We start from the raw sequence: 218,159 nt of genomic DNA, 5'->3' as shown, positions 1-218,159 counted from the left end.
AGAAAAATATCCACCATCCTAAGAAACCCCAAAGACAAAATCGAATTAGAAAACCAAGGAGTATACGAAATTCCCTGCACTGCCTGCCCTACCACATACATTGGACAAACTAACAGAAGAATAAATGCACGCATTGAAGAACATAAGAACTCAATCAAAAAAGAAGAAACGACCTCTTCCCTGGTCCAACACCTCAAAGCCACAGGACATGAAATTGATTTTAAAAACACCAGAACTATCGCCAAAACCGAACACTTCAACAGCAGAATAATCAGAGAAGCCATAGAGATAGAAAAACGCCCACACAGCATGAACAAACGAGATGACACTTCCCGCCTTCCAGCCATTTGGAAACCCGCCCTCATGAACAGACGAGTACCTAACATGAAGAAGGACACCAGACCCACACCCATGAGAGCCACACAAGATGCCACCACCACACTTCCATGTAGAAAACAGACTCTCACCCACTCAGAAGATGAGACACGACCATGGACCAGAAGCTGCACTACAGCTGCATCACTACCCACTTCAAACCCCTCCGAGCCATACATGAAGCAAACCGACACCCACTATGAAGATGCAACAGGACCACGAACTAGAAGCCAAACAGCAAGATCACAACTCACCAGCTCAAATCCCCAGCAACTAAGACTAACCGGAGCACAGCCAAGCCCCCACCTGAACAGAACACGCCTCCAACCAATCAGAACACGGCAAACCCCCAACCAATCAGAACACAACCAAACCCCTACCAATGAGAACACACCCCCACCCAATCAGAACACAGCCAAGCCCCCACCCAATCAAGTCCCACCCCACTGGCAGTTAAAAGGAGGAAGCAGCTGCAATCTCACATTACTCTGAAAAGCACAGAGCCGGAGACAGAAGCCTGAAGATGATGAATGAGACTTCATCGAAACGTTGCCTAGATACTTGAATCTTACGCGGGAGAAAACCCGAACAACCAAAGATCCACATATATATATATATATATATATATATATATATATATATATATATATATATATATATATATATATATATATATATATGTTGAAGACCTTTGAAGGTAAGTGGGGACAGGACCAATTTTGGGTGGAATTTCAGAAGATTCATGGGATGAAATTGGTGTTTTTAATGTTCACAAGACTTAAAGTACTACTTTACCTCTTAAGCCCCTCTTAAAATCTTCCAAATTAAATTAAAAAATCCAAATATTTGGCTCAAGTAGGGCTTTTGGATAACTCTAGGATCTCTGGAGCCAAATTAGGGGGAATAAATCATTTTTTATTATTTGAAACTCTTGCCAATCTATGGAAAACCATCCAGATCTACAAAAATTCCAGTCAGCTTTTGGAAATTTGTGAGAGTGGCTATGTCTAGGTAACATTGATTAATGACCAATTTATCTGAGACTCATTCAATTCAATTTTCTGGGTCCATACAACATATTTAGCCATAGGCTTATTATTATTAAATTTTGTGAATTCATGTCATCACAGTAGACTAAAGTGTGATTTTTTTCATTTGTGGATCAATCTATTATGCAGATATACTGATATAGCCTATCTAAGCATATTTAACCAAAAGTCCAGCCTTTCCAAACTAAGCTTTTTTCTGGTGTGTTGAAGATAAATTCTATTTATTTATTTTTTATTTCTAAATTACCCATTTGCCTCAAAGTGGTGCCCATTATGATTCCCAGCCAGGAAGATTGATATTTACTACAATTATACAACCTGATGCAGTTGTAAAATTTTCTCTACCTCTTTCATTACAAATTAGAGTAGGGTAGAGTAGGGTAGAATAGAATAGAATAGAATAGAATAGAATAGAATAGAATAGAATAGAATAGAATAGAATACTTTATTGGCTGAGTGTGATTGGACACAAAAGGAATTTTATCTCCAGTACATAAGCTCTCAGTGTACATAATAGCAGTAAGTGATAAATGATTATCATACTCATCATAAAGATACATTCATCATAAATCATAAGATACAATACTTAGTCATAGATTATTAAATAAGCAATCAAGATAAATCATACTAGGATAATAAATAAAACAATATAAATCGTAAGATACAAGCAACAAAGTTATAGTCATAAGATAAGGATATAGGTAATAGTAAAGATGAGAATAATAGTTGTAATACAGCCTTACTAGATAGTTTGACAGTGTTGTGGGTATTAGTTGTTTAGCAGAGTGATGGCATGGGGGAAAAGTGTCCTTGTGTCTAGTTGTTCTCGCATGCAATGCCCTATAGTATAGTTTTGAGGTAGAAGTTGAAACAGGGTGTAAAGGGTCTGTAGATATTTTCACAGCCCTCTTTCTGGCTCATGAAGTTTGTAGGTCCCCAATGAAAAGCAGGTTAGTAGAAATTATTTACACTTAAAGTTGTATTGCCCAGCACTCATCCCCTCTGAGTGTGTATAGTACATTGGTTATATATTCTAGTGAATAGGGATGTGGGCAGCAGTTAATTGGGTTCTAAGTGGTCTAGCCCAGATGTCCTAATGTGCATAGAAAGAACATAATCATAATTAAAATTGGGCTGGCTAAAATATGCCCAAATTGATCAGTGATGTACTGTACTTATTTTTAGTAGGAAATGCTACATGTAGCACTGGTAAGGTTGGTAACTTAGCCTACCTCCTTTTTATCTTAATAAAAAGCATTAAGCAGACGTTTTGATTAGCCAAAGGTGATGAGGTTCAATATTTTTGGCCCATTTGTTGATGGCTATGGCATATGGAAAATTACAACTTGGAATATAGGAGGTGTAAACAATAACATGAATAAATGAAATGAAAGAAAGAGAAATAAATATACTATATGTTGGTAGAATTGTCAGACTTCACACAAAATTCAGCAATGAAATTCTTCTCTCCAGAAATTTGATCACATAGTTAATCTTCCTGAGGGAGATGGACAGGCTAGAAATATGAAATATAAATACTAAGTAAGTAAGTAAGTAAACAAACAAACAAATAAAGAATAGCTAACTGGAAAAGCTTTAGGGACATCGTACATCTAAATAAAAAACTATTATGGTAGCTATTAAAGTAGTGAAATATACATAGAAGATAAGGCTACCATAGAATATAGGACTCAAGCCATGTACATCTGTATTTCAGACCTCAGGTTTAAATCCTATGCTTTTTCCCCTGTTTTTTTTAATTTTTTTTTATTTTAGCAATATTTCTTTTTTAATTTGAAAAAAATATACAAATTATATAAAATTATAATAAAGTTGAAAAAAACTGAAAAAAGAAAGAAAATTATACAAGACATATTTATACATATACATGTATCACTAAATTGAAATTATTTATAGTTGATCTATATCAATTCTGCACAACATTGGATAGGTGGAGCTATATGTTTGTCTTTCTAATGCTGAACAGTAATGCCGTAAGTAAGTAAGTCTTTTGATTGTAAATCCAATTCCTTTTCCAGAAGTCAATTCCCAAGTGATAGAATATACACATCTGAAAATATTAAATCTCAAACTTTAATTAATACATGTAATTGCTTCTTACCAAAATGGAATAATGCATTTAAATAAAGCATTAATTTTCCTGCACCTCCAACAACATAAATGCAATTAGGATCATTTCTAAAATATTATGTTTTGTTGAAAAGAATGTAATCTAAACATCTGTTGGCCCAAAGATGCTTCAGTTCAGAAGCAGCTTCTTAGATAAGAAGGGAAAGATTTAAAAACAAAAATCAAATAGGAAAGTCCAGTTGTCTTTTGAGAAAAATTTTTTTGGGGGGACAGCCATTACCTGGATGATTGAGAATCTTCATAGACATCTAAAAATCTATCAACATTTTTGTTTTTGTTTTGTTTTAAAATCTCTATTGGTCTAACCTTTTTGAATCTGTTTGGGAATGTAGAGTGGGAGATAATCTAACCTTTGAACCTGATACAATTCCCTGTAGAAAAGTCAGAGGATGGCAAAATCCAGATAGTTTTCTATGCAGAAGCTTCACATGACAAGGGTACCAAGAAGAAACTTAGGTATAGCCACAACATTTCAGAGGAGATTGGTCATTTTAAACATTCAGAAAATTTCACCTATAATCAAACAGAAGACTGCTTCCCTCAAGGGAAGAGGAACATATAGCCAGTAATTATAGCACATTTCCCCCTATTCCCAAGAAAAATAATAAGACAATAGGAACATCTGATGGTTGTATTTCTGAGCCTTATGGTTCCTCTGTTTGTTGAGTACTGATTCAATCAGTTAGGTAAGAAGGTCACAGAATGATGTTGGTACTACAAAGTTCTCTAGGTAAAGAATGGGAGGAACATCATAAAGTTAAAAAAACATTGTAATTTACATGATAAAGCATCAACCTACTTGCTGCAAATTTTTGAAATGCAAAATTAAAACAAGAATTATGTTCACTTGAAGTGATGCTGAATGAGTTTACAAAAAGGTTTGTATGTGTTCCAAATTGTTTGGAGCTCAGTAGGGTGCTTTGTTTCTTTGAGAAGATAGGATCAATGTGTAAAAAGCTTTTTTGATGGCCAAAAGCATCTTGCTAAAAATATAGTTCCGTTCAGCTGGCAGGAGTTGCCTGGAACAAAGTGTGCAATGGAGCAAACTGTTCTCAGCTTTGCAGTAAATTGTAAAAACATCATTTTCAATATGAAATTGAAGACACCAATCTATAGAACAAGGATATGTTAGACTTGTATGAGAAGATGAGCTGACAAACAAAGGACTATGTGAATACAGGTAGTCCTTGACTTATAAGAGTTCATATAGTGACTGATTGAAGTTACAGCAGCTCTGAAAAAAGTAATTTATGACTGTTTTTCATGTTTACAACCATTACAGCATCCCTTTGGTCATGTGATCAAAATTCGGACACTTGCCTTCTGATTCATATTTATGATGCTCACAGTGTCTTGAGGTCATGTGATCACCTTTTGGGACCTTCTGACAAGCAAAGTCAACGAGGAAGCCAGATTCACTTAACAACGTTGTTACTAACTTAACAACTGCAGTGATTCACTTACCAACTGTGGCAAGAAAGGTAACATGGGGGAAAACTCATTTAACAAATGTCTGTCTTAGCAATATAAATTTTGGGCTCAATTGTGGTTGTAAGTCGTAGACTAGCTGTACAGCAAACATTTGTTGAACATCACTATTTCACTTAAATGGACACTTTTTCTTAGTAGGATGAGTCTGTAGTATAAGAGTACTAGAATGAGGAACAAGCTTGTGGTAAACAAGCTTGACAAAGCTCAGAACAATTGAATTTTTCTGATAGTAAGGTAGAATTTCCAAGATATAATAGATTTTATTTGAGTTGGATCCATCTAACTTCCTTCCAAGGAAATGCAGTAACCGAATGCATGAAAATCAAAGGCACATTTCTTTACTATAAAAACTAAGGCATTGAAAAACTCTGGGAACTTTTCTCACATAGAAGAGGCTTGTTGGATTAAATAAATAAATTGTCTAACTAAGTAATTTAAAAAGTCATCCAAAAGAATGTGAAAAATATGATACATAAATTGCATGTGGACAGTCCTTAACCACTTAATATGTATTCAAATTTCTTATAAAGAATATAAAAGGCAATTGATTCCTGGTCCTTTTTCAGGTGAGTCAGACTGTCAGCTTTTTAAAACTGAGATCCACTTGGATAGAAATATGCGTGTTTTGCAATTCTAAGAATTTAGAAATTGGGGAAGAGAGCAGTGATCCCTGATGATTACAGAGTTAAGGACTGCAATCATGGGTTACATAATAGGGAGCTAACTTTCTTCTTAACCAAAAAACATGTAATGTGGGGGAAGAATAGAACAGAATAGAATAGAATAGAATAGAATAGAATAGAATAGAATAGAATTCTTTATTGGAGAAGTATGATTGGACACACAAGGAATTTGTCTTGGTATAAATGCTGTCAGTGTATAAAAAAAGAAAAGATACATTTGTCAAGAGTCGAGAATCATCAGGTACAACACTTAATAATAGTCATAGGGTACAATAAGCAATGAAATCATATTAGGAAACAGTAAATATAAATCGTAAGGATTCAAGTGATAAAGTTACAATCATACAGTCACAAAAGGGAGAGGATGGGTGATAAGGAGTGATGAGAAAATTAATAGTAATAGTAGTACAGACTTTGTAAATAGTTGGACAGTGTTGAGGAAATTATTTGTTTAGCAGAGTGATGGCTTTTGGGAAAAAACTGTTCTTGTGTCTGGTTGTTCTGTGTGCAGTGCTCTATAGCATCGTTTTGAGGGTAGGAGTTGAAAGAGTATATGTGCAGGATGTGAGGGGTCTGTAAATATTTTCAAAGCCCTCTTTTTGACTCATGCAGTATACAGAAAGAAAGGTTGGTAAAGCTTTTGAGTAAATTGTCAACTATTTTAGGTGGGACTCGACAAGGTAGTAGTATTTTACTGGCATCTCAGCTCCACAAGTAATAGTCACAGAATCAATGGGAACAAATTAAGGGTTATGCTTCCTCCTTTCCAACTACACTAGTACAGTTTGCATATTTGACACAGCACAGAATATCATTCCTGCTGGAGAGCAGATGCAGCAGTGGTGGTGAGAGGTTACAGGTGCGAATAAAATAGAATAGAGCTGGAAGGGATCTTGGAGGTCTTCTAGTCCAGCCCTTTGCTCAAGAGGGAGAACCTATACTATTTCAGATAAGTGTCTGTCTAAGTTCTTCTTAAAAACCTCCAGTGATGGAGCACCCACAATTTCTGAATGCACCCACAATTTCTGAATGCAAGCTATTGCATTGAAAGCTATGAGTTTTATACTGTATGCTGAGGAATTTTAAAATAGTTACCATTTCCCAGTGGATATTTGGAATATAAATATGAAGCTATTCCATTTCCATGAACTTTGGGAAATGTAATATAAAAATTAAATAAAGTTGCAAAGATTTCTGGTAAAGGTCAATAAATTTTTTTTAGAAAAGTTTGTGAAGAGCAAATCATCAATATCTTCAGTGGAGAATCAAAACATACCTGTTCTTTCATACAGATCATAGAACAAGCAGGAAAATACAATTTCAGATCCAATTCTCCTCTTTCTTTTGCATCTTGTAACATTTCAATTTAATTCTTGCTTTTCCCCCCTTGCCATATAAATATAATTTTTTTTCTTTGCCATTGTATAGTAAATCATGGTATATCAGTTGTCAAAACAGGTCATGCCGGAAACAAAAATAATATTCTATGCAAACTATTCATCACAGAAATTCTATACAACAGTGACAATTTTAAAATAACAGTCCTTCTTAATTTCATTCCATATCTTAACATAATTATTTTGAAATAACATACTACAGTATTTATATTTATATTAAACCCAAGTATTTTACTTTTTTCTCAATCTTAAAATGATTTTTCTCCAGTTCTATTGGATCTTCTGATTTCATTTTTTGTTAACATTCTATCTTCTGATTATTAATGTTAAAACCCTTAACATACCAAAGTCCTTTAATTTACCCATTTATGATTCTACTCCTTCTAGTGGATTTTATCCATTTAATTTAATTATCTCCAAATTCATATGCTGCATAACTCTAAACAAGAAAATTCAATTCAAGTTGGCAAAGACCTTCTCTGAATTTCTGCATGTTTTTCATGATGTTGCTCCAAGTACTCCAAAACAGCTAAAACATTTCTAATATTGTCTTTTAATTGCTTTTTTGGTAGGAACATTCATGAATAAAGTCCTGTAAAATTATCTTCAACTTTTTAGTCAAAATCATGCTAATTTATAATCATGATTCATTGGTTGATAATTTCTTGTTAAATCTTGTTGTCTCTTAATGTACTAATGCTATATTAACCTCTTTCCAGTTATCAGGAATCTTTCCATTCTCTAAATGGATATTAATCGTTTGTTGTAAAGGTTTAAAAGCTTATCATCAAAACATTTATAGTAAGAGGACATCAACCCATCTGGAAGGGTCCTTTCCTGTTTTACTATTTTTAATAACTGCACACAGTTACCTTATATAGGTTCATTCAAAATTTGTCTTTGATACTCTATTTTTTGGAAAAGTCCGTTTATATAAATATTCATTCACTTTTTCTGAGAAATGTTTTTGACCTTTATATAAAGAAGTATGATACTGATGAAATATTTTTCACATATTTGCATTATTTCTTATTACAATATTTCCCTCTTGTGCGTTTAATATCACTTGTTTTTACAATTTATATGCAGACCATTTTCCTGGTTCATTTGCAAATTCAAAATTTTTTTGTTTTGCATAACTCATCTTTAATCTCCTTTACCGTTAAAATGGATAATTGCTTCTAGAAAAGCTTAAACTGGTGAGTAATAATTATAATCCCTGGGGATTTTTTCTTCCTTTTTTTACCTCATCCAGAATTATTTGTATTTCTGGTTGCATTTTCACTATTGCATTGTATAAAATATCCTCTTTTGTAAGATATTTGCATCCCAAACCATCTTTTCTCCTGTACCTTTATTAAGATCAGTCTAAAAAAAAAAAACCCTTTTAACTTCTTTTTGCAATACTCTGCAATGATTTTCATTTGTAGCCTCTCATTCAATCTCCACCTAAATGTTCCATTTCTCCTTTTAAAAGTTAAAGGCACTGGATTTTGATTTGAAAATGTCTTTGATAAAGTCTTCATTTTATGAATATTAATAGCTGAAGTTTTAGATCCAAATTGTATCCATTCTTGAGAAAGACCAGACTTCCAGAAAAAATAGACATTGTCAAGGCTGCCATCCTGCGATATCGGCAGTGCTTCACCAGATGCCAGTCTGCCATATGCAGTAGCGGGGAGGGAGCTGTGGGGGAAAGCAAGGAGTTCGAATTGAAACTATACGCTGTGCTGTCCCACAAGAGCTGGCGGCGGCGGCATGAGAGCTGGTCACACCATGGAATACAACACCCTCCAGACCGCCAAGACAAGGACTGTTATCAAAACAATTTGTCTGAATGTAATTGGACAAGGGGGGATATCCAGGGGGAAAGCGGGGAGAAGGGAAAAGTTAAACAGGTGCTCGGGTGCAAAAAAACCAGATCCAGCTTTGCTATGCTGTAACAACTTGGTTTTAGTATAGTGTACTTTCACTAAGAATGGAGTCGAGGTTCTTTTTTTTTTTAAACTGACCAAGTTGGGATGCCTGACAGGTATATTCTCTTGAGTCACCATTTTATATCTCCATCCACCAAAAAATTCCAAATTATCCATTAAATGATAATAAAAAATCTTTATCTTGTGTATGTTTAATATTTTTCTCAGAAGTCCTACAGGTAGCCCTATGACCAATCACTTAACAATCCTCAACTCCAACTCTCCTATCTTTTTGTAAGGGTCTAAAGACATCACTGCCAGTTGGCTTGAGGCCCCAGTGGAGGAACAGCACAGTGGAGTTGGTTGATCAAGTAGCAACAGGCCCCCACTCCCCGCTCTGCCCCTCTCTTCCCCAAATGTCCTTAGAATTTGATGTTTGGCTTTAATTTATTTATCTTTTAATGTCTACGTATTGATGCATTTTTAAGATTGTAAGCTGCCCAGAGTTACTTTATGGTAAGATGGGTGGCCAATAAAATATAATAATAACAATAATAATGACAGCTTTGATGGAGGTCAACAATAGATGCAGCAAACCAAGAATCAATACAGGAAAACAGCAATGCAAACTCGGGCTGACAGCTGGTGTAACAAAGCACTGCATGGACAGTTCCATGAAATGATCGAAGGAAAAGTAGATAAGGAAAAGACCTGGTTATGGCTGACCAACGGAACACTGAAGAAAGAGACAGAAGGCCTGATTCTTGCAGCCCAAGAACAAGCCATTAGAATGACTGCAATCAAAGCCAGAATAGAAAAATCTGCTGATGACCCCAAATGAAGACTCTGCAAAGAAGGGGACAAAACCATCAATCACATACTGAGCTGTTGCAAACAATATCACAATACAGTCGCTCAGATGGTCCACTGGAACTTGTATCACAACTACTATTTGCCTGTAGCAAAGAACTGGTGGGATCATAAGCCTGAAAAAGTGGTTGAAAATCAGCATGCAAAACTACTGTGGGACTTCCAAATACAGACTGACAAAGTTTTGGAACACTCACGATTGTGGAGAAGAAAAAAGTGTGGATTGTCAACATTGCCATACCTGGTGACAGCAGAATCAACGAGAAACAACTTGAAAAAATCACCAGATATCAGGACTTGAAAATCGAACTGCAGAGACTCTGGCATAAACCAGTGCAGGTGGTTCAAGTGGTACTCGGCACACTGGGTGCTGTGTCTAAAGACCTAGGCAAGCACTTAAAACAATTGGCACTGACAAAATCACCATTGGTCAGCTGCAGAAGGCCACCTTACTGGGATCTGTTCGCATAATCCACTGATACATCACACAATCCTAAACACTTGGGAAGTGTTTGACTAGTGATTTGTGATACGAAACCCAGCATAGTTATCTCTTCCTCCCAATCAGGGGTGGCATTCAGCAGGTTCTGACTAGTTCTGGAGAACCGGTAGCGGAAATTTTGAGTAGTTCGGAGAACTGGCAAATACCACCTCTGACTGGAGATTTTGTAGTATCCTTCCCCTGCCATGCCCACCAAGCCCCACCCACAGAACCAGTAGTAAAAAATTTGAATCCCACCACTGCTTCCAATCCAATAAACTATATAGAAACTTAAAAATCTTTTCTCTATTATATTGTCCATGTTCTTCTGGAATTGCTTTAAGTCTCTCAATTGCAGTAATGTCAGCTTATACAAATGTTTCTCCATTTCTCTAGTGATAATTTCTGTCTCTCAAATTCTAATGTAAGTATCTTGTTTTAAATCTTTTTGTGTTACAGCTTTTTCAAACTTCTTAATGATTTTTTTCGTATCTTTTTTTAAATTCCTCAAATCCTTCTTTCATTTCTGTTTTAAAATAATCCAAACTATTGACAACTGTTGCAATTGTTTTTTGCCAAATTCTTCATACATAAATCTAGTTAAACGCCCTTATCCCTTTGTTGGTGAGGGCTAGCTTCCAGATGTTTGGTAGGTGGGAGGTATCGTCCCGTCTATTCATGTTATGGGGTGTTTCTCTATCTCAATGGCTTCCCTGATTATTCTCTTGCTGGAGTGTTCAGCGTTGGATATTAATTTGGTTCCTTCAAAATTAATTTTATGTCCTGTGGCTTTAAGGTGCTGGAAGAGGGAGGAAGTATTTTCGTCTCTTCTTACTGTGTTTTTGTGTTCTGCGATGTGTGCATTTATTCTCCTGTTGGTTCGTCCAATGTATGTGGCTGGGAAATTGTTGTATGGTATTAACATGAATAGATGGGATGATACCTCCCACCTACCAGACATCTGGAAGCTAGCCCTCACCAACAAACGAGTCCCAGCCACGAAAACCAACACCAGACCCAAAACAACATGGGACACCTCCGCCAATCCCCCTCATCAGTCCCAGGCCCAAGCCCATCCTATAAATGAAGGACACCACCATCCAGAAAAAACAGACAACGGCTGCTTCACCCGCTGTCGCACCTGACCCCAAAACCAAACAAGCTGACACATGCCAAGAACACAGACCCAGACCCCAAACTTGAAGCCAGACTAAAACCCAGAATGCTACTTCAAAGCCACCTGCTCAGGATATCATATCAGAAAACTCAGGAAATTACACCACAAGAACTCAAGAAGTTGCAACACAGCAAATGACCCAAGATATCACAGCACAAGGCCAAGGATACCACAGCAATAAGTCTCAAAAGGTCATCAAACAACCCATTACCCAAGCCATTACTACACAGGAGGCTAATGGAAAAGAGATCAAAACACAAATGACCCAGGAGATTACAACACAGGATGCAGGATACCACAACAAAAGAACTCATAAGCCCATCACACAACCCATTACCTAAGCCGTTAAAACAGGAGAGGCTAATGGAAAAAAGATCACTACAAAAGAAACAACCCAGAAGATTACAGCTTCCTCAACGCCCAATCCCACCACCACCCAGCACAGATAAACTCCGTGGCTAAAAAACTAATCACCAGAACCAAACGCCTGGCAGAAAAGACACACATAAAGACTGAACTATGCACCCTGACTAAAGTACTGACAGCTAACAGCTTCCACAAAAGCAAAATTACTGGCTTGATCCACAAAAACACACTGAGACGTAATGGAGACCTAGAAGATGAACAGACCTATGGAACAGCTGTCCTGCCCTACATAAGAGGTGCTACAAACAAAATCAGTAAGATACTACACAGGCATCACATCAAGACTGCCTTCAAAACAGACAGAAAAATAGCAGCCATCCTAAGAAACCCCAAAGATAAAATTGACCTGGAAAACCAAGGCATATATGAAGTGTGTCATGCCCTGCCACATACATTGGACAGACCAATAGAAGAATAAGTACCCGCCTGGATGAACACAAAAATGCAGTAAAAAAGCTGGAACACACCTCCTCACTAGTCCAACATATGAAAGCAACAGGTCATAGCATCGACTTCAATGGCACCAAAACCCTAGCCACTAGAGAAAACCCCAGCCACAGAATTGTCAGAGAAGCCATAGAGATTGAAAAAAGACCTGAAAGCAGGAATAGAAGAGATGATTCCACCAGACTGTCAATTATTTGGAAGCCTGCACTCACAAACAAAAAAAATCTCCACACCACAAGCCAGGCAAACACCTGGGCACAAGCAGATCCCCCCTGATACCTCCAGCCCAAACACACCCCAACCAGGCACCCAGATAAAACCTAGCTTCCTAATAAATGATACCCATCCGTTTACTTGGAGCCAAGCTGCACTAAAGCCTCCAATATAGGTAACACAATGTTGCCAGCCAATCAAGACAAAAAAATCTACAAAACAGACAGAAGATATTAGAAACACCAATCAAGCAGAACACAGCAAACTCCAAGACCAATAAACACAGACCAAGACTCCCAACCAATCAGGATGAAGAAAAAAACATTCTGGCACAGCAATAGGCTAGCTCCAAATTTAAAACAGAAACAGCTGTGAAAGTCTGACTCACAGACGAACACAATACAGAAGCCTGATGAAGGCAGATGAGATTCTGCCGAAACGTTGCTATAACTTTAAAAGCACAACTATAACGACATGGGAAAATACCCGAACAAAGCTGAATACCATACATACATACATACATACATACATACAAACATACATACATACATACCACACACACACACACACACACACACACACACACACACACACAAATAAAAATCTAGAGATAATAACAATTCAACAAACTCTTTCTAAATTTAGGCATATAATACCAGTATCTTAAAATAATAATAATCAACTCTCTAAAATATTCATATTTATAAAATATTTTAATTTTAGTTTTAATCAGAAATTAAAGCAGACTTGCAGTAAAACAGCTGGAGTGAGTAATAATGAGACAGGAAGAGGAGAATTCTGATCCCTTGCTATCCTTTTAGTGTTAATATTGTTCTCCCACACCTCAGTGTCATAATGGATTAGGACCAGGGGAGACCAAGGTTCATGTTTATCCTCAGCAAAGAATCTCATTGGAGGATTTGGGACCAGTCACTCTATCAACCTGCAAAAAAAGAGCAGAGTTGGGAGGCAGAGTTAAACACATCATCAGTTTAGAATCTTTGTGCTGCCACAAGAGATTTAAATCAAGCCCTTCTTGAATTTCATTGACTCCTATTGAGTGCCAATTTAGTGCTGCCTGTTAGTTGACCAGATTCTTTTGTGTAGGTTTGAATAAAACGTCTATGCTGTAACTTTACAAACAATCCTGATTCTTTGTACCTGACACAGCCACACCACTTCTCTCTTGTGTTGGAAGGAAGAATAGTAGGAGGAAGTGTGTATGCTGCCTTGAGCTCCTGCAGAAAAAGTAGGATCTAAAGCTAACCCATAAATAAAATAAAGCAAGTATGAAGCAGGGAGGTTGTTAAATAAACAGATGCAACCAATTTGCTCCTGTGTGTACTGAGTGCAAGAAAGGAAACATGTTTCTTTGCCTAACAATGATTCCAGAAATTTCAAATCTTGTTTCTTTGCCTAACAATGATTCCAGAAATTTCAAATCTTGTTTCTTTGCCTTTGAAACAATGTTTCCAGAAATTTCAAATCTTGCACACTCTTCTGTGTTAAAAGTATTTTCCAACTATGGATTTTAATCTTTTCTTTCCTCAGGGATCAACACTTTATTTTTTTTTCAATATAGGTGAGGCTTACTTTGATCATCTGGCAAAGCTCCATATACAGAAAAATCCTTTAGGCTGTGATTATTTTTGAATTGACAAATGTGGCTATACCTTCAAAAGATTATTATTCCTTCCAGAGAGTCAGCCAACAGTCTCCATGTTCTCAGAAACAGTGTAGCTTAACTGCTTCATGTTATCATCACATTCTGAATGCATCTCTTGACCTCATTGCTAATGGTTCATATTTTGCTCCTCTGTGATATAAACATTTGAAGAATACTTTAAGAAAGCAATAAAGAATTTTGCATCTAGATTATTATTTTTGTTTCATTGGAAGAAGTAAGATTATGATTGTACAAATGGACCACAAACAATTGGGATCTAAACTATATTCAGTACAACTTAGCAATACAAGAACTATATTTTGGGGGAAATGATTTCCCTGTTACATATGCTGGGAAAAGAAAGCACTAGCTTCCATTTTTTCCCTGGAAATACCTCCCACAGGCATTTGCCTACAAAAGAAAAAATTTCCCACGTACCATTCTGATAGTTTACAGTAAGAAGGCGCCTCAAGCAATGTTCCTGCTGCCTTTCCTAATAGGAAGAAAGCATGGGAAATAGCAGAAAAGGGTGAGATCTGCAGCAACATACTTTGAAGGAGAGATTAGTCTGGGAAAAGACCTACAGGTAAAACTTAAGAAATGTGGGCACACAGAGCTCATGACATTAACAATGATCATGAAAGCATCAATCAAAAAGAATAATGAACATGTTTGGGAACATTTTTAGATGCCCAGAATTGACCTCAAAGTTACTTATTTATTTATCTTTCTAATTTATATAACTACCCATCTCACAGCGGGTAACTCTGAATAGCAAACAGCAAAACGAAAACAATGAATATCTAAAATCATTATCATTGGCAGATATTAGAAATATTTAAAAGCTAAAGCAAGGACAATAGAGGAAGGCATTTTAATGTAAAGGAGCCTCCTTACTAGTTCATCCATCCACTCAGACCTGCTGGCATAACCAGGTTTTGAAGAACCTTCAGAAACTTAGAAGCACTGAGGCCATGCTCAACTCAGGGGATGGGGGAGAGAGAGGACATTCCACAGTGCAGGGGCCACAGCAGAAAAGACCCACTGATGAGGGCCTGCCAAATGTAGCTGTCTAGACGACAGAATCCGTAACATGTCCAGATTACTCTTTTGATTTCAAGATGAGTTTAAAGACCATGCTCTTCCCTTGCCTCTCATCTAGCAATGGATGATTTTCATTTCATGAATTTAATTTTCCTCTAAATGTTAGTAAACCTGATGTGGAATTAAGTGCTTGGGCAGTGAATGAAATAGTATATTTGTCATATGTATGTACTTCAAAACCTATCGTAGTATTCCTTTCAGGTTAAGCAATGTTATAGAAAGCATAGAAAAGGGCTAAAAACTTGTAAACCAAAGAAATTAGGGCGTGAGGGAAAACCAGAGAATAAAAAAACAAATAAAGGTACTTTATACCAATACCATGCAATACATTCTTGCAAATCATTCTATCATATATCAGTTTATATATTGCCTTTTGTTCTTTAAACTCCTTGCCAATTCCAACTTTTTGGACTTCCTGTCCCTTCCTTATTCACTTAACATTTAATTTTTTCCTACATTCCCCCGCTTTATTTATTCTCTATCACAATGAACTGTTTTATAATGCTTGCTCACTTATGTACTTAATCCATATTCATGCATGCATGCATTTACCATCCACTCATTCTTTGCCCTATTTCTTGTTTTACCACACATTTATTAAGATTTTTTGCCCTTGATGTTTAATTGCTCACTTGATTTTTCTTGTCAAATGCAACTATCTTGTTATGTGTTGTGTGTGTGTGTGTAAATTTTCATCTTCCTCCTTGTCATTGCATCATTCAACTACCTAACATTCACTAGAAATATTTTGGGTTCTCAGCCAAACCATGGCATAATTGGCATACAAAAGTAAACATCCATATCTTAATCAAAATGTCTCTAACATTACCACAGCATTGCCTATTCATTTATCCATACATATATTAGATAATCAAAGGGACATGACACATTCTTTTTCTTATCCTATATTCAGTATTGAATCACACACCAAGTATTCACTTTATTCTCACACATACTTTACTTCCATCATAATTTATTTTTCAGTGACATCCTGAATAGCAAAAACCTGCTCTTTGTTTGCACACTCTTCCTGGCATAAAGATGCATTTTATTTGCCAAATTTTGAACACGGTCTCAAGTCAACCCCAGCTACTTTCACTTATATATTCTATCAATCTTTCCTTTTTATACATCCTACTAGCATAATTTAACACACTTCTGTAATGTAATTCTTTTCCATTCCAAGCAATTTTCACTTTCTCTTTCCTTACATCCATTTCCTTACTCCTATACTGTTTCAATCTGAATTATAATAAATAATTTCCTAGGTGTACATAAGATATTAATCTTTGCAACCATGGTTCCATCTTTTCCCTTACCTAAGGGAACAATGAAGCCATTTTTCCAACGGTCAGGCACAGATGCCCTCTTCACATATACATTCAACAAATTGCAAAGCCACTCCATAGTCAAATTACATCCATAGTTTAACCTTTTGCCTGTCCCATCATCTACAGCTGCAGCATTACTGTTTTTCAACATTCTTATAGCATTTATTTTCATCAATGCATTTTTGATGCTAACATTTCAATTCTACACAGTTTTCTGTCATTTCCACATCTCTGTAATGCTTGTTCCAGCAATCATGCACTTTAGTGTTATCCCAAATCATTTTATCACTTCTATTTTCCCTTACAGCTCCTGTTGTGGAGGTTCCTGAGTTATACTTCTTTACTTTTTCTAGTTTAACAGCAATTATTTATTTTCCTAAAAGTTGTTTTGCACTTTCTTAGTTTTTTAATGTTAACTATTATTCTCACAGACTCTTTGTTTTCATTCTGCTCTTTTCCTTTTTTATCTCAATTCACCTTATATATTTGTCTTATTTTCATTTTGCACAAACCCTTCTCTTGCACTTCTTTCTCAAGTCAACCCCAGCTACTTTCACTTATATATTTTATCAATCTCTCCTTTTTATATATCCTACTAGCATAATTTAATACACTTCTGTAATGTAATTCTTTTCCATTCCAAGCAATTTTCACTTTCTCTTTCCTTACATCCACTGAGGTATCTTTTGTTGGGAGATTGACACAACAATAGTATTTTTTCTTCATATAAATGTTTAACTTTGATTATACTTGGTTTTTACTGCCTTCTTTTCTATACATCTTAAAAAGGAGTCCTTAAAAAGGAGTCACAGTTTCTTATTTTGAAATATTTAGAATTTAGACCTATAGGAGGTCTAAAAACAAGCATTTCTCTTTCTCTTGGCAACTTGACTGTTTAGAACTTGGCTTCTGTGGCAGCAGTCCTAGGCATGTAACCTCCTAGGCATGTAACCTGGGAGTAAATTCTACTCTGCAAGGAAGCGGGTGGATGAGTGTCTGATTTCTGAAAAAAGGGCTAGATTGTAAATGTTATAATAGATATTCTTTGTGTATAACCTCTACAAAACATTCAATCACCTTGACTTGCTAAATATGTTGTATGTGCATTCACACTTTAACATGTAATATAGTAATATAAAACAATCTGAATATATATATATCCATCTGGAACAGGGCAAACCTAATCATCTAAATCAGATGGAAGAATACCTTATGCCACCATACTTGAAACTCTAGACCTAGAAAACCTAGAACTATGCCGCCTTCGGTCTGATCTAAGTATAGTATACAAAATCATATATTGCAATATCCTACCTGTCAATGAATACTTCAGCTTCAACCATAACAATACAAGAGAAAACAATAGATACAAACTCAAGGTTGATCTCACCAAACTTGATTTCAGGAAATACGACTTCAGCAACAGAGTGGTCAATGTCTGGAATACTCTACCTGACTCTGTGGTTTCTTCCCCAAACCCCCAAAACTTTAACCTTAGACTTTCTACTATTGACCTCACCCCTTTCCTAAGAGGTCTGTAGGGGGCATGCATAAGTGCACCAACCGTGCCTACCGTCCCTGTCCTATTGTTTCTTTTATTTTTCTTATATGTATCCATGTATTCATAACTATGTTTTTACTTATACCTATTATCTTGTAAGCAATTGACAAACCAAATAAAATAAAAAATAAAATAAAATCTTAGGGGAGTGTGTACAGTACTATGGATTTGATAGGGGATGTAGACTGCTGCAACCTAGTTTTCTTCAAACATCACTGAAAAGCAATTTGACATGTTGCGGATCTGGAGGCTAAGCTTTAGCTGTACATGCAAATGGCTTATTGGGAAAGCTTTGGAAGAATTCATCAGTAACCACAAGATGTTATCACAGAAGCCACTGTTGCCAACAATGAGCTCACGATTTATTCTATGGCAAATTATTCTGCCTGGAAATTTTCATTTTCCTTTGCCCCCAACAGTTGCTTTCAGTAAATGGGGAGCAGGGGCAGTTAATCAGCCACACCTTTTCTGTATGTTTCCCCCCTGACCTCAGTACCTTCCTAGAACTCTTAAGCTTTCCTCCATTAGCTTACTCAATAAAAGATCCATGACATCATGTTTCTCAATCTAAAAATTCTTTAATTCATTCATCTATCATTTCCTTTGCCTCTGGGCAGCTCTCAAATTTCATCCTGTCTTCATGTTGTCCATAACATCTTGTGCAACAGCCCCGCATGTTTCTAAGCATCACGAGCTCATGCCCACAGCTATTGCATACTTTGGAAGGTTCTCTTATTTGCATTTTGAAACGCTAAGAAATCCTTTCCGCTTAGAGCCCCCTCCCTTGCAGGGGCAATCTCTGTAGCAATGGCCATGGTCTCACACATCCCTTATTGCTGCTGCTTTTCTCCTTTTCCTTGGAAGGTTTTGCATACATGATGGCATCGATTCAAATCTTCATAATGAATTCAACAAATTGATTCATTTATCCCATTTGTAAGAATAGGGCATGGTGGCTATTGCTTGTGTGCTTCATTTTTAGAATTATTTATTTATTTATTTATTTATTTGATTTTCTGCCCATCTTCCTGTCACATGACCCTGGGTGGCTTACAATGAGATAAAACAATATAATGAAAATTTAAAACAATATTACATTAAAATTAATTGAGAAATATCTAGGACTGGGGGAGGTATATAATGTAGTGGAGATAGGTTCTGTTTAGTTTGTTCACCTTTGTGGTAATTTTAATGCTGATTTTTAAACTTCAAAATCTATAAAAAAGTGGATAGGATCATTCTTTTGAAAATTTTCAAGGTGGTCAAAAGAGCCTCTGCATTCTTGAAAAGAACAGACCAGATGATAGATGGATGGATGGGTGGATGGATGGATAGATAGATAGATAGATAGATAGATAGATAGATAGATAGATAGATAGATAGATAGATGGTATTCAGCAAGTTCTGACCACTTCTGGAGAACCGGTAGCAGAAATTCTGAGTAGTTTGGAGAACCAGCAAATATCATCTCTTGACTGGCCCTGCCCCTGCCTCCTGAGTCCCAACTGATCGACTGGGTCTTCTTTTGTTGCTCTGCACAGGAGAACGGAGCTGGAAAGCAGGTTAGTGGGGTGGGAGGGAACGGGAATTTTGCAGTAACCTTCCCCTGCCACACCCACCAAGCCATGCCCACCAAGCCTCACCCTGCCCACCAAGCCACACCCACAGAACCAGTACTAAAATTTTTTGAATCCCACCATTAGATAGATAGATAGATAGATAGATAGATAGATAGATAGATAGATAGATAGATAGATAGATTTGGTGGTTACAGCTATGTTGTGTATATTTCAGAGATGTTTTCCCCTGTTTCACATGGCAACCAGAAAATATGACATTTTTCTTTTTCTACTGATTGTAATATAGCCACAGGCATCAGAGACACACTGTCTCTAAATGTTGTGATTTAATAATTATGGCTAATGGCAGATGGTTTCTCTGGGAATATATTTAATCCTTCTCGAAATTACTTTTGTGGTCTTGAACATTTTGTGTGTCTGTGAATTCCAATTCATTTATTTATGTGGTGTATCAATTGTCCTAAATTATTTGATTTTTTTACAGGATTAATAGAAAATAAGTGTAACAATAAGTGATAATTTAAAACCAGGCACAAAATAGTGGAGAATATTTTTAAAAAGCAACTATTAAAACATATGTTTTTCCGTAGTGCCAAAAGTCACAGTGAAATGTCCTGAAAGTTACTGGCTGACCTTGTTAGATGAAAGAACCCAGAAGTATTTTTTCATAAACTGACATATAGTGAAATTCATATGGTCCCTAGGTCTAACCCTTAAGTGACACTTGGAAATTAAGTGCCTTGCACTACACTTAGAAATGTATGGGAAGGCCATAATTGTATTTCAAAAATGATGGGCTATGACTTACATTGTCCTTTTCAGTCAAAAGTATAACTGTGCCATTTTAAGCTAATAGAATTTTTGAAAGTCTTAAAACAAACAGAAAAAACCCAACATACCAAATTAATGAAGCTTAGACGTGATCAGAATATAACTTAAATTATATTCTGCAAGGATTCAAAGATCAGATCTGAACTGGATCCTCAAAAGATAGAATATATATATCCATCTAGAACAGGGCAAACCTAATCATCTAAATCAGATGGAAGATGACTGCAATCTGCAGTAACTATCAAAATAAACTGCATAAGAGTACTTTAGGGGATCACTCTTAACTGTTATAATAAATAGGGGATCACTATTAACCAGCACTATAGTATTACTGATTCCAAGTAGATTCCAGTGTTTTATTTACAGTTCTGCTGAAAAAGAGGAATAGAGCTCAGTGTTGCTGGCAAATATTTCAGTTCAATTTTTCAAATTAATTATTACAAAGTCTTCATTAAAAGTTGGAAAACACTTCCAGGTTTGTGTACTGTGAAATCCATATTGAGTAATCCTATTTACTCTATCCACACATTTTTATGAAGTTTTTGAATTAATTTTGAATTCTGTTGATACCTTAACGGGTCCTTACAGTTTCCTTGGCAAGAATTTCAGAACTGGTTTACTGTTATCAAAGGCTGAAAAAGAGAGATTAGCTCAAGCTGGCTTCAAATGTGGTGAGGTAGGACTCAAACTCATGGTATCTCAGTTTCTAACCCAATGCTTTAACTACAGTATCAAACTGGCTTTCTTAGTAAATCTAAGTTCCATTAAATAAAACGTAATGGTGTTCTTGGTTCTGCCTACTATTAGTGTCTCCATTAGAGATATTTCTGTGAAGTCTCCCCCATCTGAGATGCAGTAGACAATTACTGAGCAGAGAGTCTATTCAGTGATGAACATTCCACCACTATAGCATAAACAAAGGTGGAATGTCATCATCATCATCATCATCATTATCATCATCATCATCATCCTCATCTATCAAAGTCCACTATAAAGCCCAGGAAAATTATTAGGGTCACACTGGAGCCCGTGTGTTCACATAAACCTACCAACAAGGTGACCAAATCTGAAAGTTTTGTATCTGAAGAATTTTGTATAGTCCTCCACGGATCTAAAGATTACAGATCAGGATCAAGCAATCATAAGCATTCTTCACATATGAAGCACATATCACAACATCACAACAGAAACTCTCGCCTTTGTCCTTGCGACCCAAGAATATGAGTCACATATGTTGCATTGTGACATCACAATGCACATTTTGTCAAATCAGCAAAGACCAGAACCATACTTTATTGAGAAAGACTATAATAACAGAATAATGCAAGTCTGATTCTGTTTTACAACCTCTCTTTTTATATTACAGTGAATCAGGTACTCTGAGCAGGTCTATGACAATTTGCCATGGCCAACATGCCACAGCCAAGTCCCCATGGCCAACTCCCCACAGCCAACTCCCCATGGCCAACTTGCCACGGCCAACTCACTGCAGGACAGCTCACTGCAGGACAAGAGTTACACTAATATCAAAGAAATAGTAGAATAGAATCATTTAAGAAAGTGTGCAAAAAGAGGGACAGAATGAAATGTGAATGGCAAAAATTAAAATAATTTTTATTTATTTTAAATAATTAAATAGAATTGTTAAATTGTCCCATAGCTAGTTGTCCTGTGGTGTGTTGGCCATGATGACTTGGCTGCAGCAAGTTGGCTATGATGAGTTGTCCCATTTCCCTCTGAGCTACTTCTCTTGCTTCCTAGGATTTAAAGACTGTTTCAGCCCTCTTTGTCTCTGTCACATTTGTTGCATAATTCATCTTCCTTACTCTCTGCACCCCTTCTGTGTAAGTACATTTTTGCCAAGGCGCTCTTTTCTTTGCAACTATATTTCTTAGACCCTGCATGCAGGTTGTTAGTGTGCATTTATTGATTAATTGACTGATTATGTGCCATCAAGTCAGTTTCAATTCTTAGTGACCATATAGATAAAACTTCTTCAGAATGATCCATCCTCAACCCGGCCTTTCAGTCTTCCAGTGATGTACTAGATCCATTGCTGTTGTACTTGAATTCAATATATTGTTCTCTACCTCTCTTTTTTCTTTCTTTTCTGGGATTATGGATTTTTAAAAGGAGAAAGGTCTTTACATAATGTGTCCAAAATATATTTTGTATCTGCCTCAAGCATAAATTATGAAATTGTTTGTTCTATGATCAGTTTGTTTATTTTCATACTTATCCATAGTATTCTCAGTACTCCGACACCAGAAGTCAATAGATCTTCTGTCATGTTTCTTGAGAGAGTCCAGTTTTTGCTTCCTGACAGTATAATAGGAAAAACACGTGCATCTTTGATCTTTGCAACAATAGACATCATAGCATCTGGATATTTTTTCCAAGGGCTTCATTGCTGGCCTGCCTATGGTGTATTTCTGGGTTACTGATTCCTTTGCTGTTGAAAGACAATCCTAAAAAGGAGAAACTATCCACCGCTTCAACTGATATAGTCGTTATCACTTCTAAAGCTGGTTACATGCTAGCAGTTGTTTGCTCTTCTGTATTTTTCATCTTACTCCCATTTTTTCACTGTGTTCCCTGACTTTCATAACTACATCTTGCAGATCATCTGCATTTTCAGCTATTAGAGTAGTACCACCAGCATAGCACTGATTATTGATGTTTCTTCCTCCAACTTTAAAATGCCAACAATCCAGCCTCTTTTCATTTATATTTGGTATGTAAATTAAATAAAGGATGGAATATACAGCTGTTTTCATTCCTTTGACAGCCTAGAGCTATTGGCCTTATCATGTTCTATCCAGAGATATCTAGCATATCTTTAGGTTTCACATAGGAACAGTGAAATGTCCCGGGTTCCCTTTTTCCTAAGGACATTCCATGGTTTGCAATAAGTCAAAGCCCCTTTTATAAATAGTAAAACCCATACTGAATTTTTAAAATATTTTTTCCTATTTTCTATGATAGCATGTGTCTCTGATGATGTGTCTCAATCTTTTTCTAAAACGATTTTGAACTTTTGGTATGTTGGGCTCTAATCTGCATGGATAATCCTAAACATCATTTTATCATCATGTGAAATTAAGGATAATACATAATCTGTTAAATTTTTATTCTTTGGTATTGACATGTGAGCTGTAGATATTCCAACAATTCTTGTAGCTTTCTGACTTGGTAATGACCAGAGCACTGTTCTAAGTTCATCTTCTAGTATTAGAGTTTATCATACTTAAGGAATATATTCCAAAATATTTTGGATGTGACATTTCCATTATATGGAATTTCAATATATTCCTTCCATCTTAGTTTTATTTTCTTTGAATCAGTCATTATCTGTTCATTGGCATCCTCTAGCATACTAATGTGAGGCTGGACCTTTCTTCTGAGTTTTGGAAGTTTAGTTTTTCCTTGTCTGTTTCCATTCTCAATGTCTTTACAGGTGTCACTGTAATGCTGCTTCTTGTCTCTTCTACCAGCTCTCTGAAATTCTATAAGCTCCTTTCTGATATATTTTTTTTCTTGGCTTTCCTCCTCAAACATGTAGTTTGAGTTTTTCTATTTCTTCAACAGAAGTTTCTTTTTCACATTTATTCTTAACAATTTCTTTGATTTCTTTCCATAGCTCTTGGCTCCCTATCATAATTAATGTTCTTCTTGAAAATGGTGGGTATGTGCTCAAAATCATATTTGCACTTTAGTTTGACTAACTTGACTTGGGACTTGTATGTAAGCAATTTGTAATTTGTTCCACAGCCAGCCCTGGTCATATTTTTTTTTAGGTTATATCGTTATCTACTTCCTTTGGCCAATAATATATCCAATTTGATTTCTGTGTGGTCTGCCTGCTGATGTCCATGTTTATAGATTTTTTTTGCTATCTTAAGAATGTGTTGGCAAAGAAGAAATTATTGAATTGGCAGAAATTGGTAATTTTACTTCCTTCATGTCTCTTTCCTAGGACATGCAGTCCAACTATATTTTCCTTTTTACTATATCTAACCTTGGCATTCCAATTTTCAACTGCAAGTATTACATTTTGTTTCCTTGTTTGTTGATTCAGATTGAATTTGACCATAAAACTCATTAACCTCCTTATTTCTGCACCAGTGATTGGAGCATAAATGTGGATAACTGTCATGTTAAAGAATGTCCATGAAGTTTAATTAACATTATTCAGTCACTGACTGCATTGAATTCTTACATCCTTCATATCTATGAAAGAATGCTATCCCTTCTCTTTCTTCATGTTTTGAATAGAAAAATATTACATTTTTTCTGTCTGGGTATCTAATTTCAATCCATTCTGATATTCCGTTGCCCAAAATGTCAACATGTAGTCACACTGATATTTCACCATTGATATTTCATCATGTTGAATTTTTCTATCTCCACATTTCTCCACATCGCCACTGTAATTCTGTCTTTGCAACTTTGTATTTTCTTTCCTGGCAGTGACTTGATGTATCAATGGCAAGAATCGACCATCAAGCCTTGGAATTGTGAACATCATGCTGTCACCTAAACATGAATATGCCATAAATACTACAAAAGAACCTTGGCTATTTCTCAGTAGCAGACTGAGTGTTTTCTGACCTGAGGGACCTATCGCATCGCATTTTATAATCAACCATTTTGTATTATTGATTCATGTGACTGTTTGCTATAATGCCGGAGTGGCTTACCATTGTTGTTTCCCCTATAGCATGAATGTATACCTTTACCATTGACACTTAAGAGTTCATCTGCCTTCAGCATTTTCCTCTGTTGCTGGAGCTTGAACTAAGGGCCTGCCTACTTTAGCTGGGCAGTTGGGATGACCATCATGCTTTGGGTGACTCTGTTGGGAGTATGTATTTTTGTCCATCTTCACTTATCTTTTCCTCTATCAGCACTCCCTTCATCTCAATGCATTGCAGAATGATGGTGGTGATGACCATACAATACATGGTTTATTAATTATGTATAATCATAATAATTAATAAATTGTGTCATGTCTCATTCCTGTCAGAAGCTCCAAGGTGTTTCCTGGTGGAAAGGATTAGCAAGTGGCATTCCCATTGTTTGGGGGGACATCGGGTTGGAGGCTCCTTTCATGTCCCCATTAATGTGCCCATCGAAGTTGTACCTATTTATCTACTTGCATTTGTGCACTTTCGAACTGCTAGGTGAGTAGGAGCTGAAGCAAATGATGGGAGCTCACCCCATCACACAGCAGCACTGGAGTCTTAAATGTGTTCTAATCACATGAGCCATTGTGCTTCAATAAATTGTGTATTAGTATTTTAATGACAGTATATTGTCACAAGCATGTAATGCCAGTTATTCTATAATTCCATGATGTAGGAATAATGTGTAAGTTTATGCCTTGGATTTCTGTGAAGGAACATATGTGAAAGATAGAGTATGTTAGTCCCACTAAAAGGCCATGGAGGCAAAATCTTACTCAACATATTTCAATTTATGATGCGTATGGAAAAGTACCAGAATGAAGACCTAGAAAAAAATTCAAAAAGTTATGATTTTCACAACAATCATGGTTTCCAAAACAACAGATGTTTGCCAGGCAATAGTATTTGAGTGGAAATATACCAGGAATTATGTGGAAAGTGCTATGTGGAATTGATCAAACTTTATTTATTATTTAAAATTTTATGTCACCCAACTCCCAATGATACTGGGTGGTTCTCAAATAAACACACACAAAAAGAAAAAGAAGAAAAGATGGCAAAGATGAGAAGAATCAAACTGGAATGGGGAAACAAAAAATTTCCCACACAATCCAAGGAGTTTTCACTCACCATATCTAAAGGTCTGGGAGAAGAATCAGATCTTCAAGCTCCTTTGAAACACCAGAAGGGTGGGCTATCCAAATTTCAGGGGAACTCTCATTCCAGAGGACAGGCACTGTTACAAAGAAGGCATATTTTGAGTGTTCCTATAAGCCCTTTGTTTAATTAAAGAAACCTACCAGATCAAATTGACTGGGCAGATACTTTGATACACTGATTCAACTTTGCTGGAAGATATATGAATACATGGGAATTGTAATCCTTTGAAACCATATATAGAAAGAAACATAACACCTGAATTCCTTTGGAACTTAAACCTACTCTGGTCTGTTAGAGTCTGAATTGGACAAGTATGCATTTGCGTAGATGTAAATGAGTGGAACTTTTTAACTCAGGAAGTAAATAATAACATTTGTAAACCTGTGTTCGTTCGTACATTTGAGTGTCTGGATAATACAGAAGTACTTTCTGGTCTCCAGTGCAACAAGGACTCCTCTTCACAGCAGTGTTATTGTACATTCTTTTTGTCCTTGAGTCAGCAGAAAAGTATGTCAGTACAAATTGGTCTGCCTTGACAGACAAGTCCTAGTCAGTGACACTTTTCAGTGAAAAGGCCAGTGACTGGTATTGTCCCTATAGATTGGGACAGGTTAAGGAAAATGACTTGGGGAAGAGGTAAGTTTTGACAAATAGTAGACTCTTGAATTAAACCATGTGCTAAAACCTGGCCCACAAGGTGGGTGGAAGTCACCTGGCCACACCCACAGAACCGGTTGTTAAAAAATTTGAATCCCTCCCCTGAGAATGGCTGATCTGTGTTTAATAGTAGCCTTCCTTTCTCTTGCTATTTCAACCAGCATTGGGGATTAGCGGTTGTGAGGAGTCACCTGTTCAGTTGAGAGGTCTCCGAACCCTGGAAGATGACCTTTGGCACTGGTGACTTAGCAAGGATGGGGAGAGAGCTAGTTTGGAAGAATTGGACTGTCCTGTACCAAAAGCACAATATCCTTGGGAAATAACACCCATGGACGGGAGGAGTCATACTCATAGGAACCTGAAGCGAACAAGATCCTAGCCATTACTTCATGATCCCCAGCATCATCAATGAGATTGTTTGTTCAGCAAGATTTGAGTTGAGACAAAAGGGAAAGCATTCCTTTTAAACTTTGTAGTGGCAATGCAGATAACCATTGTTATTGCAAGGAGTTTAGTGACATGTTTTGATTTAACCATAGTAAGAAAAGTTTAGAAGTTTATAACTCATTCTGAGCTACCCTGCTTATTTTCTTTACTCCTGTTTATTGAATAAAAGAGAAATGTGTGTGTGTGTCTTCACAAAGGTCCAAAGCTTTTCTCACTGTGATAGGCTTAGATCATGGCAGGGCCATGAAGTCATGGTGCCAGTTTTTGATAATAAAAAAACCTAAACCTTGGAGTTGTTGCTATTTGTTGAAAGCTTCCGCATAGAACCTACCACTGAATACTGTGGGAATTGGCCACCCTTGGGGTATCTCAAAATTTGGGTATTTGGGCATTATCTTGGGTATTATCTTGTTTGGTATGTATGCTTTTTATGTAATGCTTTTAAATCTATTTGCTTGAGCTAATAATAAAGTCCCTGTATTATCCCTTTTAAAGTCCCTTTAAAATCCATTTATTTACTGGAGTGTTCAATGTCTCTGGATCCAAAAGAACCAATTGCCTGGGTACCTGATCACTGCCCTGAGACTTGGTGAAACAAACTGGAATAGTTAAATGCAACTTAAAGCTGCCTCTAGGAAGGAAGAAAAAGCCAAGTCATGAGAGCATGCCTATTTACAAATAGTTAGGGGACAAAAATGTGGATGAACAAAAGGGCAAGAACAACAGTGTATCCCACGAACAGATAGCACATTAGGCCTATTCTGGGGTGTACTTTGTAAGTTAGTTAAGTCTATGAGGGGCTTGTCATACTGACTTCCCTTTGCTTCTGATGAAGCGAATTAAAATTCAGGTGGCAAAGCCAGACCTCTGGCGTAGAGTTCCTTGGCCAGCAGTTCTCACTGGTCTGGTAAACTAATCATTCCTTTATGAAGCCATTGCTCCCTCCTTGGACTCAATTAATCATTCATAGTTAGAGATCTACGGGGATTCTCAGTCATCCACGTCATGGTTGTCCTAAAAGTGCTTTTCCAAAAGGCAACCGGGCTTTCTTTGTTTCCAAGGAAGAACAGAGAAAGTCAGTTGCCTTTTGAAAAAAGCTCCTTTGGGACATCCATGGCAGAGGTGGTGTATTCAGCAGGTTCTGAACAGTTCTGGAAAACCGGTAGCGGAAATTTTGAGTAGTTCGGAGAACTGGCAAATACCCGCTCTGATTGGAGATTTTACAGTATCCTTCCCCTGCCAAGCCACGCCCACAGAACCAGTAGTAAAAAAATTTGAATCCCACCACTGATCCATAGTCTGATTTTTCTTTGGAATGGTTTCCCAATGGACATTTACTACTCCCCGCTAGATTTTTAAAAGACAGAACTACTTTGAAGAAGGGCCTCCTCTTAAGCTTGTACATTTATTCTTTTTGCTACTTTGTGTCCTTTTTTGTGATCTCTGGTTTGCGTCGTTTTTAATGGCCCCTCTTTGGGATTTTCATCAGCTTGTAGATGTTTTAACTTGTTTGATTTCCTATGTAAGCTGTGGGAGTCATTTGATTGCAGCACAGTAGAAATTTGATAAATAAATGAATGCTTCCTTTTGTCCTGAATCCACTTCATTGAGTCATTCTGAGTCCTATATGTACAAGAAATGGAGAGGCAGGAATAGTTTGTCCATTTCCTTCATACTAATTTTATAAAAATGTGTCAAGAATCCACCCCTTTTAGTCATCTTTGTTCTTAAACCAAAGAACCTCAAACACCTCAGCTTCTCCTCGGAGGGAATGCATCCCCCCACCATTTAAACAACCCCCCCTTTTTTAATCTTGCAGTTCAGGTAGTCCTCAGTGTGCGACCACACCTGAGCCCAAAATTTATGTTGCTAACTGAGAAATTCTTTAAGTGTGTTTTGCCCCACTTTATGACTTTTCTTGCCACAGTTGTTAAGCGAATCACTGCAGTTGTTAAATTAGTAACATGGTTGTTAAGTGAATCTGGCTTCCCCCATTGACTTGGCTTGTCAGAAGGTTGCAAAAGGGGATCCCATGACCCCAGGACACAGCAACGGTATGAAGCAGTTACCAAGCATCTGAATTTTGATCACGTGACCATGGGGATGCTGCAATGGTCGTGACTCTGAAAAATGATCATATGTCACTTTTTTCAGTGCCGTTGTAACTTTGAATGGTCATTAAATGAACTGTTGTAAGTCGAGGACTACCTGTATGTCAATGATTGCATGACCTCTGTAGATGCGATAAATAAATAAGTAAATAAAATCTTGTGGTATCTTACTTAATAAAGAACAATTAGAAATGTATGAGTATATTCCAAATGCAATTGCACTGAAGGTATATATCAAAAGGCATAATCTTTCTCATGGCTTTATGATATTCCTCCCGTAAATCAACTGACTATGGTCAGAGAGCCAGTTAGGTGTAGTAGTTGAGGCACTAGGTTAGAAACTGGGAGACCATGAGTGCTACTCTTATCTTGGGCCAGTCACTTCTCTCAGTGCTAGAAAGGAGGCGATAGCAAACCAATTGTGTTAAACCTTACCAAGAAAATTACAGGGACCAGTCCAGGCAGTCACCAGAGTCAACAATGACCAAATGGTACAAAAGAAGAAGAAGGAAGAAGGAAGAAGGAAGAAGGAAGAAAGAAGAAGAAGAAGAAGAAGAAGAAGAAGAAGAAGAAGAAGAAGAAGAAGAAGAAGAAGAAGAAGAAGAAGTTGTTGTTAGCCCAAGCATTTCTAACATTGCATCTATTTCAGTACAATCAGTTCAAAATCATTACATTTATACATGAACTTAGAGAGGTTTTTTTTTAATCAAACTGTTTGTTTTGAACTATAAAACAATGTGTATTTTACACTATTGCTAAATAGCTCTTCTGGACCTTCTTTCCAGTTTTAATTCAGAACTGAAGTCATTATCTCAGCAACAACTTCGAATCTTTGTCTATCTGAAGCCAGAAGTTCCTTATCTTCGAAACCTCCCCTCCCCCACTGAAAAAAAAAACAAATCAAATTGGCCACTGTCTTCCAATCCTCGGACAACATTTTATTTGGTCACTCTCTCCTACAGACCATTGATAGGTTGTCATGTCTTGTTCTACCTTGTCCTGCCTCACCCAGAAGTGTCCAAATGTTAAAATCTTTTATCTTTTCTAGACCGAGGAGGGCACATGTTTACTTCTTGTCCATTCCAGTTGCTTTTCTTGGAAACCCAGAATGATGTCAGAATAGGGGTGTGCTCACAAGCAAACAGGTAAGATATAAAGACCCTGGAAGGCAAAAAGGTAGAGGGACAATTAAGAAGTGGGAAAGCACCTAACTTGGAGCAGGATGAAGCAGCGTGAGTAGAAGCTGCTGGAGGGTGTTGTATTCTCTTGCTCTGAAGTGGAAAGTTGGGTTGTCTGGGTGAGCAATGTCTTAGGTTTAGATAGCTGAGGAAAGGGATTGTTCAACCAGCTGGCCTTTAGGGAAGGGGAGATGAAAGACTAAGGCTGATATCTGTAAAGGCTTTGGGATGATATGCATAGAGACTTTGGGATGATATCTATAAAGACTTTGGGAAGCAATGCAAGTTCTGAAGACAAATGTTGCTCAGTGCAATTCACTGCTGAGCTCTCATCAGTGGAAGCAGAGTTGCCAAAAACCTCTAGTGCTGAGTTGTGCTGAAAATCAGGAATCTTGTTTGGGTGCTTGAATGAAAACTGAGAAAGTTGTTTTGTTGTTTTGTTTTTTCATCTGACCAAGATTCTTAATAGCTTCCCTTGCTGATTCAGGATTTTTTTTTTTGTTGAACTTCTACGGTATGCTTAGTCCACCTATGAACAGAGGGCAGATACGTTTATCATGTTTTGCCCACTGTGATAAGTAAAGTAAGAGACTGCCTGGGGCTGCTAAGATGTCAACAAGGCTGTGCATGCTTAGAATGGGTGAGTCCAGGATTGCCACTTGATTTTTCTTTCCTGGCAGGGCAATGGTAGAATTTAAATAGGTGGTGCTCCCCAACACAAGGATGTAAAACTGTAGGATCTGTGCCAAGAACAAAATGCTGTTCACCTTGCACTAGCAAGAATTTTTGGCATGAGGTAGAAATGAGAGAAATGGGGCATTGGAACCTGATTGTTTGGAGAAATGTTTTCATGTCTATTCCCTGTAGTTTGCAATTACTGTATATCTTCCAAGGTGAAATTCTGAGAGGCCCAAAGCTTTCTTGATGTAGATTGTTACAGAAGGAAAGGGCACACATTAGTATCAAGTGTGGGTATGTGGGAGCTTTATGGATGAATTTCCCAACAATTCATCATGTTGGTTGCATGGAGTATCAGTAGCATCCCTTTTCAGGCAGGTTTGTCTTGACCTTGACAGGCATAAACTAAGTTACTTTGCTTCTTGTAGTCCTAATTTTAATAGTTAATATTCTATTTTCCTTTCGGTTGAGTGTCTTGGGCAAGTCCCTTTAGACTCATTCTGCTCCAGGGTATAAATAAAGTTTCCCCTTTTTTTCTCAGGAAAGGAAGTAGCATATCACTCTGACTAGGGTATGTGTATGATCTCACAACCTTGCTACCTGGTGCAAATTCCTACGGCAGGTGTGTGTGTCCTTCTACTACAAGATAGCTATCTCTAATGTCAATGAGGATGAGAAGTGACCAGAGGAAGAGAAAGGGTTAATGGAAAGCATAAACAAAAATATGCCCTGATCCTGGATTCACTCAAAATAACTTTTTAAGAACAAGTTTTAAATGTTTGTTTTTAATTATTTCTAACTTTTTAAAATTACAACCTACCTCTGCAAAGGTTATTTAATAGGCAAGTTACTAAATAAAAATGGAAACCCTCTTACCCAGATATTTAAATATGCAAGTAGGACAACAGACAAATGGTAGAAATTTTCTGAGCTAACTTTTCCTTTGGTAAAAATAAATAAAAAGAGACAATATAGCATGCTATAAAGCAAAGCACCAGTTCTTCCAAAAGAGCCTTAAAAAACATCTATCCTTTATAAAAAAATTTTTTTTAAAAAAACAGCTGCATTGCTTGTAAGAATGGTAAGTTGCTCAGAAAAGAATGTGCAATAGATCCCATCTTACAAAAAATGCTGCAAGTTTATAGAATGTAAAAAGTATGTAACTTTAGAAAAGTCATTTTGCCAATTTTCTTTTTCTTTATTACAGCCAAAGACCAGAAATAGAAGGTATAACTAAAAACAATGAAATAAAAGTAGGCTAATATAGGCAATTGTATAGTTCAATGTTCTCAACCTGTAGTACACAGACCTCTGGGGCCTCATGATATTGTCACAGGGAATCCACAAAAGCCTGAAGAAATGTTATGATTTAAATCTTGAATTAAGTCGGGGGGGTCTGTGGCCATAGTTTGTGGCCACAAAATGTATTTAAAGGGGTTCGTGGTAAGGAAAAGTTGATAACCACTGGTATAGTTGATATAAAAAGTATGTTACAACTGTGGGAGACTTACCCCAATTGATGTCAAATTTCCAGGGTTGCTGTTCAGTAATTTGCTTTGATCTGAGTTACAATTTACAATCTGAAAAAAAGATGAGGATGTAAGGAATGTCAGATAAGGTAGGTAAGGTAGGTGATCTGACATAAAAGAGGTAAAAGAGATGGGATATAGGCATTACAAATATCTCAATAGAAGGAACAAGAGGTAAAAGAGGTAAAAATAATGGGATATAGGCATTATGAATATCTCTATAGAAGGCACAATAAAACGAAACATTTTGGAGGGCATGTTTCCTAAACAGAAATTTAAGAGTATCCTCACTGTAATAATGCTGAAGACAAAATATTATGCCTTGTCCAAAAGAGGCCTTTTCTTAGCTAGGGGAATGTCAAGTGAAGAGAGAGAATTGAATGCTTCCAAAAGCTCTTTGTCATCCAAGTTCTATTTCTCGGTGTCAAGGTATTTACTTCTGCCTGAAATTCAATGACATTAAATATTTGGAGAAGTTGTGTTTGGTACGGTCATAGCCCAAGTTTCATGGAGGCTCTGACAATAACCCGTAAGTCATTAGATTTGTTCTATGATGCTGTTTCAGCTCAAGAGACAACCATTGATTACTATTTGTAAGAACTGGACTTTCAGCCAATAGTTTAACATCAACTTCAGTGTCCAGTGATTTTTGGCATCCCCTTTTCTAGACCGAGGGCGACACTCGCAACCCCACTGACTGCTGCAATTAGAGATCTTAGAAATTTTGATTGGAGCACTTCAGGCAAGACACATTGGTAGCCATTTATTAAGGGCAATGTATTCTGAGAAAGCCTGCTGGGATGGCAGATATGGCTGTAGCTCATTTTGCAGAGGATTTATTTGCTTATCATTTATATTTTAGTTCTACAACATCTCAAGACATCCAAGGTAGCTTTCAATCATACTAGGCAAACTTGTTATTCTAGGAGACTAGTACTTTGTCTACATTTTCAAGCAGGACTTTTAATCCCCCTCCCCAATTTAGGTTAGTTTACTTATATTTGGCACTGAATTATGTTTATTTGTTTTTACCTATAAAATGAATGTCCGATCAAAACCAAATGCAAATTTCATAATTCCATCCTAATTTCATTAAAAAAAAATCTTAACTCACTACATATTTCTCACAAAGCAAGAAAATATAGTTTGTTGAATATAGTTTGTTGAAGGTTCTTCAAGTGCAGTAATTTCTCAGACACTTTCACACTCTCACAATTTTTACTACTCAATCCCTCATAAGAAGCTTGATCACAAGCCATACCATGCCATCTTCACTTCCATTAACTTCCTGATCCTGAGAATAAAAAGTTAACTCCCCCCCAAACCACTCTTTTAAATTGAGTTGCTGCAGGTCCTGGAGAAACATTTCTCCCAATTCTTAATTTGCCCAAATAACACATGTAATAAATTGTATCTCTTCCCACACACTTTTACATCAATAATAAATAAAATAAATAAACATTCCACGCAGTTTATAAGAGAAAGTACAAAGTTATCAAACTTTCTTTCTTTCAGAAAGATGGGCTTGAGTGGCTGAGGTTCAGGAACTAGGAGACGGAAAGAGAAAGAGGTATCTCAAAATAGGTACATGAATCTCCTACCATCAGAAAGCCTCAATATTGCAAAGAGAGTACTACCATAGTTTACCATGGTTTCAAATACATTATGCTAAGCCAGACAAAAATCATTTCAACTCTGTAACAGAATGGTGTCAATCACAGTAATTTCAAATTGTGTCAGGCTCCTTGTCCCTCAACTAGCAATTCTACATTCCATTGTATTATCATCATGCTGCTCCTATCTGACAGCCTCCATATGCATTGGGATGGATGGAAACTTTGAAAATTGAAATGCCAATGTATCTATAATGCCAGTTGAAGAAGACTAATTTTGATGTTGGGCTCTTTTGTGGAAATGCAACCCTTTGGGTATTTGAAATTAAATCTGGCTGAGTCCATCTAATGACCAGTACTCATGCAGAAAAGCACCTACAGTTGTACTGTACAGTTAGCTTGAATGGCAACTCTTAATGGTTCAATGCTCACATCCTGTAGGACAGCAAAAATTGGTATTGCTGATGTCACTGATGGCTGTTGGCTGGAGTTTATCTCATGGCTGCCCCATTGGACCTGGACCCACTTGTTTGGAAGAATTGCCCAATGCTATCTCAATCATCAATCGCTTGAAGAAGAGCCTGAAGGACTTTTACAAGACCTTAGTGGTATGTACAAGAGCTGATTGTAGGCCCTTTCTTCTCCCATGAATTGTGTCTTCTGCTCAACCAAGGTTCATGTACTTAACTATTGTAAGAACTGGCAACATTTTTACCATTTAGAGTACAGATATACCATTACCTTCACTGTCCTTATTGACAGAAGCATAATAACGTTGGGGGTAGAATCAGCCCAACATATATTGCCCACAATAGATATGCCTCTCCCTCCAGTGTCATTTATTTCCTTTTTCAAGAGCAAGCAAAAACAAGGAATAATGGATGGAAACTGAACAAGGAGAGATTTAACCTGGAAATAAGGAAAAACTTTCTGACAGTGAGAACAATCAACCAATGGAACAGCTTGCCCTCAGAAGTTGTGGGAGCGCCATCAGTTGAGACTTTCAAGAAGAGATTGGACTCCCATCTGTCAGAAATGTTGTAGGGTCTCCTGCTTGGGTGGGGGGGTTGGACTAGATGACCTACAAGGTCCCTTCCAACTCTTTTTATCTGTTATCTGTTACCTTGTCCTCATGTGCATGAAGTTACTTGGTGTACTGTAGTAGTATTTTTGCTTAAGCTGACAGAGAGCAGCAGCAGTTTTAAGATGTATTAAATCTGAAAAGCTTCACTGTCCTTACTGACAGAAGCACAGTTAGGTGGGGGATAGAATCAGCCCAACATATATTGCCCATATTAGATATGCCTTTCCCTCCAGTGTCATTTAATTTCTTTTTCAAGAGCTAGCAAAAAAGTTGGAGTCTTAAAAAGGAGGCTAAGTAGGAAAAAGAAAAGTTTAGAGCTTGCAGAACTGCCCTTTGCAGGCCTGTAGCAGAAGAGCCATAGCCCATTTTGGGCTGGCTGTGAGAGATTAGCTATCATCTGATTTACATACCTTTTTGGGGGGGGGTTGAATTGTTTGTTTTTGACACAGATATATTGATTTCCCAGAAGGTGCTTTCTGATCAAATGCCTGCCTTCCAGGAGATCAATATACCCCTGCCTACAAGCTCCATTCTGATTTTCTTTTTGTCACAGAACTATCCATTTTCCAACATGGGGAGCACACAAAGGAAGTGGCTAGTGGCATAATCAACAGGGAACTCTGTCCATTGCTGTGGGAGCGCTTTCCGGACTGGCAGTTATAGAGGGCGGGGTTTGCTTTTTGTTTTGCTGTAAAGGCAGTCCTCGAGTTACGACTACCATTCAGCCCCAAATTCCCATTGCTAAGCAAAACAGTTGTCAAATGAGTTTTGCCGCATTTTACAACCTTTCTTGCCACACGTGTTAATTGAATCACCGTAGTTATTAAACTAGTAACATGGTTGTTCCGTGAATCTGGCTTCCCCATTGACTTTGCTTGTCAGAAGTTCGCAGAGGGTGATCGCAGGACCCCAGGACATTGCAACCATCATAAATACAAGCCAGTTGCCAAGAGTTTGAATTTTGATCATGTGATCATGGGGATGTTGCAGTGATTGTAAGTTTGAAAAACAGTCATAAGTCACTTTTTTCAGTGCCGTTGTATCTTCAAATGGTCATTAAACAAATGGTTGTAAGTCAAGGACTACCTGTACTCTAGAGCTATAAATAGTTCAAGAAAATGATAGTCCCATAGACCTATGGCAAAATAATCACTGTAATAGGAATTATAATAGCAATAGCATTTAGACTTATATGCCACTTTATAGTGCTTTATAGCCCTCCCTGAGAGGTTTACAGAGTCAGCATATTTGCCCCCAACAATTTTAGGTCCTCATTTTACCCACCTCAGAAGGATGGAAGGCTAGTCAACTTTGAGCCTGGTGGGATTTGATCTGCCGAATTGCAGGCAGACGGCAGTCAGCAGAAGTAGGCTTCAGTACTGCACTCTAACAACTGCGCCACCGAGGCTCTTATATTAATAATAGTATTAGTGATCTGCTGACTGATTGGTGAGACAGGAGCAGGATGTAGATGGAAAGAGATGTCCGTCTCATGCCCAGTACATCCTAATTGGGAAAACTGGTTGATTTGTTTTGACATAGGAACATTGATCTCCTAGCAGATCAATTGTTTTTTTTGTTAATCAAGAAATCTAGGTAAATGTCTGGTGGGATGCAACAAGAGCTCTGTCCTGGCATGTATAAGGACCAATGGGTGTTACTTTTCACATTAGTAGGAAACATTGAGTCAAAGGGGAAAGGAAGCTAGGGAATCTACCGATTGTTGCTGTGAAAGTATCCTGCATTGAATTCCTGAGTGAAGCATCACTGTCCAGCTTTGTGGCTGAGACACTGTGAAGCTTGGCTGTGTGAGTAGAGCAGTAGATGTTTGCTAACCTAATTTTCCTGCTGACTCAAGAAGGGGACGAATGCAACTTAACATGATCATGAGGAAATACCCTTAAAGTGGCGGCGCAGTGGTTAGAATGCAGTATTGCAGGCTAATTCTGCTGACTGCTGACTGCCAGCAGTTCGGCAGTTTGATTCTCATTGGCTCAAAGTTGACTCAGCATCCATCCTTCTGAGGACAGTAAAATGAGGACCCAGATACTTGGGGGCAACATGCTGACTGTGTAAACCACTTAAGAGAGGGCTGTAAAGCACTGTGAACCGGTATATAAATCCAAGTGCTATTGTTATTGTTGGGCAATTCTTCCCCTTCTAAAAGATCATTTGTACTTCTACAAATCCTGCTTCAAGCCAAGAGACATCTCTTCCTTCTGTGTGGATGATACAAGGTCAGCCTTTAGGAATATGAGATCTTTATCATGAACCAAAGGAATGAAAAGTATTCAGCACTGTTTTAATCCAGCTTTTGTTATTGTTTTTCTAATTTGCAGGACGAGGGCTTTGGAGTTAGAGAGTTAAGAGGACCTGTATGTACTGGTGGTTTCAGAGACCAATCTATGGATATGGTAAGAAGGCATTTGAATACTTGGGAAGAAGCTGCTCCATTAGCCTGAAGGCTGCTGCAGACTCAGTTCAGAATTGCCTCTCCAACTTCAGCAACTGACTCTGGTCAACTCTCAAAAGCAATAAATGAATGAATGCTCCCATACAGTTCAGCAGTGTGGAGAAGTTTGAAAAACTTAAATGTTCTAAAGTCTGGGCAAAAGAAAGAATAAGATATTTGCAACGTACACAGGGAAAAAATGGTGCTTGGAGCCAAATATTGTTGAGGTTCTTGGCATTTATAAAGTGGGAGGCTGTTTTTTTAAAAAAATAACCAGCCAGAGATCCATTCTAACTGAATGGTGAGCCTACAGCCCCTGTCTGTGGGGTGTGGAGACCGTCCCTCTTATCCATAGAATAAAGTAGTGTCATCCTTGGCAAGAGTTGCATTGTCAGAGGAGAAGTACCCCTAATAAACCTTATAGTTTTGGTCACCACACTATAAAAAAGATGTTGAGGCTCTAGAAAAAGTACAGAGAAGAGCAACCAGGATGATTAGGGGACTGGAGATTAAAACATATGAAGAATGGTTACAGGAACTGGGTTTGGCTAGTCTAGTAAAGAGAAGGACCAGGGGAGACATGACAATATTTGAGGGGTCAAGCTATTTTCTAAAGCTCCTGTAGGCCACACAAGGAATAATGGATGGAAACTGAACAAGGAGAGATTTAACCTGGAAATAAGGAGAAACTTTCTGACAGTGAGAACAATCAACCAATGGAACAGCTTGCCCTCAGAAGTTGTGGGAGGGCCATCATTTGAGACTTTCAAGAAGAGATTGGACTGTCATCTGTCAGAAATGGTGTAGGGTCTCCCACTTGGGCAGGGGGTTGTACTAGATGACCTGCAAGGTCCCTTCCAACTCTGATTATCTGTTATCTTATCTGTCACAAGCGAAAGGTTTCTATTCTTGCAGATCCAGAGAAGGAATATATGTGTTCATGAAAGCCCTGAATTTTGTTCCCACCAAGGACAAAGATTTTTTCTTCTGCTTGAAGATGTTACTAAAACATTTTTCACTTGTGGTTTTTAGAGTCTTCTAATGTCATAAGCCACCACTGAAAAATATAAGCCCTGTCCTCATGACTGCTACACAGGCACAATGTTTAGATGAGGCTAACGGTAGGAAGGAATATAAATCACCAATGAAGAAATGACCTGAGTCTGGCCAGTGATGTCCTTGCTTAGTGTCCCTCTCCCCTTCCTCCATTTGTATTACAGGAGACACGGTTGTGCCAATACAGCAGATGCTTTCAGCACTTTGCAGGTATCGTTGGAGAGTCCAGGGCGCTGCAACCCAGCATTGAATATTGTCGGAAGTACCTCAATCAACTGGAAAATACTATTAAAAAAATGAAGGTAAGAATGGTTCCTTTGGACCTATTTGGGCAATTACTGGTTTTCCAAAATGACTTTCAGGCTCTGCCTGTTAAAAAGAAGAGTGGTACTAGAGCAGGCGTGTCATCACGGCGTCACATGACGTATTGTGACTTTTCCTCCCCTTTGCTGAACCGGGCATGGGCGTGGCCAGCGGCAGTGGTGGTATTCTACCGGTTTGGCCTGGTTCTGGCAAGCCGGTAGCAGCGATGAGCAGCAGAGACCCAACCAGTTCTCTCTGCCACTCTGCTGTTGCGCCCACCCGCCCGCCCAGGCTCCCATACTCACTTTTATCTGCTGTATTTGAAGCGCAGCTGCTTTGCACGGCACAGAAGAGTGCCGTGCGGCAGCTGCTAAAGCGACCGGCATCGTGCAGGCTTGCAGGAGGCAAGTTAGAACGCCTCTGCACCTGCACAAAATGTGTGTTTGGTGAGCACGTGTACGCAAAGTGTGTGCACATGTGCAAAGTGCACCCACCAAGCTAGCCCACCATACCAGTGGCAAAAATATTTGAATCTCACCACTGGTCAGCGTATGATGCATCCAGCCTGCAGGCCGCGAGTTTGACACCCCTGTCCTAGAGTAAAATTTAGGGAAACCTGAGCAAGCTCCAACAATGGGATTGTCTAACATTCAGACTTTTAAAAAATCACATTGAATAGGATTTTCTCCCTCTTCATTTGCATGTATCACCCTACGTCTCACTCAATGTTGCTGAATTTGCATAAGTAAATTGGGACAGTTGACTCTCTTGTACAGTTTAGAATATTAAATTGGGACTCAGGAGGAGAAAGCTAAATTCAGAAGTTCATATGAACATGAAGTTCATTAGATGACACCGAGTCCAGTGCTCTCTTTCTCAGTCCAATTTACCTCATAGAATTGTTATTGGGGGTTAAGATGTATGCTACCTTAAGCTCCTTAGCAAAAAAGTAGATAGTCATGTAATATTTCCCCCCCACTCTTTCCTCAGCCACACACCTCAGCCTTGTGTACCACATACTGCAGAATCTCTTGGTCCTCCACTGATCTCCGATGGCAGGACCTCATCAAAGGGCCCCACCTGGCCCAGGAATTGCTTGCATATTTGGAGCAGCTCAACCTTTCTTGTAGCTGAGATGACCAGCACGATGGAACTGAATGATTATTGCCTTAGGTCATGCAGCAGAGGTCAATGTTTTCTTAGGAACGATTGACATCATTTATTTTATACTTTGTTATAGTGGAAAGGCAGTTTCTATATGTGTTTGAAGCGGTGTTTTGTAGAAGCAGAAATGATCTGTAATAGTGCAATACTGTACATACCTTTTTAGGAAGTCAATCTCATTGAGTTTAATGGTGCTTTCTCATCTGGAATGAAGTAAATGCTTCAGGAAAGTTGACACAATGTGCAACTTAGAGATGAAAGCAGCTGGATTGATTTTTGTTATTTGATTATTTATATATAAATACAAGTAATAATAATTAATAATATTTTTTGTTTGGATAGTCATTATGTTCTCTGACATCTGTAAGGATAGAGTACAAAACTTTAACATTTAAAATAAACTTGGATTCTTTTCTAAATAGTCGATTGCACTGTATTTCTCAAAGGAATAGAAATTTCCTGAGTGATCTGAACATTCTTATTGACTAGAATAACGTCTGTACATTGCTGTGTTGTCTAATCAGTTGCTTCCATGTAATTCCATAATTCCATGAGTGATCCCACCTATCACCTCATCATAAAGTTTGATAGTGAAATAATTATTTATTTGGAAGTCTTGAAAGACTCTCAAGATAATAGTGTGAATGGTTCACAGAAAACTGCAGCTCTTTCCAAAAGAAAAATAGAAGTTCATTTTATTCAGATACTTTCATCCTGCAGTGTTAGACTCATATTCATCCACAAACATTAGGCAGACAAGAAGTACTTAGTGTAGCTAATGCTCTTTCTCAGGAGTATTATGGAAATAATGCTTGCTAAATCTTAGGAAAGCTACATTGGCATAAGTGATAATCCTTAAATCAGCCAATTTAGACAAGAGTTCCAAATAAAACAAATGCTTTTGGGTTGGAGTATTGCAAGTGGCTATACAGTTTGTTTATTTATTTAGAAAAAAAATGATGCTTAAAAAAAAAGCGATTGAAAATATAAGAAACTAGGATTATGGCTAGGTCTCGGACAGCATTGCTCTCTGGTTGTTGTTAATAATACTGCATCTACAGTCCATTATTTACAAGGTCCCATTTGCAGTCTAAACAATTTAACCCAGCTTAATCATTCCTCCCACTTTTGTGTGAGAACTAGTTTAGGAACACATTTACACAACATTGTTTCCATTCTCCAGCAAACCAACCAGGATGTGCAAAGTCATTGTTCAGTCCACACTTTGTCTTCTGAGTTACTCAGGCAGCAACTCTCCTCTCCCCTACTTTGTGCCTATGACATGAGTGGGCAACTATGGCCCCTTTATAACCTATGGATCAACTTTCAGAATTTCTGAGCCAGCCTGCTGGCTCAGGAATTTTGAGAATTGGAGTCCACAGGTCATAAAAGGGCCATAGTCACACCTCTGGTCTATAAGGACAATTTTAAAGATGGCAGTACTTTCCTGCCCTCTGCTTCCTACCCCATTTCATGTTGGAGGTTAAGGGCAGTTATTATGGGAAGAGCTGATATTATAAAGTATTTCTTTGTCAAACAGGGTGGTGCTGCCTGATCTGTAGAAGGCAGTTGGCGCACCCCTTTCTCAAGAGGCCATCCCTTGAGTTCATGATATTAGACAAGCTTTGTCCAGTCTCCAATCTTCCCTTTTTAGGGAAGATCACTGAGGGATGGTTGGCGCACAGGTACAAAGGGCCCTGTATAAAATAGACTATCTGGGTCTTTTTCAAGCTGGGTTCAGGTTGGGGCACAGTACTGAAATGATATTGGTTTCACTTGTGGATGATCTTTGGAGGGCTGGAGATGGGAGTGGTTCAACCATTCTGGCTCTCCTGGAGAAGTGGTTTTTGATAATTCCTTTTATTCATTCATTTATTTATATCCCACCTTTATTTTTATAAACAATTCAAGGTGGTGAACATACCCAGTCCTCCTTCCTCATTCTATCTTCCCCACAACAACAACTCTGTGAAGTGGGCTGGGCTGAGTGAGAGCAACTGCCCCAAGTCACAGCATTGTTCTGGATGATCTTTGGGGATTCAGAGTGGGATGGTGGTTCTACTCTTTCCTTATAGCTACTTCCTTGGTGTTGGCGCAAGGAGGGAAGTCAAGGCCTAGGCCACTGTAATGGCCTTCTGCTGCTCCTTTTAAACATAATGAAACTGTTGAGAAGGTCATCTGTCAGTATCCTCAATCTAGTGGTTATATTCAATTAAATACCTCCATCCCCAGATGTACTTTTGGTTGTATGGCAGTGTTGGCCAAGGGTCTTGGTGGGGAGGAATTGGCTTTGATACTCAACCCTAGCAAAATAGGTGGCCACCCATGCCCAGATTCAGATATTTCTTCCTTGACTCTGGACAGAGTAGCAATCCCCCAAATCATGTTACTATGCAATTTGTAGTCCTCCTAGACTCATGTCTCCTGCTCAAAGAACAGGGGGAAGCCATGGCTAGGTGTACGTTGCATAGATTTACCTGGTGGACCAATTGCACCCTTTCCTGGACTGGGAGGCCTTGCTCACAGTGACTCATGCTTTGGTAATGTTCCATTTGGATTACTGCAGTGTGCTCTACTTGGGGCTGCCCTGAAGAGTACCCAGAAGGTTGCATGGGGGAAAGAAAATGGTTTAAATGCAAACTTCAGACTCCAGAAATGTAATGGGTGGCAGCTGGGGAGGGAAGAGTTAGGACTTAGCAGGCAACACAAAGCAGAGGTTCCTCCAGTGAGAGCACAAATCACCCACAAACTCCCAACCACAGTGTTTTAGATGAAACTTCAACTTTACTCTAATTTCAGATTCAGATATTGTTGAGCAAAGAAAAGACTGATTCAGACCTCTAAATTAGCTAGTGTCATATATAATCATGCACACTGAGAGTTGGTTTTAAGGTTCTGAGGTCATCATGGGTAGACCTGGCTATATGATAATGGCTCTTTTACCCCAAATTCTCTCCAGCAAATCCTAGTTTCAGATACAGCAATAACTGTCCAAGGAGACAATACAATTATACTTTATTTCTTAGAAGACCAAAAGAGATAGAAGAGGTCAAACATACAGGCATGGTGGAGCCCCTCTCATTTACTTAATGCCTGGCATAAATGAGGTGGATTTCTCTTGGGCTCAAAGATGCAGAAGGATATATAAAACAGACACAGAAGCAGGGAACAGATTTTTAAAAAAAAAGATAAAATGAAAATATAAAAGAACTTTTTAATGGAAGAGGCTAAATAAATGTGCTCTATGGAATCACACTTCCACAAACCTCCTGACTATATTTTTCAGGTTGAGCTAGGGCAATCTGCAAGCTGGCTTTGTCCCACTAATGGAAGTTGAGAGGACATGGAAAAGTTATGATGCCAGTGGGTTGGTGACACGTCCCAGAAAGACTGGGACTCTATGATCCCTCAAAAACAAAAAGATGAACGGCTGTTGCACTTCAAAGATTGTGGCTGTACGTGCTAGGCTGACAGCTGTGGCAGCAGCTCCCTCTACTCCCTCCTCTGAGACTTGTAGGACGGCCTTGTGCTTGGCACTGGACATGACTATTGCTTCATTCTGAGCGATTCCACACAAATCAGCATCATAGAAAAGCCCAAAATCTGAAAGGAAACGTTGAAAGAAGGCATAAGAAATGGCTCAACGTTTGAAAGAAAAACAGAACTAAAACAGATCTAAATTTGCCAAACACCATGTTCAGGTAATTTCCATATTACATGCTGCTGCTTTCCCAGAATTATTTAAAGAGGAATTATGACATTTATTGTAAAACACTATTCTAAAAACTGGCAATGCCCTCCCTCGATGTAAAGGTCTTTCTGTGACACATATTGGCAAATCAATCCCATGTCTTCTAGTTAGAATAATTTCTATTTAATTAAACATTAATTAAAGACTCAATATTGTATTCAGTCAACTTCTATTACCTAATGTTTATGCACATGATATATTTTTTAATTGTTTCCTGTTATCTTCTTCTTTTCTTTCTTTTGCAGCCATCTTTCCAATTCTAAGTACCCTCTCACAAGGGAGGCCAAAATGACTAACATTAAAACAACCCTAAAAATTCTCAGAAACGTTTTCCTTTCCCCAACGCTAATTGTTTTCTATTATTCAAGAGAATTGTACTGAAAATAGAGCCAGAGGGAATGTTTTTTCTATTTCCTCATTATCTTCCAAAGATACAGATAGTCCTTGACTTACAACCATTCATTTATTGCAACAGCACTGAAAAAAGTAACTTATGACTGGTGTTTTGCATTCATAATCGTTGTAAGCATCTCCGTGGTCATGTAATCAAAATTCAGGTGTTTGGTAACCAGAATGTATTTAGAATGGTTGTAGTATCCCAGGGTTATGTGATCACTATTAGCAAACGTCCCAGCTGGCTTCCAACAAGGAAAGTCAATGGGAAAGCTGCATTTGTGATGGAATTAGCAATGATACATGGATTCACTTAATAATCATGGCAAAAACCGTCATAAAATCAGCTGCAACTCACTTAACACCTGCTTTGTTTAGCAACAGAAAATCTGGTCCTAATTGTGTTCGTAAATTGAGGACTACTCATAATCCCAGAAACAGAGATGAGATATGAGCCCTAATTGGCTTCACTTTTTCAAAGAAGAAGAAAATACGGGAAAGAGAAAACAAAATAATTTATTTCCAGTAGGTTTTGAGCAATGCCAGTGCCAGGTATCCTTCTTGAGAATATCTGTTTTGGATGATGCCAAAAGACCCTTCTAGGAGCAAAAGAGATGACAGCTATTTCTTCTCAGAATAAAGCTACATAACTGAGTGAATTAAATATGCCTAGGATTGGCACTGAGGATGGTTTTTTTCCTCTCCATTGACTGACCTGGTTGACTTGGAAGTAGCAAATATATTGTCCTCATCTCTAATGTTCTCACTGATTTAATTTCTTAAATTTTTCTTACCCATTTCTCCAATGATTTGGGTAAGATCCTGAGATGATTCCAGCTTAAATTTTGGCAGAGTTACTATTGTTGGCTTCAAAGGCAATTCCCCCACTCTGTTCAGAGCTGACATGACGGTTGTTGCAGTGAGACGTTCCTCTATCTCAGCGAGGTTTGTGAACTGGGAGCGAGGAATGAGGATCACCAAACTCAGATTGTGCTGCAACTGAAACCGGCCAACCTGATAAAGCAAATATCCATCAGCCTCTAATCTGTCTCCCATATTCTCATTCATTAGAAAAGCATTCATTTCCCTTTCATTTTACTGCAATAAGTCTTACATAGTAATTGCTATTCTCCATGGCCATGGTTCTCTAACTGTGCACTTTGGAGAATGACAAGGGGTTTTGTGGAGTCAAAGACTGGAATAAACATTAAGAAATTCCACAAAATCATTCTTTACAGAAAACGTCAGTGAATAAGAGTTTAAATAATGTATTTGCCCAGTTCAGCAGCAGGAGTCTTGCATTGAGTAAGTAGGCAGGCACAACTTTGTTAACCTGGTGGGAAAACAGTAGAAGCTGATCTCTTATGACTTTGGAGACAGCCATCCCCTATCTGGTGCTCTCCTGATGTGCTGAAATGTGCAAATAACAGGACTAGAAATTAGGGGATTAAGGTCGATCGTATCTGAAAAGCCTTAAATTGAGAAAATTGTTTAGGGATTAGAATGCATACCCAATTTAGTGTCAAACCAATTTTACATTCATTCCTGAAGAAACCATCAAACTAAACTTTTGTTATGAAACTCAGGTTATTTTTATGTTCTTCATACAAAAGAGCAATATAGACAACCCAGCCAAATGCCTATTTTGTGGATCTCAGAACTGTAGAACTCACCCAGTCAAAAGTTAGACACAAACTGCTGAGAAATGCACTGCTTTTAATACTACTTGACAGAATATTAAAGAGTAGTGCAGTCTTTCTTTTAGATTTAATGGGACAAACCCTCTCCATGGAAATATAGATCTCACCTACTTGTGTGACATATGTCTCATTGTCCATCTGATTGCTAAAAAAAATGTCAGTACAGTAACATTTTAAAAATATCATTCCTGGGAACCTAAAAATTGTCTGCTTTGATATAGAATTACAATTTCTAAAAGTATTTGGACATTAGCCATAATCACTAAGTAAGTTGATATTAGGAAGGTACTAGAATTTGACCCAGAATTTGTCTGAAACTGGAGTTGTGATTATTGCTCCAAGGTAGTTCATAGGGTGCTCACTTTTTCACTTAATATTTTTGGAAGGCTGAAGTGGGAGATAATGTTGCAAAGTAGATTGGGCCATGCTTTTCTTAGTGGTTCTTGAAATTTTATGAGTTTATTTGTGTTTTAAGGTATGTTAAGTTTCTATAGTTTATACTTATTGCCAATTTTCAGGTCAGAGTGATTCCAAAGATGACAAATAAAGGTTCGAGGAATACCTGGCTTTAGATTGCACATCTCATTCCCAGCAAAATGAACCAAGTCTGGCTAATGCAGAGGAGTGAGAAGATGTGATTATCTAGTTATCTGTTTGTCTGTCCATTCAGCCATCCATCCATCTGAATGGCATGGTCAATAGACTTGTTTGAAAGTTCTGAATTAATTCTACCTTTTATCTTAATGTTGTTGTTTTACTAGAGGTACAAGAAGAATGCTCTCTGCAAACCTTTGCTGCAGCGTTTGTTATTTGGGTCTTTAAAATACTAAAAAAGAAAGATCTCCTGCTTGTACATTAACAATAGACAATATAACTGTTATCCAGTCCAATAATGGTTTTTAACTCAAAAGAGCAAAAATGCTGGACATGAAAGTGAAACCCCATAAATGCTTTAGGAACCATATATCCCTAGAGAACAATAACTCTCATGGTATAGGTAGAGGGTTTAGCAATAGTAATAGCACCTAGACTTATATACCGCTTCACAGTGCTTTAACAGCCCTCTCAAAGCAGTTTTCAGCATCAACATATTGCCTCCAACAATCTGGGTCCTCAGTTTACCAACCTGGAAGGATGGAAGGTTGAGTCAACCTTGAGCCAGTGAGGATCAAAACCCTGGGCAGTCAGGGTATGCATTTAAATGTATTGCCCCCATTGTTTTCCCCATGCCTACTTTTTATTTTTTGTTTTATATTTCTAGGCAGCTAAAAAGGATTAAAAACTCAAATGTAACTAAACAATACATATACATAATGGCAATTGAGAACCACATAATAAAACATCAGCAGATGACATCATCCATTTCCCAGAACCAATTAACTTCCCAGCTCCCTTTACAAAATGTCAGCAGGTTGGGACCAGCCAGGTGTTCCAGAGCGCAGATGTTGTGAAAGAAAAGTCTTACTTCCATGGTCCTTGTTAGAACTTATCTGTCAAGGAATTCACGGAATGTGAATACTTCATAGAAAGCATGGGTCAGATAAAAGGGACTTGAAAGAGGCTGTCCCTGCCATGTGCACATTACCTTAGCCTGCAAATTGTAGTCAAAGTAGGAAGCCACTGGATATTTCTTACTGGTCATCATGGGTACCTTGATGGAAGGGAGACCAGGACGGTGGAATTCTTCTTGGATTGTATTCTTTTTTCTAAATATAGTTTTCCATTTGGCTGAAAAGTTAAACAACTTGGATAAGAAGGAATCTCTTTATGCATATATATATATATATATATATATATATATATATATATATATATATATATTTTCCCACGTCATTATAGTTGTGCCTTTAAATGTTGCTACAACTTTAAAAGCACAACTATAATGACTTGGGAAAATACCCGAACAAAGCTGAATACCATACATGTAAGTACCCACGAAAACTTAAGAAAACACACATATATATAAAACTCTTTTAGTCTCCTCTTGAAATCATCAAAAATAAATACCAACCAGCTAAACACCTCATGGAACTAGCAGAACACTGCTTAACAACATATATGAACAGTTTGGACAGTGGTGATAGAGGCTCTTCATTGCTTATAACTTTGTCCTTTGTATATCAAAGGACAAAGTTACAAGCAAATTGAAGGAGCCCCTATGGGATCACCACTGTCACCCGTCCAAACCTGTTCATGGAAGAATTTGAATCCAGAGCCCTAGCTAATGCCACCCACAAACCCAAACTATGGTTAAGATACATTGATGACACATTTGTGATTTGGCCCCATGGAAAAGAAAACCTAAACAATTTCCTAACACACCTAAACAGCACACACCCCAAAATCAAGTTCACCGTGGAAACAGAAACAAAGAACTACCATTCCTAGATGTACTAATCTACAAAAAAACAGATGGCACACTAGGGCACACCATATACCAGAAGAAAACACACACCAACTGCTACCTCAATGCCCAATCCCACCACCACCCAGCACAGATAAACTCTGTGGCCAAAACACTAATCGCCAGAACCAAATGCCTGGCAGACAAGACACACATAAAGACTGAACTATGCACCCTGACTAAAGTACTGACAGCCAACATCTTCCGCAAAAGCAAAATCACCGGCTTGATCTACAAAAACACACTTAGACATAATGGAGATCTAGAAGATGAACAGACCTATGGAACAGCTGCCCTGCCCTACATAAGAGGTACTACAGACAAAATCAGCAAGATACTACACAGGCATCACATCAAGACTGCCTTCAAAACAGACAGAAAAATAGCAGCCATCCTAAGAAACCCCAAAGATAAAATTGACCTAAAAAACCAAGGCATATATGAAGTCCCCTGTGCATCATGCCTGGCCACATACATTGGACAGACCAATAGAAGAATTAGTACCCGCCTGGATGAACACAAAAATGCAGTAAAAAAGCTGGAACACACTTCCTCACTAGTCCAACACATGAAAGCCACAGGTCATAGCATCGACTTCAATGGCACCAAAACCCTTGCCACTATAGAAAACCCCAGCCACAGAATTATCAGAGAAGCCATAGAGATTTAAAAAAGACCTGAAAGCATGAATAGAAGAGATGATTCCACCAGACTGTCAATTGTTTGGAAGCCTGCACTCACAAACAAAAAATCTCCACACCCCAAGCCAGGCAAATACTTGGGTACAAACAGATCCTCCCTGATTCCTCCAGCCCAAAGCACCCCAACCAGGCACCCAGATGAAACCTAGCTTCCTAATAAATGATAGCCATTCATTTACTCGGAACTAAGCTGCACTAAAAGCCTCCAATACAGGAACATAATGTTGCCAGCCAATCAAGACAAAAAAACCCATAAAACAGACAGAAGATATTAGAAACACCAATCAAGCAGAACACAGCAAACTCCAATAAACACAGACCAAGATTCCCAATCAATCAGGATTAAGAAAAAAACAACATTCTGGCACAGCAGTAGGCTAGCCCCAAATTTAAAACTGAAACTGAAATTTAAAACTGTGAAAGTCTGACTCACAGACGAACCCAATACAGAAGCCTGATGAAGGCAGATGAGATTCTGCCGAAACGTTGCTACAACTTTAAAAGCACAACTATAACGACGTGGGAAAATACCTGAACAAAGCTGAATACCATACATGTAAGTACCCGCGAAAACTTAAGAAAACATATGTGTGTGTGTGTGTGTGTGTGTGTGTGTGTATAATCTATATAAGAAAATAGGAAGAGCATTGCTGAGTCTCACTAAAAATTAATGCAATTTACTACACAGATTATTCAAGCTGCCATTCAGTTACTTCTAGGAAGCCCCTGAGCAAGATATATGATATGGTTATAGCTGCATGTTTGGCAACAGATTCTATAGACAGTGTATGTCCTATAATGAAAAAATATTTCCTTTTGTTTGCTTTGAAATTTTCCTAACAGGTTTTATTAGTTAGTCATGTGTATATGTATATATAGTTATTTTGTACTATTGAAAACTAGTTTGCATGAAAGAGAATGTGAATGTCAAAATAAATATATAAAATAAATATGCTAGTCTCCCTCAAAGCTTGGCTGCTCCAAGGTGGAACATTTTTGGAAACAACTGACACCATTATTTGTATAATGCTGTAAAGAAGTCCTCTTTTTAAAGTAGAATTGATAGGCTGAGAACATGCACTTTCTTTTTCTGGTAACTTGTCTTGTGGCTGGGTTCATACATGATGCAGACCCATGGTATCCCTTGGTGTTTCACAGTTAGAGGGATGAAGCTTAATCATCTCTTTCCATTTCCTCTTCTACAGAATAATCAACAATTTGAACAAGGTTCCAAGATGTGTGGAATCACATCAACAGGGGATGGAGTGAGCGTATGGGTTTCTGTATTGAGGAATTTTAATTTTGTAATCCACTAGAGTAACAACAATCCATGGATGTGTTGGGCAGCCATATAAATTCATTCAAAACCAGTTGCTAGTCTCATCATTCTGAGGAGATGCAGCATGAATCAATTTTAAGAATGATCTCAAAATGAACAATTTGGGGACCCAAATGATTACCAGACAAACCTTACTTGGTTTGTCCTTGGTTTACTACTGGACACAGGTCAGCATGGCAGATATTTGCCCATATTGTCATGAATGTTCAGGCCTAACTTGATGGTCTAGCTAACTACGTTTTCTGCGTCAAATCAGGTTTCACGATGTAAATTAGAAATTCAATGTGCATGGGAAACTCTCAGTGTCACCTCAGTTATACATTGGCCACTGGGACCAGTTGTCTAAGGAATGCTGAACAAAAGATAATAATATTCAAAGACAGTGGCAGCAATAGAGGGACAGATTATCAAAAAGGCTTGGAAGAAAGAAAAAGTGATAAGAATATCCTGAGGGACAAAGGACTAAAGTTACTTCTTGTACCAGAAGGCCTGAAAGGAAATACTATGCATTGGGGACAAATGACATTCCAGTATAGAGAAAATGGTGCAAGAGAATCTGACGTGACATCTGTGAGGCACACAAGAAATTGCTAGTGTTCCTTTGAGAAAGGCATCTGAACAGCCAAAGAGGATGTTTTATGCAAATAAAAACCAGGTAGTAGTTAGGTTATAAGGATACAGCTTGGCTTGGCAATATTTAGTAGGAAATTCCTTAAAGAATTAAGGAAGGTAATTAAAAAGGTGTGGAAAGTAGTATTGTCACAGCCCCTCCTCCATGTCTCTCACCTCTTGTTAGAATTTTTTGTAAAAGTTGCTCAACCATGGATTGTACAAAGCATCAGAAGTTTTCTCTCATTTGACAAAACTTCATGCAAATCATACCTTTGAAAGCTGCCCTGAGAAGCAATTATCCTTCTCCACTTATAAACAGGAAGTAAGGCTGACATTTGCTTCACTACATATTGCTCTAGATTTTATTCAGCAGTTCAGCTACCGGAAGTACCAGATGAATCTTATGCAATACAGGTGAAAAAGGCTCTTCGGATACTGGAATTGCCATATGAGGCCTTTGGTGTCATGAAGTGTGATCAATCATATTGCCCCTGAGGCACCCACACTGAGTCCAACTATAATCACTTTGACAAGCTAAACAATATATGCCAATATCTGAACTTCTAATTTCTATATGTGCTTTAATAACATAATAACAGTATAACAGGGTTGTTATATTTTTAATCCTTTAATGATTGCCACCCTTAATCCCAAATCCAGCAACACTTTATGCACAGAACAACTATTTATTTATTTATTTATTTATTTATTTGAGAAAATGATGATGGCAGAGTCTAGATTAATGGACTCCCTTTCTGTAGCACTTTCCTTTTACAGGAAATCAGAGAGAGTTAGAAATATTTTACTTACAGTGGAAGTAGACAGCGTTGAGGAGCACCATTTGGGCATCAGGATCTAAGTCATCCAAGAGTTTCTTGATCTTGTTGTCAGTATGTTCACTCACCCATGAGTTGATATCAGTCACTGCCTGGTTGGTGTTGTTAGTAAGGAACTTCAGCTTGGTTTGATAGAATGTACTCGTTAGATTACGAAATCCACTGCTCATCTTAAGTGCTGTGTGTCAAAAATGTAGATTAAAAAAAATTAAAATAGTAGGCATGTACCAATTACAATTCAGATAAATATAATTCTTCCTCTCCTAAGATTTTATAGTTTGCTGTTCATTTAAAAGATAAAGATGGATGGTTGCCAACTGTGGCTCATTTACAGAGAATATGTTATACTGTCATTAATCCATTTTCTTTAAGGGACCAGAAGAGTGCTTTTTAAGGAGGTTCTTATATGAGAATTGTAATAAATTCCTTTATAAGCTATAGAATTTCCTTTGGAAATACTCATTTGTAAAGCATTAATTCATTCTTTGCATCTGTCTTCATGCAAAAGGAAACAATAGTCCAAACTACCAAAAGCAGCATCGTAGAAGACAGAACAGAAATGAAACTCAAAACAGACAAGAAAGTGGTAACAGAACACTTATCCATTTAGACAAGCAACTGTGAGAGTTGATGTAGGCGTCCTAGTAGACTAGAGGTCTCCAAACTTGGCAACTTTAAGACTAAGCTATGCTGGCTGAGGAATTCTGGGAGTTGAAGCCCACAAGTCTTAAAGTTGCCAAGTTTGAGGACCCCTGTAGTAGACCTTCACTTAAATATGAGCCAGCAGTGTGCTGCAGCCCAATGCTAAATGCAGCCTAAGTTGCATCAACAGAGGGTTAGTTTCAAGGTCGCTTGAAGTGATAAAGCTGCTTCCAATTCTGGCTACCACAATACCAAAAAAAAAAAAAAAAAAAGGTTGAGACTCTAGAAAGAGTGCAGAGAAGAACAACAAAAATGATAAGGGGTCTGGAGGCTAAGCCATATGAAGAATGAACGAGGGAACTAGGTATGTCTAGTCTAACAAAGAGAAGGGCTAGGAGGTGATGTGATAGCCGTTCTTCCGGTATTTGAGGGGCTGTCACAGAGAAGAGGGAGTCAATTTATTCTAAAACACCTGAGGACAGGACAAGAAGTAACAGGTGTAAGATCATAAAAAAGAGGTTCAACCTAGGAGAAATTTCCTGACAATGGAGAACCATTAATCAGTGACATTAATTGGCTTGTCTCTGGAAATTGTAGGTATTCCACCATTGGAAGTTTTCAATAAGAGACTGGACAGCCATTTGTCCAGAATGGTATAGGACCTCCTGCCATGGCCAGGAGGTTGAACTAAAAGACCTTCAAGGTCCCTTCCCTATCACTGTATGTTCTATGAATTAACATGTGATTTATAGATTAGCACTATGGGAAATGATCCCTTAGCTCAAACGTATAAATAGCAATGAAATAGAACCCTGCTTATGGATCCAGGTAAAAGGTATATTTATGGATGTTCAAAGAAGGGAAAGTCAGCAACAAAAATGTTCAATCATAATAAGTCCAAAAATGTCACTAGAAGAAGAAAGGAGAGGCATAATAGTTTAAATTACTGTGCCTTTACTTATGTTCTGTTGCCGTATTTTATATTTGCATGATTTTAAAATGTGCTTACATTAGTTTTGGACTGAGTCTGTCAAAGGGGCAAAGAAAATATAGTTATAATAATATTAAAAAGTTCAAAATTCAAAAATACTTATAACTTACTTACACACACAAATATTTTTGCAGGGCCTTAGGAATATATAAATAGTGGGGTTGGGGGGGGAACAGAAACTATTACAAGTAACATTTATTAGCTAAAAATTATAATAAGTTAGTTTTTTCAAAACCTGGAGGAACTGTGGCCCCAAAGGATAACAGGTTAGAGAAGGCTACCGTAGCATTTGCTCATCAAACTGAAAGCAGGCTCAAAAAAGGCCTTTTGAAATGTTATCTTGGAATCTCCCTTAGATTCCAAGGTAGACTAGTCTAGAATTTTACCTAGTGTTGATACTAAACATCTGGCAGAACATATTTTATATGTCTGCAGAATTTAAATTTACAATCTGAAGTAAATAATTTTGGGATTTATGCGTTAATCTGTTGATGGATTCATGGAGATACATGGAGAGTGTAATTTCCAGCACAGGCCAGACTTCAGTTACATTCCAAGAAGATTTTTCCTTTCTATTTGGGAACATGCTGACTTTTAAAAATTAGGCCTTTAGTTAAAATAAACCAGCTGTTACTCACCTGGTTGGTAAAAAATCGCATTGGCTGAAGTCAGGGCTTCAGACTTGCCAAGTACTTTCAAGGCTCTATGCACACACGCAAAGTCTTTAGGATAGAACAGCAAATTCTCAAGGCGATCTTTGGTTTCATTACAGGCTCCTGAATGGCAAAGATATGCGTATGGAGGGGTTATGTGTCATTGTGCAAAAACATAGTTTTTTTTTCCTGCAACCCACTTACTCTTTCAACTCCCAAATTCTTGGATTTTATAACAGTGCCTTTGAGGTAGACAGAGATATATCTCTTCATTAACCTTACCCTTCACTTTAATGGACTTTCATGTTTCAAAGCCACATTTGAATGTTAACACTGTATGGATCACACCAGTACTGGTGTTAATCAGGTAGATGATACATTTTCCAGCTATATTAACACAATTCCCAACAACAAAGAAGGTTAAACTCATGTGACATTAATCATTAACCATTGGATGATTTAGTGTGACAATGCAACCAGTTTCCCAGCTTGTTGTTGTCAGCATTTGAGATGTAGATTAAGTGAAAGTACAGCAATTGTTTCTTTTCAGATATAGTAAGACATTCTAGTGGCCTAAGATATTTTGGACCTTAACATTATCAGCTTCAGTTGGTATGGCCAATGGGCAAAAAGTTGTTGGTGCTGTAGCCCAAGATATCTGAGTGAAATCTGACTGTTCGTTTTCTGAGGAGCAGAAAACTGCTTAGACGAGAGAACAAGAGGTTCATTTTGCAGCACTGACTCATTGTTCTGAAGGACTCACGTAGAAGGAAAGAAATTAGATAAAAATGGTGAAACAGATTGGATCAAAGGAAGCTGGAATTTGGTTGGTTGTTGGAGCAAAACCTTTTAGTGAAAAATGAATTGTGTCCCTGGGATTTTCAGCAATAGTAATCAGAATAATAGATTGTGCTTAGCAGCCTGACACAATATAGAGACAAATATATCCTGAACAATACTGCAAAAAATTGTCCAAAGCTTTATTTAGGTTGCCAATGATTCCCAAGTGAATCTGACTCATTTCTAGAAAGATAGGAACTTTATACTTAATTTAAATGAAGATGCCCATAGTTTAGTACTATAACGTTTTTATAACAAGAATGAGATTGGAAGATAGAAATGTGTCTCCCATATTAGCAATGCTATTTGAAACAGGGATGCGTATGACAAGAGGGATGTTTCATAACTTATGAGGTTTTTTTTAGAGAAACATAATACCTAAGAAATTATGAAAAGATACGAATATCTTTTTATACTGAAGTTTAGCATACAAGGGAACCTTTCATGCAAACATAAATCAAGGAGCTCACACATTTGTGGACTTCTGCATAGCAGGTGTCACACTGCCCTTCAGATCCTACAGGTAAGAGGGGGATGCAGAGGCCCCAGTGATGTATTCTTACCTAATAGGAGATTAGAAAGCGTTGTTATGATGCTAAGGGGTGAGAAAACCATGTTACCATCATTTTTCTGGACTGCTATTTTATAGAACTCAAGCGAAAATCTGGATAGAGCCTCAGCCAGCTTCTGTTCATCTTCTAGAGTGGATTGAGCACATGTAGGCCATGGTTTCCAGCGCTGTGAGCATGAATTGGGTGGACAACTGGTATCAGACACTGTGGGAATGGGGGTAGTATTTGCTGTGGTTGGTCCTTCTGTTGGAACTTCAGCAGATTCTTTTTTGCCATTTGAAAATTCCGTATCCGGATAATCGATTATCACTTTTCCATGTTCCTTGTGGATTGGTCCTTGTGCAATATTATCTGAAGTCTCCTATAAAATGTTGATATTAAATAATGGTGGATTACATACACATATGAATTTGTGCTTTATTTATCAGTAAAAGCAAAAATGATTGGCACTTTTTCTGACTCTAAATATCTAGGTTTTAAATTAAAAATAAGCATATTCGGCATTATATTGCACCGTAGTCACAATTAAATATTTTGACATTTTGCAGTTTAGATGGGTTTCACATATAATCATTTTTGGAAAATATTTCATATAAAAGAAACTCTAAAAGATTAAACTTCAATACCTTGTTTCTTAAAACAAAACAAAATAAATTATAAGTTCAAGTTCAGTACAAGTTAGGTTTTTCAACAGGCTGACACAGATAGCCTGCTACATTGATTTCATTGCTTTCTCCTGGGAAATGTCACAGAATGGATTTTCAGAATTTGACAATTCTGGACCCTGATTATTGCTGTGAGTAGATTAGATATTTTACCTTAAATGACTCTTTCTAAATTTTTGATTCTGAGACATGGAAAATACATATCTTCTCCTGCATGCTGACCAGAGCACATAAATAAATGTTTTCTTTTATTTCTTCATGACCATATGGTTAATAGTTTGAAACTTATCAATAAAGTTTCTAAAACAGAATGAAAATGCTGTTGGCTAGTAATGCCTTAATAAATTTAAGATAGTAGAATAGATACATTTTTAAAATAAATTCATTATTACTTTCAATGCAAAAGAAAGCTGAGTTAAAAATTCCTTTTTCTGGTCTCTATTAGCCAACATACCTGATGATCCAAGTTCCCTGTCCCAAGCTGTCCGTCAGACTCAAAATTGGTACCGGTATCTGAATACTGAGTTTGCTCAATTTCTTCACTTCTCTCAGCATCTTGAAGGGCAGTGGGTGTTATATCATTTCTATTATCTATCTCTTCTTTGACGCAAGGTGTCTTAGAAAAATAAATTCTCATTAGATAAACCATTGTGGTCTGCTTTCATCATGAACAATACATTTTCTTTCTGATTTAAAAGAGAAGTTAGTTATGTTATTTTTTAGCTCAATGTTTGGAGGAAATGTTAGAGGACGTGCTTTTGGAGAATTAACAAAATTGTGTTAGTTGACAGAATTAGCTGTGATCTGAATTTTGAATCACACCTTCTTCCGTCTTAAAACCCATGACAAGAACCGCTGCCATCTGGTTTCATCCTGGCATTTGACTACTGTAGGTTCTTCAGTCCTCTCAGCAACTGTTTCTCCTCTGGATGCAACCTTGAAGAAGGTGTAATGGAGAAATACATCCCTGTTATTTAAATGCATATTTTTCCTTTTTAAAACCCTCAATTGTAACTATGCATTTCTTATATCACCACTAAATATTCTATTCTATTCTATTCTATTCTATTCTATTCTATTCTATTCTATTCTATTCTATTCTATTCTATTCTATTCCAGTGTCCTAGAAGACATTTAAAATCAGATTTGAACCACAAGGTGGCAGTGTCAGGTCACAAAGGACCTGAACTAGGAATACTTTGGCTTCTTGGCTCCTCTCTAGGGAGTGAACTAGGGACTGTTTCTCTTGGGCATGTTAATGTGCATTTCTCCAGTCCATGAGTTGGCAGGAGAATGTGCTGATATAAATGACACTGCCCTGACATCTGAGCCCTATTGAGCTGCAATGCAAGGCTAGCATGTGTTGCTGTCCTTAGCAGTTTTAATGAAGACAAATATAAGGAAAGCAATTGGTGTATTTTTCTGATGTTATTTCCCCTATCATTAAATACAATATGCTAGTGGGAGACCATCTAGCAATTGCCCCTTCTAATGTATGGTTGGATGGGTTGGACAAATAAAGGAGAGTGCTTTGAGCCAGCTGTCTAGTTGCCTAACAGTTTATAAATATGGAGATGTCCTCCAGTTTCATAATGTGCCTTTCCTTCTCAATTTTTAATCTATCATCCAGGCTAGTTTTGGACATGAGTTTAGTGCACTTTCAAAAGTAATTAGACCTCTGTTTGGAAGGGGTGACAGGCATGGAGGTGGGCTCATGAGAACCATCGGGGTGCTCTTTCCCACACCCCACGATTTTTGCCTATGTTTGTGAGTCTAGGCACAGAGGAAGACTCTGGGATGGAAGGCAGGGACGTTCAGGTCAATAACTATTTTTGCAGGAGCAAGTGCTGCAAGGGAAATTCAGTGCTGACAATGACCAATAACAGAATAGGCAAAATGGGCTGCCTAATCCCTTGCCCCATCAGGGAGTGAAGTTGGGGTGCTCTGGAAAAGAGCTGCAGCCAGACAAAAATGCTTCCCACCACCATTTCCCTTATTATGCAACCATACATTCACTCCCAACTTTACTCACAACCATTCAAGCCAGTGTGTCCAGCTGCCTGTGACAATGGAGCCACACTTTGGTGTTTTAAGGGTGTGTCGATATCTAAGGGCAGCTTCACCTGAGCTTACCTTACAAAAGCAAATGCTAAGGCGGAGGGGGGTGGTATTAACCGAATGGCTTACAAACAGGGAAGCAGAGGTGACATCTGGAAACTGGTAGCTATGACAAGCAGGCAAGAGGGTTCAATTGCCAGAGTCACCATGTTGAGCCGCTATGTTGGGGCAGCATATCCTGATAAGACTCCTGCCTGGAGTTTGGAACTTTGCTGGGAGCTGAGCAGCAACCAGAAAAGGAGCAACCACACTGAAACAGCACCTCTCCCAATCACTGCACAACCTTTCGGAAAAAGAGAACGATTGTTTGCTATGTTATACATTTTAAGACTTTTGTTTGAACTGAACATTATAGAATTGAGTATTAAAAGACTGAGCATAAAGGATTGAGTGGCAGCAGCAACTCGCAAGTCCTAGAAGGGTAGAGTCGACCCAGAACAATAAATAGCCTGTTGTTGGGGAAAGTGTGTGATGCAGTAAAGCACTATGTATAGATTTGCTATGATGTGGCGTATCCAGTCCTGGGAAAGCAAAGAACCTTCACAAACCCCAAGAACTAATGACCAGAAAATGGTCATAAGAAATCCTCAGTCAGAAGAATAACCCTCCATCCCACCCCTGCAAAGCATTTATTGGTGACAGAATCAGCAACACATAAGCTGCCAGAATGCAGTTTTCTCCCCTGTTTCAAACTATCTTCTCAGCACTACAAGGCTAGAACTTTCATCACTAAAGCTGTACATAAGAAGAGCATATATAAAACCCAACAAGTATCATAAAAGCATTGGTAAGGCATTACACAGGCAGATGCTAATAACAGAATCAGATTCTCATTGTCTGTTCTCTTCTATAGCCCTGCTCAAAAATGGGAATGGATGGTGGTGCCCTGAAGGCGGTTTCATATGCCAGCTTAAAGGGGCCCAAAAAGCAGGGCCCAATGTTCGCCCCCATGATCTTGGCTTTCCCCTGTGATTGTGATCTATCTAATTTTATCCCAACAGCCAATATTAGGATGCTGCCTACTCTTAGAAATCTAATAAAAGTTAAAATCTTCTCCATTGCTCTTAATAAGGTAAATAACTGGCACTCACCTGCTGAAGACTTGATATGGTCATAATGGCCAAACACAGAAGGATCAGCCAGGTCTTCATGATGGCAGAAAGCCTACCAAGTAAATGACTCTTGTTTTTAATCCCAACCAAAGATGGAGGCCTCTCTCCTACTTCTCAGATCTTCTTCCTTGAAAAGTATTAAAACAGTTTCTTGCTGGAGGAATTCTGAAGAGCAGCCACTTATTTTCTCCCTGTCTCAAACAACTCCTTGTTGTTCTTCTCTGGCTGTTGGCAAGTTCCTCTCTCCCATTTTTCGCAATCTCTGGTCACGTGATTAAGCCCAACTTGGTTTCACTCTCTTTGGGGGAATTCCATTACTCCAGCAGATCTTACTGAAAAGAAACAATTAGAAAAATATGATGAAATAAAGAGATTTTTTTTTCAAACAAGGAGGGGAAACAGGAAGTTCTCTGAATGGAAGAAAAACAAGAGAACAAGAAACAACTTTCTTTGTGCAAAGTTCTATAGATAATAGAACCAAACAGCTGTGACATATATTACCTTACCTTGAGAGTATGGCACAAAAGGGAGTGAAATTGGAGAACTATGAACAGTCCATTGGTTGGCTTTAAATATAATCAGTTAAAAATTAAAGATGATTGATTCCCCTCTCAATGAGAATTCCCGTAAATCAAGAGGGTGGGGATAAAAAAATAGTCATGGGTCAGCCTGTAGAATAGTCTACTATGCACAAAAAAGAAAGATAACACAGGTAAACAATAACAAACTGTGACTGCGAACTGCTTATTGTGTTCTCACAACCCATTTTTAAAAGATGGCTTAAATCAAATAAATGCTTTGCATAGTGTTAAAAAATTATTATTGTTCAGTTTGCTTTGAGAGGGCTCTGTGAACTGGGAAGATAATTCAGTAAATGACATTTTGCAACTGTAAACTTGATCTGAAAATGCAACCTATAGGCTACAGGTTTTTATACAGAAACCATTTCTATGAACAGAAATAACAGCGCGGTAAAAAACAACAACCCTCCATGTCTCATAATAATTCAACTATGTATATCCAGTTTGCACTTTACGATCTTTAGTTGCAAAAATGTAGCAAAATGCTATGATGCATGTGTGATTTTTATTCCTATTCAGTTATATATATTAAATATTTCCTCATGTAGCAAATCCAGCACCAGTTCCTCCTTTTCTTATTTCATTGCACAAGCATGTTCACTTGTCCTTGATCTGAGTTTTCATGTAACTCCCTCTGTGGAATTTTCTCAAGTTCCTGCAAAGTTTGAAGCCTCTTTATTCTACTTGCACTTAAAATATTCCTGATAGTTGCCAGCACCGATACTGTGTACAAAGTGTCAGAAATTATTTATTTGGCAGTCTTGTGCCGAGAGAAGACAGAATAAACTACTTTAAAACTGGCATGGCTAAGGAGTGGGTGAGGGATGAGATGAAGATGAAAACTTAGAACTTTTCCTCTAGAAGCGACTAGCAGGCTATCTTGGTGCATTCAAGGACACGTCATAAAGTGATTGGTTTGATTTGGCTTGAGCATGTTATGTAAACCCAATCTATTATGGATTAGACCAGTGGTGGGATTCAAATTTTTTTACTACCAGTTCTATGGGCATGACTTGGTGGGTGTGTCGTGACTTGGTGGGCGTGGCTTGGTGGACGTGGCAGGGGAAGGATACTGCAAAATCTCCATTCCCTCCACACCCCACTAACGTGCTTTCCAGCTCTGTTCTCCTGTGCAAGGCAACAAAAGAAGACCCAACCAATCAGCTGGGATTTGGGAGGCAGAGAATAGATGGAGGCGGAGCCAGTCAGAGGTGGCATTTGCCGGTTCTCTGAACTACTCAAAATTTCCACTCAAAATTATGAAAGGATCACTTTCTCAACTGCATTAAACAAAATGGCTGTGTGGTCCATAAAAGCTTATAAAAGTGAATGTATCTGTCTTCATAATGCTGTAGGAAATACTTTTGCTTCTACTGCAAATATTCTTGATTTTTCCACATGCCAGGGCACCTCTACACCACTCTTGATTGTCCTTGTGAAGTTATGAGCTTCTGGGAATCTTCATCCATTAAGCCAATTAGCTTTAGAAGGTAACTGCTGCTGCTACTCTTGCATATTATATCATCCCATAGTCATCCATAAACCATGGTTTACAAACCATAGTAGCTGAATAGGGGGAAGAGGTTGTGCAGGTCAGTTGGGCATAAGAGTGACACAGTTACCAGTGAACTATTACACAGTTATATCTGAGGATAAAACTAGACCAGACAATTATCCCCTCAGCACATGGCTTCCAAAGTAAAAAAATATAACTAGAATAAAAGAATTGGAAGGCATCTTGGTGGTCTTTTAGTCTAACCTGCTGCTATACCCCTTTAGACAAATGGCTGTTGAGTTTCATTAGCATTTTCTGGAAATCAGTTTTGGTACAAGTCATTTAGAACAGGATAAAATGGCCCAACATTCTGCTCCTACCATGATCATTCATGGGAAAATCTTAAATTAGAATTTCAGCAGCTGAGTACTATGTAGATTTAAACAGATTTCCACATAATATTCCAGGTATGGTTGTACAATTTATTATTAACTGCAAAGTCATAAATGAATGAAGTTTCCACTTTTATGCTACTTCTCATTCTTCTTATATCACTTTGGGAAGACTTTAAAAAACAAAGACAGCTAGCAAGCGACAAGTTAAATCCTAAGGTCTGTAAAAGATAATAATTAGAAATTAGCAATTTCCCATTTGAATGTAGTGTGAATTCAGATATAGATGTCATTATTTGCTGGTTTTTAAATGTATTAATAAAGTTATTTTTACCTTTGTCACTAATATTTGTCTTAGTAATTCATTTATGCATGGATGCATGGTTTGTTTTGTTTTTGCTAAATATGTGGTATGAACCTGGCATTCTGGTTTAACACATGGTTTATGGTTTAGTATTTCTGCTAATCCAGCCAGGATTCAGCTTAAGGTGATTTATAATTCCAGCCTCAGGTTCTCAGACTCCCACAAATATCTATCCTATAGTTTCTATAATGAATAAATTCAGTTACAGTAGAGCCTCATGTTGTGACCATAATCCATTCCCAGACTCCGGTTGCAACCCGATTTGGTTGTGTCTGGAAGCATGGCCAATTGCGTATGCGCATAATCAAAAAAATATGCCGCTGAAGGGGAAATCAGTATGGAAAGAAAATCCCTCTGCACTGATTTTGTTCACCACCCGATTTTTGAATTGTAACCCAATTCAAAAATGGGGTGGCTTTTTTGTTCATCACCCAGTTTGGTCACAAACAGGAGCATTCGCAGCCTGAGGTTCCACAGTATCTCCCCCTTAGTAAGCCATTGATAACCAACAGTCCAAATGTTTCTGCCTCTGAGTCAGAGGTTGTATTCAGCAAGTTCTGACCAGTTCTGGAGAACCGATAGCGAAAATTTTGAGTAGTTCGGAGAACCTGCAAATACCACCTCTAACTGGATATTTTGCAGTGACCTTTCCCTGCCACACCCACCAAGCCACGCCCACAGAACCTGTAGTAAAACCCTTTGAATCCCATCTGAGTTATTTAATGAAGCAATGAAGTCATTATGATTCATGAATATGTGAAATCAAAATCATTTAAAAAATCATTATTGCTTATTTGCCTTTCTTTTTTCATACCTATATACTGTTTTTTTTGTTATCTGCATTTGACCAAACTTCCATTTTCTGATATGGTCTTTGAGTGCTTCCATGTGTCTAATAGTTTTATTCATGTTGCTTATTAAACATGTTGCTGATTCCCTAGACTTTCCTGACTTGCATTATACTTTCTTAGTTCATATTATGTTGACTTAATGTTTCTTACTTCCTTTCTGCTAATTTCCTCATTTTTGAAAAATTGCTTCTTTTGAAATGAAATGTGACTAAAAGGTATTTCCATGGCAGTTTTCAACCCTATCGCTGCTTCTTTCTGTCATTTCTACCTGTCACTGCACATGACTTTGGGTTAAGTGCAGAAACACAATCCTTTTGGATGATCCCCTCATTATATGGGACAGTGTTTTTCAATCATGGCATCTTTAAGATATGTGGACTTCAATTTCCAGAATTGTTAGGGTATCCTTTGCAAGTAGCCTTCTGTCGTGGGTTGTTTTTGAAATAGCACGGAGATCTACAAAGGCTTTTGCTTCTAAAACTACAAATTTTAGTTTAACTGCAGAAGCACATTCTTTAGCAACTTTACACTTCAGTGTGTTAATATTTTTCCACTTCTGACCCTGCACCCGGTTCATTTCAGCAAAACCAACAAAGCATGTGCAGTATGTCCATAGATTCAGGGATTCATGCAGAGGTGGGATTCACATTTTTAACAACCAGTTCTGTGGGCGTGGCTTAGTTGGTGGGCGTGACTTGGTGGTCATGTGACTGGGTGGGTGTGGCCAATTCAATATCACTCACATCGAGGCACGCATCTCCTCGCCTGGCCTCTCGTGACTGTGAGGATGCTGCAACAGTCGTAAGTGTGAAAAATTGTCATAAGTCACTTTTTTCAGTGCCATTGTAACTTTGAATGGTCACTCCACACAAGCAAAGTACCAGCAAAGGAGAGAAAAAAACCTCCAGAGACATTCCTGAGACAGAAAGTCTAGTCCTGCCAAGAATGTAATAAGGGTTAACGGAGAGGCAGTTTCTGCAAGCAACACCAGAATGTTTCCTTCCTGCCTTCCTTACAGGATTCGGCTAGTAATTTCTTCTAACAGCCGGTTCTCCGAACTGCTTAGAATGTTAACAACCGGTTCTAGAGAATAGGAGCAAACTAGTAGAATCCCACCTCTGGATGCATGCTTTCATAAACCTCATCAAGAGTTATCTACAGCTTAATTTCAGTTTTTCTTCTTCTGATCATGACTGTGCTAAAATATACTGTTTCTTTTTCACAAGGGCCCAAAATTTAACAAAGCTTTTATATTATTTTACCACCATGATTGGAAAAACAGCTTCTCATAGTTTGTGACTGGGGTTTGTCTCTGCCAAACCAAAGAGATTGTTTCCATTCAGAATCTTCTGCAAACATGGTCTGACTCATCTTCTGTTCTTGCAAAAATATGTCAAACATGCAACCTACCCTTTGTCCCTGTGTATTACTATTATGACATCTCAAACATTATGCAAGCTCCGAAAGAGATATTTTAACTAGACTTTGCAACCAGATTTTGAGTCACTTTATTTCTACACTAGTGATTTATTTATATGAGTTATATTGAAGGGATATTTTATTACGCTGGTATTTTAATACAATGATGGTTGCATGGTTCTAGAACCATGATGGTGAACCTATGGCACCTGTGCCGAAAGTGGCATGCAACGCCACTTCTGCTGGCATGTGAGAGGTCCCCTGGAAGAGCCTCACTGCGCATGCTCAGAAAGCACCAATCAGTCAAGCTCAGAAAGCACCAATGACCCCTTAAAAGGAATTCAATTGTTTTCCATCATGTATTTTATTTTGATGTTGTTTTGCAGATGACTTTGTCTTCATTTGGATAGACGATTGGGAGCAACTTTATTTTACAAATGGATTAAATGCAGCAATACTGGTGTTCAATTTGTACTCTAACTTTGTTTATTGTAGCTCCATTTGTAGGAAATCATGATTAAATATTTAGGTTTATAGATTTAGAAGATCCTATGTAGAAAAAAACTAGACTGTAATTCTCTATTTAGTTTGATAGCTGTCAGATATATTTACCATACAGTTCATTTTAAAGAGTTAAAAATATGTTTTCCTGAATATGATTTTGACAAAATCAAACAAGTTACAGAACAATAAAGTAGTGCATATTCCTTTTTTTTTTTTTTTTTTACAGCAGAAAGACTAGAATTAATCCCAGCGGTGAACAGCATGAAATATTAATAAGGAAGTCATCTAGATCTAACACATGCAATAGGATAACATGTAGTTTGATTCTACTTTCTTCTGGGAGATGACATGTAGTTCAGTTCAGGTAGGAATAAATTCATGTCTGTGTGAGGAGAGTGGTCCTGTCTGCACTGAAGGAGGCGTGCCTTTGCTCAAAAAAATCATCCCTCAGCTTGATAGTATCAGATAGGAACTCCTTCTTTTCAGCTTAGGACAATACCAGCTTGAGCAGACAAAAGTCTTCTTTACACAAAAGCTAGATGCCAGCTAAAATGTTTGGCCTTGAAGCGCCTCAGTGAAGGTCTTGGCTTTACTGCATTACTCTAATTAAACAATTCTGCTATGTTTTTATGACCAGGAATTATACTGAGTGTTAGGCATACCATACCATTTATTTTAACTAGTGAGAACTTGGTGGATAGGCTTTTAAGAATACGTGCAGTTCTTTACCTGATTGTGTGCCGTTAAGCTGCTTTTAACTTCCCTGACCACATCTATAGGTTTTCTTCATGATATCTGTCCTCAACCTGGTTTTTCAGTCTCCCATGGTGCACCCATCTCCATTGTAACTACCTACTTTGCTGCTGCTCATCCTCTTCTCTTTCTTTTCACCTTTTCCAACATCCAAACCTTCTTCAGAAAGTAAGCTTACAAGTGTGTCTGAAGTGGGATGATTTGAGTCTAATTATTGCCCCCCGAGTGAGAATTTCTGGCTTTGTCTGATGATTTGTCTGTTTTCCTGGCTGTCCATGGTATTCTCAAAAGAACTTTCTCAGATACCCAATTTCAAAAGTGTTAATACTTTTTCTGTCCTGCATCTCCAAAGTCCAATTCACAAGACTCAGGTGTTGAAAATTCTTTCTGCTCATAGTTGCTGACAATTGTATATTTGCTGAATTTGGAGTTTTCCTAATTAATGGTACTTTTCCCTCCACTCCCCCAGAAAATAGTGTGAATGGAGACATATGCTTTTAATGTTATTTCTAGTGTAACCTTATGAGCTATTACTTTTTTAATATTAGCAATATTACATACATACGTATGTACTATAAACCACCCAGAGTCCAATAGGAAATAAAATAAAGCATGCAATGTAATGCCTCATGCACTTCTCAAGCTAATGGAAACTGCTCACCCATATATCCATAAATAATATTTTTAATGATTTATTTATGAACAATTTTCAACAAAATTGTTGACTCCAGGGCACATCTACTTGCTTTCCCCATGCTCTGGCTATCCTATCAGACTTACAGAAATCCTAAAATTCACTAGATGCAGAGGTGGTATTCAGCAGGTTCTGACCAGTTCTGGAGAACCGGTAGCAGAAATTTGGAATAGTTTGGAGAACCAGCAAATGCCACCTCTGACTGGCCCTGCCCCCAACTATTCTCTGCCTCCTGAGTCCCAGCCAATCGTCTGGGTCTTCTTTTGTTGCTCTGCACAGGACAATGGAGCTGGAAAGCAGGTTAGTGGGATGGGGAGGGAATGGGGATTTTGCAGGAACCTTCCCCTGCCATGCCCACCAGACCACGCCATGCCACGCCACGCCCATAGAACTAGTAGTAAAAATTTTTGAATCCTGTCACTGACTAGATGGTAGCAAAGCACCAAGGTTTTTTTTTTTTTACTTCTTACTACCATCTAGTGGTTATCTGGAGTTTTGGTTTTGCAGTTCAGAAATGCCAGCTGTAACCATTGGGCACCTTCATATGTTAAACCACAGTTCCCATCTTCCTCAACCAAGTTGATGGAAGGCTGACATATGGACCCTGCTCCTGCTCCTACACAAAAGCGATCGAACGACATTCTTTGAAGACGTTTATGAAAACAAAACTCAGAGAAGCAATTCAAAGGCAAGAACAGAAAATATTTTTGAGTCACCCACATCTCACTTTTTACCATAAGAGGTTAGTTTTGCTCCCTGAAGAGTAAAAGAAAAAAGAAAAAGAAAAGGGCCCATATCTTTTCCACACGCTCCTTATAACAGCTCAGTACAGAAGAAACAGTTAGGAACTGCCAGGGACATATTCTTGCTTGTTTACACTACAGGTTAAACTCAAAAAATTAGAATATCGTGCAAAAGTTCATTTATTTCAGTAATGCAACTTAAAAGGTGAACCTAATAGGTGAGATAGACTCATTACATGCAAAGCAAGATAGTTCAAGCTGTGGTTTGTCATAATTGTGATGATGATGGCTTACAGCTTATGAAAACCCCAACTCCACAATCTCAGAAAATTAGAATATTACATGCAATCAATAAAACAAGGATTGCACATAGAACAATATCAGACCTCTGAAAAGTATAAGCATGCATATGTACTCAGTACTTGGTTTGGGCCCCTTTTGCAGCAATTACTGCCTCAATGTGGCGTGGCATGGAAGCTATCAGCCTGTGACACTGCTGAGGTGTTATGGAAGATCAGGATGCTTCAATAGCGGCCTTCAGCTCTTCTGCATTGTTCAGTCTCACGTCTCTCATCTTTCTCTTGGCAATGCCCCATAGATTCTCTATGGGGTTCAGGTCAGGTGAGTTTGCTGGCCAATCAAGCACAGTAATCCCACGGTCACTGGACCAGGTTTTGGTGCTTTTGGCAGTGTGGGCAGGTGCCAAGTCCTGCTGGAAAATGAAGTCAGCATCCCCATAAAGCTCGTCTGCAGAAGGAACCATGAAGTGCTCCAAAATCTCCTGGTAGACGGCTGCCTTGACCCTGGATTTAATGAAGCACAGTGGACCAACACCAGCAGATGACATGGCTCCCCAAATCAACACAGACTGTGGAAACTTCACACTGGACTTCAAGCATCTTGCACTGTGTGCCTCTCCATTCTTCTTCCAGACTTCAGGTTCTTGGTTTCCAAATGAGATGCAAAAGTTGCTCTCATCAGAAAAGAGGACTTTGGACCACTGAGCAACAGACCAGTTCTGTTTTTCTTTAGCCCAGGTAAGAACACTTCTGATGTTGTTTATTGTTCAGGAGTGGCTTGACAAGAGGAATACGACATTTGAAGCCCATGTCCAGGATCCGTCTGTGTGTGGTGGCTCTTGATGCACTGACTCCAGCCTCAGCCCACTCCTTGTGAAAGTCCCCAACACTTTTGAATGGCTTTTTCCTGACAATCCTTTCCAGGCTGCAGTCATCCCTGCTGCTTGTGCACCTTTTTCTTCCACACTATTCCCTTCCACATAACTTTCTATTAATGTGCTTTGATACAGCACTTTGGGAACATCCAACTTCTTTTGCAATTACCTTTTGAGGCTTTCCCTCCTTATGGAGGGTGTCAATGAGGGTTTTCTGCACAACTGTCAGGTCAGCAGTCTTTCCCATGATTGTGATTCCTACTGAACCAGACTGAGAGACCATTTAAAGGCTCAGGAACCCTTTGCAGATGTTATGGCTTAATTAGCTGATTAGAGTGGGACACTTTGAGCCTAGAATATTGAACCTTTTCACAATATTCTAATTTTCTGAGATTGTGAATTTGGGGATTTCATGTGCTGTAAGCCATAATCATCTCATATATGACAAATCACGGCTTGAACTATCTTGCTTTGCATGTAATGAGTTCATCTCATATATTAGGTTCACCTTTTAAGTTGCATTACTGAAATAAATGAACTTTTGCACGGTATTCTAATTTTTCAAGTTTCACCTGTAGAATGTTTCTCGGGTCTTTCATTTTATGCCTTCGTTTAAAGTTTTATTGTGTTGCACTTGCCCCTCCCCCCCACAAGCCGAGACTTAATATAGGACTCTAGCCAGGCTTTAATTGAATCTGGTCTTGCAAGGAAAAGAGAAAGACCCGCAGGTGGTCTTTCAGGAGGCAACTGGACTTTCTTGTTTTTCTTTGAAGACGTTTCGCTTCTCATCCAAAAAGCTTCTTCAGCTCTAAATGGCAGGGAATGGAAGAATTTGTATGAGGAGCGAAACGTCTTCAAAGAAAAACAAGAACGTCCAGTTGCCTCCTGAAAAAGCACCCTCGACTTGGGTGACCGACAATTTCCTTCGGCGGGGAAGAGTTGATCGCTGAGGGGAAACAGCGGTTTCCCCCCAAGATAGCGCAGCGCAGCAGCAGGAAGGGATCCTTTCGCGGCGCTATTCCTTTTTGTCTGCCTGGTGCGCGTTCGGGATCGGATCGAAGGAAAATGGCGTCAGCCATCAAGAGGGCGGCGAAGGTAAGCTGATGACGCGGCGGTTGGGAGACCCTTTTAGGGCTTCGGAGGAATCTCGAGGGAGGCGAAAGAGGCGGGCAAGGAAGGTTGCGCTGCAGAAGAAGGTCGCAAGCCATTGAAGTTGATAAGACGCGCCTCTTTTGAGGAGGCGACGGCGGGGTCTCGAACCCCCAGGTCTTGGGGGAAGCCTCTCCAGCAGGAAGGAGTAGATACTTGCTAGGCAACCAGACAGTTCTGAGGGCTTAACCGGGATGGGGTGGGCAGGCAGTAGCAGACTCCGGCAAGCCGCCCCTTTGACTGGGTTTACTGCGCGCCTTTTAGTTTCAGAGAGCCTTCGGCAGAAATGGTTTTAGCATCAGTTTTGAAATATTTAACTTCAGTTTTGGCTAGGGAGAGGGTAGCTTAAACGGGATGCTCACCGACACGTGGGCTGGAGGAGCATCTGTCTGTCCCGTCCTAGCATTTTTTCATAATTGGGTGCCCGGAATGCCTCCTTTAGAGCCGGAGAGGGATAGTTTTGAGCGGGTGGCCCTACTTTGAAGGAAAATGCTTGAAACGAAAGCCGCCAGAGAAAAGGAGCTCTTAGGTGCTTTCGGTTTCGTTTACTGCTAGCTAGAAAGCTTTCCGTGGAAGGAGGGAGGAGGAAATGGAATCAAACTGAAAAGCTGTTGAGAGAATGCGAAAGCGACCTGAGACTCAGAAAAGCCATAAAGCAGATCTGTCCGCTGCTGGATATCAGCCATTGCGTGAAAAACGAAAAGAAGATTCATTGGATTTCAACTCACATCATTCCTCCTTAAATCCAAGATGAGAACACTTAGGTTTGGGGGGAGGCTGGCATAGAAACATGTTAGGTTGCTTGAAATGTGTCCGGCTGCTGTCAGCATTGATCTTGGAACTACTTTATGGTTTGTTTGCCTTTTTTGTTGTATTTATTCGTTCATTCTTGTCTTTTCAGGAACTTGCTGCTATTAAGAAATTAGGGTGGAAATGCTTTCAGGATATTCAAGCAGATGTGACCAATATTCTCCTTTGGAAAGGACTTTTAGTGCCGGTGAGCTCAAGGGTGCTGGCTAAGAACAACTGGGAGTGACAGCTTGCAGGAGATTGTAATGTATTCGTTGGAATGACCTAGCATGTGGTCACTTCAAGCAATGATTTGGGTGATCATGTAAACACCACAAAGTGTCAGAGTCTTTAAGTGGGAGTGGATTACATTTTCAATGTGGAGTATTAAAAGGTCTTACATATTCACCATTTGGGAAGGGACTGGCATCTTTAATTTTAATTTGGTCTGCAAGGAAAACTGCATTCCTTAGCCTCCTATGAATCATGCTTCGTTCCTGTCCTTCTATCCAGGATAATCCTCCATACAATAAAGGGGCCTTCTGGATTGAGATAGAATTCCCACAGGAGTATCCATTCAAGCCTCCTACAATAACGTTCAAAACCAAGATCTACCACCCCAATGTGGACGAGATGGGTAAATGCTGCCTGCCAATCATCAGCGCAAAGAACTGGAAACTGAATACGAAGATAGACCAAGGTATGATATGGGCAGGATGGATAGAGCTGGGACTGCTGGATGGCTTTCATTCAATGGTCATTTTGTGTATGTTTTTCTCTGTTTAAGGAAGTGTCATTTTTAATCTTTCCTGCAGTAATTCTGGCCTTGATAGAGCTGGTAAATAATCCTAAAACAGAACCCCCTCTGCGCCCAGCCGTGGTCAAGGAGTTCGTAGAAGACCGTGAGAAATTTCTCTCACGGGCAGAAGATCACACCTGCAAGTTCAGCGAGAAGCGGCCATGTGAGTGACCTGTGCCCACAAGTCTTTGTCTACCAGTGGGATGGTAGAGAAGAGGGACCAGACAAAAAATGGGCATGGTGAAAATTTGGACTTTTCTGAGTTTAAAGCCAGAACTACTCATTTGGGGACCATTTATATGCTTGAATAAGCATAGGTTCAAAGTTAAGATTAATTAATTAAGTTAAAAATCTATGCCTCTTCATGGTACCGATGAAAACCTGTATTACTTTCCTCATCCTGAAGCTAAAATCTATTACCTGAAAGGATAGTTCTGGCTTTAAAGTCAGTATTGAATTTCAATAAATTTCAAATTGAACTGAAGAGATGACATAGTTTTCTAAAACAGAATGATATTTTACCTCAAAAGAGCAGAACAAATTAGGACATTTGCAAAGTTACAGGAGTACATTATAGAGTTAGAATTCCACAGAGAAAAAGTACTAAGTTTTCTGTTTTCCAAATACTTTCTAAGCAAAGAATAATTTATCAGGAACAGACCAATTGGAATACTTCTGGAAAAAAGAATATTGCATTTGATGCTTTGTTGCATGCCATTCTGCTGCAAGTACAGTATATCTTACATTGGATGAAGAAAATAAACACCTTCTTAATTCTTTTTAATTTATTCTTCTTCATATAAGTTTCCATTTTCATAGTCATTCCTGTAGTATTTTAGGATTGTTTCAAAATCTTTCCTTTTCAGGTCCAAGTTTATTTAATGCACTGTAGTGTTTCCCTTTTTCTTAAACCTTAGTAATTGCATAGGCTGTGTTGCTTTTTAACTTTCCTCCTGTCATCATGAAATTATAAGTTGAACTGACTTTCTGTTCTGTAATAAATGCAGGCTATAATATATTACAAATAATGATGCATTACTACATCAAAGATTCCTGATGTTTTCTTTTCATTTTCTCAATGTGAATTTGATTTTACACCTTTGCAGAGTTCCAACAACTGCTTACTATACATGTGGCTTCACAAACACCTACTGTCAACAATACAACATTGTGTAACTATTGGTATGACATCAGTTTTGTATCAGTAGGCAAAATGTGTAGACAAAGCATATAAGTACCCCTAGAAAGAGATCATTATTTCAGGCATTGTTTTTGCCTATCTTTTTTTTTCTTGCTACAATGAATCATATGCCCAGCTAAGAAGCAGTTCTGTGAAGTATAACAGAATTTTGCTAATAGTGGCGTGTCTAGTTTAATGAAAGGAAGGACTGGATATATCTTCCAACATTTGAAGGACTGTCACAAAGAAGATGGGATCAACCTGTTCTCAAAGCACCTGAAGGGAAGACAAGAAGCAGTGGATGGAAATTTATCAAAGAAAGAATCAACCTAAAACTGAGGAGAAATTTCCTGACGAGCAATTATCGGTGGAACAAGGCCTGCGGCTGGATCCGGCCTGCGGGGTGCTTCAATCTGACCGATAGGGCCAGCCTGGAAAAAGCAAAGGACCGGCCCGCGGTGCCTCTGGCAGCCAAAATGGGGCATGGGGCGCAGCCCGTTTTCAGCCTGGATGGCCTCCTACAGCACTTTGCTGGCTAAAACGGGGCACGGGGGGGGGGTGCACATGGTCCCTCCCGTGCCCTGTTTTGGCCAGCAGGGTGCTTGCAGGAGGCATCCGTCCTGTCTCCCGCCCACCCACCTGGCCTGTGGGGAACCATCTGGCCTGTGGGGATCCAGCCCTCAAAGAAATCCAGTTTGACGCCCCTGTTATAGGGTTTCCTGAAGACCTCTAAACTCTTCCCTCTTCCAGCTCTGTTATTCTGCTATTCTGTTGGAGGTGTTAAGGCCATATCGTTCAGATTTTGAAATGCCTCAGTTTGGGGTGGAGTGGCCCTCTTTCTAGCTATTGTCCATCTCTAGAGAGAGCTATTGAGGAGGGAAAGCAAGCCTTTCGAATGCTTTTCCTCCTGGTCCAGTGCTTAAACGTAGGCCAGAATACAAGCGGTGATTCTTGGTCAATGCAATGTGTGGGTGTGCATGCGTGCTGTTGTCTAGTTGAATCAGTCTCAGATCACAATGATGTGCACCGAGACTGTCCAGTGTCTCCAAAGATAGTTATAAGTATCAGTTAAGAGTATAACAAAGGGGAAGCTAGAAGCAAACTACTCAAAATGTTTTCAGTAGTTTGTTGATTCTCGCTTTATTTGTGGTGTCTTTAAATAATAAGTAGTGGAAACTGTGGCACTCAGTGCAGGGATTCAAAAAGATGTCTAAAATCCTTTTCCTTATTGTTAAAATAAGAATAAAACTGTACAGTTAGTGCTCAGTATATCATTGATGAAGAATTAACCATGAAAAAATAATCAAATATATTTAAATGGTTAATTCATTAATAATATACTGAGCTCTAATTGTACAACTTTTGTAACTTCCTTGTCCACTTACTGATACTATATTTTTGCATCAGTTCATCTTTCCTCCCTTTCCTTTTTTCATTTGTTCGGGAAAAGCAGTTTAAAAACTACCTCTATTGATTGTACCACTTTAAGTTTTAGTTCATATCTGACCTAGGAGAGAAGAAGTAATGAATTTTCTCTCATTACTTAGAAAGCACAGCTCCTTTGAGCTTGAGCTGAGCAATAGAGCAGTATTATACCACTAGATCTTGCTTTCCTGCAACTTTGCTTGGATTTGCTTTCCTTTCAACCCCCCCCCCCCCACTTTTTTTAAAGTAAGTTTTTCCTCTAAATCAGGAGTGTCCAACCTTGGCAACTTTAAGACTTGTGGACTTCTTTGCTGGCTGAGGAATTCTGGGAGTTGAAGTCCACAAGTCTTAAAGTTGCCAAGGTTGGACACTCCTGCTCTAAATCTTACTTGCATTGGCCACTGGAAATAGGCCTGTAAAGGAGTATGTATTTCTGCAAACTAAAATACCAGCATGTACACCTGTCTTTTGTGTTCAGTAAATAAGAGACAGTTTGCAGCTCTCCTTCCTCTTTAGTTCAGGCTTGAAGCCCTCTTCCTCCTCCTCTTCCCTTTCTAAATATACTGTGTTTATATTGAAAAGTGGGAAGAAGACGCAAAGTGGGGACTTTTACACTGAATTGGATCCTTTTTTGCCATCTTGTAAAATGAGCTGTCTTCCGAACAATTTCAATCTGATCCTCCCCCAAAGTCCTTCCAAGCTGCTGAGAACTGAGCAAAATTGCCACATGTAAATCTCTGAGGTTTTCATTGCCACACATTAAAAGCTTTGCCATTTGATGTTTGTCCAGCACTTTTCCTGTAAACCAACAAAGGAGGGAATCCCCCGCTCCCTCCAGTCAGCTTGTTTATTCTTAGCCTCTTATCTGCACAGTGTGATTTCTTTGCTCAAAGTTCAATGGTTTGGGGAGGAGCTGAATGCAGAGGAGCTTATTTCTTAGGAAACAAACATAGGATTGGGCCACGTATGCCGTGTTGCTCAAACCATTCTAGTATGCCCGGGCAGCTACTTCAAACAGAGCATGTTTGCATTCTCCCTTGGAAATCAGGCTTGTAGGCCACCTGAGTTGCCGTTGCTAAAACAGAATGCAGCATAAGAATACAGTGTGACAACCTTCACTTGGTTCAGTTGTGCTTTAATGGAACCGGTGCCTGGTAAGGGAAAGGGTGATTGCAGCATGGGTTGCAGGAAGGCTTTTGCAATTCAAAAAGAGGACGTGGAGATACTGGCGATAACATCTGGAAGGACATGCTGCTCTTGAGTCATGTGTCTTTGGGGCAGGCTCAGGTCTGCTTCCATAAACATCAGATGTGCTGGCATGACATTAGTAAGCGTTCCTTTCCTGCTCTTTTCAGGTGGCAGAAGGGTGGCCCATAGCAGACTTTAGTCAGGGTTAAGTTACAGTGGTTGATTCCCGTGCCTTACTCAGGAAATTGCAGAATATATATGTCTTTTAGCCTGGGTACATCCCATGTTGCATTCCATCTGAAAAAAATAAAATCCAAATTTGAGATGTCTTGGAGAAAACACAGAAGCCTAGCACAGCGGATGGTTCCAAGCATAGTTTCCCAACAACTGCTTCTACAGTGTTCCTAAACGGGTTTAATGGCCAGCCTACCTGACAATTGGATACAAACTACACCCCTATGTTTCTTTGAAATCCTACAAGCTTTAATGTGGAAAAGATCCAGCTGTTGAATAAAGTCTTTTCTCAATTTAGAGGCTTCCACTTGTGTTGGACATGTTGACTGGGGATCTTTATTCATGAAGCCTCATATCTACAGGGCACCTGGTCAGTCATTGCTAGAGTACTTTGCTGGTTTTTCATCTTTTGCCTGGGATGATTCTTTCACAAGTAATTGTCCTTATGTGCCATTTTTTACTGCATCAACATGCTCCATCTAGACCTCTAACATTCAACTGGAACTGGAAACAACAACATTTCTTATCTAAAAATAAAATGGTCTTGCAAGCCAAAATGGCTTATCTTCCCAGTAATGAGAATGTTAAGATCCCTACCATCAAAATAGACTTCTAGTGATCAAACACCTTTAACATCTTTCTTAATCATTTATGTGTTACCCTTTGTTGATTTCCACTGACTAAAGTAGAGACATCATCAATGGACATTTCCATTTAAGGAAATACAACACTGCTCAAAAAAATAAAGGGAACACAAAAACAAGACATCCTAGATCTGAATGAATGAAATGTTCTTATTAAATACTTCGTTCATTACATAGTTGAATGTGCTGACAACAAAATCACACAAAAATTATCAATGGAAATCAAATTTAGCAACCCATGGCAGTCTGGATTTGGAGTTACACTCAAAATTTAAGTGGAAAAAAACACTACAGGCTGATCCAACTTTGATGTAATGTCCTTAAAACAAGTCAAAATGAGGCTCAGTAGTGTGTGTGGCCTCCACGTGCCTGTATGACCTCCCTACAACGCCTGGGCATGCTCCTGATGAGGTGGCAGATGGTCTCCTGAGGGATCTCCTCCCACACCTGGACTAAAGCATCCCCCAACTCCTGGACAGTCTGTGGTGCAATGTGGCGTTGGTGGATGGAGCGAGACATGATGTCCCAGACGTGCTAAATTGGATTCAGGTCTGGGGAATAGGCGGGCCAGTCCATAGCATCAATGCCTTCGTCTTGCAGGAACTGCAGACACACTCCATCCACATGAGGTCCAGCATTGTCTTGCATTAGGAGGAACCCAGTGCCAACCACACCAGCATATGGTCTCACAAGGGTCTGAGGATCTCATCTCGGTACCTAATGGCAGTCAGGCTACCTCTGGCGAACAAATAGAGGGCTGTGTGACCCCCTAAAGAAATGCCACCCCACACCATTACTGACCCACTGACAAACCGGTCATGTTGGAGGATGTTGCAGGCAGCAGAATATTCTCCACGGCATCTCCAGACCCTGTCACGTCTGTCACGTGCTCAGTGTGAACCTGCTTTCATCTGTGAAGAGCACAGGGCACCAGCGATGAATTTGCCAATCTTGGTGTTCTCTGGCAAATGCCAAACGTCCTGCATGGTGTTGGGCTGTAAGCACAACCCTCACCTGTGGACATCGGGCCCTCATACCACCCTCATGGAGTCTGTTTCTGACCATTTGAGCAGCCACATGCACATTTGTGGCCCGCTGGAGGTCATTTTGCAGGGCTCTGTCAGTGCTCCTCCTGTCCTTCCTTGCACAAAGGCGGAGGTAGTGGTCCTGATGCTGGGTTGTTGCCCTCCTACGGCCTCTTCCATGTCTCCTGATATACTGGCCTGTCTCCTGGTAGCGCCTCCATGCTCTGGACATTACACTGACAGACACAGCAAACCTTCTTGCCACAGCTCGCATTGATGTGCCATCCTGGATGAGCTGCACTACCTGAGCCACTTGTGTGAGTTGTAGACTCTGTCTCAAGCTACCACTAGAGTGAAAACACCGCCAGCATTCAAAAGTGACCAAACCATCAGCCAGAAAGCATAGGAACTGAGAAGTGGTCTGTGGACACCACCTGCAGAACCACTCCTTTATTGGGGATGTCTTGCTAACTGCCTATGCTTTCCACCTGTTGTCTATTCCTTTTGCACAACAGCATGTGAAACTGATTGTCAATCAGTGTTGCTACCTAAATGGACAGTTTTATTTCACAGAAGTGTGTTTGACTTGAAGTTACATTGTGTTGTTTAAGTGTTCCCTTTATTTTTTTGAGCAGTATATATTACTTGGTAGCTAATAAACTAACATGGCATTGAGATCCATGAAGGAAAATATACTATATCCCAATAAGAGCATCATACCCAAATTCTGAGGGTGGGACAATAATATTGGTAAGGTAAGATTTCCAATGAATATGTTGGAAGATTTTTAAGTTAAATATGAAACCTTAATTTTTTTTAGCCCTAATACCTAAATACATGTAGGTGTTCAGAGCGAGAGCTGGAAGATGGGGGAATAATTTAAAAACAAATTACAACTAAAATTCTTCTTTGCCATGTGCTACCAATGAGCAAGATCTCAAACCTATTATTTTTCCATTTCTTTTGGTTTTATCTAGTTGCACTTAATGTGATTCGAGAATTTCAAGAAGGTGAAATGAGAACCATAGAAACCTTCTTACCTGCCCCCACCAAGTTTTTCTATAGCTTCCAATGAGCCTCAAACCAAAGCCTGTTTTGCATTTCTATTTCTTCTTCGTCTTTACTAGCCCTTTCTCCACCAAACTGCGATAAAGTTCCTGGACATAGGTGTATATGCACTTATTATCAGGAACACTCATGCGCACCATGTCATCCACCTCTAGAAGTTGAGCACAGTCTGCATATTTCCTGGAAATAGATAGACAAATAGTCAATTATACCCCAATGATTTGGCAAAGCAAGCTTGAGTATAGCCCTTCACCCCCAGAATTAACAAGCCTTATTCTAGAGAACTGGATCAGGATGCAAAGATTTCCAAAATCATGGTGAGGTCCAAGGAGATAGTTAATTTAAACCTCTTGCCTTTTAAAGTTGAATACATTTCATTATAGCACTAGAGCAGGGATGTCAAACTCGTGGCCTGTGGGCCAGATGCGTCACTCGCTGGCCAAGGCCATCCCCCAGTTTAGCAAAGGGGAAAACAGTTGTGATATGTCACATGACAATAGTTTGACACCTCTGAACTAGAGTCACACTGGGGATACCATAAGCCACTGAAATTATTTTGAAACTCTGGGGAACATGATATAAATGCAGAACCTACTCTTGCCTTTTATCATCTGACTATCATTTTCCTTTGTTCAATTATCTAGCAAGGACTCCTGCTTCTTTTTCAGAAATGGGTCTTTACTCTGGCTATTCAAAGGCTTTGAATGCTCTCCTTCAGAGTTTAATGTTACCTTGAAGCTTGATGTTTATTCAGCCTCACCAGTATACTAACTGATTTAGCAATTTTGGTAAGAGGTGTCCTAAAAGTAATTGTCTCTTGCTGCTTGGTTTGCATCTACTGCATTTTTTAAATGTGCTGTTTTCCTCCAAAGAGTAGATAATTACTGATTATTATTTATGGTTTGTATACTACCTCCAAGTTCAGAGATACAATAGTGTGCATGCCAATACCACTATTGAAGGACAAATGGGAGGTTGCTACTCAAGATTTATGTTTAACTATTAAAGAACACAGTTCTGGTCTAGATTAGACTTTAATCTAATCCAGAGGACACTTAGGTTGTTATGATAATGTTCCCGAAGGTGTGCTGATTTCCTGAAGTTTCCTATTTTATTATGCTTGTTGAAGGTTGATCAACTATGACATAACTACTTTTTCCTTGTAAAGCAATCCCTACTGTGTTAAGCAGTTGTGAAGAGTTCCTTAGCAAACCTCACTATGTGCCAGTTAACAATTATTTCTTTTCAAAACAAGAAATGCTAACAAGTTAAAGATAATAATTCCAGGCTTTTAAAATTCTATAGTCTGGTTTCAAGCTTAGCTTTGGGCCAAAATCTCAGTTCTGATATTGCTAATTCTCACAGATATTCTGTAGCTGGATGTTTCAATACTTTTGACTATATTTATATTCCTGATCCTGGCTATCTGAGAAGGAATATGGGTGAACTCAAAGAAATTGGGAAACCAATGAAATTAATAGCAGATAACTTTGTGGATTGGAGAAATGAAGGTCAGTCTCTTTGTAAAAGTCTGTATTCTTCTTTTAAAATTCAGATTCTCAGCTTAATGGATCCATGTGAATGTTAGATGGGGATGCCTAAATGGTAAGTGTGAGCAAAAAAAAAAAAAGTCATTTGTCAGTGGCAGACACCCCTAAATATTGTAAATATAACTATGTTTTTCTCACAGCAATGAGATTAGACTATTGCAGTCTGCTGCATGTGGGTTGCCTAGAGAGATTTTTCATAAACTTTAAAACTGATCCAAAATATTGCTGCTAAATATAGATAGGATTGGTTGGTTAGAAATATATGATGCCAAACTTTTAGCCACCAGTCAGTTTAAAAGGAAGCTGCAAGATTTCAGATTGTACATCCCACATGGTATGGAGCTCAAGTAACAGAATAAAAACTACACAAGTGTACTTGCATGTGAAGATAATTCTATATGTTTTTCTCTTGGTTTCCCTAGTTAAGGAGGTTATGTGCCTCCCTGGACTTTCCACATCCTGCTGCTTATGAGTAGAAGGCCTTTTGATCATGTTGCAATTTTAATCCCTATTAAAGTTGGCAACATTTGCACATCTGCCAGTTTAATTGATCAGTTATTGGACATGGTTTTGATCTTTTGTAACACTGTTATTTCATATGAACTATATAACAGTAGAGCTGGAAAGTAAGACAAAATTACTCCAGAGAATAACTTCACACATTTACATGGTACACTTTCTGGAGGTTACTACTCATCCCTGACTCAGCCTGCCCTATAGCTGTGGTTGTGGCCGGAGATCTAGAATGGAGGGGAGTGCTCACTCAGCAGTAGAGAAGGCCAGGGTGAAATTATCTTTCCGATTTGTTGGGTCAAGGTTTGCATAGTCAAAGGCATCAGGAAAGAACTTGTGAATGAGGGCACAAAAAGCCATGCCACTTTTCCAACTGGTAGAAAAGTTCTGAATGTCCACATGCTGAAAATGAGAAAAAGAGAACATTAAGCACAAAAGGTCAACCACTTCTCCTTTTTTAGGTTTTCCTGCACTAGCAAGTGACTGAAACATGCATTCCTGCCTATTTAATAGAAACTCATTATTCTGGTAGAACACATTGTTGGATTGGAACAAGTTGTGTGAATAGATTTACTTTCATATGACATGAAATAGTAAAATATGGCAGAAATTTGGGAGCATTCTGAATCTAGATTATTGTGTTAACATCCTCTCCTTTTTGAGCATTGTTAATTGTAACTTGGAAGTGAAAGGAAAACATGTAAGGATGATGGAGAATTAACTTACTGCCCCCATGTGCTCAGCATTCTTACTTCACCTTACTTTTATATTTTAGAATTTCATATATTTGCATCATTTATCTCTCCGTAATCCTTCAAACCTGCCTGCATTATAGGTCATAATTTATGAAGCCATCATTTCTGATTCACAGCACACGTTGAATGTAGCAATGATTTCTTCTATTCTGCTGGATGTTAGTGCTATTGTGGTAGGCCCTGTGTTCTTTAGTACATGAATTATCAGTGCATATTTCACCATTTTCACTGTGTCCTAACAGTTTCACTAAAGGTTAGGCATTATAACTTCAAAGTATCTTACAATCTCAGTATGTGAACTATATTGGCTTTCAACTAAGATTTTTAGTTTATGAACTCATTCGCTTAACTCTTTGAGTGAAATTCAACATCTGAATGTAAGACATAATGAGAAAACAGTACAGGCTAAAATTGCACATGTGAGTCTTCATATTTGTATGATAGTGAGTATGTACTGGTTAATAACAAAGAAATACCAACAGCATTCAAAGAAGTACAGTATTTCTTGACCTAGTTCACAGAAGAGAGTATTCTACTATGATCTGTGATGACCCAGAATGTAACACAAATGTAACAAAATCCAAAACGTAAATAAATGTCCTTTAATCCTCCAACTTGGCCCCACTGTTCAATAATTCTCAGTTGGAGATAAAACTTATTCAAAAATAGTCTTTAAAAGAAAGCAATATAGTATGAACTTAATGAGCAGATAGAGGTGAAATAAAAAACCCAAAACAAACTACAATGAAGGAAATTCCACAATGGACCAGGATAAGTAATTACCAACTTCAAGAAGATAACAAGGCACAGTCTGTTGAAAGGACGCCAACCAAGATAACTTCAGCCCAAAATAAAACACGCTTTGCTTCTGGCAACGCTGTGTTTTAACCATCTCTCTTATATACTATTCTCCCCAGCTGCAACCAATGAGGGGGATCATGGCCACTTCCTCTCTCATAAACCATGTTGTTTCCTTCTCCATTCCTTCCTGCGTGTCCTAGGATGAAGAGGAGATGGGCCTGGTTCTTCTTCTGACTGCCCAGCCTGCCTCTGCTCTTCCCCAGCCTCCTCCACAACCTTCAGAGCCACACCTCCACTCCCTCTAGGCTGTTCCTCCTCTCCCTTAGAATCCCACTCTAATAAGGGCATGACATGATCCCTCCAGGGGTTTGCTCTCCAACTCTGATAAAAATCAGGGCAAGAATTTAGAATGCCATCAGAATCTAGAAATGTCCCTGGGATTACTGTATATATAACAACAACAACAACAGAAGACAATACATAGCATTTGGGGGCTTTGGGGGGGGGAGGTGCTATAAGTTCATAGTCTTTAACTCTGAGTAGTGATGCTTTCCCAAATACTCTTTTAAACCCAGAAAGGTGTACATTCACTTCTGAGTAAGCATACTGGAGTAAGTTTGCCAGAACTAGAGGAATATTGTCTTCACATCTCTTAAATTCTGACCATCCACATAGGCCTTCCTACTGTTGCATTATTGGTACCTCCTAAACCTGATTTCACCTTCCAAGGGAAACCAATTTGCCTACTTCACTTCACATAAACTTTTAAGGGCACTGGAGCAGTTCTCATTTCATAGCTGATACCTTACTTCATAGCCACGGGTCATTGCCCGACACCATTCCAGCAACATGGTCTTCACAGTGTTTGCACCTCCAGTCCTCTTGATATTGGGGGCAGGACCAGTTGCAGCCCTTTGGAAGATGATTAAAGGAAGAAAGGGAGGGAATAAGAAGGGAAAGAATAAACATGTATCTTTTTAAATCGTACACAGATCCTATGGCTGGTATAAGTCCCTTTTGCCCCATTACCGCATTTTCTGGTGAACATCAGGTGGGACATAGATCTGCCTGATTTGTAGCAATATCTGCTATCTGATTTGATTATGTAAACATGTATGGATTTTATAATTTGTGCAAGAGAAACACTTGGTCAAAGCAAGTTTTTTTTTTTCTAGAGGTGCTGAATATGGTTGTGTTTCTGTGGGCTTGCCTGGCTATGCAGACACCTCTGGGGTATAGTGGTGTGGGCATTTGCTGCCCAATATCTGAAGTGTATTATGCAGTTGGATCTAGTCACACTTCTTAAACATGTCCCCTTATAAATGGTTTTGGATGATAATTGTGGCCAGTGCTGTCTGGGGATGATGGATACTGCTTGGGAAAGGCTGGGTTTTTATATTGTGGTAAGGCAAGTATGAGTAACCCTTAGCTCTTCAGGGATTATAGAGTTTTACTTCACTAAGAGCACAATTGGGTGATACAGTGAAGCAAACAAGGCAGTACTGTCTGTGCTACATAAATATATGTACCTGGAATTTTGGGGCTTTCTTTTAGGGTTGGTGGGATTGTTTTTTAAATGTTAAGGTACACTGTCTGACAAATATGCTTCATTTACGTTGCATGATATCTTCATTTTATTGAATGGCCCTTCAATAAAGCAGCAGTAGCATATGTAAAGTTCTATATCAGGGCTGTTAAACTCGCAGCCCGTGAGCTGGATGTGTCACACGCTGGCCACACCCACACCGGTTTAACGAAGTGGGGAATAGTCCTGATATGTCACATGACGACGCGAGTTTGACATCCCTGTTCTAAATACTCCACTTCCTTAAGAACTTTGGAAAATCAGATTTGGGTGTTGTTTTTTGTTTCGCTAATCTCTCACTTCAGCTATGTGTGAAGCACAGTTTCCTTCTTTGCTTTCTCATTGAACAGAAGGCTTGTCATACCCCTTGCCTCATAGCTTATGTTTCAGCCAGCCAAACCTGGAGAAAACTTCTCAAGTGCAGTTATGCTGGTATGAAACCATACATTCCTGCCAGGATTTGTTGGAATTTTATATTCATCATCAAGGCTGATCTGGCACCATAGAAGAAGGCTTTCTTGGCTTCTCAGCATTTGCCAACCTTTCCCCAAAGCAATCCATCCATTGCAATGACCCAAATAGCAGGCAGTCTTGATTAATGTTTTGTAAACCACAGACTTACAACAGTTCATTTAGTGACCATTCAAAGTTCCCATGATACTGAAAAAAAAGTGGCTTATGGCCATTTTTCACAGTAACGACCTTTGCAGGACCACCAAGATCATGTGATCAAAATTAATATGCTTGGCAACTGGTCTATACTTATGACCGTTGCTGTGTCCCAAGGTCATATGATTGCCTTTTGGGACCGTCTGACAAGCAAAGTCAATGGGGAAGACAGATTCACTTAACAACAGGGTTATTAACTTATCAACTGCAGTTATTCACTTAACAACTGAGGTAAAAAAGATCATAAAATGGGACAATACTCACTTAAGAAATATCTCACTTAACAACAAATATTTTGGGCTCAATTGTTGCCATATGTCAAGGACTATCTGTATTGGACAAATGCATGACACTGTATATGTGAAGGGAAAGGGTTCCAGAAAAAAAGGGAGGAGTTTCTTTAATTTTATTGTTCTTTTGGTACTTTGTGAATTCCTGCAGAGAATTAGAGTTAGGAAGCTATGGACCAGGTGGTTAGAATATTGAGGCAGGGAGACTGAACTCTTATTGACTGCCTATCCTAGGTATGTCTGCTTGTCTCGGTACTCAGATACTGAGTATGACTGTGGCAATAGAAGAGAGGTTGAACAGTGGATGGCACTGAATTAGGCCATATGATAAACACATTTGGGAGCTGCATACTGTGAGAATGAAACAAAGCACATTAAGGATGTTTTGCAAATGGAACAAATTATCATCCTCAATGCATGGACTATTTTAGGGCTTGTGTTAAATTATTCATTTGTTTTCAATCTCAAAATGTCTGGAAACCATGCTGCAGAGTTTTATCGGTAAGTCGGGCAGGCCACATACAGCTGGAGAGATACTGCCCACTCTAGGGCTAAGACATACCAATATAATTTCCTCGATTTCAGTTTACTGTAAGGCATGAATTTAGCTGTCGTGTTTCGCAAGCCAAACTACATAAAGGTTTATCGGTATATCCATCAGCAGGGCTGAACAAACTGTAGTGAAATGAGTTATGGCAGAACCTGAGGCACAGCGGCCTCCTTACCCTCCAAACTTCTCCACAATGGCTTTGCGGGACTGTCCCCTGGGTGGTATCCTCGGCCTGGTTATCTCTCTCCGGTCAAAAGCAGGCCTCTTCTTTTTCTCTTTGGTAGCAGCTGCTTCCTCTGGTGCAGCAGAAGGAGCCTCTTTCTCTCCCTTCAGGGCAGCTTCAGGGCTGAGAACCAGAAATAAAAACACCCTGAGCCTGAAGCACTGGAGAAGTGGCACCAGGTGAGTCTCTATCCTGGGTTTTCAGGGAGAGCCTCTCAGAAGAGTTGGGTGTGATGGCTCAGAAAGGGGAAATCCCTTTCTGCCCACTCTTCAGTAAAGAATGCCAATTGTTTGGCTCATAGTTCCCTGGAGAATCATGGTTAAACTCGTCAACAGTTGCAGCTAGAAATGTGAAGATCTGGGGAAAGGCTGAAGCACTACTAGCTCCAGTTTTGGCTTCTTCCCAATTCTTTTCATTCACCACCCCAAAGTTTCTCTTTGCCCTTCCCAATTTTCTGAATATTCACATCTTTATTAGCGTCCTCCCTTGATTTGCCCTTGGCTAGAAGATGAGGTTCTAGCCCAGGGGTGTCAAACTTGCGTGATTATGTTGTCATCATGTGACATATTGCGTCTTTCCCTGCCTTTCCTAAAATGGGGTGGGCATGGCCAGCGCATGACACATCCAGTCTGCGGGCCGCAAGTTTGACAAGCCTGTTTTAGCCTCAGCACCTCCAGAAGGCATCCGTTTGGGAAGACTACTGTAGTTAATGCTTTGGAAGCCTGACATCATATGCCCACCTCACAGCTCTCCTCCAAGCTTTAAGAATCTTTTCAGCAACCAATTTATGACCACAGAAGGGTATGCATTAGAAATCTGAAGTCCTTGATTAGAGTCCAGGGTTTAACCTTTGAGGAGAACAGTTCTCCTCACTGTTACTACTCCTATCCCATTTTGGTCAGCCCACTCATTGCTGAACTTTGATTTCTGAGTGCCCCCTGCAGAGTAAAAAGTGGTAATGCGGCCTCTGGGATGGGCAAAAGATGGAGAATTTTTAGTATTTTTTAGTATTTATTTGATTTGTCAATTGCTTACAAGATACAGGTATAAGAATAAATATAGTTTTGAATACATGAGATAGATACTTATAAGAAAGAAAAAAAAACAATAGCACAGCGACGGTAGGCCCCATTGGTGCGCTTATGCACGTCCCCTACAGGCCTCTTAAGAAATGGGTGAGGTCAATAGTAGACAGTCTAAGGTTAAAGTTTTTGGGGTTTGGGGAAGAAACCACAGAGTCAGGTAGAATATTCCAAACATTGACCACTCTGTTGCTGAAGTCATATTTTCTGCAGTCAAATTTGGTGCGGTTAACCTTGAGCTTGTATCTATTGTGTGCTCTTGTATTGTTATGACTGAAGCTGAAGTATTCATTTGCAGGTAGGACATTGCATTGATTTGCAATCAATTGTCAAGGATCTTTTTCTCCCAATGGTTTAACAAAAGGAGCCACCAACTCACCCCTGCTTTCTTCCTTCTGTATCTAATGATAGACCTGAAGTGGGGAAAAAACCTTGAGGCAGAAAAGTTCGTGTGTTCAGCAGTATGAATGATATTTAACTCTGAAGCTCAATCTGCTCCTCACTTCTTCAATTCCTAGGTGAATATTTATTTGTTTAGAAAATGTATTTGCTGTCCATCTCGTATCCAATGATTATGGATATATCTTTTGCACCAAGCTCTGATTAGCGATTATCAGGCTTGTAGATACACCGTTCCCCCAATGTATCTTGTAAACCTGAATCTTGTCCATCTCAAATGTAGCCTACCCTCTAGAAAGACTTCCAAAGATTATCTCACCTGGTGATTTCCGCTGGAGCAGCTTCTGGAGCGGTAGTTGGTGGAGTAATGCCACCTAGATTGGATTATAGACATGTTATTAGTTTTCCTTACCTTGTGAATGAGCCTCTATCCCATGTCTGAACTGTGGCCTCTTTAATCTCCTTTGTATCTTACCCTCATCCATGTTTCTCAGTATAGAAAATAGCAGCAGATGGTTTCATAAATCATTACAGGGAAATGGAGAAGAGACCAGTCACAGGGACCAGGGGCAAAATTGGGATTCCTGCTTACATTGTCAATAGCTGGTGGAGTTTTAAGAGAGGTATCAGCGAAGGTCATGAGAAAAAAATGTCTTCAGGAGGACTGGGCAGTAATGCAGGAAGTTATGAAGTCTAGAAACATTGGTTGTGGAGAGTTTTGTGATTGTTGCTTCACTGGTAAAAAAATTAAAATGATTTACTCCAGGTTAAGATCCAGGCAAACTATTTAGGATAAAGGGTGGCAATTAATTTTCCCAAGGGAATTTCCCCATGAGAAACTGGGACTGTTGTAGAAGGCCACTGATGCTGCCCTGCCCTTGGAGCCCCACTCTGCCACTCCACTGATGCCACAGGCTGGAGAGGGATAGCCGAAGAGTCAGGTGTGACCCATGGGCCATAAAATACTTAGGTCTGTTCTAGGAGGTATTATTTTAAGCAAGAAATCCCTGTGTGTCACTTCTCCTTTTAGTCTGTTCTATCCAACTTTAGCGTCTTCAGTCTTCTGAGTTTGCTGAATGACGTTTTCCTTACCTGTCTCCAAACCTTTGAGCTCGGTTGGGCTTTGTGGACTTGCTTCAGGAGAACGGGGAGGGAATTCTGGCCAGAATTCCTCCTCTTCCTCCTCAGGTTCTGGTGAAAGAGGCTCAACAGAAGTGCTGCCACTTTGACCCTGCAGGTAGGGAAGGAGGATTGGGAAGGTCAACCAGATTGATTTCTTTCTTCATTTGATTTTCTAGATTTATATTCTGTCTTACCTTCAGCATCTCAAGGCAGCATGCATAGTACTTTCTTCTCCTATAATAACTTCCCATTGTGATTAGGTTGGGCAGAGAAAAAGTGACTTTCCCAAAGTCATCCAATGCACTTCCTTCAGATTGAGATGCTGCAGTCTAACTCCTTATCCCTGGCTGTTTTGTTCGTAAGTTGGCCTTTTAAAGTTCTTGTTTTGTTATGTATTAATATATTGATAAATAAAAAACAGAAATGATAGTTTATAAACTTCTACATACATGGATTTCTTCTTTCTATTGAAAACCTTTCCTTGCTATTCTTCCCTTGTGCTTGCTTTCTAGCCTAAAGAGCAATAGTTTATCCAGTTTGTATATTATTATGCTTATTACAGGGTGGAAATTCTGACTTTTTCTAATCAGTTTCACAATGTAAGCAGGGAATTCAATTTTTTTTTCCTAGTCAGTTTTAAATAAACAGTACTTTACTTTTTATAAACTCATCTGGCAAAATCTCATCAAAATTTCCTGTAGGCTTTCCTACCAGAACAGGTGCTGTGTTTGCATCCAAAGTTTACCCAATTTCACTTATAAGTAAGTAATGCAAGTAATGCTAGTTTAAAGTGATCTCCTATCTTCATAAGCTCAGAGAAACCTCTAGAGCAGGGGTGTCAAACTCGATTTCATTGAGGGCCGCATCAGGGTTGTGTTTGACCTCGGGCTGGTGGTGGTGAAGGGGGTGTGACCAACTTGACCAGCAGGGCCAGGATGGTATGGTCACTCATGTTGGGGGCGCCTGTGGCCCGAGCACTCTGTCAGCGAAAACTGGCTCCTGAGCTCTGTTTTTGGCCGCGACAGCCTCCTGCAGCCCTCTGCCAGCAAAAACAAAGCCTCCCTGAGCTCCATTTTTGCTGGCAGAGGGCTACAGGAGGCTGTCACGGCCAAAAACAGAGTTCGTGAGACGGCTGTCTGAGCTCCATTTTTACTGACAGAGGCCCCACGGGCCAGACCTTTGCTGTTTCCAGGGTGGCCCTGAGGGCCAGATCTAAGCACCCTGTGGGCCAGATCCGGCCTGTAGGCCTTGAGTTTGACACTCTTGCTCTAGAGTCTAGAGGTTGCTATGCAACTATAGAACAAGGACAAATTCCTTCCTTCCTTCCTTCCTTCCTTCCTTCCTTCCTTCCTTCCTTCCTTCCTTCCTTCCTTCCTTCCTTCCATCCTTCCCTCTCCCCTCCCTTCCCATATCTGAAATCCACAAAGGGAATTGCAATGGCATTAAGATAATTCTGAGAAAAGTTAAGAAAGAAGTTGTGACATTCTTTGAATGAGGACATTAAGTTTTGAAGGTTAGATAACCTTAATTAATCTATGTTCTTGCAGGCCTTTTTTTGACGATTTGGTAGTTAGTTTCAGTGGCAGAAAACCAGTCATTTGTGTGGGGGGGCTGTACGACAGTGACTGGGAATAGCATATATATGATGGATCATCTACTCAGGCTATAAAAAAAGTCCCACTTCTTTCAACCATCTTCCCAAGGAAAAGTTCATTCAATTATAGTTTCCTATGAGGACCTGTGGAAGAATAACACAGCTTCTTTACTTTTTCTGTCTTTACCATACATCTTATGATTAGAAAAACTAGAAACAATGATGAAGAAAACTAGGCAAGTTAACATATAAATGTGTTGTTATTTGACAGTTCTTTCACATTCTTTGTGAATGGTTGAAGAATAGTATGGGTAGTCCTTGACTTACAACAGTTCTTTTAGTGATCATTTGAAGTTACAATAGCACTGAAAAAGCGACTTTTGACCATTTTTTCACACCTATGACTGTTGTAGCATCCTCATGGTCACATGACCAAAATCCAGATGCTTGGCAATTGACTCATATTTATGACGGTTGCAGTGTCCCTGGGGTCATGTGATCACCTTTTGCAATTTTTTGATAAGCAAAGTCAATGGGAATGTCAGATTCACTTAACAATCAGATTACCAACTTAAGAACTGTAGTGATTCATTTAATAATAAAATGTTTGAGCTCAATTGTGATCATGTCGAGGACTATCTGTATACTAAAACTTGTCTTGCTATAAAATTGTATCTGTATGTTGTAAACATAATATAAGCTGACACATAGCTAAAGGGAGACAAATTAGTGACATACATAAGTCTGGGTAAGTGTACTTTGTCCGTTTACCCACCAACATGAAGTCACATAGACTAAAATAATGTGACATGAAAATGTAAGGTAGGAAGGATAAAAATACTCTTGATGTTTTATAGAAAAGAAGTGACCAAAACTAATTCTCTTGAAAGAAAAGAAGCAAATGATTACAATTTGAAATGCATTCTATTCTCACCTCTTCCTTGGCATTTTTCTTCAAAACATCAGCCTTTTCCCCTTCCTCTCTCTGTAGGTCTTCTGGTTTTCCAGAAACATCATCTTTGGCCTCAGATACACTTTCAGATACTGGTTGGCTGCTGTCTTTGACTATCTTCTCCTTCTGGTTTGCCTTGGATGCCTCCCCCTTTTCAGATTCAGAAGTGTCTCCTGTAGATTCTTTCTTCTGCTTTGCCTCAAGTCCAGCAGCGTCAGTTTCCCCAGCCTCCTTCTCTCCATGCGCCTCATTCCCAGCAGCCACCTTTGCTTTCTCTGCTTCATTTGCATCATCCACCTCTTTCCCAGTTTCTTCTGCAAACTTTCTGTCCTCTTTAGTTTCTTTCTCAGCAATCTCTGCTTTTCCTGCCTCACTCTCCCCTTCAAATGCAGTTTGAGTCATTTCTGACTTCTGCTGCAGCCCATTGATCTGCTGGTTATTCTCTTGTTCCTTGGCGTCTCCAGCCTTCATAGTACCAGGTTTCTCTGTTGTTCCAATTGAGTGCAAAGTAAGTGGCCTATTCACACGCCACTCCTGGAAATATATATAGTGAAAAAAATAAACATGACATCTCAGTATTAAAGGTTTCCACTTTTTTACACAAATGAATAACGTATATTGTAACTGTTAATTTGCCCCAACTGCTTGGGCAATCTTTGGCATCTCTAATTTGCAGTTAACATGTTATCTGACTATTGAAAAGCTGAGGGCATTTAATGTGATGAGGGACTATTCACCCAAAGAAGTCATCAGTGAACGTGTGTGTGTGTGTGTGTGTGTGTGTGTGTGTCCATGTTGCACTGAATACATTTTATTCCTTAAGATTTACTGTAGATGACAGCAGCAGCAGCAGCAGCAGCAGGAGTATGGAAGGAGAGGTTGATTTCACAAAACCTTTCTTCTAAAGTATATGACATGCAGCTAAGAAAATTCTACAGTTTTCAGAACAGCAGCTGCTGTTATTGAACATTCTAGTGCAATTGGGGCTGCATTTGTGTGCATCCCTCTATGCTTCTGAACAAAGGAAACAACATGACCTACAGTCTCATATCTCATGTGTGAGATCACAAAGCATGGCTTAACACTGAACCTGGCAACATGTGTTTTGAGTATTAACAGGCAGAAGAACTATGCACACGGCTAAACTCACCAACCTCTATCTGGGTTAATCCAGTACATTTTTCTGCCTATGACAGGGTAGCAAATATTTCTCATTCCCAGCATAGATACATGGTGTTATTCCAAGTAAATACAGTATATAGTCTTTTGGCATGTAAGGCAACAATTTTCTAGACAATCTCCTCCTCCTATGGCAGTAAAAACACAGCAGTCATAAAAGTTTTAGAAGTTGCTATTCTTGCCTCTTTCTGCTTAATGCTGCGATTGATCCCGTCTGAAAACACTTCAAAGGAGCAAATGATTGAAGCGCAAGTTAAGCCCTCAGAGGCTGGGAAACTCCTGTCCTCTTCCTTTCTTATCACTTAGTAAATCATCTTTAAATAAAACCTGCCAATGAAGTCCAGGAACAGCCAGTGACTCAGACATGGAAAGAGCAAGAGGCAGTTCTGGGGAAAAGGGGGCAGGTGAGTGGCTGTAACACCAACTAAAAATATCCTCCTGACATTTGCAAAAACAGTGGAGAGGTCAGGATGCCTAGAAGCCTCTTAGCTTGTTTTGCTTAGTACCCTGTTATTCTTCTGTGGGCTGTAACTCCATGTTCTATTGAAAGCAATGGATATGTTAGTTTTTAATTACTAAACACATGGTATTGCTCTGTCAGTAAAAGTGCTCTGTCAGTTAAAAAAGCTACACCATTTATTATCTGTTGTTTTTTTTATGTCCGTGCTTCTGCTATCCTGTTTGCTCAATATATGAACTGTAGGGGAAGCTTCCTATTATTTCAGAAAAGAAAACTTTTTTCCTGAAAAAGCGTGAGAGAGAAAGAGCTACAAAAAAGGCCCTTACTGAACAATGATGACTGGGTGTAATTTGTCTAAAGATGGGAATCTTATCCAAAGAACCATTAGCAGGTAATTGTGTATGTCCATTGACTGGTTTCAAATGTATTTTTCTACTTTGCTTCCAGCCAATCATCCTTCCTGAAGTGGGCTCTTGTTTTTCTCTTTCATCTCCACATTTCTGCCTTGGATTTCCAGTGGCATACTCATAACTCAGTAGCATGGTAAATTCTCATACTATAGCATTTGTAGAAATCCCTAAGTGTCCCTTCAGTATGGGACTTTACTAAAGTATGAGAATATCCCTAATACATTTGGGAAAAATATATGTTTTTGTTCAATTAAGAGGTAGCACTTAGCTGACCTCGGATGATTTAAGAATGTGAAACAGAGAGGAGCTTATTAGAACCAGAATGGGAAAAAAATCAGGCCTGTAGGCAGGACTGGGAAGTTGAAAAAGCATCCTAGAAGGGTAATAGCAAACCACTTTTGTAATGCTGATGAGATACATCCACAAAGTTATCAAGAATTGAATCAGATTTGAAGGAAGTATCAGAGTATATCTGCTGGGATAATGGTGCAAATTTCGCTTCTCTACTGGAGCTATAGAATACGTTCATTAAGTGACAGAAGAAATTTGAGCAGATTAAAAAGCATTTCACTGAAGAAAGGAATATTTAAAACCTGAGCATGCCAGTCACATAGAATATAGGGCATTGTTTAAGCTAGATGCCGAATATTGTGGTGAATTCTGGAAGCTTGAGTATTGCTGCCTGCCTTATTCTTGTCCTTCTAATACCAGTTGATGCCTTTCCAGCCTTCGAATATGCAGAAATGCCATAAATTCCTTGAAACCAAACTAACTAAAGTCTGCAGTTGTGGACAAATCCTAAAGAGTATAGTCCTATGTAACTTTATTGAAATTGGTTTATATGAGATTTGTATCAACTGTGGTATCTTTATTTTTCTCTTCAAAAAAAAAACAACAGAAAAGCAAAGCAGAAGTTCTGTACCTTGCTAACTTGCATGCATTTAAAATTTAAAGCTCTATGAATAATATGTTTAAATTGAAGATATATTCCAAAGCTCCTTGAGAGCTCCACCATAGAGCATTTAGTGTTTTCCTTCATACATCAGTTTTATTTTCTTTTTTTTCTATTAAATTTTTATTAGTTTATCTAAGTATAAAATACAAAGAAAAAAAGATGTCAAAAATGGAAAAGGGTAGACAGAAAATAGATATAGTGTAAAGAAAAGGAAAAAGCACCAACTTCTGATTCTTTTTAGAACAGTAGAAGGTAACAATATTACAACCACAACCTTTTGCTTTTTACACAACAGTATGTACAAGCCATTTCTATAACAATAAGACTGTCTAATTAAAGTTTCATTTTTTTTGTTGTTGTTGCAAGCAAAAAATCCGGAAGCAATTTCAGAATAGAGAAAAGGTTATATATTCTTTACTTTGGATAAAAGAATCAATTTAACCATTGCTGCTTCTCTTTGCTCTGGGGAATAATATATCATTCTTTTTTTTTTTACCCTAAAGGGAGAAAACACTTTTTTTTTTTAGTTTTGGTATTTTACAAATTCTAAAGAGCACTAAGGTATTTTATGTAAAGGAGAAAAGTGTTTTCTCAGAGGTGTCACCATTGTGTAAAAAAAAAGAGAGAGAGATTCTTGGCCTTCAACAGAAACACAATAAACAGAAATTCAGATAGTGTACCTTCCAAAATATACCTTTACCATGAACAAAACTAGAAAGTTACAGATTCAGAGAAGTAGAGATAACACATTTATTGTTTACCTGAGGAAAAGCATTGCCTAACTTAGCCTTCAATGAACATTTAAATTGAATATTCCAAAATAATCTCAGACGTATAGTAAAAAACACTATTAAAAAACATGAAGATAATTCCATACAGCATATAAAAAGGCAACATAAAAGTAATCAGCAGTACATCGTAAAGCACAGGAAAACAATCAGAGATAAAATAGGTTGCATAATATAAATTTGGTTTAAAGAGTCAGTGAAATCAAAAGCTGTGGATCTGCTGCTGAAACAACTAGAATAAACACTAGTTGAGCCTTTTTGATGAACTAATGCCACAACCAGTGCACTATCCATGAGAAGGCTCTATTTCTGATCATTACTTGCCACCCTGAGATATGGTCCATCTTTGCTCTTTTGAAGAATTCTCAGCATCACACATTTCATTACTTTTCTTCTTTTCTACGTAGTTCTCAGTGTTCTTCAGTGTATACTTTAAAGAATAACTAATTCCTATATATAGCCATTCTTCTTATGTCTCCTAAATTTTCTTGGGAGATAGGAGAGCATGATATGCTTTAAATATAACTTCACCATGAAGTTTCCCTCCCATATCTATTTCTCCTTCCAGAGTTTAAGAATCCTACCTGAGCCCTCTGGGAATTGAACATGGTGTAGGAGTCATCAAATGGCCATCTCCTTATATCTTGGAAATAAACACTTACCTGGAGTCACACCTAGGAACAGTTCTTTAGTGAGCCCAGAGTCTACTATAGTCCATCTAGAAAGACGATGCCCTAAAAATCAAACTTCACCTACCTTTGGCAGGTCGTTCCCTGAGACTAGCTGACTTTCTTCGTGTCTTCTTTCTCCTGGCTGCTTCTGCCAGTATCTCAATCCCCACTCCTATCACTATGCCTGCCTGAAGCATTTCTCTCATTGTTTACTACTCTGTTGATACAGCCATTCTGTGATGGGTAACTAAACACTCCTATTTTTATCAGGAAACTAGCAGGTGCTTCTTTCAATCATAGCCCCTACTTCTCAGAAGGGCCAGATGGAGCCAGGACAAGGTAAAGAGAGAGAGCTGCTAGCAGCCTCTTAGCAATTCAGCTCAACATTTCAGGGAATCATAGGAAAGAACTAGGTTTCTCTTTTAGGGGGAAAAGGATTTCTAGTGAGCTGCCTGTAAGAGATTTTTCAGCATGTGTATTGGTCTCTTGAGGCATCAGCTATATGGGAGAATACTCCCGTGTTATTAATAATAGACATAGTTTCCATAGCCTTTTGTCACTTCTGATAAACAACAGACATTCAGAGGAAATTTGAAAGGTGGCCTACAGGGATTCAAAGAACGTTTATACAAAAAGCAAAGGAAACTGCTAGAAGACTTTAAAAAGAAGTCATATCCTTAAGAGGATAGAAGGAGCTCTAGAAGTATATGAAATGTTTCCATTTAGAGCAGAACTTCCATTTACTTCCCTTTTGTTATTTAATGCACACAATGTGTAAGAGGGGAAAAATTCTAAATAAATAAAAGCAGGAATCCAGGCTCTAGTGCTGTTTTTCCACTGAGGATTAGAGATGATACAATGCAGGATGTTGGGTGAACTGACTTTACCATACTTCATTTCTACACTCTCTTTAGGATGGGTCTAGCATCACAGAAGCCCTGGGACACTCTCCATTCTTGAAAAGCAGTCAATTTTACAAAAATGGAGAATGTCTAAAGGAATATTGAGACTTCCTCATCCTTAATGAAGTTGAATATTTAGTTTCATCAAGAGACAAGTGCACCTCACTCATCTTGGATAAAGTAAAGAGAGCTTTGCTTGAATTATTTTAATTTGATATTGTAGCTTACATATCAACTGTCAAAAATTGAGATATTTGCGGATTTTGATACATTATATATAAAGTATGAAAACAAAGCATATTTGTGGTTGAAACTAACCTTCATTCTATCTCCTTCCAACATGGATTCCCACTGGCTTCCATGGAACAATATCTATTAGGAATGGTTAGAGTTCTAAGGGACATGCAGATCATATTTAGCATTTACTGTAGATAGCAATTTCCAAAGATGCAATGTCAAAAAACATATTCATATTATGATTTGGGCAAATATGTTTTTGAATATCATCACTTCAGTTATGTTTCCTTGCAGAAAAAATATCTTCTATGATAGAGTTATGTTGCGCTAGAAACGCAAGTTGCACAAATATTGTCAACAATCTTTTCCCCATCTTTCACAACCTAGCAGAAAGTATTTGCTGTAAACACTGCTATGGGAACAAAACTGAGATAGCTCTCTGCTGGAAGGAGCTCATGCTTTAAATATACAATCTGCTAAGGGCTCTGGTAGACTTAGTTTGTAATGTGCTCCTGGGGTGACAGTGAAAATCTGGTGAAAACTATGGGATTAATCTCTTCAGTATGACAGTTACACAAGTCCAGTTGGTTTTATCCACTTATTCATTTCTGAAGCCACTCTGACGCCTTGTGGCCAAACAAGACCGAGTTCCTAAAATTAGACTACAACAGGGACAAGACATAGGGATGGAGAACAGTAACAAGAACTGCATTATGATCCAGAGACAAAAACAAACCTTACTTTTATTACACACGAGTTTCCTCACCAGAATACAACTGGAAGAAAGGCATTTACTTTATGAAGCCATGCCCAGTTGTATAGGAAGAGTTTATTATATCAACAATCGACAAGCAGAAAAAGACTCACTTGTAATTAGTGTTTTGTCTCCAAAGACAAATTATACACAATGGAGGTTGAAACCATGTTGAGGGTTCTGGTAATCTTCCTAAGCACTGATTTACTACTTTTGTTCTTCCTAAGCTGCTTTCCTGACATGTTGATGTTCCCCAACATTATTAGAATTTATAAAAGCAATTAAAACTCAGTTATTCCAAAAGACCTTTGACAGGGAGATTATTGAAATTCCTTCTATATACGATTTCACAGGGTTATGATTTCCCTTATATAGGAAAGCTATATAATGTAGTACTTTAAAATTATTAGTTTGGACTATTTTTGCTATTATAATTTTCTTTACTTAGATTAAGATAGAATGGTAAGATTATCATCTGGTCAGAATCAGTTGTTGGTTGGAGTGACATAAGCCCAATAAAATATTTTTTTTAAAAAAACCTGGTGCTAGGAATTGGTCTACTAATTAGAGAAATACCATGTTTTTAACAGTCTATCTCACTTGTATGATCAAGAGGAGCTATCTTTTTTTCAATCACACTGCAGGTTTTTATCTAAAGTAAACAAACCGTGTTTATTTGGGATGATCTTCTTATTAGGTCTGTATTGATTCATAGGCTGCAGAGAGAAACGGCTTTATTTGCTCTTTATACCACAAGATACACAAAGATGGTCTCAAATTACTTGCTAAATATAAAAGCAATGTCAGCCAGTAAAAGATACCGCATGATAAAGGTATTTTCTAACCCTCCTAATACAAGCACCAGAGCCAGTTTCAGCCAGAGTTGTGGTCAAACTCAAGAAACATTGATTTCTCTTTCAGTGAGTCACAGGCAGACAGACTGCAATTAGTTGGGCAAAAGAACAGACAAATTTGTCATTTGTGTTTCCAAATTTAGCCTTGATTAAAATAGTCTGAATGACATGTTTCATATAATTAATCTTTGCTAATGACATGTTTCATATAATTAATCTTCGCTTGCACCCATGTTTAGTCAAAGGCCTTTACAAGGCATCCGACTTGATGAATTGGCATTACTTGCAAGATATCAAAAACTGATTCCAAAAGGCCTATACGGTAGTAACTATTCCAGTCCAGAGAATCAATCAATTCATGTGTTTGTCCATGAGCAGAAAGAAGAACCATTAAACTATTTTATGTCTACGATGCAAACATATTCCCAGGAAAGCAACTGCCACAATATTTTGTTATATGCAGAGCATTTAGGAGCCTCTGTGGCGCAGTGGTTGGAGTGTAGTATTGCAAGCTACTTCTGCAGCCAGCTGCCTACAATTTGGCAGTTCAAATCCCACCAAGGCTCAAGGTTGACTCAGCCTTCCATCCTTCCGAGGTGGGTAAAATGAGGACTCAGATTCTTGGGGGCAATATGCTGACTCTGTAAATTGCTTAGAGAGGGCTGTAAAGCACTGTGAAGTGGTATATAATCTGTTATTGCTATTTAGGTTTTTGAAATGGTTAACAGCTAACAAGACAATTTAAAGCTGAGCCATGTTAATTGCCAGGTTCTTTTTTCCTTTCGGCCACCCCACCCTACCTGCTGTCCAGATGTAAGGATGTTGTTGACCCCACTGTTCTGGGAGCATTTACTTGTAGAGATCCTATGCAACAATATTTCAGTCTTAAGGAGAAAGACAAAAAACAGAAATGATTGTTGTGGAATACTTTATACACATTTTATAATGGATGAACATAAAAAATGAGCATCCCCTGTTAGATACATTACAGTTTGTTATCAATTAACAGATGATAAATATACCTAAATAATAGGATGAGAGCCAGATTGATGTAGTGGTTAAGGCATCAGGGTAGAATTTGAAAGACCACTCCATGCCTTAGGCACAACTTTCTCTCAGCCTGAAAATGGAGATAATGGCAAACCAGTTCTAAAAAAAAATTGTCAGGAAAACTGCAGGAAGTCCAGGCAGTTTTCAAGAATTAAACATGATTGAACCGAAGGAAAAAAGTAGATATAAAGGAAAACAATGGAAATGAACTAAATATATTTAACTGAAATGCCAAGTACTTTCAGTGACCACAATACTATGTGTTAGTATGATGTAATGATAAGTGACATACCAGCAGTAGGAAGATCCAAGTCCACTCGCAGACATGGAAATTCACTGGATTACTTTGGACCAGGTTACATTCTCTCAGTCCACCTCCAGGGTTTGCTATTCTAATCATAAAATATAAAAATTCCTCTGTAAATATTTTTTTCTTCATGGAGGAAAAGTAGTATCTAACTGACAGACAAGCAAAGTTTGGACCAAACAGTAATCTTAGTCCTGTTGAGCTAATTAAGATTGCATAGTCCCAGCATTATAAACTAGCACGTGTTTATGTGTGTACTTTTACTTATTTGGATTCAAGAAACTTAAAATCTAGTTGGAACTCACAGAAATATGTTTCTATCAGGTCAAGCTACTTGTCCATTAATCCAGCTCAGCAACTGAATGGCAGCACCTTTGCCCAAGGACTATTAACTAACACCCATCCATAGAGTTCCTTTGCTATGTTTTTGTCAGGAATAGAATTTAGAATCTTCTCCTTGTGAAACAGGTCCTCTTTTGAGTTATGGAAGGAGCCATAGCTCAGGGGTGGGATCCAACCGTTATTACTACCGGTTTGGTGACTACGTTTTGCTGTGCGTGCGTGTAAAAAACCTTAAGCTGTGCTGCCCGGACAGATGAAAAGTGCTGCGCGCAGGTGTGCAGCATTAGAAAAGCCACTTTTTTCCTGCTTTTTCAACCTCAGCTGTGCCGTGCAAAGCAGCTGAGGTTGAAAAAGCAGGAAATAAAGGGGAGGTAAGAGCCCAGGCGGGCAGGTGGGCCAAACAGCAGCAAACACAAAACCAGTTCGGTGTCTGCTGCTCTTCAGAGCTACTGGTTCTATAGAACTGGGCAGAACCAGTAGCATCCCACCCCTGCTATGGCTCCATTCTTAACCCCCTTGCCTGATGTGGTATCATTGTTTGTGCCAATCAAAATACAGAATATAGAAAGATAACAAGTCATACGGGTTGCTCAAGCTCATCCCACATTGCAGCCTGAATGGTCAATTATCTGACCCATTTATTCTTTTTGTCTCCAAACTTCTTGTGGCCTACTTTTAAAGAGGCTGTCTGATGTTTTAAAGCTTCTGCAACGTGAACCGTACCAATGAAGTGTCTGCTTACATCAGTTGCCACTGCAGAAGCTAATCAGACACAAGGCAAATCAAATTTCATTCAGCGCTGACCAACAGTAAACCCCAAAGTCAGGAAATCATCTAGTCTCAGAAAATAATCAGGCAGACAATCTGTCCCTCTAAGTTTCTTCCTTGTACAAAGGAAAAAAGGACAGATATAGCCCTTCACAAAATGAGCCGCAGTTCGTTCTTCTCTCAGGACATAATTTACAAAGAGGTCTGGGCCCTAGGTTTAAATTCCAGAAATGTTAGAACACCTTCCTTAGCTGGCATTAGCCCTGGATGCCATTTTATCCAGGGAAGTTATTACCCTGAGACTAGATCTAAGGAAAGAGTCCACCAGACAGGATTTGGGAAGCTTAGTCAATACAGGTAGTGTAATATAGCAACATGAACAGTTTCCTGCAGCTTCTTTTCAGAGATATCAGTACAATTTGTTTGTTTGCTCTATGGTCACAGACAAATTCAATATAGAATATAGATTTGGCTTTGCTTAACACAGAACCAATGGTTTCTAATGGTTGCAACAGGGAAGTTTTTACAACTTTTGCAAAGATTTTGCTAGTCAGATTCTTCAATAAACAATGTAAAATCTCTGACTGGGGTCATCCCATGTATTTAATAATAGAGAAATTAGTTTTGCATGCAGATAATGTATAAAATACAAGCTGCTGTGATACATGTATGTGCATTTCTAGTAAGAGATGTTCTTGATCTTCCTGTCATAACATTAAAACCTTGCCACTTAGAATGCCTTTTTATGAGGGCCAGAGAGGGTATTATGAAAATATTTAGGAGTGGCATAATAAAAGGCCCTCCAACTCCGAGCCCACAGACCAGTACCAGTCCATGGCCTTTTAGGAATTGGGCCGTGCAAGCGGCAGGCAAATGCATGCATATGATCTACGTTGTGCATGAAACCATTCTACACCCCTCAACCCCATCCCTGCTTTATGGAAAAATTGTCTTCCACAAAACTGGTCCCCAGTGCCAGAAATGTTGGGGACTGCTGGCATAATAGATGTCATCAACATCTCAAACAATAATAAATGCAAGTATGTAACATTTTGAAAAATAAGAGTTGCTGCCTGTGCTGGATCTCATTCTTTTTTGGCCCAATATGAACAAGCACCTTATCATATTTTATCGCAGATTCCATGAATAATACCTGTCACTCTCCTGCATTAGGGTGTAATAAAATATTTTCTTAGGGGACTATCACATATGTGCAACATGGGGTTTTGTTAGGGAGGCATAATGATGAGCATGCTGGCAAGAATCTGTAGGAGACCAAAATGTTGGCTTTATATTTGATGAGACAGATGGAAAGGCTTTAGATGATTCTCAGTTTCCAAAGTCGTCAACTTACAATCTTTTTTTTCTCAAACCAACAAATATATTCAGTACAATTATCAGTCCTTAATCATATTAAATTTTCAGTTATCTTTGGATGATACACTTGCCCAAGGTGAAATAACTAGGTGAAAAAATAGATTGAAATCTAGTATTCTGTGCATGTTTATATAGAAGTAGACCCAATAAGTTGAATAACACGAGCACAAGAATAACACTAGGAAGAAGAGACTCAATGAGTTGAATAGTTCTTTCAACTAAATTTTTTAAAGCGCATGGAATAAAAAAATACATTGCTTTGTTGTATTCAGGTTAACTAGTGCAGTTCCTTTTTAGACAATAAACATTATTAACATTAACCCAACATTATGATGTAACAATTAGGATTTTTCTAGGGTTACTGAGCTTGGATCTGTAGTATCTGAATTATACAGGAATTCACGTTAAAATATCCCTGGTAGATGATGGTCTTACATCAGCTGGAAAACATCTCCCTGAATAACTACCAAGTGGAATCAACTGTAAACTTGGCTGCCTTGCTGCCACCCTTAAGTCAAGGAGATTTATGTTTTTTTAAAAAAGCACTGATCCCAAAATATATTCTTGTTGGACTTCAGTTCTTATTTCTCTCCACTGAGCAAACTCTCTTATTTATTTTTTACAGAGTTTTCAGATTTTTACACATTGTTTTCTGATTTTGTTAGATTATGTAATTATAAAGATATATATCCTCTTATCCCATGATCTCTAAATTTACTCAAGAGCCTTGAGGGATTTGGAAATATTTAGGTTTTCAAAAAGCCTTTGAGGATGTTGACATATCACCATATATTGTATATATGTGTTTCTATAGACATATTCCCAAAGTGCTAGAAGATAATTCACATTTTTAGTTGATATCTCTCTGTATGCACATTAAAAAGTGGGATAAAATAAGGTGACAATGTTTATGTAGTACATATTGAAGGTGGTGACCTTTTGAGAGCTGTATGCAACAAAATTTCATTTTAATTTATGCAGATTAGAGTACATTCAAAGTGACAATAAAGTTATTCTATAAATTTATATTTGCAGATTACATGCTTATTTTTCTTCGGGAAGGCTTGTTAATTGATCAGATATTAACAGATCAAAGTAGAATAAAGTGCCAGCGTTATTTCTCGTGACTGGAAACAACATTTTATTCTATATGCTCTAAGAAACCCGAACAGGTTGATTAGCTTAGAGTTCCGTCTATCGCCCGAACCCAGAAAAGTGGTGTTGAAAAAGCCTTAGGTACAGTGAATCATCAGCGACTGCTGCAAAGGCGACCACAAGATCAACAAATCGCCCCACGTCTCGTGCAAAGGTGCATTGATAAAATAGCAGCTCTAGTTTATTTTGCCCTTCTCTCAGTAAAAAACAACAACACCCGATCCCCTCTGGCTTGCTCTTTTTCCTACGATGCTCTGGAACATCAGGACAGCCTTCTTTGACGTTTTGGACTACAACTCCCAGAATTCCCCAGCTAGAAGCCATGCCAGCCGTGAACTCAGGTAGCCACGCGCTAGCCACCATATCTCAGACTTCTCCTCGCGGCTTCCTCCTCTCTCTATGGTTTGAAATAGAAATAAATGGCTCCCATCACGCTGCAGCTGCGCAGTAGGCTCTTCGCCTGGCACGTGATGTCAAGAATCGTACAGTATTGGACTGAGCTAATTCGAGAACTTCTCCAGCTGCCTAGAGAAGGCCAGATTCCGTCCGGAAAGTTTCTATGATATCCAACGAAGGGCATGAACCCAAAGGCACACTGGCGGAAGTGCTGCTTCCTCGTGCTTCCGGTTGGTACCTGGGCCGAAGGTGAGTTTTGATAGCGAGGAGAGCGGGAGGCTGTTTATATAGAAGTTTATTAGAGAGGCAGAAAAAGGATGGAGCGGGGTCTTTTCGGTGGAGGCGAGGCTGCAGGCACAGGAATTGGGGAAAAATGGGGAAGGCAGTGTTGGAAACACCAATGGGTTTGCTCACTTTCATAAGGGAAGCTAGTCAAAAGACGCGCCCTCCCTCCCACCATTGCCAGCAAATAGCCGCCAAATGAGCTCACCCTGAGCGAAAAAGCTTTGAGATTCGGGCTTCCGTCATTCTACTTCAGGTCTTTTTTTTAAACCTAAATTTCATTTAATTTTTTTCCCAATATAACAAAAGTGCACAAAAGCAGACGATTAAGAGAGAAAGCCCTTCCTCTTATCAAGTTTGTTTATTCGTGTCAGAAGCATCCCGATTAAAATAAAGCATACTATATATGACATACATTTTTTAAAATATAAAATGCAAAATGATAATGTGTACAAGTTAAAATTTAATTTCTACCCAAGTAATTGCCTTCTTCTTCTTCTTCTTCTTCTTCTTATTATTATTATTATTATTATTATTTTATTATTATTATTCTTATTCTTATTATCCTTTCCTATTCTGAGGCTTTTTAACTCCTGTCTCTTTCTGCTTCAAGAGTTGATATGATGGCTTTTTCTTGCCATGACATTGATTGGTTAAAGTGGCAAATGGGACCTGAAGTGATTGATGCACTCTCACATTTTATTAGCCAGTAGAATTAGGTTATTGAAAGAGGTTTCTAAAATACTGAGCACATACAATTTTATTGAGTTAGTGAATGCGAGTGTGCATATGTTTATGTTGATAGAATTACTAGCTTCTAATATTTGTGTTCTCCAGCTATAAAAAAGCCATTTACTTGAAGTTGCGATGGATCCTCTGAGGGCTCAGCAGCTGGCAGCTGAGCTGGAAGTGGAGATGATGGCTGATATGTACAACAGGTATTAACATTTATAAGTACAAGATTTTTAAAAGCTATTTTAGCTTTTTAACCCCATGAAAAAGCTAACAGAGTTGTTATCTCATTCATTTTGGACTACACCATTGGAATACAGTCATAGGTATCTACGGTTAGCCAAATTGATCCTTACAAGGAAACTCCAACTGTCTTTGAATTTTGATTAAGGAAGCTGTTTCTGCTAGGCAATGGTGGCCAGTGCATGAAATGCTGGGGCTTAGTGAGACCTCCATGCTTGTCACTCAGGTGATTGGACAGCAGGGGTGGGTTTCTACAGGTTCTGTCCACCTCTGTAGAACCGGTAGCTCTGAAGAGCAGCAGACATAGAACCGGTTCAATGTCTGCTGATGTTTTTGCCCACCCACCCACTTGGGCTCTTACCTGATCTTTATTTCCTGATTTTTCAACTTCAGCTGCTGAATGAGGCACAGCTGCAGTTAGAAAAGCAGGAAAAGAGGGCTATTTCAAAGGCTGCTTCTCTGCACCCAGCATGCTGATGACAATTTACAGGCGCACGGCTTGCAGCCTGCAGGGAAGCTCGTAAATCCTGAACCGGTAGTTAACTCTCTCGTACCCCACCCCTGCTGGACAGGCTTAGGAGCTTTTAATTGTGGAGATGCTTGGTGATATGACTGAGAAGATGTGAGCTCCTCTACTTCTGCAGCTCTGGCGGTAAGTCAGATGATGAAGCATACCATAGTACCAGAGAATGAGATTGTCAATTTATGAGAAAAGGAAAAATATAAGAACGAACTTTTTAAAAATCTTCTGATGTTGAATAGTCACTATTCTATAATTTTTTTTTAATAAATTTTATTGAATTTACAATTAAAAAAAAAACATAACAACATTACATATGCAACAGAGAGAGAAAAAGAAGAAAGAATTAATGTAATTTAATTTTAGTTTTAATATTTTTATGTTTTATTTATCGGTCGTATTATATTGTATGCTGCCCTTAGTCCCCATTTGAAGGAGATGGGCAGTTTAGAAATAGGAGGTATAAATAAATAAACTGAAGCAGATGAAAGAAGCCTGGTGAGATAACGGGATACCTCTGGGAGGCAAAGAAAGCAGAGGGGGGAATATAGGTACAGTAATATCACTAGTGTGGGGCAAGAGCATTTATGGGCAATCTCCAGCCATGATGCACTGAGTGTGGCAACAGCAGGAAGACTTGCATGCTGGGAGGAAGAGAAATACTAGCATTACCCAGGGGAAAAAAAAAGGAGAGATGGTTGCCGTTATTTCTTTTAGTCTCCTCCTAGATCTGCCCAGTATTTTGCTCTCTTCCACTTCAAGGCAGTGAAGTTGCCTTCTTTTTTGTAAGTACCTCTCCCAGCAAAAACAAAACAACCCAAAAACCAGTGTAAGTGGGTTTTTTAATGTTTCATATGTATTGTGGGCTTCTTGCAATGACTGCAGTTTTTCAGAGTCTATGGCCCACTATTTGGAAACTATTGATTAGATACTTATAATAAAGAAAGTGCTATTAATGCTAAAATGGTTGTTAGAGCTAAAATTATAGAAAGAAAACTTAAAATTGAACTTGTAATTAATGAAGATGAGTAATAAATGATTCAGTCTTAACTGGTTATTGATAATATATTGGGATAAATAATGTGGTATCTAAAATATTTTTGTATTAATATAGCTTTGTATTTAGTATCACTGTTTCATTTAATAGTGCTATATCAACTTCCTGAAGTCCATGAAGGGTTTAAGTGGGGATAAATCTCATAAATTAGATATGCCAAAATGGCACCTGCCTAAAAAGGTGCTGGTCTGTTTTAATCCAAACGTGTTTTTTTCTGAGACAGATCAACAGATCAGTTTAGTAGTAATACAGGCATATTTTCATTAAATGTTAATAGTGTGCTTAGCAATAATATGGGTAAACAAATTACAACATATAGCTGTTTGCTGGGAACAGTTATGAGTTCCTAACTATTGTGTGAGTTTTATGATAAAAAGCAAAAGGAATAGGTATAACAGTCCTTTTTATAGTCATAGCCAACATGCAGGGATTGGTGGAAGACCTAGCTGTGCTATAGTTTCATGTGTGTCCATTGAGGATGCAAAACTGAACAAACTAATGGATATGCAGGTGTAGGAGTTGGAATTGGAGACTGGAGGCTAAAAGGGAGAATTGACTATTGATTAATTCCACCTCCTCTAAAACTGGGTAAATTTACATACTTGATTATGCAGTATATTTATGCTGGATACTCTGTATTTTACTTGTTCTTTTTCCTGAGAAAAAGTTAGGCTGTTTTTAAAGCTACATGTTCAAAGCAAATTTTTAACATCTTAACATTAAAATAATCTACGTAAGAAGTGATGGGAAGTTTAGGGATATCAGCCTCAGATGAGAGATAAAGACATAATGAATTTGAACTAACTTATTAAGATGGCACCATAAGTTTGATTCCTTGTGAATGAATGAACAAAGTCTCACCATCTCAACCTGTCTTTTAATAGAAACTTACAGCTTTCCCTTTTAAAAATAAGTTTATAAAAAGTTTTTAAAAGAAGATAAAAACTAATACAAGCAAGGCAAGAAAAGAAAAATCAAAAGAGAAAATTAGAAATGCAAGAAAGGAAAAAGTTTTTTAAAAAGAAAATAAAAAATGCAAAGAAGTGGCTTCCAAACTTCTTTATTCCAGTTATAAGTACAATTATAAATGTCCTTCTTTTTCTAAAGTTACAAAATGTCTGCCTTCTTTCTATCATCTATTCTGTCTAATCAAAGCCAAAAATCATAAGTTCATTTTTTTCTCTTTTCTGCAATAAGTCTATAAGGGTTTTTTTAATCAATAATTAACATGGATAGTGGCTTTTCTCTAATCAAAGAAGAGAATTTGGCTATCTCAGCAAGTTCCAATCATCTTCACCAACCATTCTTCCTTTGTAGATTTCACTAACTCTTTTCCTCTTTGGGCATACATGTCCAAATGTGATTTCCATAAGACCAGCTTGGACTTCCTAGGCTACCAAAGCTTGAAGAATGGCACAGAAATGGATCCTGGGAAGGTCCCAGCGATCCTAGAACGGGAGCCTCTGCAGACGAGTAGAAAACTACAAAGTTTCCTCAGCTTTGCTAACTTGTATCATCAGTTCAGCGTAACATGTGCTCGAATAGCCCTATCAATCACAAACTTGTTGAAAGCTAAACCCAGGCCTAGCCAACCTCAAAACTGATGACTGGAGTGCCAAGCCCATGTTAGAGAAGATCAAACGTCTTTTAGCCGCTGAATCTGTCCTAAAAGCCCTGACCAAGATGAGCCCTTTGTAATATAAGCAGATGCTAGTGATGTGGCTGTGGGGGCGGTGCTTGTTCAGTAAAACGCAAAGGGAGAATTACAGCCGTGTGCTTATACCTCCCACAAGCTCTGAGACTGAGAGATGATGGACTATCTGGGAGGAGGAACCCTAGGCAGTCTGTTGGGCACTCCTTACTTGAAAGCAATTCCTGGAGGGCAGTAAAATCCCCTTCAAGGTGTGGACAGACCACAAAAACCTAGAAGCATTGAAGGCTCCCTGTTGGGGAATTGTTTTTTTTCTAAGAATCTACATATTTCATTACTGTACTTTGTTATCTAACCATTGATAAAAAAGATCCCAAATTTTATAAAATTGTTTATCCTCTTGTTCTCTAATTTCAAATGTCAATCTACTCATTTCAGCACACTCCAATATTTTCTTAATGATTTCCTCCTGTGATGGTATCTTCTCATTTTTCCAGTTTTTAGCAAATACAATCCTAGCCGCTGTTAATACATTTACAATCAGGTATTTCAAGTCTTTACTATAAATTTCAGGTAAAATTCCCAATAAAAATATCTCTGGTTTCAAGTCTATGTGTTTTTTCGTCATTTTCTTCAACCACATGTGGATTTTAGTCCAGTATTTTTTGGCATCCGCACAAGTCCACCACATATGGTAAAATGAGCCAGGTGTCTGATGACGTTTCCAACATTTTTCGGATTTATTCTTGAACATTCTTGCTATTCTTGTTGGGGGAAAATGTCACCTGTAAAACATCTTATACAAATTTTCTTTATATGCTGTTGACATTGTCATTTTATAATTTTGAGACCACAATTTTTGCCATTTCTCTAGATCAATCCCATATCCAAAATTCTTCCCCCAAGCAATCATAGTTTCTTTAACTTGTTCTTCTAATTTAATTTCTAATAAATATCTATACAGTTTTTTAATCACCTTTTCATCAGTACCTGTCAAAATCTTATCTAAATCAGTCAATTTATCATAGAAACCTGTTTTAGAATCTTTATCATACCTTGAATGTATTTGCGCATATGAAAACCAATTCATCTTCATACCTTATTCCTCTAGTTTTTGCATAGATTTAAGTTCACCCTTTTCATTCAGTATTTCACCATATCTAACTGTTTGTTTCTTTTTGTATATTATAGGATACGAAAATGCTTCAATAGTCGATAACCAGACTGGAATTTTCAAATAACATTGCCTTTTAGTCTTCTCCCAGTTTAACCACAGAGACTCCCGTATATAATGTCTTCTAAAATACCCCTGTGTTTTAGTTCCTTTGTACCATAAAAAAGCATGCCACCCCAACAACAAATCATGTCCTTCTAATGTCAACAATCTAGCATTTCTTAGTGTTATCCATTCTTTAATCCACATCAGTTTTGTAGCTTGGTAGTACAATTCTCAATTAGGCAGACCAAATCCTCCTCTAATTCTAGCATCTTGCAAGAGTTTTAACTTTATTCTTGCTTTCTTACCTTGCCATATATATTTCAACACAATTTTATTTAAATCTTCAAAATAATCTTTTCCAAGCCTAATTGGAATTGTTTGAAACAGATATAAAATTCTGGGTAATTTATTCATCTTGATTGTTAAGATTCTCCCTATTAGTGACAGTTGTAAGTTTTCCCATTTCGCCAAATCTAGCGCTATCTGCTGTTTAAGTTTAATATAATTATTCTCTTTTAATGTACTACATCTTGCTGTCAAATATATCCCCAGATACTTAATCTTATTAGTGACTTGAATTTTCAATAGGTCTGCCAGTTCTTCCTTTTGTCTTAATAGCATATTCTTTGTCAAAATCTTTGTCTTATCTTTATTTTCAAACTAGCCACCTTTCCATATGTCTCCATCTTTTCTATCAATTTTGATGCTGTTTCTAAAGGGTCTTCTAAGATGAAAACCAGATCATCCGCAAATGCTTGCAGCTTAAATTCTCCCTTTTTGATTTTCATTCCTTTTATATTCTTTTCATCTCTAATATTTCTGTTTAACACTTCCAAAGTTAACACAAACAAAAAAGGTGATAGTGGGCACCCTTGTCTTGTTCTTTTTCTTATGTTAATAGAGTCTGTCAGCTCTCCCTCTATCATCACCTTTGCCGTTTGCTTATACTATATAGCTTCTATTGCTTTCCCTGTTGGGGAATTGAACGCCAGTCTCCCATGTGACAGGTGGGGATACTTACCACTATAATAACAAGTTATCTGCAGCAGTTATCATATGCAACAACAAAGTTCTATGACTTCTCCAACTCTCTTTCCATCAGTCCCACATAAATATCTCTGGTCTCCAATTTATTCAAAAGTTATTTTACCCCCCAAATATTTCAAAATTAGTTACATCAGAAAATTTTTAAGAAAGTATGCTTGTGCAAACTTTGTGTCCATATAAGCTGTGTTATGGCTGTGAGTTTACTTGAAATCCCAGCCACCCAATTCATGAGTCGACTGCAAAAACTTCGGTTCTTGCAGTCTATTCTCAAGAAGCACCTGCCCCCAACTGCAAATGGCAATTTCATAGTCTCTCCTTATGTCCAAAAAGAATGCTAGCCAAAATTCTATGAATGGTCACCAATCTCTGCCAATTTTGGTTCAAGCAGTTAAAAGTGGGGGCAGGAATTTTGTACAGTACTTTCAGCATCGCAAAATGGACGACAATCAGGAAACAGAACCAGATGAATGAATTAACAATCTTGTAAGTCTGAAAGTACAAACTTCCCACCATCACTTTTAATTGCTTGATATTTTAGGGCAGGTCCCTCCCAATATTCTTTCTTTGACTGTTAAGCCACAGGAGGCTCCTGCTCGCTCCTCTGATAGTTTCCTGGGTAGCATCTTTTCTCCTCGTTCCCGAAGTCATCCACCTATTCCATTACAACAGCTTATTTCATGTCACTGCCATTGATTAATAAATACAAAAAAAAACAAAATACCTGAGATTTCCCCGTTTTTCTTCTCTTTCCATATTCTTTCAATTTCCTGGTTTCCATTGATCTTTCATATGAATAGGCTTTTTATATGCTGACACAGGCTTCTTATTTCCTGAGAAATATATAAACATATGTATATTTATATCTGCAAACTAAGCAGACATTCGGGAATCAGTGGAAACAAAAAAAACAAAACTTAAACATAAAAAACAAACATACCAATAAAAGGAACTGGAACTGGCATACACTAGTAGTAACAGTTATATGTAAAAGGACAGGTAAGAAAGTCTAAATCTGATAAGATGTGTTGGCTTCCCTCAATCCCATCCATCTATACCTTTTTTCCTAAATATGCCAAACATACTTATTATCCACTACTTGTGTCATATTCCCAAAGTATGTAAGTATTTGCTTATTCAATTCTTTATTTTTATTTACAACTGGTCCTCAGTTTAAAACCATTAATTTAGTGACCATTCAAAGTTACAGCGGCACTGAAAAAAGCAACTTATGACCATTTTTCACATGACCATTGCAAAATCCCCATGGTCACATGATCAAAATCGAGACACTTGGCAACTGACTCATGTTTATGACAGTTGCAGCGTCCCGGGGTCATGTGATGACCTCTTTGCGAGTTTCTGACAAGCAAAGTCAATAGGGAAGTCAGATTCGCTTAACCATGTTACTAACTGAACTTCAGTGATTTGCTTAACAATTGTGGCAAGAGAGGTTGTAAAATGGGGCAAAACTGAACTGTCTCACTGAGCAATAGAAACTTGGGGTTCAACTGTAGCCTTAAGCGGAGGGCTACTGTATTAATCAGTTTTATAAGGTTGCCCATCTATGTATTGAAACTCTGGGCACCAAATAAAAAATATCAACAGTCATATAAAAACCCCAAGTCGAGTCTCCTCATTAAAAATCTGAAAAGATACCAAGACCATAAATGCAGACTATAGCTTCAATAATTACGGTCTGGCCCAGCCTCTGAGCAAAGAGGCAATCGTTCACAGCCTTTTGAAAGGCTGATAGGATTAGACCAGTGGTAGTCAACCTGGGCCCTACGGCCCACTAGTGGGCCTTCCAGCTTTCATGGTGGGCGATAGGGGTTTTGTCCCCTACTTTATAAATCACCATTACTGTGGGACCGGTGGGTGGTTAGAGAAAATTTTACTACTAACAGAGATACAAAAGTGGGGGGTAGGTATAAAAAAGTTGACTACCCCTGGATTAGACTATCCGTATCTTTTGCTGCTTTTATCATCCAGTGGAAGTGCCAATCATTATTTGGTCCAGGACTAATTGACCAATGACTTTTGCATGCCCAAAATGGATTCCTTCAAGCATTTTGGAAAATATTTTCAATCCAGAACAATAATTTTTTCCTTCAAGCAGAACATTTCATGAAATTTCATGTTTGAAACTCTTTAAAAATGAAAAGTTTTGCACCTCTATTTTTTTTAAAAACATCCTTTTTATTTGGCATTTCTCTTTCCATGTACAGGTAATCTTCAACTTACAACCATTCATTTAAGGGCTGTTCGAAGTTACAACAGAACAAAAAATAAAGTGACTTATAGCTGTTTTCACACTTACTACTGTCACGGTATTCCTGTGTTCATGTAATGAAAATTCAGTCGCTTGGCAACTGGCATATATTTATGAGGGTTGCTGCATCCCAGGGTCCTGGGATCCCCTTTTATGACCCTCTGACAAACAAAGTCAGTGGGGAAACCAGATTCACTTAACAAATACGTTATCAACTCAACATCTGCAGGGATTCACTTAACAGTTGTGGCAAGAAAGCTTGTAAAATGGGGCAAAACTCACTTAACAACTGTCTTGCTTAGCAATGGAAATTTGGGGGCTCGACTGTTGTTGTAGATCAAGGATTACCTGTATGGATGCTTTTTGTAAAAAGTTAAATATTTATTTATTAGCTTGTGGGATTTTGGAAATTTCTGCATAGTTTTATATGTCCCTGTTTTAGCCCCATATAGGTAGATACACTTTATTTTCAACTGTCTAAGCCTCACATAGAGATGTCAGCATTAACTACCGGTGCCTCTTTTCCTACAACTTTAAAGGATTCAGTGGGCATTTCATCTGCATTTGATGTATTCCCGTTTGAAGCTTTTCTATCGAGTCATGTTCTTGTTGGGCTAGTTCCTAAATATATTCTCTCTTCCTTCAAATGTCTTTGTCAATTTACAATCTCTTTTGTAAATGATCCCAGTGTAGTCTTTTCATCTTCCTTGAATCTCTTTTGTCCATTCAGATATTTTCTATATTTTTTGTTGAATATTTTACCAGAGCTGAAAAATTTCCCTTGATTTCTGGTTTTTTTACTGCTATTTTTCTTGATACTTTCCCCTATTTATTCACAACCGTAACTTTTCGTGCCTTTTTTGATATGGAATGTCTGTGTCCAGTCAACATACATCCTTATTTCCTTTCTTTGATCTTTCCTCAGTTATCATGACAGCTTGTTCTGAAAGACACTTGAATCTTTTCCTTGGTAAAATTTTGGGGATTTTGGTTTGCTGGCTTGTTTGTTTTTGCTTTGGTTTCCATAGGAACTCTTCTTACCATACCTTGTCAGATTTAGTTTTGTGTAATTTAAATATACTAATATGTACCATGCACTGACCTTGTGTATTTCAACTATATAGCCTCTAAGTCATATTTTACTGATATACCTTTTTTTCTTTGATTTTCTAAGTTTAATCCATTTGAATAGCAGTAATTCATGGTCTGTTTTACAACCTGTAACTGACTGACTGGATTGTGCTTTTTCATCAGAATGGCTGCTAAAAGAAGATAGCAGTGATGGCAGAGAAGCATTTGAAGAATTGTTAATAGAATAAGAAACCTACTGTAATCCAGCTACTGAGGCAAAATACGGATTTCTGAATGAAGTGCTGCTACTCATTCCATCATAGTGTCATCTGGATTAGAATATTAAGACGAGGTTAAACTAAGTCACTCAGGGTGCTTTGAGTCTGCAGTGTCCAATATACAAAATTCAGTATTGAATTGATAGTTTCTGTCCAAAAGTATAGTCTAGACTATTTGTAGATCAAGAAGGGCTCAATCTGTAATTTTGATCCTAAAGAAACCAAAGCTGCACCACAGATTGTCAAACTCTTAGAGGAAACATTATGTTTTAGATACCATTAGAGTTGTGGGCATGATGGTCTTCAATGTTTTATCAGAATGAAAAGCAGATGCAGAACTCTGAAGAATGAGCTGTTTTCTCAAACTCTTTTCTTCTTGCACAATCACAGAATGACCAATGCCTGCCATCGTAAATGTGTTCCTCCACACTACAAGGAAGCAGAACTGTCAAAAGGGGAATCCGTGTGCCTGGATCGCTGTGTCTCCAAGTATTTGGACATTCATGAGCGGATGGGCAAGAAACTGACAGAACTCTCAATGCAGGATGAAGAACTGATGAAACGGATGCAGCAAGGGACTGGACCTGCCTAAACCCCTGTTTCTGATTCTCCCAACCTATCTCTACACCTTGTGTCCGGACTGGTGTTCAAAATTCTTGCTTTTGCCAATAAAACATCCATGCTGTGTTTCCTCTGCCAGCTGCTAATGGGGCTGAAACTTTGTCTTCCATTTTTAGGCTCGATAAATGATTGTGCCTTGTGAAGGAAAAGGAGCTCATCTCTGGAATCTTTTCGTTAGCTTATTCTCTCTCATTGAACAGTGGAAGCTGAACCTTCGGGTTTGCTTAGTGGGCTATTTTTACACTTATTATCCAACTCCACAGAATTTCCTGGCTTATTTCCATTCCCTTGGTACACTATCAGAAAAAAGGAAGCAGTTTATTATCATCCAGTTAAAATACCCTTCTTAGTTATGTTCAGTTTTTAAATTCAGGACTAGGCAGGGTGCTTGTGTAGTACTTGTGCTTTTACTTCCTTAGAGCAGTTGCTATGTCTTTTCCTGAGATCTGTTTACAGTACTGTACACCAAACAGATTTATAGACATGCTGTATGCATCTCCCCAGGTGTCCCCTTTTGCATTTGACGTCAAAGAACTGCAGGCTTTTCTGTTTAGAAAAGTGTTTCCCTGCCTAGGCAACTCTGAGAGGAGTGGAGTTCAACTCCCAGAATTCCCCAGCCAATATGATCATTGCTGGCATTCTGGAAATTGAAGTCCAATCTTCAAGCAAATGCTGGTTTAGAATCATAACATCATAGCTGAGGGGTATTAAGGGCGTTTCTAATACGTTCCTTCCCTCCTGCAGCATGTGGAACCATTTAACTCACTTCCATGGGGAATGGGAGTGGTGCATCACATGACACAACTATCTCTTAGCTGATCTAGGTAGTCAGCCAAGCTAAATGGGAGGAAAACAATCCAATTTACCAGCCAATGTCAGGAAGCGGGGGAGAGGTAGAATTTTCCCTTCTCCAAATTTCAAATGTGAAATGCTTCAGAAGCAGAATTTTCCACCAAGGAAAAGGAACAAGATCAGTAAACATGCTGGCCTGTATAACGCCTGATAACATAATTGTTAATGTTTAAATAATTGATGTGAGCCGAGTGTTTCCCTGTGTTTGGGCTCATTGATAAAACTGGCTGCCGTTGCAACAGATAATCAGAAGGGGGAACTAGAGCCTGCAACTTTGAAGGCCCTAGGATTGCTTGGTTGGTTTGCAGATTTCAGAAAGTAGGAGCCCCCATATGTAGAATTCTTAATGGACACCAGGCAGAGATTGAGTAGTGCATCTTGGAGAATTGTAAACTATTTGATAAGTGACTTCTGATTTCAACCACTTCTTCAAAGAAAGATTACTGAAATTATTAGCTGTTAGCTTCTTGGCTAAAATATAGCTGCTGTTCTTGTTTGATGTACTTACTGAACCAGCAAATTTTTTGTTGTAGCTTTTTATTGGAGGGTATGAACCATTTCTCTGTAATTTGAAGCAGAGATCCTATTTCTCTTCACGTGGTCTTCATTTTGCTGGAAATGAGGTGCGGCACATTGTTGCTTTCCAAATAGCTTTTTGCCTCAAATGCACTTGTAATTCAATCTCTGTTGAAGAATGCCTCTGTGTTTCTGCATTGTTCTGGATGTTGCAGTCTCTAGTGTGACATCTGTGAACATATAGGAGCTTTCAGAAGACTGCCATGGGGCTCCCTATGCAATCTCTCCGCCCCCCCCACCATAGATTGATTGATATTTTTAAGAACTGTTTCCCAGAACAGCGGTTATTCTTTGCCTGCTTGGTGCACCTTTCTGGGTCCTTAACGCACACACCCACTTTCATTTGGATTTCACAGCATATTTGTGGGTTGCAGAGGCTAAATTATGCCTGTTGTGGCTTGTAGGAGAAAAATGTGGAGGGGAGGGAAAAACAGATGGAGGCCATGGGAGGAAGGTGAAAAAGCGTGGGTTGGTCCAGGATGGTGCATGCATGGGAGGGAGGGAGGGAGAGAAAAAAAATCAATGCAATTAAATAGAAAATTCAAGTGGAAGAGGTCTGGGTTAAGGAAACCACGGGGAAGCGGAAGGGAAAAAAGATGGCAGTAAAATGGAGGTTTACATCTCTGCACATGTACATACACATACACACACACACACAAGTATGAAACAAAATTTTACGATTGGTACTATTTAAGGGGTGAGTTGAGCTGGTTAGCATTGACTAAGGGAGTAGGAGAAATGAGTCTGCTGGTGAAGACAAGTGCCATTTGCCTTTTTTTTTCTTGCGCTCTACGAAATTGAGGTTCTACGGAAGCAGAAAGCCTTGCTTTCAGTATTTGCTACCCGTCTATTTGGCATTTAATTTCATGGGCAAATTATTGTTATTTGTCCGTTAGCCTCACTGTTGTCATTCTGTGTCAGCCCTCACAATTTGTTTTTTTTTTTAATAAAAGAAAACACTGTAGACTTCTGAGCCCCAAACCCTTTGACATCGAGCTAAGCACACTGCTACATCTTATGGCCAGCAGGGGTCGGTGGTCAACAAAGACTTTTGAGCATTACTTTTATCAAACAAACAAATAAATTTTAAGGTATGGCTAATTTTATAATGAGTATGGTTCATAATTGGGCCCTTTAGATTTCTTTTAGACTCGCTCTACCTTTTCTAATTAAATAGCGGTACTTAGCCAGAGGGTGATTTATTCCATTAGAGCTGCTTAAAGCAATTAGAAGTTATTTAAAACCACATGCTGGAAGTTATTTGGCAATCCTTGTTTGTGGTTTTATTTCTACCCCGGGCAGGATGCTATGTTGCAGTTGCTTTCATAGATCCCTGTATGCACCCTGCGGGGGCTGGGGAGAGCGACCAAAGTTTAAGGCACAGGGGCAACAGCAAAACAATTGCAAGACATTCACAGGATTTCATGATTGGGGAAAAGTGGGAGGAGGAAAGAGAAAGGGGACCCCTGCATCTTTCAAAATAAGACCTGGAATTTGATTCACAACAGTTCATTTCTATTCAATTTCATTTCTCCGAGAGGAAGGTACTACAGTAGACCTTGAATTATAACCATTTGCTTAGCATTTAAAGTTAACGACACTGAAAAAAGTGACTTATGACCATTTTTCACATTTATGACTTGCATCATCTCCGTGATCATGTGATCAAAATTCAGGTGCTTGGCAACTGGCATGTTGCATGCGACCTTTTGACAAGAAAAGTCAATTGGGAAGCCAGATTTATTTAACAATCATGTTACTAACTTAACAACAGCAATGATTGACTTAGCAACTATGGCCAGGTCATAAAATGGGGCAAAATTAACGTGTCTTGCTTAGCAACAAAAATTTTGGACTCAATTGCATTCGTAAGTTGAGGACTACCTGGACTCTAATTGTTAGGAGTCAAAAATAAACTTCCATCCAGATGTTTGCCAAGAGACCCACCACTGTTCCATATATCCATGAATCCTCCATCAATATATTTTATAGCTCCTTTACAAATTAAAAATATACAGCAAAAACACATATTCAATTTTCTGTCCAGGTCATGCAGGCCCTGGTTTCATGCTGGCCCTGTACAAAATGGTCCCATGCTGTAAAACAAACCCCAGTTCTCATCTGCGTCTCCGGGGATTTTTTCACCACTGCTGGCCTGAATGGCTTACAACCGTTGAATTAGCAGAAGACTCTGGCATGAAATTTGCCATCCTCATTGTCAATCCTTGTCCTTGCTCTCTACCGTCTCCGTTTTTCAAGGCCCAGCAGTTACCTGATTTCTTTCCAAACTAATGGGTAACAAAAGGAAACTATATCTCAGTTGTCACTAAATCTGGTTAGCTTAAGGGGAAAGCAGTATTTTAGTGTGGCTCAGGAAAGCTTAAGATCGTCATCTTGTGCACTGGGGACAGGGTGAAGATGACATCAAGAGGACACGGCAGAAAAATGAGGATGCTGGGGCATGTGTATGCTATTGTTAGATACGAGAGGGGAAAGGTCCTTTCCTGCAGTAGAGGCAAGATGTCCTTCCTATGGCTTTCAGATTATAGATATTCCTTTTGGGAAATATGCGCAAGAATCTAATGCATTTCTTCAACAGGTTGGGGCATTTTTTTTTCAGATGACTTCTTTTCCCCCTAGTCTCTCATATATGTCATTGCTTTGTATTTTCCCATTTAGGTTTTGCCTTCTATTTGATTGCTTCCTTATTTACATTTTCCCCCTCCAGGTCCACTTCTCATGGTAACCTATTAATCTTTAGGGCAGGGATGGGATTCTACTGGTTCGGACCAGTTGGGGTGAACCGGATGTTAAATTTGCATCTGGTTTGCCGAACCGGTATTTGAACTGACCGGCTGGCCCCACCCACTCCTCCCCAGAGTCTCCACGTGGCCCATTTTCAATGCAAGTAAGTGCAGGGTCCATGCGGAGGGTCTCTGGGAGGAGGAAAAATGGGCCTTCCGGAAGTTCAGAAATGGGCGTGTTTCTGGCTTTTGGAGGGCCCCCAGAGCCCAGGGGAGGCCGTTTTCACCCTCCCAGAGGCCCGAGGGAAGCCTCTGGACCCTTGGGAAGGTGAAAAATGGCCCTCCTGAAAGTTCCGGTAGGCCATGCCCACCATGGCCACGCCCACCCAGCAACTGGGCAGCGAACCAATTGCTGGGATTTTTGAATCCCACTCCTGCTTCAGGGTATAAGCTTCACACTTTCACAGGAATGGGGTGGCTCAGTCTGTCCCCTTCTGTTGCTTCCAAAGTTTAAATCTGCCTTAGTGTTGATCCCCAAACCTTGTCAGCCTTGGCTTTATGTTTGCCATTGTCATGTTAGCGGTACAAGCTTGCATTTCCCTTATCAGGAGCTCTAATAGAAACTAATTTTCTCTGTCACGGCTTCTAAATGGAAAGCAAATCCTTAATTCTGCAGTGGCACAGTGGTTAAAATGCAGTACTGCAGGCCACTTCTGCTAAATGCCAGCTGCCTGCAATTTGGCAGTTCAAATCTCACCAGGCTCCAGGTTGACTCAGGCTTCCATTCTTCTGAGATCAATAAAATGAGGGCCCAGATTGTTGGGCGGGGGGGAATATGCCGACTCTGTAAACTGCTTAGAGAGGGCTGTAAACAGGGGTGAGATTCTACCAGTTCGCACCTATTCTCTAGAACCGGTTGTTAACATTCTAAGCAGTTCGGAGAACCAGCTGTTAGAAGAAATTACTGGCTGAATCCTGTAAGGAAGGCAGGAAGGAAACATTCTGGTGTTGCTTACAGAAACTGCCTCTCCGTTAACCCTTATTACATTCTTGGCAGGACTAGACTTCCTGTCTCAAGAACATCTCTGGAGTTTTTTTCCCTCCTTTGCTGGTACTTTGCTTGTGTGGAGTGACCATTCAAAGTTATAATGGTACTGAAAAAAGTGACTTATGACAATTTTTCACACTTACGACTGTTGCAGCATCCCCACAGTCATGACAGGCCAGGCGAGGAGATGCGTGCCTCAATGTGAGGGATATTGAGTTGGCCACACCCAGCCAATAACATGACCACCAAGCCATGTCCACCCAGTCACATGACCACCAAGCCATGCCCACTATCTACGGCACTCCCACAGAACCGGTTGTTAAAAATTTTGAATCCCACCCCTGGCTGAAAAGCACTGTGAAGTGGTATATAAGTCTAAGTGCTATTGCTATTGTTCTGCAAAGGATAAAGCTGAGCTTATGGCTCAAGCAGTCTATGCAATGTTTATTGATCAATTAAACTCAGAGCTACATGTCTCGGGCTTTTTCACTTTTGGTGGCATTGCCATTCTCGGTGCACTGATTGACCTTAAAATCAAAATGCTTTTTCTACGTTTAGGGGCATGCCGTTCCTGATTCATATTACTTCACTCATTAACCCCCTGTAAGTCTCCAACCCCTGTCTTTAAAATAAACAGAGATGCTGCCCCTATTCAATTCAGTGAGAGAGAATTATTTCATAATTGCTTATGCTCAGCAGCCAGATCTTCCTTATTTAGCACACAGTATTTTATCCTATGAATTGAAGATATTTTTCATGTTGCTCATCTACGAATTTCAAGAGCAAGATTAGCTGGAGAGAATTTCAGGCAGGATCTTATATACCTGGTACACTGAAATTACCTGCAATGGGTTATATTTTTGCATTGTGCTAAAGACTATGAATATGTTGCTTCTGACACGATCTTACATATATTGTCATGAATAAAAAGGAAAAATGTAAATGAGCGGCAACTACTGTATCTGTAAGGTGGATATGTGCCAAAGTTAAAAAACGTTTTCAAGGTATAGTAACCTAGCTATGGTAAACTAGGGATATTAGAAGGATTGTTCCCTCAAAATTAATAGTGCATCATCATATACTATTCATAAATCTCAAAGCAATATGGATAAGACGATGAGGCAAATACATTAATCTAACTCAGGATTCCCCAAATTGTGAGGTATGCCTGCCTTGGGAAGATGCAGATAGAGGCCAGAGGAGATGTGAAGATTTTTTAAAATGTCTTTATTGAAAGTAGTTCAACTGTATTGTTTTAATTGTTCATTTGGAGTTTGGGTTTTTAGGGGCGGAACTGAGGTATGTACATTAAGATTACACTAAAGGGAGGTATGATGGCAAAAAGGTAGGAATCCTTGATCTAACAAACAAAACAATCAAATTATACAAAAACAATATTAAAACAGAATGTCACTGCTATAATTGCAGGGCTGGATTGACAACTTAAAAATGTTTCTTACATTTGTATTTTGCCTTTCATTCAAGAGTTCGGGACAGTAGACAAAGTGCTAGCTTCTAGTTTTCTCAAACTTGTGAAGTGTAGGATGGGTTGAGAGAGAGAATGCCTTATCCAAAATCATTCCCATGGGTTTAATGTCAGTTTTCGTCTGATCAGTGGTCAGAGATGATGGTTATTGTAGTTAAGCAGCCACAAGTTCCCAAGTTATAAACTTAAGTGATAGAAAAAGCAAATAAATGCCTAGATAAGACAAGCCATTTGTTAATTCTAACTGAAGCACAAACAAGCTAAACACATTTCAACTTGGCACGTTGCCTGAATCCAAGCCTATAATATTGTTCATAAGCTCAGTGTGTTCGTAATTGCTGAAATGAGTGTAGATGGACTAAATTATAGTTAAGCTAATGATACCTAAATCTGCGGCGCAAACCAAGCTGTTCAGAAACACCTGAATAACACATGCACTGCATTTACTAGCTTATCTTATGTGAAACTTTCTAGGCGTACGAGCATTACCTCTAATCAAAAATGTTTTTATAATGTATTTTAATACTAATGGAGTATATGTTCTACCATCTCCTTATCTCGAGTAATCATGAGGCAATAAAAGCAGCCATTAAAACAATCAACCAGTAAAACAAATAGCTGTCTATTTAAAAAAAAGAGCACAAATGAAAACTTTTTGTTTTGAAAAACAAAAGCAATCTGACTTCTGGGCTGTTAACCTTTTAGGTGGCCATATTCTTCTGTGAACTGCCCAGAGTTCACAGGGTGACTATTATAAATGTTTTAAACAAATAAATACATTATTTATACATTGTATCCACATTATTCACTACTGTACCCCTAATAGAGGAAGCAGCTCCTTGGCAAATCTTAATACTCAGGCAAATGAAGACACGGGGAAAGACATTCGCTCAAACATAACAGTCCCAAAACATTCAGATGTCTGAATAGTATTAACATTAACTCTGAGTGGAAGCATAATGGAAATCAAGCAATTCCTTTAAAACCAGGGATGATTTTGGTACCAAGCCACCACTATACTTTTAATCAGCTTCATTTTGAATGTTTTCAAAAGTGAAGTACATGAGAATACTCTAAAATATATGAATTCCTCTACTATGATTAGGTCACAGCTCTACCACCGAAGTGTGGATTCCCCATCAAATTCTTATAGCCTTCAACAGTGATCCAACAGCTGCACTTGATTCTGGTGACATGGAGAAGTATGTTTTTCTATATTGTATCATTCTGGTGGTCTCACTTAGCAGCTTCATATAAAGATTAGACTACCTAATAGACATGGTTATACAGAACATTTCCAGTTTTTGGAATCAGCATATACATAGTGTGAAACCATCACATAGCCACCGACTTGTACCATGCATAGCTGGTGCAAAAATATGTATTTTATTGTTAATAATTTATTATTAATAAAAAATATTATATAAAAACTGGTGAGACACAAGTGTGCTAGCAAGATGGCAGTTACCTTACCTTCCTTCCCAGTCAGGTCAAGCAAGATTACTTCAGTCTAAAAACCTTACCTCCAGAACATGAGTGAATGGTCATCATCCATAGATAATTTCTCCAAGATGTCTGAAGCTGATTGCCTGTCATTATCTCGGCATTTTATCTGGAAAGCAACTACCTTTTATACCTGAGTTCCGGGGAGTCTTTATCTGAAGAGACTGTACTATCGCTTTTCATAACACCCTGCTCCTGCACAGATAACCCCCACCTGCCATCCTTTCAAACCAGCCAGCCAAATTCTTCTGCTAGCTTTTGTAAGCCAAATGATTAAGACTGCATATAGTGGAACAGATTGACTCAAGCATTTATCTTTTTTTTTTTTCAGGCCTTGCCTATTGAAACCAATGATCCCATATATGACTAAGACATGCTTTTGATACCGATCTAGACTGTCTTCAATTACAGTGTTAAATTCTGATTGGATACAAGAAACTACCTGAATGTACTGAACAATTTATCAGAGCAGATGGGCAAGAATTTCACTTCTATATCCACTAAGTACAATGGTAACCAAATGTTAAATATTACCACCTGGAATAAGTCTGCTGGACAACACTTTGAGGATACCATGGTGGAGATAACATGTCATAGAATGAGCCAAACAGCTGGCCCTAATTATTAAAACAGCTCTCAGAGGTTTTCACTATAATAGCATTAACCAAATGGGTTAGTGAGAGGCAATTACTTTTGGGGAAAGGGGGACAAGATGCATTTATATCTACTTCTTCTGCTGCTGCCCTGGCTATTAATACACAGGCACATGAATCTAGGGATTTTGCATTCCAAAATGATACTTCTGCGCCATTGGGATACTGATTCTATGTGTTATTCTAAGATTACGTTTCTAATACTAGGCACCAATCTTCCACAAATTCTTAATATGCTTCCCATCTGCTATAACTGTTAGAAAACTGTATTTAAACAAATAATAAACTATGATAGTTGAAAACTTTTGCATAAATAAATGATCATATCCATTTAATTTGGAAAAGATCTTCTATAGAACCTATGTTCAATATCACACCAAAATGGAGCACTGAGGCAGACATATTCACTATTTTGGTGAGAGCAACTTCATGTGGGATACAAATTTCCTTTTAGGGTGTCAAAGATTACTTGACACAGTCCATCTTGTAGCAAAAAGCTAGAATCTACAGCAGCTGGGCAGCGTTGTCCAAGAAACACCGTCCATGAAAGCCTTAACCAATATATTAGTCTGCTGGCACCTTTTATGATTAACCAATTTTATTTAAAAGACATAAGCTGTTTGTTTGAGCTGCAGCTCACTTCAAGAGATACATAAAGTGGTATCTAAATCGCAGTGAGGTAAGCAAAGGAAAGGGAGGAAGAGAGAAAGAGGTGGTATTCAGCAGGTTCTGACCAGTTCTGGAGACCCGGTAGTGGAAATTTTGAGTAGTTCGGAGAACCAGCAAATACCACTTCTGACTGGCCCCGCCCCCATCTATTCTCTGCCTCCCAAGTCTCAGCTGATTGGCTGGGTCTTCTTTTGTTGCCCTACACAGGAGAAAGGAGCTGGAAAGCAGGTTGGTGGGGTGGGGAGGGAATGGAGATTTTACAGTATCCTTCCCCTGCCACACCCATCAAGCCACGCCTACTGAACCGGTAGTAAATTTTTTTGAATCCCACCACCGAAGAGAGAGGTTGGTTATGCACATAGGAGACAGATTACATGTAGCCTGTCAAGTAGTCATAAGTCTCAATTGTATTCTGTCTCCTCAAGAAATTAGGAAGAATCCGGTAGCACTTTTTCCAACTAATCAATTTTATTAAAAGCCATGAGCTTTTGTGAGCTGCAGTCACTTCATCAGATGCACAGAATGGCTCAAGTAGAAGAATTTTTAAACATGAAGTTCTGCTGGACTGAATAAACACCGAGTGGGCTTCTCAGTTCCGTTTCCAACTGAACTCATTGCATAAGCCCTAAATAGGCACAGAAATCTAAAGTTCTGAAATAATATTTGTGGTTGAGGGATATTGCTAAGCAATTAGTGAATTATCCTTCTGCCTTAAAACACATCATATTTTAGCAGCAGTCTCTTCAATTGAAGAGCCATGATATCTATACTTGACATGATAACTGAATGCTTCCTCCATCTGTGCACGCACACATACAATCATAAATGCTTTTAGTCTCCAAATAATATATCATTGAGGCTGCACCATGCTGTTAACTTGCACTGGCCTATATGATTCTCCTAATTTTACAGGGCTACTGAAACTACCTACAAAAATTTAACATAGTTGCAACAAGCAGTTTCCCTAACATGGATATCACTGTGGTTATTTATCCCACCTCCTCTCCCCTGACTCCTGTTTCTTTATCCGTTCTTGCTACATGGTAGATGTGAGCTCAGCTGCCTTAGCTAGTCTGGCGAGTTCTAGAGACAACCAGTTTAGAGAGCAAGCTTTGTGATGCACCCAAGGACATAAGAACTTGGGTAGGAAATTTAAAGGTTGTTGTTTTTTAAATAATTTCAGAATTTCAGTGTCTCTTTGTCTTTCTCAGTGTCTTTTTTGTCTTTTTCAAAGTCTTTCAGTCCATTGGAGCAAAACTACAAGGTTGTTGAAATGACACAAGAATTGAACACTCATGTGTGGCATGTCACAACAACTGATGGAGGAACACAAGCCACAGAGACATAGAGGAAGGGGCGGGGGGGAATCTAAGCAAATATGCTTGATGAGAGGACAGTAATTTCACAGCAAGAGCTCACAGTAGGGAGCTGTGGATATATACAACTTAGAATGTCAAACAATATTCTTAGAATTCTTTGTCACAGAGCATATGTCATTCCTATCCTCTTTTCTCGGAAAGCAATTTTAACTAGAATCTAGGAGAAGGGAATCTAGAAAAACAAGAAAAATCTATCTAAAGGGGGATTACACTGTGAGCTAGTGTTTTAGCTTGCAAGCCATTTCATTTTTAAAAATTATGGACTGCCACTGATTTGTAAGACACCACTGGCAAAATATTGTTTTGCTGGCCCCCTTCCCTTAAGAATTTTATAGGTAGTCTTTGGTTAACAACTGCCCTGTTTGATGACAGTTTGAAGTTATGATGGTGCTGAAAAAGTAACTGTTATGACTGGTCCTTGAACTTATGAGCATCACAGTGTCCCCACAATCACAATTGCCAATTTGCTGCCAGCTTCTGACAAGCAGTCAGTGGAAGAATCACAAGTTACAGTCAAATAAGTCCGAAGTCACAGTCATCTGAGGTCTCATGTAAAAACTGCAGGTGATTTGCTTAATGATGGAACTGATGGTGTAAGTCCTGTGTTGTCACATGGTGTTTCATTCAATAATTCCTTCACTTAGTGAAGGTGTTGTGAGTCCCAACTGTGGTTGTTAAGTGAGGAAGATTACCTGCATTTGCTACTCTCTTCAATTGAGACAACAGGCCAGTCATTAAGACTAGACAGGAAGTTTGGAATAAGCTTTAACTCAGAAACCAGTGGAAAGAGGGATGTTTTGTTGCTTTGTAGAAAGATGACTCTATGCAGCTCATATTTGTTAGGATGAGCTACCTGGAACTGCAGCAATATGCACACCAAGCACTGATAAGTTTGAGATTGTGCAATGCATATATATAGTTTATCAGAACTGGTATACAGCACTTCTTTTGCAAGAAGTGAAATCTGATGTAACTAAGCACACATGGTTGGTGTTCAGAATGGCAAATCGATTGTTCTGGTACCCCCCCTCCCCATGCTATGGCACTTTTGTGCAATGCACAACTTGCACACCTGCTTGCAGAGATCCTGATCACACTACCAGATGGCAAATGCCTGAAAAATATTCTTTGAATTAATGTCAGCTCCTTCCATACCCCATTGTGGTAGTACTGACAGCATGAAGGAAAGGAGAAACATCATGTTTTATTTATTTTTTAATCCTGGAGCACAGGCAAGCAGCCCAGCATGACACTTTGAAACCTATTGTACACTGTGTGCATTAGCTCAGCTGAATCAGTGGATAGAAAATGTGCTTTAAGGCAATATTTGTTCTCGGTCACAATACTTTGTGTTTTATTTTTTATTTGATTTGATTTGTCAATCGCTTACAAGATAATAGGTATAAATATAAACATGAGTAAGAATACAGGAAAGAGGTAGGAATAAATGGGGACAATAGGACAGGGACGGTAGGCACAACTGTACACTTATGCACACCCCTTACAGACCTCCTAGGAATGGGGTGAAGTCAACAGTGGATAGTTTGAAGTTAGAGGCTTGGGGGTTTTCTTCTAGTTTCTCAGTTTCTTAGACTTAAGACTATCCCCAAACATGTTTTGCACGGCCCTGCAAGCATCACGGCACTATGGGGCGTATATTTCTGCACCTGTGTTAGCGACGCTTATATTGTTAGACGTCTTGTGCTTGTATTTGCTTACAACGGGGTAGGGAAGCAAGTCGTTTATGGTGAGGGTGCCAAGACAACTTTAGGTGACGTTGCAGCAGAGGATCGGCCTCTGAAATGAGGACTCCCACCACCGCCTCCTCCAAACGAAGTTGCCCTATTGGCTACTGAGCCAGGACGGGACGAAAGCGGCCGAACCTGAAATCCAGCAGAGCCGAAATAGCTGAGCGACCGAACCGGGCAGCCTTCCAGGCTCTGCCCATGTCTCTGCATATTTGCCATGTGGCTTTTCACCCCTCCTCACGATCTCGGCCCAAGTTCCACGGGTTTTTTTTAGGGAGTGGGGGGGATACCCGAACACGCACCGATGACCTTATAAAGTCACAGGCAGACGAGCCTCTCGAATCCTGTGCTCCCTCCTCCCGTTTTGACACGAGCAAGGAACACTTCCTGCCCGGGGCACCGCGTGGAAAACGCGCTTCACTTTCTCCAGGTTGAGCAGACCCCCGCAACTAGTAGGCGAGCGAAAGCGGCGGCGGCGGCGCCAACGGGCTCCGGCAGCGCTGAATCGCCTCCTTCTCCGCGGCTCGCAGGGGAGGATCCGACCTGCCGCCCGCCCGCTCCCGGGGCAGCCCCGCTGGCAACGCCTTGAACGCTCGGAGGAAAAGACGCGCCTTCAGTTCAGCCCCGCCAAAGGGCTGCAGCCGAAAGTGAGTTAATTGAACTTGGGGGACAGTTTGGAAAACCGGGGCTGGAAGGAAGGCTTAAATAGGGGCAAACGGGGTGGGAGGGTGGCCCGAGGGGGCGTAGGCGATCGGGGGAGAGGGGGGTTGCCCGAAAGTCCTCTTTGTATGGCTTCACTCCCTTACTAAGCAGGGCTCTGGCCTCCACGTGGCAGCCGCCGCGGCTCCCTCCAGCTTGGGCTGACTTGGGTGGAGGGCGAGCTCTGCCAGCCATGTCTTGGCGCTTGCCCCTCGTGGCGTTTTAAGATTTGCTCGAGTTGGGAAATGAGGCCGCCTCCCGGCCTGCCCTTAGGCGAGAAGACAAAAAAAAAGCGGGGAGAGGAAGGGGGTGAGGCGGGGTGGCGGGGGTGGGTGGGGGGAGGATCGCCCAAGTGGGGAAAAGAAGGGACGAGTTGAAAGGAAAGATTCACGGGTGGCGATTATAACGCATTGGAGCATGTGGCGAATTGGGATGTCCACAGCGGCCTGCCTCCTCCTCCCCCCACTGCAGATTTTGGGGTGTCCCTAAGGATAATAAAAAAGGGTCACAGGAGAGGAGGTGGGGAGTGAGTACAGGATTTGCTAACCCCGCTTATGGCTGGAGTACAAACTGTGGGAGCAGAGGGCTCGGCTGTTGCATAGTTTGGCATTCAGAAGAAGCCAAGGGGGTCTCAGGCCTCAAACTTTGCTTGAATTGTGCTTCCCTTCCAGCTTCTTCCCTAAAGATCTCTCAGAAGTTTGCAGAAAGAACTTGACTGGGCTAATATTGGATCTGCATAACTGGTGAGGAAATGGTAGATTTCTTTACACTCTTTAACGACTGAGTACCGTTTTTGTTCACCACCTCTAGACTTTCATAGTTTAAATTCAAATAGATGTCTGTTGCCTGGAGCACTTTGTGTTCCTTCTCTCTGTTAATTTTGCCTGATATTTTCAGATCAAAAGCTTATCTGTGTTCAGATTAAACTGTAGCCAGCCACGCAGGGGTGAAGGGATTTGGGGTGTTTTCTTTCCACTGGTGGTAGCTGAACAGAATCATAGTTGTATGTGCAACCACCATACAAGTGTGATAACCCTCTTCGTAGATTCACATGCAAAGGAGAGATTCCCCAGACTTAATTTTAAATTTGCCACACATGTAACTTTCACTGAATACAAGTCACACATCTAAGCCAAATGTACTGTTTTATGAGGGGTCCTTGGTGTTCTCTGAGCTTGGTTGTTGTCTTGCAGAAGTTTCACAACCCAAACTGGTTAACATCAGTGCTAGCAGGGAATGGGGTTTACCTGACTGCCTACTAGTAGTGGTGATGTTGCCCAGTTTGGGTTATGAAAGATCTGCAAGAAAACAACCAAGCTCAGAAAAAGCATCAAGAACCCCTCATTTCAACCCTGAGCTATAAATATTCTTCTGTATGGGTACTATTTTATCCCTGCTAAATGACCTGTTCCTGCATACCTAATCAAGAAGGTCCAAGAAGTGGTTAATTGGCCAAAACTTGAGTTATAGATGAGATGGCGTTTAATGGATGAATCCTAGTCTACCAACAGTTTAATAGTTGACATCAGTGACAAGTAATCAATAAGATCAACAGTCTTACACTACAAACCTTGCTTTTAGTGGTCACAAGCAAGTTCTCTGCCCCTAAAAGTCTGTAGACTCAGTTGTCAAGTGCCTGGACTTTTTGTTATCAGGGACTGGTACTTGGGTCCTTTTGACCCCCACCCCACCCCTCTCCCCCGCCTTGATTTCTGTCAGGGACTACCTATAGCAGCACATCCCCAAAATGTTTGGTCCAGATCTCCAAAGTGGCTTATCCATACAAAAGTCTGTCTCTGTACAGTCTTGGCTATTTCATAATAAAGGGAGTCCTTGGTTATCTCTTCACCATCCATTGCTCGGTTTCCTGCTACTTCCCCTCTACTTCTCTAGAGGTTACCCTCATCTTATCTTATTTTGCCTTGTTTTATCTTATCAACTCTCTGCAGCTCCCAGAAACAACTACAGGCTTCTGTTATAGAAGCAGAACAATACAAACAAGACTCACTATTTTATAATAGTTACATTGTTCATCTGCCAAACTTGAAGTTACACTAAGGCAGTCAATGACTCAACCCATTTATCATGACAACTCTGTGTTTTTTTCATGGACTGCCAAGAATAATGTGGTGTGAGGGGGAAACTTAAATTGCATCCCTCAAATAATAAATAATAAAGGTAGATTTGCATTGATATCCTACTTAGGCCTGCTCAGAAGTAAGTTCCTCTGAGCCGTGCTTCTAAATAAATATGTATTGGATTTCTGCCTGAATAATGCATAAAGATAAGTGGAAATTCAGGGAGCCATATTAAAGATCTAACGATTTGTAAGGCTCTGTCACACACTTTGCAGGTATGGAATATGCACAGTATCAGAAAGCTCTAGATCCTTGTTTTTCTTGAAAGAAATCATCAAACAACTTTTCCATTTAGATAACTGATGGTTGGTAGCAACTGGAAAAGATTAGTTTAATTCTCTTCAATGGTTTCATTAAAGAATAGTATGCACAGTTGCAAATATAGTATTGCTAAACACCAGATGATCAGCTGAGTGTTATGAAAGAGGTCTGTTAGGATAGCCTAACCTTTCCATCCGGTGGCCTCTAAATGTGTTGGACTTTAATTTTTATACGTAGTTTTCAGCACACAGAAAGTTTTACCAGTTTTAACAGAATGGAAATCTGGAAAGTACAGTACAGGTAGTCCTTGACCTATGATTGGGTTGCAAATGTTCAAAGTTACGTTCCCCCCAAAAAAAAAAAAAACTACTTATGACCCAATTTTAGTTTACAATGATCACACACACATATACAGCAGTCACATTGCATTTTGGATGCTTGGCAACTGCCTCATGGTAGCTTGCAGGATTTTACATTTAGAACAGAACAGAACAGAACAGAATAGAATAGAATAGAATAGAATAGAATAGAATAGAATAGAATAGAATAGAATAGAATAGAATTCTTTTATTGGCCAAGTGTGATTGGACTCACAAGGAATTTGCCTTGGTGCAAATTCTCTCAGTGTACATAAAAGAAAAGATACATTTGTCAAGAGTCAAGGATCATCACGTACAACACTTAATGATAGTCACAGGGTACAATAAGCAATCAAATCATACTAGGAAACAGTCAATATAAACTGTAAGGATACAAGCGACAAAGTTACAGTCATACAGTCACAAGTGGGAGGGGATGGGTGATAAGGAATGTGCAGGGTATAGTCTCTGGCTTCCAGTGTTTGACAACACATTCCTGTAATATGGATTCTTAAACATTTCAAGTAGCAGCTGCTTTTTGGCACTGGATACTTTTAAGTAACATCTGTCTTGAAGGTTCCTTCTTTTTTTTTTTTAGCGTTGCAGTCTTGTTTCTTCCAGTTTTCTCTTCTTTCTGGTTTAAGAGCTGTCAGCATCTCTTTCTCTTCCCCTATTGTGCTTGTTTACAAATGTTGCTGGATCTGGTGTCATCTCTGAATTTCATTACCAAGCTGTTTACTTCCCATTCTGCCTCATTACGTAAAGCATTAAACCAATCAAGACCCTCTTATATCTCTGGAACTTCAGAAATATTAGCCCCAAACCAAATGTTCAAAATGAAAAACCTAACATTCACAGTTCAGGAAGTTGGCACAGCTTTAGCAAAATCAAAAGTTTTGTGCCAGGACAATCTGACTTTTGCATGTTTAGGTTATACATTTACATTTTTAAAGTTCTCTGTTGACATTTGAGTTTTTTGGAGGCACTTCTGAAACTTTGCCTCCGAGCTAGGTCTTTAACCTGGAATGTCCTAATTTACTTCGGCAGCCTCTTTCAGGTTTTAAAAATGAATGTTTAGATTGCCACCCTTGATTTAGATAAATATTCATACCCTTTTCTCTAAGAGACACTGCTTATTGAATGTGATTTCTTCTTCCACATTGTCCCAATAATCTCCTGAGAGAGGCAGAGTATTTCAAGATCATTCAGTAAGCAAGTGGGGGAATTTGAATTCATGGCATATATATCTTTATGTCAGTACTCCAATTGCTACATTAGAAAGGTTTCCCTGGAGCTAAAAACTTCATGCATGATCCCTTTTTGACTTCAGTGTAATTTTTTCTCAAGGTTGTTCTATGTGGACTTGTCAAAACTACTTCTGATATAAATACATTGTAAGCTTTAGTGAACATATGTATACAAGTCAGCATCTGCACTATAGCTGATGAAGTCCACATACATATAAGTGATTTTCAGAAAATAAACACACTAAAAAAGCATATAGGAGCATGTTTTTTTAAAAAAAAGAAGTGGTACTTGAAATATCCTTGCAGACAAAAAAGCAAGCAGGCTTACTCTTGGCCTGTGATAGACAATTTCAAGCAGAAAACGAGCAAATTGGCTTGGGCTAAATTTTGTCCAGCAAGCAAGGAACAAGATCTTTCATAGTATATGAAACTCCACAGTGGCATTCTAACCCAGGCATGTAAAGGAAGGGATATATATTGACATTTCCATGGGGCAGAGTTTGCCACCACTCGTCTGCATTGTTTTATCTTATATTTTATCTTCCTTTTTGGTCATGAAAAATGAAAGAGTGAAGGGGAAGGTGGCAACTCACAAAACAGATGGAGGCTCCAATCATACACGTGCTTCTGCAAGGAGGGAGCGGCAACCTCTCTGTGGCTCCTCCCCTGTGAGTGGCAGCAGCTGCCAGGATCCCCTTGTTTAACTCCAGTAGCTACAAGTCAACTGATTGTGTGGCTCAGACCTCTGTCAGAAGAAATCCTAGCAGCTGTTTGCCCTCAGGCTAATAGCTGGGCCAGCAATTTCCTTTTTTAAATAGTTTTCAAGGTTATATATTCCCCCTTTTATAGTATTTTGCTGCTAGGTCTTGCTTTCCAGGATATAGTAGTCGACAAATACCATGTTTCCCCAAAAATAAGATCCTGTCTTAATTTTTTTTGCCACCAGAAAAAGGCACCAGGTCTTATTTTCGAGGGATGTCATCCACTGACTAACCTCACTTGCGTGCGTCACCCTCGGCCTCCTTTTCTGTGTTAGAGGCCTTCAGGAACTTCTTCTGTGGCTGACAAGGCTGTCCTGAAGGCCTCTGCAGCCAATAACAGCCATGGATCGATTCAGAGCTTTGTTATCAGCTACAGAGGCCTTCAGGAAAGCTTTGCCAGTGTTGCTGGCTGCAGAAGAAATGGGCAGGTGTCGGGGTGTGCAAGGCCTGGCTACAACTATCTACAGGCAAGTAGTAGGGCAGCTCCACCCCCACATCCCCACCCTAGCTTAATTTTTACCAGGACAATCTGGAGTGGGTGGGATCTTAATAAGGGCTTATTATAGGGGTAGGGCTTATATTGGGTGCACGTGTAAAAATCAAGTTAGGACTTACTTTCAGGGTAGGGTGCATTTTCAGGGAAACAGGGTATCACCACCCTGGAGTGCTGCTTCATTACTTGTCTAGATTTTTAATAACTCCAGTGAGTTTGGAAGAGTTTTGTATCCCATTATTTAAAAGTAGGTATCTCCTGCTATTAGATCTGACTATTGTTCCATCTAATATAGGTAATGATGGACAGAGATCTACGGGATTTCCTTCTCAACCCTTTTTGAAGGGAATAAAAATTGAACTTGGACCTTTAGCATGTGGCATAGTGGTTAGAATGCAGTACTGCAGGTTACTTCTGCTGACTGCTCGCTGCCTGCAGTTTGGCAGTTCAATTCTCATTGACTCAGCCTTCCATCCTTCTGAGGTTGGTAAAATGAGAGCTGAGATTGTTGGGGGTAATATGTGTAAATCGCTTGGAGAGGTCTGTAAAGCACTGTGAAGCAGTATATAAGTCTAAGTGCTATTGCTATATAGTAAGTGTCTTACCACTGAGATAGCTCCTGTATATCTTACCTGTAATTTCCAGATCAAAATCAGTGGAATAGTAAATAAGACCTGGGTGCCAAGAAAGATGATGGTCTTGCTTTGTTTGTAGCCTCCTCTAACAAGCCAGAGGGAAGATGGCACCCACCTTGCATCAGGCATACCAGCGACGCTGGTGGATGGCCTGTACTGCGGTAGTGGAAAATCTCTTTTTCTCTGCGGTTTTGCTGGGCTGGGGCTCCTTACTCATTATGTTCAAACTTGAAGGCTTCTACTCCCATATGTGCACAGGTGAGTAGGCTGGGATCTGAGCCTATTAGGTAAGATAAAATGGTATGATGTGGATGTGGGGTGGTTGCAGGTGATATTCTGAGCAAAGTGTTGCACTTTCCATTCCGAAGAATCCTTGTTTGTCATTACTAATTCTGTACATACCAAAACATTTGCCGATGAAGCAAATTGGGTCCTATTATTAAAGCCTCAATGGGGACAGAATTAAGAATGAATTTGACAGAACGTTGATTAGTAACTTGTACTAATATTGTGTACTTGATAAAAAGTTGAGAGGGGAACTCAATACAAATGGATTCAGCAACTTCAGCCTTGGGGTCTGTCATTCATATGATTCTTCCAAGGTTTCTACACAACACTTGCAATATATGAGAGGGATTGAAGATGGAAGAATAAATAAATTAGTACCAAATTGATAGAACTGGTTTTATTATGTGGTAATGGCTTAAAGCAGCTTCTGCGGGGTCCTTTATCATTAATTTTCATAAAACATCTCCACATTGTAGTTCCCCATGAAGTTTCCCATGATCCTAATTCACGATAAAGCTGTGAAGCATTCCATGTGGCAGGATATAGCAGTGCTCCCTCAGTGTGACCATGTGAGATTAAAAATCCCACAAAGCTTGTTTCAAACCATATTTTTGTAAGAAACACCGTGGATGGATTAGCTCTTATTTTCCTACTATTTTTCTCAGGGACCCTGAGAAATCTTAAAATAGTGTTCTTCCTTATAAAATTGAAGTGCCTGAACCCAGGGTTGGGATTCAATTTTTTTAACAACCGGTTCTGTGGCCATGGCTTAGTTGGTGGGCATGGCTTGGTGGTCATGTGACTGGGTGGACGTGGCTTGCTGTTCATCTTATTGGCTGGGCATGGCCAACTCAATATCACTCACATCGAAGCACCATCTCCTCGCCTGGCCTGTCATGACTGTGGGGATGCTGCAAGAATCGTAAATGTGAAAAAGGATTATTAATCACTTTTTTCAGTGCCATTGTAACTTTAAATGGTCACTCCACACAAGCAAAGTACCAGCAAAGAAGGGGAAAAAAACTCCAGAGACGTTCCTGAAACAGGAAGCCTCGTCCTGCCAAGAATGTAATAAGTGTTAACGGAGAGGCAGTTTCTGTAAGCAACACCAGAATGTTTCCTTCCTGCCTTCCTTGCAGGATTCGGACAGTAATTTCTTCTAACAGCTGGTTCTCCGAACTGCTTAGAATGTTAACAACCGGTTCTAGAGAATAGGTGTGAACTGGTAGAATCCAACCCCTGCCTGAACCTCTCATTTTTTGGAGTCAGGCTTTTATTGTTTCTTGTGATACAGCACCTCAGATCATGGCCTAAATCTTTGACAAGCAACAGATTACTGTCTGACTTTATTAAAATTTTAGAAAGAGCTGTTCTCACTATAGACGATGGCCAAATCCATTGCTATCCCTGCCCACATTTTCTTCAACTTAGAATCATTCCCTGCTCCCTGGCCATTCTACTAGCAAAGCAATCCCTTTACTTTCAGACTGGGCCCACAGCAATCAGCTGGAACACTCAGAAGGTGATTCAGTTTCTGTTCCTTCCTAGGTCATTTTGCTCCTCTTTTTGCTTTCTCTGCTGTGCATGAGAATGTTGTGTTCAATCAACAGCATTGAACCAACAATCAAGAAATAATACCCTAATCAAGGAACTACCAACTCAGGAAAACAAGCTAATAGTAAACAGCCCAATCAAGGAGCCACCAACTCCTACCAACACTGACAGGGCAAGCCACTAATATATAAATTGAGAGCAAACCCACTCCCTTCTACCACTGATGATGTTACCTTGTTTGGTAATGCAGTGTCTAAAGAAAATAACCAAGCTCAGAGAGAATCAAAGACCTCCACAATGTTGTGTTTTCTTCAAGGCAGCAAGTAGGAAGATGTACAACAGGACTTGATCGTGCTTCTTTAAGAACAGAAAGCAGTCCTGCCGTAGGATAGAACAGATGCAAAAGTGGGATTTGAAATCAATGTCCTAATCTATTTTGCCATTTTCTCTTTAGATAAGAATAACACCAATGTTTCAGCTGTGGTTAATCTGACCCATCCCTTCAGTTGTGTGGAACAGGAAGAAATGCTTACCCTGGGTTTCACCATTGGCTCCTTTCTCTTGAGTGCAGCTACTTTGCCTCTTGGCATCCTGATGGATCGACTTGGACCCAGGCCACTTCGCCTAGTTGGCAGGTAAGAAGAACAAGGTTTCTGGGCTTGGGCAAACAGGATGGTGGCCTATTGAAGAAAATACTTGGGTTAGATTCAGTGGGATTAGAAAGTGGATTTGTAGATTAGATTGGATCGGGGAGGGAGAACTGAAAATAGATTGCCGCTTTTAAGGTGGAGAGTGTAATTGTGAAATAATTAGGGAATAATTTTTCAATATTTTTTGGTGTCTTTTTGAGGCAGAATTGCCATACCCGGAGCTTTTCAGTTGTGTTGCACTGCAACTCCCAATACGGCCACTAGAATTCTGGAAATTGTAACTGTGGTCATGTTTTTACTGAGATGTGAAACCTGGAACCACACTGCTTGCCAAATGAGAATTTTTTATTAAAAACAAAAACAAAAATTGGGGAGGAAATTGAATAATGAAACTACTAGGTATGTTTAACTGATATGGTGGTTGGCGTTAGGATAGAGTATTGAAATGTTGAAAATAAGCAATGAAGGATTATGACTTAATGTGAATATGTATATTAAGAGATATGATTGTATTATTAACTTTGCCTATACTAAAATCTATGATATATTGATGCCACTGTTACTGTATTGTTGAGTATGTGTAGATTGAAATAAAAAAAACTTGATTAAAAAGAATAGAATTCTGGAAGTTGTCATCAAGAGGGCACAGGTTGAGGAAAGCTGATCTGAGGGCATATCTTCGCTCAGCAATGATTTGATATATCTATTATTTCTTTATAGCGCCAGCTTTGCTCTCTCCTGTGCTCTCATGGCACTGGCTGCCTACAACCCATTAGGTGAGAAGAATTGTTGTGTTAATTGAATTAGTAACTTTTAATTACTTACAAATGGGAAAGTCTTCTCTCTTCTGTGATTTCTCTCTTCTTTTTTCTATGATTTCTCTCTCCTGACTTTCTCCTCGTTCTGTCATACAATTCAGCCCACTCATTTTGGTTTCCTGCCTTTGTGGCCCCACATGTGCACTACGAGTAATCCAATTAATAGAGAAATAGCCCTGGGAGTGATATAGCGACATCCTTTTTAATGATTCTAGATATATTCAAAAGACAGGTTCTCAAATTGGCAATCTTAAATCCCTTCAACTATCTCCACTCTTTCAATATGCTAGATTACAGCTTGTATCTTCCCCAACTAGACAATTGGATCTATTCCTTTAAAAAAAAACACTATACCATGTTCTCAAATCTTTCTGCTCTCCCCTCTCAGTCTTCTGTTATATTTTTATTTCCCACAAATCTCCTCCATTCCTTGTGAACACCATCCATCTTCTCATCCCATATTTCTGTTCTCCTTCCCAGTTCTTTCTCCATTGATTTTTCTTGGCCTTTCCCTAAATGGTTTTGGTGGAATCTGCCTGACCTTCACCTCCTTAACTGTAAGTACTGAAATAACCTTTCGCTTGGCCTTTCGCTTAGAATTTTTTCCAGCAAGATCAGAACAGACTGTTCTGAGGTCAGGGTGGGATCATTCTGGTCTTAAGTTATTTTGCCAATTCCTGAATTTTAGGATAAAGAGGCCTACTGGCTTAGTTTTCAAAGCTTAATTAGTTTGTTAGTTTTACTCAGATTCTCTGTATTGCTCAACCTAAGAAATTTCAGGCACAATCTGTAATTGATTGGCTTTGCCAAGACTTTCTACTAAATGTCTACTAAGTTGAGACCACAGCTTTGGGTCTGGGCCTGTTTCACTTCATTTCAGACACATTGATTACATACCTATTTTTAACTGAGGCTTAGATGTACACTTGGCTGAACTGAAAGACACACCAGGAATCTCATGTCTTTTAGAATGTAAGGATTACAGAAAGCATTTAGAAGAAAAGAGGGAGATTCCTCAGATCACTAAGCTTACAGCAGATCAATAAATTAGATCCAGTTCTTTTGTAGTGCAGTCATAGGTTAGAAGCGGGTTCTTCCTGAATTCCCACTGTTTTACATTAAAAGTGAAAAGTCACTGCCCCAACTCATTTTGTGGCTTGTAAAGCTCTTTCTGACTGTGATTGAAGGAATAGGATAGTAAAGCACTATTTGGTGGCTGGGGTGGTGATGGTTTATTGTAGCAGCCCCACTCCAAAACACTCTGGATCCAATATATAATTTAAAACATATTCAGGCTATTTCAGCTCACTGCCAGGAGTTCAATCCTCACCGACTCAAGGTTGACTCAGCCTTCCATCTCTCCAGGGCCGGTAAAATGAGGACGCAGATTGTTGGAGGCAATAGGCTGAGTCTATAAACCATTCAAAGAGTAAAGCACTATGAAGTGACGTATAAGTCTAAGACTTATGCTATACAGTATAAAGAGTCATAATAATAAAATACAAACACACACAAGGGTGTGTGTGATAGGGCTCCAGAAACACGTTAACCCTGGACCAGGAACAGAGGTAGATCTTAAAAGGTTTTCCCAAAAAATTGGAGAGTGGGAAGTATGTGTGTCTTAGAGAAGTGGCTTTCCAGAGGATAGAAGCTATGACACAGAAGGTGTGCTTCCTCAGTCCCATAAGAAAGACAGTGTTTAATTGAGGGGATCTGCAGTGCCCCCACTCCACCTGATCATATCAGGTGGGCAGAGTGATTGAAGTCAGCTAGTTCTGCAGATGTGGCAATACAAACAGGGCAGCTACTTTGTGGATTTGGGCTGGGATGTTCTGTCTTGAGTGGGTTGTGAGAGAAGGTTGGCTTCTTTTTGTTTCCAAAACATCATTAAGCTTATTTGAGGTTTACGGTGCACATCTGTATGGTCCTCTTCTCAAAACAATGGGAATCCAAAGTTCAGCATTGTAGTCAGAGGAGACATTAAGCAAGTTCAAGGTTGCAAAGAAGGTCCATTGCTGTTCTACTAAAACTTCAGGCCCTTGTTGAGGGGGTGTATTCTAAAAAAAAAAGATTTGGTACTTAGTAACACCACTGTGGCGCGACAGTGGCTTTAAGTGCCTGTCTGCAGAAAGGAGGAGACTGTGGAGGTCTGTACGGCTGCCACAATTCTGCTGGGAATTGCTGCACCTGTAATTTGATCCACCGGCTGATTGCTTGCTTGCTTGAGTTTATTATCCATGGAAGCAGCTCTAGGCAGCATACCAATAGAAGAAACAATTTAAAACAGGTTTAACATGCATAGCAGAAAAGAACGTCAACTACTTACATTGGGGAAACAGCAGTGTAAAGCCACATAGCTGAGGTCATTAATTGCTCTGTCCCAGAACCTATTGCAGAAAACCAAGGTATTAAGGCCTTCTTAACAGGCCACATGGAGCTGAGTGGGGTGGATGGTCCTCCAGAGGGCAGGAACAGCCTTAGAGAAAGCACATCTCTGAGCTCCAGCAGGGTGGCATTTCCTCGGGGACGGGCTCTGGAGCATATCAATCTTGTTGGAGCTTTACATTGTGTGATATTGTATTCATTGCTTGCAGGGCTAATCAAATAGCCACTGTAGTTTGCTTGTACAACAATGAATGTCCTTGTGCTTCAGATCTAATTGCCTGGACCAAAGAAGTCCCAAGAAGCATGGATCCATAATTTTTGTCCTGCGCCATCTGGCACCTAGTGGATGCTAGAGCCACCATTAGCTCTGATGAGTCATGATTAGGATACTCAGATTTTCCATGTAAAAGCTAGGATGCAGTGTGCTTCTGGGCCACAGGAAGGATATACGTAATTCTAAAATCTACATGCTTTTTAGTTGTGGGGAGAAGGGGAGATAAACACAAGGTGCCAAAGATAAATCTCTGTCTCAGCACAATTTTGAAAAGCATGCTGCTGTTCTTCCTCATTGGCAGTTTTTAAAAACTTTCCTGGCAATTTGTGCTTCAGATCTGTTTTTGCACTGTTGTACATTCAAGATATTTTTACAATGATTTTATGCATGTCTATGGGAATTGAAATTATACTGTGGAATCTATTGAGATTGTTCCTGTTGCAGGTAGACAACTTCAGTGGCAGAAGAGAGAAGTATGAGAGGGGTTTGTTAACTCACCCTTGGTGCTCCTGGAAGTCTGTCTAGAAATCCATTCAGACGTTCCTTAGAAAGAGTCATAAGGAAAGAGGATATCGGAAGGGGTGGGCGGGGGTGGGTGGTGATTTTCTTTCTACTGCTGTTAGTTTGCTGGTGCAAAACCTCATTCTTTGGGATTCCTTCAAATCAATTTGCATAACTTCTGTGTAATACCCGAGGGCATCTTTTGGCATCTGTGCTTCAGATTTGAGTGGTTTTTGTTTTCACAATGGTAATTAAAACTTTGCAGTTTGGGCTCAGTGGGATTGCTCTTGTGGTACCCGTTTGTACGTCACTGCCTGCATGTCTTTCAAACAGCCCCCCAAACCTCGGTAAAATGCAACTCCTTTAAAGCATTACAGAAGATAGTACACGAGTGCTTCACATTCATCAAATAACATTTTAAAGCTGGAACCCCCCCACACCCACCCCCCAAAAAACCCTGCACAGCAATAATAACAACAGGACACACAAAAACTCTGTTACTCTGGTTTTTATGAGACAGCTGGCCAACAAATACAATATAAATATCGGATGGTGTGGACAGTGGTAACACACCATGACAGGAACTGATGAAGATTGTTATCTGCCTGAAAAATCATGGGGATCCATTGCTTGATTCCAGAATTTATAATTCATCAGGTAGTTTGTGGGCATAGATATGAGCATATCTTTAACAATCTGTGAGAACCTGTGCCCTGACTTAATGATTTTATAGCTGTACCATAAAGTTGCATCCCTCACCACATGGAGGGATGTGCCAGGGCAGAGAGGAGTATGATCTCTGAATTGATAGTGACTTAGCTCTTTAAAGATATGTATTTAGAAGGGTCTGTGCAAGACACATAATCATAACATAATCGTATATGTGTGACTAGTCTTTTGAAAATGGTTTTCAAGGAGGCATTGTTTTTACAGCAGGCCTTGAACCAGTCTCTGGAAAGATGCTGAGTTTTCTCCACAGGCTTGTTTCTTTAGCTTTTCTTACGTTGTTGACCTATTTGCCCATCACAACTCTTCTATAATTGTTGTCCTAATGACTTCTCAAAAGTACAAAGCTCATAGAATTTCCCTGAAAAATTGCTTGTCTTTCTCTTTCTTTTAGTGTTCCTTATTACAGTAAAAAAAAGCCAAAAATAATTTTAATAGTGATCATCACTGACTAAAAATTCTCTGCATTAAGCAATGATCAGCAGACTCTGAACATCTTTTTCCCAAATGAAAGAAGTGCCAATGATTTAAATGGGGCATATAAGTTTGAAAGTGGACTCTATTAAGCTGCTCTCTGAACCAATCCAACTGCAAATAAATAGTAAATATCATAGATATGTTGCCCATATGGCTCCCACCTTTTTTTCCTCCCAAATTATACTGCCCAAGTTCTGTGCCACAAGCATAGCCTTTTAGCAACAGAGTTCTCTGACCATTTTGTCCATAATGAGGGACAAAACTGATGTAATAAGCCTCCATGACAATTAAGGCAATTATTTCTTCCTTAACTTAAATAATTAAGGCAATTATTTCTTCCTTAACTTTTCTTCTTTCCACCCCTCCAAAAAACAAACAAACCTCAAACCATTGGCGAGAGAAGTCAGATTATCAGCCACGATATCTGTGGTTATCAAAAGATGAAAAAAAAATGAAACAACTCTAAGGTCTGGCTCTGCTTTAAAACTATTGCTCATCCCAACAATAGGCAATTTACAAAATATCCATGGCTTTTCTTGGCACAGGAGTTTGCTTTTGTAGCATAGAGAATAAATATAGCATTGCTTTGGAGACGTATTCTCAAGCATAACAACTAGGGAGTAGAATAAAATCTTTGTGCCCCTTTGAAAGGCTGAGTGTTTTTTCAAACAAATTAAAAAATACATTCGTGTACAAAGAGAACATATATTTGAAATATTAGTATAGTCTTATCTATATACTACAAAAACTCTTATCATTATGACTTTTAATTGGGTGAAACAGTGCATCATAGATAATGATTTTTAAACTGAGATACATCAAATGAATTAACCTACAGAATGTGTGCAAAATCTGACTTTTGAGGGAATGAAATTGCGACTGTTGTAGCTGCAGGCTGATGCTATATTCAGGCTGATGCTTTGGTCATGTAATGTTCATTTGGAATATTCCATGACAGTTTCCCAGCCACTCTCATAATCCCTTGTTCTCTCCCCCACCCAGCAGCAGCCATTTCCCTCCCTGCTGGGGTGGAAGGAAGGAGGAACCCCACATACCCTATTCAGCCCATGCCAATCCTCCCATGTGTTCCTATGATCAGTGCCACTCCTGTTGAGGTATTCTCCGTTAGGAGAATGAGTGCACTCAGGGAAACATAGTCAGAGTGGTGATGAATAACACACAACCAGCACACAGATACACTGAATAGTAAAATGTAAGTTTTACTTCCAGTAAACAGGTAAACAAAGTCCAACAGTCCAAATCATACATGGTTAAAGCAGTTAGTATTCAAAACAATCAGTCCAAGGATAATCCAAAAATGAAGTTCTTTTTTTTACCAGTATCATAAACAAAGTTCAGTAAACGGAGTTTGCGAACAGTTGCAAGACTCACAGCACTTCAAGCAGAATGACCATCAGGCAAAAAGGCAAAAGGGAATCACAGGAGATGCAAGAAGAAAGAAGCCATGTTTCTGGCTCCATCTTATAGCCGTTGGAGGAAGATACAGTATTAAATTACTATCCTGGTTTATATATTTCCAACCCAGCTGTTAGATGACCATCATTCCTAACATTCTCCCCTTTGGGTAGGACACTATATAAAACTTTACAGTTTTAAGTCCATATTCCTCACAGCAAGCTTTATGTTTTACAGTGCTTTGGGCTTTTGCAAAATGATCTGCAATGTTATTCTCTGACATGCAGTACTCCAGTGAAATCATTTTACTTTGAACACATTGTCTTACATTTAGATATCTTAAATCAGCGTGTTTACAGTGAGATTGGAAGCCATCTGAATTGTTGATTGGTTGTCTTCATACACAACAATAGGTTCATTTATATTAATTCCCATATCTATCAATCGCTGTTTATAACAAACTAAGTCCGTACATAATAGAGACAAACATGAGAATTCAGCCTCCATTGTTGATAAACTTAGATGTTTTTGTCAAATAGACCACCATCCAATTAATACATTTCCTAATAATACTACAGTACCTGACGTTGATTTATGTGTAGATACATCTGTAGCGAAACTTCCATCGGCATACGCAGTTAAACTTAGTTCATCCTTAGGCTTCAAATATAATGCATAATGCATTGTTTAAGATATCTTAATACATGCTTAGCAGCTTGCCAATGCCTTTCAGTAGGCTCAGATTAAACCTGGCTAATTGGTTGACACAATATGCTATGTCTGGCCTAGACCAATTACTGAGATAGGATAAGCTACCAATCAATGATTGATAAATGACTTTATCAAAAACAGGACTTTGCACATCACTGTGGCTAAACTTCTGGCTCATTGGCATCTTAGCTGGCTTACAAAGTTCCATTTTAAAGTTCTTTAGTAACTGGTTAATATTATCTGCCTGTGAGATTTTGTAGCCTCCCTTAGTTTTATCTATTTTCAAACCAAGATACTGTTTAATCTCACCTAAATGTTTTATTTTAAATTTCTTCTCTAACAGTGAAATAATCCCAGTAGCTTCTTGCTCAGTCTTGGTGATTAATGCTATGTCATCAGTGAACAGTAGCAACAATGAAACTACACCATCACTTTCCTTTTTGAATAAACATGGATCAGCCTTTCCAGCTACAAAACCTATCTTTGTTAATTCCTTCACTACACACTGGTTCCATTCATAGCCTGATTGCTTCAAGCCATAAAGACTCTTTTTTAATCTCCAGCAATCAGTTTTGTTGTCAGTTTTTATCCCCAAAGGCTTCTTTAAATATATAGTATGTTATAATGGTGCATGTAGATATGCCGTCTCCACATCTGTGCCTGTTCTTCCTCTTTAATGGCTATTGATGGTTTAACTATCTCATCATTAGGGACTATTTGGGTGTCGATAACAACATCATTGTTAGATTCCTGTTCTAGTTTATGCCACCCAACGTGCTCAAGAAATTTAGCACTAGTGCTACGGTAAATATTAGCTGTGCCTGGATCCCAGAATCTAAATGATCTATGGTTGGCCTCGTAACCTATGAAAAATAATTCCCTAGCTCCATGTTGCCCTTTCAGTCTTACTTGTGAGGGAATATGCACCCATGCTGAAGCTCCAAATGTGTGTAGATAACTTAAATTTGGTTTTCTGCCATGCCAACAAGTGAATGGCAATTCACCAGTTGTTGTGTTCAGCACATTATTTAACACATGGTTGCTACACATTATGGCCTCACCCCACAGTGTTTCAGACAAATCTGAATCGGATAACATAGCACGAGCCATGGCTTGTAATGTTTGCCCTCTTCGTTCTATAAATGAGTTATGTTGTGGCCTGTAAGGTGCAGAGCGCTTATGCTTGATACCAGCCAATTTCAACATTGTTTGGAATCTATTGTTAATAAACTCAGTCCCATAATCTGTAACTAAAGTAATTACCCTACATTTCATTTTTCTCTCAACAAATCTTAGCCAATTAAAGAAATGTTGGAATGTTTCTGTTTTGTTTTTCATTAGATAGCAGAAACCGTACTGTGAGTAATGGTCCATAATACTCAAAACATAGCAGGCACCTCCCAGACTGGGTTTCTTAGGGCCAATTATGTCAGCAAAAACAACCTCTAAAGATTCTTTGGTCTTAAACTCATTCAGTCTGTTTGCAGGAATAACCTTGCTTTTCTCCTGATTACAGGCATTACAGTTTAAATACTTACTACAGTGTTTCAATTTTACTCCCTCTGCCAATTTAACAGTTTGTTTCAGCATTTTGAAATTAATGTGCCCCAGACATCGATGCAGTAAATGTATACATTCATCATGTGGCTTAAGATTGTTATAAACTGAGTTAGCCATCTGAAACTGGTCATCATGTATCATATATAAATCATTCTTTAAAGTAGCAGTAACACTTTTTCCCTCTTTCTCTATTATATAGTTATCTCCCCTAAAGGTTACTACATAACCAATATTAACTAAAGCCCTTACTGATAACAAATTAAATTTCAGTTTAGGTACATATAACATAGATAAATGCTCATTTACACATGAACAATATGCAGTACCTTCACCAGATGCTGTCATCTCCCATCCATTTGCCAATTATATATGTTGCTTACTCGTGGACATCTTTACAAACCTCTCTCTATTTCTAGTAATGCACTGCGATGCTCCACTATCAATTACTCACAAATCATGGTTTACAGTTGAATTGCTAGACATAGCTAAATTAACATTCTTCTTAGCCTTCTGGTGATTACCAATATTCTGTCATTTTCCCTTCTTACAGAATCTAGCTATATGTTTCCTAGCTCCACAAGAAAAACATTTCCTAACAGTATAGGCAGTTGAAGACAAATCCTCTTCTTGTGGTTGTTTCTTTCTCAGTTGGTCTCTTTCCAGCCTTCTTCTTGCCTCTTCTAATCCTCCGGTTATGTCAGTCAATGTCAGATCATTTCTGGTCAGGACTTCCAGTGAAGATACGTAATCATCATAACTTTCATCCAATGAGGAAAGAATGATGTTAACCTGATGCAGCTCTGAAAAAGCAGTTCCTTTTCATGTAGCTCTTGAAAAGTTCTTTTCATAAAGTTCAGATGAGCTAACATATCTCCACCTTTCAGAAGACATGCTCTAAACAGTTTACGTGTAAGCTGTATGTGTGCACCTACACTGTCACGAACATAAATCCTCTTCAAATTCTCCCAACACCTAGCAGCAGACTCTTCTCCACGAATATGGACTAGCTGCTGGTCACTCAGTGTTAGTCCAATTATACAAAGAGCTTGTTCATTGTTCTGTTTAAAGTCAGCTAACTTTTTGGCATCATCCTCATTATTTGAATCCCAAGCATTTACATCTAGTTGATCCTGAACTGCAGCCCATAACCCTTCCTTACGCAGAAGTAGACTGTATTTCATAGACCAGGAAACATAGTTTGTTCCATCAACCGGGTTATTAGTGATAGACTTGTTGATGGGTCTTGTGCCATCTTTACCAGGACAGTAACCCACAATTAAACAGTAAACAGCTGTCTGTATACGGTACTGCGTATTCACACTAACTCTCAGTTATCTGAGTCTGGCCCATACCAGTGTTGAAGTATTCCCCGTTAGGAGAATGAGTGCACTCAGGGAAACATAGTCAGAGTGGTGATGAATAACACACAACCAGCACACAGATACACTGAATAGTAAAATGTAAGTTTTACTTCCAGGTAAACAAAGTCCAACAAACAGTCCAGATCATACACTATTAAAGCAGTTAGTATTCAAAACAATCAGTCCAGGGATAATCCAAAAACGAAGTTCTTTTCTTTACCAGTATCATAAACAAAGTTCAGTAAACGGAGTTTGCAAACAGTTGCAAGACTCACAGCACTTCAAGCAGAATGACGATCAGGCAAAAAGGCAAAAGGGAATCACAGGAAATGCAAGAAGAAAGAAGCCAAGTTTCTGCCTCCATCATATGGCCATTGGAGGAACTTAGCCAATCACAATTACAGCATTCTCTTAAAGATACAGTATTAAATTACTATCCTGGTTTATATATTTCCAACCCAACTGTTAGGTGACTATCATTCCCAACAACTCCCTGAGTGCCTTCCCTGATTTGCACCACCCCCTTTGAGTGTCTTGTGTTGTGTACACTGATGACAGGCCGGGGGGGGGAAGGAAAGGGGAGAGAGAGAGAGAGAAAAGGAGGGAAGGATGCAAGGAAGGAAGGAAAAGAGGGAAGAAGAGAAGGAAGGAAGAATGGAAGGAAGGATAGCTTGAAGGAAGAAAGGAAGGAAGAAAGACAAATGTCAGAATGAAAAGAAGAGAGAGGGGGAGGGAAGGAAGGAAGGAATTAATTCCTAATGTTCCTTGCCAGCTTCTCACAAGGAAATTCAATGAGAAAGCCAGCAGGAAATCAGAAATTGCTCTGGCTCTTGTTACTATTTGCTAATTCAGTTTCTCTGATTAGCTAAGGAAATATCTCTGAAACAATGACCCAACAGGGCATGGGATGTCTAGTATTTCCTAACATGCTGGATTTCTTTCTTTTTGTTCTGACCATTATCCACTTAGGTGATCCTCTATCAGCAGACAAAAGTGCTTCCCCCCCCCACCCCTCTTCATTTGCTAGAGGTAAATCCAAAGCAAAACAAAATGTTATAGGATAAAAGCATTAAAAATCGGAACATTATTTCTCTGAATAACAGTTAACACCCACATGCCCATGAGATTTTTATGTTAAATCTCTCAGCCCTACTGGCTCTCATTAGCATTTCTCTGTGCTCATATAATTTTAGTAATTTACAGAGATAGCAAGTGAATTTAAATATCTGGAGTTGTAAAATTTAGCAAATTTTAATCCTTGTTTAACAAATGGTAGAATGCAAGCATACAGATTTAAATATCTTGCTCTGTGTGTGTGTGTGTGTGTGTGTGTGTGTGTTACATATGTTTCTAAATCTTCCTTGTTGGGCTGTGTGTATATTGTGGTATAAGTCTGTATGGGTTTTGTGGCGTATGTCACTCTCTCTGGTAGCTGGTAGAAGTCATGAGCCTGTTCTCCTGCATGAGATTCCTTGAATGCCATGTATTATGAGACAGTATTGTGAAATTTGGGTGACCAAAGATACCCTGTGCCTTTAAGAGTCATACGTAAAAGAGATTAGTGGCACTTTATCCATAGGGCTCAAAGATCTGTATGTGTTGGAATTTCTTGCTGTTCACCATGTATAAAAGCACAGGGTGGCTCTGGTCACTTCAGGTTCTGCAAAGCCCATGTTGAAAGCAGGTGTGGGTTTCTACCGGTTGTGTCCACCTCTGTAGAACCGGTAGCTCTGAAGAGCAGCAGACACAGAACTGTTTCTATGTCTCCTGATGTTTTTGCCCACCTGCCTGCCTGGGCTCTTACCTGACCTTTATTTCCTGCTTTTTCAACTTCAGCTGCCGAGCAAGGCACAGCTGCAGTTTAAAAAGCAGGAAAAAAGTACTTTTTCAAAGGCTGCTTCTCAGCACTCAGTGCTGCTCAGCTGTCCAGGCATCAGGCTGATGAGGATTTACAGGTGCGTGCAGTGTGCAGGGAAGCACATCGTAAATCACCAAACCTCGTAAATCATCGAACCGGTAGTTAACCCTGTTGGATCCCACCCCTGGTTGAAAGAGTAAGGATTATGATCTTGGCAGGAAGTTCTCTCTCCCTGTTTGCTTGTCTAGGTGACCTGACCAACAGCTCTTCCAAGCCCTCTGCTCCATGGCATTGCAGAATGCATAAGAAAGACACTGCTATCTCAAAACATGTAAGGATTATACCTGCTTCACTAGGAGATCAATGCATCTTTTGGAACAGGCAGAAAAACACCCTCAGGGCACAGGTGGGGTGTACCAGCCAGTGAGCAGGCAAAATAAAGTGCCACACCTTTTCTCTTTGCCTTGGGGAGAGGCATATATTCGGGAACTGGAGAAGGAGCCATTCTCTGCTTCACTGTTTACTCAAATCCAGTGTTATGTTTGACAACAGGCCTTCCTTGGAGCTGTTCTAGAGGAAAAGAAATGAGCTTAAAACTGATAGTACAGGTAGTCCTTGACTTGCAACCATTTGTTTAGTGACCTTTCAACGTTACACTGAAGAAAGCGACTTATGACCCTTTTTCACACTTATGACCATTGCATGGTCACGAGATCGAAACTTGGCTGGCTGGCAATTGGTTCATATTTATGAGGGTTGCAGTGTTCCTGGGACCCTGTGATCCACTTTTGGGACCTTCTGACAAGCAAAGTCAACGGGGAAGCCAGATTCACTTAACAGCCGTGTTATTAATTTAGCAACGGCAGTGATTCACTTAACAAATGTGACAAGGAAAGTCATTAAATGGGACACTTAACTGTCTTATTTAGAAATGGAAAATTTGGGCTCAATTATGATTATAAATCAAGGACTATCTATTATATCACCCCTGCATAATCCTACAGCCTCTCAATCTGAGTGGTGGAGATTGTTTAGGGCTTAATTTTGAAGAATCCCGGGATACTTTAATGTGCATCTCTGGATTTCCTGGTCTGTGCTAGACTTCAGGGATTTGGGTTTGTTTTTTCATAGTATTTCTACTGGGCAGAAGGATGGTGACATCTCCTTTACATCTGCTCTAGGGGTGGGATTCAACCAGTGTTACTCATTGACTACGTTTTGCTGTGTGCACATGTCCAAAAAAACCTTTAGCTGTGCCGCCCGGGCAACTGAAAAGTGCTGTGCGTGGGTACGCAGCATTTGAAAAGCCTCTTTTCCCCTGCTTTTTCAACCTCAGCTGTGCCGCGCAAAGCAGCTGAGGTTGAAAAACCAGGAAATAAAGGTCAGGTAAGAACCCAGGCGGGCGGGCGGGCCAAACAGCAGAGCTATCGGTTCTATAGAGCCAGGCAGAACTGGTAGCATCCCACCCCTGATCTGCTCTCTTGCCTTGCTCAGACTACTTCTTATTGAGACTATTCTTCTCTGCAGAGATGGATAACCTGTTAAGAGTGGTCTGCCCCTCCTCCCCACTTCCAGGAGGTTGACACGTTTCAGATTTTGCAACAAGTGTGGTTCATGTTTCTGTTGATGATTTGGCTGCCTGTGGAATATAGAGATTGATTATTGCCCCTTGAACATTTTCTCCCATGTCATACAGCTTGTTCAATCCCTTGATACATACGCGGGCAAGTCAGGAGATGACTAATAGACAAGTGGAGGAAAAACACATCCTGAGTCTGATCAAACATAAGAGCTCATTATCAAACGTACTTTGTGGCAGTGATGGAAGCAGAAAGCAGTTTCTCTTCCACCATTGCATCTCTTCCCAGTGTCATCCAGCCCAGTTTTTCTGAATAGTTGAGAGCTATTTGGGATCCAGCTGAACACAGATCATAATCGTTGATGGCTAGCTGTGTCATGTTAACTATTGATCACAATCATAATTTAGAACTCTGAAGCTTCAGACCAATTTGTAGACGTGTTCAGGGTTTGGTTTTCATTATATTTCTTTGGATATTGTATTTTTAGGGCCTGCTAACGCTGAGTGTTTGAGCAATTCAGCCAACTCTACATCTGTTTGCCTGTTATCCCTTATGGCTTATAATGTTCAACAGGAATGAAATGCTCAGCTTGGTCTGGAAGTTATAAATCCTGCTTACATAAGTGATCCTACCTCATTAAAGGAAGGTGAAATGAGCCCATGTCTGGGAATAATATCAGTAACTCTAGAAGATCTAAATAATTTTTAGGCCAGTAGCCAGCATTCCCTTCCTGGACAAGGATAATAGCTGATCAGCTGCAGATGCTGATGGATAAAACAATTTACTAGATCCGCTTCAATTAGATCTAGGAGTTTTGACACAGCCTGGAGAAGATGGAGGAGTGAAGCTTTATTGATTCCCCAGCTTCTTTCACCAGCTAACTATCAACCATGGAATCTTCCTGGAGACACTAAACAGCTTAACTGTCGGCAGAATAGCCTTGATGTGGTTCTACTCCTTTTAGATGGCTGACTGCAAAAGGGGATAATGGAGGACTTCTGACTGACCATTGTGAGGCCCTCAAGGGTTCCAGTGTATCTCCATGTCAGTCAATACCTGCATGGAACCAGGGTTGTCATTTGGTAATAGACTGGATGGTGAAGAGCAGCAGATTGAAGCTCAATTCAGAAAAGACAGTGTGCTGTTAGCGATGTTTGTGCTCAGAGTTTGTTGTGAATGGTTTTCCATGTGCCATAAAGAATCAGGTTCATAGCAAAGGGTTATTTGCAGATCCATATTTGAATGTAGAGGCCCAGGAAGCCTTTATGGCATGTAGTTCCTTTATCAGTTTAGGTTGATATGGTAGCTACGCAGCCCTAACTGGATAGTTGTATAGTAGCTTCAAAACAATAATATTTCTAAATATTTATTGTTGGATGTGTGGCTACCCTTGAAGATGTCTCAGCAGCTTCAATTAGCACAGAACTCTGATAGCAAGAGTATTGAAAGGAATTGGGCAATATGAATACATCATGCCAGTTCTTTATGATCTCCATGATCATGCAGTTTATTTCCACTTCAAGATTGCTGGTTTTAGCCTTTTGTAAGTTTGGGACTGTAGTATCTGAAGGAATCCCTCTTCCCTCTAGGTTTTGACCTGACAAGATCATATTCAAGGGACTTTGGAAAGGTCTCCCAAGTGAGCTATTATTAGCTCAAGGTCATGCAAATATATTGTTGTTTTATAATTAAAATGCCATTGCTGCAATTTTTAGTTCTTCTATTGCAGCCTTATTTGGTTACAGATTCTGTGTATTAGCAATAGCACTTAGACTTATATACTGCTTTACAGTGCTTTACAGCCCTCTCTAAGCAGTTTACAGAGTCAGCATATTTCCCTCAACAATTTGGGTCCTCATTTTACCCACCTCGGAAGGATGGAAGGCTGAGTCAACCTTGAGCCTGGTGGGATTTGGACTGCCAAATTGCAGTCGGCAGTCAGCAGAAGTAGCATGCGGTACTGTACTCTAACCACTGCACTACTGTGGCTCCATATTACCATACTAAGTATATATTTTAATGTATAATATGCTTTAAACCAGGGGTCGCCAACTTTTTGGACCTCAGGGACCACCAAACTCCTAATTTTAGATCCCAGGGACCACTAACCGGTTCTGTGGACATGGCCTAATTTGTGGGTGTGGCTTGGTGGTTGTGGGACTGGACGGGCATGGCTTGTATGTAAATATTATAAATATTTATATAAATATTGATTTTTTTTATTTAAAAAAAGAGCAACTTTTACCCCAAATCAGGCAAAGCAGGCAAGCAGATTGAGTTGCTCACAGAATCACAGTTTCATTCAGAGATCTATCTATCTGCCATCGGCTAGCTCAATCTGACACATAAAATTTGCTTGCAAGCTAACTCACAAAACTAACTCACAACACACTATGTATGTAAATATTTATTTTTTTTATAAAAAAAGCAATTTTTACCCAAAATCAGGCAAAGCAGGCAGATTGAGTTGCTCACAGGATCATTCAGTGATCTATCTATCTGCCATCAGCTAGCTCAGTCTCTCAAATTTGCTTGCTGTGAGTCTGCACTGGATTTACTTGCAAGCAAACCTTCAATCCTAAGGGAGACAGAGCTGAAGATCTAAAGACTAGCTAGAAAGCAAGAAATCCAACCATTTCTTGCTTCCTAGCTAATCTAAATCTCCTGGCACAGCAGAACAGATGATGGTCGGAAAAAGGAAAAATTTACAATTTTAGCAGGCAAGTTTGCCAGGTAAGGAGTGAGTGGGCAGGGAGCGTTCCTGTAGGCCATGTGGGTGGCGCAGCCTTCTGTTTTTGCACAGCCTGGATTAATTGCTTTGGGAGGGTTCTCTGGGGGTGAGATTTCTCTGCGGCCACCAAAATTTTCTCAAAGCCTACCAGTTGGTGACCCACTGCTTTAAACAATATATTACTGTTTTAATTGCTGGCTTTTATGCTTTGAGGTTTTTAAGGAAGTGGCATATAATTTTAAAATAAAATAAACATTGTATTAGTTAATGCTACTATCCTAGGCTACTTACTTCATTGGGTCTTGGCTTCTGAATACACAAGTGAAACTGTGCACTGCAAATTGTTAGGCAGTGATAATGCATGTGGTTTGATGGGAAATTAGAATTTAGATGGAGAAGTGGGAATGATTTAGCTGAGAATATGGAAAACAATGAACGATCCAGCTTTTTAGTACTGAAGATACTTGTTATAATCTACAGAAAATAAAAGACTCTAAAAGAGAGTAATTCGAAAGGACCAGACTAGGAAGTATATTTCTGTTTATTGTTGCTTCTTTTTGTATCTCTTTAGTTGCCCAACATGTTTGGAAACTTGCGTTCTACTTTCATAGCCCTCTTGATTGGCTCTTATGCTTCTTCTGCTGTTACTTTTCCTGGAGTTAAGGTATGTAGTAGAACCAGATTGATGCAGCAAGGAACATCCTAACCCCAAATTCCTGATCTGGAGAGTCAAAGGCAGTTGTGGGTTGTATGTCTGCATGCTTCTCTCTTGGCTGATGAGACAGAAAGCTTTTCTCCATTAGGCTGAGAGAAAGACACTTGAGGAATCTCAGGTGTGTGATCTACCTGCAAAAGATATTCTACTACTGGGAAGAGGAAGGGAGGGTAAAAGCAGGCCTGATTGACATATCATCTGTCATTACAAAGGTGCTTTTCAAAGGCAACTGCACTTCCTTGTTTTTTTTTTCTCCTTGAAAACATTTTTTCCTTCATCCAAGAAGTTTATTCAGTCCTGAAGATGAGAAGCAAAATGTTTTCAAGGAAAAAAAACAAGAAAGTGAAGTTTTCTTTGGAAAAACACTTTTGGGACAACCTGGATGATTGAGAATCTCCATAGACAACATCTGTCATTGCTTCCCAAGTTAGGTGAAGAGATGGATGCACATTCTCAACTGTGTGCACAGAACCCACAGGAATTACTTTCTATATAGATATTAGAGAATTCATCAGCCTCTTCTATGTCTACTTACTGGAATGTCCAAAGCCATCCTATCCTTTCTTGGTGGCTTTTTTTCACCATTCCGCACATTTTTTTTGCCTCTTGTCCTATTGCTATTAGCTGATCTATGATGCCGGAGTTTCCTTTATCGTTATCATGCTTGTCTGGTCAGGCCTGGCTTGCCTCATCTTCCTCAATTGCATGATCAACTGGCCTAAGGAGTCCTTCCCAGCTCCAGAAGAGGCCAACTATACGTAAGTAGGAATTGCATGGCAATGTAGCTCTAACCAATCAAAACTGTACCTATTTTCTACAGGTAAACCACCTGATAAGCAGAGTGCAAGAATGATGATTTTCAAGAATTTATATTGTGGCTCTTCTACTTCCTTATTGTGGAGACTGCACCAATCTATCCCCATCAGATGTGCTGTATTTATTACCCTTAATTTATACCTATCTGCCTTGTTCATTAGAAATTTTGGGAGTTCAAGAGCACATCAGCTTGTGGACAGTTACAGTACATTACACTAAATGGAAGTTGGGCTGATTTGCAATTTCTTGCCTGTCAGGGTCAGCATTCTCTGCTTTAGTATCTTAAGTATCGGCTTTAGTATCTTATTAAAGAGAAATGTATCAGATTCTGTGGAGCTTCCTTCGCAGACTTTGTTTCCTTCTAAATTGCTTTGGCTGTCTTCGGACGGCATGGCTTTCCTGCCCTATGTTGGCTTGATTTTGGGAAGTTCTTCTACCTTTTGCTAAAATGTACATCTTTGTCAGTGGTGGGATTCAAAATTTTTAACTACCGATTCTGTGGGCATGGCAGGGGAAGGATACTGTAAAATCCCCATTCCCTCCCCACCCCACTAACCTGCTTTCCAGCTCCATTCTCCTGTGCAGGGCAACAAAAGAAGACCCAGCCAATCAGCTGAGACTCAGGAGCCAGAGAATAGATGGGGCGGGGCCAGTCAGAGGTGGTAATTGCTGGTTCTCCGAACCACTCAAAATTTCCCCTACCGGTTCTCCAGAACTGGTCAGAACCTGCTGAATAGCACCTGTGATCTTTGTTAAGCATGTATTGCAGAAAACTGGCTTGCTACTTGTTACTTGACTATATTCTGGTTGGTTGATGATGAACAGAAAGCTTGGCATGCTGGGGAGGCTTTCAAAGTGATTCTTACTTCTGTAATCGTCCCTGGGTCAGAGACTCAGGGGGGAGATGAAAAAGATGGCATATCCAAACACCTGGCATTCTTCCTGAAAGACGCACAGTACAGCCCATCCAATCCCTGGCAGGTTCCTAAAGGTGCCAGATGTTGATGCCAGTCTTGGCTCAGCTTTTCCTTTCAACCCCAAGGCACTTCTCTCAAGAGTTTGAAGAGAGGCTTGCTTTCCCTTGGAATAGTCCCCAAGTCTTGAAGTTCTCCCTAATGCACCGCTTGTATTTGGCTTGGGTCCCATCAGGCTCTCCTGGTTCATGTTCTGTTGTACTTCAGGCTCTCTTGTCCTTTCCTCACCTCTGTTTTCTGCCAAGTAGCAGAAATTAAGGGAGGGAAAACCCTCCTTTATCAGGTGCAGTAGAAAAAGGCTCGGCTTGGTTTTAGCTAATATGAGGTGACCTTGGCAGGATCATTTCTGAACACAGTCATACATTATGTGTACACCACAATTTGCATCATTGTAGTGTATTAATCAAGCAGTGTTTTATGTGATTAAGACAAAATCCATTTACTTTACTTTTTAACTACAGTGGTCCTATGTCCTTAATTAGAAATGACAATCCTTTATTTCAGAAATGTTTTAGATTTGTTTAATTATTTACATTCTCTGTTTTGCTGTTAAATTTTCCCTTGTAAAGCTATATTATAAACACAAACATTTTTTAACCTCTACAGACCTTTCAGATTTTCCCCCTTTTCGAGTTTGTCCTCTATTTTTCCCAATAAAAAGTTGGTCACTGTATATATAAAACTCATGAGGGCTGGGTTCACTTGAGAGACTACCAAAAGCCAAAGAGTTCACGTAAGGGCTTTGTTTAGTGTGTGTGTCCGACTCTATCTCTCCTCCTCCTCCCTCTCCTCCTTGATCCTTTATCCCTAAAACAGGAAGAAGATCAAACTGAGCAGCCTAGCTCTAGATCACAAGGTGACCGGTGACCGATTCTACATGCACGTGACGGCGGTGGGGCAGCGGCTAAGCCAGAGGGAGCCGCAGCTGGAGAAGGGCAAAGAGGCACTCTACCCATCAGTGCAGGACCTCTGCCAAGGGCCCACCAAATCTGCCCAGCGTGAGTCCTCCTCTTGCTTCGCCGTCCCTCAGTTCAGGGAGAGAAGCTGGGCAGGGAGAGGATGTGGGCAAGGGCCTTTTCCACAAAGCTTGCAGTTTGATTTGTCATGTGCCTGACTTGCAAGGCTGCTTCCGGAAAGGCTACTGGGGGTTTGCGGGCTGGTACCAGCCTTCCTAAGAAATGGGAACTTCTGCAGTTTGTAGATTAGTCACTAAGATGTATCTTCCCTCACAGCTGTTCCTTCCCTCTCCAACTTTGGGCCTGTTGCATTAGGAGGAGTTGTTAGCTGTGGCTGCCACAGCTGAGGACAGGCCCTGGCATCTGGCTCCATCTGTTGGCAGGAGACAGTGCCAGCATTTTTGCTTGTTGGCTTCAGTCCTAATTTTAGAGGGAAACACCTCCTCCTGGGCAGCGGTGAGTGGAGAAAGAAAACAACAAAATTCAGGATAGAAGTAGGAATGATATGGATCACTAGTCCAACTACAGTTATTTTGACCATACAAATAAGCCATCAAGCAAACCAACAAAAAAAACAAAAAAAAGGTGTTGAATTAACTCTGCCTTGTTCTCTTAAAGGAACACAGTCTTTTCTCTCTAGGTTTCTAGCACTTTCTGTAGCAGTTAGAAGGTTAGAAGATCAGCCAGGGAAACAGAGAAACTTGTAAACAGGGAAGTTATGTGGCCAGTACCTTTTGTGGAGCTTGAATTCAATCCAGGTTTACAAACAACAGAAAAGATTTATTGAATTGGTTAAGATACAAACAGTGTGAAACAGAAATTCTCTCTGCTTGTAGACAGCCTGACTTAACAATCCCAGTTGGAACCAGCAATTTCTTCTCTAAGCGACACAGTCATTAAGCAAAACATCATGTGATCCCAACTACGGTTTTACTGCTGGCTTCTCCATTGACTCTTCCAGAAGTCGGTTGTGAAGTGTGCAGAGGGTGATCACGTGACCATGGGATACTCCATTGGTTGCAAATGCTCTCTGGTTACGAAGTGCCCCATGTGAATCACGTGATCATAGGGAGGCTGCAGTTGTCACAAGTGCAAAGAACCGGTCAAAAAGTTACATTTTCCATGCCATTATGACTCAAATGGTCACTAAACAGGGGAGTTGTTCAGTGAGGACTCCCTGCTTTAAGCATCACTGCCCTTCTGTTAAAGCCTCCCGAAGTACTGCGTATATAACCTGACCAGCAGAAATCACCAGGTCTCTTCCTAAGAGATCATAATCTCTTGGCCCTGAGGTGAATCTTTACTGCCTTGTTGAAAAGCAGAGTGCTAAGAAAGGATTGTTTAGACCAGCTTTCTTGGTCTGATGCCAAATAGATTGGCTGGGACTGCGTACCATTTCTCTGAGGCCATATAGTCATAAAGCACCCTACAGGGAATCAAATCCAAAGATACAATCCAATTCCTTCCTAGTAAGTAAAGCGTAAATGGAAAGGATATCCATTTGTTTGCCTGAAAAGCATTCTAATCACCACCACGTATTCCCTTTTGGATGCAGGCTCCATCCCCTTCTGCCACAGTGTCTGTTCTCCCATCTTTCTGTGGAGCCTCATCCTAATGGGCATGACCCAGTTGCGTATCATCTTCTATATGGCAGCCATGAACAAGATGCTGGAGTTCCAGGTGACGGGTGGCGTGGACCCAGGTGAGCTCAATGGGGCGGGGGCGCCTGGAAGCAATGCAGGAGAAAAAAGGAAGCAATGGGAGGAAGGACATTTCTTCCTGCTTAGTGAACTTCTAGTTGAAAGTTCTATCCTGAAAAGAAAATCTGCTTAATCTGATGTGGCCTTTTTTCTTTCTTTCCTTTTTATTCCAGTGCCAAAAGAATTGGAGGATAAAGCCGAGAAAACAGGCAGGAGCCTTAATTGCCTGGGGCTAAGATAGGTCTCTCAAAATATATGTGTAATGTAATCTGATAAAGGACTTCTACATTCAGTTCTCTGTCCAAGCTTTCAGGTGAAATCTTCCATTTCCTGGGAAGCAAACCTTTCAAAGATTTCCCATGTCCTTCAAAAAGTTCTAGCCATTGCTGTGAGCTCAAGCACTGTCCCCTTTTGTGTTCCCTGATTATTGAGCAGATGTAAGGGGATGATGTTTCACATTAGTGAAATCAAAGTGCTGAAAGAGCGGAACCATCACTACCACTGTGAATGTTGACAGGAGCTTCCTGTTATGGAATGGGAAGTGCAAGACACAAAATGATGGTCAGCAGGTTGATCCAAGCGTGTAAATAAGCTGGAGCAGAGAATTTCTGCTGTTCTGAATGAAAGTTTCATTTATGTTATGATGTGATTTTATATCTCTCCTATCCTCCCTGTTCCCCATCCCCCTGAGCTTAGAATAATGTGCCTTGGGGTTCCAAAATCATTTATTTTGGGTTAGGGAGGGAACATTTCTCCTGGTTCTTTGGGTTATTTTCTCATTCCCTCTCTCCTTTCTTTTTATTGGACAGTCAGTTTCTACTCTTCCATCTTTGGTGTCATGCAATTGTTATGTCTTCTCACTTGTCCCTTCATTGGCTATGTGATGGACTGGCGCATAAAGGATTGTGTGGATGCACCAGGCAATATAAACCGTGCTGGATCTATCAAGTGAGACTTTGATCATTTCCAAATGTCAAGCAGCAAATGTAGAATGCAACCCATGCTTGAGGGTAGAGATATACTGGGGCACTTAACAGAAGGACCAGTGATGACTTTCCTTTATCTTCCTAGTCCTGAGGAGAAAGGAATTCCACCTAAAGTCCGCTACCTTAAGATCCAGAAGCTCACCAATGCTATCCGAGCTTTTGTCACCACCAACCTTCTGTTGGTTGGGTTTGGTATCACCTGCTTGATCAACAACCTTCCTCTGCAGGTAACTTCTATTGTGTTCTTCATTCCTCTCTGATTTTCCTTCCTTGGATAATGCTCTTCTGTTGCCTCAGTGCTGTTTTCCTTCCCTCATCAGCTCCTTAGCTTGTTTTCCATTTAATGACTCCTGTTGGTTTCCTCCTTTGTCTCTTTCCCTACAGTATGTGACCTTCATTCTTCACACCATGGTACGCGGCTTTTTCCATTCTGCCTGTGGCGGTCTCTATGCTGCTGTGTAAGTTATGCCACTGGGGGTGGGTGGGGAATCTTTTGCACTTGAGAATGGGTGCCCTTGAGAATTGGCCTAGTTTGGTAGAATAGTCTGGTTAAAATGGGATAGTCCTTCTAGTCTGAGCAGTGCAGTCCGTCCAAGAAGAAGAAAGCTCTGTGAATTTGGCTTTCTTTCCTTGCTTATTGTCTTTTTTTCCCAAGGGAGCAAATCTTCCCTAAGAATGGAATGAAATAGAAGGCAAGCATCTGTTTAAATTTCTTTTCCAATTACTGAGTCTAAATTCTGTTCATGGTTTTTAAACAAGAGTGGCAGTTTATCTTCTTCGTACATTTTCCATTAGCATTTTCTTAGACCTAAATACACGTTTAATCCATCGAGGCTTCTAAATCTTTATAATATTGATAAATTGGGAAGTTTTTGAGCAGGGTGGGGAACCTGTGGCCTTCTAGAGGTTGTTGAACTATCGTTCCCAGAGTTCTCCGTCATTAGACATATTGACTGGGCTGCAGTTTAGCAGTTTCTAGAGGACCACAAGCTCCCCAACCCTGAACAATTGATAGATTTCCATTTCTCTAAACAAAATAGAAACTTGTGGTTGTTCAGAATGGATATTTCTGGGTAGATGTTGGGCTAAGGATTGTCAATAGCCTCTCTGGCTTTTTGAGAGTCATTTTCTTCATATTATGTTTGATCACCAGGTACCCTTCCAATCACTTTGGGACATTGACTGGACTCCAGTCTTTGATCAGTGCCGTATTTGCTCTCCTTCAACAGCCACTTTTCATGGCTATGGTGGGGCCATTACACGGGGATCCCTTCTGGGTGAGTTTTCAGCTATTTGAATGAAGATAGGGGTTTCTTGAAGAAGGAGCGTGTTTTTTTAACATCCAGTGTGAAATCCACTTCATTATTTAGATGTACTAACAAACACTCTAGCAAGCTCAGTGCCAAGCTGATAATGCGTCTTCCCATGCTAACAACATGTTTGGGTTCTCAGTTTTTTTATTCTGTACTTTGCACATCAGTGTATCCCTTGCCTTCCTTCCCACCCCCCAAGCTGTTGTAGCCAAACCCACATACATCCTATGTCTAATTTTCAATTCTCACTCCATATCAGCAACTTTTTAAAAAGCATTTTACAGTTTTGAAAAAGAGAGATATTGGTGATGTCACATAAGCTCCACAAGGTACAGAATTGCTCTGACTGGCTTTGTCATCTGACTTTTTCTCTCAGAAGTTGTTGCAGGATAGGGAGAACAATTCATGGATGGTTTTATATGAGCATGTAGTGCAGGACTCTCAAACTCACGGTCCATGGCCTGGATGCATCATGTGCTGGCCATGCCCACACCTGGTTTAGCAAAGGGGGAAAAAATCCTGATAGGTCATGTGACAATGCCGTGACGCTGTGCATTTGACACCCCTGATGTAGCGCAATTATCTATTGTAGATAAATAATTCTCTAAAATAAATAAATGAATGTGATCCCATTTTGAATTAAAGAATATTAATGCAAAATTAGGGCTTTGATGCAGTCATAGCAGTCTTCTTTCAGGAAGCTAGTCCAGAAACAAAACTATTCAATTTCGTACCAGTTACTATCACTGATCATAAATGGACATAATTCATGGAGATGATATTAGATAAATGATCCTCCTTTCTTTATTCTTAGGTGAATCTTGCCCTCCTCATCTTATCATTTACGGGCTTCCTGCTCCCCTGCTATCTCTTCTACTACCGCTACAAACTTATCCGGAAGCAAATGGCCAAAGATGGTGCTCATATGAAATTCCAGGACAATGCAGCTGCCAATGGTTTGCTGAACAACGATGCCACCTCTTTATAAATCAGGCTTGGGGAAAGTGGGGAGTTGTGGATGATGGAGAACAGAATGCGGAATTGGTGTGCCTAACAGATGGAGCAAGGCGCCGTGAGCAAAGGGATGAGACAATACTGTGAGAACATTACATTTGAGAACTATGAAAATAACTGAGGTGCTTTTAATTCTCAACAAATGCCTATCTATATTTATATCTATATTTTTTTATATATAGAAACAAAACTCTATTTTTTTGCAGGGTATTTTGAAAAGCTCAGTGATTTTTAAATAGACAATTAGAACATCAGTCACTAAGCATTGCAGACCAAGAAGCATTTATGAAAAGATCTTGGATGAAGAATTGGCAGGATGGAGTACCATGTCTAACCTTGTAGCACCTTAGGTAGCCCTCGACAGTCATCATTTTCCAGGATTGTTTGGCCCTGGGGAGGAAATGGACTCTCACCACTTCCTTCCTCCCTGCCCGATAATTATGGCGGAGAAAATCAGGGAGTGACTGCAAAACCCTACAAGTAAATTCAAAGGATTATTGTTTGCCAACAGTCCCTGGGAGTCCCTTGTGGCTCTGTTCCCCTGGGTTTTAGCAACTAATGTTGGGGTGTCAAAAAATTCGATGCTGTGTTAGTTCATTGCTTGGTAATGAATGCTGCAGGTTGTGCCTTAGTCCCCAATGCTGTTTTGAGCTTTATAAGACAAGCCACCTCCCCATGAATTGTCCCCTAGAGATGAATTTAATGGCCTTTTGAGTGCTGTGAATTTTCCCAGATATTGTTCTTTGATCTGTCTTGATTGCAAGTGTGACAAGGTTTGTTTCCCACAGAAATGTAGGAAGGCATTGATTTAACAAGACTTGTGTCAGAAGAATAGAAGTGCCAATTTTTCATGACTGACTTTTTGCCTGGGCCTTTCCAAAATAAATTTTAAAATCCTAGCAACTGGATTTGCACTGGTAGATCCTAGCCAAATGGTTTATTTATTTATATGGAAATTATATTGCTTCCTTTCTATTAAGAGCAGACTGTGGTTTCTAAACAAAATAAAGCCACACAGTAATTCAACAATAAAATTAAACAAATTTCTGTGCAACATTAAACCCAATAAATCTCTTAAAAACTAAATAAGTCAACTGTGAACTGAGTGATAAAATGTAGGTAGATTAAAAATAGAAATGGTGGAAACATGGTTAAAAATGTTTTATGAGGTACATAAAGTAGCATTTCACTGGATTGGGAGTAAATTCTATATATAGGTAGTCCTCGACCTTCAATCACAATTGAGCCCAACATTTCTGTTGCTAAGTGAGACATTTGTAAAGTGAATTTTTTGCCATTTTACGACCTTTGTTGCCACAGTTGATAAGTGAATCACTGCAGTTGTTAAGTTAGCAACAGTTGTTAAGTGAATCTAGCTTCCCATTGACTTTGATTGTCAGAAGGTCACAAAAGGTGATCACATGACCCCAAGACACTGCGACCGTCATAAATATGAACCAGTTACCAAGTGTCTGACTTTGTGCTATAACAGTCATAAGTGTGAAAAATGGTCCCAAGTCACTTTTTTCAGTGTTGTTTAACTTCAAACCAGAAGTGGTACTCAGCAGGTTCTGACCAGTTCTGGAGAACCGGTAGTGGACATTTTGAGTAGTTCAGAGACCCGGCAAATACCACCTCTGACTGGAGATTTTACAGTATCCTTTCCCTGCCACACCCACCAAACCACACCCACAGAACTGGTAGTAAAAAAACTTGAATCCCACCACTGCTTCAAACAGTCACTAAATGAACTGTTGTAAGTCAAGGATTACATGTACTAGAACCAACCCTGAAAATGTTTTAGGCCTACTCAAAGATACCTGCAAGTTTCCATTCAATGGTTGTGGCTTGGAAAAAAATGGAAGAGAAGGCACTGTTGGCTCTGGTTGATAAGTATTCTATTCCAAAACAACAGAGGGGAAAGAATCGTTCACCTCATTTTTACAACTCTGGCAACTTCAACCTTAAAATGTCAACGTCATCAACCCTCAGCTAATATGGTAGCCAGGTCAAATCATATTTGGCCTATTCCTGTTCAAAGTCTGGCTGAAGTATTCTGAATCAGCGGAATTTTTTTTGAAATGGTTTCAAAGACTCCTTTCTGTACAGCATACTGCAGAAGCTAAGTGTGAAAATTGCTAGATGAGCAGCATTTGGAAACATTATAGCACTTTCACTGAATGGATGCCATAATGGGACATGCCTACTTGTGAATGGCTACCTTGGTGGGCCTTGTAGTAACAAAACATCCGTTTACTAGGAGACTCCCTGGTGAGATGACCTTGTAGCACTTCTTGCTCAGCATTCCAACATTGCTTAGTCTTTTTTTCTGGTGAGTTAGGAGTGTTTCCAAACAAATGATGCTAATCCTTCATCGTTTTCTAACAATACCTAGGACCTTTTTCAGAAATATTCTTCGTTTTTGGAAATAAATGTGAAACTAGAATCTGGCATTTTGTTGTACATCATTCCATTATGTATAATACCAACTGGGGTGGGGTGGGGAGGAAGGGGAGGTTGCTGGACACCAAGAAAAGTATCCCTTGATATTTTGGTGCCCATTGACACCATTTTACTACTGTGCAAAAATAACCAAGTATGTAACCATTGGAAAAGAGTTTAATGGATCTAACTGTCAAAGCTAGAAAGGAGCTTATTTGCGGATATTCTAAAAGTATATCTAAAAGGATGTCTAAAAGTAATGTTTCAATGGTTACTTTTAACTTGCAGATCCATAAGGGAGCCAGAACAGGTTTTAACCAACCATTCCTACCTCAATTCATCAGATAGCAACAGCAATTAGACTTATATAGCACTTCACAGTACTTACAGACCTATCTGAGTGGTTTACAGAGTCAGCCTATTGCCCCCAACAGTCTTGAGTCCTCATTTTACTGACTTTGGAAAGATGGAAGGGTGAGTCAACTTTGAGCCTGGTGAGATTTGAACTAGCAAATTGCAGGCAGCTGGCAGGCAGCAGAAGTAGCCTGCAGTACTACATTCTAATCACTGTGTCACTGCGGCTCTTTCCTTTAGAATATCCATCCATCCATCCATCCATCCATCCATCTATCTATCATCTGTCAGTTAACCATTCATACTATCTGTATGTGCATCTCTCTTATCTGTGTATTAAACACAAAATGACACTACTACAGATTGTCACTCATCTGATTTAGAAGCAGCCTGTGATGAGTGATGCTCTCATGCCTGATGTATCGGAAGAGGAAAAACACTGTAATGACATTTAAATGGGTCCATCTTTCTACTCCTCTTAATGATTTTTTCTCAAATCATATTGCACAAATGCAAAAGGAGGAGGGAGAGGCCTGCAGTATAATTGGGAAGGCCAGTAGCTTTCCAGGATCACTTCCTGCTGGACCATTTTCCTACAAGGCAGAAAAGGGGCTTCTGAAAAACGTATTGCTCCTGACCAGCAATACTGTAAAGATACCGTAGCTGCTGTCCATTAAAAAATGCCTAGCAGATCTTCTTGTCCCTCAATACAGATCTGTCTTCCAGGGGCAATTGGAACAGTCTGCATCATGAACACCAAAGTGAAATGGATTTATCTTATTCATTTCATCCGGAGTAAATGGAGTTAATACATCACTGTCTGCATGATCACCTTAGCCAAGATACTGGTAGAATAAGAATAGGCCAACGGCCAAGACGTAGAGAATGAAAGAAGGCCTCTTTAAAAGCAGTATCAGAAGCATTTAATTAGGGGCATGGCAAAGATATAGAAATAGTGATGTTCCCAGTCCATCCAGCCTAAAATGAGAAATTGCCTTTCTCTAAGTAGGACACTATCTGATCTGGCATCAGAAGATTCTATTCATGATGTCCTTAGAAATTTTCCAGAACTAAAGTGTTATGTGTTCTGTGTCAGCTTAAAACAAGTTTCAGAACACAAGTGATGGGGACTTCCATATCTTTTAGGACAATAGTGTAATTTGTTTGATATTTTGGCTTACTTTTCTTCAGTTGGCTACCCTCATTCTGAATTGTTCATTTCCCAGAATCTCAAAGGTGCTTTTTCAAGAGGCAACTGGACTTTCTGGTTTTTCTTCGAAGACGTTTCACTTCTCATCCAAGAAGCTTCTTCCCAGCATCCGTGCTAAGCTTAGAAAACAAACAGAACATGTTAAAGTTAAAGAACACCCAGAAGAGGTCAAAGTTAACTAGGCCGTACCAGTGCAAGGGATGTGCAGTGAAGCTTATTAATTTCTGTTGTAATCAACAGATATATCTATTTTTCCACCATTATCCTTCAAAGGAAACAAAAAGAAAAGGAAAAAAAAGGCAAATTAGTTTGTAGCCCTGCTAATATTTCTACTTAATCTGAGACAGGCCTGAATGTACAGATACTTGGTGCTACCAATGAATAACCCACCATCTTTAACCTGCTTCCAGTCCCAGTTATGTCTTAAAAAGGTATTTACAGGTAGACCTTGATCATAGCAGAGCCTGCCCCCTCATGGTTGTAACTCACGATGGTTGTAAAACGGGGTCAGTCATGTGATGACCTTTGCAGTGGTCAATGCTAAGTGAACCGATGGTTCACTACGAGTGTGATTTTGCCAAACGCCAGAAATAAACGTTGGTTTTCAGCAAAACTATTGTAAAACGCAATTGTGTGACTGCAAGAAGCTGTTAACAGCTGTAGATGTGGCCTGGTTACTGCATACCTGAAATTCAGTCATGATCCTATGGAGGTCCTAAGGCTGGAACTTTGAATCTGAGTGGTAAGTAGTCCCCTGCCCCCAGGTAGGTTTATCAGAATTTTGAATGGTTGCTAAGCGGCCTCACTCAGACTGCATGCACACATGTCCAACTGCACCAAAATGGAGGTAAGGTTAAATATTCATAAGACATCGAAAGCAAGGCAATGCATGTATATTCTGGCTGCATTTGGATATTAATCCAACATGCTTTAGTTGTGAACTAATAAGCTGTCATTTTATTGAAGTTTTGGGTGCTTGCATAAATAGGAGGTTTGCAACTCATATCACACTTATATCAAGAAGAGGACAAGAACTGGCAAAAAGCTGTAGGGAATAAAAGATGGCCAGATGCCATGACACTGAAAGAAGTCTTAAGCCTTGAACAAGACAGAAAACATTCAAAATCACTTTAGAAAGCTAGACAACAGTTCTGATTCGATTGCATTTGTGTTCAGAAGCAGGTTACAATGTGGTACTGTAATGTGTGGCTATAACTTAGAGAAGATGTTCAATATGTTTGCTGTTTTGAATGCTAATATGAATGTTTCAATGAGGAAAAAAAGACCACTTTTCAGGAAGTCTTTTTGACAGAGGGCATCCTTTGATAGTGGTTTTCTGTTTAATTTTTATTTATTTAGAGAATTTATATGACTGCCCACTCACTTTCAGTGACTTTAGGCGACTTACAAAAAATAGAAATTCTATGGCTTGCCTATTTTATATAATGGCTCTGGAGAACCAGTAGCAGAAATTTTGAGTAGTTTGGAGAACCGGCAAATACCACCTTTGACTGGCCCTGCCCCCATCTATTCTCTGCCTCCCGAGTCCCAGCTGATCGGCTGGGTTTTCTTTTGTTGCCCTGCACAGGAGAACGGAGCTGGAAAGCAGGTTAGTGAGGTGGGGAAGGAATGGGATTTTGCAGTAACCTTCCCCAAAGAGTGGGGAGGGAATGGAGAGTTTATAGTATCCTTCCCCTGCCACATCTACAAGCCACGCCCACCAAGCCATGCCAGGCCCACCAAGCCACACCCACAGAACCGGTAGTAAAAAAATTGAATCTCACCACTGAGGCTGATCCAAAGGGCTGGGCGGCTATTTCTTGGTTGAGTGCCTGCAGTCTTACACAGCCACCTATTCAGAAGTAAGGAGAGAGCATATACCGTTTGAGTCTGGCTGTCCATTCCCCAGATGAGAGTAACCACTAATTATTTTTTCTGGTTTTGGACCGAAGTTTTCGAACTGAGTTGCTGGAGAGCAGCGAGCAACAGCAGTCATGAGAATCACCAAGGATGTGATGTTGTTGGAGAACAGTCTTTTTTAGAAAGTGCCATCTTTCTCCAGGTGGTACACCTGTTGCTACTGTGACTGTAGCACGGCAGAGAGAAAGGATGTAGCTCAGGGGCAGAGGATGAGTTTGCATATATAAAGCCCCCCAAATCAAATTGTGGCACCTTCAGTGAAAGGTTTTCAGGTAGTGTGCCTGAGAAACAGCTCTGCTCGAGACCTCGAAAGGCTGCTGCCAATCAAGCTAGACAGATCTGGGTTAGATGAATAATTGGTCTGACTCGATATAAGACAGCTCCTTCTGCTTAGTTAATTAATATCCTATCTTTCTGATCCAAGGATTCCCCCTCAGGCAGCTCACAAAATCTGTATATCTAAAGCTAACGAGGGTTCTACAAGTGTCAGAGGGAATATCTAGTAGGTATCCATGACACAATTACTGGAGTGGCAAAGTAATTTCTGCCCCCTTCCCCCCCCTCTTTTGGCAACACCTCCCTCTCCTGTCTGGTTGAATTGTGAGCTTTTTTTGAGGAGTGCATACAGAGCCCCGTCAACCTTTGTTAATGGAAGAAACTCATTTCTGGACTCTTTTCCCTAAGCCCATCCTGGAGTTAAAGACTAGCTGTGCTGCCATTTTGGTCTTTCAGTTTGTAGGATTAGGCAGCTGGTGGATGCTATTGGGGAAACATTTTATTGAAAGTTTGAAAATAAATTCTGAAGGATATTTGCCAGTTTTCTTTGGTGACCTCTCAGTAGCTTATTTACTAAGCAACATACGACTATCACCAATGTGAGTTTCAAAAAATATATGCAGCACTGTAAACTGCTTTGTTTATTTGGATGGGAAGGGCAATCAGTAAAACACGTTATGATATGAGAAGAAAGTTAATTTTCATAATGGAAATTAGAGCAAAAAAAAAAAAAAAGTTTAGAAACTGGGGTCTGTAACCATACTTGTCCTAAAAATTAAATTCCAGCTTCCACAAACGAACAATGGCATCTCCTCCAGGTTCAGATGACATCATGTGCCTGAGCTAAAGCCTCTGTATTTAGTTAAGAAGCTAAACATTGCAGGAGGGCAGGTGTAAAATAGCACTGGGTGTGCGCTGATTAATGGTTCCCGGTGGTTTAACGTTAAATTGAATACTTTGAGCCCAACATTTTGCAGGTGGTTGAATTCATCGAGTGCAACATTTATCTAGATGACTTAATAGAAACAGCATGTGGTCTTCTCTCCAGATAGAATTCTGCCTCCTCCTTCAATCCATATTTAGGGCCCTGTTGTTTGGGCTTGGATGCTGAGAAGCATCAGGCCTTATTAGTACTTGATGGAAGATTGCCAGGGAACACTGAGGCTGTAGGCTAGACTGGAAATTGCAAAAAAGAAAAAAGAAAGTAAAAAATATCTTGGAAGGGGTCCATAGCAAACCACTTCCATGTTGCTGCCAATAAATCTTTATAGAGGAGTTCATTAAGTCACCAGGATTCAAAATCATTTTGAAGCAGATCTTCTTTTTATGAACCAGAGTCTATGCTAATGTATGATTGGTTTTCCTGAGTTCTTACTGTCATAAACCTTTATAGTGTGCCGTCATTTAATGAAATGGGGAAGAATTGGACCTCAAAAATGATGGAAATTTTTTGCTTTAAGGTTCTTGAAATGGACTTTAAAACAAACAAGATTGCCATCTATGAATAATTAAAAACTTGGCTTCAGGAACATTTGATTATATTTTAGAAATAGTATTTTCTCCCACACATATAAAGAATCTCTGCTTGGAAAATGTCAAGCAGTTTTCCTTTGTTTTCCATTATTCATAATATGCGACTCAGAAACAGCTCAATTAAACGGAAAGGCAAGGTATCAGGGACAAAAAAATCCTTTCAACTAAAGGTACAGTTAATGTAGAGAATTCATGAGCATGGAACTGGAACAAAACAGGAGTAGCAATTACATGGTCATTAGGCCAGAAAGCTTTGTCTAGATTTATGGCAAATATTCAATATTCATTAAGTTATATTCATTTTTAAATGTTCGTACCCTTCTTCCAATACATATTTCCAGGGATCATATTACAAAATACATATCAGTTCATTGAAGAAATCCCATTTTTAGGAATAAGGAAGGAAAATCCCATTCTTAGAAACCATGTCTGTGAAAACTATAGCTTGTTCAGAGTGTTCGAAAGAATGTTAATTGGTTTAGATGTGCACCCTCTAGAAGGTAAAAGAAACCTCCTTACTGGATGGATGCACAAATCACGATCTGTTTAACCTAATATGAACCCAACTATTGTACATCCAGCTATACAGAATGTATTTGCAGAACGTGCCAACTCAAGGATTTTAGGGCCAAAGTGGAAGCATGTTGCAATGCTCCCAATTTTCTAGGTGCTCATAATATGCTAAAGTATGGATTATTATTGTTGTTATTGTTGTTAATTTAATTTATATTGCCACCTATTTCCATGCAAAGACCTAGCTCTCTGGAAAAAAGTTCTAATGCTGAGAAAGAATAAAGAAAAAGAAGAGGAAGCCCAGCTGCAAGATGGATGATACAGTTAAGTGGCAATGAGTGCATCTTTGAGAGACTTGAAAGACCAGTTTGGGACAGATGCTCCTGGTGAAAATCTATGCGGTCCTTAGGAGTTGAAAACAACTTCATGGCATGTAATAATCAATGGCTGGTTAGTTTGAGGTGCAGGGTGTTGCATGAATAATTTTTGGTTAAAAGTCCATTCTTCCCTTCAGGATCAAATTTGGGGAGCGGTGGGGAGAGGAAAGGTTTGTCAGTTTCCAACAGAGGAAAATTCTGCTTAACAGGAATCGACTGGTCCTTTTGCTATTCTTCGTCACTTCCGCTTATCTGACAAGCAATAGATGGAATGACCACTTGTGCATCTCTTTCAAGGGTACTAAAAGACAAAAGTTCTACTGCTTTACATCAGTATCAAATCGTAGCAAATAAAATTATTGTTCGCCACATGAAAGAGGAAGATCAGGGTGCAAAAAGAAAGCGGTATTGATATGATTTGTGTACAATCCAGCGGGGGGCGATGTGAACACACTGTGATGCAGTGAATAGGTGGAAGCGTATTTTCTCCTGTTCACGTAGAGCATGGCTTTCAAGGCAAACATGCGGCTTTCCCTCAAGTTCTCCTTCTCTGCTGCAAGGCTGCATTTCAAGAGGGAAGGAGTGGATATTGATGACTTCTTTCCTTTTAGCCAGCCTACTCTTCAAAACGTAATTTTAGACTTTGAGTACATTCCCAGCCAGCTCATTGAGAGTAGAAGCTGAGGCTGAATGAACCTGTCTGAACAGGAGGAAAACTAACCCTATCTTAGCAGGTGGCATTGCCTGGCAGACTTCTTCTGGGATAGGCAATGATCAGTGCTTTGATGGGAGATTCCAGAGAACGCCAGGGCTGTTGGGTATTTGGGGAAATAAGAAACACCAGAGAAGATAGCAGTGCAGAACCATTTTTATAGGGTTGCCAAGAAAACTTCTTTGGATCTGAGCAGGAAGTCACCAGCTCAGCTCGAAGCAATCCTAAGGAAAGGAGGCAGAGCTCAGTGTGACATACCGCTCTGTATCAATGAATACAGGTGTTGGGCATCTATGCTATGATTTCTCATGAACAGAGCCAAAACTTTGCAGAGAATACATTATAGCAGCTTAAAATGTGGCTTTAATTTGATAATGACCTGAGAAACATTCAGCAACGTGCAAAGGGGAAAACTCAACATTCTTTTAAGAACAACAGAGAAAGGATGCTATTTTTTTTAAAAAAGGGCCAATCTCACTTCCTTTACTCCCCCCTTATGCCCCCCCCCCCCATCATCTGTAGTGGTAGAATATAGTCGTGTTGTGGTAGAATAGCTTGCCTTGATGATGCAGGTGCTAAATGGGTAAGGTTTTTTACAATTTTTGTTTCTTTCATAAAATGGAGGCAACTTTGTTCTTAATAACAAAACAAGCCTCTCTGCGGCAGGAAACAGTTCCTACAGCTGCAGATCAACCAGATAAAGAAGCTAGAAATGAGTCAAGGCATGGGGGAGGAGAGGAGAAGAGGCTCCCCCCCCCAGTGTTACAGTTATAAACAGCAACAATAAAATTAGCAGAAACCCCCCAACATTTGCCCTGGTTTGGGATGCAACAGTTGCTGGGGGAAGCTGACAAAAGATTAAACAAACACAAGTTCCATTTGTGTTTTAAACATATATTTTAAATATATAGCAAAATAAAGTGGTCGATTGGATCCAAATACTCTTTGATGAAATAGATTAGGTAGACCTATCTCAGTTGCAGTTCAGGTTCAGTTTTGGCACTGAAAGAACCTCACTTGCTGTTGTAGGTTCTTTGGCAGGAAAGAGACAAGATGAGTAGAGTTCTCATTTTTAGGTGTTATACATCAGCCATGTTTGCCATTTATTGTTTACTTGGTATGTTTTGTGTGTGTGTGTGTGTGTGTGTGTGTGCATATTGTACATGTGTATCTCTCTATGTGTGGTATATGTATTACATACACACATACACACACAGAGATTTGTCTTTCTTCTCTATGCCACTGAGTCACATTGTCTGAGCTGAGCAACCATAAAAATGCTTTAAATAGATGAACTTTATTGATTTTCCTGGACCTCTCAGCAATTTTCAGTACCATTGGCCTGGCATCTTGTTGTCCAGACAAGGTGCAGCTTACAACTGCTTTCAACTGCTTCTTGCTTACACCTGGATGGCAAATGGTTATCTGGGAGTAGGACTTATCACTGGTTGCTTTTGGTACATCTGTTACCATTTTATTATCTTTTTACACTAGGCAAAGATGCCGTTAGTGTCTCAGGTTTTTAATAATAATATTCTTGTGATATTTTTGACTTTATATTGCTGCTTTTCCCCTCTGTTACTATGATATTATGCTATTGATTAAAATATAATAATTGAATTTAATTTATGTTGTATTAATTGTTTTGAATGGTTGCATGTGTAAGTTATCTTGAGCTGTTATAAAATAAGATGTGTTGTGCATATATTTTAAATGTATATAAATAAACAAGCCATCACTTCAGTGGTGTTCTAAGCATATTAACTAATCACCAGAATTTAAAGCATCTGGATGGAAAATTATTCTTTAAAAAACAAAACAAAATTTGTTTGCTAGAAATCTCAGAATTGAAAATGGCTCATCAAAAGGCTTGTTCCTACCCCACAACCTCAGCCCCCATAATAACAAATGTTAAGTCTGAACTTGATTGATGGAGAAAAGTATTAACACAGAAACAATGATTGCATTCATGGTACTGTCTGTGGAGATTTTTAGTCATCCAGGTCATGGTTGTCCCAAAGATGCTTTTTCAAGAGGCAACTGGACTTTCTGGTTTGTCTCTGAAGACATTTTGCTTCTCATCCAAGAAGCTTCTTGGATGAGAAGCGAAACATCTTCAAAGAAAACCCAGAAAGTCCAGTTGCCTCTTGAAAAAGCACCTTTGGGACAGTCATGGTATTGGCATTTTAATTAAATTTAAATATGGTTCTGTTCTTCTCATCAATCATTCCTTTGTCCTGGTCAAGTGTGGCCCCCAACTTGAAACAACACACTTGCTTTGAAGCAGATGCTTTCATCTGTTGCTGAACTTCGGGCTGCAAAGAAATTAAATTTAAAACATTGCAGACTAGTACAGAACAGCAAGAGGCGAGAAATGTTCAGTTTCATCCCAATCATAAATAGTCTAGCTTAGAAGTTTTATATACCTTTTCTTTTTTCACTAAATCCCTACGGTATCCAACTTGAATCCAATGCAATGCATTGGCAACATAGCTTTATTCAAAATGATGGCAGGAGGGACAGAACCATTCCTGCATCTCATGACTCATATGCTACGCTAGCCTGAATAGGGGAATAAACCTCTGAGTGGCCATGTCATACTAAACCAATATATGTGGATATGTGTGCATGTGTTTTAATCGTATTTTGTTAACTGTTTCTGAGCAAAGGAGAAAAAAGAGAGATAAACAAGAAGAAAAAGAAAATCTAGAGTAACTATATAGTTATTTTTCCAGCATGATAGATTTAGATTATTTTTTTCAATATTTCTTTAATTAGTTTTAAATGATTGAGTATTTAATAGGAAGGGTTAAGTATCCTTGTAGCAATTAAGTAAAAAAAAACTTTGATATACTTAGTGGGAAAGTAAGATTTAGTAATATTTAATTAAAATAGCAAATTGAAAAAGAAATTTAAGTTTATGAATTGGTTCCATTCTATTATAAGTAATCATTGCAATTTTTCAGCTTGCCACCAAGTTATGGAAAAATGATCCAACCTGGTTGTTATTTTACCAAGTTTTAAAGAGTGAACTGTCCGTTTTAGCAAACAATATCGGAGTGAAATATCAGCAGTAAAATACCAGTTTTTTCTAAGTATGTTTGGTATGAATTTAATGTTTTTCTTCCATTGAAATTCCTCTTGAGACATGTTGAATATTATATGTAGGATCTTCGTACATTTAATCACAGCCTCTTTAAATTGTTTGGTTTCTGAACATATTTCAACACATAAGGCCCAGCAAATGCTCTGAATTTGCGTTAAAAGGTTTTCAAATTCATTAAGAGTCTCCGCGTGTTCCCACTCATTTCTGAGATTCTTTCAAATGTTTTCTTGAGATTCTTTTAAATCTATAATGTTTATTTGAAAAAGGAAAATGGTTGCATCATCCTGGCATTTTCAAAGAAAGTTTAAAAATGTTTTCTTCTTAATAATCAAATCTTGCAATTTATATAATTTATTATCTCTCAACTGTTTGCTTCCTCTTTATTAAAATAAAATTTTAATAACTAGGTGAGAGATAAGTCATTCTTCTCCTGCCTTCATCACAAAATTTTTAAACACTGTTTATGATTGCATGATCACTTTATAAGCCATTTATTTCTGTTTGTATCAGTCAAAAGATTTCTGTACAAACCATTTGGGATTTCTGTTCTTTCAATAAAGGTAACTCAGCCATAAGATGATAGGATGATATGATCCAATTTGTCATCCAAGTTAGACAGTAAAATGGTTGGAGTTGCTGGACCATCATGTTCCTCCAAATTTAAAGTTAAATAGTTAACTTAAATTTATTAGTTCATCAAAAATTGTTACTTGTCGCTATCTATCATTTAATACTTCATTTTCAATATTTATTAGGAGCACTTGGACAGAAAATTAAACCTTGCCAGTGTTCATTTTAATAACTATGATTTCTCTTAATTAATATTATTTTAATTTTCTCCATCTTAAATATATATCTACTGTCGTATTTTTGAAATTTTGTAAAAAAAAAACCCTTATGTTTAAATAGGACTTTATTATCAACCTATGTGAGTTATGGTTCTAGAATACAGTGTTTAAACTGTAGATTCTATTTTATAAACTTAATTAATTTTGGTTATTCAAGAAACCATTTTTAAGCAAAATCAAGATTTAATTTGTTATATGAACATAGCAAAATTCTTCATCTGAACGATTACTGCTTATTGTTTGAGACATGCTTTTAACTTAGATCCTTATTTTTTCACATTAAAAACTTAACATCTTATTTAATCAACAGATTTTGTTTCATTTTATTAACTAATACTGTATAAAAGAACAAGATTAAGATTTCTCTCAAATCACCTAACTAGATACTTGAAGATGCAATGTACTTTCTATGCAACACTATAAAATGAAAGCTTAAAATGCTGTTCATTCCTCATCTTGGTTCCCAATATACAAATAGATAGATTTCATTAAGCTGTTGTAAATTATAACTTAAGTCTTAAGTCAAACTTTGTCCTCCAACCCTCAGATTTGCCAGCTTAGAAATTATGGGAAATGCATCTGGATGAGTCTAAGGCTGAAACCTAGCTTAGATAATAGGCTTGACATGACTTGAATGGCATCCATTCTCACTCCCACTATGCAACCACCACAATTATTTCCCTTTTTCCCTGAACCAGTTCTAATGAAACCATCTGTGTTTTCATTTCCATTGACTATGGTGATAGAAGCACAGTAGGATGCTATTATCAGGATTCATATTCCAGCACATTTTATGAAAGCTGCCCATCCAACAGTGACATTGTTCTTTTCTACATTCACATTGCCTTGATGGAGGACATCAGAAGACTCTGAATGCAATGAAGTCCAACCAACATGTGAAATACAAGCGACCCAGGATTTAACGAGAGCGGTGATGTGATTTGGAAGATACAGCAAGATGGGAAAATGTGTCATAATTTTCTCTGAATAGATGCAGTTTCCTCTTGCTCACTCCATATTCGGAGACAATATGAAAACCCACCTAGATTAATACTTTCCACACAAAGATAAGGAAACACCAACATTTTTATTATGAGGCAGAAAATATGTATTGAAATTTTCTCAAGGCATAGTACAATTTGATATAAAGTGACCAATGAGTCCCTCTGGAAGGAAGAAGCTGAGATGAAGGATGTGGAAACTTCAGAATGGAATGGATCTTCACTGGGAAAGGCCTGCAGCTATACGTAAATCTGTGCCTTGGCTGGTAAAGGAGTGAATACTGCTGTAGCAGGTAACGAAATTAGAGACCTACAAAAGAAGTAAATTTAGATGTACTGTAGGAATACAGCCAGCAATGACTATCAACACATGGCCTGTCACTTAAGTATATGACCGGAATAAGACACTTCAGAGTGTGTTTATACCAAACAACAATCAGGGCCTTTGCTAAACAAAGGCAGGATTTGCACTTCACATTAAACTCTAATGTGGTTTAATTACCCTTAGTGTGAACCCATCACCATAATTTGTTGGCTTAGTATGTTGTGTGAAAAACGTCATTTGTGGCTTATTTAATAAATTATAATCGATATGATGTTTAAACAGAATCACAAAGTTGTTCTTTGTTAGCCAAGATGGTTGTCTCTTACCCTTTTTTTTATAGAACTTGTAGATGCCCAGAATAACACTGTAGGCCAAGCTTTTAGCCCCTAGTAGGAGGAATATAAACTGTCCAGCATAAAGGCTGAGTTGAACCTCAGAGATACCTGAAGTTGATTCTGAAGAAAGAAAGAAAGAAAGAAAGAAGAAGTTGCTGTTGTAACAGAAGTTAGCAGCATGCTTAAGGAGATATTTCAGGCTGATATTTTAATACCCTGCCTCCCCCATTCAGTTTGCAAAGCTTGCAACCCAAATGTTTTGAGTTGGACTTTTTTCATGTCATTCCATTGAATGCTAATCCTTTCAATAAATAAGCAACAGGCCTTGGCCAGTCCTCTTGGATAGTTCATGCAAAAGTAGCAAATTGTTCATTTTAAAATGTGATTTATTACTGGTGCTTCTAGAGAAAATTGCAGGATTTTTGCCTCAGCCATATACCAAAAGAATTTGACAGTTGGCGATCTTTCTCTCTCTCCCTCCCTCCTTCTCTCCCTCTGGGTGTGTATATGGCAGTAGAAGTGGTGGATATAATTTGCCATTTTGCCATAAGTAATTTGCCATTTTTCCAGTTCTGCTCAAGCCTCTTTCATGTAAAACTCTTGACTTTACATGGATGATCCAATAATAAACAGCCACATGGTTGGGGGAAGCAGATGTGCTTGACCACTACGGTAGTAAATCAACTTACAAGGCCCAGAAGGTTTTCTCTTCCAGAAAGGAAGAAGCCACTTTCTGGCCATGTCTTCCTGATTGCAGAAGTCATCCTGCTTATGCATCCCCCTGCTGTTTGCTTAACTGCCCAGCATTTCCTTACCTGTCTTGTGGTCTGGACTGCTCTTCACTGAGTCACTCACCACCTGCCCTGTTTGGTTGACATGGCAGGAATAGTTGTGGCCTTGCTGCCACTCCTCTGCCAACACACGCATGCGGCTGGCAGTAGCGAAGTTGCATTCCCCTTGTTTCTTGATTGGCTCAGTAGCAGAGGAGAGTCGGTTAATCTTTTGGCCATCGCGCTCCCAGATCACATCCAGTGGCCACTCGTAGTGGAAGCCCTGGGCCAGGCACACAAGGTTGATACTCTTTTTGTGGCACAAAGGGCTCAGGAGAACGACTCTTGGTTGTGGCTGATCATTACACTTTGGATCTGCAGAGGAGAAGTATCCCTTATAAACCTTATAGTTGTGGTCACCACATTATAAAAAGGATGTTGAGGCTCTAGAAAAAGTACAGAGAAGAGCAACCAGGATGATTAGGGGACTGGAGGCTAAAACATATGAAGAACGGTTGCAGGAACTGGGCATGGCTAGTCTAGTGAAGAGAAGGACCAGGGGAGACATGATAGTGGTCTTCCAATATTTGAGGGGCTGCCACAGAGAGGAAGGGGTCAAGCTATTTTCTAATGCTCCTGTAGGCCAGACAAGGAATTATGGATGGAATCTGAACAAGGAGAGATTTAACTGGAAACAAGGAGAAACTTTCTGACAGCGAGAACAATCAACCAATGGAATAGCTTGCTCTCGGAAGTTGTGGGAGCACCATCAGTTGAGACTTTCAAGAAGAGATTGGACTGTCATCTGTCAGAAATGGTGTAGGGTCTCTTGCTTGGGGGTGGGTGGGGAGGTTGGACTAGATGACCTGCAAGGTCCCTTCTAACTCTGATTATCTGTTATCTGACTGAGCCAACCTTAACCTGTGATTAGAATTAAGACTCAGAAATGAAGCAGCCTGTCAAGAAAGAAAGGTCCCTTCTCAAATCTTCATGCCCTCCAAGAAAGGCTTGGAGTGGCAGCAGATATTCCAAGTTGAAGTCCCATAATCCTCTGGAAATGTACTGGCTGGAGTTATATATATATATATGGGTGAGCATGAAGTTGGAGAAGGCTGAACTTCGGTTTAATTATCTCACTTGTTACCACTTGGGTGGATGCTTTTACTAAGCAGATCAATTAATGCCAATGGTACCCTTGAATCATACTAATGAACAGGATGACTAGAACAAAATAGAGCCTCTGGTTTTAGTTCTGGTATATTTTCAAAATTATGAATGGCAGCATCCATTTCCTTTGGCCGGGCTTGCTTTTAAGACTATTTATATTAAAACATTCCTTAAGTGAACATTCCTCTACATTAAAAAAAAACCCTTTAAATTAAGATAAATAGGCCAAATGAATGCCAACAACAGTGAAATAAACTAGTGCAAGACCCAGTTGGGGTTCTCGTGATTTTAACTGTTGAATAGGAAGTGTGGTCTCTTGCTACTGCTTTGTTTTTAAATCTGCTTGGATGATCTAGTTTCTCTTAATTGGATAACCCTTTAACTGCACTGAGAGACAGATTGCAGTGACTAAAGACATAAGGTTAGAAATCAGAAGTGAGTTCTGGCACAAAGCCAGTTGGGTGACCTTGGGCCAGTTACTCTCTCTCAGCCCTTAGGAAGCAGGCAATTGTGGTGGTCTCTCATAGTTCCCACAGGCAATGGAAAACCAGTCCTGAAAAACCTTGCCAAGAAAAATGCCAGGGTCTTGTATGGATGGTCATCAGGAGTTGTTTTTTTTTTTTTTAAATGACTGAAAAAGCATCCCACCATCTAAAAGCATTTAGTTCAATTAAATCAGCCTTCCCTAATAAGCAACCACATCCCATGTGCCTTGGACTACAGCTCCCAACAGCCTGAGCCTTATGGAAAGTGTAGTCTAATTAATTAGGGTCTCCAACCTTGGCCACTTTACGACTTGTGGACTTCAACTCCCAGAATTCCTCAGCCAGCATTCGCTGGCTGAGGAATCCTGGGAGTTGAAGTCCACAAGTCGCAAAGTGGCCAAGGTTGGAGATCCCCTGGTCTCATATCATCTGAAAAGCAACTGGTGCCCGAAGGAATGCGAGCTGCCTCCGAGTTTGAGTCTAAAGCAGAACAGCTTGAAAGGCTCCAGCGGACGGTCCACTTCCAGACTAGATCTCAGCGACCAGCTGGTCAAACCTGCCTGCCCCCCACACCCTGCGCCGCTCTTTCCAGCTCCACTGGCGGATCAGCCTTTCCCAAGCTCTAAGTTCTCAGAAAGCTGCGAAAAACGGCCACTGATCGGGAGGACCTTCTGGCTTGGTTTGGGGAACTCAGGCTATCTGAGTCTGTCGCAGGAAGGTTGCCTCTCCTTGCCCAGCTACCGATACAGTTTTGCCCTTCGCCCAAATTGACCGACCCGGGACGTCGCTGACATCTCCCCTCCTTGGCCCGCTGCACCGGCCAAGGCAAGCGAACCAGCCCTTCTGATGCCTGAACTGCGGAGGAGAGGGAGAGGGGGGGCGGGCTCGCTCCGGCTTCTCCTCCGCTGCTCCTCCAACACACCCACCCTCACCATCCCCGCGCTGTGATGAATCCTCCAGGCATTTGGCGGGACCTTCGTGCCGGGACGGAGCCAAGCGGGTGTTTTGGGCGCTCCCTTCGCCCGTCTAACGAAAGGCGAGTGCGGCCTCCCTAGCAAAGACGAGCAAACGCGTCCCCAACTACCCAGGCGGCAATGAAAGCCTTTCCCAGCCCCGGGGATCTTTTCGATAAACAAGGGTTGGAAGGGACCCTGCAAGGCCATCCAGTCCAACCCCCCGCCCAAGAAGGGAGACCCCCCCCCCACACACACCGTCTCTGACAGAGGGAAGTCCAATCTCTTCTGGAAAGCCTCCGGGGTTCGAGTGCATTTCTCTAGCTGGATACTATAGAAATGATGGTCCCTGACCTTCTGCCACTCCCCGCCTCGGAACAACCCCACCTCGCTCCCTGGCAAGCCATCGGGGTAACGACCGGGGGAATTGAGACAGAAGAAGGAGAAGGGGAGCGCGTTTGGACTCACCTGTGACCAGGAGCTGCGTTCCTGTGGAAGCGAAGTGAGCTTGTTCACACAGCGCTGCAATCTTCCCGGGCGCCTTTGCAAAATCTCCCCGGCTCCTTCCGAGCCTTTGGAGGCCGGCCTTTCCGTTCCCCTTCGCCCGCGGGGCTTCCCAAGTCCAGACGAGCCGGCTTTACTGACCGTTCCGTCCAAAAGGAGGCGAGGATATGAGCTCCGCTCGGCCAAGGACGTTGCAAATGCTCAGTCCGGCGAGAGGGCGGCCGGCAAAACGGGAGCCCTGGCTTCTCATTTGGCAGCCTGCCAAAGGACCCTGCGCCCCAAACACCTGTTCGGCTCCCTCCGACTTCTTCTCCCGGGACCGGACCTGGGATCCGAACCCTTTTCCGCGGCTCCTGGCAGCCCCCATCCGAGTTCCTCGCCTGGCCAGAGTATCAGACGCGCCTTATACCACCGTGCCCCGTATTGTACACAGACAGACAAGGCGCAGCAAAAACTTCCGTTCACTTTTTGTGCGCAGCCCCGAGCATCCAAATTGCATCCACAGCGTTCATTCACGCTCCCTCCTCCGACGCCGGACGGTCTCTGGATATTAGGCATTTCAGAGGCCGACTCGCTGGGCCGGGAGCTGGGGGTGGGGAGTGTCCTCCAATCCGGGTGGGGGGCGGCGGCAAGCCTTAAGCGGTTCAAGTGGTTCTCATTTCTCCTATGCGTTCCTCTGCTTGAAACCGCTGGTTTCCTTTCAGAAATGGTGTAGGGTCTCCAGCTTGGGCGCGGGGTTGGACTAGATGACCTACAAGATCCCTTCCAACCCTTAATCTGTAAGTAAGTCAGTAATTGCAATGCCCCCCCCCCAAAAAAAACTTCTGGGGTTGGGGATTAGGGATTGGGATTGGTCAGATGCCCAGAGGACGCTGAACAAAAGGTACTGTATCGGTGATTTTTTCCCCCCTTCAACCTTTGCTGTAAGGTTGCTCCACCCAAGCCTTCCAGGAATCACCCCCCCCCACCAAAGAAAACGTGGTAGTGCTGGGCAGGGCTTTGAGGTGAAAGGCCCACTGTGCTGTCCAGACAGTTTAGAGTTAATGGGATTTGGGATAGTTAGTTAGGAATTGTGAGGTCTCCCCTTAAGGGAATGCATCATGGTAAATGTAGTTAAGGCATCCTGGGAAATGTAGTCCATGTCATGTGGTCACATCTGTAATCCGGATTGGTCACTAAATTGACCCTTGTTGGGTTGGGGGAGGCTCCCTCTCTCTTGCCTGAACACAACCTCATGGTAGCAGCTCTACCCCCTGCCTCTACGATATGGGATGAAAGAGAGAACTATCTTTCTACACCACAATTCAGATATGCAAAGGATTGGACATTAAGAAGAACCTCGTCATAAATGCGAGTTGATAAGGATGCCTGATGAACCAATAAAAAAGACTTTGTATGGATGCTTTGTCGAGTTGATCTGTCTGCTTTATGCCATCCAGACACTAATAAGCAGAACACCCACCAAGTGGACATGCTGGGGATAGCACAGGATGTGCTTTACCTATGGAAGAATCCAAGGCCAGCCTCAGTCTCGGAGAGTCACGGCATGCCTCCTGCCCTCCTAACAACAGCACCCACCCAGCCCGGCCCACAAGCTCAAAAGCAGCACATTAGGATGGATGATGAGATCATGCCGATGATGCTGGTAGCAGTTTGAAACTTGTAATTGCTGAAATATTGAATCATACTGAACATCAGAATTGTAGGATAGAAGAACAAGGATCCTCTCATCCAGTACCCTGCTTAATCCCTTACTTCAGTATCCCTAGCAAATCGTTTTCCAAATGTTAGGTACATCACATCCGAAAACCTGTCAGTTCAATAGCTGAGAACAGCTCTTAACTATCTGGACATTCATCCTGACATTCAACCTAATTTGACTTGTAATTAAAATTTCTTGTCTTTTGTCCTGTCTTCTGAAATAACTTTGAATTATTCTGCCCTGTCTTCAACACGACAGTCTTTCAGATGCTTGTAGACAACTACCTTGTCTCTTCCCTGTCTTCTCTCTAGACAAACATTGCCACCAAGTCTTATTTATGGGTTTCTTTTTCCGCCTATCATTTTGGTTGCCCTCCTCTGGAAATTCCCCAGTTTTTCAGTGTCCTTTTGAAAACAGGGTGACAAATTTTCTAGGTATAGACAGGCCAACAAACAATAAAGAGATGCCAGACTAATCTTATTTTATTCTTTGACAAAGTGACTAAATTAGAAGACCAGCAAAATGCTGTGGACATAGTAGGGTAATACCGGTAGTATAATTAGACTTACTGTATGTAAGGCATTCAACAAAGTAGAACATAACCTACTTCTTGGTAAGCTAGAAAAAATGTGGGATAGACAGCATCACCACCAGATGGATTTGTAACTGGCTGACAAACCATACTCAACAAGTAGTCCTTAATGGCATTACCTCTACATGGAAGGAAGTCAACAGTGGGACACACTACAAGATTCCATTTTAGGCCCAGTATTCTTCATAAATGAATTAGATGAGGGAATAGAAGGGGAACTCATCAAATTTGCAGACAAAACTAAGCTGTCAGGAATAGCCAACACCCCAGAAGACAAACTTGGGATCCAAAAAGATCTCGACAGACCTTAACAACAGGCCCTATCCAACAAATGAAATTTAATGTGGAGAAAAGCAAGGTTTTTCACCTAGGCTGGAAAAACCAAAAGTACAAGTACAGATTAGGCAAAACCTGACTCAAAAACAATAACTTTGAGAGGGACCTTGGATCATCACTTAAACATGAGCCAGTAGTGTGTGGTAACAGCCAAAAAAGCTAATACAATCCTTGGTTGTATAATCAGAGGCAAAGAATCAAAATCACGTAAAGTATCAGTAGCACTTTAGAAAGTCTTAATAAGGCCACATCTGGTGTCCTGCATCCAGTTTTGGTCACCACATTACAAAAAAGAAGTTGAGACTTTGGGAAAAGTGCAAACAAGAACAACTAAGATGATTAAAGACTTGGAGACAAAAACATGTGGACGGTTGCAGGAATGTGGCTAATCTAGAGAAAAGCAAGACTAGGGGTGACATGATAGCAGTATTCCAGTGTCTGAGGGGCTGCCACAAAGAAGGGGTCTATAATGATTCTTAAACCACTCATCCATTTTACTATTCACTGAAATAATATGCAGTTGTACTTTCAGTGCCTTAATTATAAGAAGTTCAAAATCTCATGTACTCCCTTTGACTTAAAGATTTTTTATCCATGAGATGCTGATTGTTGTCTAGTACTTCTTAAAAGGGCTTTTCTGAAAATTTAGAAGTGCATATCTAAGTACGCTGCATTTTCTTTTTTGTAGATAAAACTATTTTATTTTGACAGCCGAGCAAAGCTCCATTTCCTGTGGTAAAGCTATAAATGATTTAAAAATGTGCAATATGCCAACATCTCTTTTTAAAGTCAGAATTAGCAAACTTTGTTTTTGCTTGTGTGCAAAAGCAGTTATGAGTTTCAATATACATAACCATTTAAAGACAACCTGTCTCCTTAAAAGATTATTTACTTCAGAGTTTAAAACAACACACTTTACATCATTGAGTCCAAATAAACTCTATTTCTGCTCAAACTGTTCTGCCCCTTAGTAAAATATTCTACTAAGTTTTAAGATCATTAAATTGCAGTTTTATATACACCCATTCACCATAGCTTCTAACACTAATATGGAAGGTTTGTGCCATTCCTTATTCTCTCCCTTAATACCTAGATGTATTTTTAAAAGATACCTGTACTTCTTTTTGAATAAATTTCCACACCCCCATTAGCTTTGTTCTTATAATTTTATCAGCAATGATCTCCGTTATTGTATTTTTCATCAATACTCTACTAAACAGCCTTGGCAAGCCAGGATTCCCCATGAACACAAGCCTTGTCCCTAGTGACCATTCTATGATTCAAATTATGCCAGTCCTGTCTGTATAGTGCAAAACTGGCTTATCACCAGTTGGATGTCCATTGGATGTCCATTTAATTGATCCCCCCCCAACCAGTGTCGATGCATCATAGCTAGATAATGGCAGAGAGAAGCTTTAATTGGAAGATGGAAAATGCATATCATAGGATGTTTGTGAGCCAATCAGTTCCCATAAAATCTCTCTCACCAACATTAGTACTGAGGACAATACATTCCATTAGACAGCTCAAATTTGGCGAGGCCTTATGTATATTGTTAAGCCAAGGTTTACACTTAACATTTTACTTACTTGCCTCACTTAAACTTTACCATGGCACAATCAGGCCAATCTTTCCCCTTGTTAATTTGACATTGATCTCATCTCCATTCCCAGTCCATGAGTAAACCATCCTTAACTCCTTAATATAGATGTTGCTTTTGAAGTAGTGACTCTTTCCTATACTATTTTCCTATTTTTATCAGTTTCATCACTTCCCCTTTCCCTATAAATTGAGAAAGTCAATTATCCAGTATTAATCAGTTTCATTCTTCGCCTGTGCAGGGAGTAGCTAGTAGAAAAATCATGTCCTACCCGCCCTCTAGAGTTATTTCTGACCTGGGTGTCTTCCTATATATTCCTTTATTCCACCCCACTGTTTTTAAACTTGGGAGATGCCAAAATATGGCACAGGTATACAAAGAAGGCTTGACCATGGAAGTCAATCCTTCTCTACAGGCTCCTGATTGCTGTTTTCCTACATTGGTTGGTGATGTACTGAAGGGGAGAAGAAAAAGAGGAAAACCAATTGCTTCTAATGAGTGGTTCACCCACAAACCAGGACAACGCCACTTGGCAATGATTCAAACAAAAGGAAAGAAGACAGGATAAAGGCTCAACATAACAGGCAGTAAGCTCAAGTATCAATTCTACGTTGGCGTTGTTAATGCCAAATCTGGAATGGGGTGATTGTGTTTTAACTAGCAGTTAGAAAAGAACTTGTGTTATGCTAAGGATCCAAATCTATGTATAATCAGAAGATGGGGCCACTGTCATCCATGTGTATATGTACACTCAAAGTGGGGAAAAGGAAAAAAAAGCCACAAAGCATACTACCTCTTAGGTACTAAATAAAACTAAGAATGTAGTCATATCACATCATAAATTAAATTATTGATAATATCAACAATATAAAAGAAAAGCTTATAAACTCATATATGTGGTCCAATTTCTAAATAGTCCTCCAAGCTGGACTCCTGGTGATAAAATCTATGTTCAAATATAGAACAAGAGATGAGTTCTTTAGACCATTGTATAATTGATGGCAAATGGATGTTCTTCCAGCTTTATAGTATCCTTTTTTTGTGACCATAAAAGCAGACAATATTTATTTCCATTATCTTCCTGTTAGTTTCCAAACCATTGATATATAATTCAAAGGAATGTAAGCCTCTATAAAAAGAATGAGTCTTTGAGAACAGAATTAATACGTAAAACAATTTCTATGCAGAAAGAATCCTTGTAGCACTCGGTGACATCTGGCATGAACCAGTGTTGCCTTTTAAGCATAACATCTCAACTAGTGGGTTAAAACTATCAATTTCTTTCTTAAAAAGTGATAGGTAGCCACCTGAGAAATAATTGTGTTGTTGATGTTGAATTAACCATAATTTTAAACATATGGAAATGTGACACAGAGAGGCCCAGAAGACAGCATAGTGATAAACATTAATGCTTACATACACAATATTTCCCAATATTCTTGGATGTCTACTTTAATGTGTTCTAATAGCCTTTTATAAATAGCTGTTACAGGCTGATTATTATAAACAATATGTTAAATCCTCTAGAGCTAGGAGAAGCACTTAAGGCTGCTGGCCCACATCTAGATCATGTCAAAAAATGTTTTAACTGAAAACAGTGCCTCTCTGCACTGTCTGGCAAATGATACTTATATTTCAGCCACGTTTTTTTCTTCCTTCAACAAGAAAAAAAAAACCCTATTAAATGGAGGTTGTAGATTGAACAGCATAACATCAGTGCTCCAAATTTGTTTCCAGTCCAATCCTGCTTAAATTTGGGGATCAGCCTAGATCAAGACCTGCTGAGATGTAAGCCCATTTCCTGTTTTGTTTCTATTTGAAGGAAAATTAGTTTGATATGCTACCACAGACTGTGTGATTCACGGATGGGCCAGCTGAGAAAGTGCCCCACCACATTAAGGGCACTTTTTTGGATATGTTGTTATCTGATGTTGTGGCCCAGAGGTGTTTTGGGTGTATAAGTGCCTTAATTTAATCTTTAATCTACCTATCCTGCTGAAAGTTGGTTTGATGCATCATGGCTAGCCATGCTTTTTGAACCAAAAATATGTCATTTGATCACATAAAAAATAATCCTCCTGAACTTGTTTCTTGGTTGCATAGGCCCGTTAATTTATTATTTATTTTGAGCAAATTGATGAAGTGTATCATCAATAACCTTTAAGTCAATTGACAGACAGTTCCATTTATATCCAGGGACACTCGGAGATACATTTGAAGGGTACATTTCAGTGGTGGGATTCAAAAGTTTTTACTACCAGTTCTGTGGGCGTGGCTTGGTGGGCATGGCAGGGGAAGAATATTGTAAAATTTCCAGTTAGAGGAGGTATTTGCCAGTTTTCTGAACTACTCAAAATTTCTGCTACTGTTTCTCCAGAACTGGACCCCTGGTACATTTGCCCATTTATTTATTTATATTTATTTTGTTTAGAATGGAATAATGCACAGTGGCTAGTGATGCTGAGCAAAACAAGATGCTGTCCCAACCAATCCTGTCCAGCCTGCAGTATATATGGATGTATTATTTGGGTTAGGCCAAAGCTAATTTTAAGATTCAGCATGATCTGTGAGTCTAGCTGGTATACATGTTTAGTTTGCTTACACTAGTTGCTGTTCTAAGATAATTATTTTTCATTATATTGAAATATATATTTAGCATCGATAGAAGAAAATATTTGTAACTCAGGGTTGAACAGTGGGATCCCTGCTTGCTATGAGCTTGGTGGTTTTCCTGCAGAAGTTTCATTACCAAATGTGCTGTCCAGCCACTGTATGGGAATTGGATAGTTAGGTAGCAATTGTGACCTGTCCCCTTAAGAGAATACATCATGGTAAATATAGTTAAGGTATCCTGGGAAATGTAGTCCATATCACGTGACCACATCTGTAATCCTGATTGGTCACTAAATTGACCCTCGAGGGGTTGGGGGAGTTTTCCTCACTCTTTGGCTGATCTCACAGACTTGTGGTAACTGGTCTATTTCTACCACTAAGAGATGAAGGAAAAAGGATAGCAGATAATCATCTTTTTACCTACAAGACAGAGGACTGGTCATTAAATAACTTCATCACAAATGTGAGTTATGAGGATACCTGATGAACCAATAAAAGTACTTTGTTATGGATGTTTTGTGGAGTTTATCTATCTGCGTCTGTACAGAAGACAGATCTACCACTGTACAGAATAAGAACACCAAACATCAATTAGATAACATCATCAATGCTACATAAATACATTATTTATTTAGTTTGAAGGGCAGCATATGCTCATTACAAAGGCACAATATAGGTACAATTGTTTTATGCACTTTGTGAACTAGTTACAGAAATAATATGGTGATCATTTTTAATTATCTGTCTACAGAATATTTACATGAATCAGGAATCAGGAAAGAATAGCCAAATTCATCATCAATAGTTAGGCAATCTGATCCTATCCAGCATTAGGCAGACCAAATTCCATTGATTTTCTTATGTATACAAAAACAGAAACAGTATGAAGGAGAGAAGGTTTAATCTGGAAAAGAAATAGTGGGGAAAGATTAGTACTTATTTCCCTGCACCTCCCCTTCTTTTTTGCTCAGGATCACAACAATATTTTGTACAACAGCTTTAGTGACTATCTATCCAGATGTTTCCAGGGAGGAAAGAGTCAACTGTCTGCTTCCTCTTAGGTTTTGCTTATGCCTTCAAAGGTAAAACCAGCTATTGTTTTTTTTCCCACCAAAGGAGATTTTTGTAAAGCCAGTGCCTGCTATTGTATCATAGTGGTCCCTGTATTTCACAGTGATTGACTGCTTTGCAGAAACTCTGGAGCAATCTCACCAAGTCTATTTGGAAGCCCTAAATTCCTTTTCGATGAGTTTCCACAGACTGTTGCTCTCTAAGTATGGCTAGTCTCCCCTTCCTTCCCTAGTAGGCAGGGAAAGAACTGCCTAGTAGGCAGGGATTTCACAGAGAGAAGAAACGTCCTCCAGTCCACTATCTGTCTGGCAACTAGGGCAGCACTTTAGAGTTCTGCTAAAGGTAGGTAGGTAAATCTAATTCAACTACCTATTTTCAGTACTGATGACCAGATGCTAACCCAAAAAGAATGACCTTTTCCTCCTGCTTGTCGATCTTTGCAGACTAATGATTTACATTTAGCTCAAACTGATTATTTGTTTTTGGAGTTATAATGTTGGTGTACCATAGCTTGGCTGAGATACATTGTTGGGTTCTGATCTATCAGTTGGAATTCAAGAGATATACTGCACCAGCCTAGGGAGATTCCACACTATTTGTTTACTTCTTTGAAACCACCAGAATCTTATAGTCATTTACCTGGCTGGAAATAATTCTCAATGAATGTTATAGGACTTACTTTTGGAGCAGATGCTTTGTGAATGGTATGGCAAGTTGGTGGCCATCATTGAATGTTGTGAGGCAAATTCTTGGGCTAGGCTTTGATATTGCATTATGTCTTCTTTTTTTTCCAAAAATTTTATTGATTTTAAAAAAAAACATAAACAACCAAAACATGAAAACATTAAATATCTTTTTTGAAAGCAGCTTGATCCTGGGTTACATCTCTTCGTACAGATACAAATTCAAGTTCATGCTCATTTTTATATACCGTTCCATATCTTATTACCATTCTACATTTTCTATATAGTTTCTCCCCTCTTTTAACTCTCTTAATTCTATTTTATTTATTTCATCTCAATTTAAATCATTATACTTATATCCTTTGTCTGTCCTGTTTCAGCTGTCTATTATCTTTTCTCATTAAAACAAAATTTCTCCTGTAATCACCGATTGGAGTATGATGCCTTTATATCTTTCCCCTAAATTTGTAACACTTAATATAATACATAACTTTCATTCGAATTCTGCTTAGTACATTCTAAAGCTACACACTATATTTTAAGAAAAGAAGAAATAATAAATATATATTTTAATTAAAACAACAATCCATACCAATTCAACTCTATCGTTAAAATTAATATTCATTTAAATTTTAAACATTTTAAACATTACTTTTCAAATAGGTATCATGCTTCTATGGGAACACTTATAAATTTTGCGTAGTTACTTCCCCCCCCCCATTTCACTTATATTTTAAAACATTGTATAATTAAAATGTTCCCATTCCTTCCTAATTCAATTCTCTCATTTATTCCATTTCATTTATTTTGTTCAAAAAAGTTTCACTGAATTACACTGAGCATTTTATCCCCTTTTAAAATCATATGTTGTTCCAATTTTCTAACATTATTTCTAATACAAGTATAACAATACAATCTTATGTACCTTTGCAGAATCTCTTTTTCAGTTATATTTTTACCCATTATCTCTGAATAAGTCCTGTTTCTTTACATCTTGCTCCAAACCTTTATAGCTTCTCTTCCCTCCCTCCCTCCCTTGCTTCTTCACTCTGCCCTTTTTACCCCCTTGTCTCTCCACCTCCATTTCCCTCTTCTGTGTTCCCCTTTTCTGTTGCTTTCTGACATTATAACCACTTTTCACCTTATTTTTCCCCTTTTTGGTTGTTTTTTTAGGTCTTAAATTCTCCATTCTCTTTCCCCCTTTTCCCCTTTCTTCTCCAGATAAAGTTACTTGTTCATTAAAGATGGCTTCTTCTTTGTCCCAATCTTGTTGCGCAGTCTTTTCTTGTAGTTTCTCATAGGTACAGATCGCCATATCTAAGAAATGAAAAACGGAGCCAAAAGAGCCCTTCCCTTCTTGTTCCTCTTCTTTGTATTTTTTAAATTCCATTTTCAGTTCATCCACAAGTGATGCCATTGTAAAAATATTTTTAAACAACCACCCAATTGTTTTTAATCATTCAAATATAATTTCCAGAAGTTCCAAAGTCACCAAACAATCCAAATACACACAAGCTGTTTCATTTAACACTTTCTTCTTTTTTCACTTTCTCTTCCTGGGGTCACTATTTAGTTACAAAGTTCTAGTTAAAATGTATCTTTTAGAAGTCTTATTAGGATTTAACTTTGGATTCTTTTAAATTCCAAGCAGCCTCCTCCAGCCAAATCTTGCTCTTATTCTTTTCCTCTGTTCAGAAATCTTTATTGTCCCCTTGGCATTTAATTTTCCAGTTTAATTACCTGTTGATGCCAAAGTGGATTTTTCCGATTTCTCATTCATCTGCTGTCAACATAAGGAAGGAGAGTGAGAAAAAAAAACTTTCCCTTTTCACTTTCATTAGCTGCTTCCGAATCTTCTTTGGGAGTGATGTATGTTTTATAAAATTTAAATTCCAGGATACCTCAGTTGTTGCTTCTTATCCCGGTCAGCCAAAACTTTCACTTCTTAACTTCCTCCTGCACTTTCTTTTCCAGATGAGTGCTTCTTTGAGGCGGCCATTTCTGACCGCCGCTCTTACTGCCTTCGGGAAAGGGAGTTTAGCCAGCTGAGGAGGAAAGATGTGGCTTTCCTCGACCCTGCTGGAGTCTCCCCCGTCTTCACCACCTCTATGGGGTGGCTTAGCCCCGAAGCCAGCTGGCTTGGGGCGCTCCAGCAGCGAGCCCAGGCAGAAACCACTCACGATTGTGGATTCCTGCCTGCCACCGAAGCCCTGCAAACCGGAAGTTTGATATTGCATTATGTCTTAATGGGGTTGATTTAGTTTTAATTCAGCATGTTGTATAAACCCAGCCATCATGATTTACACAGGACACAGTCATTAATCAAATTATGGCTTAATATGATGTTTAGATCCAATTTCTACAGCAGAATAGAATTGTGAGCTTTCTTGTAGGGTAAAAGTGGTCAATTGAAGAGGGAAAGAGAAAGTTAGCGATTCCCTTGGAGTAGAAATAACTTCTAGTACTCTTTCATATAGAGGGAAAAAACTAGGATTCAGAAGAATTCATTGTTGCCAATCAAGAAGAAATAGGTTCAGAACTACCCATCCCATCCTGATAGATTTCAGATGTACTGAAACTACAACTCTGATAATCTCTAGCTGTTGAGATAGAGGGCTCAGGTTGGGCAAGTCTAACAAGAATGATAGTAAGAATTGCTAGAAATGTTAAAACTCTTTCTCCTTCTGGCATGACTGGTCCTCTGACTCTTTGGCTAACTAGTGCTCCTTTGTATACTGTGTGTCATGAAACAATTTTGGAATGAGATGGCCCAGGTATGCAGAGGCCAGAAAATGGCTCCCTTGAGTGCGTGTGAGGGCTTCTATACCATGATGGGAATACAAGAAGCACACAAATACCTGCTAGATTTCTACCATCCCCTGTTCCTATCTCAATTTCCACTTCCTCTCCTCAGATGCACCAATGCTTACCACACTACTGAGCTTCAAAGAGGAGATGGCACTGGATAAGCACAGAGGCAGGCAGAGCCACAACTTCAGCCATCTTGGTCTTGAATTAACAGAAAAATGGAAGCTGTGGTTTCCTGCAAAGGGGCTCACTCTTTTGCATAGGAACACCAATGGTGAGCTATATTAAATGTGCATATTTCTATACTGAGGCAGTTTCACCCATTCCTCAAATGAGAAATGCACCAATTAATATTTGGTGAAACTTTTTAAAATTAAAATAAAAAAGCTAAAAACTTTTTCTGGCAAATACATTCCTTTTTTGGATTAATGTATCTCCATTTCATTTTTATTTCTTTTTCAATTGTTTTACCATATATTCCCTTGTGAGTCATGCATACTTAGTTTGCAAGCCCACTGGCAAAACCATTCGTTCAGTTTCTTGCTTTTGTTGATGTGAGCCAGTTTTGAAGATAGTAATTATCTGAAAAGTAGGATAAACATACAGTAAATAAGCAATAAACATATATGAATTTAAATAAGGAGGGAATGTGCAGCAATTAACAAGTACAGCAAATGTGCCTCTGTGGCTTATGAGCTTTTAAAATAATTTCATATAGTTAAAATTATGTTGTAGAATCATTCCAAATAATAAAAAAGTGCTTTATAAATCTATTCTTGGAAAGTAAATTAAAGAAGTAATGTCCATTCCGAACTTTAAAATGGGAAGGAGGATGGCACTTTTGTTCCCCATTCTCTGCCTCAATGTAAATGTTGGATTTTAACACAGTGAATCTCTGAGCTGTTGTTTCTTTAATTATGACTTTTTCTTTATGTTATAAAGAAGAGCACGGGGAGACTCCTCTCATCTATTAAAACTCTTCCAGAGAATGTGTTCCTGCAAACTCCTGGCTTTTCACTGCATCCCACTGCCTGGTTTAACAATATATCAGATACATTGCCTGATGATTAAATAAATAATGCAGCTTTTTATCAGTTGCAGCAACACCTCCCTCCCGCCATTTTCCCCTCAGATCTCTGGCTCTCTCGTGTTCCAGCCTCAACTCCTAAAAGCATAGCCCCCTTTCAGGAATCTCCATTGTCCACTTCTATTGTACAGTTGAATGGTGAGCTTCTCACCAGAAAGTTAACATGTCCTGTCAAGTGAAGCTCACCACATACTGACTTCATGTTAATGGTATCTATGGGGGTGGGGATAAAAAAAAAAAGGCATGAGGCAATACTACATCCACCAATTTTCCCTTTTTTTTTTGACTGACCTCCCCATGGACACCACTGTTCCACGTCCATGTCTGTGTAATTTTCTTGGCAATAGTACAAGGTTGTCCTCTCTGCTTGCTTAGGGCTTGAAGTTACGAAAGACTGCCCCCCCCCCCCCACCCCAAAAGCTACTTATAACCTGGTTTCAAATTTTGAAATATTCTGTAAATACGGTCCTATTCGTGTGACTTTTTTAAAATAAAACAAAAACCCCGCCCCCCGAATAGCACATGGTTTCAAAGAGGCAGTCTCTCTTGGAAAGCTGTGCCTCACAGCCTCTCTGCAGAAAACAGGGAAAGTTAGGTATTCTTGGGCTGAACGCTTCTAGTTCCTGGATGGGAACTAGTGGGAAGCAGGCCTCGGCCTACAAGCAGTAACCACTCCACATACTGGTAGCTTCTGCTGCCCAGCTACAGGCTCTCTTGGTTGAGTGAATGGTAGGGTATGGAGCAGCCCAAGGCCTGCAGGGACCCTGATGGCAGAAAGCAGACAATGGGGCATTTCAGGAAGTGAAATGGGAGGCAGGTGAGTTTATCCCTGTGCTAGGTTTCCCAGGCACCCGCTACCCTGGGGGCTCATGCAGTCCAGAGGTGGTATTCAGCAGGTTCTGATCAGTTCTGGAGAACCGGTAGCGGAAATTTTGAGTAGTTTGGAGAACCGGTAAGTACCACCTCTGACTGGAGATTTTACAGTATCCTTCCCCTGCCACTCCCACCAAGCCACGCCCACAGAATCAGCAGTAAAAAAAATTGAATCCCACCACTGATGCAGTCACTTCATCTCCTCTTCAGGGAGAGCAGGCCCACACAACCTTCTCATTTAATGACCATGATGACTTGCGACCGTAATGGGCAGACTCCAGCTGCAACTCAAGGACTATTTGAATAGAAGTGGTTTGGTATTATCTTCTAAGTCTCAAAGGTCCTATATTGTTTTTTATAAATCCCCAACTGGTTGATAGCCTGGGATTTCCTAGTGATGTCCCATCCAAGCACAGGTAGTCCTCGAGTTACGGCCACAATGGAGTCCAAAATAGTATGTTGCTAAGCATTTGTTAAGAGAGTTTGCCCCATTTTACCACATTTCTCGCCATAGTTGTTAAGTGAATGATTACATTTTTATAGTTAATAACATGGTTGTTAAGTGAATCTGGCTTCCCCATTGACTTTGCTTGCCAGAAGGTCAAAGAAGGGAATCATGTGACCCTGGGACACTGCAACCGTCATAAATATGAACCACTTGCCAAGCACCTGAATTTTGATCACGTGATTGTGAAGATGCTGCAATGGTTGAAAGTGTGAAAAATGGTCATAAGTCCCTTTTTTTTCAGTTCTGCTGTAACTTTGAATGGTCACTAAATGAACTGTGGTAACTTGAGGACTACCTGTAATAATAATCAGGTCCGACCTTCCTTGAATTTTTCAGGATCAGTCAAGACCAGCTAGGTGCCTCCAGCTGCTCAGAACACTGAAAATACTGGTTGGAAGCCAGGCTGATTATTAGAATGTCTCAACACATTTCTATATATCCTTCAGCCTCTGTTTCCTGCTAAATGTTCCTGCCTCTTCTTTAAATACTGCAGGATGTTATTATCTATGTTTCTGAATGGGTGGCTGCTCTTGGATGCTTCCTGGTTATAGCCTCCTGATCAGTGGTGGGATTCAATTTTTTTTACTATCGGTTCTGTGGGCATGGCTTGGTGGGTGTGGTGTGGCTTGGTGGGCATGGCAGGAGAAGGATACTGTAAAATCCCCCTTCTCTCCCCACCCCATTAACCTGCTTTCCAGTTCCATTCTCCTGTACAGGGCAACAAAAGAAGACCCAGCCGATCAGCTGGAACTCGGGAGGCAGAGAATAGATGGGGGCAGGGCCAGTCAGAGGTGGTATTCCAAACTACTCAAAATTTCCACTACCAGTTCTCCGAACTACTCAGTTTCCGCTACCGGTTCTCCAGAACTGGTAAGAACCTGCTGAATACCACCTCTGCTCCTGATGAATCCTTAATCAATTCTCAATATTTCTCATGGGTAATTGAGAATTGCCAGCTGCCTGAGACCAGCAAAACAAAATAGGAACTCTTGCATTTTCAAGCAACAGTTAGTCTGCAAAATTAAACAAAAATATATGTGTGCAAGCATGAACTTGCGGGTTTGAGAGACCAGTTATTAGAAAAAATAGATAGTTGACTCTAAGCATACATGAAGTTTGGCTTCATTTGTGGAACTAAAGTTTCCTATGCTGAGGTGGTGTGCTTTTCTGGATCAATATGAAGACTATCAATATAAGTAGTTCCTAACCTATGACAGGCCCTCCCAGCAAAACATTCTTAAGACCTGGTTCCAAAGTTCTTTTGGCTACATTTCCCCAAAGTCATGTGACTGCTTTTTGGGCACTTGGCAACCAGCCTGCATTTATGGCTGTTTGCAGCACCCCACAGTCACGTGTCGATAATTTATGCTCATTTTGCCAAAAACTGGCATTTACTTTCATTTTTTTTGCAAAAGTGCTCTGATTTGCTTAATGACCACCTCAGAAAAGGTCATAAAATTGGGTCAGTCATGTGAGTGATCCGCTTTATGACCATTAAGTGGCAGGCTCTCTGAAGGTGAAGGTGAAGACTACCTGTAAGTACCTAACAATTTGTTTTGTAACCGATAGTGTTCCTGCTGGTATCACTGTTTCCTTTGCAGTATGTAGCTATTCAGTGGTCGATTTTAATTTTTTTAACCATCGGTTCTGTGGGCGTGGCTTGGTGGGTGTGCTTTGCGCACATGCGCAGAGGGTTTGCTACTAACCTTAAGCAGCTGAGCTTCAAAACCAGGAAATAAAAGTTAGTAGAGAGCGGGGGTGGGTGGGAGAGCCCAGTAGCTGATCGTCGGAGCGAACCAGTTAGCTCACAGATGATCTTCGGAGCTACCGGTTTGGCTGAACCAGGCCGAACCAGTAGAATACCATCACTGAGCTACCCCTTTGAAACAATGGGCTGTAAGTTTCTAAGTTTCATTAATGCAACACTGCCACTCTGTTTGCCATTCAGTGAGTGTTGCAGCTCACCCTTTTTATTTTTCCAAGGCATTCTCCTTGTAATTGAAAGTCCTAAAGTTGCCTACCTAGGGAATTGGCAAGGAAGATCGTTGCAATGCCCATCTGGATGGACAGCTGTGGTGTCTTATCGTGCAATTGGCTGGCAATTTTCAGTGCTGAATTATTGCTGACCGGCGATTAGGAAGAGAAGAGAAAACTGGTCACAGAGTCAACTAATTGAACAAGATCTGCAGGGATTGGGACTAAAGTGAACCAATAAAGAATGAGAAGATCAAATACCAGGCCTCAACATTTTGCTCCCACTTCATACACCCAGACATTGATTATGCTATGTGACCCAGAAAGAGGATAGAATCCCAGATGGAACTGGACCAGGTCTATATTCTTGAGCCACCCGGAGTCGCATGAGATGGATGGCTATATAAATTGAAATAAATAAAGTCATCTTGACCCTGAGTGGGCTGCCATTGGAAAGGAAAATGGTTGCTCTTATTTGAAAAGTCTTTGCTCTCTCTTTCTCTCAATCTCTGACATGGGCATATATGCAGAATAGGAGAACTCCTGGCAAAATATTTGATATACATACTTATTTGTAGTTTTCTTCATAATGCAGTTTGGTAGAAACAAGGAACTAACCAAGCTTGCCATTTTCCCAAAATCAAAAATAATTCTTTATTATATCCAGAAAAGATACATTAACTAACATTTCTTCAATAAAGATTGCCGTTCCCAGAATGGTGAACAATGTAGTAAGAGTCAGCAATAATAAAACAAGAAAAATACAAGCTAATGTAGCAAACGGAAATAGTAGCAGTCCTTTCAGCTGGTAGAATAAAAAAAAAAATCCTCTAGTAGAATGTTGATCCTTAATGATTCTGAAAAGTCTGAGAGATTGGATATATTTTTGCTTGGTTCCAACTAGAACAGGTGAACGTGTCTTGAAAAACCATTCCATCAGTGAATTGCCGTCATCCTCATGATTTTTTCTCTGATCTTTGTTTAAATGGCAGAGGAAAAGTTTGGAAGATGACTTCTTAAGTTATTTAAAGAAGTGCTCAACAAGACATAAGAATTAAAAAACACATAAGCAGAATTATACAAAGGCAAAAAGCAAAATAATGGTTTATGTGTATATAAATATATTTATACTTTGTAAAAAAGATACATAATTTTCAACATTCATATTCAATATTTGTACCCAGAAAAACACTGAAGTGGATCAAGTTAATCAAGTAGGAATTACTTTATTGATTTTACTAAAAACAAATTAGTAATTACAGTACATAATTTCTTTCTCACTTTTCATTCGACTGGAACAAAGAAAAACGGAGATCAAATAGGAATAAGATGAACCTTTAATTAAAGAATCCTTCAAGAGACTATGCTGCTGTGTTAATTTTTCAGCCCATTCTATTTCAGCCCATCTCACACTTGCTAATATCATTTATTTAAAGAAAGATGTATTTTACAGTGTTCTGCTATAGTAAATCTGGTAATAACAACTTGAGTTCGTTTTGTACCATTTATATTTCCTGGGATTTCCCCCCAAATCAACTCTTCTTAAGGAATTACTCAAAGCAGGATGAAGAAACCCTTTACCCTCAAATTCCCATCAGCCCACCTAGCTTGGCCAACAAGAGCGAGACTGGGGAATAGTATTCCATCGCCCATTCTGATATAAAGAGTGTTCAGATATAAAGTTCAGTTTAGATAAGCTGTTCTCAGTCTGGTACCTTCTAGATGCACCTTCCTCAGGCAGAATGACTACAAATGCCTTTGAAAGACAGAATCCTCCAAACCAGGGGTCTCCAACTTTGGCAACTTTAAGACTTGTGGACTTCAACTCCCAGGGAGTTGAAGGAAGGAAGGTATTAAATTGACAAAGGCTAATTTTCAATGGTTCTGATGCTTTGATGTCAATTACTTTACCTGATCCGTAGCCAGCCACGTGGACAAAGGGTTTTCACCAGCAAGAAACAGAGATGTACTTCTCTCTTATCATTGCCTACTTGAAACTGTCAGATGGAAACATGGTGTGCCAACTGAGAAATACTATAAAGTCTTCTCAAGCTGGATGGCCTTCATTATATCTTACAGTAATGGATTCCCCAGATTAATTGTTCAATAAAGTTTTTTCTCTGCTTCTTTGGCCTGTTTTAAATCTCTTTCCAGTCAGATGAATGATGCCTCATCTTGTAGTTTTGTACTGTAGTACTGTAGTAAAGACAATTTGAGTCATTTGACAATTTTGGCTTTCCTCTTCAGCACTTCTTCCAGCTCTATATCTATATCTATATCTATATCTATATCTATATCTATATCTATATCTATATCTATATCTATATCTATCTATCTATCTATCTATCTATCTATCTATCTATCTATCTATCTATCTATCTATCTATCTATCTTTTCAAGGAGAGCAACTAGAAGTAGACACATTGTTCCAGATGCAGATTTGTTTAAGGGCAATACCGTGTTAGCATTTATTTTCTGTCCCTTTTCCAACAATCCTTAGCTTTTCTCAGAACTGCCATACTGAGTCAATATCTTTTTTGAGCTAATATTATGACCTCAAGATCTTTCTTCTTGTTAGCAATAGACAGCTCAGACCCCATGAAAGTACATTTGAAGAGGGAGGGTATTGCCCAAATATGTGTAATTTTATATTTATCTAAATTGTATCTCATTTATTATTTGGTTGATCATTCATTCAGTTTAAATTTATTTTGAGTTTTTCATAATCACCTTTAGTTTTTTTTACCACCTTGGATAGTTTAATATTCTCTCCATATCTACCAGTAAACTGCAGAACCCTTATCAAATTTCCTGCCATGACTGTTTAAAAGCCGAGGCGATCCATATATGCTCACACATCAAATTGTGTGCATTCTGAATTTTCTACTTCTTTAAACCCCAGTCCCCTGCATACAGCACAGTGTGCTATTGAAAATCTTAAATCAGTAATGCTAGGCTTGCATTCCTGAAAATTCATCTTCAGATTTTGAATAGTTTATTCATATTTTGGTGAGCTGGAATCCACAAAGTCTGAAGATTGTCACTTTCAATCTGAGTTAAAAAAACAATTTAAAGAAACAGAGGGGTGTCATCTTTTTTGGAAAGAAAAGGTGGAATGAAAGAGGCAGAAAAATAAAGGAGAATTTCTATCTTGAAGCTTCTATGGGTAAATTATTTATAAGCAATATCAGGGAAAGGTTTGGACCTCTCTCCACTCTGACTCATATTAAAGTTCAAAATAGAACAGACTGTAATGCTACTTTTTAAACCAAAGTATTTTGTTGGCAACTGTATTAGGTAGAAAATGTCTTCATTTTTCCCCTCAAAGAAAGATGAATTCTCTAACAATTTCTCAAGGGTGTAGGACTCCTCCTTCATGGTTTCAGGAGTGGAAAGTAGGACTATTAAAAACAAAGAAGCAAACAAACAATAGAAGGAGTTGATTTATAAAGTCTTCCTTTGGGAGAAGATGGAAAGCCAAGGAGAATGCAGATCAGGTGAGAGAGCCAACAATCAAAGAGAGCCCATGTCTTCTTTGCCCTTGTCTCCATCTGACCAAATAAATGGAGGGATGCTACATTCCATTCTTGAGAATGTTTTCAAAATCCCACACCACCCTCTCATCAAATTAAATGAGAACTGGTAAGGAAAAAATGAAGGATAGGTTTTTTTTCTATCCATCACTACTTTAAGCAAAAGACATATTTCCTCTTCTTTGCTCTTTGAAAAGTGAAACTTGAGTGGCAGGCCATAAGCCCTTGCTGGAGGTTTAACAGAATAACAAAGTTGGAAGGGATCTTGGAGGCCTTCCAACCCCCTGCTGAAGCAGGAGACCCTGTATCATTTCAGACAATTGATCGTCCAATCTCTTCTTAAAAACCTCTAGTGGTGGAGCACCACAATTTCTGAAGGCAGGCTGTTCCACTGATCAAGTGTTCTCACGATTGGGGGATTTCTCCTTATTTCTACATTGGTTCCCTCTTTGATTAGTTTCCACCCATTGCTTATTGTTCTGCCTTTACTCTTAGAGCGATAGAAAGATAGATAGATAGATAGAGAGAGAGAGAGATAGAGAGAGAGAGAGAGAGAGAGAGAGAGAGATGACATAGATACATAGATGACATGGATATAGATAGAGAAGATAGATAGAGTTAGAGATAGGTAGAGATAGAGAGATACATTAGATAGAGATAGATAGATGATAGAAGATAGATAGAGAGATAGAGAGATATGACATGGATATAGATATAGATGACATGGATATAGATATATAGATAAATAAAGATAGATACATTAGATAGAGATAGATGATAGATAGATATGGCTGTTGAATTATGGTTTATTATAAATCAGAATGGCTGAGTTAAATACACACTACTGAGTTGTAATTTGTGGTTTAAAACTTAAAAGGTTACTTGCCAGTTCATTTTTTTTGCTGCCATTTTCTAATTGTGTTGATTTTTTTTAGGTCAGGTCTGGTGGGCTCCAGTCCAGATTTCCTTGCATGCTGCCATTTACAGGTGGGATCTAGAAAGTTTCTAAATTATTTCCACAGCTGAAAACCATTGCAGCACTTTTGTCTGCTGCTCTAACATGCCTACAGCTAAGTGGCTGCAGAACTCCAAACAATGAGGAGAGGGCAACAAGTTAGTTGAGTTTTGTGACTTCGGCACTATGGACCAAGAACACAATTTTTTTTTTTTTGCAGAGGATGCAGGAATGTTTGGCTGGATTTAGAAACAACAGAACAGTGTTTGGTTGCAGTGCAAGCCTATGATTCTAAAGTGTGGAAAGGGAATGGCGGTAGAATGCTTTAATCTGGTCTTTCCCAAATAGTGTAGGGTCTCCCGCTTGGGCGGGGGGTTAGACTAGATGACCTATAAGGTCCCTTCCAACTCTGATTATCTGTTAACTAGCCCTATTTGGAAGGTCAGTTTAAAGCATTCTACCACAACCCTCTTTCCACTGAAGGAGGAAGGAGGATCCCCAAGCCCATCATTCCCTTCCAGGCTGAGGTTGATGAGAGTTGTGGTCTGCCACACATTGAGTGTGCCTGGTTGAGATAGCCTTCTTTAACTGGCTCCCGATCATAGGTTGGTTGTAAGTCTGTTTTCTCATCATCTTAGAGCCAATTGCAAGACAATGATCTGTGTCTGCATAGCATATGAGAACAGTGTGATATTGTGACACATATGTCTGTTTTACATTCTACTTTGTAAAACATAGGTTTTTAGAATATAGTGAACCCATACAATGTATAATGTACAGCCACAGTCTGAGGAGTCCTTCGAAAAATTACTGCCAGGTTATTTTAACGTAACAGAGGGAGAAAACTATTCAATTCATGGAATGGCTGACATTTGTGTATTTAATTTCATTTATATTTCAGTTACCTTTAATCCAATTTTCTTGATATCCTGGCCTGCCCATTTACCGGAGTAAATTCAAATGCAGGGCTACTTAAAGTGCAGCCCTCTGCCAGATGAAGGTTGCATCCAACCTGAGCTTAATTTGCTTGTTAGATTTATATCCTACCTTTCCTTCAGCTCATATTCATAGTGCCCCCTTCCTCCCAACAACATGGACCAAGAGAGATTGGCTAGCCCAAATTTATCTAGTGAACTTCCAGGCCTGAAGGCAGAATAGAAAACAGAACATACAATGCAGAATAACAGACTTGGAGGGGGCCTTTGGATGTCTAATCTAGTCCAACCCCCTTCCCTAAGCAGGAGACTAGAAGCAGGAGATGTGTATGGAGATTCTCGGTCATCCAGCTCATGGTTGTCCCAAAGGTGCTTTTTCAAGAGGCAACTGGACTTTCTGGTTTTTCTTTGAAGACATTTCAAAGAAAAAACAGAAATCCCAGTTGCCTCTTCAAAAAGCATGATCTGATTGATGTGATTCTTCCGTTCCTGACCATCATCTTGAGCTCAACCCCACACTTGTGTTTATGATCATTAATTTCACTTTGCTCTTTCTTGCTGGATATCCAACCTGAAACCTCCTGTTCATAATTTAGAAGATTTCACCAGAGTTTGAGCTGTCAAATGTTTAGAGTAAGCATATCCAGGCTGGAAAAATCTGGAATGACCTGAGGTTTCCTTATCTTTTTATTACAATCTAGTGGTCATCTGGATTTTTGCATTGGCAGGTCTATCAAATGTTATCTCTTTCTTATATTGTCACATTCCTATGATATTGTTACTGCTAATATTGAAAAGCCAGGATCTCTAGACCCAGCCTCTTATTCCTCCAGAAAGAGATGGATGTGTTTACCATGAGAGCATCACTGATTATCATTTAGAGATGCTGAGCTTTCATCATCCCTTGATTTATTAGAGAATGTGTATCCTGGTAAAGGGTCCAGGAGGTTTACATGAATAAAGTACACTAAACATTTAAAATGCCACCATACTCCTATACTTTCATTAATTCAGATCCTTATCATCTGATTAACTTCTAACCAGAGTCCAATTCTATCCATCAAAATAATATAGCAAAATGAAAAGAGATGGCCAAATCTCACCACTTAGTGCCTAAATTGCTTTGCTGCACGGGACTATTCTTAAGAGCCAGGGTGAGTACCTAACAGACCTGAGAAGCTAAGCTATTCCATTATATTTGGGTCACCAATGAGAACATCTTCCTCTAGTCCACCCATTTCCTCAGCCATTTGAAATAAATATATAGGGAAGCCAATTCCGATTGAGGACAGTTCTGAAAGTCAGTGGGAGACAAGACATATAGGACTTTATAGTTTTAAGAGGAACCTTTTGACTACCAATACTGTATAGTACTTGCAGTAGCATAGCAATAGCACTTAGACTTATATACCGCTTCACAGTGCTTCACAACCCTCTCTAAGTGGTTTACAGAGTCAGCATATTGCCCCCAACAGTCTGGGTCCTCATTTTACCCACCTCCAAAGAATGGAAGGCTGAGTCAACCTTGAGCCTGGTGGGATTCGAACTGTCAAATTTCAGGCAGCTTGTAGCCAGCAGAAGCAGCCTGCAGTACTGCACTCTAACCACTGTGCCACTGTATATTGTAGTTGTACTGCTAAGCCATCTGTCCCTGCAAGTAACCCAACTGCTGCATTTTGTACCAACAGCAATTTCTACCTCATATGAAAGGAGGCTTCAGAAAGGAGGCTATTGCAGTAGTCTAATTGTGTGGTGAGAAGGGCATGAGTCACTGTCTGAATGAGTTTGCGGGGAGAGCGACTGAAGGAGCAACAGTTAAACACGGGTACAGTTTCATCTTTCCATTAAGGTTGAATGGTGTAAGAGCAGATTTGATTATTAAATGGTTCTTGCCATCTAAAATCAAGGTAATGTCCTTGATGTTAACCAGCTCAGTGGCCCCAGAGAAGATGATTGTTGGATGTCTGCTATTCTTTTCTCGTGCTTTTTTAAATTGCAAAATAAATTTTTTAAAAAAACCCCAAAAATTTCCATACGTCTGCTGGATTGTGAACTCCAGAATGCCATGAAAATGAGCCCCTCTGATACAAGTGAGATTCATTGCCAGGTAAGCAGAGCAAATTCAGCTGCACATCCCATTAAACCAATAGAAGAAAATCGTTTGTTATGACTAACCTCCGCTGGAACAGGGCACTAATGTGATTAATCTGTCAAAGCTTTAATTGCCAATTAAACCTATCCTCGACTACATCAGGAAGCTTCCTGAGAGATCCAAGGCTGTACAGGCAATGCAGATGTGCTACTGCCTTCACCGTAGCATGTTGATGAAGAGGAAACTTAAAAGTGAGTTTTCCTGGCAAGTTAACAGGTGTTTGCCATCTCCAGGTGAGACTTCATGTTTTTAGTAGGAATGCAAGCAATTGGTGCTAGATTGGGTTCATCGTTGCCAAATTATGATGTGATTTGCTGGGGCTTGGCTAGGCTTTAAGTGACTTCTTCACTGGGTCTCCAAATGTTTGGTTACCCCTTTTATGGCAATGCAGAAGAATGGACAGCCTGTGACCCTGGAGCCGATTGTTCCCAATCTGTTCAGACTGGCCCTGCCAACCATGTCTGGTTTAGTGTTTTGTATGGATTAAGTTTCTATGGTTACTGAATAAACTATGATTTGAACCAAGTGTGATTTAGTATGTCTAAACTCAGCATCTATTTTGGTTGCTGGTCTGAAATAAAAGTGTCAGTACATCTTTTAAAGCATGCATTTCTCTAACTATGCTGGAAGTTGAGCATGTTCATTTTTGGAGTCATTTTGTGAGGTTGCTATAATAAGAAATATGATTCTGTTTTGCTAAACTTGAGAAAGAAAATATTTCAAAATAGCCTTTCCTTCTGGCAATGAGTGGCAGGCTGATTAAATTTGAACATATTTTCTTACATTTTAAGAAATCATCCCTTTTCCTTATGGAGTATCAGAAAATATACCTTCATCACTGCAATCTTTTTAATATAGAAATATTTCCCCAATTTAATGAGTTATTCGTTTAAAAGCAAAGTATAACATTAAAAGCAAACTTCCCATCTGAGTCAATTTGATTTTAAAAATGGACAGGAGGGGGCCTATATTGCTTATGTGGAAGTGGAAATGGGGGGGTGATGCTGTCCAAGGAACAGAGGGAAGGGCTGGGACTCTACCGGGCTATAACTACACCTAACTACACCTACAACTACACGTACTCAGAAGCATGCTGCCACCTAAGTTACTTGCTTCCCACATAGATTATAATATTGTTACACTACTGTTGTAACAGGGTCCGTGCAGGAAAAAATGACTTTTAATTCAGAATGCCAAGTGAGGATTGCAGCTGGTTCAGTGCTGGGCTGAGAAACAGATCAGGATAGATACATGAGATCAGGGAGGAATGTGGGTATTCAGGTGGGGCAATGAGAAAGCATACAGGCCCCCATTGAAGTTGCAAAGGGGGAAAAAGAGCCTTCATCTCATGGCACTCCCATCATTCATGAGGCCCTTGCAATTATAATCCATCATTGTCACCACCATCACAAATACTCCTGATCATTCAGAGCAGCTCTTTCTCAACTCTCTTTCCTCCCAGTGCTCTATTGGCATGGGAACAGTTCTATTCAAAAGTCACAAAAGTCGGCTAATTGAATGCTTCAAAGTCACTTAGAAAAACTCTGAGATTAGAGGCATCACACCAATGAGGGCAGCTCATCCCAGGCTGGGTCAGTAACTTTGATACACTGCCCTGCTCTATTCCCCTCTCTGGGGTAGCTTTGGGTCTACTGAGCCCACTACTACTTCCTGTCTGCAACAATGTACCCCACTATGTGCTTTACCACCCAATGTAGTTCCTTGATTAGATTTCCTGGTCCTGTTTGTGATGCCATTGTGTGTGGAAAACAATCACGGAAATCACTAATTCTGAGCAGGTTTCGTTTTTCTTAGCATGTTTGTTCAGATATTTCAGTGAGTACAATGAGACTTCCCCCTAGGTAGGGATGCGTGTAAATAAGCATGCAAGCTTTGGATAGGCAGATTCTGGACTGCAGACATTGCTGAATTTGGAATGGGGCAACTCGCCGCAGCCAACCCACCATGGCCAACTCACCATGACCAATCACCATGACCAACTTGCTGCAAAACAACTCACCGTGGGACAATTCAAGTTAATTATTTAAAATAAATTAAAAATATTTTAATTTTGGTCATTCACATTTCATTCTCTTCCTCCTTTTGCATCCTTTCTTTAATTATTCTATTCTACCATTTCTTTGATATCAGTGTAACTTTTGTCCCACAGTGAGTTGTCCTGTGGCGAGTTAGCCGTGGCAAGTTGGTTATTATGAGTTGGCTGCAGTGAATTATCATAGACCATTCTGAATTTCAACTTTTAACAGTCTCTGAATATCAAACCCAGGGTTCCCCAAACTGGCTGGAGAATTCTGGGAGTTGAGTCCACAAGTCTTAAAGTTGCCAAGTTTGAATACCTCTGATCTGGCCCATTTGATAGAGTAGAGCAAGGGTGTCAAATTCAAGGCCCAGGGGCCAGATCTGGCCTGTGGGGTGCTTAGATCTGGCCCGTGGGGCTGCCCTGGAAACCGTGAAGGACCATCTGGCAGTGCCTCTGCCAGAGAAAATAGAGCTCAGGAGACCCGCAGGTAGCCCTTTGGAGCTGTTTTTTCTGGCAGAGGGTTGCAGGCCATCGCAGCCAAAAACGGAGTTCGGGAGTCCATTTTCACTGGCAGAGTGCTCGAGCCACCACAGGCACTCCCAACACAAGTGACATTAAGCTGGCCATGCCCACCCTGGCCACACCCACTCCAACCCCCTGAACCCTCCATGTTCAGGCTGCCTTTTATAACAGCCTCAGTCTTGATGGGCTTCTCTCCAGACGTTGTCAGATTCGTTACTAAAAATTTCATGCCCCTGTTGGAGTCTGAATCTGAGGAGGAAGATGAACAGCTAACAGGAGTGGCTCGGTTGGTTGTGGAGGAAACTGGGGAAGGGCAAAGTCCGGCTGGGCAGAGCAGGGAAGAGGTAGAACAAGGGAGAGGGAGTTCAGAGGAAGACCCAGGCCCACCCGCTCTTCATCCTAGGGCATGTAGGGAGGAACAGAGAAGAGAGCAATGTGGGTTGCACGGCTTACGGGGGAGGAAAGGGCCCTGATTCTCTTCATTAGCCACACCTGGGAAGAGATTTTATAAGAGATGCATGCTGAGTGTGGCATCTGTTGGGAACAAACATGAATTTATCTTGTATTGACTTTGGTTATCTGTATTCCTGGCATCCTCCCAACTGTGTTGAATTACTGCCATTCCTTCACATCTGGAATTCCTTCTCCTGCCCTGCTGGACTAGTTACCATATCTTGCCTTGATTGGACTTACAGTTACAGTTTTTGTTGACCATGTTTTGGACTTGATTCTCTACAGCCGAAGGCTGTTCCTGGGAGAGTTTTCCTCCAGCCAGAAGGTAATCAGGACATTGGGGGCAAAGTTGGAGCTAATAAAGGGACTCCTACTGATTATCTGATTATGTTGCCTTTGTGCCACCCCCTGGATCATCACAGTAACCTGTTTGTTAAGTGAATTTGGCTTCCCCATTCACTTTGCTTGTCAGAAGGTCGCAAAAGATGATCACTTGGATCATCATCATATTTATAACCACAGCAATGGTTATAAATATGAACCAGTTGCTAAGATCTGAATTTTGATCACAGGATCATAGAATGCTGCAAAGGTCATAACTGCGAAAAATGGTCATAAGTCACATTTTGCAGTGCCATTGTAAGGCTGAATGGTCATTAAACAAACGATTGTAAGTCAAGGACTACTTATATATTTCAAAAAAGAGAAGCCATCCCTCCAAAGAGTAATTTGAATTCCAGTACTTTAAATAATTGGCTTAATCCAAAGAAGAAGTTGAAGTTGAGCTGCAGGTTATTTTTCTTAGCATCCTCTCAGTCCTTAAACCCAAATTTTTGAAGAATGCCTCTGAATATGTTAATTTATCCTGCTTCAGTATTTTCTTTCCTGGAGACAAACAGAAAGCCAAAGGATGACCAAATTTTCTCAGCAGTGGGAGCTTGGCTATTCAATTCCTTTCGTAAAGAGGCTCACTGGGTTCCAATAGTACCATTTTCCCTCCAGTTTGGAGCAGCATATTCTTTTCATCCAGTTACTTAAATTTGGTACCAACTTTCCCAGGTCCAACCTGATAATGTGAAGATTCTCAGTCACAAAGTTCTTCTGGATGGCTGAATCTCTCTTTCAGACTTATTCACTGGTAGATGGAGTACAATAAGCCTTACATGGAAGCAGCTGGGAGAAAGAGATGCTGAGTCCAATACTTTATGTTTCCGCAGAAAATGCAAGCTATTATGCAAGAATACAAACATTGTTCTTCTTCATTCATGCTTATATAAACCTTCCTTACCTCAAATATCAGACATATGAAGGCTGATTCTTTAGTGGAAGATATAATGTCTTTGCCCACGATCATATTCAAGAACAAAATAGGCATTTGGTGACCAGTTTTACATATAACATAGGTCTTGTGTATTTAATCATGATATATTGAAAAACCACCATTAATATGCTAACTTATAAGAACCATAGGGACTGAATTCACCATACATTAAGTAAAAACAACAACCACCGACTATACATTATTGCTTGGAATAATGTGGGAACTGAGGTTATATTATTTCATACCATGGAATTTTTATAGAATGGTTTTGGGCTAATTCTAGCACAATGCAAATGAATTTGTGTTAGGCTATCTGGGTGTCCTCAGTATTTGAATCCTTCCCAACCAGATGCCTACTGGATGCTTTAGAGCAGAACTACCATTATCCCTAACCAGCTTGGAAGTTATAATCTTGTTCATCCAGAGAGACTATGATTGGAGACGATGGGTAGAGGTGAGGTTTCCAGAGTGGCCTCAGAAGTCTGAATCAGATAGCTTCATGGAGATGACATCAGAAGAAGTTAAGAAAAGGTGGGAAAGCTTATTCTGATACTCAGTTTTGTACCAGCCTCAATTCCTACCTCATTCAACGTGGACATAGCAGCACAGAGATAGAAGCCTGTATCACTCGCCTGAAGACCTAACAAATCCAAATGCATCTTCCTGCTATTTGGGTCTTCCCACTTTGCTTTCAGCCGATTCTGCAAATCCTTATCTTTTTCTTGAAGGTCACGGTCGAAACTGGAGAGGTACCCAAGGACTTTCAGTTCTGTCTCCCCAGGCAATTGTTGATACCAATACAATCTGTAGCCTGCTTCATCCACAGAGCACCTGAAGGAAATATTTTTCCCTGTCGAGCCACTGACAAAGCTTGGAGTCTGGGTCACTGTCACGGCAGAGCCGCTGCCCACAAAGGCTGAAGAAGGAGAAAGAAAAAGGCAAAATCAGGAAATGATGGAGGAATTAGGTCAAGGGAGGACAGTGAAATCTGGAGGAAAATGGGGCTCTGATGAAGGAAAGAGGTCCAGGCCCCTTTCAGAGCACTTACTGCACCAGAAGGCAAGGAGGGCATGGGAGAAGCGGAGTCCAAGGAGCCCAGAGCAGGAGTGAAGAGGCATCTCGGCCATCTCAGCCTGAAGGGGCTGCTACTGCAGCAGCTGGGAAGAGAGGATAAGCTGCTGGGTTTCCTGTCACATGCTGGCAATGTGGCTGCAAGAACTGTCTGGGGGTGGGAACCGGATGCCCAGACCCCCTTCAGGCCTTTGCTCCTGAGTTCAGGCAGAAAAGAAGTGCCCCCTCCCCATTTGCCTTCTTTGAGGAGGGGGTTCTGTTGCTTATAAAAAGAAGCTGCTGGAGAGGGCGTGGTTTGCTGTTCCTGTTGGCTTGGCTATAAATAGTTTTAAGGGCAAAGTCATTCATGCTTTCAGTTATTCCTTCAAAAGCGATGGTTCTATGTACCCAGCCAAAAGCCACTGAATGATTTCATTTGGCTTTGACTGCAGCTCCCAAGGCCTTTAGTTTGAGCATTGTCTCTGTTCTGCCATTGTCAGTAACTGTGTTTCTTAGTTTTTAAGACTGCAAAAAGAAGGTTGAAGATGTACAAGCGATGGCGTTGAGTTCTCAGAAGAATTTGGAGTGTCAGAGAGATTTCAGTGCATATAGGATAAGTCCTAATATTTGTTTCTCTCCAGGACCCCCCCCCCAAAAAAAAGCTAATGAATGTCTGCAGCAGGGAGGAGGGGAACAGCATCAAAACGGTGCATAAGATTGAGTGGTTGCAGCTGAATCTCTTTTTCATGTCTGCAAAGTGTGCAGTGCCCATCCAAAGGGGGCAGCACTTTGATTGCTTTGACACTGCTGACTCCCATCTGCAGAGACCCTTGCGTAGCTGTGCTTATTTTCAGCAATTGGTTCAGGTTTCAAAGTATTGAACTTCTTGGCACCAGCATTTATAACATTTTGTATGAATTGCATTGCTTCTCACTGGAGGTTTCTGTACTCTACGTTAATAGAGAGGAATCTAAGTTTTGAGAAGAAGAGGCATTTGACTGGTAAAGTGCTAAACCCATTTTCCAAAGCAGTTCAAGAGGTCAAAGGGTGACAAAGGGAAAACACCCTCCCTATGTGTCTCTACAGTCCCCCATTGCCACTGCTGATCAGCTGCTGAATGCCCCTCAAAAACAGTGTCCAGGGAGTGGTAGGAAAGAGTGTGCCCAAACCAGCCTAAAGTAGCCAATAGGATGATGGGTTGATGTCACCCAGTGGGGGTCAACTGACTTTAGCACCAATTGGCCAGTGAAATGTATCAGAATGCCCACCAGGAAAATTACTGAACCTTGTTGGATGTTGAAACTGGAAGGCACTACTGTTAAATCAGATCAATTAAGGAATACTTTAGGCATGTGCAGCAGATTAGATGAACACGAGGACATGGCAGAAAAAAGAGGTTTCTGGAACATATTAGTGCCATAGTTAGGTGCAAGCAGGGAAAGGCTGCGCATAGAGCAACTTTTGTGGGATTGGTGGGCAGTTAGGCTGTTGGCTACAATGTTTCACCAGTGACAGATATGGTGAATTCAGAAGAAGGCTACCAAGCCTGAAAAGATCTAGAAATCAAGCCTTATGAAGAACAATTAAGAGATCTGGGATTTGTTTTGATTGATTAATGAGTCATTAAGACAATGTTGATTCTTAGTGACCGTGTAGGTAGATCCTCTCCAGGATAATCTGTCCCCAATATGGGCCATCTGGTCTTCTAGGGGTGCGCCTATCAGTGCTGAATCCTTCTGCCTTGCTCCTAAAGTCATCCTCTTCTCTTTTCTTCCACCTTCCCTGCATGATAAACTTGAGAGGTAAGTCTTCATATATGTCTAAAATACTGTAATCTGAATCTGTTCATTTGTGCCTTGAGTGCGAACTCTAAGTTTATTTGTTTTATGACAAATCTTTTCCAACACTAAAGTTCAAAAGTGTCAATGCTCTTCCTACCGTGCTTCTTCAAAATCCAACATTTGATTACATAAACTGTCACATGTGTTCTACTGCTGGAACAAAGTAGACTCGAGACCAGAGTTGAGTTCAGCTCTTTATTTAACTGTTAGTAACTTCAACTAAAGTCGAGCCGTGGCAGCCCCTTTTATAGAGGCTGCTCATGGCTTGCAACCAATGGCATTTATTTAAAACTCCCACCGCTTAGGCAGCCAATCAGAACTGTTGTTATCTACCAATCGCTAGGCGGTGGTATCTGTCCAATAGGAATGCAGTGTTACGAGTATGCAAAACAAGTATACTACAACATGGAATACCACAGCTTGCATGATTTTGATTGTTATAGATGTAGCTACCTCACAGCATGTGAATATTTTTTCCAAGACCTTTATAGTTTTTACTCTGTGGTGTATTTCTTGACTGCTGGTTTCTTTACTGTTGATGGTTGATCCTAAAGGGCAGAAGCAATCTGTGACTTCAGTATCTTCATTGTTAAGGAGAGTTTTTTAAACCTACAGACAACTGAAGTGAGAGATGATGGCACTCTTCAGAATCTGAAAAAGAGTCAAATAGAACCTCAGACAGTAAAATGAGAAGCAATAAATTAAAATTACTAGGAAGAAGGTTCAAGCTAGACATCAGAAGGAATTTCCTGATTATACGAGTTGTCTGCCAGTGGAACAGGCTGCCAAACATAGTAGTGAATTCTGTTTTGCTGGAGGTCTTCAAGTAGGGATTGGGTAGTCATCTTTCAGAGATGCTGTTAGATCTATGCTGAGCAAGAGGTTGGAGTTGATGACCTCCTATGAGTCATAGTGGCACAGTGGTTAGAGTGCAGTACTGCAGGCTACTTCTGCTGACTGCCGGCTGCCTGCAAATTTGGCAGTTCGAATCTCACCAGGCTCAAGGTTGACTCAGCATTCCACACTTCTGAGGTGGGTAAAATTAGGATCCAAATTATTGGGGGCAATATGCTGATTTCGTGAACAGCTTAGACAGGGCTGTAAAGCACTGTGTAGTGGTATACAGATCTAAGTGCTGTTGCTATTGCTATTCCTTTTGATTCTATGAATCTGTTACTCTCCCCTTATGAGGAAAATGAAAATGAAGATTTTGATCATTCCCAGAGGCACACTATACATGCTAGTAAAGGATGCAGTTGCAACTCCTTTTTGGGGGCTCCAATTTATTTCTGAACCTTCACCACAAACTTGCCTACTGCTGTACTTAGGTAAACCTATTATAAAGAGAGCTTGAATTACAGGGCTGCTTGCTTATCTTTGTGAAAGTTTCCTTATTCTCCAGATCATTGTTGCCTAATGATGTTGTACACTTCTGTTGAGAAATTTTCATTGCATTAAGTAGGACTTACAAGTGTAGAAATGTATGCTTAGTATTTTTAGATAATTCTGCTACAGCGAGAAGAGGAACCATAACTTGAGCTTGTCAGCTGAATTAAAATTTTGCTTCTCTTCTTTCCCTCTTCACCCAGTAATTTTATGCAGTCTTAAACCTTTTTGCCCTTGATGGGTTTACTTAGTTTTCTGTTTTATTTTATCTGTTTCACCCACAGTGTCTTTATTTGATTGGTTTGCCTAGTTGCCTAATGGCTATGATGCATAGTTTGATCAAAGTCTTGGCCACAGTTGGAATGAGGGAATGGTGATGACCCTGAATTGAATTGTCCCTAGGTAGACTCTTTCTATCCTTGGTTTTTAGAATAACTCTGAGAGATGAAAAAATGCCTAGAGTGCTGGAAGGCAAATCTGATTGACCATGGGTAAGAGCCTTTCTTAAGAGTTACCTTGTAAAGATAGAGTGGCAAATCATAGTGAGACTTCTGTTCTTATTGTATATGTATTATCTGGTGGCCCTGTTTAAGATGACTTGGTAACTCCTCAGAAAGAATGGGCTGGAGGAACATCTATATTACTGCTGTGAAGACTTTTTCTAGGCATCAATCAGATAAAGTCACAGATCTTCTCTGAGCTAGATTCTGGATGTACAGATCCCAGAGAGTTGAGTGAGGCATGCTCTAGCATAGCTATCTGGAATGAGTTCAAGCCTGTTGGTCCTGAGGCAGTGGATAGGGTCCTTGAGTCTGTGAGCATGGCCACCTGCATATTGGATCCATGTTTCTGGTTGGGTAAGGCCTCCCAGGAGAAGGCATGTGGGAGGATAAAGAGTGGTAAATGCTTCTGTGAGAGTGGGGTGAGGGGATTCTGCTGTATTTAAAAGGCAATGATCCATCTCTTCCTCAATAAGCTATTCTTGGATTCAATGGTACTGAATAATTGTACTCCAGAGGAAATGAATTCCTCCAAAGGAAATGAATTATCTGAATTCTTTTCAGTAAGGTTTCAGACTGGGATACAATATCAAAGTGGCATTAATTAGACTTGTATGTTATGTTTGGTGGGACCAAGCTGGAGTGGTGCATTTATCCTGTCCCTTCTTGATTTCTTATCAGCTGTTAATACTGTTGATCATGGTATTCTTCCAGAGTTGTTTTGGGAGTGGAGAATTGGGGGTTTGTGTTATAGTGATTCACCTCCTTCCTTCATGGGTGGTTCAAGCCAGTGTTGGTAAAGGAGGAGAACCACGTTTTGTGGAATTCCTCACAGCTCCACAGTCCTATCCAGCATCTTTATGATACTACAGAGGGAAATTGTTAGTACAGGACTGGATATCATCAGTATGCTTATGAGAAGTACATTTCCACTCTGGGCTGACCAGCTGATATCAACAAGGTTCTTTGTCAATGAGTGTCTGGAGGTTGTGAGGGTCTGATGACATCACCACACAAAATAATCACCATAAATCACCACCAGGATATACTTCCTCATTAAACAACCTTCACAAATAATTTATATTCCCCAAATACTCCATGAAAATGTTTCAAATACTTTCTTCATATTGCAACTCTTGTCGTTTTCCTCAGTGTCCTTTTTCCACTGCATTTGTAACAGATGCCTATACTTGCGTAATACAGATGTTGAATAGATATATCACCCATTAATAATAATAGATATTATGGCATTGTTTCCGGGGCTATAACTAAGCACATACTTATTAGATTTTTGAATATCATTCACATGCCATTTCCTTGCATGTTTTCATTACCTGAATAATACATCATGTAATTGTGATCATCTGATTTAAGTTGGCTATGCCAGTTCAATTAAATTGATTTATTTCTAAAGCACTCACTGTAATATGCTTCATTTCCTCTTCAAAAATTTCTAGTTTTTCTTGGATCATGTTTCTCACACTCTGCATCCTAGATAAATATATTTATACAAAATAGAGAAACCCCTCTTTCACTGCCTGCACTATTAGTGAGCAGATTTCCTTGTGGCTTTGAACTGGTTACATCACCCAGAAACCCCATGTGAAAGTTAATGTTCTGCCCCAGGAAACGGGAATGCTTCTAACTTAAATATAAATCAATGTATATGGCAAAAATAATTTATATTTCCTAAAATGGATTTGGGAAACAGGGTGGCCCATCATCTGGCATCCAACTTTATCTTGTTTTTTTAGCCATGCTGACAGGTTACAACCATAATGGAGCCTGCTCATCACAGTCAGAAGTCTTAATGCTTGTAAATTGGTCGGTCACATGACTGACTTCACATTATCTTTGCTCACATCGTTCAACAAATGAGATGGACATGAAGCAAATGTGGTGGCTTTTAAGTGAATCCATGGGTTGCTATGGCATGCAGTTTTGCCAAAAACTAGTTCTTGGCAAAAGTACCATAAATGTGTCCATGTTGCTGAGTGCCAGAAGGCAGGTAGAGGACAACTGTCAGAAGTTTGGATCCCAATCAAAAGTCCCCTTTTTCGAGTTGGTAGTAAGTTTGAAGAGTTGCTAAGTCATAGGTCAAGGACTACTTGACCCACTTGGTGACACCATAAAAAAGGTTTGTTGCTGCCTTTTCCAGGTTTGATTTTGATGTTCCTTATCCTAGTGCAGAGGTCTCCAAACTTGCCCATTTTAAGACTTGTGGACTTCAACTCCCAGGATTCTCCAGCCAGCATAACATAGTCTTAAAGTTGCCACAAGTCTTAAAGTTGCCAAGTTTCGGGACCCCTGTCCTAGTGCATCAGTTTCCTGCCTACATGCATACCTTATGTACTCTCATGGACAATATCCTTGCCCTCATTGTGCAGGGCTGTTCATGTGTTCTTACAGTTTATTAGATCCAAAGTCCCACCCCACAGCCAGTGCAAAAATGGCAGCTCTGGGCATTCGAAATGCATAAATTGGCCAAGGGCTGTTTGAAATATGAGACCCCCCTAGGATGTAGAACAGGGTTACCCATGGATGTCAGTAAAAGATGGATATGAGTAGAAAAGAGTAGAGGGCAGATTTGTTCCTGATACTCAGTTTTGCACCTGCCATTGTTCCTTTCTCTTTCACTGTGTACACCGCAGCACACAGATAGAAGCCTGTGTCATTCGCCTGAAGTTTAAACAAATTCAAACGCATATGCCGCTTAGCTGAACTGTCTGTGATACTTCCATTCAGCCGACCCTTAAAATCATTTCCAATCTCTTCAAGCTTTTTAGCGTAACTGTAGACAAGCCCAAGGACTTCCAATTCTGTCTTCCCAGGCAGTTGGCGATACCAAAACAAATTATAGCCTTTTTCAACAGAGCATTCAAAGGAAATATGGGTACTTTCCTCGGTCGAGCCACTGACAAAGCTTGGAGTCTGGGTCACTGTCACAGCAGAGCTGCTGCCCACAAAGGCTGAAGAAGGAGAAAGAAAAAGGCAAAATCGGGAAATGATGGAGGAATTGGGTCAAGGGAGGACGGTGAAATCTGGAGGAAAATGGGTCTCTGATGAGGGAAAGAGGTCCAGGCCCCTTTCAGAGCACTTACTGCACCAGAAGGCAAGGAGGGCATGGGAGAAGCGGAGTCCAAGGAGCCCAGAGCAGGAGTGAAGAGGCATCTCGGCCTTCTCAGCCTGAAGGGGCTGCTACTGCAGCAGCTGGGAAGAGAGGATAAGTTGCTGGGTTTCCTGTCACGTGATGGCAATGTGGTTGCAAGAACTGCCTGGCCTGGGGGAACTGGATGCCCAGATCCTCCCTCCCCAGGCCTCTTGCTCCTGAGCTCAGGGAGGAAGGCTGGGCAGAAATGGGGGCCCCACTTTGCCTTCTTGTGCCTGGGGGGTGGGGTGGGGGTGTTCTGCTGCTTAGAAAAAGCAGCTGCTGGAGAAGGGCTGGTTTGCTACACCTGCTGGCTTGGCTATAAATACTGTACCTTTAAGGGCAAACTCATTCATGCTTTCAGTTGTTCCTTCAAAAGGGATGACCCTATAGACCCAGCCAAAAGCCGGTGAACAACTTTATTTGGCTTTCAGTGCAGCTCCCAAGGCCCTTATTTCGAGCATTTTCTCTTTTATACCATTGCCACTAACTATGTTTCTAGACCTTAAGGTGGCAAAAATAAGGTTAGAGACGTACTAGCGATGTTAGTGAAATCTCAGAAGAGTTTGGAGGGTCAGAGAGATTTCGGCCTATATAGGATGGTTGTAATGTTTGTTCCTGTCCAGGACCCCAAAAGCCAGTCTTCAGGTGTGTGAAGGGGAGTAGCATCAAAAAGGTAAATATAATTGAGAGATTGAAGCTGCTGCTCTTTTTGATACCTGCAAAATGTGCACATTAAAACGGGACTTCAATCGCATCCTCCGTTTTGATACTGCTGACTCCCATCTGCGGACATCCTTGTGTATCTGCCTTAATTTTCAGCAATTGGTTCAAATTTCAAAGTATAGAAGTGCTTTGTCAGAAGTACATCACTTTCCACCTGAGAAATCTAAAACGTTTTTCAATGCTTACAGTATTAGTGAGCACATTACTTTGTGGCTTTGATGGGGCTACATCACCCACAACCCCTTGCAAAAATTAATGTTCTGCCACAGTGAATAGGAATGTTTCCAACTTATATGTAAATGAACTTGAGGAAAGGGGCAGGCTCCCATTATCATTCATCCCAATTTATATTATGTTTTTTACCCATGTTTATACACTTTTTTTGGTGAGAATATAAAACAAAGATGGCCCTTTCTGGTTCTGATTCAACCTCTCAACCATTTTACCTGACAGGCTCTATTGTCCTTTGTAAAGCAACGTTATCTCTAGGTTGGGGGCACCAAGCCTGCAAGTTCCAGTTATAGGAAAAGAACTGTATCCATCTTCTCTTTGACAGCAGCCTGGAGAGATCTGGCTGGCCACTGTGAGATGCGAGATGCTGGCCTACCACAGCCTGGCCCTTATCATGTGGGGCTGCCCTTGTGGTCCTGCAATTTATGAGATCCAAAGTCTCACCCCACAGACCATATATAAATGGGTACTTCTGGGTATCTAAAAGGCATAAATTGGCCAAAGGCTGTTTGAAATATGAGACCCCCCTAGGATGTAGAACAGGGTTACCCATGGATGTCAGTAAAAGGCATAAATTGGCCAAAGGCTGTTTGAAATATGAGACCCCCCTAGGATGTAGAACAGGGTTACCCATGGATGTCAGTAAAAGATGGATATGAGTAGAAAAGAGTAGAGGGCAGATTTGTTCCTGATGCTCAGTTTTGCACCTGCCACGGTTCCTTTCTCTTTCACTGTGTACACCGCAGCACACAGATACAAGCCTGTGTCATTCGCCTGAAGTTTAAACAAATCCAAACTCATTTTCCGCGAGTTGTCAGACTTGGAACCCTTTCCTTTCAGCCGAGCCTTCAGTTCAGATGGAATATCTTCAAGTTCTGCACTATAAGTAAAGAGCGATCCAAGGACTTCAAGCTGTGTCTTCCCAGGCAGTTGTCGATACCAATAGAAATGATAGTCTTTGTTATCAACTGAGCACTCGAAGGAAATATTTTGCCCTGTCGAGTCACTGACAAAGCTTGGAGTCTGGGTCACCGTCAAAGCAGAGCCGCTGCCCACAAAGGCTGAAGAAGGAGAAAGAAAAAGGCAAAATCAGGAAATTATGGAGGAATTGGGTCAAGGGAGGACAGTGAAATCTGGAGGAAAATGGGATTTTGATGAAGGAAAGAAGTACAGGTCCCTTTCTGGGCACTTACTGCACCAGAAGGCAAGGAGGACACGGGAGAAGCAGAGTCCAGGGAGCCCAGAGCAGGAGTGGGTTGGTACTACAGCCATCTCAGCCTGGGATGCAACTGCAGCAGCTGGGAAGAGATCAAAAGCTGCTGGGTTTCCTGTCACGTGCTGGCAATGTGGCTGCAAGAACTGTCTGGGGTTGGGAACCAGATGCCCAGACCCCCTTCAGGCCTTTGCTCCTGAGCTCAGGCAGAAAAGAAGTGCAGGGGCTGGGCAGAAATGCCCCCCCCCAATTTGCCTTCTTTGGGGTGTGTGTGTGTGTTCTCTTGCTTTGAAAAAAGAAGCTGCTGGAGAGGGGTTGGTTTTCCGCACTTGCTGGCTTGGCTATAAATACTTTTAAGGCAAAGTCATTCATGCTTTCAGTTCTTCCTTCAAAAGTGATGGCTCTATATGTATACCCAGCCAAAAAGTCATTCTATGGTTTCATCTGGCTTTGGACGCAGCTCCCAAGGCCCTTATTATGAAGCATCTCCGCCTATCAGTAACCATGTTTCT

The 218,159-nt window shown here is 39.7% G+C and overlaps 6 protein-coding genes and 1 long non-coding RNA gene across 18 annotated transcripts; 4 read left to right on the top strand and 3 right to left on the bottom strand.

Annotated features, from left to right (window-relative positions):
* Positions 1 to 43,865: 43,865 nt before the first annotated feature.
* SERPING1 (serpin family G member 1) lies at positions 43,866 to 60,414 on the bottom strand. Of its 2 annotated transcripts, XM_026719693.2 has the most exons (9): positions 60,176 to 60,414; positions 57,789 to 57,902; positions 57,421 to 57,582; positions 56,293 to 56,662; positions 54,875 to 55,012; positions 52,578 to 52,781; positions 48,297 to 48,439; positions 45,806 to 46,025; positions 43,866 to 44,470 (listed from the first exon to the last, which is right to left on the bottom strand). In XM_026719693.2, the coding sequence occupies exons 1-9, from the start codon at positions 60,233 to 60,235 to the stop codon at positions 44,220 to 44,222; spliced, it is 1,662 nt and encodes a 553-aa protein (XP_026575478.1). In that variant the 5' UTR covers positions 60,236 to 60,414; the 3' UTR covers positions 43,866 to 44,219. The 2 variants fall into 2 exon arrangements, with proteins under 2 accessions (XP_026575478.1, XP_026575480.1); XM_026719695.2 differs by lacking the exon at positions 57,789 to 57,902.
* On the top strand, positions 55,921 to 56,380 carry LOC148128052 (uncharacterized). The gene is made up of 2 exons (XR_015740854.1): positions 55,921 to 56,010; positions 56,258 to 56,380. It is a non-coding gene; the product is annotated as an uncharacterized LOC148128052 (long non-coding RNA).
* Positions 60,415 to 69,814: 9,400 nt separating the features above from the next.
* LOC113448881 (ubiquitin-conjugating enzyme E2 L3-like) lies at positions 69,815 to 81,130 on the top strand. 3 transcript variants are annotated; one of them, XM_087920705.1, is made up of 6 exons: positions 69,815 to 70,261; positions 71,217 to 71,312; positions 71,618 to 71,804; positions 71,920 to 72,066; positions 80,223 to 80,272; positions 80,640 to 81,130. In XM_087920705.1, the coding sequence occupies exons 1-5, from the start codon at positions 70,232 to 70,234 to the stop codon at positions 80,246 to 80,248; spliced, it is 486 nt and encodes a 161-aa protein (XP_087776831.1). In that variant the 5' UTR covers positions 69,815 to 70,231; the 3' UTR covers positions 80,249 to 80,272; positions 80,640 to 81,130. The 3 variants fall into 3 exon arrangements, with proteins under 3 accessions (XP_087776831.1, XP_087776832.1, XP_026575489.1); XM_087920706.1 differs by lacking the exons at positions 80,223 to 80,272; positions 80,640 to 81,130 and adding an exon at positions 73,010 to 73,734; XM_026719704.2 differs by lacking the exons at positions 80,223 to 80,272; positions 80,640 to 81,130 and having other exon boundaries at positions 71,920 to 72,946.
* Positions 75,628 to 95,459, bottom strand: SMTNL1 (smoothelin like 1). Of its 4 annotated transcripts, none has more exons than XM_026719696.2 (9): positions 95,301 to 95,459; positions 90,735 to 91,286; positions 88,177 to 88,315; positions 87,404 to 87,458; positions 85,556 to 85,726; positions 83,096 to 83,198; positions 80,981 to 81,132; positions 78,640 to 78,847; positions 75,628 to 75,993 (listed from the first exon to the last, which is right to left on the bottom strand). In XM_026719696.2, the coding sequence occupies exons 2-8, from the start codon at positions 91,221 to 91,223 to the stop codon at positions 78,703 to 78,705; spliced, it is 1,254 nt and encodes a 417-aa protein (XP_026575481.1). In that variant the 5' UTR covers positions 91,224 to 91,286; positions 95,301 to 95,459; the 3' UTR covers positions 75,628 to 75,993; positions 78,640 to 78,702. The 4 variants fall into 4 exon arrangements, with proteins under 4 accessions (XP_026575481.1, XP_026575484.1, XP_087776829.1 ...); XM_026719699.2 differs by having other exon boundaries at positions 95,207 to 95,452; XM_087920703.1 differs by having other exon boundaries at positions 95,129 to 95,425.
* Positions 95,460 to 103,452: 7,993 nt separating this feature from the next.
* On the top strand, positions 103,453 to 114,425 carry TIMM10 (translocase of inner mitochondrial membrane 10). Its single transcript, XM_026719705.2, has 3 exons — positions 103,453 to 103,606; positions 104,477 to 104,577; positions 114,117 to 114,425. The coding sequence occupies exons 2-3, from the start codon at positions 104,507 to 104,509 to the stop codon at positions 114,316 to 114,318; spliced, it is 273 nt and encodes a 90-aa protein (XP_026575490.1). The 5' UTR covers positions 103,453 to 103,606; positions 104,477 to 104,506; the 3' UTR covers positions 114,319 to 114,425.
* Positions 114,426 to 127,123: 12,698 nt separating this feature from the next.
* SLC43A1 (solute carrier family 43 member 1) lies at positions 127,124 to 163,411 on the top strand. 2 transcript variants are annotated; one of them, XM_026719724.2, is made up of 16 exons: positions 127,124 to 127,652; positions 128,376 to 128,447; positions 133,678 to 133,856; positions 135,895 to 136,075; positions 136,811 to 136,866; positions 137,389 to 137,465; positions 153,060 to 153,152; positions 153,828 to 153,961; positions 155,810 to 155,991; positions 157,505 to 157,651; positions 157,823 to 157,858; positions 158,459 to 158,597; positions 158,721 to 158,862; positions 159,020 to 159,093; positions 159,789 to 159,912; positions 160,763 to 163,411. In XM_026719724.2, the coding sequence occupies exons 3-16, from the start codon at positions 133,703 to 133,705 to the stop codon at positions 160,934 to 160,936; spliced, it is 1,713 nt and encodes a 570-aa protein (XP_026575509.2). In that variant the 5' UTR covers positions 127,124 to 127,652; positions 128,376 to 128,447; positions 133,678 to 133,702; the 3' UTR covers positions 160,937 to 163,411. The 2 variants fall into 2 exon arrangements, with proteins under 2 accessions (XP_026575509.2, XP_026575512.2); XM_026719727.2 differs by lacking the exon at positions 128,376 to 128,447 and having other exon boundaries at positions 127,193 to 127,652.
* An 11,910-nt stretch (positions 163,412 to 175,321) lies between these two features.
* LOC113448857 (T cell receptor beta chain MC.7.G5-like) lies at positions 175,322 to 217,767 on the bottom strand. Of its 5 annotated transcripts, none has more exons than XM_087920699.1 (6): positions 217,628 to 217,761; positions 217,176 to 217,495; positions 179,758 to 179,818; positions 176,730 to 177,059; positions 175,906 to 176,034; positions 175,322 to 175,564 (listed from the first exon to the last, which is right to left on the bottom strand). In XM_087920699.1, exons 1-6 carry the CDS (start codon positions 217,704 to 217,706, stop codon positions 175,557 to 175,559), a joined length of 927 nt encoding a protein of 308 aa, XP_087776825.1. In that variant the 5' UTR covers positions 217,707 to 217,761; the 3' UTR covers positions 175,322 to 175,556. The 5 variants fall into 5 exon arrangements, with proteins under 5 accessions (XP_087776825.1, XP_087776828.1, XP_087776824.1 ...); XM_087920702.1 differs by having other exon boundaries at positions 217,167 to 217,495; positions 217,628 to 217,760; XM_087920698.1 differs by lacking the exons at positions 217,176 to 217,495; positions 217,628 to 217,761 and adding exons at positions 214,967 to 215,298; positions 215,431 to 215,571.
* Positions 217,768 to 218,159: the final 392 nt, after the last annotated feature.

This window comes from Pseudonaja textilis, chromosome 1, assembly GCF_049901715.1.
Source record: "Pseudonaja textilis isolate UNSWEBS1 chromosome 1, rPseTex1.2, whole genome shotgun sequence".
Classification (NCBI taxonomy): Eukaryota; Metazoa; Chordata; class Lepidosauria; order Squamata; family Elapidae; genus Pseudonaja; species Pseudonaja textilis.
The sequence above is the reverse complement of the archived record's forward strand: the minus strand, read 5'-3'. Positions and strand labels throughout refer to the sequence as shown.

Excerpts from the sequence above, each read along its gene's own strand:
- SERPING1 (XM_026719693.2), bottom strand. The coding sequence starts at position 60,235 with ATGAAGACCTGGCTGATCCTTCTGTGTTTGGCCATTATGACCATATCA. Across the intron at positions 55,013-56,292 it reads GCTTTCTAATCTCCTATTAG|GAGCCTGTAATGAAACCAAA; the intron begins GTAAGAATACAT and ends TTTGCCATTCAG. Across the intron at positions 52,782-54,874 it reads TGCGATTTTTTACCAACCAG|CACTTAAGATGAGCAGTGGA; the intron begins GTGAGTAACAGC and ends TTTGACACACAG.
- LOC113448881 (XM_087920705.1), top strand. The coding sequence starts at position 70,232 with ATGGCGTCAGCCATCAAGAGGGCGGCGAAG. Across the intron at positions 71,313-71,617 it reads GGAAAGGACTTTTAGTGCCG|GATAATCCTCCATACAATAA; the intron begins GTGAGCTCAAGG and ends CCTTCTATCCAG. Across the intron at positions 71,805-71,919 it reads GAATACGAAGATAGACCAAG|TAATTCTGGCCTTGATAGAG; the intron begins GTATGATATGGG and ends TCTTTCCTGCAG.
- SMTNL1 (XM_087920703.1), bottom strand. The coding sequence starts at position 95,152 with ATGTTCAATTCCCAGAGGGCTCAG. Across the intron at positions 83,199-85,555 it reads ATTGTGGAGAAGTTTGGAGG|GGCTGCAACTGGTCCTGCCC; the intron begins GTAAGGAGGCCG and ends CATCTTCCAAAG. Across the intron at positions 78,848-80,980 it reads CTGGCCTTCTCTACTGCTGA|GAAATATGCAGACTGTGCTC; the intron begins GTGAGCACTCCC and ends ATCTATTTCCAG.
- TIMM10 (XM_026719705.2), top strand. The coding sequence starts at position 104,507 with ATGGATCCTCTGAGGGCTCAGCAGCTGGCAGCTGAGCTGGAAGTGGAG. Across the intron at positions 104,578-114,116 it reads ATGGCTGATATGTACAACAG|AATGACCAATGCCTGCCATC; the intron begins GTATTAACATTT and ends GCACAATCACAG.
- SLC43A1 (XM_026719724.2), top strand. The coding sequence starts at position 133,703 with ATGGCACCCACCTTGCATCAGGCATACCAGCGACGCTGGTGGATGGCC. Across the intron at positions 157,859-158,458 it reads GGATAAAGCCGAGAAAACAG|TCAGTTTCTACTCTTCCATC; the intron begins GCAGGAGCCTTA and ends TTTATTGGACAG. Across the intron at positions 158,863-159,019 it reads TCAACAACCTTCCTCTGCAG|TATGTGACCTTCATTCTTCA; the intron begins GTAACTTCTATT and ends CTTTCCCTACAG.
- LOC113448857 (XM_087920702.1), bottom strand. The coding sequence starts at position 217,706 with ATGGCTGTAGTACCAACCCACTCCTGCTCTGGGCTCCCTGGACTCTGC. Across the intron at positions 217,496-217,627 it reads CCTCCTTGCCTTCTGGTGCA|CCTTTGTGGGCAGCGGCTCT; the intron begins GTAAGTGCCCAG and ends CTCCTTCTTCAG. Across the intron at positions 176,035-176,729 it reads CAGTCCAGACCACAAGACAG|AATCAACTTCAGGTATCTCT; the intron begins GTAAGGAAATGC and ends TTCTTTCTTCAG.